This window comes from Centropristis striata, chromosome 16 (genome assembly GCF_030273125.1).
Source record: "Centropristis striata isolate RG_2023a ecotype Rhode Island chromosome 16, C.striata_1.0, whole genome shotgun sequence".
NCBI classification, from domain to species: Eukaryota; Metazoa; Chordata; class Actinopteri; order Perciformes; family Serranidae; genus Centropristis; species Centropristis striata.
The window spans coordinates 13,612,226-13,896,212 of record NC_081532.1 but is presented as its reverse complement, the minus strand read 5'-3'; the positions used below and the strand labels follow the sequence as shown (position 1 = coordinate 13,896,212).

The 283,987-nt window shown below is 39.6% G+C and overlaps 22 protein-coding genes and 1 long non-coding RNA gene across 32 annotated transcripts in view; 15 read left to right on the top strand and 8 right to left on the bottom strand.

Moving 5' to 3' along the window:
- The window catches only part of LOC131988208 (palmitoyltransferase ZDHHC14-like), a 54,389-nt gene extending 18,138 nt beyond the window's left edge, over positions 1-36,251 (top strand). For 4 of the 5 annotated variants that reach the window (XM_059353286.1, XM_059353285.1, XM_059353283.1 and 1 more), the window contains exons 4-10: positions 14,378-14,530; positions 18,830-18,967; positions 20,468-20,516; positions 22,881-22,983; positions 23,708-23,817; positions 27,198-27,303; positions 35,066-36,251. In XM_059353286.1, the coding sequence (XP_059209269.1) occupies positions 14,378-14,530; positions 18,830-18,967; positions 20,468-20,516; positions 22,881-22,983; positions 23,708-23,817; positions 27,198-27,303; positions 35,066-35,536 (1,130 nt within the window). In that variant the 3' untranslated portion in view covers positions 35,537-36,251. The remainder of the gene's footprint in view (positions 1-14,377; positions 14,531-18,829; positions 18,968-20,467; positions 20,517-22,880; positions 22,984-23,707; positions 23,818-27,197; positions 27,304-35,065) is intronic. The other variant, XM_059353287.1, reaches the window with a different exon arrangement.
- A 1,044-nt stretch (positions 36,252-37,295) lies between these two features.
- Positions 37,296-43,212, bottom strand: LOC131987948 (galectin-8-like). Of its 2 annotated transcripts, none has more exons than XM_059352898.1 (8): positions 43,029-43,212; positions 42,669-42,757; positions 40,353-40,563; positions 40,133-40,252; positions 39,992-40,018; positions 38,953-39,041; positions 38,657-38,822; positions 37,296-38,543 (listed from the first exon to the last, which is right to left on the bottom strand). In XM_059352898.1, exons 1-8 carry the CDS (start codon positions 43,065-43,067, stop codon positions 38,430-38,432), a joined length of 855 nt encoding a protein of 284 aa, XP_059208881.1. In that variant the 5' UTR covers positions 43,068-43,212; the 3' UTR covers positions 37,296-38,429. The 2 variants fall into 2 exon arrangements, with proteins under 2 accessions (XP_059208881.1, XP_059208880.1); XM_059352897.1 differs by having other exon boundaries at positions 37,296-38,527; positions 43,029-43,207.
- Positions 43,213-45,084: 1,872 nt separating this feature from the next.
- Positions 45,085-47,539, top strand: LOC131988423 (interferon alpha-inducible protein 27-like protein 2A). The gene is made up of 4 exons (XM_059353534.1): positions 45,085-45,094; positions 45,418-45,453; positions 45,572-45,733; positions 46,919-47,539. The coding sequence occupies exons 1-4, from the start codon at positions 45,085-45,087 to the stop codon at positions 47,059-47,061; spliced, it is 351 nt and encodes a 116-aa protein (XP_059209517.1). The 3' UTR covers positions 47,062-47,539.
- Positions 47,540-47,887: 348 nt separating this feature from the next.
- Positions 47,888-48,407, bottom strand: LOC131987952 (uncharacterized). The gene is made up of 2 exons (XR_009395843.1): positions 48,351-48,407; positions 47,888-48,102 (listed from the first exon to the last, which is right to left on the bottom strand). It is a non-coding gene; the product is annotated as an uncharacterized LOC131987952 (long non-coding RNA).
- A 2,555-nt stretch (positions 48,408-50,962) lies between these two features.
- LOC131987950 (interferon alpha-inducible protein 27-like protein 2A) lies at positions 50,963-55,318 on the top strand. The gene is made up of 5 exons (XM_059352899.1): positions 50,963-51,116; positions 51,870-51,947; positions 52,030-52,059; positions 52,779-52,940; positions 55,075-55,318. The coding sequence occupies exons 2-5, from the start codon at positions 51,935-51,937 to the stop codon at positions 55,158-55,160; spliced, it is 291 nt and encodes a 96-aa protein (XP_059208882.1). The 5' UTR covers positions 50,963-51,116; positions 51,870-51,934; the 3' UTR covers positions 55,161-55,318.
- Positions 55,319-56,207: 889 nt separating this feature from the next.
- LOC131987951 (interferon alpha-inducible protein 27-like protein 2A) lies at positions 56,208-57,289 on the top strand. The gene is made up of 4 exons (XM_059352900.1): positions 56,208-56,331; positions 56,466-56,495; positions 56,653-56,814; positions 57,049-57,289. Exons 1-4 carry the CDS (start codon positions 56,322-56,324, stop codon positions 57,132-57,134), a joined length of 288 nt encoding a protein of 95 aa, XP_059208883.1. The 5' UTR covers positions 56,208-56,321; the 3' UTR covers positions 57,135-57,289.
- A 4,548-nt stretch (positions 57,290-61,837) lies between these two features.
- On the top strand, positions 61,838-62,916 carry LOC131988607 (interferon alpha-inducible protein 27-like protein 2A). The gene is made up of 4 exons (XM_059353756.1): positions 61,838-61,954; positions 62,118-62,150; positions 62,314-62,475; positions 62,708-62,916. Exons 1-4 carry the CDS (start codon positions 61,945-61,947, stop codon positions 62,800-62,802), a joined length of 300 nt encoding a protein of 99 aa, XP_059209739.1. The 5' UTR covers positions 61,838-61,944; the 3' UTR covers positions 62,803-62,916.
- A 1,991-nt stretch (positions 62,917-64,907) lies between these two features.
- On the top strand, positions 64,908-65,838 carry LOC131988422 (interferon alpha-inducible protein 27-like protein 2A). Its single transcript, XM_059353533.1, has 4 exons — positions 64,908-64,917; positions 65,081-65,110; positions 65,274-65,435; positions 65,630-65,838. Exons 1-4 carry the CDS (start codon positions 64,908-64,910, stop codon positions 65,722-65,724), a joined length of 297 nt encoding a protein of 98 aa, XP_059209516.1. The 3' UTR covers positions 65,725-65,838.
- A 14,097-nt stretch (positions 65,839-79,935) lies between these two features.
- On the bottom strand, positions 79,936-89,541 carry LOC131988604 (cytosolic 5'-nucleotidase 1A-like). Its single transcript, XM_059353754.1, has 6 exons — positions 89,381-89,541; positions 86,142-86,309; positions 85,794-85,923; positions 82,994-83,116; positions 82,712-82,896; positions 79,936-81,412 (listed from the first exon to the last, which is right to left on the bottom strand). Exons 1-6 carry the CDS (start codon positions 89,501-89,503, stop codon positions 81,047-81,049), a joined length of 1,095 nt encoding a protein of 364 aa, XP_059209737.1. The 5' UTR covers positions 89,504-89,541; the 3' UTR covers positions 79,936-81,046.
- A 13,292-nt stretch (positions 89,542-102,833) lies between these two features.
- LOC131987686 (protein L-Myc-1b-like) lies at positions 102,834-106,285 on the bottom strand. The gene is made up of 3 exons (XM_059352532.1): positions 106,020-106,285; positions 104,948-105,571; positions 102,834-104,223 (listed from the first exon to the last, which is right to left on the bottom strand). Exons 2-3 carry the CDS (start codon positions 105,489-105,491, stop codon positions 103,610-103,612), a joined length of 1,158 nt encoding a protein of 385 aa, XP_059208515.1. The 5' UTR covers positions 105,492-105,571; positions 106,020-106,285; the 3' UTR covers positions 102,834-103,609.
- A 12,940-nt stretch (positions 106,286-119,225) lies between these two features.
- LOC131988226 (sodium-dependent lysophosphatidylcholine symporter 1-B-like) lies at positions 119,226-133,083 on the top strand. The gene is made up of 14 exons (XM_059353309.1): positions 119,226-119,467; positions 121,721-121,849; positions 122,941-123,065; positions 127,197-127,323; positions 127,410-127,488; positions 127,562-127,725; positions 127,811-127,901; positions 128,650-128,765; positions 129,107-129,190; positions 130,601-130,684; positions 130,773-130,885; positions 130,982-131,125; positions 131,360-131,536; positions 132,265-133,083. Exons 1-14 carry the CDS (start codon positions 119,384-119,386, stop codon positions 132,305-132,307), a joined length of 1,560 nt encoding a protein of 519 aa, XP_059209292.1. The 5' UTR covers positions 119,226-119,383; the 3' UTR covers positions 132,308-133,083.
- Positions 133,084-134,854: 1,771 nt separating this feature from the next.
- si:ch211-67f13.7 (uncharacterized protein LOC565426 homolog) lies at positions 134,855-140,101 on the top strand. Its single transcript, XM_059353308.1, has 8 exons — positions 134,855-135,381; positions 136,488-136,600; positions 136,678-136,784; positions 136,889-137,060; positions 137,155-137,269; positions 138,143-138,222; positions 138,312-138,400; positions 139,437-140,101. Exons 1-8 carry the CDS (start codon positions 134,887-134,889, stop codon positions 140,012-140,014), a joined length of 1,749 nt encoding a protein of 582 aa, XP_059209291.1. The 5' UTR covers positions 134,855-134,886; the 3' UTR covers positions 140,015-140,101.
- Positions 140,102-141,002: 901 nt separating this feature from the next.
- Positions 141,003-173,894, bottom strand: LOC131988240 (proline-rich protein 36-like). 2 transcript variants are annotated; one of them, XM_059353335.1, is made up of 8 exons: positions 173,625-173,894; positions 163,564-163,882; positions 148,977-149,120; positions 148,762-148,805; positions 148,517-148,652; positions 147,969-148,076; positions 143,040-147,347; positions 141,003-141,947 (listed from the first exon to the last, which is right to left on the bottom strand). In XM_059353335.1, the coding sequence occupies exons 2-8, from the start codon at positions 163,856-163,858 to the stop codon at positions 141,880-141,882; spliced, it is 5,103 nt and encodes a 1,700-aa protein (XP_059209318.1). In that variant the 5' UTR covers positions 163,859-163,882; positions 173,625-173,894; the 3' UTR covers positions 141,003-141,879. The 2 variants fall into 2 exon arrangements, with proteins under 2 accessions (XP_059209318.1, XP_059209319.1); XM_059353336.1 differs by having other exon boundaries at positions 163,576-163,882.
- Positions 173,895-176,009: 2,115 nt separating this feature from the next.
- On the top strand, positions 176,010-179,511 carry LOC131988775 (syncoilin-like). Its single transcript, XM_059354023.1, has 5 exons — positions 176,010-176,092; positions 176,309-176,761; positions 177,791-178,201; positions 179,034-179,158; positions 179,243-179,511. Exons 2-5 carry the CDS (start codon positions 176,312-176,314, stop codon positions 179,286-179,288), a joined length of 1,032 nt encoding a protein of 343 aa, XP_059210006.1. The 5' UTR covers positions 176,010-176,092; positions 176,309-176,311; the 3' UTR covers positions 179,289-179,511.
- A 138-nt stretch (positions 179,512-179,649) lies between these two features.
- Positions 179,650-185,699, bottom strand: LOC131988774 (histone-binding protein RBBP4). The gene is made up of 11 exons (XM_059354022.1): positions 185,540-185,699; positions 184,203-184,350; positions 183,941-184,086; positions 182,988-183,161; positions 182,784-182,899; positions 182,109-182,269; positions 181,876-182,002; positions 181,686-181,763; positions 180,275-180,409; positions 180,076-180,186; positions 179,650-179,950 (listed from the first exon to the last, which is right to left on the bottom strand). Exons 1-11 carry the CDS (start codon positions 185,553-185,555, stop codon positions 179,888-179,890), a joined length of 1,275 nt encoding a protein of 424 aa, XP_059210005.1. The 5' UTR covers positions 185,556-185,699; the 3' UTR covers positions 179,650-179,887.
- Positions 185,700-186,789: 1,090 nt separating this feature from the next.
- On the top strand, positions 186,790-189,603 carry zbtb8os (zinc finger and BTB domain containing 8 opposite strand). Its single transcript, XM_059353366.1, has 7 exons — positions 186,790-187,016; positions 187,705-187,729; positions 187,832-187,953; positions 188,064-188,146; positions 188,347-188,399; positions 188,670-188,706; positions 188,861-189,603. Exons 1-7 carry the CDS (start codon positions 186,935-186,937, stop codon positions 188,945-188,947), a joined length of 489 nt encoding a protein of 162 aa, XP_059209349.1. The 5' UTR covers positions 186,790-186,934; the 3' UTR covers positions 188,948-189,603.
- A 2,804-nt stretch (positions 189,604-192,407) lies between these two features.
- khdrbs1a (KH domain containing, RNA binding, signal transduction associated 1a) lies at positions 192,408-197,771 on the top strand. Of its 2 annotated transcripts, XR_009395869.1 has the most exons (11): positions 192,408-192,794; positions 193,374-193,501; positions 193,998-194,114; positions 194,221-194,367; positions 194,495-194,619; positions 194,745-195,012; positions 195,141-195,217; positions 195,303-195,364; positions 195,487-195,663; positions 197,421-197,482; positions 197,564-197,771. XR_009395869.1 is itself a non-coding variant. In XM_059353359.1 (9 exons), the coding sequence occupies exons 1-9, from the start codon at positions 192,635-192,637 to the stop codon at positions 195,594-195,596; spliced, it is 1,194 nt and encodes a 397-aa protein (XP_059209342.1). In that variant the 5' UTR covers positions 192,408-192,634; the 3' UTR covers positions 195,597-196,478. The 2 variants fall into 2 exon arrangements, 1 of the variants encoding a protein (XP_059209342.1); XM_059353359.1 differs by lacking the exons at positions 197,421-197,482; positions 197,564-197,771 and having other exon boundaries at positions 195,487-196,478.
- A 1,787-nt stretch (positions 197,772-199,558) lies between these two features.
- On the top strand, positions 199,559-204,812 carry tmem39b (transmembrane protein 39B). The gene is made up of 9 exons (XM_059353646.1): positions 199,559-199,723; positions 200,356-200,558; positions 200,712-200,931; positions 201,058-201,141; positions 201,571-201,725; positions 201,827-202,160; positions 202,888-203,075; positions 204,223-204,343; positions 204,434-204,812. The coding sequence occupies exons 2-9, from the start codon at positions 200,428-200,430 to the stop codon at positions 204,665-204,667; spliced, it is 1,467 nt and encodes a 488-aa protein (XP_059209629.1). The 5' UTR covers positions 199,559-199,723; positions 200,356-200,427; the 3' UTR covers positions 204,668-204,812.
- A 1,608-nt stretch (positions 204,813-206,420) lies between these two features.
- Positions 206,421-212,272, top strand: ccdc28b (coiled-coil domain containing 28B). Of its 2 annotated transcripts, none has more exons than XM_059353648.1 (6): positions 206,421-206,851; positions 207,962-208,387; positions 208,812-208,981; positions 209,203-209,357; positions 210,907-210,929; positions 211,039-212,272. In XM_059353648.1, exons 2-6 carry the CDS (start codon positions 208,152-208,154, stop codon positions 211,091-211,093), a joined length of 639 nt encoding a protein of 212 aa, XP_059209631.1. In that variant the 5' UTR covers positions 206,421-206,851; positions 207,962-208,151; the 3' UTR covers positions 211,094-212,272. The 2 variants fall into 2 exon arrangements, with proteins under 2 accessions (XP_059209631.1, XP_059209630.1); XM_059353647.1 differs by having other exon boundaries at positions 206,421-206,867.
- A 2,138-nt stretch (positions 212,273-214,410) lies between these two features.
- LOC131988666 (TOG array regulator of axonemal microtubules protein 1) lies at positions 214,411-232,524 on the bottom strand. Of its 2 annotated transcripts, none has more exons than XM_059353847.1 (23): positions 232,329-232,524; positions 229,944-231,116; positions 226,844-226,910; positions 225,522-225,650; positions 225,056-225,319; positions 224,663-224,946; positions 224,320-224,543; positions 223,387-223,487; positions 223,132-223,296; positions 222,943-223,008; positions 221,996-222,165; positions 221,722-221,890; positions 220,866-221,102; positions 220,317-220,440; positions 219,925-220,030; positions 218,865-219,100; positions 218,577-218,735; positions 218,267-218,393; positions 218,072-218,187; positions 216,608-216,791; positions 216,264-216,483; positions 216,067-216,153; positions 214,411-215,657 (listed from the first exon to the last, which is right to left on the bottom strand). In XM_059353847.1, exons 2-23 carry the CDS (start codon positions 230,973-230,975, stop codon positions 215,404-215,406), a joined length of 4,521 nt encoding a protein of 1,506 aa, XP_059209830.1. In that variant the 5' UTR covers positions 230,976-231,116; positions 232,329-232,524; the 3' UTR covers positions 214,411-215,403. The 2 variants fall into 2 exon arrangements, with proteins under 2 accessions (XP_059209830.1, XP_059209831.1); XM_059353848.1 differs by having other exon boundaries at positions 221,722-221,887.
- A 4,014-nt stretch (positions 232,525-236,538) lies between these two features.
- On the top strand, positions 236,539-245,253 carry LOC131988298 (kelch-like protein 28). The gene is made up of 6 exons (XM_059353411.1): positions 236,539-236,675; positions 237,559-237,819; positions 237,911-238,548; positions 238,674-239,117; positions 241,385-241,593; positions 241,692-245,253. Exons 2-6 carry the CDS (start codon positions 237,559-237,561, stop codon positions 241,853-241,855), a joined length of 1,716 nt encoding a protein of 571 aa, XP_059209394.1. The 5' UTR covers positions 236,539-236,675; the 3' UTR covers positions 241,856-245,253.
- Positions 245,254-245,317: 64 nt separating this feature from the next.
- Positions 245,318-249,549, bottom strand: c16h14orf28 (chromosome 16 C14orf28 homolog). Its single transcript, XM_059353091.1, has 5 exons — positions 249,307-249,549; positions 248,546-249,070; positions 247,480-247,569; positions 247,263-247,397; positions 245,318-246,307 (listed from the first exon to the last, which is right to left on the bottom strand). The coding sequence occupies exons 1-5, from the start codon at positions 249,390-249,392 to the stop codon at positions 246,124-246,126; spliced, it is 1,020 nt and encodes a 339-aa protein (XP_059209074.1). The 5' UTR covers positions 249,393-249,549; the 3' UTR covers positions 245,318-246,123.
- Positions 249,550-249,819: 270 nt separating this feature from the next.
- Positions 249,820-276,057, top strand: mthfd1b (methylenetetrahydrofolate dehydrogenase (NADP+ dependent) 1b). The gene is made up of 28 exons (XM_059353089.1): positions 249,820-250,005; positions 264,515-264,599; positions 264,774-264,833; positions 264,929-264,982; positions 265,232-265,368; positions 265,557-265,657; positions 266,243-266,379; positions 266,571-266,682; positions 266,791-266,918; positions 267,079-267,176; positions 267,312-267,485; positions 268,097-268,233; positions 268,359-268,405; positions 268,491-268,598; positions 268,696-268,770; positions 268,860-268,962; positions 269,038-269,114; positions 269,882-270,022; positions 270,103-270,171; positions 270,258-270,369; positions 271,038-271,177; positions 271,426-271,467; positions 271,634-271,734; positions 273,117-273,294; positions 273,582-273,689; positions 273,788-273,940; positions 275,267-275,364; positions 275,474-276,057. The coding sequence occupies exons 1-27, from the start codon at positions 249,968-249,970 to the stop codon at positions 275,354-275,356; spliced, it is 2,805 nt and encodes a 934-aa protein (XP_059209072.1). The 5' UTR covers positions 249,820-249,967; the 3' UTR covers positions 275,357-275,364; positions 275,474-276,057.
- Positions 276,058-283,987: the final 7,930 nt, after the last annotated feature.

Sequence of the window (283,987 nt, the reverse complement as noted above, 5' to 3'; positions counted from 1 at the left end):
CTTTTATGAGGGTTTTGTTTCTGTGGTTCTCCTGTCTTCTCTTCCCGCTGTTTTTGTATTCTCTGACCACCCCTGTTCATTCTTTTACCCACTATTTTCAGTTATTGTGTTTTGTTTCTCCTGGCTCCTTCTTCCTGTCTGAGCCAGCGGTTACCTTTATCTCAGATACTGTATTTGTCTTTTTTTGAAAACCTCTCTGCATGGTACTGATCCACAGGAGCTAGTGTATGCCTTTACAACCTCCTATAAAGAGTGCCAGATTATCTTGCTGATGTGTCAGGAGTTTGTCTGTGTAGCTAGAGAAATGGGGATCAAGCTTCCACTGATTTTACTGGCACTCTGCATTTAGGCTGAGGTGAAGTATTGGCACTGCTACGACTAAATGGCATTTGATCTGTTTATTTCACTCCACTTTCTCCAAGGGACCCCATCTGATGTATTACCTGAGTCATAAATTTCATCTGGGTAACTTCTGAATCTAATTTGTGATGTGAAAGGTAAAACTGTTGGTGCATTAAGAGCCGCTTGATATGGTGTAACTGAATTACCAGCATCACAGCACCGACAGTAGCTCACCATGAGTCAGGAACAGCTGAGACAACAGTTTGATGTGGATTCTGTCTGTTTGTGGGATTCATAGTTACTTCACTGTCTGCAATTTATTGCATCATATACAGAGAGATAAAAAAAAACATTCTAATTTAAATGCATTAATGCAAGAAACCCAGTTTCTGGATACAGACCCCAAGTCTTTAATTACCAAAACGACGTCACAACTATTAAAGAAAAAATAAATAAATAAGAAGTTGTCAAATGGCCATTCAAGGCTTCCTTTTGTCTACAATTTACACTATATTAAGGATATCTCATGGATAATGGACATGTGTTGCATTCAGTGTCAGAGTTAAAGATAAGCTCTGAAGTATGTTCTATCTTATATTTTATTTCAGATTAGAGCTATTGAAGTATTGCTTGATAACTTAAGTAATAAAAGCCAATGTTGAGAAAGACTGTAGAAAGCAGTGAAAAATATTGCACCTGTTTAGAAATTGTATGAGGACACTACATTAATGCAACCAGCAGCCATGATACAAGTGGTGACAGCCAGCCTGTCCACGCCCTCCTATCCACCCACTAGGTACGTTGTGCTGCGCTGATTCGCCCTGGCGTAAATGACTGAAGATCTTGAATCTCCGTCTCTCTGTCATGGCGGATGCCGGTTGCCGGTTGGGATGCGTCTTAGCTACCAAGTTAATAATAGCTAGTAATACTTTGGTTAGAGTGTAGTTCACTACATAGGAGGAGGTTACAAGATAATTCACTGGAATTTACATTGGAAATTATGCCTGTTTAGTAAATTGTGGTACTGAATCTCCAGCCTCCAAAAGTGTCCTACTGCCCTGCAGCTAAAAAGATTATCATCACTTTACTAAAGGTTTAACTTTTTAAACCCTCTTTCTAAAACCCCGTTTAAAGTTTTGGTCCTTTCTATTTGGAATGTGAAGCTTCTATTTCCCAGCGATGGCCCTTTCCGTGCTTCAGGCCACTGGGGCCTCATTAAACAAACTCTGGACTGGCTTAATTAATCTCATTAGAAGACTTAAAAGCTTTCGGGAGGAAGGTAAAGTACAGAGAGCTTGGAGCACTGGGCTGGAGCAGCACTGTGCAAAAGTACCATGCTATATTGGCAAGCACTTTTTCAGAGGATAAACAAATTAAAGGCTGGAAATATGAACAATGTTGACCCAAATACCACACTCTGCCCCCCTCTCTACCGTCATTTCATCCCAATTGGCTTTTGTGTGTTGTGCATTTCCAAGCAAAGCAATTGACTGCTTCTAAATTGGACTCTCTTGTTCACAGACTAAGGATTATTATGTTTTTGTTGGTTGCCTGTGCAGGAATCTGTGTGTTCACAGGTGGTGAAATGATACAACAGATAAGACTTTTCTTAAAGGATTTTTTAAAACATTGTGGTTCTTATTTTTGTAGCTTTGGCTGTCATTCCTTCTGGTTGTCGTAAAAGGATTTTCATCAGCTTCAGTGTCTGCAGAGACTCTACAAACATCACTAACACATGACAGATAGACAGATGAGGAGTCCAAGGAATGGTTTAGGTTATTGTTTAAATTAATAAATGGAAGCTTGTTTCACTTGTAGGACTATATTGTTACTCAGAGAGCGCAGATCTACGCCAAGGCATGGTGCATTCACATGCTTCCCAGATGGTCCCGTTTCCCAAGTTTGGAGGTCTAATTTCTGTGTTTCCATGATCTTTAATTTGTAATATGGAAAAAAGGATTCTACAAAAAAGATAATTTTGATAGTGGTTTCCAGTAATTACTTGACAACAAAGAGCAAACGGATCAGATGAGCCATGAAATATGATCAGGAACTCATTTTTCAGATTTTTCTGACCTTACATGAATGCAGCACGAATTCCCTATTTTGCAATATTAACAAAAGTGAAAGATAATGTGTGTATCTTTAGTGTTTTCGATGCATTCCAAAATTCCTTCCTTGGCTACAAAGTTTCACGAAAACCGGACCGTTTGTATTTTTGTAATCCCGCTGACATAAGACAAACACACAAAACGAAAAGAAAACATTACTTCACTTGCCGTGCTGTAGCTTGTAGTTGTAATGCCCTCGGGTTTCTGTTGTCTTTTCCTGAAACATCCACATCCAATGCCATGGCTGCCAGTAAACTAATAGACTGCTTTAGTCTTGGTGCCATTATGGGTGCCATTATCTTCTCTTTGAAAGAACCTGGCTTGTAATGTGATGAGCATTTTATACAAACACAAACACACACACATAAATACTTCAGGTGGTTTGTATCCTTTAACTAAGAATGTTAGATTTAAGCTACTGGTAAAGGTCACTGTTTTCTCACAGCTAGTAAAAAGGTAGAAACATGTTTTTTTTTTCATCGAGTTGCTTTTTGCACTCTTGCTCTTTCTTCCTGTTTTCTCTTTCATTCTGCCAGTCTCTTTCAATCATTGTAGCGGCGTGTCTATGTTTACACCTCCCACTGCTCTGTCCTTCTATTCAGACCACCTTCTCTGGTTCCTTAGTCCAGACCTGTGCAGTGCAGCGCTGTTTGGTTCGAGCCGTGGCGTGGCAGCTTGACATGCAAGACATTAGTAGCACATCTGGTAGCTCTTAGCCTCATCATCCAACCCCATCTAAAGCCCCGACACCAACTGGCCTCACAATGTCTTCTCGGAAAACACTTATGACTCTCTCTTTCATAGAAAGACACATATACTGCACAATATAATGTCTGCTTTCGCTGTTCTTATTAACACACTTATTTATTAATTTTGTGGATGTTTGTTAGTACATGCTTGCCCTTGTAAATGCTCCATATTTCTCTTCCTCTCTTTTTTACAACAGTACTCATTCTTAGCATTTTCTTTCTTGTCTGACTGAGACAACTCTTGTCCATTTACTCACAACTCTTTTTTTTATATCCAAAATGTCATTATGTAATTGTGGAGACACGGATAATAAGGTAACAGCTGACAGGCTTAGCGAGCACAGGTAACTTTTTCCCATCAGTACTGCCATAATGTAATTGCTCTTTACTATTTCAGGCTTTGTTGCACATATGCTCAGTTGCTGATATTTTGATTGGCAGTTTGATGTTGCACTTGCTCACTCCATTTACTTAACTGCAATACATTTATCCCAAAGTCCTACTTAATTAAGGTATAACCAACATTTCTTGAGTGCTGCAAATGACATAATACCTTTTTATTCCACGATTATTTTTTGCTGTCCATACATGCGCATATGTATTTTATGCATGTAGTGGTTTTAAATCAAACAGAAATCCCTATTTAATTAAGCCATGAGTAGCCCAAGAAGTTTTGCATTTCACCAGCAACCTCATAAATAAATGATTATGTTTTCAAGTCAAAGTGCTATAAGGCTTAAGTTCGAAACTGCTCCTATTGATCTGATGACTAAACAATGGGGGACATGATGTCTGTACAATATAAGACATCAAGGTCTCTCATGCTCCCTGTTCTTTAGGAGGGAAAGCTGATAGCTCGGCCTCTGCTGTCATCATTGTGAGCAGATATCTCTGTTGCCTGCCAAATGTCTTCGAAAAGGAGGTTAGAGTGGGTGGTCTGAAGTAAAGCCTACCTCAAACCAAATCAAATATGGCATATTGGCCACATATGAAACATAATACAGTTTGCACCATATTTTTCTCAGTATCTTGTCACTCCACGGTGTACTCCTACTGCAGTGTGGGGTCAGTAAAGGTAGCACAGCTTGTTGTTTATCCCTGCTTGAGATGGAGACGAGAGTTGATTTCTCTTCAGTGTGGCGTGTTTGATGTCTATGCATGTCTGCCTGCCTGCCCAATATGTCAGGACTAGACAGGCTGGCATCACTTCAGCTACCACATGCCAAATCCAAAAGACTCTATGAAGCATTAATCAGAGTGAGAGATGGTCAGAGCTGCCTGTTTCCTTCCTTCTACCTAATGTGGTCCAAGCTAGCTGGTGAATGTCAAGGCAGCCACACTGTTTTTTTCCAAATCTGCCAGCCAGACTCAAGGCCAGCAGAGGAAATAGATTTTGGAAGGCTTAGAGCGTGTGCTGCTGGAGGAAGGATGGGGCATCAGTAGAGGATGCAATGACATTTCGGCTTTTCATGACTGAAGGAGCACTCAATATGGGTGTTTGAAGGTGACGACATCAGTGCTCTGAACTACATCTTCCGTTTTTATTTGTTCATGTATCTGTGTGAATGCTCCCCAAGTGGGTATATCTGAATAGTTTGTAAGTAGACTAAAGAATAAATATGCATATATAATATATATGCAATATATGTGGGATTCATTTTTTTTTTACCTTGGGGCTGGACTGTCACCCATTGTTTTGTTTTTTGATTTATGCTTTGTGGTTGGCATCCCACCATTGTCGGTAGTGTACCCTGACTCCTTCCACTCTGCCAAAGTGTATAATGTCATAACAAACTGAAAATTGCTTAAGTCTGCTGCTTGTACGAAGCTTGAGCCTCTCTGAGAGGACAAAAAGCCAGACAGCCTGTCGAATGATGCAATCGAAGATACTTGACCGAGTGATGTGATGACACATTCTTTAAAATGCTTAAAAAGATAATGGAAGTGGAAATATAGTCAGTGGAATCATTTACAAAATGCTAAATGCTAAAACATCATTTTTTATACTAAGTTCATCTTTTCTCTTCTATGTCGCCATCAATTAGCACCTTTTTTGATTTTTCATTTCATATAAATATTGTATTTCATAGACAATGGCAAACTGACAAACCAATAAACAACAGAGGTGTTGTGGAGATACACGACTCGGGCACTTATAAGGCTTCTCAAAATCTGTGTACATACATTTGCAATAAGCAAGCAATCATTATCAGAGTTTTAAATACTTGAAAAATTTCCCTTTTGAGGTACATTTTGAACAGATAAAATTGTTTTATTTGGTTGCAAAAAAGCTATGGACAATCATGCGAATAATCGCAATACATTTTTTTTTATTGATTGACAGCCATAATATTTGCATATTGCAGTTATGAACCTCTTGTTTGGTATCCCGTAACTTCCACAAATTAAACAGATTTTACTCCTGCAAGAAATAAATGAAAGACCAAGGTAATTGGCTCATCTTTATATGAAAAGTTACATACCAGATATATCAGGTTTTAACCAGATTAAACCAGAAGGATTTTCTTACTTTTGCTGATCATCCACCCTGTTTTAATTACTTTGTGTTTATAGTTTTTGTTGAAATGTTTGGTTGGGACTGCTTTTGTCAATGTCTTTGCCAGAAACTAAATTCAGATGCCAAGTTAAAATGCACAGCCCATCACCAGGGAGAGACCAGCTCGAGCCGTTCTCCAAGATGAGATCTAGTTTAATCACATTAGATACAGCTTCCTCTCCCTGTAGCGATGAGACACCGCGAACATGCCGGTTGGATTTTAACACCTTGTAGGTCTGCTTGTAGCACATACTTTGCTTTGGCTGGAGCCAACTGTGAGAATGAATCATGAGTAATCCGAGCCTCTTTTCATTATGATCTGTGCCTTGAACATCAGAAAATGTAAGAGGTGGCTACTTATTTACATCTTGGCATTTCTTTCCTTTAAGTGCTGACCACTGCACTGTTACATGCCACTAAACATCAAAAAGCTGGCACCAGGTTGAATTTATCATTATAGATAGTGCAGTTCACAGTTCTGTATTGATTCTGACCTCCCGTTGGCCTCCACCTCCAGAAATTAAAAAAGTGAAATATATCAGCCAGAATTGATGTTCAGAAGTTGCAGCCAGAAAACTCCAAGATGCGGTTGCTCTCAGCGATGGGGTATATCAGAAGCACAGTCTCTTTAACTCATGTTAAAGCCCCCTCTGCCCTTGCCACGACTCTATACTGTATATCTGTTTGACATAGTGCTGAGACGTTCGCCCTGTTGCATTAAAGAATGAATTAATACCTTGCTTTGAATGACGGTCCAATCATAATTCAGGCTGGTACTTAAAATTGCTACCGTGACTTTCTCCTCCCTCTTCTCCCCTGTCGGTGTAGCCAACCGCCCTAGGTCACATTCATGTTTGACTTCATTGTTATTGGCTGAATAATAACTAATAGGTGTGCAGCCGGTGGAAAGAGGCTCTATTACTAAGCCACTTGACATCTCAACTTCTACATTTGTGAATTGCTTGTACACGGACCGCAGCCTATCCTCTCTTATTATGACTGACAAAGGCAGCATGTCGGCAGGGGAAGAGAAAGAGTTTTAACAGAGTTCACCATGACACAGAAACTGCTTTGAAGAGTGTGTGAGAGAGTGTTGACGGCCACATTTCCAACAAGCAGAAGGCTAAATTCACGCAGAAGATACTTAACCTTGCAATGTCTCACTGTGTTTTACCAGTTGTTTTTAATTCCCCATGGGTAATTAAAAGGTGCCAGTGTCGGGTGCTGCTTGTGTTCATCATTATGAAACTGTGTCTTTGATTTCCTTGCTGAAATGAAGCTTTCTTCATTTATAATCTGCCTGCAAAACCCAAAATATCCAGGACAGGGTTATGTAACATAGTCAAAAGTTTATCCAACCTCCTTACAACAGCTCGACTGATATGGGATTTTGGGGCTGATAGAGGGGGTAAATTAATTGATAGCTGATGTGTGGTGGCCAGTTTGGTGGCTGATATAGTAATTTTTTGAGCTGGAATGAAAATAGACCTTGTCATTTGGATTGTGCACTGATTTTTCACCACTCTCCAAAATTTACCCAGAGAGCTACTTTCTCAAACATAAAACTTTATTAAATAATATTGAACATTGTTATACATTATACAAACAGTGTATTACATTGTCAACCAATTATATAAATGATAACTTAAAAAAAGAAAACATATGAATTAAATGAATGGCTAAATAAACATAATTCCGTTTCAATCAATTGCTGACTATTTAAAAAAGAAAAGCCACCTTTTTTAAAGCACTCCAAGAAAGCTTTCTGCATTATATGTTGGTTAAAAAAACTTTTCATAATGGCACATAGTGGACAACATACACAGATACTGATAGGCCTTATATCTGCCGATTAATATCTGTCAACCGATATATCTGTCGGGCTCTACCTCTTACAACTCAAAGCCTCTCCTACAATCTACTATTTACGTCATTTTGATCATGTGTGCTGTAAAGAGCCATTTCACACTCTTTAAGGTGCCTTAGGCAAAATCTTCTATTCATTCCTCTCAGTCTTGCTTCATTCTTGGCTAGTCCCCAGGCTGACAGTGACACGGACATGAAAAAGTCTGAGATAAAGAAGTGATTGTCAGACAGAGCTGCAGGGGGCATTGATGGAGGAATAGGAATGTACAGGAATAGAGATGTCACTGTGGAGCTGTTTTATTGGAGATGCAGAAAAACAAACTTCTTGTCTAGTGATTACCCTGGCCTGGATTGACCCAATATGCTGATCATTCACTCTCTCTTGCCCCCATCCATTATGCCTGCATTACACCATTATACACACACCTTTTACCTTAATGCACTTCAGTATTATAAAATATATATTGCAGTTTGCTGTTGTACAAGAAACAAAAAGGTCAAAGTATAGATACTATCGTATAGTTATCAGTAGTTTTGTCTTTACAGCAGCTATGTTGTGCTTCCCTCCACTCTGCTAACATATTCTGGCCTCATCCAACACCTGACCATGCCCTCACTTGTCATCCTTCACTCAGACAGATGGCACATTTCTTTATCCAGACTATTGGACTGATCCCTCACAGTCTTTGCCAAGGTCTCTGTCGTTTCAGAGTGGTATATGGGTCCAGAGTGACAACATCTAACACAGAGGACATTAGCCCAAGATTGCCTCAAGTACAATTTAGAGATGTTAATCGTTTTTAATCCATGTCCCTTCCTTTTTTAAGTTCATCACTTATGCATACTGTCTGGATTTGCTTTGCATTTGATAGTCTGATTTGTACACTATCTTCTTGTAGCTACCACACTGCACACTGTGTGATTCTGACATGCTACACTTTTTTTGCCCTTTAAGTCAGTGTTAGCTCATGGTTATGGCTCGACTCAGTCAAGACAGACTCTTCCACATGTTTTACAGTGTGTTAGATTTACATTTAACTTCGCAGAAACAATCTTTTTTTAAAGAGTTGGGAGATTTGAATAATTTTAGACTACTCAACAGTAAAACATCAGACTAAAAGAACATTGGAAACACTGCAGGGTTTTGTCGGCCCATGCTAATGCATTGTGCTGTGGCCACATCTGAAATTATACTCAGCAACAAACCAAATTAAAAACCCATCAGTAATCCCATATTCCTCTCTTGAAGAATCTGTCTGCCTGTTTAAATGGCATAAAACAAGCTTTGCATTATACAAAAGTCTCTGCAGTTTTTGAAGAACTTTAACTTGAAAAAGTTTTCTGCCGTTTTAACTGTGTGACAGGTGTTACTTTTCTTTGCTTGTGTCATAGCAAGGTCAGACAGGAAATTCTTCTGCAGTGAATTTCCAGAGCCAACCTGTTTTGCTAAGATAAATTCTCATGAGCAGCGTTAGTTAATAAGTTACTCAACTCCAGAATAACTTCCTCAAACTGGAATCATGTTTTTTTCTCACTTGGAGTTTAAAAAAAAAAAAAAAACAGGTTCCCTCCACTCAAACCACATCATGGTGCATATATATTTATTTTTTATTGAACGTATTTGATTTTTAGTGCAAGTAAACAAAACAATTGCAAACACAATTATCTTATGCATCTAGCTGCATCCTTCTCATGTACAGTTCTTCAGAACAATACACACATGCTATTGATAACCATTCTGAGGTAGATGTTACCTACTGATCATCTATAGTAGGCATTTTTCCAAGTTAGTAGCATTCGCTTATCTGCATATCACACACTTAATCTTCTGCTCAAAAGCATTTTGATGTTTATCCACATGCCAAAGATTTGCCAGTGAAGAAATATAGCCTGTAATGGAACAAATATTTTTCTATGTAATCTAAGGTTAGCCGCTGTAGTTTGACTTCATACTTGCCACAAAAAGCTGCTTATTTACTTGGTAAACCAGTGATTAGCCTTGATTTAGCCATCAGCTAATCCTTACTTAGTCACTGCTTTGAAAAATAGGAGTGACATTAATATTAATTGAGTGTATAAAGGTTTTTCCATTTTATGGCTTAAACACGATAAGAATTACTATTATTTTGGTATTTAGAACCACACTAAGCAAGACCAGAGGGAGATTAATAGCACAGGTATAAAGAAATGGCTGTGGCTGTATTTAAAGTTGGATGTAAGATGGATTGGAAGTAGCAGCTGATCCAGCATTACCGCTACTCAAGTTGTTCCTGAAATAACAGCATTTGCTTTAATCCATTCAAAGAAGAAAAAAGTCGTACTCAGTCATTTAAAAAAAGAACACCTCAGCATGTTGTGGCTGTGAAACAGTGAATAAAAGCACTGAAGCTATGTGGGGAAATCTGTTGTTTTAGAAATTAATTGCTGTAGCTTTTTTTGCTCTGGAGGGACTGACCTTCTATTCTTTTGGACTATTGACTTGGCTGTTCAGTGTCATTGCATTAATTTTCTAATTTATGAACTAAAAAAAGCAGAAACACATATGGTCCCCACTAAGGGTTTATTTTTCTCCTGTTACATTGAACTCAATGTGGCCTTGTTTTTCACTGTAATTAATAACTATAGTGCATGTCTTTTGTGAAGTATTACCCATTTATAATACCATAAAAAAGTATTTACATATTTACAACTTCTGTTGTCTACTCCTCTGTGCTCTGTGTAAACAGCCTGCAGTTCAGTCAAAGTTTCACTGAATTTTTGTCACATGACTGTTGGTTTCAGCTGAATCAATCATGGCTTCCCAGTTGCACAGAGGAGGCCAGAATATAATGTTTTGTCGAGGATCTGGTTAGTGCAAATGCTTTTTTGTGGCGTAAAATAACTATATAATATAATTATATATTTAATTAAAGAAAACTTGCCTTTAGGGCCTTTTTAAATGGTTTGTAAAACCCACAGCAGCATCATATACTTTACGCTTCTACTTAGAGGACAGAACTGAACTTTTTGTGTTTAAAAAAAGATTTAGTCTTTCTTTTTAATATTCTTAATTGGAAATCCTATATTGTACTTGAAACAGGTTTAAGATGTTTCATTTAATTATTGCTATTCACACTTTTTATAGAGTGTTTAAAACTGTTTTGTCTAATCAGCATTTGTGTGCAAGACCTTGAAAACGCTGCTTGACATCACAGAATTTGCTCGTTCCTCTGGCTTTTGTCCAAAAATCTTGGCAGGCAGGTTGAGGTCAGTACTTCTGTATGTTAGCCATCATCAGTGTATTCTAGTATACTTTTCCATCTGTGAAGGCAAATGCTCCAGATATCTCTCCTCCACATACACAGCAGGAAAGCAATTAGTTTCCCTTTATACCTCAACGGGCAACGCCTCGCACAGTTTGGCTGACATTGAATCCTCATTTAGCTTTGTGCATGAGGGTATGAGTGGGTATTGAATGTGTGTGTATGTGTTCTGTTTACATCACTTCCTAGTCTACCTGGCCTTCTTTTCTAGCTCTAAGCTCTTAGGCCTGGCCTATCTCTCTGAGGGATCTCCCACCAGACAGTGATGCAAGACTAAGCTTTGGATGGCAGTGTACAAACGGCTTTGTTCAGCAGAAAAGCTACTTTGACACACCCCACTCACCCACTACTTTCTGCAGGCATCTGTGAACAAGTGTAGTGAATGTTGATGTGCACTTTAGGTGTGATTTACAGATCACAGTTGATTTACAGGATGGGGAATGGAAATACAGGTATTTAGAGTCAGGTATTTAAGGCATGGCTGTAAAAGACCGTAGCAAATTTCTGAAGAAGAGACTGAAGAGATACTCTCTGTACTAGTTGATAATGAATGTTTATGACTGTTTATATATGCATTAGTTTTGATGTCTGTGAACACAAAACACCTAGAACATGAGTTTTCAGTAAATAATCCTGATAAGAGATGAGATCATCGCCATGATCGTTGTCCAATCTGCAATTTATATGGTATAGTATTGAACCATGTGAACCTGCATAGGCCTAATGGATTTAGAGAAACTGGACTCAAAAACAGCAGCATGCACAATATAATGCGATACAAAAATAGCATTAAAAATAAATGACTGTTACCTTTTTATATTGTTCAATTGTTGTTAACACTGCAATGTGTTGATCCAATTCAGCAGAAATCATTACGGATAGAGTTTTTGTTTTTGTCCATCTGGGATTCAGCATTTTTACATGCATATTTTAATAAGTTAATATGTTGTACTATTGATATTTTTGTCCCCCTGGGGATGGTCTAGAACTGAACACAAACCTTGAAAAGGTAGTATAATCCAAATTGTAGTGTTGAGTCTGTTAGATTAACACTCATTTGTATGTAGGTTGGAAGTGAAGTTTGTAAAAATGGAAAAAATTCAATATATTTGGCATGTGAAGGCCCATTTTTTTTTTTTCAAATATTGGTAACACTTGGAAGAATTTTGTTTGTGTAAAAAAACAAACACCTTGAAACTGCTTGGGGCTCAGGGAGTCAAAAATCTCTTCAAAAAGGTTTCCTCTAATGCTTCAGAAGGGAATTACAGTTGGTTGTCATAGCTGTCTTATTTAACCAGACAGGAGCTAATATTGCCAGAAACTTTTACTGCACTTTGAATACCTAAACAATGAGACTTCTCCTGGTGGTTTAACACTCTGGTAGCTGAATTGTGCTCCGAATTGTTCACAAACTCCCCTCACTCTCCCTCAGTGGAGTCTGCTGAGAGGGCAGAGGAACAGAGGGAGTATGGACGAGAGTGGATAGTGCTCTGTAGGCATTGATCACAATAGAGACAAATTGAACACAACAGAACTCACTGGCTGCATTTCCACTGCTCTCCTTTGGAAATGTCAAACACCCACACAAGCCTCTTAGTCCCTATACAACCCCCTCCCCACTAACCCACATATACCGCTCTGTTAGAAATGCTACACGCTTCTGTGTAAATGATCTCAAAATGATCATCCTACACACACTATCTCCTACTCTCAGGGTGCATGAGAGTGCTCAAAGCGAGCTGAGCAATAATAGGATACAGGCTCTACCTTTTTATGGCTTGAAAATCACTATCATTGCTCTCATCCTTACCGTTTAGCCTGTCATCACTGCTGTCTTACTCCACCAAAAGCCATTCAGAGCAGTTTGCCACCATTTTCTTTTTTTTGTATTACAGTCTAAGGACTGCGGTGTTAAGTGCATGTTGAATTCCAGGCTTGTTCATATTACCACTAAGTCTAGCCACTGTAGCAGCTGGCTTCATGCTATTCAGAGAAACAGGGCTGCTAGTTTCAGTGTGCTAGTGTTTTATCAGTAGAACAAAAGCTTGGTTCTGGTTGGCAAGTTTGACACTGAATCTGCATAGCTCATACAAAGGAGCTTAAATGGTTGGGCTGATTAAATATAATGAGCTGTGTGGGTTGTCCATGTTGAAGCCTTTTTGAGCAACATGACATGTACTTTATCAGAGTTAAAATAATTGCAGATCAGTGACAATCACTCACTTCACCATAGCCGTGATGAGATTCAACATTCTCAAGACAATTACGATAGGCAAGTTAATTTGTTTACTGTAGCACATTGCACATGTTTTTATAAACATTCAAATATAGTCTTACCCTCAGTTAAAGAGCCAAGATAGTAAAAAAATAGAACCAGACTATCTGAAAACATTGCATGAGACAGAGAAATTACAGATTCAACCATACATTTTGTATGTTTTCAGGTCTTAAAGGTAACATCACATTTATTCAAGTGCGACTGCATTACTAATGTAAATTTGCTAGCCATTAGTAACCTGTAGCCTCCATATAGTGTGCTGCTCTCGGTTGTTTGGCCTGTATTATCCGTGCTGTATGTAATATAGAGGTTTTTATAGAAGCAGAGTAGTGCTGCACTTAACAGAGAGGGAAAAAGCATTTAAAAGACTGTAAAGAAAAGAGATTTTAGACTAGCAGTAACATAATTTGTTTTTTTAATATATTGAGTGAGTGAGTGAGTCTCAGGTCTTTGACATTCTTGAAGGTTTGAGAATTTGAGGAAAAAGATAACCCCTTGAATGTTTAAAAAACAAAGAAAAAGAAAAAAAGACATACCCTCTCTGTTCTGTCACTATCACAATAAAGCCTACAAATGGCAAAAAACATCTTGAATTAAAAAAAGACAATCTTACACAGGTAATTGAATGTGCTTGAATTTATATATAATAGTTATTTTTAATATTTTATCTAATTATTGAAGAGGCTTTATTCCACTGTCTGCATGTGTGTCTCCCGCAGTTGCATCATTGTTTTACACACCACCTGCCTCGAGAAAGTGAAATGGTCATGTGCATGCACGTAACACCGCATCATTGAGTAGTGTTCACACATTCAAGCCTTTTTTTATATATTTTGTTGTTGTTGTTTTCTCTTAGCTCCTGCAAAGCTTGCTATTTCTCATTATAAACATTTTCAGTGTTGTAACAGTCAAGCTGTTGTGTTGGGTCATTGGATTTGAGGGAATTGGGCCTGGAAAAACCTAAAAAGTCCTTGAGTTTGGTGTTAAAGCGGGTTTTTTGTCATTGAATATTCATTACCCAAAAACTGCATCATCAAGGCCACCTTAGCACTGATGTTCTGTGTATGGGAGTCCATGAGGGCCTGAGTGAAACTTACAGAAAACACTGTGCAGAAGTCTTTTCACTTTGATTTATGTTTCTCTCTTGCTTTTTTCTCTTTGATCTTCCCAAGATGTGGCTAATGGCAGTACAGGCTACAGGCCTCCACCCAGGACCAAAGAGGTGGTCATCAACGGCCAGACAGTCAAACTGAAATACTGCTTCACCTGCAAGATCTTCAGACCGCCACGTGCCTCCCACTGCAGCCTCTGTGACAACTGTGTGGGTGAGTGAAAATGATATTCTCTGGCTGTGAGTTTGTATATTTGGCTGATATTTTCTGTTAGCACATTCATTTTGAGAAATTAGTATAATTAACACAAACAGCCAAGACCATCAACAAACCATCCTCTATTCAGTTGGTTTAACTCTAACAACTTCATATCTGTTTATATTTATTTTAATGACACATAAATGCAGATCTGATTAGCCAATAATCTGCTTCCCCTCTTACATTTGTTGGCTTATCTGAGAAAATATCTACCTCTTCATCCCCGAACCCACACATATACACAAACACACATATAACGGGCTGTCCTGGAAATTTAGAGACCAATTTTTTTCATTCATGGAAGTACCATTAAATTAATTAAAATGACCCAATGTCCTGAAAATAATCAGTTTTCCTTGAAAGTTTTTAATTGTACTTTACCCTCACACTTGCCTACATAAAGTTAGGTACGGACTTTGTTTCAAACTCAGCTTTTGGTAGGATAAACTGTGAGGTATGACACTTTAAATGGGGTTTAACAGACACAAAGTGGAATGGATAAATGCTGCTGGAGACACATTCAACCAGCTGATAACCAGCCTTTTTTTTCAATGTATTGCTGTGTTATTTAGCTTAGGACTGGACCTTGTTACTTGGATAGATATAGGCTTTTTAAAAGAGGAGGCCAGAAGATGTAATTTTACAGTTAGGAGTGATGGCTGTAGCGTAGCTGCCACCTATAATGAACCCTGCATCATTAAAAAAAGGGAGGAATAAAACTAAGTGTGTAAGTAGTAGAGTGTAAATTATATGCCAATTTGTGAGTAAGTGCTATCCTGTAATAAAAACTCCTTGAAAATGTCCTGGAGAGGTCCTGAAAAAGGATTTTATTAAAAAGATTGGGAACCTTGATTTCAGCTTAAATAATTCAGATAAGTGGGACAAATCTCGTTTAACCTGATTTAGCATTAATTGCATCAGTAGGTGTGATACAAGATAAATATTTGTTTTATGATATCTGTAGGGAATTTGCAGTACATCTGCTTAGAGGCATCCACATACTCAGAGGAGAGGGAGAGAATATTTACAAACAGAAAGAAAACAGCAGCATAATAGTTGATTTTTGCTGCTTCACAACCACATGCTCCGTCTCTGGAGACAAAGAGAAGAGCACAGCTAGGCAATTACTAAAAGATACAGACAAAGACACAGAGACCTGTGTGTCTGTATCTTTCTCATCAGGGTTTTGTGCTGCTCATTCATCAGAGACAACTCCTTCTTTGATTGTCTATTTCCTTGTCAGAAGTGGGGCTGACTGAAAACCTGGGAGAGAAAGATGAGGAAGTAGTAAACACAGGGGGAAAAAAGATGAGGCGGTGGTAATCAGATGCAGCAGATGCACGCTGGCAGGAAGGAAGACAGACTGGCAGCTGAACAAAAAGATGGGAGGGCAGTCATTTTCACAAACAAGCTGTGTTCACAAAGGTGCATATTGCGTACATTTTAAGTGGATTGTTAAAATTCAAAATTAGACTGGTGAAGCTTTTTTTTTTTTTTTTAAATATGGCACAAAAAAAACAGGATAAAGTGAATGAGTGACAGATTTTCAATCACAGAAGATGCTTTAAAGCTTTTTCAGGCCAAACATGGACACAGAGCAGTGTGATCTTCTAAATCCAAATCCCTGGGTATGGGGTTTTGGATCATAGTTGTGAGCCTCAGATGGGAAAGAAATGATGAATGGCACAGAGTTTGGCTGTCCATGGGCTGGGAGTGATAAACGGTGATGAAAGTCAGTTGTAACTGGTGTCTCTTTCATAAGAACTACTTTCCTCTCTGCTCTCAAAGCCCACAGGTCCCCACCCAACATGGCACCATGTCGCCAGAGTGAAATCTGGAGTCGGTCAGTTTAGTGTTCATTATGAAGCTTCAGAGATAAACTGTAGGAATAATGGCCCAGGGAATTGCATAATTAACATATGCAGGAGAAAGGAGAAACAATGTATAGCAAAGGAAACCATTAATAATAGCCCAACTCTGTAATGATCAGTGTTAGTCTCAAGTTGGATTAGCACTTTCTCTTCAACTGGAAATGCGGATCACATTGTCAATGAAAAAGTGGTACGAGTGTTCCCCTTTCTCTTGACTTCTCTTTCTCTCCACGTCTGCCTCTGGTGCTTTAAACGCCAGGGGGCTAACAAGCTCTTAAATAAGTTAGCAGCCAGAATGGATAGGGCCTCCCTTGTGGAAGTGCAGGATAGGAATATGTTAGAGTCACTTCCTTTTTAAGAGGGTTATCCCCGTGGGAGTGATAGAAGAAGCTTATAAGTATATTACACACACACACACACACACACACAGAGAAACCGCTTCACTTTACCCTTACAATATAAACTGTACAGATGTCTGACATGGTCTCACTGTTTTTATTTATTTATAGTTGTAGGATTCATAAGTATTCAGGTTTGTTCATGTGTGGGCAGATTTTTTGGAGTGACTTTAGGTCTTTCTTTGATTTGATTTATAAAGGGATTTTAGATGATTTAATGACACTCTTGGGGGAAATTACGTTGTTATGCAATCAAAGAATAAAATGCATCAGATGAATATTGGAACATAAATAAGAACATATTGGATCATTATGGAACTGTCAGTTGCTGTTGCAAGCTTTTGGTTTAACTTTAAAGTAGAGGGTGACAGAAAGTGGATCTTTAAAAGCCAATATAATAACAATAGTTCAAAAAGAGCCGATATCACATGTCAGCCTTGTTAAAAAAATTGAATGTTTCCACGGTCTCTACCTCTTCCTGGAACTTGGAATCAGCCAATTTACCCGTTTCATTGTTTTAAGGTGATTTTATTCTACTTCTTTTTTTAATAACATTGCAATCGTTGGCTGATTCTTCACACATCGTCACAAAACATCCTTACATATGAGAAGAGGAGTGTACAAACACACACAGCAGAACATCAAAAGTCTCACTTTCCCTTTCCTGGCATTGGTGGTTACTTAATATTAATGAGCAATATGGAAAGGCTGTTATAATCAGATTCGACTAGACCCCTTTTATCCTGTCTGAATAGAGGCTGCGTTTCCCACACACACTCAAACCAGGCATTGATTAATGAAGACAAAAACAGGTCATTTCACCTCACTAAACAAATAATTGCTCTGATTAATAAGTTAAGTAGCTACCACTGTGCACAGCTAGCAGTCCACCATCAGAGATAGGATTGTAGAGTCGGGCTGATTGAATAACCACGCTGCCAGTCAGCCCTCCACTCTTGGAGCAATCAGTAAAAAGATAAGTACAGTTTCTTTGATGAAAACACCACTGAGTAATTTTCATTTGAAAGCATTTTCACATTAATTTATAAAGCGGTTTAGCTCCTCTGACTGCATTTGGATACTTATTTTGTGTTTAAGTACATTGCAGCAGGTATTTGAAGTAAAAACATTCATTCATGAAAATAAATTAAAACTCAAATACCTGATTTTTGCAAAGGAACCCTTCATTGCTGAATTCCAGACATGTTATTGACTTAAACAACACAGTTATTCAGATGAAAAGAGGGTCCTCTGTGCAACACAATAACACTTTGTTCAGCTGCGCAAGGTGTCTAACAGGCTCTAGTGTTAACATATTGGAAAACCCCGGTTGTTCCTATCTGCACAATCTCTGTTGAAGGAACTTTGCAGTCGAGACAAATCTTTTATTTTACTTCCTCTTCTTTTGTCTTCATTTAAAATTCCTCAAACGTTGTCTCAGATATTCCTAAATTGAGGTCTTACTGAAGACATTTTATCTGTTGACCCAGTATGTGCTTCTTTCACCGTCTCAACCTCCAACAGACCAACAGTGAGTTTTTCAGCCATACACAGTCATGTTGATCTGTAACTTTTATTAGCCACTTGATATAAATAGCCAGTTTGCACTATGTGAAAAATGTGCATATTTTTATGCCGAAACCCCAAAGGGACAGTTCCCCTTTCCCCTAATTTCCCACAGATCACGACACAGAGTTTGAGTTTACACGCCCTGAAGTAACCTGGACATTTTTTTTAGAATGTCCCGTAAGTGAGAAACCTGGTTTCTCTCATTTGGGCATTAATAAATCGTCTTCTGGGGAAAACAGATGTCTAAGTCGTGTATACATAACATGGTTTCTGGTAAGGTTTTGACAAGAGTACATATACAGGACAAAGACGTCAGACTGGAGAAATGAAAAGGAAATATTTGTAGGTGTGAGTTCTTGTATCAAAAAATAAACTTTTCTTACAGTCCGTCCATCTGTCTCTCTGTGTCCCTGCAGAGCGTTTTGACCACCACTGTCCCTGGGTGGGGAACTGCGTGGGAAGGAGGAACTACCGTTTCTTCTACATGTTCATCCTCTCCCTCTCCTTCCTCACCATCTTCATCTTCGCCTTCGTCATCACACACATCATTTTACGTAAGTAGCTGAGGGAAGGGGGGGGGGCATGTTCTCAGGCATGGTACACACACACACACACACACATGCATACACTCCTCCTGGCTGTGTTCTTGGTGTGTTTTGAGCCAGCAGGTTGTAGGTGGGCGTTGTGAGAAGCTGCAGTGTTCTGGCTTGTTACCATCTTTCCAGCTGGGAGCAGGCAGTGGACTGTTGAGCTCCCCATTAGTGTATGTGTGTCCGTGTTGGTGTGTCTGTGTGTATGCATAGCTGGCAGTCAGTGCACTGGGAAAGAAATGTGGACTAAGATTAGCTGCTAGAAAATTGCATTGCTCATTAACATGCTTTCTTTGATTGTAATCTTGCTGTTTGGCAAAATATGCAGCACAGAAATATGGATTCTTTGATTTGTTGATTTTTTTCCCCATTTGAGCTCAGACTAAGTTAGAGAACATCACGGTGACTTAATAATCTGTTCATATTGTAAGCGTATAGTCGACATACTGTACAGTAATGGTAAAACCTGCTGCTCCTGGTGCTAAAATTGGTTAAATATTAGTATATACAATTAAATTACATGTAAACAGAATTTGCAAGAAAAATTTCATGTCAAATGTGGCTGATCTGTTAGCTACTAATGTTAACAATGCCAGATAAAAAATATCATAACGAAATGCCATGCTAACGTCCCAGCTTCAGAGGACATTCACAAGAATTTACCCAGTCGGGAACTCTTAATTTTCTGATTTCTTCCAACACCACATGAATGCAGCACTAATGTCCTATCTCGCGATGTTAACAGCAGTAAAAAATAATTTGTGTATCAGCCTTGTGATTTGAATTGGCTCCAAAATTTCATGGGTTCTTCCTTGACCAATGTTTAATTCTGAAAAAAGTGCCAGTAGTTTTGTTATCCTGCAGCCAAACAATCAGACAAACAGCCCAAAAACATGACAAGCAAAACAAAAAAGGTTAGATTGTGATCTATTTTGACTGTTTTCTTCTTCTTCCAACTACTTTTAGTAGAAATTAGTCATTTGGGACAATCCTCTCTGAAAACACAGTCACAATAGTTCATTTGTTTTTTTAAAACATGTCTTTCTCTGAACCACTTTGTTGAATTTTGCACGGATGCAATTAAAAGGCAAAGTAAGCGATCTGTCTGGCTGATTGGAGCCACTGAGATATGTCCTGTAGCCACGTATAACTGACCTTTGCCTAATTTTTGCTCTTCTTCTGGCTCTGTCCTCTTCACACATGGAAGTTAAATTGGGATGCCAATTCAAGTGCGCACACTCTGCCCGGCTCAGTTCATCTTGTTGACACTTAAACTTTAACTGAGAAAGCCTCTGCAGCAAGTTAATGGCTCCAGAGTTTGTGATAGGACCTGATATCTAAAGCACACATTCAGTGGGTGTTGTCTAATGCTTATATGCACCATTGTGTGAGATGTTTTATATGTAATGGCAAATGCAATTGTATAGTGGTTTAATGGAAACTCTTTCTCTCTCTGTTCCACAGGCTCCCATCGAAGTGGGTTCCTCACCACACTTAAAGAACGTCCTGCCAGATATCCTTTTAAGTGAAATTAGCTTTTTGACATTTACTGGAATATGTGTCTGTTCAGGTGGATTATCTGATTTTTGTTGCTGTCTGTCCATGATTTTCCCTCTATATTTCGCTGTCCACAGTGACACTAGCACTACACTAACTTGCAAGCTCATACAGGTCATTCAGTAGGTCAGACTGAATTTGCATAACATGCCTTTTTAAAGCGTTCCCATCAGTTATAGTGCTTGCATAACTGGCGTACGTCCGATTAGTTCTGTTCCATCAGGGTAACGCAGCACGCAAGGCAGCTCCTCACTCTGTCTCTGCCGATTGACTTAGTGGGTCTTTGATTTCATCTGGCTCCGACTTGCCCCCACTCCCTCCACAGAGATGTCGTGTGACTGAGATTTGATATGAGTGCGGGTATTTCGGCATGTGTGATAGATGCCAAGTGTGTGCGAGACGTCTTAAGCTCCAGCTGTTTCAAATACCCTGAAAGTCAGCTTATTGTCTCAGCACAACATCAGTGATAATCATGTGGACTGTGGTAAATCCAAGCAAGTCACACATTCTATTTTGACATTGCAGTGAAGTCACACCATTTGACCTCCATTTTTAGCTGCAAATCCAGGCAGTAAAGGTCACAAGCAGTCACGTAAAGTCAGACTTTAAATTTATTGTCACCTTAACAACACACAGTTTCTGAGGAGAAAGAAACTTACTTCCATCCTTTATTCAACACCCTTTGACTTTAATGACACATCTGCTGAAGATAAATGTGTTTTTGCTTTTAAGTGTTTAGGTTTTTTTTCTAACTTAAAATAATACAAGAATTTAAAACAGGATCTTAATATAATTCAAATAGATTATTAAATCAATGAGTCAGAACTGATCAAACCCATGGCCCTGCTCAGACCTCTAACGTGCACCAACATGCAATCGGGGTTATTCGTTCAAGTAGGCAGCTCTAAGTACTGGTGTGAAAGCACCCAAGATATCCGATCGCAGAGACAGCAGTCTGAACACAAATGTGTCCTGGGCCACATTGAAAGACCGCCTACTCAACTGGCGTCTCTCTCAGATCGGTAGGATCTCACTGCACTCAGAATGTGAACAGACAGGCAGACACTACTGTATCCCCGTTGGTACAACTGTATTTTCTTAGTAGCAACAAAATGTATGTTGTCTATCAGACGATGGTTGCTGGCTGCAACTAAGAGTGAATCTTGTTGTTATAATCAGATTGTCGGTGTGTCTGTTCTGGTGCTCTGCACAAATCTGACACCTTTTATTTCACATAAAATGAACCTGATTTCACGAATATGTAGGATATTGCTACAGAGATTCCTGTAATCTTACATTCCAACGTCTGCTGTATTAGCCATGTCTTTACTACCAGCAGGGAAGTGAGGTCCATCCGATCACAAGTGGTCACTCAAAGACGCATGTGGAGACGCGTTCTACTACCGGGTGTGAACTGAAGTACTTAGGTTTAATGATACCCAACACTATTTCTAAGCCCGAAATCAAGTTGAGAGCACAGGGCTATGACACTGTCTCTCTCTCCCTCTGCCCTTCTCTCAATGGCTGAGCGAGATAACTGTTTCTCTGGCAGAGAAATGTGTGCCAAGCTGAGCTGATAACGGCCTGTGTCCTACAGGACTTTAATAAAGGGGAATTGCAGTCGATAGTATCGTAGCAGTCCTTTGTACTAGGTGAATGATGACATGTTTTGCCCTTGCTAAGGAGGAAGAGAGAAAAAGAAGAGATTAAGAGAGAGAAAGGGGAGAGTGAGGGCATTTAGTTGATTTTTACAGTACAGTTTCACAGACTCATGACCTTACAGTATGTTATATCATACTGACCTACCAACATGTCCACAGGGACTTATCTACTAAATTAGTAAAGTCTAGTGCCGTATTTTCTGAACAAGATATTCTATGAGCCCTGCGATAGTCTGGGTCCAGGGTGTATCCCGCCTCTCACCCAATATAGCTCTTCAATGTATGAATGAATTATATTCTTTAAGAGACTGTACAGTAAGAGGTAGTTAGAGGCCAGTTTTCCCCCATAAAGGCAAAATGATTTATCTTGGTCAGTGTCTGTGTTTTTGCGCTTTAAGTGGAGCAGAGAAAATGAGCAACGTTCTGCAGCCAAATGAACTGGTAACTAGGAACTATTGGCAAGAGGAGGACAGCCCCGAGGCTGTAGGTCAATATGCTAGCTGTTAGAACCCGTACTGTATTTTGCCCATGCTGGCTCCATATGGGTCTATCATGTGTGTGTCTTTGTGTGTATGGGCTTTCACATTAGTGCCACAGTTTGTATTTAATCCATTCTTACTTATTTAGTGAAGCAATTTTTCCTTGATTTAAATTGTCACTGTGCTGGAGGTGGTGGTGTGTTTCTTCTCTGTCTGGTCCATAGTGGGCCTCTCGGGCTTCCATACCTACTTAATCAGCTCCAACCAGACCACCAATGAAGATGTGAGTATGAAATAGACATCAGTATGTCACATGAACTACAAAATAAGGACACTCTCTAAATGAAGTATGCAGCACTGCTATATGTGGTGCATTTTTCCTGTATCTGCTACACACTATATTTGTGGATTTGTTCATAGTTAACCTTTATAATAGAAGTACCATTAATACTCTTCTTAGTCACAGTTGTTTGTAAGGGTGGGGTCTTTTATAGCTGCAATTGCATAACTTTATCATAACACATATCTTACCACAAATGTTTGCACAACATAATATTTTGTCAGAATGCCGGTGTCCCTTTTTTCTGTAAGTCGCTTTGGATAAAAGCGTCTGTTAAACGACTAAATGTAAATGTAAAAAAGTAAAATATTTGATTTTCCCTGCATATTTACAGAATTTTTTTTTTGTTTTATGCTATTTTCACTTTACAGCTTTGGCATTACGCGCCCTATCAGACAGATATTAAACGCAGGCAGACAGACAGACAGACAGACAGACAGACAGACAGACAGACAGACAGACAGACAGACAGACAGACAGGAAAGTGTCCTGCATCTTGTTAGAGCGTGGTGCCAAGGTCGCTGGGTTCTATCCCTGTACGAGCCATAAACATTTTAAGCTCTAAACTAGACAAAATACACAAACATAGACTCTATGTTACACAAAGTCTTGATTTGTCCTGCGATAACTCTTGAGGTAAGAAACTGTGATATGTGATCTCCTCCAGATAAAAGGTTCATGGTCTTCTAAAAGAGGGAAGGACAACTACAACCCCTACAGCCATGGCAATATATTCACCAACTGCTGTGCAGCACTGTGTGGACCCCTGCCACCAAGGTATGACATGTGTGAATGTGTTTTTATGAGGTGACTTCTGCACTCCCAGATGCCGTTATGATGACATATAACCCCTATCATTCACTGCTCTGATAAGAACCCATTCAGTAATTTTTCACCTTCACTGTAATAGGTCACAGCACCTGTTATTTCCCAACCTTGTTGTAGTATTGCGTTTTTATCCAGAGGCTAAAATAGAGCTGTTAGTCGAGACTCCTTTTGATGTGAAGAGCTGCTTTGATACAAGCCGGCCTGCAGCCTTTTCCTCTATACATAGCTGCTAAGATACTGCAAGAGTGGAAAGGATTTCAAGCCCATTTTAACCAAATCCAAGATCAAAGTTGACTTGATATATTAGATTTCACACTTCTGCTGTTCATGTGATTTAGCAAAAATACAGGCGGGCTGTCACAGCTACGTTCTCATGTCCATGTGACTGTAAATGTCAGTACACATTGCACATTCCCTCCCAGCTTCTTTCACTTCAGCATTTTGCCCAGAAATTCTCATTACTCATCGGTGAAACTGTAGTTCTTGATTCCTGCGAATGAAACTGCTCTTTCTTTCTGTCATCATAGTTAGAAATGTGTCCGTGCTTATCCACTGCACAGAGATACCTACTATCTGCTCTTATCTTTACTGACCACAGTACCTACTTTTTAGATACGGCACTCACAGTGACGCTTTGAAGACGTCACAAGCATCCCTTAGCCTTTGGAACTTGCAGGCTTTAAAGAGATAGTGACGTTATATGAGGTACACATCCATAGTAAGCGGATAACCTACAGTAGATTGCGGTTAGCATGCCCTGAGGTTTGGAGAAGCAGGCAGGAGGACTAGCACAGAAGCTAATCTATGCACTGTTGTAGATGGGGGCAGCAGTGTTTTAGCCCCCCCCCAAAGAACAAGTGTGGGCCTTATTAAGAACTTTACAACAAGGTAAATTGGTGAAAATACTCAAAATTTAGCGTAGAACTAAAGTTTTTAGGTTGACCTTTTTTTAAGTGGCTAAAATATGTTTTCCACAGCAGTACATTGCTTAGTTTCCGTGCTGATACTCCTGCCTGTTTCTCCAAAATAGTGGTATGCCGACCATATCCAACCTCAATACAACGCTGCTTGAAAAATCCGAGCTGTCCCTTTATCTTTGTCTTTTTATTTTCACTCATTTAAGCGTAGAAACAGAAAGTTGGACAAACACACAGGCTGTAGTTTTGCATGATACATTTTCGAATTACTAAATGCAAGAAATGGGAACCCTAGTTTCTTGCATTTATTTGTCATAAAATATGATATGATCTGATCTGCACCTATGTCCCAATCATAGTCAAAAACAATGTGCTAAACTAAATACCACACAAACAATTATAATATTTCATGTCTTTATTGAACAAATCTATTGAACAGTCATAGTGCTGGTGGAAAACTAGGTCATTTCAAGGGGTTCACATACTTTTTCTTGCCACTGTACATATTTAGAGGCACATCCACTCACACAATATATGGGAAAGTAGTGATGGAGGCTTTTGGCAACATTGTCAGTGTGTCTGGCTGTGCTGTACTCTGGCCATCACAAGCCATAAGTCAACAATAATGAATCCAGTGGGTGGCAAAGGAGAATCCTCAGTGCACAGGTGGCTGCCATCTGGGTGTGTGTTTGTGTGTGTTTGTGTGCGTTTGTGTGTGTTTGTGGCTGGCCACAGGCACCGCACAGCTGGGTCCACCAGTAAGAAAGGAATGTTTCACCTCAGCCTCGGACTATGCAAGCAACGCTGCCTCTCACACACACAGACTCAACAGCCTCTTGCATTTCATTCCCTGCTGAGACCTTGACTCACATTTTCTAATGCATCAGCCGACATGTTTTTATGCTCATTTTCTCTTAACTGCATTTGCAGACGCCCTGAAATTCGTTACCGACAATACAAGTCACAGCTGTAGGTTCCCGGAGTTTGTCTCTGTCATTCTTGTAAACCGTTTCCACCTGAATCCAGCTCAGTCCCGCTGGAACACACTGTCAGCACACTTTCTGTTAAATGATTAGCCTGCTCGCATGGTTTAGCACCTCAACTGGCTCTGTGTGTGTGTGTTTATGGTAGAGACAGCTCTGTGTCACGTCAACTTTTATCTGACAGATTAATAGCCGTTATGACACACATCTGGCCCATGACCACACACGTGCATCCGCATACCGAGAGGTCAGAGAGACAGAGTGCTGTCTAACCAGCTGTGTCAGAGTTCTGCAGCATTAATGACGGGACAGAAAGTCGGATTCACTCCAACGCTCCACTGTGATTTATTACCAACTTCTGATTTAATATGTTTGTGTGAATGTGTCTGTTTGTGTGTGAGTGAGTGAAATATTTAAGTTTCAGACTCGAATGCGGAGGCTTATACACAATCAGACAGCACAAATCTACTTATAAGCTATGGTTTCTTTAACAGTGTGCAGGGTTTCCCCCAGAAAACTTGCTAAGCCTGGTGGTAGAGAAGCCCACCGGCGGTCCACCGTGTTTTTGTAAAAAAAAAAAGTTAAAAGTTGACAGGAAATTTGACATTATGACTATTATGTGTTATTATACGCCATTTATTTAAAATACTTAGATGTATAGTCTTACAAAAAGGCAAAGTCTTAGCAAATCTTGAAATAGGGTTTTAACAAACAAACAAAAAAAGCCCTTTTTTTTCACTCAAGTGAAATCCTAGTGAATCTTAAAACAAGCCATTGCTAGTCACATTTAAAAGTAAAATAAATTAACATAAATAAAAAAGTGCAAACATGGCTATGGGGTAAAACCAGAGGCGCAGGTTCACTTATGAATCAGGGGGGGACATATCCCCCCGTCCCTCGAGCAATCTGCGCGCATGGGTAAAACCAGGGAACTCAGAGGCTGAAGAGGTATGCTGTGCTGTGTGACCCCTTCTACTTTTTGCTGCACATGGTGCAGGTTGGATCAGTGCAAGCAATCCGTCAGGTGGTTGCGACACACCAGCAAAACATACTTAAAAGCAACATGCATAAAAAAGACCTGTTTAAAATAAACAAGTGACACTAAGCCTGGCGGGGGGGCAAGAAAAGCCTGGTGGCACGCCAAGCCTATAAAGCACTGGGGGAAACCCTGAGTGTGGTACCCATTAGGACCTTCCCACCTAACTTTGAGTCAATCTGACTGTAGATGCAGTATTAGCCAGCTATTGCAGTCAATAAAAGAGTGACTGTTCCAATATACATTTGTCCTTTAAGGCTTACGAAGAATGTCACATCTACACTGTTCTACTGTATTTAATGTGTTGGCAGGTAATGCCATGTGATTTACAATAGTTGTGAATGAATGCCCACCAACAATGGTTTTCTCCCTTCTTTGTTTCTCTCTAACTAGTCTTATTGACAGACGAGGATTTATCCAATCAGACATGCCGCAGCTGGCACCACCAACCAATGGCATCACCATGTATGGCGCCACCCAGTCCCAGCAGAGCCACATGGTAAGACACTTCATTTCTCCAATATACTACTGTTCAGCTGATAACTTTATAGATATCAAAACAGGAAAAGTCAGCCCATGATCTATTTCACGGACAGGTGTATAAGAGAGGGGTGAGTGGATCACAGATACAGATTTATTTGCCTGATGAAGGTCTAGCACATGAAATGTTGCATTGAATATATGTCTTGCAAGTTAGACAGTGTGCCCGAGTCTTCTCTGTAACTTTATAGAAGTAAAACTTCAGCCTGAGTTGTAAGGAGTGGTCTGGATGCTAATAGTCACTCAGTGTTTAGATGATGGTAGACGGTTGTTAGTTAAAAGGACTGGATCCTTTGTTATCTGGCTCTCCTCTATTCTCAAAAGCCAACTGGTATTTCCTCGTAACCAATACTTAAAAGTAATAATCCTGAAGATTTCAGTTCTGATTAATTCCTGGTGTTGGCATCAAGTGTGGTTTAATACGAGAGAAAACACTCCTTGAGCTGCTGCTTTGTCAGAATTAAAACTGAAGGGCAACGGATGCATCTGTTTTCAGTTCAGCCAAATAAACTGAAGTCAGAAAATAATCCTGCATGGGAATGGTGGACTCGGCCACTTGCAAACCCTAAATACTTTTAAAAAGTGGGGTTGATCTGATGAAAAAATATTGAGTCATCTAACTACACCAGTCCTCAGTTCCTTGGCTGCACTGTAACTCCTACCAGGCAAGGCCTCAGTAAGCCTGACTCACAGAGACAAAGCACCTTTCACAGCAGCCTGTCTGACCAAGTGGATCTCCAGCTGTTGTTCTTTTGTTCATTGGCCAGAAACAGAAAATCAGCTCTCACAAATGATTCATGTTGCTCCTATTATTTTGTTACTGATTGTGACGGTAAACATTTGCCATTGGCCTTGATAACGTATCCTGAGCAGAGAGGGTAAAGATCACATGAGATCTTGCATTTCAAATAAAATAAGTCAACTTGCATGCATAATGACTGCATTTAAAAAAATAAATGCATACATTTTACACGGTATTGACAAGGCAGAAAAGGTCACAGTGTGTTTCAAGACTGGTCGGCTAGTTTGCCAGATATCCTCTCTAAAAACAGTCCAACCCAGTTGACAGTTGTTCTGGGAGCAGGGGCCTCGTCCCTCCACACAGGGAGATGGGCAGCACCAAGACATGACTCTGGGTGCTTTACAGCTCATGGCCAGAGCCGCAAACCCCCCTTATCCCAGTCCGGACCTATCAGCGCAGCACCATGACCCGCCGAGTCAAATCCTCCGGGCAAACTGTTCAGACCCTAACGGTTGAGAAGGGCAGAAATATATTTGTTCAGTATGAGACTGTAGCGGAACACATTTTCCCAGTCAAATTATCGGATGACAGATACCCAGCTGCTAAAGCAAACCCAGCTTGTATTTCTTATCCCACCAAATTGAATCTGATGAAATTGTTCTGGATTGCAAAGAGCGAGTCAGTGATGTTTCAATATTGCATGCGTCGCTCCATGTCGTCTGTAAATTAGGTCAACAGCAGCAAGGAAGGGTCCTCCGTGTGTGTGTCTGGTGAGGTGGCATCACAGTCTGAGCTGTGTGATATAACTCTCCCTGATATCAGCCACTTTGCCATCTTACAGTTTGGTTATCGGTCAGAATACTATAAGTAAAACCCCAATTCCCAAAAAGTTGGGATTCTGTCCAAAGCATAGATAAAACAGAATGCGATAATTTGCAAATCCTTTTTGACATATTTGGTTAAAAGCTGCAAAAATGTAATGTTCAAATGTTTGTTTTTGTAAACAAACACATGAATTTGATGCATTCTCTATTAATTTATATTTTACACCATGTCCAAACTTCTTTGGAATCAGGGTTATAAGTTTAAAGGTTTCCTCATCATGCAGATATTCCAAACTTGCAGTGGGCCCAAAACAAACACTAAGAGATGATATATAATGCATTAGACCATTTTGTACAAGCTCACAATCTGACAAAGTGAAAGTACACCACAGTCAGTAAACAGATAGCTCCTGTAATGTCCAACTGTGTTTGAGAGAATAGCTGGTGTTGTGAAGAGGACATTGTTCTGACCTCCCTGACCAGTTTGCCTGAATAGAAGCAACAAGTCTACTGTTGTTCAGTGTAGCCGTTAACCTCACTCATTACATGCCAGATTTAAGGCCTATTCACACACAGCTACTAAACGTCTTTCACTGGCGCCCTCCCTCTGTGCCACAGTCATCCCGTTGTTCTCATCCATACTCGACCTCATCCTGTCAGCTCTCACTGAGACATTCGAACATGAATGTCATCTGTCTCCAGGTCCTGAATGTGTGGAGAAAGTTTAATGGGCTGAGAGTCATTGGAAAAATTCCCTTATGTTAGCACATTCAGAAATAACTGCCATCTGTTTTCTGTAGCGGTCATTAGCAGCCAGCGTTGTCCTATTGTGCCGGCTGCTGGCCATTTATCTGCGCGCTGATACAGAGTCAGCTGTTTACTTAATGTCCATTTGTAACATGCCACATTGGTTACACATCAGGATTTGTGAGTATACGCATCATCTCGTCACACCTATTGATGCAGCTCACTTCATTGCTGTAAAAATCATTGTTTGCCTTAAAAGATCAAATGTGGACGAGACCACTTATTTCAGTTATATTCGAGAGGCTGCTCGAGGCTTGATTTGGTTAAATCGTCCAAACCACAATGTGTAAAAATCACCCTTCACTTTTGTCTGTTTACTACAGAGGTGTGTGGGTGGGTGCTATTTGGAGAAAGTGTGTGCATGTACATGAAGTGTGTGTGAGAGAGATAGAGGTGACAAAGAGACAGCAGAGAAGTGAAGTATAAAATAGAAAGGTATTATATTTGATTCATAATTTTATCGCTGTTATTTTACCCTTTTCATGTCAGGTTACACTGACTGTGTGTAACAACGGGTCGGCCATTTTTAGTCAACTCCAGACCAAGGAGAGTCCTCAACAATAGACTGTGAATGTCACATAAAATACAGTGTTTTTTCCTTTTTTTATTGTACATTCAGACCTTAAACAGTAACTTTACCCCCCTAAAATCTGCTACTCCATTGATAAACTCTAAACTTAATTTATTAGCGAGCATGGTGTACCTAATAAAGTGGCGACGTGGTCTTCTGCTCCTGTAGCCCGTCTGCTTCAAGGTTGGATGTGTTTTATGTTCAGAGATGGTCTTCTGTATACCTTGGTTGTAACAAGTGGTTAGTTGAGTTACTGTTGCCTTTCTATCAACTCAAACCAGTCTAGCCGTTCTCCTCTGACCTCTGGCATCAACAAGAGAACTGCCGCATTTTCTTTTTCTCACCATCCTCTGTAAACTCTAGAGATGGTTGTGCGTGAAAATCCCAGTAGGCTGGCAGTTTGTAATATACTCAGACCAACAACCATGTCTTCAGCAGGTCGTCTTCACCTTGTCTAAATTCCGAAATGCATTGAGTTGCTTCCATATGATTGGCAGATTACATATTTGCGTTAACAAGCAGTTGAACAGGAGTACCTAATAAAGTCATATAAACTTGTTTTCCCATACAGATCTGTCATGTGACATCAGACACTTGCAGGACAGTGTGAACAAAGCAAATGTTTGTATCTGCAGTCATATTGTCGACTCGTGACTGTCTTTCTATAGAACTGTGTGGGTTCATGCATTGAGGTTGCATTTGCATTTTAGCCATAAAAGCCTTGTTTCTCTGTGAGTACTTTTGTCTGTGATGCAGCTTAAAATACGGCGGCCCGATACTGTATGCAGAAGCCTTGTAAGTGGTTGCCTTGGTAACAGTATGACCTCTATAACGTTAACTCCATTTGGGAATTGGCTGGGTGGGGAGGGGGCACCATGTGATTGTCAGTAATCATAACAGCCTTCAGTTGATGGGGTCGGATCACTTAAACTACAAAAAAAAAAAAAAAAACACAAAAGAACATTAATGAGAAATATTTTCTGTTTTCAGCATCTCTAATGTGAGAATTTCTAGATTTTCCTTGTTTTATATCACTGTAAATAGAGTGCTGCAGGGATGACATATTTTTGTAAGCAAATTTAAAAGTCAACATCGCTCTGGTTCCCTTGACATAAAGCCAAAGGGATTTTTGGATTATTGCAGAAAATAAGACCCTGTGGCAAACAAAAGTTATTCAGCAAGATAGCCTTTGCAAATAAACCACTTTAATGATTTTTGAAGTGTAAATGCAATCACAACTATTAAAAAGATAACTTTAGCCTTAAATAAACTACACTGTCTCATGACTTAAACATCACAACCACTATGTTGACGATGACATTTAATGGACCCGACAGCCTATGTTGTCTCATTTAGCCACTTGTTAACAACAAACTTTTTTAAGACGCATAGAAATGTACAAGTAAGGTATTTACTGACATATTTCATAATGTATATGTAGAACAAAACAAAACAAAAAATCATAGAAGCAAACAGAAAGTGAAAAAACGCTGACTTTTTTACATTAGGAACATTAGGAATAATCTTAATATGTGTATAAATGTTAAAACCACAAACTGCTATTAAGTGAAAGCAGTAACGGTAAAAAGAAACAACAATAAAAGTCAGTGTGTGAGCTAATGAGAAGATATGTTTTGTGATCATTTGTGTGAACCATCTTTTAACCCTCATGGCACATACAATTGGCTTTGGCCTTGGAAATCTTTCTATTTTTGGCCTTGTCCCTCTTCCTTTCCTTCTTCCTTTATGTCTTTTTCCTTTGTGGTCTATATTTGTACAATACACAGAGAGGGAGTGCAACTTGATCAAGCAACATTTCCTTGTTGATAGCTGCACAGTGAGTGATGAGGGACTGACAACACACAGGCTCATTTTCAGTTTCACCTCTCACTCTGAGCGCCGGCAGAGGAATGTGACTGTGTTACAGTCACTGAAAATGCAAAACTGAGCTAAACTATAAACAATTAATTGTTCGGATGCTGTATAGTCAGTTTATTAAAGATTAAATAATTAACAGAAGGATAATGGTTTTTGTTTTTTTTATTTGCTCAGGCCAGTTCATCCAAATGTAGTTGGTGGTGACAGTGGTGTGTTGTCAGGAATAACACAGACAGACAGAATTTCTCTCATCTCGAGACGTGTTTAGAGCTGGAACATAAATAGAGTTAGCTTTGGAACATTTTTCATTTTTTGTTATCCTCATGAGCTCATATTATTGAATTAAACTCTTGATTGTGGCTGATAAATTATAGGATCCCCTCGTCAACTGTATGAAATTTCTTAGAATCTAAACTGAGTGAACAATTTTACACAAACTGAGTTACATAACAAAAATGAATAGTGTAAAACGTCTATTCAATTTCCCAGAATGCAATGGGATATCTTCAAATTACTTCTTTTGCCCAACTCACCATCCCAAATATAAAGATGTTTAAAGAATACAAGAAGCTGGAAGAAGGAAATGTTGTATGATTACCGTAGTTGATTTTACTCACTGTGGCCTCATTTGTCACTGCAATATATACGTCTTGCACCACTATGAAACAGCACAATCATGGCTAGAGGTAGGGAGAACTCAAAAATATAATTGTATGCAGTATATCACAGTAAAAATGCCATAAACCAAAAAAGAAAAAAAAGCAAGTTGAATTTCTGTCAAATTTTCTTTACATTTTGCCAAGTGAAGTATGAAGTATCTTTATTTCGAACATGTTTAAAACCAAAACAAACAAGATGAAAGCAAACAGGGCTTATGTCTAAGTGCAATGATGTAATGAACATAATGTAGAACAAAGCATGTATGAAACCTCATAATAAACAAATTCTTGAGGCACTTAAACCTAAATAATTCATGTTCAAAAAAGAATGCTTCTATCCCTATATATATATATATATATATATATATATATATATATATATATATATATATATATTATTTAAATTTTCTATTCAATATAGCAACTATCCCAACTATATATACAACCTAATCCAATACAAACAACTATCCCAATTTAAAATATAAACTAATAAATTATAAACTATCTCTAATCCCTTTTTATAACACACGTGTTAAAAATAAAAATAAAAGATGCTTTACATATTAAGTATTTACATTTTTACACCCTCTACTTGCAACCTCTCCTGTCCTCTCCTCTCTGCTCTGTGTAAATCAGTCGAAGAGTCAGTGAGTTTTTATCACGTGACTTTGGTTTGTTTGTTGTTTGTTTGTCAAGTCATTCAAGGCTTTCCCATTTTGCGGATATGCACAGAATGTATGTTTTATTTTACAAGATTTGGTTAGTGTAAACAGATTATGTTTTGGCTATGAATTTCTGTTTTTTACCATTTCTGGCTATGATAAATGGTGTAAGTCTAGCCTTTCAAACCTGCAGACGGGTGCTGGGGTTAATCTATTGTTCAGCCCTGCCATAAAATGCTATTACCATTTTGTATATTATATTTTTCTTTCATAGTATGTCTCCACCACTGCTGATGTAATCTTGTCAGGCTGACTACTCAACACAGTTCAGTCATGAAATCGAGGTATAAAATGTAAATGTAGGATTACATTTCGGATGAGAGAAAAAGCTGTCTTATCCTTGTTGTGTCATCACCAAAACACGACTTGTGCTGCTTCACTTGCTGTCTTTTATCCAAGGTTAGTCTTTCAGCAGTCTATGTACACATTGTTTCTTGTAGTTCTGTGTGTGTCTGCTGTGGGGGATGGACAGTGCTGAGTCAGTCTAGCTATGACTGTTTAGAAAACATGAGTGGGCCTGAAAGTAGAAAGAAAAGGACAAAGCGCCATATCCCTTTTTCCCCTGGCTCCTTTTTATGTCCCATCTAACACGTCGCTGATTATGAAGCTCCGCGCGAACGTGTCTGCGAGCAAGGTTTCTGTGTTATTTCAGTCCAATAACCCTTGCTGGAGAGGCCGAGCTTGTAAAGGTGATAAGAGCAGTTGACACGTGCAGCTGATAAGTATTGATAACGCTTAGAATCACATCTCTTCTACTGTCAAAGGTAGCTCAACTTCTGTTTAAATTACATCTGTAATTGCTCTTTTTAGGTCAGTGAGAGTGAGACAGAAAGGTGAGATTTACAGGACAAATCTCTGTGCATCAAATTTCTTGTCAGTCACACTTTTGGAGCGTTGTTGGATGGAAGGAGGCATCAAAGTCCTCGATTGTCTGTATGGCTTTTTAACTCCTGCACAATTAGTGATCTTTCATCTGTAACTGGGCTCTAATATACACAATGATTGCTCTGTGGTGATAAAGGGCTAATAGGGTTAAAGTTAATCTCCCTGTAGCTAATGGGTGGTATTGATGGCTCTTTCCGTGTCCTAACCCAGTTTACTGTGCTCCAGTTATAGACGTGTGATTTCCACTCTAAAGCAAGGCAGTAGAGATCAATAGGTCATGAGGCAGTGACTTTAATTGTTCTGTTTTCTGAACTCTGTCCACCGACCTCCGCTCTGATTTTACTGGGACAGATGCCCGAGCTGGTGCAGGTTCTTTGTGCGCCTCTGCATTCTAACCAGGTTACTAACATCTCTTTTTCTTTCTCTCCCTTATCCAATTATCTGCCCTCTCCTCTCTTGTCTTTCCACATATTCACTTCCTTGATCCTGCATGTTGCTTCTTCTTCCCTTTCATCTAATTTCCAACACTGTATCACTCGCTGTTGTTTGTTTTCTATTTCCATCCTTCTCTCTGACTTTTGCATCCCCTCCTATACTCTTCTCCTTTTCCTGCTCTCCGCTGATTTCTCTCAGTGTGACCAAGACCAGTGCATTCAGAGCACCAAATTCGTTTTGCAGGCCGCCGCCACCCCTCTCCTCCAGCAGCAGAGCAGCGAGCCAGTCATCCTGACGGCCTCACCTGAAAACGGAGGCACTCTGCCCGGCCGCACCTCCCTCACCCTCGGCGGCCCGTGCACATCGCTCCCCCTCGGCCAGCCCACCCCTCCGACGTCCACCCCCAGCCTCAGCCTCCACGAGGCCACCGACATGCTGCCAATCCACGGCCACAGCCACACACTCAACCACAGCCATCCACTCCAGGAGCCGGTGTCCCACCACCACTTCCTCACCCCGGAGGAAGTGCCCTCGCCGCCAGGTATGCTTCCCTGCGGCAGCCCCCTGGGTCACAGCCACACTATGCAGGCCGGCTTCTACAACCCAGCCAGCCAGGACTCACTGCACGAGGACTCTGTGCGAGGATTGGTGAAGCTCAGCTCTGTCTGACGATGGGATTTATACCCCCTCCTCAAAACATGCATCCAGCCCATGAAACTCTCCTGTGCCATGTTTGGAACAGCTTGCTCTCACCCTGAATAACTTTTCCTTTCTCTCCTCAGCAGAACTTGAGAACTGAAAAAGGCTGCGGTTTAAATTCAGCTGCTAGAAACTGAATGGAATTTAACTGAAGCGAAGTGAAACCAGTTGTCCTCACTCAGCCAATGTCTTGCCAAATCTCTCCGCCGGAACAAGGAGAGGTGTTTTCTAGTGTGTTGGCCTGTATGACAACTCAGACATCAAAAAGTTTTTTCTTTTCTTTTTTCACTTCAAGGGAAGCATAATCCATTAGTTTCTGGAAACTGGACAGGAGGGTTTCTTTTTCAAAGTGGCAGCAAGCAAGAAGAAGAAGACATGTTTTGACAGTTCATGACATTTTTGGTCAAAATGATGAAGTTCTGTCAATGGATCACAGGTCTGACAGGTTTTTTTTTTTGTAAAACAAACTTTAGCCTATCTGCCTGTTGCTGATTGGACCATGTCTTTCGCCTTTTTTTTCTTGGACATTCTCAGCAGTGCAATGGTTGATGTCATCATGTTGCATATCATCCTGCTTTTTCTATGTTAAAAAAATAAGAGACTGTTGTACTGTACCATGGTTATTACAGATCTGACAAATTATTATATTTCCTGTGGATATTAATAAAACACAAACTTTTTATCAGATACGACTGCATTAATACTGAGGTTTACAAGGCATAATGTGTGTTAATGTGAGAGTCATTTTCTTTAAAGTTCATCTTGTAACTGAGTCCTGTGGCTGTTGGGCGTAAATGAGATGGATTTAAAAAGAAAACATGTCTGATGAATGTTGTTAAACACTGACAAAGACTTTCTGGAAGCCATTAGGTCTCCTCTTCATCCTGACAGTCCTGGTAAGGCCTCAAGCACCAACCTCCAAAGAGAGATATAGACTAAAATAAGGACTCGGTTTACAGAAATATTTATTAAAAGCTATTTGTGGGTGCTTTAAAAAAGAAGAAGGATCTAAGAGGTGAAGGTGCCTGGGTAAGTAATCGACCTTTAATTATCTCCTGCCACCTTGTGGTTGAGTAGGGGTACCGCAGTTGAAAGTGTAGTTTCTTTCATAACATTAAAACTACATTTTGCCAAATTAAACTGTCAAACATGAGTCAGTCATCAAGTGCAGACACCTATATTCTGACCTCTAAGATGCAATAACCAATATTTCTATATTATAAATAAACTAGTGCCATTTGCATGTTGTAAGTTTGCAAGATTAACTTTATCTTTTTTTTAGCACTAATTACACTAGAGTGCTACACTGCAGTTAATGATTATTTACCTCTATCAATATGTAGAATATTTGAGTCAATCATTTGGCTTATAAAATGTCAGAAAATAGTGAAAAATGTCCATAATTTCATAAAGTCCAGGGTTCATGTCTTTGAATTGTTTTGTTAGTCCAAAACGTAAAGATATTCCATTTAGTGACAGAGAAATGCAGGAAATCTCCATTTGAGAGGCTGAAAACAGCTTTTTCAGCAAAAAAAATAATTTAACGATCAGTAAAATGGTTGGCAAATATTTTTCTATTAGTAGCTGCAGCTCTAAATAACACTATCGGCTGTTCATGTGTCAAATGAGCAATGCTCAATCTCAGGCCATTCATTTTAAATATTATGTACACTGTTTCTAAATGACAAAACACTCCATATGAATAACAGGACTCAAAGTAACAAGTGGATACAAAATGATAATAGCAACACATTTATTTGTTATTAAATCGTTTATGATACATATAGGGAAGATTTTCATACATATTTTACAACAATTACAACAGACAACCAAAAAAAAAATTCCATTAACATTGAAAAAGAAATATCCCAGATTTTTTGTTTCTTTTGCAGCACTGAGTGGGAGAGCAGTGAGACGAGAGAAGGTCACAGATGCAGGTTTCTACTATATTCTACGGCTTGCATAAAGATTGCACAATGTCATTCGTTAGGTTATTGAAATATTTTAAACAGACCCTGTACTGCACTGTGCTTGAGTTCTGCTGTACCATTACATGTTAAATTGAAACGCATGGGATGCTTTGATGTGTTAAAGAATCCTGAGGATCACAACCTTTGTAGCAGACTGATTTTAAAAAAAAGAAATGGAAGGAAAAAAAGTGGGCACGCCCTGTTAAATAAAATTTTAAAAAAATACTGAAATTATTTTGAACGTGCATTAAAATAAAATTCTAAAAGTAAAAATATTTAGCAATTATGACAAATATTTCAAAGCTTTTTAATTCGACTGTACAATAAATCTTTATTGGGCCTTGCTCCAAAATAATGGAGCCCTTCAATTTCTGTATTTGCTGACTGTCTTGGCATTTAAACAAAGCCAAGTGCTTATTAACATTTACACATATTTCCTGTTTTAATTAAACAGTGCACAAAGGGCGTATCACAGCAGAGATGCACTAGAGACGGTATAAGAGTTGAACCAAGGCAAACCTAACTTGTAAACAGTCATGGCGGCTCACAGCCTGATGCTCCAGCACAGCTAACTCTCATGCATCAGTCGTCTAGCCAGGGCTGGAAACATGGACCATTAATGCTCCATGGTAGGGCCTGTCCATGCCACCAAAAATGCTAGACTAGCTTAAAGTCAGTGACCTGTGGATGCTGCATGACTCAGCTGACCTGAAGTCAGCACAGTGTTTGCAGTTTCCAGCTTCCACTGTCTGGGTCATTGCAGCTAAGCTAATTTAGCACTCATAACCAGAACACAGCAGTGTCTGTAACGCTGGCTTCTGTGTAAATCTAGAGTCCCGAGTCACCACAGTTTCACGTCATTCAGCTCCAGGTCCCCCATGATCTCCAGCTGGTCAATGCTGCTCAGGTCCTGCACCCGATGTCTGAAGTCGAACAAGTGTGAGCCGTTCACCGCCAGCTTGAACTGATGAGGCTGACAGAGGAGGAGAATCTGACAAAACAAAACACTGAGGAATAGTCAATCATTACAGACATACTGACAAATAATTCATGATCATCTTGTGGCGTCGGTGGCAGCAGACAGCACAAGCTTTTCAAAAACGAATTTTCTCAGTTGTACCTCAAAGTACTCCCCTGACGAGAAGGGAAAGAAGGGCAGCTCCCGCTCCTCCTGACCCCAGGACTCACTCAGGTACGAGTTCCTGATGAACGCGCCCGACTTCATGCGCGGGTTCAGATGGAGAGCGATGTTCTCTGTCCTGCTGTTGCGGAAGTTCACTGTAAAACTGGAAGAAGCGTGGATTAAAGGTAAATCTTTTCTTGTATTTTTTTTAAAGCAATGTTCCAGTTGCCATAGGAGGCATGCACATGAGATTGCATTTATTTGTTGTGTTGAGGTAAATTGAATCTCTTTACCTGTGAGGATACATGCTGACCTGTCCTTTGATGGTGATGTGCTGTCCAGGGCTCAGTCCTTTGAGTATACTGCCTTTGTAAGGAAGGCTCTGGAAAGAGAATTAAACTGTTTATATGATATATTTTGTTATTTATATATCTGTAGATACTTTTCTAAGCATTTTTCCCCATAAATTTGTCAAAACTGCCCAAGAACCCCAAGAAATTCAACTGTATAACACAACAGAAGACACAAAGGGCTGGAACAAGCAATAATTTGGCATTTTGTGCTTCAAAAATAACTAAAAAATAAGTCATTATCCTTAACTGATTATCCGAACTTGGGTCATGAGAGGGCTAGAGCGAATCCAAGCTGACATTCAGGGCTATCACAGAGACAGACAACCATTCATGCACTCATTCACTCCTACGGGCAATTTAAAGTCACCAATTAAACCTAAGCATGCCTTTGGACTGTTGGAGGAAGCCGGATGACCCGGAAAGAACATGAAAACTACACCAAATTCAACCCCTCATGAAAACCTACATTTTAAATAATCAACAACGCTCTTTATTTATCTTGATTTGGCAACTTTTTGATTATTTTATTTTATGACTTTGGCCTTTTTAAGACAGAAAAACGGTTCCGTGCTGTAGGGAGAATGATGCAACAGACAGAACGTGTATAGGACATCTAGCTGAAGATTTTGCAGCCCTGTGTGTAGCTGTGTGTTTATGTATGTGGCTGCATGCACTAACACATATATGCATTTGTGAGTGAAAGATCATATGTATATAGTCTGTATGTTAGAAGTAAATCCAATCATCTTGTGCAGCTACTGGTTTCATGTTTTGTACTCAGTGCTGGTATGGCCTGCCACGCTCTCTATTCTACTTTAGTGATAGATTGATAAATTGTTTGGCTTCGTGCTGAATTAAACCATTTGCAGTGTACAAACAAAGGCATCATTTAGGAAATGTGATCCAGTTTTAGTGGCATCACAAGATATTGGGCACATTTAGAGATTTTATGTTAAATGACGCAAAAAGAAAAACTCACCAAGTCACCTGATTCTGAATATATTGCCTAAGAGAAAGAAAAGGCAAATGTAGAACTGATTAATCAGATATGCCAATAAAAGGAACATCTGACCAGCTTGTGAGTAAAAATAAACCAAAGAAATAAAGTGAGTGTACTTACTGAGTTTGGGATGTAGCCGATAGCGTTCACTCTGACATTCCCGGAAATAGAGAACGTGTCGACCCTGTTAAGCGGGATTTTGTGCTTGAATTCCAGCAGGTGAGTGCCATTTACTGCCACCTATGGGTGAAGACAAGCATTCAGTATCTGATTTTTCTATTCGTCAAATTTACATACTACACAGGTTTGTCGATGCCTTCCTCCCAAGCCTCTCGCTGACCTTGAAGACGTCTTCGTGCACCAGGATGATGGTCTCAAAGGGGGCTCCGCGTTTGTAGGGCAGCTGATGGAGCGTTTGCTCTTTGCCCCAGCTCTCCTGCAGTAGGAAGTTACACACCACACAGGGCGAGCCTTTGAAGCGAGGGCTGAAGTGGAGGGCGACGTCAGACCGCGGCTTGGTGCTGCAGCCGCTAGACAGGTCAATCTGAAACCTACAGAGGGGGGGCACACCGAGGCTGGATTATTTCCTGTGCAGAAAGCCTAAACCACTGAGTTCACTTCATGTCAAAAGGTTTTTGAAGTTTGCACCTCTTAAAAGGGACAGGTTACCCCCAAATCGTGCTATGCTGAGATGCTCTTGGAAATATCACCCGTGTCTTCTCTTTAATATAATGGAACTAGATGGCACCTTGTGGTATATAAAAGGGCCAAAAATAATTTGATACACTCAACAGCAATGTTTCTTTCCAGACACCATGACACCTTTTCTCAAGATAATGCAGACTTTGTTGTGAGCAGTTTCATATCGGACCTAATAAAAAAGTTCCTACATGAAACTGCTCATGGCAAAGTATGGATATGATTATTTACAGTTTCCTTAAGTTAATTCTTCACCTTTGCAACAGTAGTTTTGTCTACTGTTGCAAAGGTGAAAGTGAAAATTTCAGTTTGTGCTCACATTGTGCATATTCATAAATGAGGTTGTGTTATTCAATCTACCACAACTGATAAAGCAGGGTGTAAATACAGACTGCGGCCTAACCAATATCAGATTCTTGGGTCCAATACCAATACATATTACTGAGATGTCTTCCGATATAGGGAATTTTTGAGCTGGAATTAAACTAGACCTTTTCGCTTTGGAAAAATATGATTCTGCAAGGCAAATGATTTACAGAATATTATACATACACTGTAGGACATTGTCAACTACATCACTATCTTCAGAGAAATAGTCTCAAACCTTACCAATGCTGTAGGAGCATTTCATTAAATAACCATCAACTGTAATACCGTGGTGTAGCCTGAAACTGGTACATCGCTGCAACCTGTAACGTGGTTTAATGTTTCACGCCTGTTTTACACGTCCCAGGTGCCGCATCCTCGATCACATGTCCTCCAACAAACTTCCTCTTTCCTTGAGAAGACTTTAAGGAATCCAAAAATGGTGCTGAGATCGATTTCAGGGTCCCGGGCAGGTGGTGGAAAAAGTATTCAGATCCCTTACTTCAGTTAAAAGTACTAATATCACACTGTGAAATTACTCCACTACAAGTAAATGTCCTGCATTCAAAACGTACTTCAGTAAAATTACAAAAGTACCAGCATCACAATGTACTGACTGTATCAAAAGTAAAAGTTCTTATATGGTATGCAGAATGACCCCACTCAGATTGTTTTATATATTCCAAATATATTATTGGATTATTACTATTATTATTGGTGCATTTATGTAAGCAGCATTTTAATTTTCTAAAGGTAGAGCTCATTTTAAATAGTTATTATACTGTTATGATATACATTGGAAAAAAAGTCTACTCACTTTAAATTGATCATGTTTTTATGTTAAATGTTGACCTGAAAAATGACTAAAGCTGTCAGCTAAATGTAGTGGAGTAAGAAGTACAATATTTGCCTCTAAATGTAATGGAGTAGAAGAATAAAGTTACATAAAATAGAAATACTCAAGTCAAGTAAACTTACCTCTAAATTGCACTTAAATACAGTAATTGAGTAAATGTACTTGGCTACATTCCACCACTGAATTTTTTTTTTAGTTTCTGTTGCCAAACCTGACCTCTGACCTCCGAGTGGAAGAGCAAGAAAAGACATTCTTAGCTGATCTTTAATTAATACAAACTGGTTTTGAAGCTGATATCATTATAGTATTTTATTATCCATATCTCACAGAGGAGCCTAGAGGATAAGGTGCTGCAAGGTTTGTTCATTACAGATTTTTACTGTCATTTTTTGTTTCACCAACTAAAAATCAAGTCAACATTTACATGAAATAAAAATAAATACATTTAACCAAGATGGTACATATTTGAGCTACCAATCTGTTAAACTCCACAGAAAAATAATAAAGTTCAGCTGATTTCCTTGTGCATGATCGAGGATGCATCTATATATTTGAGTTATTATTGATATTGCATCGATTTTATTTGTTTGGTAGATTAAATTCATAACACTAACAGAACTATGCCACTGAATATGAGTTCATAGTTTGAAAAAAGTATCACGTTTTAGGTTTATCAGACAAATCCATAAAGGTGGCACTTCTTCTGTATATTTCTCTTGTATATTTCCATATTACCTGTCAGCATCTGGGGGCACGATGCCCTGGATGATGATGATCTCCCCAGGGTGCAGGCCTCCAGGTATGGGCCCTGTGTATGGGATCACCTGAGGTGGAGAGTTGACGTTACAGCACTGACAGCAGCTGAAGACATGCTGCCTGAAACGAGGCAGCTCAATTAAATGTTTCAGCTGTTAGCTGGACTAAACATTGACCGTCTGATATTTCGGGTTAGTTTGCTTCCGGTGTGCAGGCCGATTATAGACAGCTGCTGCTGCACAGTGTTTGGCTGTATTATCAGCTACATGAGGGTCTATTGATCATGGCATGATGGCATCTGAGGGCTGACATAGATAATAATAATAATAAGCCTCTTACCGGATTCAGGACAGTGTGTTTCGCATTTGCCACAGACATCGGGCTTCTTGTGTCAGGCTACAACATGCAGCCGTGCTGAAAGACAACAGAGTGTGCGGTAAATATGACCGGTTTGTAGCTCTCCTGCACTACACGGGGATGATGGCAGTGGGCATCTTCTCTCCATAAGCCCTGACACTGCGCGCATGCGCAAACCCCACCATGTGATCTGGTCCGCTGAATTTCTTTTCTTTTTTTAAATGTCTTTATCGTAAAAACAAATGCACACTTAGTATGTACACATATCTGTTTATAAATGGAGTGCATAAATAATTTAAAAATATATGTAATTTTTTTATTGTGACAGATTCGAAATAATGTTTCATAGGTCCATAAATAAAATAAAAATACCTTGTTAATTTCTCATTAACTTTTAAATATTGTTGAACCTTTATTTCACCAGCAAGGACAAAAAATAATAATACAAAAATAATAATTAAATTACCATCTTCTCTCAGATATATAAGTTGTCCACAATTACAGCAATTGAAATTATGCAAATCTATGACTTTTATCAAAGATATGATCTGTCCTGCTTTTATTAAATGCCCTTTTACTCATAAAAAAGACCTACTAGAAGCGTGTGGCTGCATCTGTATCTGCAGAGATCCTGCCTTCATCTGTATTTTCTCTCCATTTTTAAACGTCATTATTCATTTATTTATTTGTAAAACAATGCAGTCATAGTCCAATAATAATAATTAGGGGAACGTGATATATACCACCTTTTGACGTGATACATATCACGTTTTATCGTGATAGTTTCACGTCATTACGTGATACTGAGCCTTTTTTAGTGTGGCAGAAACACGTTTCCGTAAATAAGTGCGCTTTTCATTTTCTTTTTTCTTTTTTTTTTTTTTTTACTTTTACGGCACTTTGAGAAATATTAAAGAGTTGACTTTCACTTTCTGTTCAATTTCACACACTGCACATTTTCCTCGGGAGTGTTATGACTTATTATATTTATTTGCATTATACGTTTTACATTTGAAAAAAAATCACTTTCAGTTTTTCAAGAAATAAATAAATAAATTATATATATATATAATTATTATTTATTTTATTTTAATTGTAACCCATCCTTTGCTTTCAGATTTGCATAGTATCTATCTAATGGATCATTAATATTTTCGTGTAGTCCCGCCCAACTGTGCCGTGATTGGCTCGTACACGATACGTCACCATAGCTTTGGCTATGAAGTTTGTAACAGTCAGTATAGATGTGTACTGTAGTACAGTATAGCGCCACAAGGGGGCGACACCTCTTCCCTGTTAGGGTGGTTATACAGAGCCGCCTTGTTCTTTTACCATCCCTCTTGCTCTATGGACTTCCCTCCGAAGAGAACTCAAAAACTATGGTAACGAGTTGGTGATGGTTGAGCTGTACATATATATATATATATATATATATATATATATATATATATATATATATATATATATATATATGTATATATGTCTATGGAGCTGTATACCCACTGTATTTCTTGTATGGTTAGTGCACGTAGCGTAGCGCCGTGGAGACCTGGCTTCGTATGGTCTAAGTTTACACTGTGTATAATAAATCCGCCGTGTGGAAATCCCCACTTCTGTGTCTGTCGCTTATTTATACAGTCTCATAGACATATATACATATAGACATACATATACATATACATATATACATATAGACATACATATACATATACATATATATATATATATATATATATATATATATATATATATACACATATATATATACATATACATATACATATATGTCTATGATACAGTCTATGGTCTGTCGTCTTCAAGCTAACCTGCTATCCGGAGCTTCTGCTAAGGCTAACTGGTAGCCCCTCAGCCTACACCAGCTCTCGTTACAAGTTCAGTTTCGTTTTCCAAACAAAACCGTTTCGTTTTCCAAACAAGTGAAGCTCAGCATGGTATAAATACTGTGTTTCTATACTCGGCACGGTTTAATTGAAACCAAACACAGGAGTTTCAGGCACGTCAGACAAGATAAACAGACATGGACCCGAGTGAGTATCACAGTTTAACTTGTAAATTTTTCACAAATCGTCACCGTTTTAAATGCCTAAGTCACATTTTATTTTGACTTAGGCATAATAAATCCGCTTAAGTCACACACTTGACATAGGCCATTATTTTAAAGGGGTAAAATCACATGATCTGATCAACTGAGGATGTAGGCGATTTTTACTATTCATGAGGAGATGATTTAGGCAAAAAAAATGTTTTGACAAAAAATTACTTAGGCGATTATTTTGACAGTGTGACGAAATTATGTGATGAATCTAGAGGAATTGTGAATATTTATTGAGGTTTTTATTTTGTGTTTTAGAGACAGCTGTCGCCATTGGAGTAGGAGCAGGAGCACGTAAGACAATAAAAAGCCTTTATTTCACCTATGTGCTGTTGTGTTTTTTTAACTCTTTAATGTAGGAAAGTAGCATCAGCACTGATGTGTCCTCTGCTGTGTTGTTGTCCATGTGCAGTAGTTGCTGCGGTCGGGGTCCCTGTTGTTCTGGGGGCCGTAGGGTTCACCTCAGCAGGAATAGCTGCAGGCTCCTATGCTGCTAGTATGATGTCAGCTGCTGCAGTCGCTAACGGAGGAGCAGTGGCAGCAGGAAGCACAGTGGCTGTTCTACAGGCAGCAGGTAAACACCATTATTGATTTTTAAATTAGTTTGAACCTTCATATTTTAATTGATGATTGACAATAATACAATGGGGATTACTTTTAATGCCTTGAAGGTGGTTTCCTCCCTTTTCCTCTGTGGATGTTTAGTACCCGGCTGATGGGGCCACAATATTTGTCATTAAGTTTAATAGATTGATATTGAGTGACAGTAAAAATAGGAATGGACGCTAATAAAATGGGAATCATTTGCGGTGTAACTTTTAACCCTCTATAGTACGCATTATGATGCCAGTTAGGAAAAAATATTTGGAGTGGTTTTTTTGTCTTAAAATAGACTAAATAAACATAATCTGAAGAAATTGTATAATTATTTTTTTTTTTAGTTTTTGTTTTTTTTAGTTTGGGTGTTTGCAATGCACAAGTGAAAAAGAAGTTTTTAAAATTAATTTTAACATAATTTATTTAATAAACATGTGTAAAGATCCAGTAGCTTCAACAGGGTACAATACACAACTTTTTACATTTAAAAACATTACTAAAGGAACTATTTTAAAACCGGTTTCTTATCTGAATGTTGCCTAGGCAAGATTGTAACACTGAACCAATGACCCATTGAAATGAATATCTTGAACAGTCTAAGTGTATGAAACTATCAAAAATGAAGGTTTACTCACCTATCAGTAGGAATATATTTTTTCCAGATGGAAAAGGGCCAGGAAATGACGTGATTTTTTTTGTGGCGCAAAATGGCAAAGCTGTTTCCTTTGGAAAAGTCTGCAAAATAGGGTTTCTATACGACTTCGTGGAGGTCATGTGACAAATTAAAGCATTGCTAGTGGTTCCATATACTCTTCCCTCTTTTTTCAAAGTATCACATCACTCAAAAACATGCATTGTAGAAATTTGACAGGCCAAAAATCGGGGTTAATGTCTTTTCGGACATCAACAACATGAAATCCCACAAGTGTCCTGCAAACATGGAACTGAAACATCAGTAATGTGGTAGTGCCCCAATACAGATTAATCAGTTTACGTAGAGCAGTGTGCAAAAAAATAAAGTGATATGGTGCAGTTGAATGATACTAAACACTGTGATGACAATAGTGCCACTGTTCCATTTACACTTTTTTCTTGAAAAGAAAACTCTCAGCTTCTCTGTTGTGCCATCACTTCATCTAAAACCTGTGTAATCTTCCTGCAGGTGCAGCTGGCCTGTCAGGAGCTGCTACTGCAGCCGTGTCCGGCATGGGAGCAGCTGTGGGATGGCTGGTCCGCCTCATCAGTAAGAAATCAGCCCCATCCACAGAAAATGACGAAAATAATGAAGAAAAAAAGGACAAGTAGAACGATACATTTAAGGATATGTTCTCTTTTGCCAAAAAAGGAGCCAGCTGCAAATTGTATTTGTTGAATAACGAAACAACTTGTGACTGAAATACGTTGGCTTTCTGCCTTTAAATCCCAATAAGCTCTTCAACACATTGATGGACTTCAACCCTTGTATATGTCTCTGGATCTGGAGCTTCCTCTGGGAAAAGAGACATCGCCACCCCAGCACATACAGAATTAAGCTCAATGTATTGTGAATATTATTACATATGATTTGTTATTATTTATTCATTGTGTCAGTAAAGTGAAAACAGTAAAGTGAAACGTCATCCTTGTTGTTGTGCTAAAGGAGAAGTCTGTAGGCTTAATTTTGCACTATGAATATTTTTAGAAGATTAAATGGAAATCCATCCAGTATTTGCTGAGATATTTCAGTCTGGTCTGTTTTTGTTGTGAACAAACAATGCAATAAATGCAGTTATGGATATGTTTACCCAAGAAGACTGCCTCTTACTTTCTGAAAACAAATACAAAAGAGACTTTGAATTTTGCTGCTGCTGACTCTTTCCACGTAGCAGAGAATTACCTCCCTCTACTGGTGAAAGTTTAGTATTATATATACATCAAGGTTTTCACAGAGTTGTTCATCATTTAAAGTAAAGGAAAAAGGTCTTGGATGATGTATTTGGCCATGACATATGCCTTTACTCAAATTGGAAATGTCCTGAAATATTCCTTTTTTATTGCAATAAAGTGTTGGTAGCCTATACATGAACATAAATAGTGATTGCATTTTATCCTCAAAGCAGGTGCATGTCTATTCAAGGAAGACAAGGGGGTGTAATATTATTATTATTCAGCTCTTTAATTATCTTATGTTGCTGTTTTTCCCATTATGTTCCAAATATAGACATGACTCACTAGCTCCACATGTTGTTTTCTAGAGTTCATTTGAGTCAAACAAAGAGAATGTTACTCCCTCAGTTGAAATCACGAACACAGTCGTTCCTTTTATGCACTAGCATTTATTTGCACATCGCCGTCATGCCGTGAGAACTAGATAAATTAAATAAACAAATCATAAAGTGAGTGTCATATAATACAAAGCGTTTTCCATAGAGAATAACATTAAAGAAATATCTTCCAAACATAAAAATACCTTACATAATGTACTCGATTTACTTAATAAAATAATAATATGCTTTGTTTACATTTTACATAAATTGAAACGCAATTAACCCACCACGTTACGCCGTGAGCATCTTAAACATGTGTAACATAACGTAAACATAACGTAAACATACCTCATTGGCCGCGTTAACTCAAAAGGGAGTAAGAAAGGAAACTTCAAAGTCGGGTCTTATTCAATCTTTGTATCGTTATTCAGCATCTTCTAATTAACATGCAAGGTGCGCTGTTACTCGTAGAGTGCGTCTGAATAATGCCCCACCCCTCTACAACATAACAACATTAGTTCCGCTATGGAATACACATCTTTCCCTGTCTGTGCATGAACTTAAAATATATTATTAACAAAAATATGATCTTTTTAAAGTAAATTATTTAATTGTTGACTCAAAGTATAAAATTAACTTAAACTGTATAACTGTCTCTGACGGCAGTGACGCTGTGACGCCCTTTTCTGAGTTTCATTTTCGGAGAAATGATACCCAACCTTCTGTTTATTCAACTCAGCCCAGTTCGGGACTCCTCAAAACAAGTAAAGACATGGACCCTGGTGAGTATCATTTTATCTTTGACAATATTTAAACATTTCTTTGAAAATACTTTTCTATTCATATATGCTGTAAAAATGATAATAAGTAAACATTATTGTTAATGTCAGTTTTCAACTTGTGTTTCAGGGACAGCTGCTGTTGTTGGAGGAGGTAAGACTTATAGCTTTTATAGATCACCTGTTTACTTTTTCGAGCTGATTTTAAGGGGAGACACTTCAGTTGAATAGTAATTTTTTTTAAACTAATAAAAGCCAAGATGAAACTTTCCCAGCTTGTTTCTTGCATTAAGACAGTCATTTTTTGAATTGCAAGTTGTCTGAAATTTTATATTTAGATAGGCAAATGATGCGTGAACTCGTTAAATATACTCTAATTTGCATATAATTCCAGGAAATTGGATTAAGCAAAGTATTGTTTTATTTTGTAGATAAATTAGATTCAAAGTTTTTTACAGAAGGAAGTCTATCTTTATTATTTCATTAATAAGAAAATATTGTCAAAAGCTATAAAGAAAATACATTTTCATCATGCTTTTAGGAACAAAATGTTCTATGAATCAGGGTTTAAAGGATTTATAGACAAACCCCTCCGTGAAAACCCTCAGAATAGAGTGGAATAAAACTGGTAACTTTTATTTGAGATTTATGGCTCAGTGCATGAGAAAAAACACATTTTGACAAAACTGCCTTTAAAAATTTCTTACATTCTTCATGGAAATTACTAGTCAAAATATTGATTCTAATTCATAGCAACAATGGTATAGAACAAGTAAAACGCATAATATTTGTTTTCTTACCACTGTTCTGGGAAAAAAAATAGCCCAAAACCCCAAAATTGACCAGTGGATGAAAAACAATGTTTGTGCATGTTGTGTCTCACCTTCACAGACTTTATTGTAAAAAAGCTAGCTGAAAAGCCAAACGTATATCATACATTATCCATTTTGAGTGGCCTGACAAATTAGCACACTGTTATTAACAACAATGTGTCCTCTGCTGTGTTGTTGTTCTTGTGCAGCTGTGGCTGTCGTTGCAGCACCTCTTGCTCTGGGTGCTGCAGGTTTCACTGCAGGTGGAATAGCTGCAGGCTCTATTGCTGCAAAACTCATGTCGGTTACTGCAGTTGCTAATGGAGGAGGAGTGGCAGCAGGAGGTCTGGTGGCTGCTTTGCAGGCAGCAGGTAAACACAAAAACTAGATTTTTAACATTCTTTTAAAATATCTTGTGGCTTTAACTTTTGAATCTTTATGGTGAGATGAGCATTGCTATAATAATAATAATCACAGGGACAGTAACAACAACAAATCCTACACAGGTGTTTCACAAACATGGAACTGTAAGAAAAAAAATCACATTTTAGTTTTGAGTTTATAATACAGTGTTTAGAATATAATGACACTACTACGACTTATCTTAAAAACTAGCTTCTCTGTAGCTCCATCCCTTAATATAAAGCCTGTGTAATCTTCCTGCAGGTGCAGCTGGTCTGTCAGGAGCTGCCACTGCAGCTGTGGCTGGTACCGGAGCAGCTGTGGGATGGCTGACAAGCTTCATCATCTAAAAAAATCATGAAGGAACAAAATGCATTTACACCACTTTATACTTCGGCCAAAATAAGGAGAGAGTTGAATATAATATAAATTCCTTTAGGAAACAAGACTGCCTCTTACTTTCTGAAAACAGAAGATGAGGCTTAACTTTGACCCAAATACAAAAGAGACTTTGAACTTTGCTGCCTCTGACACCTTCCACGTAGCAGAGAAATACCTCCCTCTACTGGTGAGAGTTTAGTATTACATCAAGGGGTTTTCACAGAGTTGTTCATCCTTTAAAATAAAGAATAAGGTCTTGCATGATGGGCTTGGCCATCAGATATGCCTTAAGTCAAATTGCAAATGTCCCGAAATGTTAATTTTTTAATGCAATAAACTGTTGGCATACATGAACATAAATGGTGTTTGCATTTTATCCTCAAAGTAGCTGCATGTAGAGCTAGATGAGCCCAGAGGAAGGGTGTGGTAGATTTTTTCCCCCTATTTATTTATAGTTCTTCATTCTATGTATTTCATTTCTCAATGACTCCAGCACTACATGCACAATTGCAAGGAAATAATTTAATAATTAATTTTGAATTATAACTGCTCCAAAAACAAGTTAAAATAATAGCCATGCCTAATTTAATCTATTGTTTTACTGGTTTATTTATTTCGTAGGGTGTTTAGCCTTTCTCGTTTTCTCTCATCACACTATAGAAGCTGGTGCTTTTATTTTTGAAAGTGTTCCGCCGGCAGAGAAGCAGGCGCAGTTTAAACAGCAGCTCTTCTCGAAGGAGGTGGGTTTGGTTTCTCCCTTTTCCTCTGTGGATGTTTAGCACCCGGCTGATACGGGCACAATGTTTGTCATTTAGTTTCCTGTTGTGATTGATATTGAGTGACAGTAAAAATGTATTATTGTAGTTTTGCTGTCATGTAGCTGCTATTCCCTTTGTTCTGCTACATGACGAATGAGGAAACGCTGGGCCTGTAGCTGCGATATTTTCCGCAAATTCAAAACGCGTAATTTGTCTCATGCAGTAACAAAATATACAAAAATAAGTAAAATGACAGTGCGAGGATATGCTGCACACGTAAATACGTAAAAATAAAAAAAATAAAAGCATGTATAAATTGAGATATTTTAAGCATGTATGTAAGTTACGCTGACTGTTTTAATGTTGAATGTAGACGATGACTCATTTCGTTTTAAATTAATTCTCTGTAGCATCTTACCAGACTTTGTCATTGCCATCACTTTTATTTTTAAGGACATGTTTATTCTATTTTTGTTCTTAGCTCTTATAGTGTGACGCTGCATGTTTTTGGAGCTGCAATATCATCATTAAAGCTTTTCTGAACCGAGATAAACCATCATCAAGCTTCAGATCAGTTGAATTTCACCTCCATAGACTGTATATTTATATACAGTATATATAGTATACTGTATATTTATATACAGTCTATGGTTTTAAAGCGTGAGGAGGTAGTGGCTGTCTGGCGCCCTCTGTTGGTCAGATACTGACTAAGTTTCGTTTCCCATAAAACTGCAGCTCATCACCATAGACTGAACAAATAAGGTCATCACATTTCGACCAACAAACAAACAAAACAAGACATGGGTCCTATTGGTGAGTATCACTGATCCTTTGACATTACTGATACATTTATTTGAAAGTACTAATACTAATACCTTTGATTTCTGTTTTTCAGGGACAGTTGCTGCCATTGTCGGAGGTGCAGGTAATAGGACTTTGAACATTCTTTATGGCTTGCTTGTGTTTACTGTTTAACCCATAAGAACCCAGACCCAGTTATCTTTCAAGGGACATTATGGGGGATACACCAAAGACCAAGTGGACCACATAGAACACATTTATGATGTTTTTAAAAAATAAAAAAAATACCACCCCTAAATGTCAAAGATCTGTGATGTGACATATACGTTACATTGGGCGTTTATGGAATTTATGTTTACGATATTCTTATTTTTGAATGAATAAACTCGACACCTTTTCTGCTTACAGAAACACAAATTTGCATTTTTCTTTGCATCTCCACAACATATATCAAAATTGTGACATTAATAGTGCTGTTAGACAACAAATTCCATTTCAGATTTGTTTTAAGTAACAATAATAAGTAATAATAAATAAATATAAATAACACTGCCTCATTTGACGGCTTCTCAACAAGCTACTGTAGCCGTAAAACACTGAAAAACACACTTATGTACTTGAGAAAACATACATGAACATTACTAGAACATTTAAAATGTTTGTGACACCGCGTTACCGTGGGTTCTTATGCGTTAAAAATGTGATCACACTTGAAAGTTAAAAGACCACTTTATCAGTTTATATCATGCATGATGCAGTTTAAAGTGGCCCCGCAGAGTAGAATAATATCATTAACAACAAAGTGTCCTCTGCTGTGTTGTTGTTGTTGTTGTCTGTGTGCAGTAGGGGCCATGGCCCTGGCTCCTGTTGCTCTGGGGGCCATAGGCTTCACCTCAGGTGGCATAGCAGGAGGCTCCTATGCTGCCGGCATGATGTCGTCTGCTGCAGTTGCAAACGGAGGAGGAGTGGCGGCTGGAAGCACCGTGGCTGTTTTGCAGGCAGCAGGTAAATACCATTACTATGTACAGTATGTGTTGGTGGTTTTAATCAGTGTATATTAATGGTGATATTGTTATTACAGCCTGACAGATATATCAGTTGACTGATATTATCAGCCAATATTGGCCCGATCAAAGACATGTCTGTATCAGTGTATATGCTCTCCGATATGTGCCCTTATGAAAACTTTTTTTTAAAATATATATATAATGCAGAAAATTTTGCTTGCCGTGATTTAGAAATGGTGTTATTTATTACATTTTTTTTGTTTTTAATAGTCAGCAATTGTTTTTTAGTAATTTATTTTATTCCTATTTATTCTTTATTTTCCTCAGTTATCATTATAGAATTGGCTGGCAATGTAATACATTATTTATATAATGTACAGTACTGTGCAAAAGTCTGAGGCAGGCGTGCCAAAAAAATGCCTAGAAGAATTGATGCTGGGTTGAAAGCAAAGGTGGCCACACCAAATATTGATTTGATTTTGATTTTCTTCTCTTCGCTCACTTTGCATTTTGTTAATTGATAAAAAAAAAGAAACTATTAAAATGTCTATTTTTGAAAGCATTCTTATTTTAAAGTATTTTTTCACACCTGCCTAAAACTTTTTCACAGCACTGTATATTAATTCATAACAATTAAGTTAAGTCAAAGTCCTGCATTTAAAATCTTAACAGAAGTATAACAATATACTTAAGATATATATTACAACCTATAATTTATTATTGATAGACAATTTAAATTAACTAAGTGACTGATAACTAAAGCTTTAAAATAATTTTGATGGCAGAACATTTAAATAGTACCCCAAAATTATACTTTTAGTATGAACATAAAACATAAATTATTTACTGCTGATGTGTTACATCTGTTGACCAGCATCATCCCCAGTGATTATTAATGCTTATTACAAGTTCTGCACTTATTTTTGGGATTTATGGACGATAATGCTACTTATTTTTCAGTAAAATAAGTACATTTTGCATATTATTTTGCCTGTAGTTGAGATCTGAACTTGATAATATCTCACACATTATCATGTTCAGGTCATTCATCATTAAACCTAGTGGACTGAAATGTCATGGTGACATTGAGCCTCAGTGCTCAGGCTGCTACTCTCTTATAAAAACATGCTTCTTTGTGTCTCTGTGGATTTGTGCCTGTGCTAAATGTGTCCCACCACCTTTGAAATCAAGTTTTTCATGCATGAAGCCTTCAGTCAGGCCACTTTTGAGTTAAGTGGCAATAAAAACATCAAGGAGGAAACAAACCAAATGTAAAACCTACTAAAACCTCTAAATATCTAGCTAATGACCCCAGGCTGCATCTTTTATATTGATAAAACAACCTGTTGTCTTATTTAAAAACTTAATGATGATTTTTTAGACCAACAGTACTAACAGTATTTTACTTGTGCGTGCCTGGCTCCTGTGCCTGACGTAAGAATGACTTAGAGGAAAGTGTTGTGGTATGCTTTGGGAGAGGAGACAGTAAAATGATGTCCTCATTCCTTTCATTGCATCAGGCAGGCGTGCCAAAAAAATGCCTAGAAGAATTGATGCTGGATTGAAAGCACAGGTGGCCACACCAAATATTGATTTGATTTTGATTTTCTTCTCTTCGCTCACTTTGCATTTTGTTAATTGATAAAAAAAAAAGAAACTATTAAAATGTCTATTTTTGAAAGCATTCTTATTTTAAAATATTTTTTTTACACCTGCCTAAAACTTTTGCACAGTACTGTATATTAATTCATAACAACGTTAAATATTATTTGATAAAGTTTTATGTTAGCTCTCTGGGTACATATGCAGAGTGGTAAAAAAAAAAATGTTGGTGCACAATCCACATAAAAAAAGCTCTATTTATATTACAGCTAAAAAAAAGACTACATCAGCCACTGTATCAGTTTGTGATTAATTTCCCCCCTCTTAAATCAGTATCATCATCGGTCTCAAAAATCCCATATCAGTCTGGCTTTTAATTGTTATTGCTGGAACTTTAATAAAAGAGACATTGTGTCTCCTGTAACTCATGTATTCTCATTCAACATGCAACAACATAAAAGCCTATACAAGAGTCTCAGCTTCTCTGTAGCTACCTAACTTGATATAAAAGCTGTGTAATGTTCCTGCAGGTGCTGCTGGTCTGTCTGCAGCAGCCAAAGCAGCTTTGGCCGGCACTGGAGCAGCAGTGGGGTGGCTGTCGAGCTTCATCCGCTGAAAATCATGAAAGAACAAAATGCATTTACGGTCTTGTACTTTTTCCAGATTAAGGAGGTTATTTCCAGTTAATACCCCTTAAATTTACTGAACAGCAGCACTTTTGTGATTACAGACTACTGAAATGCTTTTGTGCAATAAATGCCTGTGTGGAACATACTGGTTGAGTGAGTTTTCTTAAACTTTCATATAATTTCACATAATGTCCACCAGAAAGTATGGAGTGAGGAAATGGTTTAAAGTGTTTGTTATTAAAGCAGCAACACATTTAAATTCAAAATGAATCAGACTTCATCAACAAAAAATATAGATAGATAGATAGATAGATAGATAGATGTACAGAAAGCACACAAGAATATTCAAACACTCAAAGATAGAAAAGAAATATGGTTTGAATTTAATATAAATATACGAAATGGGAAAATAAATTCTGAAATAACTAATATGTTTAGTTTGGTTTTGACTTAATACAGACTTAAAATAAATACATACATAAATAAATACAGCTGTTAATAACAGGCCACAACTTGAACAGAACATTTTGCAGATATTGACTGTCTCCAACTTTTTGTAAACAGATGATTAGCTCTAAAAAAAATTTTAACCTGAGGAAGCTTTGTTGCTTTTGACACCCTCCACATACCAGAGAAATAGCGCCATCTACTGGTAAGAGTTTAGTATTACACCAATGGGGTTTCACAGTTCATCTTTTAAATGAGAGAGAAAAGGACATAAGAATGATATTTTTGGCCATTAGATATGCCTGGACTCGTATTACAAATGTCTTTAACATTTTATTTTTTTTAATGACAATAAACGGTTTTACATGAACATAAATGGTGATTGCATTTTACCCTTAAAGTGCAAGTTGAGCGAGAAAAGTATTTTCTGTATATAATTATTTAGTTTTTTATTCAAGGAAGATAAGGAGGTGTAATAATAATAATGATAATACTGATCCTGACTTTAGTTCTTCTCATTATTTTCCAAAGAGATGACTCACTAGCTCAGCATGTTATTTGCTTTGAGTAGAGCAAGCACACGTGACGCCCTCTTGTGACAAGATTCTAAAAGTTTCATTTCCTAAAAAACGAAACCGGCAGTACCCACCTACAGTATATAAGTCTCCATCTGGTTCAGGAGTCATCAGTACCCAGCAAGAATGGATCCTTGTGAGTATCACTGTTCCTTTGGCAATATTTATGCATTTTTTTGGAAGTACTGATAGTTTTCCATGTATGATATCCTTAAAAAGACGTAATAATAAACTCTAAATGTTGATTTCAGTTTTCGTCTTCTGTTTCAGGGACTATTGCGTATGTTGTCGGAGGTGCAGGTAAGACTTTTCTGCATGTTGACTTTTTCAACTGATTTTAACACAATAAAATGTAGAAAAGGCTTTTCATGCTAAGCTTATTATTATGCATGAGCTATTTAAATGGCCTCACGGATTAGCACAATATAATTAACATCAAGTTTTTTTGCACATGCAGTTGGGACTGTGGTCGCAGCTCCTGTTGTTCTGGGGGCCGTAGGGTTCACCTCAGCAGGAATAGCTGCAGGCTCCTATGCTGCAGGCATGATGTCGGCTGCTGCAGTCGCTAACGGAGGAGCAGTGGCAGCAGGAAGCACAGTGGCTGTTCTACAGGCAGCAGGTAAACACTATTCCTGATTTAAAAAAATATTTGAATCATGTGGTTGATTGTGAGTTGCTGGGATGTTGATCACAGGGGCAGTATGTGTGTCTGAAGTGCAACAAAAAGCTTTGTGTTGACAACACAGTGTATAACAACACAACACTACTGTGCAAATTATTTCCTTGAAAATAACTCCCCCAGTTTATCTGTAGCTCCATCATTCCATATAAAACACGTGTAATCTTCCTGCAGGTGCAGCTGGACTGTCAACAGCTGCTACTGCAGCCGTGGCTGGTGTCGGAGCAGTTGTAGGAGCAGCAGTGGACGCAGCAACTTGAGCAGCAATCCTCGTCTGAAAAATCATGAAAATGATTTAAAAATATATATTTCTTATATTTTTTCTAAATGAAGGAGGTCATGATATCCGGTCACTTACAGCACTTTCTCATCTCAAGCAACTGACATGTTTTGTGCAATAAATCTATGAAAGATATTGGTTCTCTGTGTCGTCTGTTAATATTCTAATTCCTCATGGTTTCCACAGGAGGGTACTGAGTGAGTAAATGACTCTGAGCGTCACGCAGTTACCTCATCTATTTTTATATTTTATATGTTAATTAAAGCTGCTTTTCACCTGGTACCAAAAAAAATTAGATGCAACTATGTTCGAGTGTGTATCTATCTCTTGAAGGAGCAATCAGAACTAAAAACTGCAACTTAACATCACGTCAGAAATGTTAAATATGTGATTATGTTTGTTCCTTGTTCCCTTTTGGTGTTCTTTCTGTTTTAACCAGTGGTGGAACAACTATTCAGATCTTTTACTTTAGTAAAAGTGACAATACTACAGAAAACAATTCTGTTAAGTCAAAGTCCTGCATTTAAAATCTTAACAGAAGTACAACAATATACTTAAGATATATATTACAACCTATTATTTATTATTGATAGACAATTTAAATTAACTAAGTGACTAGTAACTAAAGCTTTAAAATCATTTTGATGGAGTAAAGAGTACGGTACTTGCAGTAGAAGTATAAAGTGGCAGAACATTTAAATAGTACCCCCAAATTATACTTTTAGTATGAACATAAAACATAAATTATTTACTGCTGATGTGTTACATCTGTTGACCAGCATCATCCCCAGTGATTATTAATGCTTATTACAAGTTCTGCACTTATTTTTGGAATTTGTGGACGATAATGCTACTTATTTTTCAGTAAAATAAGTACATTTTGCATATTATTTTGCCTGTAGTTGAGATCTGAACTTGATAATATCTCACACATTATCATGTTCAGGTCATTCATCATTAAACCTAGTGGACTGAAATGTCATGGTGACATTGAGCCTCAGTGCTCAGGCTGCTACTCTCTTATAAAAACATGCTACTTTGTGTCTTTGTGGATTTGTGCCTGTGCTAAATGTGTCCCACCACCTTTGAAATCAAGTTTTTCATGCATGAAGCCTTCAGTCAGGCCACTTTTGAGTTAAGTGGCAATAAAAACATCAAGGAGGAAACAAACCAAATGTAAAACCTACTTTGATTTTTGTGCTCACGTATACCGAGCGTTTATCTCCTCTGAAATTAATGGTTAACTTGATTTAGTTTATGTAACGGTTTATGTTACATTCTGGATGAATTGAAAGTCTAAATATCTAGCTAATGACCCCAGGCTGCATCTTTTATATTGATAAAACAACCTGTTGTCTTATTTAAAAACTTAATGACAAGATTTTTAGACCAACAGTACTAACAGTATTATACTTGTGTGTGCCTGACGTAAGAATGACTTAGAGGAAAGTGTTGTGGTATGCTTTGGGAGAGGAGACAGTAAAATGATGTCCTCATTCCTTTCATTGCATCATGTGTCAACAACCAAAAATTATTTATGAGAAACAGAAACTTATAAACAATGATATGAATAGAAACAACAACAACATAAGCTTTCATCTTCAACTCAAGATGGGCATTTTTATTTCATAAAACAATTTAATATAAACCAATGTTAAATAGTTTTTAATAAAGTTTTATGTTAGCTCTCTGGGAACATTTGCAGAGTGGTAAAATATATATATATATATATATATATTAGTGCACAATCCACATAAAAATGGTTTATTTCAATTCCAGCTCAATAAAATAGAATATGTATGAATTTTTAATATATATATATATCACAATAAATGGTTATACATGAACGAAAATGGTGATTGCATTTTATCCTTAAAGTAGCTGCAAGTTGAGTGAGAAAAGATATTTTTTGGGGCATTTTGTAGCTTTATTGACAGGAGAGATATTGAGGGTGAAAGGGGGAGACAGAGGGGAAAGGCTCCGAGCTGGATTCGAACCCTGGCCGCCCGCATACGAGGACTGGGCCTCTGTGGTATGAGCTCTACCAGGTGTGCCACCGGGAACGCCCCAGGATATTTAGTTCTTTAATCAAGGAAGGAACAGGGGTATAAAAATAATAATGGAAAAATAATCATGATGACATAACAGACCATGTGTCGTCTGCTGTGTTGTTGTTCTTGTACAGTTGTTGCTATGGTTGCAGCTCCTGTTGCTCTGGGTGCTGCAGGTTTCACTGCAGGTGGAATAGCTGCAGGCTCCATCGTCGCAAAAATCATGTTGTTTACTGCAGTTGCTAAGCAGGTAAACACAATTACTTGATTTTTCACATTCTTTTAAAATATCTTGTGGCTTTGCCTTTTGAATCTTTATGGTGAGATGAGCATTGCTATAAAACTAATCATAGGGGCAGTACAACAACAACAACAACAACAACAACAAACCCTACACAGGTGTTTCACAAACATGGAACTGTAAGAAAAAAATCACATTGTTATTTTGGGTTTACAATACAGTGTGTAGAATATAATGACACTACTATGTAATAATGCTACAGTTTAATTTACTACTTATCTCAAAAACTAGACTCCCTCAGCTTCTCTGTAGCTGTTGGAGATCTTCTACCAGTCTGTTGTTGCCAGCACCATTTTCTTTGCTGCTGTGTGTTGGGGCAGCAGCATCAGAGCCAGCGACACCAACAGACTTGATAAGATTATCAAGAAGGCTGGCTCTGTACTTGGTCTCAGGCTGGAGACTTTTGAGACTGTGGTGGAGAGAAGAACACTGAACAAACTGCTGGCCATCATGGACAATGATCAGCACCCTCTCCATCACACAGTAGAAAGACAGCGGAGCACCTTCTCTCACAGGCTGCTCCAGCTCCGCTGTCAAAGGGACAGATACAAAAAATCTTTCCTGCCACATGCCATCACACTGTACATTAACAAATAATAGTCTGGTTCATTACATACTGTCTATGCACTTTATGTGTTTTTTATGCACACTGTTCATTGCACCTTATTTGTTTCATAGCACCAACATTTTTATACTGTATATTCATATTTATTCTGCACTGGAATTCTATTCTACTCCTTAATACATACTCCTTCTTTAGACACTTTATTTTTTATTTTATTTTATTGTATTTTTATATTTTATTGCTTGAAGTATGCCTAGGTTGTTCTTTTTATTTAATTGTGTTGTCATTGTCTCTGTGTGTAATGCTGCTGCTACACTGTAATTTCCCAGCTTGGGATAAATAAAGTCTATCTATCTATCTATCTATCTATCTATCTATCTATCTATCTAGCTATCTAGCTCCATCCCTTAATCCCCATGAAATCATATTCCAACAGCTCCTTATGTTACTCTACTAGAGCAAATAATTACTGAGGGCGTTTTCACACATGAAAGTCCGGACCAAGGTCCGTGTTCTTAGTAATTAGGAGTTAGGACTTTCCTTAAATAAAGTTAATTTAAACAAAAACTTGGGCCGTTTAGAGGAAGCATTAATGAATGTTGTCTATGAACACCAGCGTCTTGGGCCTCTGCCTGAGTTTATTTATACTGGGGAACAATAAAGTAATAAAGTGACATCATAGAAGGATCTCAATCCTTAAGTATGCTGATAAAAGCCTCATCCACTAAAAAAACAAGGAGCACCGTTATGGCAAACATGAAGCCTGCACATTTGGTGCCACACTAACAACTTCCTGCTGACGTCCAAAACCCAGAAACTGAGCATATATTCAGATCCCCTATACATGTCCTGAAACATTGTTCTTCAGTTATTAAAAGCTTAAAGGTCGTCCTGAATGCAGGTTTGAAAGAGTTCAGAACTCAACTGGTTGAACAACTCTCTAGTGTTCTTGTCTTTTGTTTTCTTCTATATATTCTAAATATAGTGATGAATCACTCCCTACTCGAGTTTATTAGCACTAGCGACAAGGACTTTGTGCCGCCCTCTTCTGATTATATTCAAACAGTTTAATTTCCTAAAAACAAAACCTACAGCTGTCGGAGAGTATTGTAATAAATGTGGGTTTTTACCTTTGGCAACAAATGCCAGGAATGTCAGAACCTTTGAACAAACACAGCAAAGAGAGCGGCGTACAAAAGGGACAATCCTTATTAGGCCGCATTCAGACTGCCAGCCAAAATCCGATTTTTAGCCCATGCAGATTGGAACTGGATGGCTCTTTTGAAGTCTGAACAGTCACAAATCACATGAAATACGATTTTTGCGAACCGGATCGAAACCACCTTCAGGAGGTAGTTTCAAATCTCATTTGGACAGATGCGTCTCAGTCTGAACCGCTCCAAACACTCAGATCGGTTTTGACTGTCCGTGACGTCACTCTACGCGGCACGAGTAGCGCCGGCAGCGCGGAGAGGAGTGTCCACCCATAGTGTCCACCGGCAGCCGCGCCCGACTCATGCGGGCCCGACGGGGCGTCCATCCGCCCGGTTTCTCCCCTGGTGCGTCTGAGATGTTCTTCACCTCTACTGGACAGTGATAAGGCCAATACACTGAGGTGACCTGCCTCCATCATGTTTGTTGTTGTTGTTTTTGTCGCTGTCGCAATTATATGACGCCGTGACGACGTCAGACGCTCTGACGCCGTTACTATGGCAACCAGTGGAGAGCTACGGCCAGGTAAGGATGACAATCCTGATCTTATGCACACCTGCATAAGATCAGTAATTAAGGGGTCCTTGTTCCTCCTCTCACCAAATCTCACCACAGTATATAAAAGTCTCCACCTGGTTCAGTTCATCACTCAGCAGTTACAATGGGGCTCTGTGAGTATCACTTTTTCTTTTACAATACTTATACATTTCTTTTAAAGCACTGATAGTTTTACTTGTATGATTTCCTTTAAAACACGTAATAATGAGTAACCACAGCAAATGTTCAGTCTGTTTAAATATAAATGGTGATTTCAGTTTTCATTTTGTGTTTCAGTAACTGCTGCTTTAGTTGTCGGAGGAGGTGCAGGTAAGACTTTGTACAGCCTTTATGATTACTTTTTCAACTGATTTTAACACAATATAATGTGGAAAAGTCCTTGACATGTTGAACTTATATCATACATGAGCCATGAAAGTGGCCTCACGAATTAGCACAATATCATTAACATCAAAGTTTTTTTCATATGCAGCTGGGGCTGTGGTCGCAGCTCCTGTTGTTCTGTGGGTCGCAGGGTTCACCGCAGCAGGAATAACTGTAGGCTCCTATGCTGCAGGCATGATGTCGGCTGCTGCAGTCGCTAACGGAGGAGCAGTGGCAGCAGGAAGCACAGTGGCTGTTTTGCAGGCAGCAGGTAAACACTATTCCTGGTTTTAAAATATATATTTTAATCATGTGGTTAATTGTGAGTTGATGGGATGTTAATCACAGGGGCAGTATGTGTGTCTGAAGTGCAACAAAAAGCTTTGGGTTTACAACAGTGTCTAACAACTCTACTGTGTGTAATGATTTACTGGTTTATCTTGAAAAGAAGACTTCTCTGTAGCTCCATCACGTCATATAAAACCTGTGTAATCTTCCTGCAGGTGCAGCTGGTCTGTCAACCGCTGCTACTGCAGCCGTGGCTAGTACCGGAGCATCAGCAGCAGCAACCGTGGCATGGCTGGCTGCACTCATCTGAAAAATCAACAAAATGAATATTTTTGCTTTTGCCAAATGAAGGAGGCAACTGCAAAATATATCAGTTCACTTATAGCACATATACATGTTTTGTGCAATAAATCTGTGAAAGATACTGGTTCACTGTCGTCTGTTAATACTTCAATTCCTCAGTGTCTGCAGGAAGGTACTAAGTGAGTACATTAATGAAAGGGTTGTGTTTTTTTGTTAAAATCTTTTAAATTAAAGCTGCATCTTGTACTGACCACAATCAAGTTGTAGATCATTAAAACAAAGCACAAGTCAAAAGTTGCTAAAGCTCATACAGCTGAGAGAAACTGCCTTATCAGGAGAAAATCAGCTGATGGCTCATGACAGTGAACATCACACACAATCACCTCACCTATTTCTATATTTTGTTATCTGAAATAACTAAAAGGTTTGGTGCAATAAATGTAAAACTTGTGACAGCTACAGGTTCATTGTCATCTGTAAATATTTCCATTCCTCATGAAGTTCACCAGAAAGACAGAGTGAGTAATTTAATTTTAGTCTCCATAAAGCAGTCTTGTTTTCTGGCCACAGTTAAGTTGTAAAGTCCTTTCCTGCACTGTAAAAAATGTTTGTAGTAATTACAGTAAAACACTGTCAAATTGCATCAGAAATGGGGTGTAAAATTAAAAAGTATATCACTGTAGTAGACACTAAATTACCGTAAATCAAGGAATGGTACAAAACTTAAAGCGTAAAAGTATTTAAAATAGTTAATGGAGAAATACAATGTCCTAAATACACAATTACCCTGAAAATAATAGATAAAAATAAATTGCAGTTTTTGCTGATCTTTACAGTAGAAAACCCACTCAGTGTATTTTTTACGTTGAAGTTCTGGCAACCACAGCTGCTGGTATTTTGTCGTAAATTAAACTTTTTTTTTTTTTTTTACAGTGTGGTTGCTCTTTTGAGTCAACACTAGTTTTGTCTCCTCACAGGAATGTGAGTCGTCACAGGGGCGTGGCATGGAACTTAAAGAGGCGTCAGAAAAGCCTTTTTAATATGGCATGCCATAAGTGCCATAAATAGTCATGTGCAAATTGTCACGTTGCAATTGTTTTGCTAAAGTTTAATTAACCATTTTCCTGTTTTGCATAGCCAGTTAATTTAAAGTTCCTGCAGTCAATCACTCAAGACTACATCCAGACCAAACCATTGCCTCCATGAAAGAAATAAACAATGCATTAGCTGTTTTTTCCCATGAATAAAGTTAATTTGAACAAAAACTTGCGCCGTTTAGAGGCAGCGTTAATGAATGTCGTCTATGAACGCCAGCATCTCAGGCCTCAGCCTGAGTTTATTTATGTTTGTCAAATGTAAACAATAAAGTGACAAAGTGGCATCATATAAGGGTCATTCATTTTTTAGCTTATCTAAAGATTTTTAATGAGTGAAAAGGTTTTGTTGCTGTATATTTTCTAAATGTATGGGGAGGAAAACGTGCAAAAATGTAATTTCCTTGTGTAAAAAAAGGTTTTGTAGCAGATGTAGAGATAGCTTTGTTAACATGAGTGAGTTATTTCTTTATATACAGTATATGCTGCAGCAGATGACTCTATTCTAATGAGATGTGATCTTTGTCAAGAAATCATCAGTTCACTAACCATCCTTAAGTATGCTGATAAAAGCCTCATCCACTAAAAAACCAGGAGCACAGTTATGTCAAACATGAAGCCTGCACATTTGGTGCCACACTAACAACTCCCTGCTGACGTCCAAAACCCAGAAACTGAGCATTGATTCAGATCCCCTATACATGTCCTGAAACATTGTTCTTCAGTTATTAAAAGCTTAAAGGTCGTCCTGAATGCAGGTTTGAAAGAGCTCAGAACTCAACTGGTTTAACAACTCTCAAGTGTTCCTGTCTTTTGTTTTCTTCTATATATTCTAAATATAGTGATGAATCACTCCCTACTCGAGTTTATTAGCAATAGCGACAAGGACTTTGTGCCGCCCTCTTCTAATTAGGTTCAAACAGTTTCATTTCCTGAAAAACAAAACCTACAGTACCTACCTAGCTGTCGGAGAGTATATTAGTCTCCGCCTGGTTCAGTTCATCACTCAACAGTCACAATGGGGCTCTGTGAGTATCACTGTTTCTTTTACAATACTTATACATTTCTTTTAAAGCACTGATAGTTTTACTTGTATGATTTCCTTTAAAACACGTAATAATGAGTAACCACAGTAAATGTTTAGTCTGATTAGAAATAAATGTTGATTTCAGTTTTCATCTTCTGTTTCAGTAACTGCTGCTTTAGTTGTCGGAGGAGGAGGTGAGACTTTGTACAGCCTTTATGTTTACTTTGTCAATTGATTTTACCACAGTATAATGTAGAAAAGTCCTTGACATGTTGAACTTATATCATGCATGAGCTATAAAAGTGGCCTCACGAATTAGCACAATATCATTAACATCAAAGTTTTTTTCATATGCAGCTGGGGCTGTGGCCGCAGCTCCCTTGATTCTAGGGGTTGTAGGGTTCACCTCAGCAGGAATAGCTGCAGGCTCCCTTGCTGCTAGTATGATGTCGACTGCTGCAGTCGCTAACGGAGGAGCAGTGGCAGCAGGAAGCGCAGTGGCTGTTTTGCAGGCAGCAGGTAAACACTATTCCTGGTTTTAAAATATATATTTTAATCATGTGGTTAATTGTGAGTGGCTGGGATGCAAAAAGCCTTGGGTTTACAACAGTGTAACAACTCTACTGTGTGTAATGATTTACTGGTTTATCTTGAAAAGAAGACTTCTCTGTAGCTCCATCACTTCATATAAAACCTGTGTAATCTTCCTGCAGGTGCAGCTGGTCTGTCAACCGCTGCTACTGCAGCCGTGGCTAGTACCGGAGCATCAGCAGCAGCAACAGTGGCTTGGCTGGCTGCACTCATCTGAAAAATCAACAAAATGAATATTTTTGCTTTTGCCAAATGAAGGAGGCAACTGAAAAATATATCTGTTCACTTATAGCACATATACATGTTTTGTGCAATAAATCTGTGAAAGATACTGGTTCACTGTGTCATCTGTTAATACTTCAATTCCTCATAGTGTCTGCAGGAAGGTACTAAGTGAGTACATTAATGAAAGGGTTCTCTTTTTCGCTAAAATCTTTTAAATTAAAGCTGCATGTTGTACTGACCACAATCAAGTTGTAGATCATTAAAACAAAGCACAAGTCAAAAGATGCTAAAACTCATACATTTGAGGGAAACTACCTTATCAGGAGAAAATCAGCTGATGGCTCATGACAGTGAACATCACACAAAATCACCTCACCTATTTCTATATTTTGTAATCTGAAATAACTAAAAGGTTCGTGAGAAGTCCTTTCCTGCACTGTAAAAAAAAACATTTGTCGTAATGACAGTAAAACACTGTCTAATTGCATCAGAAATAGGGCGTAAAATTAAAAAATTGTATATCACCATAGTAGACACTAAATTACCGTAAATCAAGGAATAATACAAAACTTAAATCGTAAAAGTATTTAAAATAATAAATGGAGAATTAATGGAGAAATACCATAATGTCCCAAAAACACAATTACCTTAAAAATAATAAATAATTAACAACAATAATTAACAACAATAAATAATAACAATAAATTGCAGTTTTTGCTGATATTTACATTTAAATTTACAGTAGAAAACCCACTCACTGTATTTTTTACGTTGAAGTTCTGGCAACCACAGCTGCTGGTATTTTGTCGTAAATTAAATTTAATATTTTTTTACAGTGTGGTTGCTCTTTTGAGTCAAAACTAGTTTTGTCTCCTCACAGGAATATGATTCGTCACAGGGGCGTGGCATGGAACTTAAAGAGGCGTCAGAAAAGCCTTTTTAATATGGCATGCCATAAGTGCCACAAATAAGTGCAAATTGTCACGTTGCAATTGTTTTGCTAAAGTTTAATTAACCATTTTCCTGTTTTGCATAGCCAGTTAATTTAAAGTTCCTGCAGTCAATCACTCAAGACTACATCCAGACCAAACCATTGCCTCCATGAAAGAAATAAGCAATGCATCAGCTGTTTTTTTCCCATGAATAAAGTTAATTTAAACAAAAACTTGCTTGCTTGTTTAGAGGCAGCGTTAAGAGTTTATTTATGTTTGTCAAATGTAAACAATAAAGTGACAAAGTGGCATCATATAAGGGTCATTCATTTCTTAGTTTATCTACAGATATTTAATGAGTGAAAAAGTTTTGTAGCTGTATATTTTGTAAATGTATGGGGAGGAAAACGTGCAAAAATGTAATTTCCTTGTGTAAAAAAAGGTTTTGTAGCAGATGTAGAGATAGCTTTGTTAACATGAGTGAGTTATTTCTTCATATACAGTATATGCTGCAGCAGATGACTCTATTCTAATGAGATGTGATCTTTGTCAAGAAATCATCTGTTCACTAACCATCCTTAAGTATGCTGATAAAAGCCTCATCCACTAAAAAACCAGGAGCACAGTTATGTCAAACATGAAGCCTGCACATTTGGTGCCACACTAACAACTTCCTGCTGACGTCCAAAACCCAGAAACTGAGCATTGATTTAGATCTCCTATACATGTCCTGAAACATTGTTCTTCAGTTATTAAAAGCTTAAAGGTCGTCCTGAATGCAGGTTTGAAAGAGCTCAGAACTCAACTGGTTGAACAACTCTCTAGTGTTCCTGTCTTTTGTTTTCTTCTATATATTCTAAATATAGTGATGAATCACTCCCTACTCGAGTTTATTAGCAATAGCGACAAGGACTTTGTGCCGCCCTCTTCTGATTAGATTCAAACAGTTTGATTTCCTAAAAACGAAGTCTACAGTAGCTACCTGTAGCTGTCGGAGAGTATATTAGTCTCCACCTGGTTCAGTTCATCACTCAACAGTTACAATGGCTCTCTGTGAGTATCACTGTTTCTTTTACAATACTTAAACATTTCTTTTAAAACACTGATAGTTTTACTTGTATTATTTCCTTAAAAAGATGTAATAATGAGTAACATACATACACAGCAAAAGTTCAGTCTGATGAAATGTAAATGTTGATTTCAGTTTTCATCTTCTGTTTCAGTGACTGTTCTGTTAGGTGTCGGAGGTGCAGGTAAGACATTGTAGCCTATACAGCCTGTTTACTTTTTCAACTGATTTTAACACAATATAATGTAGAAAAAGTCCTTTACATGTTGAATGTGCCATGAAAGTGGCCTCACAAATTAGCACAATATGGTTAACATCAAAGTTTTTTTCACATGCAGTTGGGGCTGTGGTAGCAGCTCCCTTGGTCCTGGGGGCCGTAGGGTTCACCGCAACAGGAATAGCTGCAGGTTCCTTTGCTGCCGCCATCATGTCGTTTGCTGCAGCTGCTAACGGAGGAGGAGTGGCAGCAGGAGGTTGGGTGGCTTTTTGGCAGTCATTAGGTAAACACAAACAAACCTAATTTTTAATAAATATTTTAGTCATGTGGTTAGTTGTGAGTTGCTGGGATGTCACAAAGGGGCAGTATGTGTGTCTGAAGTGCAACAAAAAGCTTTGGGTTTACAACACAGTGTATGACAACACATGATTTACTGTTTTATCTGGAAAACTAGACTCCCTCAGCTTCTCTGTAGCTCCATCCCTCTATCTCACCTGTGTAATCTTCCTCTAGGTGCAGCTGGTCTGTCAACAGCTGCTACTGCAGTCGTGGCTGGTGTCGGAGCATCAGCAGCAGCAGCAGTGGGATGGCTGGCTGCACTCATCTGAAAAATCAACAAAATATTTTTTTTTACTTTTGCCAAATGAAGGAGGCAACTGCAAAATATATCTGTTCACTTACAGCACTTTCTCATCTCAGGCAACTGAGTTTTGTGCAATAAATCTGTGAAAGATTTGGTTTTCTGTTAATATCTAATTTCCTCATAATGTCCGCAGGAGGGTACTGATTGAGTAAATCTGAGTGTTGCATACAGCTACCTCATCTGTTTTTATATCATGATGTTCATTAGAGCTGCTTTTTACCTGGAGCTAAAAAAAAAAATTAGATGCAACTATGTTCGAGTGTATCTATCTATCTCTTGAAGGAGCAATCAGAACTAAAAACTGGTTCGGCAACTTAACATCACCTCAGAAATGTTAAATATGTGATTATGTTTGTTCCTTGTTCCCTGTTGGTGTTCTTTCTGTTTTAACCAGTGGTGGAACAACTATTCAGATCCTTTACTTTAGTAAAAGTGCCAATACGACAGAAAAATCCTGATAAGTCAACGTCATGCATTTAAAATCTTAACAGAAGTACAACAATATACTTAAGATATAAGTATATTTATTAAACTTAAAAAATAGTACTCTACTTTATTGCTGCAGCTGATAAATGCTACATTTGTATTAATTACAGCCTTGATTCCAAAAACTTGTCTAAAACATAAATACAACAGAATTTGATGATTTCCTGTGTAGCATAAATTCATATGAAAACTGTACAAAGACAATACATTCAATGTTCAAACTGAAACTCAATAACTTTCCTTATTTTGGAAATATATACTCAAAATTGTTTTGAAAAGAGTGTTCCACCTTTTTTGGATTGTACTTTATAGCCTGCCAGAAGGAGTAATCTACAATAATATATTACAAACTATTATTTATTATTGATAGACAATATAAATGAACTTGATGACTAGTAACTAAAGCTTTTAAAATCACTGGGATGGAGTAAAGAGTACTTGCAGCAGAGGTATAAAGTGGCAGAACATTTAAATAAGTACAAGTACCTCAAAAGGATACTTTAATATGAACATAAAACATACATTATTAAAAGATGGTGTGTTACAGCTGTTGGCCAGCATCATCCCCAGTGATTATTAATGTTTATTACAAGTTTTGCATGTATTTTCTGAATTTATGGACCATGATGATACTTATTTTTCAGTAAAATAAGTACATTTTGCATATTATTTTACCTGTTGTTGAGATCTGAACATGATAATATCCAACACTAGTAGCCTGAAATGTCATGGTGCTGCTACTCTCTCATAAAAAACGTGCTTCTTTGTGGATTTGTGCCTGTGCTAAATGTGTCCCACCACTTTTGAAATCAAGTTTTCCATGCATGTAGCCTTCAGTCAGGCCACTTTTTAGTTAAGTGGCAATAAAAACATCAAGGAGGAAACAAACCAAATGTAAAACCTACTAAAACCTGACACCGGGCTGCATCTTTTATATTAATAAAACAACTTTTTATCCTATTAAAATACTTAAGGACAAGATTTTTTAGACCAACAGTACTAACAGTATTATACTTGTGTGTGCCTGCCGTAAGAATGACTTAGAGGAAAGTGTTGTGGTATGCGTTGGGAGAGGCAACAGTAAAATGATGTCCTCATTCCTTTCATCGCATCATGTCTCAACAACCACAAATTATCTATGATAAACAGAAACTTACGAACAACAACATTAGTTTTAACCCTCAACTCAAGGAGTTGTCATTATGTTATTGAAAAGACTTTTAAGGTTAGTATGGGCTATTTCTTTAAATTATTGTGTGAGGGCATATCATTATACAATGCTAAATTTGATTACTGCAAAAATAAGTTAAAAGAGTAACTGCTTAAACTAAAAATTATCATACTTTTATTTGTTTAAAAGACACACAGCTGCTTTGTCAGGAAATGATAATAACAATAATAATAATACAAAGAAAAAATAACTTTGCATCCACATAGAAAGGAGTTTTCAAAAAATAAAATAAAATAAAAAATACAGTTTTCTTCTTCAGATAAACAGAATTTTAATAGATCTTGGTCAAGTTCACAATAAACTCAGTACAGTGTATCACTTTGGTAATTTAAAGTAATTAAGTACAGGAGCCCATCAGTTTAAAAACATACCTGTCTTCACGTCATTTTTTTCTACTCTGGGTAAAGTTATCATCTTTTCTGCCACCAATAAAGGAATAAAAATTTTCAATCAGGGAATGCTTCTCGAGTTTAATACATTGGGTCGAGTAGTAAAATAATGTTCAGAATGTTGAGTATTTCCCTGTTCATCCCTTCCAGTATGACTTTTTTTTGACTGAAAGTGAGAGTTTGAAACGTTTTCTGCCTCTGCAACCTAATAAATAATAACTATGAAATTTGGTACAGTGAGCCATGTTCCCACTGGATGAGTTTTAATATGTGGCTGATCCCTTAACAGACATTCCCAGCAGCCTCAGCTTTACTTTACTAATTTTATTAAATGTATTCATGTTACTTGCTAAAAATGATCAACACTAAGCATTAGTGTGTTAGCATTGTCACTGTGAGCATGTTAGCATGCTGAAGACGAGCTCAAAGTTCTGCTGTGACTCTCTACTATCTTTGGCTTTATCAAAATTGTAACATCAATGACAACAAAAATGGAATCATTGCTTTATTGCATTTAATTTTAATTTGACACCATAATCAGATAAAAGTATTCCAAGAGTACAAGAGTCTTACTTGCCTTCAGATTCAGTTAAATGGTGTCAAAACAGAAATTCATAAGAGCAAATAAACATCCTGAAGATGACACCAGCCTGCATCTTCCACATTGATAAAACAAGCTTAATGACAAGATGAAAATGCAAATTGAAGATTTGAGATATTAACTTTATTTTCATGTCCTTAAAACATTATTCCACTTGACTCTTAAATTATGCTTTCAGTTGAGCGCGTAACATACACATGAAAACAAAATGATTTAACGTTATAAAATGTATCACAGAAACTTGTGAATTTGTAGTTGTCCTTGTTAGTCGAAGGGTAAATTCATGCTGTGAATCTGTTTTAGGTTCTTGTTTGGTTACAGATGGTTGATAGCACCCATCCCACTGTTGCTCCATTTGGGAACAGACCTGCTGAGAGATTGCATTAAGAATTAGAATTCCCAAAAGACCATCAGCTCCATGTTACAATTGTCTCTCCATAACTAAAGCTTTATTATAAAAGGTCAAAGGTCAAAGAAAACTTTAACACCCCCAATTTGTTTTACAGTCAGCATTACATGAACATCACAAAAAACGTTTTGTTTTAAATAAATAAAAACTAAAATACAACCTTTGCCAATCTTTTTTTTTTTTTGTACTTTATTTTTATAGAACAAACAGACAACATACAGAGATACATAGAACAAACAGTTGGTCACCTATACATTCATTCAGATATTACACTGGTAAAGTTACAAATACAATGATGGCTCAATGAGCATCTCTTTCGGACATGTACACAATCCATTTTTCCCAATAGTGCAAGTATTTATCAGTCTGTAGATTTAACGAAAAGGTCATTCTTTCCATATTTTGAATATTGGTCACAATATTGATCCAGTCGGACTCCGCCGGAGGTGCAGTTTGCAGCCAGCTGCGAGTAACAGCTTTCTTACTAGCTGCTAATAATATTTTTAAAAGATATTTATCTCGCCCCAATATATGGGGTGCAATATTACCCAGGTAGATTGAAGAAAAAGAGCTGTTGATTACATCACCAAAAATGTTTTTTACTACTTGTGTAATCTTTTGCCAATATGGCTGAATAGCTGAGCAGCTCCAAAATATATGAAAGTGGTCTGCTAGTTGTTCACCGCAGTTCCTCCAACACAGTCCCCTGGCTGTCTCCCCTGTTTGCACACATTTTAACTTGGGGGTTATGAAATATCTGACCAGATTCCGCCAGCAGAAATCTCTCCAGAGACCTGAACTAGTGGAAGTTGACTGCACTGAGCATATATTCATCCACTCTTCTTCTGTGATGACAGTTTGAGATTCTTTCTCCCATTTTAGTCTAATCTTATCTGTTGAGTGTTTCTTGTTAGATTGAATACAGGAGTACAATTTCGAAACAAGTTTCCTATTGTCCTTTTTTTTGTACATGTCAATAAATATGTCAATTAAGTTGGTCTCACTTTCTGCTGGTGGTTTTATCTGGTCATTATAATGAGACCGAATTTGAAGATATCTAAAGAAATCCATTTTTTCCAGCCCATATGTATCCGAGATTCTCTGAAAACTATCAAATTCACCCTTGGACGTAATTGAGCAGTAAGAGGTAATTCCTCTTCTATACCAGTGTTTAAACCTTCCATCAATCCTTGTGGGCTTGAAGTCAGGGTCAAAGACAACCCATCTCAATAACTTAGACTGTCTTTCAAGTGATGGTGACCTACATTCCTTAAACCAAATACGAAGGCAAACTTTAGACCATTGATTCAGGCCACTAGAATGCTGCTCATACAGTGTTTTACAACCCAGAATAGATTGTAATGGTATTTCTAATTGTGAAGTTTCCAAATCCTTCCATTTTGCTGAATAATTTGGGTTACAGCAGCACGCCAGTGGTCTCAATTGCGCTGCCTTATAATAGTCTGCCAGGCATGGTAGTGATCTGCCCCCTTTCTCTTTGGTCAGTTGTAGTGTTCTGAATTGAATCCTTGGCCTTCTCCCTGCCCATACGAATCTTGAGATCCACTTATCCCATTCGTTAAATTGCATTTGTGTGATCATTACTGGGAGGGATTGAAAGAGATATAAGAGTCGGGGAAGTAGGTTCATCTTTATTGTTTCTATCCTATTGTGCATGTCCAAGGGCAATTGAGACCACCTGTCGATATCTGACTTGATGGTTTTATTTACAGGCCCAAAATTGGCCTCGTATATTTTGGATAAATCTTTAGGTATTCGGATCCCCAGATATTTAATCTCCTTTGAGTTCCATTTAAAGTCAAATCTATTCAACATGTCTTTTTGCGGGGAATAATTATAACTTAAAATTTGAGTTTTTTGCACATTTAATTTATATCCAGAATAGGTTCCAAATTCTTTTAGTACAGACATCAACCTAGGGATGCTAGTTTCTGGCTCTGTTATAAGCAATAAAACATCGTCCGCATATAGACAAATCTTTTGCTCCGAGCCCCTGACCATTATTCCTTTTATTACCGGGTCATCCCTGATTGACTGCGCTAAGGGTTCTATGAATAGGGAGAAAAGAGCTGGACTGAGAGGACAGCCTTGTCGGCAGCCTCGCTCCAGGGCAATAGGCTGTGACTGATGTCCGTTGATTTTTATCCTGGCATTTGGGGAAAAATATAGGGTTTTAAAACATCTAATAGAGTCTTCTTTAAATCCAAATCTTCTCAGCGTCAAATATAGGTACTCCCAGCGGACCGAATCAAACGCCTTTTCGGCATCTAGACTGAGTGCTACAACTTGTTCTTTCCCTTTAGTCACATGATCAAGTATATGCAGCACCCGTCTGATGTTGTCTTGCGTTTGTCTATCACACACAAAGCCTGTTTGATCTGGGTCCACTAGTTCTGGTATAATATGTTCTAATCTTTTAGACAGTATTGACGCATACAACTTATAATCAATATTCAATACAGATATTGGTCTATATGCACTACACTCTTTTTTATCCTTACCCTCCTTATGAATAACTGAAATGATTGCTTCACTCCATGTTCTTGGTGGTTCAGCTTCTTTAAGTGTATGGTTAAAGCAATCCAAAAGTATCGGTACTATTTGTTCTTTAAAGGTCTTGTACCATTCGGCTGGAAAGCCGTCGGTTCCCGGTGCTTTGTTAGCCTTCAACTTAGAGATTGCCTTTTCTATTTCTTCCCTTGTGATATCTGCCATTAGTGTTTTATTCTGTTCTTCACCTATGGAGGGCAAATCTAGTGATTCCAGAAATGTATTTATTTCCTGAGGGCTAGTCGAATTTGGTTCCCTGTATAGTTCTCTGTAATAATTTTCAAAAACGTGTTGTATGTCCTCTAATTTGTGGCATGTTTTTTTTGTTCTAGGGTCTCTAATTTCAAATATGGAGCTCTCTGCCTGTTGCTTCCTTAGCCTCCATGACAAGAGTTTTAAGGCCCTAGGGCCACTCTCATAATACCTCTGCTTAACAAACTTTGCTTTTTTCTCTAATTCCTCTTCATAGAGGCCATTTAATTCCTTTTTGATAGTATTAATTTTATTTAGGGTGTGGGGATCTTTCCCTTTTACATGTTCACTCTCTAGTACTTTAAGTTTTTCTTGTAAATCAGACATTTTTTTACATCTTTCCTTTTTCTTATGTGATGTGTAGGCAATAAGCTTCCCTCTGATCACTGATTTAGCTGCATCCCACAAAACACTTGGCGATACTTCCCCATTATTGTTATTATCCATGTATTCTTTAAATTCCTTCTGTACATAGTTCTTGCACGTGATATCATTTAAGGTACTTGTATTAAGTCGCCAAAGAGTGTTTTTCTTTTTGTTGTCTAGGTGCAGGGTTAGATAAACAGGCGAGTGGTCAGAGACATCACGAATCCCTATACTACAATCTCTGAGTCTATGCCTGTCCGAATTATTGGTAAAAAAATAGTCAATTCTTGAGTGCACTCTGTGACTTGCTGAGTAAAATGTGTATTGTCTAGCTGATGGGTTGAGCTCCCTCCATACATCAATCATCCCAAGCTCTGTCAACAAACTCTTTATTACTCTAGCGTTGGGAGCGGGTCTCTTCGATGTGTTAGAGGAATCTAGTTTACATTGTAGCTGTGTATTCCAGTCACCCCCACATATTAGAACTCCAGTGGCTTCAGTGGCAATCAAATTAAAAATTTCCCTAATACAGGAAATTTCCTGACCAGGTGGTATGTACACATTCACTAGTGTAACTTCTTTCTGTTCAAGATACCCCTTAACAATTACATACCGACCCTCTTTATCACAGAGTTCAGAAACCACTTGGAAATTCACCCTATTAGGAATCAAGATTGCTACCCCTCTTTTTTTCCCGTTTTTATAGCTTGAGTAAAATGTATTTTTAAAACCATATTTTTTTAGCTTTTCATGTTCAATCTGGTTGAGATGGGTCTCCTGCCAGAAAATCACATGCAGTTTCTCCCTCTTCATCTTTGCAATAACCTTGCCCCTTTTTGTCGGATTGTGTAGGCCGTTTACATTAAGAGTAGCTACCCTATATTCCTGACATTGCATTTAATCTCACAGTTAACACAGGTAAGTGAATGAAATACTTTTGGTGACCAAACTTCCAAACTTGAACTATTTTTGAACTGTAAAACAAACTTGAAACATTGAGTAAGGAAAAACTCAAGTGAACCTCCATTTTGAAGTAATCTAATACTTCTTAAGGTGGGGGGAGTAGTCTAGTGAATCACCAGAGCCCCCTCTTCAGTGCAACTTGTAAAGTCCCTGCTCCAAGGGTGTATTTGTGCACTAACTTCTTCAAAACCCCAAACTCTTTCCCGTATATGTCGGTCAATCATAATCATTTTAGGGTTAAGGACGATCTCACACAGCAATACATCAAAGACTGAAATTAAGAGCTGGTGGCTGTATATAAATGAAAAAAAAAAAAAAAAAAAAATATAGAAACAGAAATAGGTGAGGTTCAGTCTTACGGGGCGGAGGGAGGGACAACTACAAAACAACAGGTGATACAGATTCTACTCCCATCAGCAGTAATGTTATCCCTCCGTTCCGCGATCCCAATGTCATTACCAGTTCCTTTTTTTTTTTTTTTTTTTTTTTTCCTTCCTTCCCCCCACTTTTTAATAACTTTTCTCAGTCGGGACTCTGCCCTTACATTACACAATCTGTTACCTCCCGTTTCCGTTATCGTCGGATCTCTCACGACCGTTGAAAGTTTCGCAGCCTTTCCTTGATCTTCTCTTGGTGGGATTGGGTGCTGGCCATGGTGCTGGCCGTGGTGCTGCTGGCTGTCTTCGCTACGCGCTGCCAGGTGTTTTTCCGTGCCTTCTCCGTGAGTCCGGATTCAGCCGTGCTCCCGCGCTCCAGCGAGAAGCCTCTCTTCTTCAAATCCTCCGCTGCCGCCGCTGCACTCTCGTACGTTACCGGTCCGCTGTCGAGGAAGACTCGTAGCTTGGCTGGCGGTGGTGTCTGAAACCTTATCCCCTTCTCTCGTAGAAGTCTCCTTATCTGTGCATACGCCTTTCTTTTTGCCAGTGTTTCTGCGGGGTAGTCATGATCGAAATAAATCCTCCTTTCGTCGTAGTAAATCTCTCTCTTCTTCCATGCAGAGTGCAGCACCAGCTCTTTGGTTTTAAACTCCTGAAAGTAGACGACCACCGACCTGGGTTGTGCCTCTTTTGGGGGTTTAGGGCCGAGTGCTCTGTGGCACCGTTGTATGCCAAGCTCAACTCCGGCGAGGGGCTGCAGCTCCTTTTTGATCATTTTGACAATAAATTGCTGGATGTTGTTTTCCTCAGCTCCCTCTGAGATGCCGTAAATGCGTATATTATTACGCCTCGAACGTGCTTCTAAGTCAGTTAGTTTCAGTTGTAGCCTTTCCTGGGCTTGCAGTGACTGACTCAGCGCCTCTTTGAAGTCCACAGAGCACTCTTCAATGTCGGCTATGCGGCTTTCTGCTTCGCACAGTCTTTCGGTTGTAGCTTTAAGGTCGGTAGCTACTTCACCTAGCTTGTGTTGGATTTCCTCTCTTATGTCAGTTAGCTCCCTTTTCAAATCCTCTCTGATGCTGTCTCGAAAAATACCAAGCTCAGACTTCACCTCTGAGACCATGGACTTTAAATCTGCACGGATGATAGCAATGTTAGCTTCCATATCCACTGCTGTTAGCTCAGCGCGTTGTCCGCCATTACGGTCAACCTGTTCCTCGTCCATGGCCTCTTCTTCAGACTCGAATATGTCGTCATTCTCCACTTTCTCCGGTTGTTTTCCCTTGCCCTTCTTGTGTTTTTCCCCCTCCATCATTAATTAGGACAAAATTTAGAGAGTATTTGTATTTCAATTGGGGAATAAACTCCGACCGACCGGGAGGGAATATTTATGCGACCATCCGCTTCTGTCGCTCCGCCGGAACAACCTTTGCCAATCTTATTGTGCAATATTTAACAGATTGATGGCAGACGGAACTAAGACTTCCTACGCCTATTTGTCCTGCAGATAGGCTATATCCATTTCTTTAATTAATTGATCCATACCAGATGATAAAAGAAAAGGAGTAAAGTATTTTTATATGAGTGTTGTCCATGTTATAAAGCTGTGAGTTTCCGGTCAAAATACATACATACATACGCTGGTGGGCTTTCTTGCATACAGCATCCACCTGAATATCGAAGGTCATCTTATTGTCAAATACAGTCCCAAAATATATACTGTATATTGCTGGACACACTCTCCAATCTGGTCATCTATACAGGAGAGATTGCTGTAGGATTCTCTCTAAAATCTACAGTCTTCTCCTTGGTTTTGGATACACTGATGACCTCCTACACCAGTCTATAAAATCTACTGTGACAGGGCCATGATCAGAGACGAGATCACTGAATCATCTGCAAATTTCAGGATGTGAAGTTTTTTTTTAACAAGGATGATTAATAAATTCATTCATCCTCTAGCATGAAAAAGGTTCATCATTACACTGAGCCTTAGGCTGCTCCTCTCAACTATCCATACATGCTTATTTGTTCAAATGAATGTTTCCGAGATATGTGCATCGACTGAAAAAGATATAAATAAAAATAATTACCAAATTGTGCCAACATTGCCATCAGACTTGCTGCAAGAACTCCTCCATGAGGAATACCAGGCATAATAGCTGCTATTAATGCTGCTAATGAGGTGTAACCCATTGCGGCCGCGACAGCAGGGGTCACGATGAAAGCCGCTGCACCTCCTGGGAAAGAACATAGCAGAAGAAACCTTTTCACAAACGATGAGACCAGGGGATTTTAATGTTAGGAGCATTATGTGTTTAAAATGTGTTATATAGTGATTCTGATTGGTTTTACCTGTGGCCAAAATGAAGGCTTTACCTGTCAATGAAACACAAAGAGAAAAAGAAACATGTTATTCCCTCTGAGCTGTCCTGAGCAAATATATTTTCTGATTAATATTAACAACCCTGTCAAAGAAAAAAGTATACTCACAGAGTTCTTCCATGTCTGTGCTTTGGGAGCGAGTGTCTTCTTTATCTGGTTAAAGTGTGTGTGTATATATACCCTGTTGGCATATGGGTGAGGCATGTAAAGGTATGAGGACAACATCGTGTGTCAACAACCACAAGAATCATTTCTAAGAAATTGAAACTTAGGATCAACAATAACATAAAGAGAAATAAAAATTAGTTTTTAATCACTTCTTCAATTCAGCGACATTCATCTTCTTCTTTTTTTCATTTTTGGATATTCATTGTAAGTAGGTGCCTAAAAAAGGGGACTATGTTCTCAGTGTAAGGAGTTGTTATAGTGTGACAGAAAAGGCAAATTATTAGGAAGGTTACTAAATTATTGTGTGAGGAATACTGCATTCATTAGACACATCAATATACACTCTTAGATTTGATTATTGCAAAAGCAGGCCAAACAACTAACTGGTCGTCATGTGATGTTGAAGAGGTCTAAATCAGCTGTTTGGTGTCTGTCTCCCCCTGCTGTTAACAGGAAGTAACCTGTTCCTGCACTATTTGCTCTTGCATTTTACTCTTGAAAGGTTGCAACTGGTTTCACCTCTGCAAATTGATTAATATTAACCACTTTTTAAGGCTGGAAAAAAATACAGAAACGACTGCTTAAAGTTTTTTGAATACAGTCCTTTTTACTTTAATTTTAAACAGAAAAACTTGATTGCATAATAGTCCGTAATACTCCACATCTTCAAGACCAACTCGCTTCACGCTCAAACACACAGAACAGCAGCAATAACAGCACACCAAAATGACTAAATGAGACAAACAGCAGGCAACAACCAGAGAGACACACAACTTTCGACACTTAGACAGGTAGAAATAAAAAATTGCACATGATAGATGTCAATAAATGCTGAATATGTTCAAGCATATCCTTATTGTCTTGAAAGAGCACAAAGATTAAATAAATACAAAGTAAAATATCCCAATTTCCCCAAAATGCAATCTTAAAAATACATTCATATACACTGATCAAAGAACCACATGTACAACATACATATACTAACAACATGCAAAAAAAGGGAAAAAGGCACCAGTTTTAAAAACACAGACAAGCAGTAAAGTGATAAAATTGTATAAATCCTAATTGAGATTCTGTATAAAGTGACTGATTGCATGCCTTCAGTGCAACTCTGTTATCAAAAATACTCTGAAGTCACTAGATGCTTCAGTAACCTGGCATCTTAAGAAATATTGTTTAGATTTTGTAGTTTGTTTTATAGTTCTAATATTTGGTTTGCATGGTTTTAAATACACTTTAGTTTGATTGGCATTTTTTCTGTCCTTTTAAAGGGTTATACATGTTTATGCATGTAGGTAAAATATATATATATAAATTCAGGAAATAATACAGGAGGTTGCTGGTGTTTGTGGTTCCCTATACTGCAAATGGAAACTTTATACACAAATAGCCTTGAGTACCACTTTTCTAATAAGGCAATCTTGATAAAAGGTTTATAAGTTGTAACTTATGAATGTATAAATGGTCAAGAATAAACAATTATAAGCCATTAATAAGAATGTGAATTTGAACAATCTCTTTGATCTGTGTTTATCTCCCTATTTTATAGTAATGCAGTTAGAAATAATAATTAGAGCCCAGCAGATATTTGGGTTGACAGATATTATCAGCCAGTTTGTATAATAATATATAACATTGTTAAATATTATTTAATAAAGTTTTATGTTTGAGAAAGTAGCTCTCTTGGTACCTTTGCAGAGAGGTGAAACATTGGTGCATAGTCCACATCTATTTTCATTCCAGCTCAAAAAGTTACTTTATCGGCCAACTTGCCAGTTATTTTTTAATTTTCCCCTTTAAAATCAGTATCGGCATCAGCCTCAAAAATACCATATCATGCGGCTCTACTGATAACAAACCATAAATATTTTTTTATATTCTATTAATAGTTTGGTCTATATGATCTGCAGCCCTTTTCCACAAAATACATGACAATATAGTAAAATCAGTAAAATACTTTTTTTTATACAAGCAACTCAAACATTATTCTTATTAAGTCATCAGGTACAACTTATAAACAGTTCATTAAGGTTAACCTATAATGTAACAACTAATGAACAAAATAACCCTCTGAGCTCAAATGCCATAATGAAATAAATTATTATATTAATGTCATAATGACATTACATTGCTTCATAATCTCATAATTATATGATACAACAAAAGTCATATTGCATCAACTGGGTTTAAATATTATCATCCTCAGCTGCTTAAAGTCCAAACTAAATGTCCCTTCAGTCTCAGTGATGTCCAGGCTACTTGGGTGCTGAAGAAATCTCATTAACTCCTTTCTTGGTAAATCTCTGAGCTATCCCATATGGCACGTGGCACGCGACTGTCCCCATTTCCGCCGCCCCCTCCACATGAAACATCTGGTCATCAAAGAAAATGTGAGGCCTTATCTTCTCAAGCATGGGGCCCTTGGGTGCCCCCGCCAGAAAGAGAGCTTCATCGATCTCCAGGCCCCATGAGCGCAGAGTTTTTAGGGCTCTTGTACCAGAACTGGCTGCGCTGCGAGCTGTCACCAAGTAGGTCCGGATGGGGCAGTCCATGCGCTGGCCTTTGCCATAAAACTTCTTCTGCAGCTTTCCTAAAGCCTCCAGGAAACCTTTCAATGGTCCCTGCAGAGAGAAAAAAAAGGCATACAGTTAGCCCACAGTCATTTTGTAGTTTCTGACTTTATGTGGGGCTCATTATACAACACCAAAGTTCATAACTATGTTGTATATGCTTATCAGCTACTTTATTCTCAGAAAGGTCTTATTTTCATAGTATTGGCCACCATTTTTATTAGTAAAACAGTAGAATAAGGGGTCAGGCAGGTTTAAGACGAACCCCCAAATCAGCAAAATTTTATTTTGAAGAAAAAGGTACCACCGTGAAACCACCAACACAAGACCTTGGTATTTGATTCATGTGAATAAAGGCTCAATAATCAACTATCTTTGCCCAGAAGCACACTGCACCTTTAAACCCTTGCACACTTTTCCTGTTGAATTAGGGATTGTTGCTGACATTTCTCACTTTCAGTTTTACCTCCAACTGAAGTTCCTTTGATTAACAGTCTGTCTAGATAAGGTAGACAGGTTAGTTCAGATTGTATAAAGAATGGACAACGTGTCTCCACTTCTGAAGCTCAAATATTTCCATCACCTTGCGCTGGAGAGGTCATTTTGAGCCAGAGTTTGCGTAGTAGTGAAAAAATTGGAGTCTGCGGTACCGAGTTCCCGTCTAAACACCCGTCTTACTAATTGTGAGTGAGTTACTGCTGTCAATCATGATGTTTTACCCCCCTTTTGTAGAATCAAATCAAATTAAAAGCAAACTTTTCAGAAAATGAACACCTGGACACACATCAGTGTGATAATAACTACCTAAAATGACGGAAACATTTTGGAAAAATGTATTTGACCTCTACTTTGAGTTTTTAGTTTGGGCGGGATTTATAACCTATACTATATCCCAACACCAAGGGGGGCTTAGGTTGTTTTGGCTTCTTGTAGAGGGCCGTCATGGGATCTTAATCCCAGATCAAATGTATGTTATGGGGTCTTAAATATATTGTCTTCAGTGATGTTGTGTTAACTGTATGTTATATTTTTCTCTTGTTGATGTTGCAAATGGACAAATGGCTGTGTTGCAAGAAAAATTTCAGACCGGAGCTGACAATAAAGTAAAAAGTTGTCATCATCATCATCTGTCTGAGTCTTTGTTTCTTTCTGTGTCAGATTTTTTTGTAGAGATGTCACAAGAAATTACTTTGGGCAACACAACTTTATCATAGGTAATACAAATGATGGTCAAAAGTTTAAATAAAATAAGACCCAAGTTGTGGTAAACAAGAACTATCCTTTCACTGAATGTACTAAGTGAACTACATTTACATTAGCAGTGTGATTGTCACTGTGTGTATACTGTACATGGTCCAGAGGCTTGTTCTCGTGTGCCTTCTCATGCTCAAAGAACTTGTCCAGTCCATGGGCTTTGTAAATGCGCTCGGATTCATCAGAGAAAAGGACTGCGTCACCATCAAATGCAACGCGCAGCTGAGTCTCCGAAACCTCCGTAATCTTCTCTGGGGTGAACATGGTGGCTGCTGCGATACCTGAATGTATTGTTGAGACCCAAAGGAAATAAATACATCATTTTTGAGGCAATGGAACAAACTTTCCTGTTAAGTCTAGCATTACAATTACAGGTACCTTCTTCCAGAGCTTCGCGAACCTTGACTGGATCCGCGGACAGGTAAAGGTTAGTGTGGTAGGCCTTCAAGTAGCCTATGGGACTGTTACCCCCTGTCATACAGAAGCGCTCGATGAACAACTCTGCAGGGAGGACAAAATTAAAAATTATTGAACAGTTAATTTTTATCATTGTGTTTTATTCTATTGTTATATGGATCGCCCCTGTGTCCGAAATAAAGTGTTGATTGATTGATTGATTGATATATTCAATTGAAGATAAACAAAAGTCATCAAATTTCATTCAAACAACACAGTATAGTATGTTGTCAAAATATAATAAGGTTAAAGTATGTGTCAAAAATGTCATAACATCGTTATAGTATAGTATGTCATAAATTTTTTATGACAAAGTCATAGTATAGTATGACGTTAAAAAAAATCATGAAAAAGTCATAGTGTAGTATGTCGTTAAAAATATCTTTAAAATATTCGTAGTATAGCATGTTGTCAGAAAAAGCATAAAAAACATCATAGTATAGTATGTTGTCAAAAATATAAAAACGTCATAGTATGTCAGCAAAAATATAATTAAAAAAACAGTTTGTGGCATCAAAAATATAATTAAAACATCATAGTAGAGAATGTCATCAAATATATTAAAATGTCATAGTATAGTACGCAGTCTAAAATATAAAAACGTCATAGTATCATATGTCATCAAAAATATAATTAAAATGTCATAGTATAGTATGTTGTTAAAAAACATATAAAAAAGTCATAGTTATAGACCAACAATGATTATGTATTTTGTGGGCGGAGCTTAACTGGAGGCAGAAAGTGACAGTGAATGATAAAAGACCAAAATGATTAAGTATTAAATGGCCAAAGTTTGAGTGGTTGAACATTACTGCTACCATGTATGTAAATGTTACTTTAAGTTGGCAGAAACTCAGAGAGAAACAACTACTATTAAAGACTGATCTGTGAAAACAATACGGAAATAGAGGGAAACAGAAGAGTTTCAAACGATGTCTGGCTGTGCTGTTGGGTGACAGAACAGGAATAGTAAAAAAAAAAAAAAAACTGTCCTTTTTTATCGATTACTTTGACAAAGACTCCCTTTGAAGCTGGACGGAGACATTTATGGTTGCAAGCCATTAAACATACAGAATGGACTGCTGAAACCATCTGAAATTCTCATATTTACACAGTAAAGTGAGGCTGCAACCTGTGATGATCAGCTACATTAAATCAGGAATTTGGCCCAATTTGGCCCAAAAATTGTCAAATTTTTAAAATGACTAAAAATGCTAGATATGGCTCAGTTATACTCTGTTTTTACATGTGATAGTATAGTTTTTCCAAAGAAACAACAACCCAGAAACACATAAAACAGAGTATAACTGAGCCATATCTAGCATTTGTAGTCATTTTAAAATTTGACCATTTTTGACAAAAATCAACATGAGGAGGTCATTTTTGGACATCCCAAAATAGGGTTTTTTTCTGACATTTCTGATCATATTGTGCTGTAATATGTATTAAAAGACTATAATTGGGCCATTTCTAGCATTTTTACCCATTTTAAAAATTTGACAATTTTTGACAAAAATCGACACAGTATAGTATGACATTTCTATGAAAAGGTCATTTTTGCACGTCCAATAATATGGTGTTTTTTCGCTTTTTTGGACAAACTTTACTACCACATGTATCAACAGAGTATAATTGGGCCATTTCTAGCATTTTTAGGCATTTTAAAATTTGACCATTTTTGACAAAAATCGACACAGTATAGTATGACTTTTTTTTTGAGTGGGTCATTTATGGACATCCCAAAATAGGGTGTTTTTCTGACATTTCTGGCCATATTATGCTCTTATATGTACCATAGACTATAATGACCAATTTTTGGCATTTTTAGGCATTTTAAAATTTGACCATTTTTGATAAAAATCAACATACGTATGACTTTTTTATGAGGGAGTAATTTTTGGACATGCCATAATATGGTGCTTTTTCACTATTTTTGGACAAACTATACTACCACATGTATCAACAGAGCATATTTGACCCAATTCATGCATTTCAGGCATTTTAAAATTTGAAAAAGTTGATGGGGTCATTTTTAGACATCTCAAAATATGGTGTTTTTCAGACATCTCTGGCCATATTATGATCTAATATGTATCAACAGACTATAATTGACCCATTTTAAGATGATTTCAGCAGTCCAGTCCATCCGTATAATGGCTTTCAACCATAAAGTCTCCGTCTAGCTTCAAAGGGCAATATGAATGTCCTGACATCAAACAGCACAGTTTCCACCTGAAACTTGTCTGTTTCCTTCTTTTTTTTTATAGATCGCAACTGTTTTCGTCTGAGTTCTTAACCACCAGTCTGCACACGCAACTGCCAGTTACGTAGCCCTGACGTCGACTCCAAAGTGGTCTATGGTATGTTGTGAAAAACATCATAAAAACGTCATAGCATAGTACGTCTTCAAAAATATTATAAAATGTCTTTGTATATTATGTTGTCAAAAAAAGTAATTGAATGTCATCCAAAATTTTATAAAAACATCATAGTATGTCATCAGAAATTTCATTAAAAAAATCATAGTATAGTATGTCATAATGTCATAAAAAATAATAGTGTAATATGTCATAAAAACCCACAAAATTTTCATAAATTATAGTTAATTTCGTCATTAAAAAAAAATCACAAAATATTGTTAACGTATTATTCTGCTCCCAAACAATTTACAAGACAAAAGTCTCATATAAATGTTCATCCTTCATGTGTGTTTGTAACTCACGGTGGTGATTGATGGTGTTGATGAGTCTTAAGCCAACGTATGCGTGGTTGTTGGTCATGAGCACAACATCAAAGAGCTCCTCGCTCTCAGGGTAAAGCTCCCTCAGTCGAGTGTTCACAGCCTCCAGAGCCTGGCACCACAATAAAACACACATTTGTGTCATGAAATAAAGACGATACTATATCAGTCACGATGCAGCGGGAATGGGAGTGTGTGTGAGTGGGATGGTGTTTTATGCTTATCAGTCATTCACCGCCTCCAGAGACACGACCTAACACATAACACACATGACACCAAGGAATCACACTGCAGTGGATTTGCTGTAGGGTGTGTGTTTGATTCTCTGACCTTGACAAAGGAGAAGGCAGGTCCTGGGCTGAAAGGCTGCGTTTCATGCTCCACCTGATACTTGATGTACTCTTCCATGCCCTGCTGCTCGTAGATCTGCTGCTCCTTCTCCATGTTGAAGAGGACTCGTGCAGAAACACCGATGGTGATAGCATTCTCCGGCTTGGGCTGTGGAATAATCGTCACATTAGCTTACATCCAGCTTTGACTTTACATACACAGATGCCTATCAAAATGAGAGTGTTGTTATCTAAGCAGGTTCAACATTGTAACTTATCTGCCTGCAGGCACATTATTCATATCTTAGCAGCAGCAGAGAATCTTGGAAAAATGTGACTTGTGGACAGTTCCCAGTATGAAGGGGGGATTTAATAAAGGCTTTGTTGCGAACAAACTGAGTGAGCGGATGTGACTGAATAGAAGTGACAGTGTGATATGAAATACTCTTTTCCTCTGCAAGACTCTGATAGTGCAGGCACACATACCAGGCTGCCTGACACCTGTTAACTCTTTGGAGGCCAGGACAACACAAAACGTAACACACTGTGTATAAAATAGTGCTCGCTCGGACAATTTATCCTAAATATGAATACATATATTACATAAATGTCTTTCTTTCTCTTTTTTTTTAATCTTATTCTATTTTATCTTACTGCATTACTACTACTACTGTCATTATTTTTTCCCTTTGCTTTTATTTAATACATATCTTCCTATATATGATATTGACATCTAAGTTGTTGCCAATTTGGTGGAATTTGATATGTATAGTGCATTATCTGAATTTGCTGCATCTAGCTCTTTCTTGCTGTAGGCTACATGTATTTAAATGTATGTATCTCTTTATCTTATCTTCTCTCCTTTGCATTCACCTACTTATTTTGGTGGGGGTGGGGGTGGCATATGTTCTGTGTGTGTCTTTGTATGTTTATTGCAAGAAAACAATAACAGAGTTTCAGATAAAACAAACAAAAAATATTACTTGAACTTTTCTTATTTTGTACTACATTTGTAATCCGTTGTGAGTACATTTGTCTTAAAATAAGCTGTAAACTGTAATTTGAGTAAGTTTAAAAAGGGATGCACAAGAACATTAGCAGTAAAGATGTAGTGGAGTAATGGCGTCCTGACCAGAGAATAATAAACTCACGCCATCTCCCTATGTTTTTAACCGAAGCTTCTCTTTTTTCTCTTTTTTTTTTGACAAAAAACAACAAACTTTGCGGTTGCTGACCAGGCCCTGCGTGTGTGCCCCACTCACCACAGCTATGTCCCCACAGTTAGCGTTATTCGCAGTGGCGCAAGAACCGCAAGAACCGCTGCAAACTGCAGGTGTTACGGATTAACAGGTGACCGTGTGATTTGGTGACTTTCAGCTGAATTCGTCTGTGATTGCCGTCGGACGGCTGTTGCGTTTACTCTTTAAACGTTTTAATCCACGTGACACATATTTACTCACACATAATCTAAAAAATAATGTGGACTTGGAATGAAATGGGCAGCAACAAATTGTCGTCCTGTTTTTAACGACTGTCGTAACTGCTACAACCACGGACGCTTGTCAAGAGTGTCACTAGTTATACCATAACACCGGCTCAGCCACCGCCCTGCTGAGACCCATTTCATTCATTTTGTGTACAGCCACTTCAAAGACATCATGAATCTATAGAAATTAAGATCTCTCAGCAAGAAAACTGGAGACAAAATATGTAGCGTGTACTACTAAGTGTAGTAGGCCCTATTGCAATATTTTGTGTTGCATTATTGTATCCATATGTGGACACCAAATATCGATATGTTATTATATACATTTTTCATATTACAAATTTAACTCTGACTTTAACCTTTTTAACTTTTTGGTACTACTATAATAATAATAATAATTAATCAATTCAGTATGCCTAATTTACTTTCAAATTCCTCAGTTGCTCAGCTGACTGCATAACTTTTTTCATGCAAGTTGTATTGTTTAAAATACCTGTACATTAGTCCACCCATGTTTCTAATTGGAATGATAAGACTGTAATACAGTTCAGTTTGTCAGGTGCATGCAATATTTATGACAGGTTTCTCTTACAGTGTTGGTCAGTCTGTCTGTTATTTAAGTGGGATGAAAAGACTGAAAACCTTAACTTTATTAGACTAAAAAAAGGTTTTCTTTGGGGACTCAATATACTGTTGAAAAAAAAAGAAATAAATTGCATTATTGTGCAATATGTGGTATGTTATCACAATACTCAGCATCTTGCAATTTTTAAAATCATAATATTGTATCGTGAGGCCTCCCTTCGCTTCCACTACTTTACACATACAACCGAGACAATTCCCTGCATCCTGCAAGTGCATGATGTTGTAGTTGCTGAGTCTGTTTTTGTGTTTTGTTTCACATTTTCCTGGTTCAGATTCAAACAAGCTGTCAGCCTTTACAGAGAACCATGCACCTGATCTGAAATAAGAGCCCTATGTATCCTGTTTCAACCATCTACATCTCCTTTTCCTCCACAAAGGCTTGAAATGCAAATGCTTGTTGACTTGGTATCAAACCTCCTGCTGTTTGATAAAGATCAGAGGTCAGATCAGTCTTGGCTACTCAATCAATCAGTCAAACAGTATTTGTATTGCCCTTCATACAGGTTACTGCAATTAAAGTGTGTCACAGATGATGAACAAGCCAGAAATACAAATACAAATACAGATATACAGACCATTGCTTGAAAATCAAGAAAAATTCTGAAAATGTAACAAGAAAAGTGGATTAAGGATTTGGCAAAAAAAAAAAAAAATGCTTACAATGAAATACAGTGAAAAATGTCAATAAAAACTAGATCAAATGGAATAAAATAATACATAAACAAAGACCAATAAAATTTGATAAAAATGTAAACAACCGATAAAATAAAACAGAGTAAAATTTTACAACATAAATGCAAAAGAATAACTCAAAATAATAAGACTAAACCATTCTTTTTCAAATGCCGGGCTGAATAGGTACATTTTAGTTTTAAAATGTCTGCAATACTTTAAATTAAGCAGCCTCAAGTAATGAACACAAGTGTGTCTTGGCAGGCAAGTAGGTGCAACATAATTCATGATGACAAGACGATTAAATTTGACTTCATAGTTCACTTGTAATATCTGCAGTGACTGTCCTCTTTGCTGTCAACGACTCTTACAAAAGCATGGCAACTCGTAGCACCTGTAAATAAATGATGTGGAAAGATGGCTGGAGGAATACTCACTGGCTTAGGTTTCCTGGTGGGGGTGGAGGGCTTCAACACTGTCCGAGCATCTTCCCATGGAGCTCTGCTGCTGGTCAAGTCCTGTCCACTGGTGGTCAGAGTGTGACCGTTGTTTAAACTCATCTTACCTCTTCGCCTCACCACTCTATCTCGCTCAGGTCCACACTGAGTCCCAGTGTGCCCCCTGATAGCTCTCTCCTCTCTCTCTCCTCTCTCTCTCTCTTTGGCAGGAGTTCCCAGAAAAAGTCCTTACTCACTCTTGTACATGCACAATTTGAATTCAGTCCTGGTGCACTCAGGAGATGAGCTCACTCTGTGACTGCAGCTGCGGAGACTAAATGCTATAACAAAAGGAAGAGGAGTGAGGTGCTGCAGAATCCAAGAGAGATGGAGAGAGATTCAGTAAAAAAGCTGTTACTGTTTCCTCTTATCTCTGGCATCGTACGCATTGTATTCCTGGCTCAGCTCTTCTGTGCTTGTCTTTTTTCTGTGTGTTCCTCTCTATCACACACACTGCTGACTTCAAGCCATTTTGCATCCTCCCCCTTTTTAACCCTTTCTGTGTCTAATTCCCTGGAGCTGCAGCAGAGCAAGTGATTTAATGTATCTGACAACTGGTTGATGCTGGACGAAACAGGTCGGTGTGTGTCAGTACGATGCTGCGTCATGATGCTTGTAATGCATTCATGCATCAGTTCTCCTAATAGAGGCGGGGATCTTTTAACGAAGAAAAAAGAAAGCTGTTTTTCTCATGCTGTGCATCTCATAGATCATTTTAAGTGGAGATGGTTAATATAATTTGTTTGAAATTAGAACACTTTGGGTGCATTGCATCCCATGTGCTCTAAACTGCAGACCATCTCCCTTCATATCCCTGATCAGCAGTGTGGGAAATGGAGTCCACCGTGGGTCATTTACTTCCTCCTGTGCATCAAATGATAATTTCTTCTTGCCTCTTCCCATGTAAACCCCTGCAGGATCTTTCCATGGATTGAATTACAGAGCAGCAGTCCCAGTTTCCAGGCAACGGCCAGGGAGTCAGTGTGGCTGGGACAAACCTCCTCCAGGATCTGATTGGCTGCGGGGACACCAGACTGCATATATAGCCCTCCAAATATGGCATCACTCAGAAACAGACTGCTGATGCAGGGGAACAAAGCTTGCTTTGAAGAACATAAACGCATTAAAAACAATATTAGCTAAGCTTTTATGATAACAAACAGGCAATTTACATACTACAGATGTCTCCTGGGGAGGAGACACTGAGCAGACATCCAGGCAGGGACTCAAGGAACAAAAGGATAATAGAGACACAACCTGACCGCCATCATTTCAGTACCTGTTTTTCACATCTTTCCAGTGTAAATTTCTATTGCTGCTTTCTTCACTTTCCAGGAATTAACAGCAAGATTGCATCAAATTACTGTAAGGGTCCATTACACATCTCTATCCAATACACATGTAACTGACAGTGCAATTTGTGCCCATGTTACCATCAGGATAATGTGTCTGGCTGTGACCACTCACTCTCCTCCAGGCTCTCCAGAGACCAGACGCAAAGAGCTTTTATCGATTGTCTGAGGACAGCTGAAGGATATTGTGTCTCTTATTGTCTGCAACCTGAGGAACTGCAGACACTTGCAATCCATTATCTCCCATAGTGTATTAACATATGTTGGGCATAATAAGAAATTCAACTTTCACACTCATTAGTGTGTCCTAATGTGAGGAAAAAAACATGTGTTAAGATTTTTTTAACATATTCAGTTGAAATCTAATTTACACTTCCCAGTGAATTTGCTTCCGTATTTTAGAGTCTATCTGTATTTTGAATGCTCGATCAGTCATTTCTTGCACTTCATGCTCACAGCCACTAGAGCGTAGTAGAGGATAGGTAAGCCTCTCAGCCGTCTGCTGTGGTCACAGATACTTTACTGCTTCATTCATCGCTCTGGGCGTTGTAGACAAAGAGGACGTGAAAGAGAAACTGTGGGTGTGAGAGAGGAAGTTAATCTGAAAACTGAATCTGAGTTTTTGTGTATCTTAAACCACTTAGTTAGTTGGTTAGTAATGGTTTTATCAGAACAAACCTAATATTTTCAACGTTTATTAAAGAATGACTAACTTGCTGTGTATTTTAAAGAAGGTTAGGTAGAATCTGATAATATAAAGCTTCACATAATCTAAAAATACCACATTTTATTTCTTTAAAGAGCCTCTGAAACTGCAAAAAAACTCACATTGGTAACTTGATTTTAATCTTTTTAATATGGGAAGTAAAGACTTCTGTATTTGTGGAACATCAATGATGCATTTTCCCTTTATGTGGCAAAGCCCTGCGCCCACACTTGCCTCTGCCTTTGTGTCTCTGCTTTCTAGTCTGGAGCTCTGAGGGGGTTAACAGGACATGGAGACAGTTGGGCCGCACCCACTGAGCTCATTTAAATAACGCCGGCATTTGGCGCGAGGCTCAGAGGAGCCAGCCTTTCTTCATACCGGCCATACCACTCCCCTCCTCGTGCACCCTGGAGTGGCGGGAAATGCTAGAGAGAAAGAGATAGAAATAAAGGGTGGGGTGGGGGCTACACTGGCTGCTTTTGCACACCTTCTCTGTACCTGCAGTCACTGGGTTGCCCTGGAAATGTAGAAGAAACAAAATGTACCTTGGGGGAAATAAAAGGACAGAGAGAGAGAAAGAAAGGAGGAGGAAAAAGCAACACGCCTCCTTCTCTGTTTTGGCGCGAGACGGATAGAGAGATAATGCTCTCTCAGTGGTAGACTGTGGGTGGAGACAAAAGCAGGCATGAGGGGAGCGGGCCAGAACAAAGAGGGTAACAGCCTGGACTACCCCCCCCTACCTCTTATCAGGCCCCACCCCCCTACCCCAAACCCTAACACACAGCCTGAGGGCTTCAGGCAAGGCAGATGACTATTATAACCTTAATCAGTCCTTCAAAGCAATCACTCAGGCATGTTTTCCACCACCAGATTCTTTGTTCTAACTGGGGTTCTGCTTAGTTTTGGCTTGAACCCTTTCTTATTTTCCACACAGCCACACACACACACATGCTGTTACCACACACACGTAGAGGCCGCCCTCCTTGAGACTATAGAGCTGGCGATGATCCACCGCAAAGGTAAAGCACCCATATGAAGGTCATTTGCTGAAGTGGCTTTAACAGCACCCACACTCAACATTCTCCGGTGACATTATTGGATTTGTTGTTATTGGCTTTTAGTGAGGCAACGGTCTAGATCCACCGCCACTCCCCTAAATCTGTAGTGTAAGTGGGTGGCAGCTGACTAAGCACCGGCACCTTTCTCGCCTGGCAGAATTCACCCATCAGAGAGCGAAAAAAGCAGAGCAGCAGCTCCTCTCACTTCCTGCCTCCAATGGGTCTCGACATAAAAACAGGAAGTCTGTGCTGCCTGTGTGTTTCCTAGGCCTATAACAGAGCCTCTCTCTCTCTCAATGTCTCACACACACAGGCCTATAGTGGGGAAGAGGGAAGCAGGGCACTGATTATTACATAAGCTCCACAGTGGTGGTCACTCAGACCCTGACGACAACAGCAGTCACATTCAGACACAAGCTGAAAAGAAGGAATTGTAACCATTCAGCACAAACAGAGGCATCTATACACTATACATTCACCACGTGATAGGAGGCAATCTGATAACACACACTGTGTTGGTGTGAATCTACATTTAAGCATTTAAATGTATACTGATGCAAATACATCCTCCATATACACTCGGCAGTAATTGGTCAATAGAGGGGCTTTTGATGTGTGTGTGTGTGTGTGTGTGTGTGTGTGTGTTGTGGGGGGTGCTGATTACTGAAGGCCTCACTGAGGGGGAGACAAAGAGCATTAAAGTGGAGATCTTGAGGGGGGTTAGTCGTGGTGGTGGGGCAGCTATGAGGTCTGCAGGGGGTTAAAGGGGACTGGGGGGGAGGGGTAAAGCCCCTCTCTGAGTAGCTTGGGGGGGCAGAGAGAGGTGGGGGTTGGTGGTGACTGCACTCAATGGGGCTAAATTCAAAAGATGCAGCAAGTGTCCCAACTTCAACTGAAGCAACCTTACACCACGGAGCCAAACAATGGAACATCTGCTGGCTGACAAAGCTGGGCGAGCAGCATATAGCTCTGATTTAAACTGCTACTCTGTTGATAAAACCCCCAACAGTAGCAACAGGTTTCAACATATTTCTGCTATCATAGATACTTGGCATCAGTTCACTTCCTTTGGCACTTCTGACTAGATTGCTTCACTTTATTTTCAAAGCATTAAGTCGTTTTTTAAATGTGCTTTTAAGTGGAGGGGAAGTTGACTCTATCTGAAAGAAGTTTCACACACAACACATTCTGACAAAGTGGGCATTTACAAGTAAACCAGTTTTGATATAGTCTTTGGAGTATCCGCGTAATGTGTTGGCCCATATAAGAATCATAATGCTGGTGTCGGAAACCTGTATGGGCCTTTGTCGCAACCTAAATTGATGCAACATGCTTTAAAAGTGACACCAGTTATGCTTAGGGATGCATGATATGTATCTGTACAGATAAAGTATCAGCTGATTATGTGAAATGTATATTACCATGGATTATTCCAGCAATTATAGTAGAATAGTATAATTATAACTGATAAATAATAGTGGCTTATAATACAAAGCAAAATTAGTTTAATTGACTTAACAAGTGCAGGATCGACACAGGATCACAGTGCAGTAAGTGGCTGGTCAAACTTGTTGAGTATTTAATACATTGACCTGGCAACATTTGACAGATTATGTCAAAGCATTTATTTTTTATGTTTTCTCACTACGTCTTAGCCTTTCTTACTGTCATGAGTGCATCAACTACACATCATGAAGTGTTTTTTAAAATACAAAAATATGGAATTATTATATCTATATCACAATGAGGTCATTATTGGTCATTTTTGATCATATTGGTTGAAAGAAAACATCATGCCTCCTTAAGTAATTTTAAATCAGCATTAAAAATGTTAGGGATTTTTGTAGTTGTTATAAAAATTGACAGTTGATCATGTTAATATGGCAAGCCTTTTTTAATTTGACAAATGAAAACACTAGAAGTAATATTCATTTTAATGTTGGGTTGCGTTTCTTTCAACCTGAAGTCTAATCTTCACTTTCCTTTTAGCTCTGTTTTGGTCTCAGCCATCTCCTGAGGAAAGTATCTGACTCTTCTTTGGTTAATGCTCAACTGTGTTCACTGGTTAAAATTCTATGTCTTAAAACAACGCAGATGAGAGTGGTGAGAACAAACCAAAACAATGAGCTGAAAGATGCTAAAATACTCTGTAGTGTTGGGGAGAACTGCAAAGATGGTGGTTTGTAATTAAAAAAACACCCCCTTTCACATAACATGTAGTCATTTGATCAATTGTTAATATCCACATATGGTCAGTGATTCTCAAAGTGGGGTGCATGGCACTCTGTCAGGGGGTTGGGGAAAAAAAGACGAAATCATTTGAATGAATTATTATTATTATTTATTTATATATTTTTACAAAAGCTCATAGTTAAAATAAATAATACATTAATAAATGATAAACAGGTACAAGTGCAGTTTAGGTACAAAGCTTACTGAAATTGTGTTAATTTCCAATAAAAAAAATCTTTGTAGAAAATAAGTTTGTAGAAAAAAAACAAAAAACAGAATCCACGCCGTTGTATTGGTATTCTTTGTTCAGATTGTACAAATATATAAATACACACACCGGCCATGTCTTTCTTATACACTTCTTTTGTGAATTCTTTCAAGACTAGAAGTGAAATAAATGACAGGATAGCAGATAGCATAAATGACAGGATAGCGGATAGCACAATCAGATACTGTGAACAATGAATCTTTTATATGTATATATAGGCATATATAAATAACCATGTTTCACACCATATCCCCAGTATGATAAATCTGAACACTAGTGTGCATGTATACATATTCATTGGGGGCATAGGACCTGCTTTACTGACTCACTCACAAACCATGTCACCCTCTCTCACCTATTCAGTGTATGCATGTGTGTTGGGAGGGGTGGTAGGTTGCCAGGGTGAGGGTAACACAGCAGTTGTCACTGTTGAGGCCCTCTCCCCCTCTCTCCTTCTGCTTATCCATTAACCAGCACCATGGTTACATCACCGCAGCTAAAGCTCCCTCTTATGTCTCCAATGGCCAAAGACCCTATAGAAACAGATTACTCATGTTTCTGTCTGTATCGTTTATGTGGCTTTTTCTGAGTCTCTCATCCTAATTGCCCGCTTTATAAACATCGGCTCATGTACAGTGTTGGCTAATGCATTTGTTTGTTTACCCATCAACTGCTGGACTGTCCAGCCTCAGCGTGCTTGTGTCATAAGCCCAGGTCAGAGAGTTTGGCGTGAGCCACTGACAGCTCACGCAGTGTGATGGATTGAAGACCTTTTGATGGGTTCATTATAATCAGAGCCATGGTGTGTCTGGGCCCAGATGGCAGCGGTGTTTGCACTAACGGGATTAGGATTAGCTCCAGATTAGACAGGCGAGTTGAAAGGCTTGCTCCTCTGACACGACATGGCCGCCTAGCCCCACGCCAACCCTCCCCAGTTGATCTCAGATACTACTAACCTACAAGACAGCTGTCAGCTGAGGAGAGTAAGGAAGATGCTTGTGGGAAGGGGCTAGACACACAACAAACTGCAGCACAACAGGTGCTGCACAGGAACTCCCAACGCCTTGTCTGTTTATTTGGTTTTAAGGTGGTCCAATTTGTTGGCCTGGCTGAGGTTAAAAGCAAAACACTGGTTTGACACCAGTCAGCTGGGACCAGATGTATCCACACAGAGAGGAATATATACAGCATGTTCCAACTGAATCATCACTGTTATGTAACACTGGCTTTAGGATGGGGAGGGTGCGCAACAGAGAGAGAGAGAGAGAGAGAGAGAGCTCAGAAGACTGACCTAGATCAGCAAATGGTTGAGATAAGTACCTGAGGAGGAGGAGGGGGGGACATGAAGACAGTAGGAGAGATAAACAGGAAAACAGGGAGTCAAAGAATGTGATTTCTCGCATGCTAGCATATTCATGTGGTCTTTGAGTTAGGGGCTCTCACAGCTTCATCAGGATCAGACGGACAGTAGCCGCCACAGCCTCGGCTGAGTTCCAGTGACACAATCAAGCTGGAATGTGGGTCAGTAGGCAGAGAGATGCAGGACTGTGACCAGGGAAAGTTTCCTGCAAGCATTTGTGAGTGTGAGTGTGTGTGTGTGTGTGTGTGTGTTTGCTTCTGCACAAGCAAGATGTGTGTATCTGCGTCTGTTCCCGCTTGTGTTTTTCCCATCTTCCTTGACCGTCAGCCACTTGAAAATAGAATAAAGGGAAGGGTGTGTGTTGAGTATTGAGTAAGAAAAGGGATGACAGTGAGTCCACTTCTCCTCTCTCCAGCTGATTTCTACACACAACTACCCCAAATCGCCCAGCACAAGCTGAATCAAGCCTTCTAATGGGAGATGGTTCAATTCCAGTGCAGCTCATTCTCACACAGGACATCAAAAGGTTATCCTAAGATAAGCCTATTCCTCTTCCGCCCGTATTATATAGTCTATATTCACCCACATGTAGGTCAGAGATAAGCAGCCAGTTCACCCATGCTCTTAGAATCACAAACCAGTGCAGCATGCTCATGGTCCGTTTCCTCCTCTAGCCCACTGTGTAAACAGGCAATGTATACATGCTTTACAAACCCGGCCAGTCAGAACACAACCAGTTTACATGGTGGAAATATTGCTCAATGTGCCTGTGTGTTTGTTTTTCTCTCTTCCAAAGTGCAGAGGTCACAGATTCATAACAGTGACGGCTAGGGGATTTTAATAGTTGCGAAACTTTATCCTCCCACTTTCCAGGAACAGGATGCACTTTATATGTTGGTCAATTAAAAGATTGGTAAGGTAAGTTGTGGTTGTAACCGTGGGTGGATTATGAGACAACTTTTTGTTGTTGATTTGCATTCGTTGGTAGTGATTTTGTATCTCTTTGTAGTAACTTTGAATCTGTTTATAGTGGCTTTGCGACTTCTTGAAGTCATTGTGAGTCGTTTGCAGTTGCTTTGCATCTGTTTATTTTGAGTCTGTTTGTGCTTGTTTTCTGTTTCTTTGTATTTGTTGTGCATCTCTTTGTAGTTGCTTTGCATCTTTGTAGTCATTTAATGTGGCTTAGTTGATTAGCATCTGCTTGTTGTCATTTTGAGTATTTTTGTGCTCATTTCTTGTTTCTTTGTAGTTGATTTGTGACTCCTTGTAGTCATTTTGAGTCTTTTTGTAGTTGCTTTGCAGCTCTTTGTAGTCACTTTGAATCTATTTGTAGTGGTTTTGCATCCATTCTAGTCATTTTATGTGGCTTTGAAGTTCATTTGCATCTCTTTGTGGTCATTTTGAATCTATTTGCAGATACTTTGTGTCTCTTTGTAGTTAACTTCCATCTGTTTGTAGTCATTTTGTGGATGTTTTTACCTTTTTTGTACTCAATGTGAGTCTCTGTGTCTTTTTGCAGCTGTTTTGCATGTCTTTGCAGTCATTTTAAGTCTCTTTGTAGTTGCTTTCCATGTCTTTGTAGTCTTTTCGTGTCTCTATGTAGTCATGTAATGTGTATCTGTGGTCATTTGGAGTCTCTTCATGGTTGGTATTGGTTTCTTCGGGTGACATTTTGCAGGTGAAGGCCCTGACCCTGGGGCCCTATGCCCAGTAGGCCCATTCAGTAATCTCCTCAACGGTGGTGCATTAGCAAGAAATGCCAGAGTGACGAGTATAACTGGTCGTGTTTCTTGTCAGAGAGACGTGCCAAAGATAAGACATGCTCGTCTGCCTTTGTGTTTTTCTGCCAATGTTTACAAGGTTACCCTATTGTTCTGAGCTGAGCAGATATGTGCCAGGGGTAACACATGCAATAAACATGCTAATTATTCTCACATTTTGGCCATAGAATTATTAACAAGGTTAAAAAAATTGTTGTTAACCACACATTCTCAAAACAGAAAGAAAAGACTAACGATGTTGCTTTTTACATACGACGAGCGTATGTGTGAGGAGGATATATAAATCAGAGAGACTACCCAGGCAAATCATCAATTCTCCACAGTCCCACCCTGCCTGCACACATCACACACTTCTGTCCGACCACCAGTAAAGCTGCCACACTCTATCTTATACCCTTGGAAGAATATGTAGACCTCTGTGACACAGCCATGAAAAGATCTCCTCTTACATCCGCCTGATATTAACGGAAGGGGACGGCAACAGGTTGCAGCTGTTTGGGCCTAAAAGGCTTATTTTATTGCGGAAAACAAATGTAGCCCACAGATGTGAGAGAATAAAACACATATGCTCTAAAAGGACACAGCCACAGTATGAGCGTGTGTGAAAGTGATCACATGTGCATTTCTGAAGTCGCAGCTCAGTGTGGGCGTTGCATGAACTTGAGAGCAGAAAATCTGGTCTGGCAAGTTAACCGTCAGAACAGAGCAGAGCATCGCACAGGAAAAAAGAGATCCTCTTACCTCATTGTCTCCTTCAGGGAATACCCCGTTCTTTTAAACTTAGGAGCGCCATAATCACTGAATGTTAACTGTCAACATTAGAAAACATGCAGCTGCTGTTGAGATCTTCATACTAATTTTGGTGTGTGTTCACTGGATTAATTTAAATGTTTGAAAGAAACTGTGGACTCTGCACGTACTTGCATACTTTGCATGTTGGTGCTGGATAGATATATTATCCAGAAATGAAGCAGCAACTGTGCTAACAGTGCATCTCTTGGAGAAAATCTTTGAACCTTGACTACATTATTTAGTTAATAATTACATTTCCTCCTCTGGAGCTGCATTGCTTCAGATGAATTTCGTGGTCAGAAGGTAACAGGAAACTGCTCCTATCTGGTCCAAGACCCAATATGTGATTTCTGCTTTCACTTCCTGATGTCGAATGAAGTACAAACAGCGAAGCAGCTGCAGCTGATGTCAATCTTTGTGTCATTTGCTGTTTGCTGCGACTAGGCGTCATAAAGTTCACTCAGGTTTGCATTATCTGATATGTTGATTGACTTGTTCTAATTTACCAAGGAAATTTGAGGACTATAAAGCCCTACAAAGTTCTGCAGAAACATTACAAAGATTTCTTAATATACTGTAGCTATGTCAATATTAGTCAAAGAGATCTATTGTGTGTACATGGGGTCATTTAGCTCCCTCAACTGAGCCTCCTGAGACCAAATGCTGATTTTGTAAAGGAAATATTAAACTGTGCCAGAAAATAGTGCCCTCAGGGTAGAAAATGGGGCCCAGAGAATGAACGAATGCAGGTGAAACACTAAGCTATCCCAGCCATAACAAAGGGCCAGTGAGGTGTGAGACGGTTGGAGTTCAGGGTGTGCCTGGCTCGTCTGTCAGGCTGTACTCGAACGAAAAGGTTGCTTTGAGTTTATTATACAATTGAGTGGCAGTCAAACCTGAGTCAGCCAGGCTTGTAGAGACTCGTCAGTGAGGTCATTGGTGGAGCAGCTGCATCACAGGAAGTTTCTTATATTAAAAAAAATGATATATGCAAAAAGTTCATGGGCAGGTTATGAGACAATGGGACCATAGGCACAGATATGCAAAAGGCCCCACAAGGTCGGGGAGCAAGACACAGACTCTTGTTCAGTCTCTTTTGTTCTTGTTTTGAATCTTTTTGTAGCCGTTTTGTGTGTCTCTGTGATCACTTTTTGTCTCCTTGTAGTCTTTTTAAATCTCATTTATCTGCCTTGTGTCTCATTGTAGTCATTTTGAATAATTTTTAGTTGTTTTCAGTCAGTTTGTAGCTGTTTTATGTCTCTCTGTGATCATTCAATGACTCCTTGTAGTCGTTTTGTATCTCTTTTATCTGCGTTGTGTCTATTTGTAGTCGTTTTGAATCCCTTTAAGTTGTTTTGAGTCAGTTTGTAGCTGTTTCAACCCAACTCAACTCAATTTTATTTGTAAAGCACTTTAAAAACAACCACAGATGCAACAAAGTGCTGTACATAAACAAGCAAACAAGAAACAATAAAATAAATAAAACAAGAATACACACTAAAATAAATAGTTTCATTGCTTTTAAAAAAAAAACAATTTCAAAAACAATAAATAAAAGCAAACCATAAAACACTTAAACAAGAGCAGAGTCTCATGCGCGGTTGAAAGCCAAGGAATAAAAATAGGTTTTAAGATGAGTTTTAAAAATGGACAGTGATGAGGCTTGTCTGATTCCATAGTTTGGGGGCTGCAACAGAGAAAGCTCTGTCCCCTCTGAGCTCCCGTTTTGACCTCAGTACCTCCAGGAGCAGCAGATCAGCTGACCTGAGGCACCGAGCAGGAGTGTAGGGATGGAGGAGCTCAGAGAGGTAAGACGGGGCGAGACCATTTAAAGATTTAAAAAACAAATAAAAGAATCTTAAAATGGACTCTAAAATGCACAGGCAGCCAGTGGAGGGAGGCCAGGATGGGAGTTATGTGCTCCCTCTTACGAACTCCAGTTAAGAGCAGCCGCGTTCTGCACTAACTGGAGCCGTGCGAGGGAGGATTGGCTGACTCAGTAACAGTAATCAAGCCGAGATGTAACGAAGGCATGGATTACTGTTTGAAAGTGCTTGTGTGTAAGAAAAGGCTTCACTTTAGCCAGCTGCCTGATTTGGAGGTTTCAAGTCTCCTTGTAGTCATTTTGTATCTCTTTTATCTGCATTGTGTCTCTTTATAGTTGCTTTGTGTGTATCTGGTAGTTTTTTGTGTGTTTGTTGTCATTTTGAATCTATTTTAGTTGTTTTAAGTATCTTTGTAGTTGCTTTGTGTCTCTGTAATAGTCTAGTGTTTATTTGAGGTCATTTTGTGTCTTTTTTTAGTCATTTTTAGTCTCTTTGTTGTTGTTGTTGTTGTTGTAACTGTCTGTGGTCATTTTGCATCTTTTGGTAGTTGTTTTGTAACTGTGATCATTTTTGCGTCGTTTTGTAGTCGTTTTATGTTTTCTTTGTGGTCATTTTGAGTCTCTTTGCAGTTGTTTTATGGGGGGTTTTTTGTTGCCATTTTGAGTCTCTTCCTGGTCGGTATGCGTTGCTTCAAGTGACACTGGGAGCCCTGGGCTTGTGCCTTGTAGGCCTATTTAGTAACCCACCCATTAAAAAAGTTACATTTGTGAGATTTATACAGAATAAATGTCACAAAGGCTGCAGATAGTTTTTTCTACCCTGCTCTGATTCTGAACTAATTGTTCCTCATGAAGGCCTGCTAGGATCGAAACATTACCTTCTTTTCAGTCTTATAAAATTTGGTTAACTTTGCAAGGACACTTTCCATTTTTACTCCATTAACTCTGTTACCCCACACCCCTCTAAATATAGGACAGGATGCCGCACACAACTACCTTTCTGCTAATTATATATGTCAGTGTAATGATCTTAGCCACCACAGGGTTATAAATCCCTCACAGGGACTCTGAACTGAAAATCTGCCGCCAGATTAGAGTGTGGGGTTACTGTATAACACTGAACTGAGCATCAAAATCTCAATGAAATCTATCTTCACTATTTGCTCTACCCTACTTAGACAAGTTGCTCTCTGGGGGACAGCAGCTGAATGTAAGGAGCCTGACAGGAACGCAACACCCACCAATTACATGGACCACAAAGCAATAAAGAACACAGCAAAGGGCAGTAAAGGATGTGACATAACAAATAGAAGGCTTATGAAAGGGGACAACAGGGTAGTGTCATCCACTACTGTAGAAATCAGTAAGAGATTTCCATTTTACAGCCACCTACATGAAGCAGTGCTGCATACCTGTGTGAATAGCAGTCCACACAACCCCTGTCTCCAACCCACCGGGGACTGTTCTAAAGATACCGATTGTACGTGTGTGTGTGTGTGTGTGTGTGTGTAACCTAGTTCAGAGCACATCAGGTGCCCAGCGTGCAGCAGCCACTGCAGAGGGGAGGATCCACAACAGTATCCCACACACTCTTCAAGGGCAATTCTCAAGGACGAGCTCCGTCTAACCTTCTTCAGACCAGCAGCTGGTGCACAGGACGCATTCGTTTATACGACAGATACCACAAAGTGACATAAAAGAGAGAGAGGAGGGGGGGATCAAGGAGTGTTTTTTTATGATCCGTCCTCATTTACAGCAGATTTGTGTGTTGTGTTCCTGGAGAGGCTCCTTACCCACGCCATCAGTGAGAAATCTGTGTCATTTGTCACTTCATACAAATCAATGGCTCACTTTGCTGCAAGGTTATCTGATTGAAATTTTGAGGAGTGAAGAAAAAAAAATTGGGAAAAAAAGATTGCAGGTGTTATTTGATGTTCATTTTACAGCAGAATACAGTAAGTTGTCTCAGCAGTGTATGGCAATATGGTGCAATATTTGAACAAAAACAAAGACTTCAGGTTTGTATGCAAATATGGTATAAAAATTTAATGTCGCTGTTAATGTTAACATGCTTTAAAAATCAAAATCAGGAGAAGCATTGAAATCACAAAGTGACGTGTGAATATAAAGTACAGCAGTGCTACTTATCCTTTTTTTTGCCCGTTTTTTCCTATTTTCTTAACAAAATATAGGTTCCTCGATGCCTGATGGCACGTCATAAAGAGGAGCAAAGCTCATTGACTACTCTTGATTTTTTCCTCCTTCACCAGGAGAAATAAGCTATTATTTACAGAACAATTTGTACAACAAACACTCAGTCATCCAAACCAAACAAACCAGGAACTGGCTCATTCACTCATATGTACACAGAAAGGCATTCACTCTACTATAAGTGAGCAATGAACATACTGAAACACACATCCTGAAGGCTGCAAATACTCACTATCACACTGATAAACTATTAACAAATGTCCCATCACAGCATACCAGGAAATATCTTAGTTATAGCTATGAAATTAATTCCATTACCCTTGTTCATAACTAAAACACTCTTCAAAAAATAAAAAACAACGGCACACTAACTGCTCCTCCCCACACCAGGTTCATTGGCCAGCACTGTCATTTCATAGGAAGCCCACAGCAATATGAATGTATTCCAAAACAAAATTCACAGCTATTTACATGAGGCATGTTGTTATATAAAAACTGTAGCTTTCCAAAAGTGACAGGTAACTTGAGAGTTCCCAGCGGTGAATAATGAGGCAGTTTATTATTTTTTTAAAAAGCAGACTGTCTCAAGAGCGCTTCAGTTCAGATAATTTGCGGAGAAGCTGCTGTTGTCTGGTTTTGAGACGTTTCTTCTCCTGCAGCTGTCGCTTCTCCCTGGTGTGCAGGTCCGACAGGTACTCTGTCGCCTGGGTCAGGATGGCCACCTTGGGGGTCTTGGCCGACTCCAGACCAGGGATCTGATCCCGCAGGGCGAGGAAACGGGACCGGAGATCATTCCTCCTCTTCCTCTCAAGGAAGTTGTGGTTCCGCCTCCGGTCAGTGTCCTCTGCATCTGAGTTTTGGGGGCTCTCTGAGGGGGAGCCGGGCTGGGAGATGCTAGCCGAAGAGCCAGAAAGCTGACTGGATGCTGTACAGGTACGCTTGCTTTGAGGCTCTTCATCATACTCCTCTTCTTCCTCTTCCTCCTCCTCATCGTCTTCCTCATCATCTTCATCTTCTGGCTCGCTGTCTGGGGAGCGGGCGGCGTAGTTGTGCTGCTGCCGGTGGACTGACATGTGGAAGCGTTTGGGGCAGGGGTCAGCCCGCACCGTGATGGTCACCGGTTTTCTCACGTTCACCAGCCGCACGCGGTTCTGCTTGCTCTCCACGGTAACCACATCGATTTCCTCTTCATCATCATCTGTGATCACACATGAACAACTCATCAATACACATGAAAAAAAGCTTTAAAAAGAAAAGAATGTTTCAATACCATCCTTGACTAAATACTTCACATTCCAGAGTCAAAATTTAACTAAAAGTGACTATAAAGGAAGTGTAGTCCACAGCCAAGCATGCAAATCACTACTCCTCCATGTGAGGAGGGCAGAGCTGGAGCTGAGGTGTTAACAGCAGTGGTCATCCATGCCAAAGCTTGCAGGAATTCAGGCTTTTGTCTTTGAGCACTGAGCATTCATCAATTTAAATGAGGAGATCTGCTGGCAGGGGGGCACTCCCTAATTTGGGAAATGTGAAAGAGTAACTCTCACGGTCTGTCGCTGTGAGTGTGTAGTAGTAATAAATCAGCAGGACTCGGTCACCCCGCCCCTCTACCGCACTCTGATTGTAATGCAGAGCCAGTGGATGATATTGAAAGGGGGGAAATTCAAGTCAAAGTGACGGGGGCGCGGTTTTTAAAAGATTAGCTACATGGGTATTCTGAGCAAGCATGTGGCGCATTGTCAAAGTGAGGGTAAAATCCAGCTTTAAGGTGACTGACTGTGTTGCACTTGATAACCCCTCTGCACCACAGACCACAGTTATGCAACAGCAGCCCAGCTTTCCAAATTACGCATTGTTAGAGGGCAATATAATCCTGTGGCAGGGGCAGGGTGGGGCAATTTAGAGCATGACTGCTTCCTTACCAGAGGAATCAGAGCGAGACTCGGAGCCAGACGACGCCGGCTTCCTGCAGCTGCTTGCCGGGAAGGTGAGAACAGCCGCGGGGTCGACGCAGTCTGTCGCCGAGGCGGGGAGCGGGGCAGCGGGCGAGACGCACTGCGCTTTGCTCGGTCTCACGGAGATCTGGGCCACCGGGGAGACGCCGGTCTGCGCCGCAGCTGACACTCTACCGTTGACCTTCTCCAGCTGCTTGCTGGCGGAGAAACTACTCCACATGCAGTCCTGGATGATGATGGAGCTGAGGTTGCCGAACAGTTCCTCCGTGTCGGGGATGAACTGACCCTCGCACTCCTCGTCCTGACCCAGGACTTTGGACAGCCAGCTGAGCTTGTCTCCCGGGGAGAGGTGCAGAGCACCGCCGCTCAGAGTCCGGGTGGGAGACATGGGAGGGGTGGGCAGCAGCTCGAACTTTTTCCATATGTCCTCGCTCGGTGCGGTCGACTTGTAAAAATCTTCCTCTCTGTCGAAACCATCGAAAAAATAGTGCTGGTAACAGTCGAACTCCATGTTCCCAGTTAATAAAATCCTCTAGAGTTTATTCCCAGAAATGATCACACCAGTGGCCTCTCAGGAACGTCCTGTTCAACCTGAGGGGAAATATCACAGTGATTAGCGATGATCTTTTTAAAGTAGTTCCCATCAGATGTATGATCACATTTCAAGTGTCCATCTAATGGGCCATTATGATATCACATCCCTTTAACAGCCTACTTTCTACAAATGGGACCACATTAATAATTGATTGCATCTTGCGGATGCTTTCTTTGCAGGGATGGACTCACACTGCCCAGGCACACAAGGTTATTACATAATCCAGTTGCATATATATCGACAAAGGCGTCATTCAGTTTTAAATGTACGGGAGAGAACTACAGGACTGTGCTGCGTAAAAGTAACATTTCTTTAAATGCGGGCTGCGCTTTGTTCCACACATGTGAACCGGCGAGGAAGAAAAGTGGTTAACCCTCTCAAACAGCCTCTCCATTTCCTCATTGGAAACTTTCAAGCATTTCACGCATGAAAAAAACTACTCACCGGATCTGTTTTTAAAAAAAAATCCAACAGCGAAATTCAGGGCATTGAAAATCCCCTCGGCAGCCAAAGAGCAAAGAGTCCACGGTTCACCGGGTTCAAACGGATAAAAAGCTAACCGAGTTGTTGCTGGATACTAAAATGCGCTGTTCCGACGCAGTCTTTACTTTTCTTATAGTTTAGAAGAGAAAAAAAGCCGGGGGATCAAACAACAGGCACAAGATCCGCCCCACAATGTGTTACAGAAAGCCACACAGTGCGTTTTTCGCGCCAGTGAGATATCCTGTTATAAGGCGATAAAAAAAGTGCAGGGAGGAGCCTCGGAAATATCTGCAGCGGTAGATCCGGGTAAGCCCCTACATTTGCATCAGAGGCGGGAGGAGGCGCCCAGCCCCGCCCAGTCTACACCACCAATTATGGTCACAATAACTGACATATTTCATCATCAATATCTGTTGCTATTAGTAGTTGAAGGAAAACATGTGTTTGTTTTTGTCCTCTCAGATGAGAAATGTCCATTTCCATCCCCTGTAGCCTCTTTTATATGCTGCTGTATACTTCTACTCTATTTAAAAGCAGAATATAGTACTTTTTACTCCATTATTACTCTAGTTTATTTAGTTTGAAAGCTAAAATACTTTGTATATTAAAATGTTACACTCAAAAATCAACTTAAAAAATAAAATATGAAGTATTTTCATAGATTCAATTACTCAGTGATGCTGTTCTGACAGCGCCAGCCTTCGGCTCATCTCACCTGGTGTGTCCTTTCACTTAGTTGCCTATAAACCAGTCCCATTTTGACCAGTCCCACTTTTTTAGTAATAGAGCTCTGTCACATTAATGCACCATGCAAGATGCAATAACCATTATGTATTATTCTGATAATAAAATTAGAGCCAATAATACAAAGCCTAGTTGCTTTTATTTAAATTAACAATATCTATCATCTATCCATTGTAATACAGTATTGAGGTTTTTGTTTTGTTTTGTTTTTTGGTTTTGAGTATCTTATTTGATTTCACAGGTTATGTCAAAGCATTTATTTAGCACAATGCTCTATAAAAGTACTAAAAGTGTACTTTACTAGAAAAAAAATGTTTTTTGAGTCAGAACTCCTTTTTGTGTTTGTTGTGTTCACAATAGTGATGACAGATCTGGTTAGGTCGGAGCTATGGAATATTAAATCATCCATGTTTTTTCACTACACCTTAGCCTTTCTTACACTCAGGTGTGCATAAACTACCTAAACTACAAAAATAGTAAGCGGTTATTGCACCAGTTGAAAAACATCCATACAGTGCATCTCGAATATAGAGCTGCAGTAATTAGTCGGATTAGATAGAATTTACTGCATATTGTCTCACGTGATGACACTGAATGTTTTTAGTGCACAAGACAATGCATTTAGAGATGTTAACTTAGGCTCCTAGACATTGTGCTTAGCATTTTCCACTATTTTATATATTAAATAATGAATTTATTTAATAAGAATCCTAATAGAAACCTATAGATAATGTACTTTTACTTCTAAGTAAAAATTTAAATATAGGACTTTTACCCAAATTAAGTATTTTAACATTTTTGTTTCCTTGCTTTTACTTAAGTAAAGGATCCATCTTCCACAACTGCACCCAAGCATAAATAACACATGACACATAAAGGCACTATATTAATGTTTCACTATAACAGCATAATGCATTTGAGATAGTGTCATGTACAGTCTGCATTGCCAGATGAGTCAGCAGCCATCATGCTTAGGTAAAGCTGACATGTCTCAACCTTGAGGCCAAACATTAGTTTTAAGATCATCCTCTTTTCCTTAATCCTGTTAAAATCAGCAGACCTCAGAAGCCTTAAAGACCTCAAATCTTTCCTTTTTTCCTTATTAGTGGTAACCAGCTGCAGGTCAGTTGGAAAGAAAGAAAAGGAAATTTTAAAACGCTGCATTGGTGTGAAAAGTTGTTGATTTACAGTATCAAGTATTTTAATTTGAATGACAAAAGATAATTCAATGCAGATAGTTCTTCATTTCCATATGCAGCATCTTGACATAGGTGTATTCAAACATCAAGTATCCAAGCTCCAAAAAGTTTCCACACTGAAGGGTGGAGTGCATCTTTGAATGACCTGCATTTTAAAACAAAAGAGCACAACAAGTACACAAACAGTCAAGATTTGGCCGTCTGGAGAAGTGGTGAAATGAGTAATCTCCTTTACAGTGAGAGAAAGCTCCTTCTGCAGCAAACAAGTTAATGTCTTCAACAAACAACACTTTACTGGGACTTAGGTTCCCTGTTTGCAGGCCACACTAACAGCTCAGCCAGAGAAAGAAAAGACCACCCTTGTATGTGCACTCAACGACCTGAAACATTTAATTATTTTAACCACGCTAGGACCATATTGAACAAGGCAATGATTAAGTAGACACATGATTTGTCTATATATTGTCTAATGTGAACAAATGCTTTATCTTCACGGGAGAGCAAAAGGTCAAAGTTCATCAACGTCTCATGAGCAGACACGGCCGGGTCAAAATCATACACCACCCATGACCTCAACCTCCTTCGGCTTAACATATTGATCCGTTTGGTTTATAGCATGCACGCCTTCTCCTTGATTAAGCATCTCAGTGGACACGAGGAAAAAAAGTGTCTCTGGTCGTCTTCAGGCCAAGTTAATGACACTGATTAGTGATGGGCATCTGTTGTCAGCGACCAGCCGCAGGTCATTCCCCTGATTGTGTGGCCTCTTCAAGTGTGTTAAAGTGAACTAAAGGCGGTAATAATCGATACGTGGATGAGTGTTGAATTGCAAATTTGGTGGTTGACTTAAAAGGCAAAGAAACACTATGGTTTAAAAAAAAAAAAAGTTTACAGGGGAACTAAGCCTTTGTTTTCCTGACAAAAAATATATATTTTGATTAAATACCACAGCAGTCAATCATTTTTCACGAGCAGGCACGGAAAATTGATGAATAAAAAATATTTGTTTAGGGCTTGAAAACCAAATTTCACAGAACTGTCTCACCATTCAGTATTTATGTTTGGACCATATCACATTGTCTTCCACAGCAGTTTAATATTATATGTGTTTGAGTTAAAACGCCTTAAACGCCTTCTTGTCCATGTTGGCTTAGGCCAGAGATATACTTGCTGTTAGCTCAGTGATCGTCTGCGCATGATGGCTGCATCACGTCAATATGCGTCTGCAAGATGCAATAAACACATGAACAGTAGGGACCTCCATGTTGCAATGTTTGTTACTTACATCCTGAAAATCTGGTAGCTCTGTACAGTCTGACTTCTGTGCTGTTCCCTCTGGTGAAAACCTTCAGTAACGCAGCTGGTTTGGAAAGCATGGTTAAACAGCAAGTATATTTATATCCTTAGAAGTTGGGATTTAAAGCTATAATATGGTAAAATTTTAAGATTTAATTTATTGTCCCAGAGGGAGATTTGTTTTCACAGTCCGTACAGAAAAGATACACAGATATGATATAAACCACAGTTGTCCAACATAAAGTTAATAACAGAACATAGAGTCTCCATGATACATCCAAACATCCTAGCACACAACAGCATTTCAGCGAGGTGGTTTGTTGAGAGAGCCAATTTCTTTTTTTCTTTAGTCAAGTACTTATATTATGCCAAATGTTTTCAACAATTTTCAAGCCCATAGAAATTCATGTTTGAATCATGGATACAGTCTTAGCCAATGATGTAATATAGGCTGAAGCTTTAACCTCCCTAGTTGCTCTAACTTCAGGGGAAACTTGAAATTACAATTACTCATCAGTCATCAAAACAACATGACTCAAGGCCACATCTCTGCTCTCAGCAAATGCAATCTCCTCAGTTGCCATTTAATCTGAACCTTTTAGTCTCAATTGAAACAAATAAACTAGGACTTGTCCTTGATTTGGGATGCCAAATCAACTTTTTGGGATGTTGACCTGGAATTTCATATCCAAGATTTTTAGATTAGTTTACAGAATTTTGGAAACATTTTGCATCTTAAGTGCACACTGTCCACAGTCTTTTAGCAATGTGACTGTTTATGTTGTTTGTATTTGTTGTTGTAATAATGTTTTAGTGTTGACTTCTTTGCTAGGTCTGCCTTGAAAAACAGATTTTATCTATCTCAGTAAGACTTTTACTTGGTTAAATAAAGAAAAAGAAAATTGATCATGTATTCACATCAATAATATCAACTGAAGTTGGCTGGGGTTCTGAATCTAAAATTAGTTCATAAAGAGAGATGTTCCAGCAAACGTTAAGCTTCACCAATGTGATTTTGGAGTTATTTCACCCACAGAGCAATGATCATAGCCTGTAGATCCTGTAACTTCGCATCCCATAATTACACAGTGGACCAACCCTCAATCTGCTATGTTGGGAGTATTTCATCCCTGCCAGAGAAGAAGAAAGAAAAAACTGTCCCATAAAATTCAGATGAGGCCCTCCTCCTCCTCTCTTCTGTTCCTTCATTAAAACCTGGAGATCTTTTCCTCAGCAGGGACATTGTTGGGGTAACAATGCTTAACACCAACAATAGCCTGCACCCCAAGTCATCTCCCAGCTTAACTTCAAGTACCCGCCATTGTCCTTTATTGGTATAGTAGCATATGTATGAGGATCGCAAAAAGGGGGGTGGTCGGGATCTACCTCAGCAGAGTCCTCATGTAGTCTGCAACACCCACTCACATCGGACACAATGCAGTGCAGGAATTTGGATGGTTTTTCAGGGACTCTGTGTGGAATTGTCCCCATGTGCTATACAAGGGGGCGTCCTCATTTTCCCCACGACCTCTGTGACACAGAAACCCTCCTGACCCCGACCTCTCACCTTCTCCACCCATCTTTAAAAAAATACAATCTGTAGCAAAAGTGGGGATCAGTCATCCGGAGCGCAGAGAAAAGCCATGCAGATGAGAAAGACAACGTAAATAATTCACAAAAGTGTTATTGCTCCCCGGGGATGTAACACAGCGAATTCAGACACAACCCCGTTCCTAAAATACCATGAGAGTGTGATCAGCAGGGTGCCAGCTCTACCTGCAAACAGCTTTCACACACCACAGATCTATATCTAGCAGTGCATGCATTACATCAAGCTTTTACTGTTGATGTTATCACTTGTTTTCATTTCCTTTGCAGCAAAGTGCTGCGTTACAGAAAAAAGACCTTTCTTTAACAACAAATTATAAATTATTGCTGTGAATATAATAGAGCAACTACACCTCTGAGTTCATTATTAAAACAGGACATGTTCATGTCATAAATATTACAAACTTACTCTGGTGACTACACTCATATTTGCTCATGAAAGTGTGAAGTTTACATGGCTGTTTATATGGCTGTACCAAGTAAGAATAATTTGCCAGGGACGTTTTTATTAAATGTTAAAAAGAAGGGAGGATATTATGTGAAGTTCTGACATGGTTGTGAGCCACATCCCTGAGCGCAACCTCAGCCCCACTGCAGCACACATGGACTGAGTGAGGCTGCCACCTGCTGTCTGCTGTGTGTAAAGAACTAATTCAAGAGCTTAATGCTTTACTCCTAATATAAGATAAAATTAAAAAAATACTTATTTTGATCCCCAGGGGGAAATTTGGTTGTTGCAGCAACACAAAGACAACAATAGTACAGATAGATAGTGAAAGTAAATAAAGTATAAATAAATAATACCTAAACTAAACTAAGATTTTTTTTTTTTTAAATAGTATGAAGAGGAGTTTCACTCCTTATGTCTCTATACAATTATAGAGACAGAAGGCTTGAAACTTCATGCAAGTTTTTGTTTGACCGGAGATGAGGCCAAAAATATTTAGTATGAAATATAGAATGAGATGTTATCCTAATTTGATCTCTTATGTTATAGTTGCAACTTGTGTTGCAATATGCTTCACTGAACATTATTGTGTATTGAAAGTAAAAAAAACAACAAGAAAACAACATCATTTTCAAAATTATATTTTATCTATCAGAATGTGAATCAAGTACGTCAAAGTGAAAAAAACAACAACCTACCAGGTCATATAGGTGAGGTTGTGCTGGCATGATAAACATTTTTTTTTGTGGCAGAAGAAAAAGTATTATATATATACAAAAACTGACAAAATAGCCCAAGACCCCAAAGGGTTAAAGGACAGTAGTGATGAATAGCAGCAGAGTTCAGAGTACAGTATACACCAGACTGAAAATATGATTAAATAGTGACACTTGTTGTTTGTCTTTTAATATAGCTATGTAATATAGTATTGGATACTATAATTTCACAATAAGGTGAAAGGTTATAATATAATATAATATAATATAATAAAATAGAATAGAATAGAATAGAATAGAATAGAATAGAATAGAATAACAAAGTGTCATAATATAAGAGAGAGATCCCAAGAACTATACTTATGCGGAGTATTTGAATAAATGTACTGTCTCAATGGGATCCACCACCAGTTCCTAATGGTCCCATAAGACCAGGTTTTAAGAGGATCCACAGGATTGTTTCTTATCAACTATTTCAATTCGTTTCACATATCTGCAACAGCACGGCACATTAATGTCCAGTAGATGGCGCCATGGTGAAAGTTTCAACCTACTTTAACGGTTCATATTAACTTCATCCTCCAGCGGTGAAAATACATTTATTTAAGCCTATACATAAGTTCTGTATTGAATATTTCTATTTTATGATATGTTAGAACTCCACATTACTTCAGATATTAACATTGCAGTTTTTACTCAATTTATCTGTCAGCTACTTACATCGCAGATTAAGGCTTTACATTAACCTTCTGGAGTCTCCAAAAGCATCAAAGCATGACTCCTTCATGACATCCAGACTAGAAAACAAAGCAGCGTGGAGCCCTACTGTAAATTTACCTCTAAAGTTCTGGCTGTAAACTCCATGAGGCCAGTTTCAGTTTGATGATGAAATTGCAAGTAAAACTGGAGACAAGGTCAAATATATTTTGTATAAAATGATAGAACTGGATGTAACCCTCTTATATGTTATATTTGCAACCTTTGTTCACATTTGCAACATTTTAAAAAATGTATTGAGCATGATAGTGTTTTGAAAGTAAAAAAGAAGATTCAAAATCACATTTTATGTTGGACTAAAGGACTAAAAAAGACACAGAATGACTTAAAAAAAAAAAAAAAAAAAGACAGAATGACTTAAAAAAAAAAAAGACACAAAATGACCAAAAAAACCCACAAAAGACACAAAATTACTAAAAAAAAGACACAAAATGACCAAAAAAGACATCAAAAGGATTCAAAAATGGACAAAATAGCCCAAGACTCCATAGAGTTAAAATCATATTTATAAGTGCACCCCATTTTATATATTATAAAGCATGAGCAGCACTTCAGTCGTGTCCAAACCCATAAAAATCTGCATGAACTCCCAGTATCCCTGTCCCAGGGGAGACTTGTCCTTTCTGTTTGAATGAACAGAATTTGGACTCCTGTTGAGTTTGATGCTAATTGAACACACTGTACACATTGAAAGGTGGTTTGGTTGGCTAGGTTTGGGTCCAGTGGGATCACCTCCAGCAGCACAACTGTGCATATGCAGAAAAGATTAAAACCGTAAAACGGCCTCCAGCTCTCATTTTGGTGCGTCAAGCTGGAGAATAGTCGGCCAACCTCATCAACACCACATCCTGTAGGGCCCAACAGTATATCTGGTGGTTGAATTAACTCCAACAACACATCTGTAGCATTAGAACGCTGATTAGCACTACTGCATTAGTGGTACTACTCTAGCAGGGGCCGTCCTGCATAATGGATACATTTTCTTACATTTTTTGCATATTTTGCTGTTCATGCTTTGATAATTTTGTCATTTTATGAATACAATACTTTCTGGAGTATTTGCACATATACAGTCATGGGAAAAAAATTAGACCATTGTTTTCTTCAATTTCTTGTTCATTTGTTAGGTACAGGTACATTTGTTTGGACAAATAAAATGATAACAACAAAAATATCTCATAAGAGTGTATTTTAAGAGCTGATATCTAGCCATTCTCCATTGTTTTCTTGATAATAACCAAAATCATTATCAAGAAAACCATGGAAAATGGTTTTGTGAGCTATTTTCATTGTTATCATTATATTTGTCCAAACAAATGTACCTTTAGTTGTAGCAGGCATTGAAATGAACAAGAAATTGAAGAAAACAAGTGTGGTCTAATATTTTTTCCATGAATGTATATGCGTATATATACATATTTGCATTGCCCCGTACATTTGCACAGGTTTGCACATACTTGCTATTAATATGTATATTGCTTTTTCTATCTTTGACTTTGAATTCTGCAGATTTCTTATGAGAAATTCACAACATGGAAAACCATAAGCTACTGTTCATACTGGACCAAGTATCCCTATGTGTATCCCTTTATCACATATCTGAATATTAACTTTTTTGTGCAGTGTCTGTCTGTTTGCTCTCGCCATCTGACATAATATATTTGCCCAAAGAATAATAAAACAGTAATTTTATCACCTAATGGTTTAAAGAATATTAAGTGACTGTAATTGTAATATGGCCTCAGTGATCCAACTAGGTTTTAATTCAAAAGTAACCGTGGTAAAGCCAAATTTAAATAAAAACAATAGGTCAAAGCGTAAGTGAAAGTAAAGTACTGACCCTAAGTACTCATAATTACTCATTCAGCTTGGTTATATTTCCACCCTTACTGGAAACAAATCTGCAGGATTAAGATGTTTTCGGATATTGTTTGTCACAAGACCAAGTAAGTTTTTCCACCAACCCAACCATGTGTGCTTTGTTTCACTGTAGCTGGGTCAACATAAAATGTGGGAAAACCCAGAGAGGGCTGTAAGGAAACAACGTCTTTCAAAACAGCCACACCAGTATAGAAAACTTCTTCAGGCCCTGTTCAGACCTGGCATTAACACTTGTCCTGGGTGATCCGATCACAAATGGACAGCTCTCAGTCCCGATGTGAACGCACCCAGGACGCATTTATGATGCATTTGAGAGCCACATTTGGAAGCAGTCCCATTCCTTCAGCAGTGTGTACATGTATGCGTCATGGGCCACATTGCAGGAAGTCCATTGTTACCTGCAGCTGCTGAATTTCTTGACAGTCAATCTTGTGTTTAGGATGTAATCATCCTCTCTGAAGCTCTGTGTCACAGTTGCATGGCAAAGGTGGTGGTGTTAGCAGCAGGAAGGGACCGCCAGTAGACAATAACCTTATAGTATTAGGCTCACAAAATGTACCTGGATTCATGTATATGTACACTAACCGGCCACTTCATTAGGTACACCTGCTCATTAACACAAATATCTAATCAGCCAAGCACATGGCAGAAACTTAATTGAAATGCATTTGGCATTTAGACATGGTGAAGACGAGCTGCTGAAGTTCAAGAAGAAGAAAGGTGATTTAAGTGACTTTGAACGTGGCATGGTTGTTGGTGCCAGACGGGCTGTAGTAGGAGTATTTCACAATCAACTGCTGATCTACTGGGATTTTCACACACAACCATCTCTAGGGTTTACAGAGAATTATCAGAAAAAATAAAAAATATCCAGTTTTCTTGTTGATGCCAGAGGTCAGAGGAGAATGGCCAGACTGGTTCAAGATGATAGAAAGGCAACAGTAATTCAAATAACCACTCGTTACAACCAAGCTATGCAGAAGACCATCTCTGAGCACACAACACAAAGTGGCCAGTGGGTTTATATGACTTTAGACATTCCTATATTATTTCTATTCCTATATATAATCGGACATCATAACCCAGGAAGTGGTCATTCAAGACGCATGAGGAGATGTTGTCTAATGTCAGGTGTGAACAGAAGTACTAGAGCTGTCGCGATCAGATCTCCCAGCATGAATATTGATGCCAGGTCTGAAGAGGGCCCAAGGACACTTTCTATACTAGTGTTGCTGCTTAGAAAGAAACTGTTTTCTCAGACCACTTGATGGTTTTCTCCTTGTTATATATTGACCCAGCTACAGTGAAACAAAGTCCACATGGTTGTCTTGATGGAGGTATGGGGAACTTAGTTTGTCTTGTGACATACAATAACTGAAAACATATATAATGATGTCTGATTCAGTTTGGATTGTTTTTATCTTTTTTCAATGTAAAGTCATGAACTGGACATTTTTTTAGATTCCCCATCTTTGTTTTTAACAGAAGGTTTTGATTTTTTTGTTTCATTTCAATACACTGACACATACTGACTTGTTTTGTGTGAAGAGGTGGCAACATATTTTACTTTTGATTGGCGGTGATATTAAAAGAAAGAAGTCAAAATGATACATTGGATTAAATATGTGAGGGTAGGAGGGAGGGGCACATTTTCCTTCAGCTGTGTGCCCTATCTGTTCTGCTTTATGTGTGTGCAAATAAAGAAGAGGCTGCATGCTTGTATATATTCAGATTTGGGGAACTTGGAGAACAATGAATCCTATTTTGAAAAGGAGGAAGTAGGCAAATGAAACAGCCAGTGAACTCAGGGCTCAGTGTACAACCATCACAGCATTTAGCCAACCAGAGAAAATAAAGGTAGGGCTGTGGCTGTGGAATAAAGAACATTGTGTAAAATAAAGACTGAATTCCTAATTAACTTACTTCCACAACTTTCAGTCCACCATTGAAAAGGAAACAACACTGCTATACATAAAACTGGCATCAATACTGGGATGCTGTAATGCGACCTGCAAACTTTTTTTTAGCATCCTGGAATTAAAAGTGAAAGCAACACTAACTACTGAAAATAGATTCAAGCTGTCACTCTCCACCTAACAAAGTTGTTTTTGTGTTCCGTCCACTACATCGAAATACTGAGAAACAGAAATATTTTTATTAAGTTGTTATGAAGAGGCCTATTTTTACTTTTGGATAGCAGCACCAGGTTGGAAAATGAGGACACCAAAGAAGAAGAGTGTTCTTCTCCGGTAGGTCACCTTGTTTGCCTCAATGATGGATTTTGAAACTGATTTTGTGGCTTGAGTTGACTATCAGTAGCGCAGTACCTTCTGCAGAATTGCATTGGCTCATTTCCAGTTGCTATTCCCTTGGGTTATGCATAATAAATGATGATTAAATATTAAGCTAGTATGCATTGTGATACTGTGAATGTGTTGTGTGAAAATGTCTTTAAAGTGACGGCCTGTCACTTTTGCCCACTTTGGTTCTTATAGAGACACTGATGAACATTAGTACAGCTGTGAAACCCTCTACAGGTGAGAAGTTATATTGATGATACATCATGTAAAAGTTCCTATTGTGTTCTTAGAAAACAGACTGCAAGATGTAAATTTATTTTTGTTCAGTAGTGATCATTATCTGGATACAGGTGCATATCACATACTGTCCTGCTCCGTCTCTGTCCACTATGAAGTGTTGTTGCTTTGGATGAGTGGCATCAGTGTCTTTCAATTTGCTGTGTGTGTGAGTAGAGTCATGTCAGAGTGTGAGTGTGTGTGTGAGAGAGAGAGATTATTTATATATAGTATTTTGGTCAGTTGCACAAAAAATGTATAGGCAGGGAATCCACTCAGTAAGTAATTGCGATATCATCACTGTGAATCTGATTTGGAAGTTTGCAAAATTAAAAAAATATATTTGTTTGCAAGTTAAACATTCACTTCTTTACATTGCTTTTGCTTTTTTTGCAAAATGTTATATAGATTTGCTTTAAAACATATAGCGAAGACAGCACATTCAAAGTCATTGCTAGTACAAGTACAAATTTCAGGTATTTAGTATTTACATGTAATGCTATTTTCTATTTCTATGCCATAAAATGGTAAAGTGGCAAATACTGTACTTTTCACCACACTACATGGGTTTGAAAGCTGCATATTCAAGTTCTTACAACAACATATACATCTAATCTAATATAAACTATACATTTAGCCCCACCTTTACCAGCAGCAATATTAAAGTGATGTATCACAAAATATAATCCAGCCATATTTCTGAAATAGGCTTTTCTGCATAATACGTGGCCTGCTTTTTTGGCACTTTAGGTCCATTTTTATGCTCATACTACTTCTTAGAAGTGAACTTGTAACAAAGCATTTTTGCATTGTAATACTGATACTTCTAGTCAAGCAAAAGACGAGTACATCATGAACCACAGGATGTTATCACAATGACTGGTTTGACCTGAAACTGCTTTGCTTCGTTTTTTGCTTCTGCGATTAATGGTTAATTGTTAGCTAAAGTCTTTTCAGTTTCCAGTAAGAAAAAAAAAGAAAAAAGGAAAGATTGAGATGAGGTGCATCCTTGGGTGAAGATTTTTTTTATACATTAGCTAGAGTTAAGCATAGGGCAAAATGAAAATTAAGTGGCTTTAAATGTAGGTTTAGTGTCTTTTCCTTTTCACTCTCCCATTCGCCCCTTCCTTCTTTATAGAGATAGATAGAAGAATATTGAATATATATGTGTATTGAATAATGAATATATACAGTCATGGAAAAAAAATATTAGATCATTCTTTTCTTCAATTTCTTGTTAATTTTAATGCCTGGTATACAACTAAGGGTTGTTTGGACAACTATAATGATAACAAAAAAAATAGCTCATAAGAGTTTAATTTAAGAGCTGATATCTAGCTATTTTCCACGGTTTTCTTGTCAATCAATCAATCTTATCAAGAAAACCATGGAAAATGGCTACATATTAGCTCTTAAATTAAACTCTTATGAGCTATTTTTGTTTTTATCATTATATTTGTCCAAACAAATGTACCCTTAGTTGTACCAGGCATTAAAATTAACAAGATATTAGAGAAAACAAGGGTGGTCTAATATTTTTTTCCATGACTGTATGTATGGATATAGAATATGTGATGGGGAAATAATACATCTATAATAATAACACGCATTATTATTATTATTATTATTATTATTATTATTATTATTATTATTATTATTATAGTACTGCAGAGCATGTGCTTAAACTAAAAAAAAAAAGAAATGTGTTAGGAACAGGTGCAATATGGGCTAATATAGGCAGTATGTATACAAGGTCAAACCAACCAGGAAAGGTCTCTATCACGGATCTCCATCAGGGATGCATTGGTCTCTTTGGCTGTTTTCCTTCAGCTCTTAAAGCAGCATTAGAGCATTCGCCACGCACTGGAACATGCGATGGGCACGTCATACGGTGACGTAGGCCGCGTAGTAGAATGAATCAACTGAAGTACTGAGCACGAGAGACTTGACTCGAGACATTCAGAGCACTGAGCGAGACACTTTGGAGCTGTGAAGCTTTTTTATTTATTCCTTCTGAGACTGACAAATATTACGACATCGAACAAAATATTAATATACTTGAGATTTTATTGAAAGCACAATGGCACGAGGAGAGGGCGCGGAGCAGTACGCTGCGACTTTGTTACCGGTAAAACCTATACATACAGAGATCAAGACAGCAAAGGTAAGAGCGAGGGGCGGTATATTTCATCTCTATTATAATGTGTTGCCCTCGGTTATTCCGGAGCGTAAAAAAGGCGCCTAAATTGAAAGTAACGTCCGATGAATTATAGCTGTTACTTCCTTTCGGCGTCTCAAACGCTCTCTTGACTTGTCCTCTGTGTTTGAATTTCACCCATCTGTCCTCGGGCAGCTGCTCCTGAGGCTGGCACACCGGGTTTTTTTCTCTCCTGTTAAAGGGACCACATCTTATTTGAACTTGCCATTTTGAACGTTTGGTTTTGATCGGTCTTGTTAAAAATAGCAGCCTCAGTGATGACAGATGTTCTCCAGAAACGTGACGTGGAACTACTGCTCCAGAGATCTGCCTCAATCATGTGGGTTGAGAGTGTAAAATTGAATGTGCATTCAATTATAATATGTTTAAGCATTTCAACAAACCTATTTGAGTTTCTTTAGACTTTTATGTGTATTAAAACCAGTCTGAAAACCTTAAGGGACTCAGATTGGCAGCTGTATCCGTCACAAAGCCTCTGGGTGATTCCCAAGTGTTAGTATTGTATATTTTAAAAAGTGTGCAGTACTGCATTTCATTTTTTTTAAATTATGATAATAATTATTATTATTTATAGCTAAATATGGGGTGTAATCTACTAAATAAACCACTTGTCAACTAACTAGGGGACCAACTTGAATCACAATCACAATATATGGAGAGTAGGAGATGCGATATCCAAATCACAGTGTAACATTGTTAAAGGCAAACTATGTCTAAATACCCACTGAAATATGTATTATTGTGCTGGAAGATGTCCCAGCCTACAAATCATATTCTACAGGCTTAAATAATCTTTGTTGAGTGGACATCTTCGCAAGAAAAAAAATCACATCTTGATCATTTAAATATACCTCTAAGTGAAAATGAGAATAATGATAATCCCCCCCTAATATTGTGAATTATATCGCAATCGCATATTAACTTTAAGTGTAAGATTTTGTCTACTAATCAGTTAGTTGATTTAATTTAATCAGACTCTTTAATCAGATTCAAATGTACTGAATAAAATATATACTTTGAAAATATACTTATATCTATCGAACTGACAGAAAATAAATTGGGATTTTTACTTTGGTAATATATTTTGTTAAGAAAAATTTAAATAATTTAATCAAGCAACTACTCTGATTACCCAATGTGCACATAAGAGGTGTAATAAAGAATTATTAGTCTCGTTAATGGAATCACAGGTCCAATCCCTCTATCCTTTTCTATTGTAAAGCGTTCTTCATTTCAAAGTTCTTCTTCTTAAAGCTCATTACCATTTCTCTTTTACTAAGCACTCTTTAAACTCATTACCTGCAGTGGAGTTAAAGGTTAAGCAATTAAAAGGTTTATCTATAATGCAAATAATCATGCCTCCAAATATTAAATGTGTCTTCTTAAAGATATTTTTTTCCCATGAATCCATAATCTTTATGTATTCTGTCTGCCAGTTCCTGTGTTTTACAAGACTTTCCCCATCCGTCATCAAAGGCTTTGGTTTTATTTTCACATAATAATTATGCCAGCTTGAACTTGTTACGCTGTGGGATTTAATGGAGAAAACATCATTCATGCATGTTTTGTAGAGGAGAAAGCAGTTTGCTCCCAACATGAGGGGATGCTGCTTTTTGTTTCCGTTGCTGATGTGAGTCGGGGTGTCGAGATCCCCTTGCTGACATCATCAAACCGTTACAGGTGATTGGCTGTGCATGTGCGTTGTGATAAGTCTCTAAGCTGTCTGCTGACTGTTGGCTACTCAGCATGAAATGTCACACTACCTCAAACATCCTATCGCTGGAGCCAATAGCAGCGCTGGAGAGTTTGTGGTGTAGTGAGAGTGTGTGTGAACTACAGTAACCTCACACCACTGCAGCATATAGGGCCGGACTGCATCAGGGATTTACCTCTAATCTGGCATTCGGAGGCATGGGGTGAGGGAAGTTAGCCAATCTCAGCCCCTCGTGGTAACAGGTTGTTGAACACTGCATCAATTATGCCAATGGTTTTAGGACAGAGGGATGGATGAGGGTTGGCGAAGCACAAAACAGGGATTAAATAAAGAAAAGAGCTGAGGATAATGATCACGTAGCACACCACTGACTACATCACTTTAACTGTAGCTCCTCTGGGAGTGTTCAGTGTTTACAGTCAGATGCACAAACTGCTGTAAAGCGGTGCTAACTACATCTGCTCTCTCCTCTCAATGTTTTCCAGCCAAAGGACCAGAGGCCTCGTCTGTCTGTGTGGAGCAAACTGTGCTATGCCATCGGAGGGGCTCCCTACCAGATCACAGGCAGCGCTCTGGGCTTCTTCCTCCAGATCTACCTGCTGGATGTGGCTCAGGTGAATGACAAGAAGAGTGAACTCACACAAGCATGTGACTTACTTGGAAAAAAAGACTTTCTATAGAAGTTTTAGGAATCCCTATTCCTTTAAAACAAAGTTGATCCATTTGTTAATTCTGCTGCATGCAAGTCAGAGAGTCATTTCCTTATCTTTGCATTTTTCCCACAGTTACACATACTGATTAACTTCAAGGCCAACGTGTGTGTTCGCTTTTCTCAGCCTTGTATCCAGTGGTGGAAAAATATTCAGATCCCTTACTTAACTAAGTACTAATACCACACTGTGAAATTACTCCACGTCAAGTAAAAGTCGTGGATTCAAAACTTACTTCAGTAAAAGTACAAAAGTATCAGCATCAAAATGTAGTTGAAGTATCAAAAGTAAAAGTACTCATTATCCAGAATGAACACACTCTTTCATTTGTTTTATATTATTAGATTATTTGTATTGATGCAAGCAGGACTCATTTTAACTACTTTATGTACTGTTGGGAGGTTTAATTAAAAAAAAAATCTAATCACTTTAAATGTATCATGTTTTTATGTTAAATCTTCCCCTGACTAACTAAAGCTGTCAGCTAAATGTAGTGGAGTGAAAAGTCCAATATTTACCTCAAAATGTAGTGGAGTTGAAGTACATTAAATGGAAATACTCCAGTAAAGTACACATACCTTGGAATTGTACTGAAGTACTTGAGTAAATGTACTTAGTTACATTCCACCACTGCTTGTATCAGTTTCACAGTCTTCATCCTGCAGTAGTCGGGCCGTTAAGCGCATTAACCTGGACCCCTACTGCTTTGGTTTGTTACTCAATTAGCAAATTAGGCTTTTCCACTGTACACAGCAGGACCTTAAATAAAGGCCATTCAGCTCAAGAGATGAGACCATTACAGTGGCTCTGAATGCTACTTTGTTCATAAAACAAATGGCATTTGTGTATGTCACCGCTGCAGTTACAAAGCCTCGAAATGTCTCCATAACCTCACTGGTGTTGTGGCTCTTTTGAATCATTCACTATGAGGTAGTGTTTGGCATCCTCTTTGTTTCGATTTCATGGCTCAATCTTTTTCCACTTTCCCCCTTTAGCTGGATCCCTTCCATGCCTCCATCATCCTGTTTGTGGGCCGGGCCTGGGACGCTGTCACGGACCCCACTGTGGGTTTCCTGGTGAGCCGGAGCAGATGGACCAGAATCGGCCGCATGATGCCCTGGTAGGCGTCTGAGTCTCACATCAGCTTGTGTATATTTAGGGCGGGCCGGGTTCACAGCGAAGCAAAGAGGATGTGAAGCGATAGCAGGGGAAATACTGAAAAAATGAGCAGAGTGTACTGAGTCGGGTGGGAATTGTGAAGCAAATGTACTGACAAAACCAGCTCATGCGCCGTTTCCAGTAACCATGGCAACAGGGTTGAGGTGGCTACTGAGGAATAATGAGTTCAAGAATATAGTCTGTATGAAACAGTCAGTGCATCATAAAGCTGTCTGACGCATAGTAAACACTCAAAAGATGAACCTTTCTAACAGCAGATGATGAATCATCTATTTTATAGTGTCTTCACTTCAAAATGCAGATGTGTGTTGGGATCTACCTGCTGTTCTAACTTTCAGTTGAGATACACTTGGCATTGTGTGAAGTTGACTAAACAGCTGGAAGAGCTTTTAAGCTTTTAGCTAAACATGCACATCAATTTTTTTTATGGGCAGTTTACTATAGTCATGTTCCCATCAACAAATTTCTATGCACATTTTTAAGATTTGCATGATAAAAGCTTAATGGAAACACCAAAATTTGCTAAAACTCTCGAAAAAGCCGTACAAGTTTTTACGCTCACTTGAGGTGGTTTTTGTCTTTTTCCAAAAGTAGTTAATGGACTAAACAGGAAACGGAAATTATTTTTTAAATAATAAGCTTTTACGTAGCCAACATTTAACTTGCATCAGCAGTTTCCTCTCTGCTGGAAAACCCAAAAGAACAATTATAAATTGCCCAATTGAATCGAATTCCTGAAGATATCTCTCTCTTTTTGGTCAAAGTTGTCCGATTAGCAACATACAGCAATACATTATACTGCCATCTTCTGACAAAAGTACATTCATGCAGCTTTGTTTATTTGCTCTTTACTTTTCCTGTAATACAACATTTCAAATTTTTGCTTTAAAATTCGATTCGACCTTAACGAAAGCATGGCTATATTACTGTATACACCATGATATAGTCTGACTCACCTGATGTAGTTTGTTGGGGTAAACCTGTCTTTTGATTATTTCAGGTGGCATTCTGCCCCCCTTCTGATATCTATTATGCAGGGGCACCAACGCTGCATCCTGGGCTTTGCAGCGCCAAAGATGATGGTTTCAAGAACAAGCTGAAGCGTTATAATTACATTTAAGTATTCAGTCACTTCCATGAAGAAGTTCAGCTTTTCTAGGAAAAACCGCAGTATCCTGCAGCAGAAAGGTTCAAATAGACTCAACTTTTGTAGATATGTGGCTGCAAACCCACTTTTGAGAGCAGAGAAAGCATCCCTGCCTTTCACTGCCAACTAATGGGGGCTGGAACCAAATTCAGTCCCATTTGCACAAGAAAGTTTAAAAAACAAAACACAAAAGCACAAACACTCATTTAACGTATTTCCTGCAACAAGCTCCGGCAAAGTCCATTCGTCTTTTCTTGTCTACCTGCTGTGAGATTAATGAAGCTGCCCACAATTTCATAAAAACTGGACAACAGTGATGAAATATAAATTCTACTTGTTCTGCATTGGGGGATTTTAAGCTCGCAACATGACATCACACAAATGGGCTGTTTAAGTGACATCCCGGCACGACCTTGCAGCTAATCACCACATCGCCGGACTCTTACACTGGAGACCAGCTGGCTTCCTGTCAAGAGTTTCCTTTCCTCTTGCCAAAATCATGCTGGGATTGGTTTAGGCTCCCTGTTACCCTCAACAAACAAGATATATGCTTTCATGTATTTTAAACAAGTGCAGGTTTTTAAATTTGTAAAATGAAAATGCTCTGCTTGAGGGAGTCAAGATGAGCTTTACACTGCTAGTAGAGTGAAATGAGGTGCAGCTTCTTTTACATGAGTGTGAAATGTGGCGGCAGGATGTGGCGATGTTTTTCGAGAATGTCTGGTTCAGAAGTCATCGCTTCAGGCCATGATATAATTCGCAGAGGAACCTGTATAAATATTTTACAGACATTGCTCTCATATGATGTCACGGTGATATCCTGAGCGTCGTGGGTATTTGAGTCAGAGAAATGCCGGCTGTGCACGAGGGAGGGGAGGGTGAGGGGAATAATGTAGCAGCTTCTGTCGTGATTGGTCCAACCCACAACACACCATCAGTTTCAAACCAATAGGGGTGTGTCCATCCTTGTGTGTGTGTATGTGTGTGTGTGTGTGTGTGTGTGTGTGTGTGTGTGTGTGTGTGATTTGACTTCCGAGACTGTTTGGGAGGGGGGTTTGCAGAAGCAGAGAGAGGTTACCTTGGTTCAAGAGGCATGCTTGCTTGAAATAATAGAAGTCATTGTTAAAAAAGGCAACATGTGCATGAACCTCTGTGGCTGGTGTAGCTTTTCAGACTGAAGTGAAACAACCAGCTGTTAGATAAGAACACAAAGATGTCATTTTATGCTGAAAACATTTAACATAAAGATATTGTCGCCTGACACAAAAATGGACATTTAGCATCATCTGCATTTCAAACATTATCAGCTTTTTGTGTGTGCATTTTTTTTAAATGATTGTGTATGTACCTCGAGGTCATTTACATTATGCTTTACTGACACATCTGTGGTTCAGTCAGCTCAAAGCCTGTGTCGCAACCTGGCCTCCATTTCCAGATAAATTAGCTCTTATTAACCTAATTCACTCAGAAATGAGTGGGAATCAGGAGGTGCTTTCTTGCTTATTTCCCACGTGGTTCACACAGAAAGAGGGGGTGACTGAGAGGGAGGGTGAGGGGTGTATCTCACCACGTGTCACATCCAATAAAGAAACATGACTCTGTGTTCAGTGATATGGCCCTCAGGGAGACTCACCACTTATCTCTCTAGCATGATCACTCAAAATAAAAAATGAAAGGAAAAAATATTGATTTAGATGGATTTAAAAAAAAAAAAAAAAAATTAATTCACTCCATATCCTATTGTCCTGGGTAAAACTGGTCACTGCAAAAAAAAAGATGAATAATAATAATACTTATAATATTAAAGAATACTTACTTAATCAATTATTTATAAAAATGCTTATAAAAAATATAATAAAATAAATAGGATAAATACATTTAAATAAAATTCAGCTTCAATTAAGTAACTTTTCATGCAGAGAATTTGCTAGTAATTAGTAAGATTTGCATCTAACTGTCATTTGTCTAATTATCCTTTTACAGCACTGCAGGAGGGTTTCCCTTATCATTGAATCTTCCAACTATATTTTCACTTTGTTGTTTGGTCAATAATATAAATAAAAACCACAATCACAAATTCCGGGTGCCCAATGAGACATTTTACATTGCTTGTTTTATTCGACTTATAGTCCAAAACCCAGAAGGTATTGGGTTAACTGTTACATAAGCAGCAAAACTACACAATTAAGAAACTGGGACCGGATATTAATTGGAATTTTTGCTTGATTAGTGGCAGATTATATTTCGGTAATTTCAAAATATTGATTTATTGTCTCGGCTCTACTTAACCTGTTGTGGTGTGTTGATGCCAACAAGAGGTACAAAAAATATTGTAATGATTCTTTTCACTGCCAAGCAGCAGTGCAACTTATTGTAGGAGCTTGTGTGAAAAAAAAACCCAGCCTAATTGCCTCTTAATCAGGGGAAGTTTGGGTTGGACTGTTTGTCTGTTTGAAAACAAGTTTCTGAAGTAGCACCAGCCTCTCTGACCGAGGTCAACTGGAGGACATGCAAAACTGAGGAAAAGGCCGCTGAGACTGAGTGGGGTGAGAGCGAGGTGGGCCAGAGTGGCCTCACCGTACCTCCAACCCACCCTCGTCTCCTCCTGCAGCCAGGACTGAGCCCTTTCTCCACACAGCAGCTCTAACAAGGCAGGATTAGGGGGGATTATTCACAAAGCGGCAGGGAGAAAGTAGAAAAGACGTGACTGAAAAATGAAAAGGGGGGTAAAGCTACAGTAACAGTTGGCAGAATACATTAAACAGCAGGCTGAGCACACTTTTTGTGACAAGCCAAACAATAAATGCATGATGAAGCCTTCTGTGGTGACTCAGATTAGGAGATATTTCCACACTTTGTCTAAAATCCCACATTTTGCCTCCAGTTATACCGTCTGCTAACAATCCTTTAACTCTTTCTTCCCAGGATCCTTTTATCTACTCCGTTTGCAGTGCTGACTTACTTCCTCATCTGGTACGTGCCTCCTTTTGAGCAAGGAAGCAAGGTCGTCTGGTACCTGATCTTCTACTGCCTCTTCCAGTCAATGCAGACGGTTAGTTTTTCATGTTCACATCGTCCAGCACTTTGTTCTGCTCTCTTTGTGTACACTGGACTAACTGTGTTTGTGTACATTTGCAGTGCTTCCATGTGCCATATTCAGCCCTCACCATGTTCATCAGCACTGACCAGAAAGAGAGGGACTCTGCCACTGCTTATCGTACGTAGGCTCTCCTGTGTCTTTAAATGCTTTTACGTGCCGTTCAGGCTCTGACGCTCCGTGTTGCTCTCAGGTATGATGGTGGAGGTGCTGGGCACGGTTCTGGGCACAGCGATCCAGGGTCAGATAGTCGGTGGCAGCGCAGATTGTCCCACTGAGCCTGATGACTTCAACAGCAGCAACAGCAGCAACAGCAGCAACGTAACCTACGAGTCCAGAGTTCCACTGGTCGAGACGGTGAGTGTATTGCATTGTGTCGGATAGAGGATGATATTTACATGCAGCATTTGCATGAATATAATGTTGTCTTTTCTGTCCACAGAAACTAGCATACTTGACTGCTTCAGGGGTGATCTGCATCATCTACGTCCTCTGTGCTGCAGTTTTGTTTTTGGGTGTGAAGGAACAAAAAGGTATGAATCCATAAAATACCAAGAGAAGTTCTTACTTGTGCAATGCAATGGTGCAATATTTCAAATAGTTAAAACAGAGCTGTGGACTGGAGACACGTAACTTGGACTGGACTTTACTTTTTAATTTGAGGACTTTACACTCAACTCAAACGACTTTTCCTGTATCTCAGCTCTGATTGGAACGCACATATTCACTCAAAATAACACATGCAAGTACAGAAATACACAAATTGAGCTACTGCTTTGGACTTGATCACCAATGACTCATGATTCGTTTACTTGGATTCAAGTCTAATTTGTCCTGACAACTAATATACTCAGATATACAGCAGCCAATCATGTTGCGAGAGCAGTGCATGCCAACAAACAGACAACAGATACTTCAGATCATCACACTCAGGTGGCAGCCTGCAGAAGTTTTGTCAAAATAATGCAACTAATTGTGATTATGTCACAGGAGCAACAGGCTGAATAATAATGACTTGAGGACTTGAAACACAAACTGTAGGGCTTGGATTCAAGGCTTCATAGCCAAGATTTAAGACACTTGTATCAGTCAGTATCAGTTGTCCTTGTAGAAATATTTGCCGTGCTTATCACTGACTGTTACAAAATATATGTCAGAATGTGGGAGCCACATTCTGGCAGACGGTAAATGTCTCTCCAAGATTGTTTCTCATCATAACTGCTCTGCATACTAGAAGAGAAGGAATTCAGTCTTATGTTTGTTCTCCACATTGTATTATAGAGACCGGGAGGAAAAAACCCCATCTCACCTTCCGTCAGGGGCTGTGGGTGGTGATGAGTCACGAACCGTACATCAAACTGGTCATCGGCTTCCTCTTCACCTCTCTGGCCTTCATGGTAATACCGCGTTTCATGCTGGAAACAAGAAAGTTACTGATTAAGTTCTAGTTAAAGGCATAATTCAGCATTTTGGGAAATAACTTGTGCTTTGTTGAGTTAGAGGAAATTATTGACATCACTCATCTATCAAATAAAGCTTCAGTTGAGACCATTAGGCTTAGTTTAGCTTAGCATAAAGCCTGGAAACGGGGAAACAACTCTGTCCGAAAGTCAGTTTTAAAATTCCACTTCTGTATAGGTGAAGCAAAGAAACTTTAATACATATTCCCTAAATGTCAAACAGTTCCTTTATCTGTAATTGCAATTCCGTAAAACTGACTAATTTGTTTTTTTTACAGCTTCTGGAGGGGAACTTTGCCCTTTTCATCACCTACTCTCTCGGCCATAGGCAGCACTTCCAGAATATTCTCCTGGTCATCATGGTGAGTGTTTTTAGTTTCGACTGAAGGACTGTTTACCTCTATGCAAAACCCCTAATCAGTGTGAGATCTGGAGGACATCGGCAGCAGAAAACCTTGTTTGGGTATCCTTGTGGCGTAGAGTAAGCTCCCAGTGTTTGTGGGCTTTTCACCCCGTACTCTGAGGCCTTCCCTCACGCGAGGAGGCGCATGGTACCGGGGCTGAAAGAGCAGATTTTCAGGGTGAGAGGAGGTGTTGTTTAGGGCCTCTGGGAACCTGTCTCCCAGTCACACACTCGCTTGGCTTCGGCAGGACATCGAGGGAGCCACAGGCACACAGTGGAGCTTTTGTTGCCCTGGCGAGCCCTCACTGCCACCATGAGAAGTGCGCCCTCCTTTCCTTCCACCCTCCACTCACTGCTTTCTGCTCCGATGACTCTCCCTCTGATTAGGAGTGGAAACATTTTTGGCCACCATGTTTCATATTTGGAGATGTAGGGGGAAATATTTTCCATTGTATTTGATGACATTCGTGTTATTTCTCAGGCTGCTGAGCTTGTTCTTGTGTGGTCATTTAACACTGGTTGACCACGTTTGACCTCAGAGGTCAAAGGTCATCCGCCCCCTGCAGGGTTAAGTCAAGAACACACAAAGAAGATTGTGCTTTTATCCCTTGACCTCGTCCTGCAGCGGACACTTTATTCTTTCCGGTTCCCACGTTTTTCTAAACTTTAATGAAGCCCACTTAGAATTTGATTGATTTCAGAATATATTTCTTTTAGAAATACCCATAGAGAGATTCATTATTGTTTCATGATTTTCAGACATATTCATTAAAAAGTCAATAATGTTTTTATATTTTCATGTGAATGTAGACACCAATAGCTGTAGTGGGATGCTGATCACTGGAAGCAAACTAGGAAAAAAGTGCCACGCCCCAGCTTCATATGCTTTTAGGACATTGCGGCCCTCTGGCCTTCTTCAAGAATTAATGAGGGTTCACCTTGAAGATGGCTGAAAGACCAAATTGTCATCTAAATTAAAGAGAAATGCACATTAAGCCAGAGTGTGCAGCGCTTTTGTTCACAATTTTAAATTTAGATTAAAAAACACAACATAATCCATAAGCCTTTAAAGAATTGAATGCCTCTATCTTTCTTGTTTGATAAAGCTAATCTGGCTAAACTGCTTCCTCTGGCAGAATCATTCCATATGAATCACATCCCTTGTCCTTTTGCGATCATGCATAAAGAGATTTAATGAAAGAAGCATGAATTTGCTATAAAGGCAAACACATCTATGCAATGCATCCATGTGTTCATGCATCCACGATCAATTTCAGGCTCCTAGGGCGAAAACTAGGGCTGCCAAAGGGTGGGGAAATCCTTGGAGAGCTAACAACAATACTGAGAATTCTATCACTTTTTCTTTCAGCTATCTGGAACTCTATCCATCCCATGGTGGCAGTGGTTTCTGACCCGGTTTGGGAAGAAAAAGGCGGTTTACTTCGGCATCACTGTGAGTTTTTTGGTAAAACAAAAGCATTAATCTTAAAAAAGGTTGTGTTTTTATGCAATTTCTCACATCTTTCTGTCTCCTTCCACAGTGGGCAGTGCCCTTCATGATCCTAATCGTCTCCATTAAGAGCAACCTGGTCATTTCTTACTTGGTCTCAGTGGCGGCAGGTGTGAGTGTGGCAGCAGCTTTCCTCCTGCCCTGGTGAGTTTATCCACGTCCCCTGGATCTGTATACAGATTTGGATATGTGTTGATTGTGTCTGGAGTTTCCTTCTAAATGTCATCTTTGTGCTATCAGGTCAATGCTTCCGGATGTAGTGGACGACTTCAAGGTCAAACACCCAGGCATCCACGGTCACGAAGCCCTCTTCTACTCCTACTATGTGTTCTTTATCAAGTTTGCCTCGGGAGTGTCCCTTGGTATCTCTACACTCAGTTTAAAGTGAGTTAACGGGTTCATATCTGTTGCCTTTTTCTCATAACTTATTCTCATGTCCATTTTTATCCTCAGTCATCCTTTAAGAACTATGTCTCTAACACCGTATGAGATTAGCTTCAAGCTTATCAGTCCAGTGATCATGTGCTCAACAATCACATAATCCTTCACCTTACAGTCTTGCCAAACTGTATTTACATCAGCTCAACGTTTTCCCTTCTTTCTGCATTTTTTTCCCAGATTTGCCGGCTATGTGACCGGGAGCTGCTCACAACCCGAGGCGGTCAGTTTAACCCTGAAGGTGCTGGTCTCTCCTGTGCCTGTGGCTCTTATCGCTGTGGGACTCTTGATAATAAAGACCTACCCTATTGATGAAGAGAGGAGGCAGGGTAACCGAAAACTGCTGCAGGAAATGCTGTAAGTGAAAAATGAAAGGCACACATGAGTACACAGTTTACAAAGGGTAGACAGCAGATGCATAAAACTCTGTGCATACACACAATTTTAATCATAAATCTACAAAGACAGAAACATGCATATGCATTCTTTTCTTCAGATTTATAAAGCTGTATGTTCGCCTGTTTCTGTCTTATAAATCTCAGTCATTATGCAACTGGGCACACATGCACAAGTCTCTCTTCCACATCCACAGTTCCCCATAAACACATGTAGAAACACCCTTAAAGTTCTTAGCATTTTTGATTGTGACCCATCCACCACTCATTAGACGTAATATGGCAAACGAGAAGTGCAATTTTCATTCATCACATTAATAATTTAAAATTAAGTTTATAAATGCACCTTTACAGAACACTGTGCAGACTGCAAAAATAGCAATCAGTGAGACTGGCAAACTACCTAAAACAATGCATGCATTTCACTTATTCTTCCTTTTTAAATGCCAGTTTATATGTGTGAAATATCTGTGCATATGCATCCCTTATGCATGTGTCACTTGTTGTTGTGCAGCAGGACCTGTGCAGTAAACAAACCAGTGATATGCTAAATTCAGTTCTGCTCTCTATTCTAATGAAACCTTCCTTTAAAAAACTGTTTTGCTCCAGTGTTGGCATGTGTTATTCACCCTGTCCGGGCAAGCCAAGTCCTTTGTGTATGACTCCTGGCTGTTCTCATGTTTTGCACAGGGACTCGGAGTCCGAAACTTCAGCACTTGAGAGCAACGTGTAAAGGCTGAGGACGAGCCAGCCACCGCAGCTTCTTTAATATGTTTGCACAGGCTGTTGAGGGACACGACCACTGACCATCTGTACTCACAGAGGAGAGACCACAGGCCACTGCTGCCCAAACACGGCTCCCTCCAGTGGTTCACAAAGGTTTACGTCGCCCTCTAGTGGCCAGTCAGTGTCATCACGTTTGACTCAAGTATTTTCTGTCATCCTTTATCTCCAGCTGTGTCCCAATTAAACTCCATCTGTTGAAACTAAAAAAGAACACACAATTTACAAGTGTTTTATTTTGTCAGGTAGTGTACAACCAAAGTTCTCACTTTTAGAGGTTTTTTTTTCATTGTTTAACTGAAACACAGCACTTGAATCTGTCCACATTTGAAACTAAATGGGCCTCTACTACTGAAGTGGACAGTAAAATCTGATCACTCTATCATTTAAAGTAGGATAAAACACACTTTTGTTAACAGCTACAACTCCTTTGGCTCATGGGAGCTGTAGTCATTTTTGCCTTGGTGGAGTTTTACTCAAGAGAAACTGTTTTTTCCAAAGACTTGACTTCATTGTTTACTGAGATGTTCCTGTAGCTGTCGTCAATGATATTTACCTCCCTTTTCCATCTATTTTTACACTCTTCCGGTGTAAATGCACTACATACAGAAACATGAGGTTGGAATTGGGACACAGCTTGTGATTTGTGGTATTGTTTATGATGTATTTATCTGCTGGTTTACAAAATCAGACCTTCACTCGTGCAGAGTGTGATGTTACCTCTGATGTTTACCTTTTAGACAGTGCTCTAAAGGAAATGTACAGTGTCAGCCTTTATTTCTAAAGGGCATACCAGCACTATTCCACTGAAGTTTGTACGGAGCTGTGCTACAATGTCTGTTTTTCATTTGGTGATGTTGTTTCCTACAGATCATTTCAGAAAAGCAAAAACTTTACTTGAATCTTCTGAAGGGGGGGGGGGAGCACTTCATGAATCACTGCCTTACACACACACACATCTTGAATAATTAGTTGCAATGAGATTTTTTTTTTGCTTTACCATTTCAGCCAGTCTCACCAAGTTTAACAGACATTTCTGAATGTGCTTTCACAGTAAAGTCATTTATTCGAGCATGTTCTCACTTCCCAAAGGGAAGGAAAAATGCTTTATTTAACTATTTATTTAAACAAGCTATTTAAGGGATGATCTTTTTTTGTCTTATGAAAGCACACGTGTATGATAATTTATTAACGGTGAATGGTCGTTGGTGGATATGTGAGTGATTTTTAAGTCTTGTGGAAAACATTCAAGAACATCATAATGATGTTTGTTTTTCTTTTTCTAAGAAAAGAAAATAGCACAAGTTGCTATAAAGTGACAAACAAGCTGCCTTTACAGTGTTGACACTCTTAAGAAAACTGCCAAAACCCAGTTTTTTTCTATTATAAAAGGTACGCAGGAGACATTCACCCTCACTTTAGATGGCTTGATTAGTTATTAAAATCTCAGAATTTTTTTTTTTCCAAACTTAATATATTCCTGTATAGTTTCATTTGGAACTGCTCTTAATGAATCACATTAAATTGCCCCTTGGTCTCCTTGGTGTTTATATGCTGCTGTGTGTATAATTTGTAAATATTCTTTTCTAAGTTTGACCTTGATGAGCAATATGAATCAGTAAAGAGACAAATTGATGTGCTGCACATTTGTAAATTTGTCTGTGAATAAAGTTTGTCAAAGAAACAAAGAAAAAACATGTTTGTGTCATTGTAATGTCCTAAACTCTGCCCCGTAGAAGATTTAGTCAAATTAAATTCATGTAACTTGGTATAAAGTACAGCAATGGTTGAGCTGCTCGTTTGGCCCTAAATCAAAGACATATTCGAGTCGTATGACTTGGCTGCGAGTAACAAAAATTATGATGGATTTGACAAAATTAAAAAAAGACTTGCAAGTAGTCTTCAACTTTAACACCAAAGACTTGTGACCTCATTTAGATTTTATCCTTTTAACTTAAATACTCTATATACCTTCCCCAAAGCCTAAAGATTCAAAGTATGTTATTTTAAAAAGTCAGTTACAGTTCAATTATTTTTTCCTGAATAAACTGACGTTAATATTTTAATTGGACACTTAATTCCTCAGATCCACTTTGTTTGAAGACATCCAACCATCAAATCAAGCTGCAGGAGAAAACCATGAACAAATAAATATACACTTTAAAAAGGTGTGCTGTTCTGTCTTGTGTAGGGCTCACTGCATGGAAAAAATATGATCTTAAAAAAAGCTAAATAAAGAATAATATATATATATATATATATATATATATGAATCTGATTATTAAATAACTTTAAGGAAATTAACATTTAAAAAATACTGACTGCACCTATAAAGCGTTCATTCAGTCAGCTTGTTTTTTGTGGTGAATCAAGAAATGTATCTAAGAAATGTCTAAGCCACTGCTTTTAAATGTTGAAATCAACCAAACCAACTTATACCTTCACATGCTGCTAATTTATCCTGCCCGCTAATCACCTGCAGCCGCGTCAGAGCGCTGAGTTTATCCGCAGTTTGAAAGGGAAAGGTAGATGCAGTCTGTTGCGATGAAAACAAAGTGGCATCTTTATATGTTGTGGGGTGTTTTATCACTTGGCCTCCTCTGCTGTGCAGTGGACACTTCAGTTACCAGAAGGAAACAGCTTTTCAAACTGGACACTCCAAAATCCAAACCAGTAAAACTGTCAAGAACAGGCGACAGAAACTCCTCTGAGAGGTCACCTGCCGGCACGTCTCCATTGTCCCAGCTCAGTCCCCCCAGGCCCGTCCCTCCTCCGACACCGCGATCCACGCGTCCAGGGCGGCCCGGGGCAGGGAGCCGCTCGGCCCTTGCTTACCTCCCGGACGTCTCAGTAACCTGCTCCACGTCTGACCTCGTGGTGCGGGTCAAACCAGCTTTCTACGGGCTGGGCGCGGTTGCAGAGGAGCTGAAGTTAGGCAGCGCCTGCAAAAGCAACGGGGTCCTCAGACCATACGGGGACCTGCTTTTCACCTATCCTCTGACAGCATGCGATGCTGTGCGAGAGGTGAGATTTGTTTCATGGGCGGATTATGACACAGTGGAGCCCCTGGGCACAGATATGCAGAAGGCCCCACATCTCTATAGGAGCAATATTTTATAGCTGTTCAGCCTCTTTTCGTTGCTTTTTTTTACTTTTATTTGTGGTGGTTGTGCATCTTTCTGTCTCTTTGTGCTGATTTAGCATCTCTTTGTAGTTCTTTTGTGTCTCTTTGTAGTCCCTTTGTGGCTGTTTACCCATTTTCATTTCCATTTTGTGTCTCTTTGAAACTGTTGTGCATCTATTTGTACTACATTTCTTTGTGGTCAAGGCTGTTTTGCATGTTTTTGTAGCCAGTGCATATGCAAACATCTGTATTGATCCAGACATATAAACATTTTTTCCAGCAGTAATGCAGACACTACTGATGTGGAGACTCAAACTCAACTCAAACTCAAAGGAACTGAAGTTACAGAGTTCATATATATAGATTAATCAACACATTAAAATAAAATAAAAATTCGAAATAATAAAAACATAACACAGAATGAAAATCCAGATAATGAATGTCTTTTTCAGGTGTTTAACCCTGGATTATTGTAAGAATATTTAAGAATGATAAAATTGTATATATTTCTGATCCTCATTTGAGTAACTTTGTTGATGTCGCTTGTTCCTTTTTTGTGGTTGTTGTGAATCTCTGTGTCTCTTTGCAGCTGTTTGCAGGTTGAGTCTTTCTGTGTCTTGTGGTCATTTTGCATCTCTTGCAGTTGTTTGATGTCTCTTTGTAGTCCTTTTGTGTCTTTGTGGTTGTTTGCCCCTTTTCATATTCATTGTGAATTTCTTTGTGCTTCATTGAAACGGTTTTGCATCTCTTTATGCTCTATTACTTTTTTTTTATGCCTTTGTGGTTGCTTTATATCCTTTTATGGTCATTTTGTATCACTTTGTTGTTGTTTGGCCCCTTTTTGTAGTTGTGAGTCTCTTTGTGCCTCTTCTTACTCGATTTCTTTGTGGTCACTTTGATTCTCTTCTTTGATTCTCTTCCTGTTTGAGTCTTTCAGAGTGATATTTCATAGGTGACTCTCACTGTAGATCCCTAAAAACCCACAATCTCTGATCCCTCTTGACAGTCGCCGCCTGGTTTTCTGCTCTACAAATATGTGCTGCATTATGAGCCTTCTTCACAGCGCTTCCCAAGCAGAGCGCACCGGATCAAAGTCAACATTGAATGCCGTTACCAAAGGTTAGATTTCTCATTCCCCTTTTCAACATGTTGTGTGTGTAAGTTTGTTATTTACAGTTTCCAAAAAACCTGTCCAGGAACCATCACGTTTACCAGCTGACAGTGCAGCCCACCTGGGAAACTACCATCGTGCATAAAAGGCTGAAAGGAAGTCCAGGTGACTTCAAGATGGAGTTGATGGACGGTATGTTTAAAGAACTATGGATTATAGTGGAGAGCTGTTCTCTCATCAGCACAGTGTTTATAAATGTCCATTAAGTGGCTTCATTTGATGTGATTAACTCTCAGATTCGTGGAGCAGACTAGCCAAGTCTCAGGTGTACCAGCTTGGAAAGACTGTACATGTGCAGGTCTCTGCTCCTCATCTCCCAACTGGTGGGAAACTGTACATTCGGAGCTGCTATGCTGCACCGTCCAGAGGCTCTAAATCCCTCAAATACACCATCATTGACAATTTTGGGTGAGTATTATGGACAATAATGCACCCTACCCTTATCCTTGAAGTCATGATTTGCATGTGAGTGAGATTAACACCAGTTCACTGTCATCCACAGCTGTGTGCTGGACAGCAAAAGCCACCCAGGGGCCTCTCAGTTCATCTCTCGGACAGACGGCACCCTAAGATTCTCCCTAAAGGCTTTCCAGTTCACCTCTGACCCTGACACACAGGTGAGTGTGGGTAATAATTATCTGTATGGGTGGATTATGAGACAATAGGCAGTCACTTGAAATCAAAACACCACCATGTTGGCAGGAAAGCACTTCCAGCACAAATGTCTGCTAGCTGCTAGTTTCTTCCACTGCTTAAATTATACAGTAAAGAGTGAGCATGGTAGATAGCCGTTGTTAAGGCCAGGTAAATGGGAAGGCATTTTGTCCGATTCCTATAGTTCTTGAAGGCCAGGAAAATGGATAACTCCAACAAAACGAGCTGGAAGGGAACAGGACGCACAGGCTTTGTAGTTATTTAGCCTCTTTTTGTTGTTTTGTTTCTCTTCGTAATCATTTTGTGTCACTTTGTAATTGTTTTTGTCTTTTTGTAGTTATTGAATCAGATTTTTTTTTTTGCCTTTTTTTTTTTATGTCTCTTTGTAGTTGCTTTGTGTCTCTTTGTAGCTGTTTTGTGTCTCTTTGTAGCTGTTTTGTGTCCCTTTTGTAGCTTGGTCTCTGTAGTCATTTTGAATTTCTCTCGGTCTCTTTGTAGTATTTTTGTGTCACTTTATACTTGTTTTGTTCTTTTTGTAGTTATTGTTCTAAGTAGTTATTTTTGCCCCTTTTTAAAAACTGTTCTGTCTTTTCTGTATCTGTGTGTCTCTTAAGGTTGTTTTGGCCCTTGTCATAGTCATTATGAGTCTTTTTGTGTCTTTGCAGCTGTTTAAAATCTCATTTTGATCTCCTTTAAGTCTTTTTTATGTCGTTTTGTAGTTGTTTTGTTTCTTTGTGGTCATTTTGAGTCTTTTTCTGATTGGCATGTTTCTCTTTGAGTGACATTTTGTAGAAAAGACCTTGTGGGCTTGTAGTTTAACTCTGTTTCCGTTTTAGGTCAATATTCACTGCAAATTATTTGTCACATCTGAGGAACCAGGTTCTGCACACAAGTCATGCACCTACAGAGAAAACAGGTGAGTGTTGACACAATTCAATTTCCATTCCTGGACTATAGTTGACTTTCAGCTGTTTCCAATTGACCTGAGCACATTTTCCATGACAGATGGGAGGCCCTCACTGGTGATGACTCTATATGCGACTGCTGTGATTCACAATGTGTGACCTCTAAACCCCGGAGGGCCATGATGGAAGGTATGTTTTCTTTTTTCAATAAGAAAATATCCATGCCCCCACTCCTACTCGATATATTGGATTGTTGTGATTGTACAAATGTCATAATGTTAGCTGACAATTATCTTGGCCCCGTTGTTCAATGAAACATAATCTGGATCAGAATTATCCAGATTTGTAAATCCCATGTTTTGCTATGTAGGATCAGCTAATCCATTTTACTTTTGCGCCAGTTGCATCACCCTAATCCAGATAACAGAGGCCTGTTCCACAAACCCCAGTTTAACAATTACTCTAGGATTGTTTGGGTTAGTGTGACTTATTTTCAGTTTATTTAGTTTCAAACACCAAATTTCATATAGTTCAAGCTTAGACACTATGACTTATGATGGGTGCTATGATTTGCTGAATATGGAACCGAATGATGAAACTGAAAATGAGTCTTTCTCTTCAAAATAAGATTTGCAGGCTACTCGCTATGTAAACAAAAAGCAGAATAACCAGCGTGGGGTTACTTTAAATGTTTCTATTTGAAGTAACAGAAAACAGCAGGGGGAGGCAATGAAGTCATTGTTACAAATACAAAATGGTTAATGAAAGTTTAACTTCTAATATTTACTTGTATTATATATTAAGTTATTTTTGTTTGACATTGATGGCTTTTCAAGGGACTTATTTATGAGGACAAAATCCTTAATTTTATTTATATTGTAGGTAGTGTGATATCCACGTTATCTTCATCACTGTAATAGGTTAAAAAAAAATCAAGTGCAACATATAAAATGTACATACTGTAATTTAAAAGTTTTATGTTCCTGAAATCCACCTAGAATTGAGTTCTGCTGGGATTATGATCATTATTATCTTTTTTTTTTCTGTCAAAAGTATGTCGAACCAACTTAAAACAACACATACTGAAGGTTTGAACCAATGAAGGTTTAACAATTGATACAATCCGATCAGATTACTTCAGATTGGATGAACTCAGACTATCAATGAAAGAGGCCATATATTGTTATTGTGATCATTAAAATGGCTGTATCTCTACTTTTTCAAGGCTCTGCCAGCAGCGGGTCGTTGTTGGTCTCTGATCAGCCGTTGGCAGCAGAAGATGGTTTTCTACCAGTCAGCAGGACCAGAGAAGGCGAGGCCACAATACATCGCCATGTCAGTGACAACCAGTGGGACAGTACGGATATAGTGAAGTATGATGATGATTATGATGAAGAGCAAGACTACACAGATGAAGAAGAAGAAGAAAGTGGGGTTATCCTTGGAGTGATGAGAGAACCTGATGTAGATGAGTCAGGTTTTAGGAAGTGGCTCAAAGAGTCTGAAGTGAATTTGAATGAGACTGAAGAGGACGGGTCAGGGTCTGTCATACAATGGGAGAGTGAAGAGGAGGAGGGATTTGATGAGGTCAGTTTAAATGAGAAAGAGGCTGAAGTGTTGCGTCATCAGGTGCAGGTGGAGAAAATATCATCAGACCCACAGAAAGAGTCACAGCCACCGATATCTGAAGGTGAAGAACAAAGCAGGAAGCAAACAGGTGGAGGTGAAGAGCACGACGGGATGATGGTGTCCGAGGTGGAGAGTGATGATAGGGACATTACCTGGTATTTCACATGGAGGTAGCATTAGTTAATGAGTCGATATGCTCCAAGACTGTTGTACCAGAAGCATATTCTGATTTATTTCAATAAAAAATATGAAAACGCTGTTTCTTCTGTCATAACTTGCAACCAGACTTTCAGACACTACAGGCAAAAGTTTGTTCATGCATTGGTCAGCTATGAGATTTTGCTTTTTGCTTCCATAACATGTCTTCTTTCTACGACGGTGTATTTGGGCCATTGTAGGCAAGTGTAGGGAATATGAAGATTCGGAGAAAAAAAATCACAAAAATTATTTTACGCAGGGAAAAAATCACTTTGTGAGCCTGCAATGATTGACCTGAATTCTTTTAGATTTTTTACAATTTTGAATCCATTTGAAGAGAAATTGCAGCGAATTAGACCTACTCAGGAAAAAAGAACATAGTGATTTGGGTGATAGCTTTTGGGGAAAAAATATAAAATACACATTATGGTGTTTATTTTACTACAGTTTGTCTATTGGATCTGTAGATTTCCCCCCTAATTGATCAAAAGTTAGCATTAGTATATCCTATATATGGTCTTTATTCTGAAGGGTTTTGTTCGTATATCATTCATAGCCTGATTTATAGAACATTTTATTCCTAAAAACATGGTCAAAAATATATATATTAAATCCCCTCTGTGAAACATCATCTGTAGTTTCTCTAGATATTTCTTAAATGTTTTACTGTAACTAGATTTGGGTTTTTGAGCTTCAACATTATGAAAGTGAATATCAGCTGACATAAATCAATTATGCCATGTCAATGTAATTACTCCTGAAAAAATGTCGAACATTGGAATTTTTCACTCCATCTGAAATTACATTCTTGTGTGTATCATGCAGACTTCTAGCCTGGCTAACACCAGACTATTCTCAAATGAGGACTAGTTTTAGCAGACTTCAGGTTCAAGAAGAGAAAATGCATCAGTGAATATCAGACTAACAGGAAAATGTAAAGAAATCAGATTCTACTCAGTCAATATGACAATTTGATAAGTCCATAAATCTTTATTTTTTTCCAATATAAATGATTTATTTCATTACAGTGTCTGAAACCAGTTTGAAATATATTATAGTTCAACACAGAAATATCCCACTGTTTGAGCAATAACTGAGGAAAGGCAATGCCTCCATTATCAGTAACTAAAAGCAGCAGAAAATAATGACTAGTATTGCTTTACATGTCTGCTCATTGGTTCTGTGACATTAACAGTCACGCAGCTTTGAATCATAACAAAAGGACATGTGGGATAAATTTGGAAATGATTAAGAGCTATACAAATAAACTTGATTTAAATGATATTAGGGTGTAACACAACATTGCAAAGAAGACATTCTGTCGACCTTCTGAACACAAAATAACTTAAGATAATTAATATTTTTTAACAAATATAATTGGTGTGGAAACTCTTTTGGAGAAAAATACAGAACAGAACTGTTGTACAGATCCAGCATCACTGGATATGTTAAATGTACAAAATCTTGCTATATTTACAGATGAGCGCCCAAAAGTCCCAAAACCTCTGATTCAGCAGGACACAAGTGGTACAATCAATGTTTGACACTAGAGGGCGGTATATTCCCATCTCTTGCAACGGTAAAGCTCAGAAGACCCTCTGGCCAAAGCAAATATGCTGCATTCACTCTTAGTAAAAATTCAAAATGAGTACTTGAGAAAATTAAGACCCACACCATTAACATCAAAGTCAAAGGATTTAAAATCCAGGATTTTTTTTTTAAATGCACCCTTTGAAATAAGCATCTCATCTATCCAAACCCAGTTTCTTGTCTCTCACACAACTTGCAACAAGTCCAGTGTGATTGTTAAGACCTTCCCAGGTCTCCTTCAGTCTTTACAATCATGTCGATGGTGTCCCGCCTACTTCAACCGTACCTGCTGTGCCGTTTGTTTTCTCCGCAGCATCATCTGAGGTTGGAGAGTTTAGGCAGAGTTAGTTTAATGCTGAACAGAAGAGTTGTACAATGACAGCATGGCTCTAGACATGATGGTGCCGTTTTTGTGGTTCACCATTTTATTTGCCCAGACTGAAATATCTTATATTAATACTGGATGGGCTGCCATTAAAATTAGCATTAAAATTCAAAATTAGGGGTAATCAGTTAAATGCTTGTTTAATTTGTCCAATATGTTTGGTTTATGATATAGTTTTTGTTTTTTTCTTTTTTTTTTAAGATTATTTTTTGGGGCATTTTTGCAGGAGATCAACAGGAAAGGAAGAAGAGATATTATTTCCATTTTATGAAACTTAATACCTCTATTTCACTTTATTTTGAGGGAAATATTGTTTTAAGTTAAGTTTTTTACTCCACTACATTAAGGTGCCAGCTTTAGTTACTTTTCAGGTTGAGATTTAACAAAAAAAAAACCCTGATAAATTAAAAGTGATTAGACATTTTTTTATATTAAGCCTTTTAAAAGTTAAAAATGAGCCCTACCTTGAGAAAATTAAAGTGCTGCTTACATAAATGCATCAATACAAATAATTTAATAATATATTTAGAATATAAAAAACAATCTGAGTGGGTCCATTTTGCAAAATGAGTACTTTTGCTATTTTAAGCACATTTTGATGCTAATACTTTTGTACTTTTACTTGTAGTGGAGTCATTTTACAGTGTGGTACTAGTACTTTAACTTAAGTAAGGGAACTGTCCCTTTAACAAGTGAAACCAGGTACAAATAAACTGTATTTTTCTATGTTTACTGAATTGATTCATATTCATTTTGTCATTTATTTAGATCATCTCTGACTTGCCTGTGAATTACAATTTGGGAGCTGAGGTAAACTGTTTTTCTGACTTGTTACCCATAATTATGGTCAAAGTGATATGACGTGAACGTGTTGCCACTGTCATTTCGAGCATTTTAGTGTGCTGACATTAATATTTAGCTTAAAGCATTGCTGTGTTAACGTGTGGCTGTACAGACATTTAGGCTTGTTTATCATTTCCAGTCAAATATTGATTAGATTTATTTCGAGTGAATAATCTCTCTTACCCTTGATGCTGTCTTGCTGGGCTTCCTGTCCTGCAGTGTGCTCCATCCCTTCACTGGTTTCTATCTCTTTGCCCTTCGTTTTGGGTTTCCTTGCAACAGGTGGCGGCACCTTGACTCCCTTCTTCACCGACTCTGCTTCACTCGCCACCTTCTTCTCCGGTTCCGGCTTGGTCTCAATCACCACCTTCTTGTTGCTCTTGGAGAAGATAAAGCTTGCTGTGCTGGAGGGGGACTTACGGAGGTCTATTGGTGATGTGGGTGAGTGCAGACTGAGGCGGGATACGGGGTTTTCTTTGGATCTGGCTGCTGTCCTCAGGCGGATGGCCTCCTGCAGGTTCATGGAAGGAGAGGCGGTCATAGCGGGAGGAGACTTTTTGGTCGGGGAGACGACTGTGGATGAAGATGCAGGTGGAAGCAAAACAGACTGGGACTTGGGCAGAGCTGGTTGCACAATAACTGTTGCAGGTGGAGAGGTGGCAGGTGGAGAGATGGATGTTGGAGAGGTGGGTGTGGGACAGAGGATGATCAGAGACCTTCTGATGGGCTTCTGGGGAGCTTCAGCACTGGCAGATGAGGTTGGGACTGGATCTCTGGGCTCCTGCTTCCTCATGGTGACCTCAGCCTCTGGTTGCTCCGGAGCTTTAGGAGGCTCAGGGCTGCTACTGACTGACCGCAGCTTGACCATCTGCAGGAGGGAGGGGGTGACAACAGGAGTGGGGTTCTCCTTGACAACAGGGGCAGAGGTTGGTTCCAGGGTTTGGGTTTCTGTGCTGGCAGGACTAGGCTGCTCCTTAGTAATAGCAACTCCCTGCACAGGTAAAGGTGGAGGCAAAGGAATGTGTGCAGCTGGAGAAGGAGCCGGTTCTTGAACCTTTTCTGGTGAAGAAGCTGGTTCTTGAGCCTTTTCTTGAGAAGGAGCCGGTTCTTGAGCCTTTTCTTGAGAAGGAGCCAGTTCTTGAGCCTTTTCTAGAGAAGGAGCCGGTTCTTGAACCTTTTCTGGTGAAGGAGCCGGTTCTTGAGGCTTTTCTGGAGAAGGAGCTGGTTCTTGAACCTTTTCTGGTGAAGAAGCTGGTTCTTGAGCCTTTTCTGGAGAAGGAGCCAGTTCTTGAACCCTTTCTGGAGGAGAAGCCGGTTCTTGAGCCTTTTCTGGAGAAGGAGCTGGTTCTTGAACCTTTTCTGGTGAAGGAGCCGGTTCTTGAGGCTTTTCTGGAGAAGGAGCCGGTTCTTGAGCCTTTTCTGGTGAAGGAGGTCGGATAGAGACTTCAGATGGTGAAGAAGGGGAGGCCTCCTGGGTTGCAGGAGCATCAGTGTTTGGGGGTACAACCTGAGGTTGGTGTAGAAGCTCTACTGGAGGTGCAGGGGGAATACTCTGAGGGGGAGTGAGAATAATGTCATATGAAAGTTGGTTCACTTCTTGTGGAAGATCAATCTCCTGCTGTGATTTCTGGGGTTGTGATATTAGGGGTGGTGGAGGTGGAATACTTTGTGGTGGAGTGAGCTTGCTAACAGGCGTCACCTCTTCAGGGGTGCTCTCTTGAGAAGGTGGAGGAGAAACCTCTTCAGTGGGCAGAGTGGAGGCCTCGATAACCAGAGGAGGGGAGGGCTCTTTAACGGGTGAAGAAGATACCACAGAAACCAGTGTGACGGAGACGTCTTGAACAAGTGGTGGAGGGGCTTCTTGAACCAGAGGGGGGGATTCTTTTGGTGGTGGAGGAGGAGAAACCTGTTTAAGTACTGGAAGCAGTAAAACCTCTGCAGGTGGTTGTGGAGGAGACACTTCTTTAAGTGGTGGAGAAACTTCTTTAGGTGGTGGTGGAGGAGAAGAAAATTCTTTAGGTGGTGGTGGAAGAGGAGAAAATTCTTTAGGTGGTGGCGGAGGAGGAGAGACTTCTTTAGGTGGAGGAGGAGAAACCTCTTTGGGTATTGGAAACAGTAAAACCTCTACAGGTGGTGGTGGTGGAGGAGGAGGAGAAACCTCTTTAGTTGTTGGTGGCAGTAAAACGATTACAGGTGGTGGTGGTGCTGGTGGAGGAGAGACTTCCTTTAGTGGTGGTAGAGGAGTGAACTTTTTCATCGGAGGGGAGGGGGACGCCACTTTAACGGGTGGAGGGGGAGCCGTATAAGATGGAGGAGGTGGGATATTCAGGGGTGTGACTACGGCCCCCTGGGACGTACTGGTCTTCTGTGGTTCAGCCTCTGCGGTCACCCTAATGGATGGCACCTGGACAGGTATGACTACCACCCCTTCACCGAACATTGGCGGAGGCGGAAGAGGAAAGTCAACCTCATCTGGCCTGTTGAGACCGGCTGGTGCGAGTGGTGGAGGTGGTGGGGGCCAGGACGACTCGGGAGACACAACAACAACTGTGGTCTTTTTGGTGGGGGGGTTGGCAGGGTGGTGCCCCGGGGGAGGAGAGGGGGATGGAGGGATGCGTGCTAATGAAATGGCAGGTAGTGTATCCATGCGAGTCTTCTCCTCTGTAGTTGGCATGTTTGTCTTTTTGGCTTCTTCTGCTTTCCCTGCTGCCAGCCTTTCTTCTCGTTTCTCTGCAGCCTTCATTAACATCCCAGCTATTAAGTCTCTTCCTCTTACCTTCTCAACTTTTTCTGTCACATTGCTATTTTCTTTCAAATCAACTTTCTGCTCTGCCAGTCTGTCATTTTGAATCTCTGCGCTCAAAATCCCACTTTCTTGAACTTTGGTCGTCTCCGACACGTGTACGGATCCATTAGCCGGATTCTTGTGTTTTCTTTCTACCACCAAACTCTTCACGGAGCCCTCTGTCGACGCAGAAGGAGACTGTCTCTGCTGTCTCCTGTCTTTTGGATTCTTCCTTATGATGGCTTCAAGATTATCAGGTGCCGGGGGTCCCAGCAGCAGCTCTACGCTACGCTTGCTGTGAGCCCATACTTCTGGAGGAGGGGGTGGGGGTGCATGGACTTTTGGTGGCAGAGGGATGTTGAAGAGTTCTCTCAAGGCCCGTACAGAAGGGCTGACGGTATCGACTGTGGTGTCAGGTTTAACAACCTCTGGCTGCGGGACAGGGGCGGCAGTTGAAGCGGCAGAGCTGGACCCTGGAAACAACCTTTGAAGCTTTGCTAATATGCCTCTCTTGTGTCTTGGAGATGAGCTGTGGGGCTGTACGGGTGTGCCATCCTGGCTGGAGTAGCCACTGGACGGGGAGATCACTTTGCTCAGCTTATCCTGAGGTGGTTTCTGTTTCTCCTGCAAAGCATCAACCTCAACCTTTGCAGCTTCGTCTGCCTTCTGCGCCTGCGACCTGAAGGGACTGAATGACAGAGAACCCGGAGAGTCCTCCAGAGAACTGGTGTCAGCATGGTACCCAGGGCTGTCTATGGCTTTGGAGGGCACAGGAGATGATTTGTTTTTCTCATTTTCGTCACCAGAAGCTGAGATGTTATGAAGAGAAGATTCCTTTGAGTTGATTCTCACCTCTGCCAGATCACGTGACCGTCGCTTCATCTTATTATTGTGAAGGGAATAGGAGCGGCTCGGAGGAGGAGGAGCCCTCTTGGGCTTCATGACAGAGAGGCTACGTGAGAACCCCTCTTTCTTATCCTCGTCCACTTTAGCAAGGAGCTTCCCATTGGAGGTGTATTTTGGACCCTTGCTGAAGGAGGAGACACTGATTTTGTCTTCCTTAGCAGACACATCTCCATCCTCTGTCCTCTTCTGTTTGGGGGTGCTGCTCCTGGAGATGGTGGAGGAGTCAGATACCAAGGTCTCTGAGGACTCTGAGTTGCTCCAACAGGAGCTGTCGGACATATTGGGAGGGTTGCGGGAAGCGGAGGTGATGGTTGAGGCCCTGGAAGAAGCCCGGGAGGGGGCCGGGCTGGACAGCAGCAGGCTGCTCTTGCTGACAGTGCGCACGCTGTTGCGACTCCGCCCTCGGCTGATTTCCACCACCTCGATGGAGGGCGGCAACACGGCATTGGGAATGATTTTGGACATGTAGGGGGCCTGTGGTGACATGGACATGACGGGGCTGGGCGGCTCCTGCTGGAGGCTGTTGGCAGTGGTCATCCAGGGAACGGCCAGGGAATGAGGCCTCTGCCCTTCTGACATGTCAGGGCCGAGGCGGTGCAGCAGGGCCAGGTCGTCCTTATGAAGGGCAGCAAGTTTGTCCAGTTGTTCTTTGTTGAGGGGATGGACGGCGTTTGTTTCCTGAAGGATGCCGCTGGCTCCCGGCTGTGACCAGTCACTGCCTGGGCTCAGGTCACTTTCACCGTTATAAAACTGTTCCTCATCTAACCTCTGAGCCTGTGTCCAACCTGTTCTGTCCAGGCCTGAGAGAGGGCGAGAGAAGTTCACAATTATTAAAAAATGGACATTCACATAATAAAAAATTCTAATTATTGACCTTTCTTTACCACGTTTATTTCCTTAATTTCTAGTGATATTAGTATTATGTTATTACTTGTACTTTTATTATCATAATTATTATTATTATTATATTTAAATATTCTGTTGCAATCATTATTATCTTCATGAGACACCTGTCTCACCCACAATAACACAAGCATTTTCTGTTTTATCAACTGTGTCATACATTTTATATACAAAAACATTTGTTTATTAAATTATTTTGTATTTACATTCTTTCTCTTTGCAGCCCCTCTTTCTATCCTTTCTTCTTTATCCTTTTCAATTTTAAATAAATACATTTTTTGAAATGGCCATTAGAAATTAAATAATATCCTAATGTCTGTAGGTTTTAACACCCTCTGATCATATTATGTCATCTTGTAATGTTATATTGCACCAATACTACTAATAAAATAGAAATAGACATACAGTGAAGTAATCTATCATCTATATTTTCTATTATTACTATTTTCACAATTTAAAGTAATTCACATTCAAATGTTTTTTTTGTAGGCAGTACATTAAAATGATGAGCTGCATACCCAGTTCTCTCTGAACGTGCTGTGGGATTCCCCCAACAGTCTTCCTGTGTCGTCTCCTCCTTGTCTTCTCTGACTTTTTCCCGGAATTCAAGGGCCTGAATGTTGATCCTGGGCAGACAGAAGCATGAAAAGAGATACAAACATAATCTATTAATCCTTAAAACCTTTAATTTAGAGTGGATACAATCTGTACATCTCTCCCATTAAATGATTAAATTGTCATTTAATGAGTATCCATCACCATATGTTGTACAATATTTTTATTTATTTATGCAATTTTATTTCAGACATGATACAAAACCAAAAATTTAAAAAACAACAACTCACAAAATGAAAAAATACCCAAAACACTGAAATTAAATGTGTAGGATATTTATATTCAAGTGTTCAACCATATATAAATCAGTCAATTTTACATTATATACACATCTACCTACATCAAATTTAATCATATAAATGAATCCTAGGACACATTTACTTTTCCATACTATAATGAGCAATAACCATGGTGGCATGTAAATAGTATTTTAAGCTTGTGTGGCAGTTACCTTGCCGGGTGAGTCCAGAGCGGGAAGATCTCGTGGACACAGATGATTGTACGGAGACAACAGAAGTTGTGTCAGCGATGGTGCTGTCTGTCATAAACCCTCCACCTTCCCCGTCTGTGTGGACTGACATTGTGGACTGACAAAAGGAGAGAAAAAGAAATGTAAAAAAAAAATCACTTCTAGGAGATTGCATTTGGTGTAAATGTAAGAAAAAACACCAAATCTGGGCCTGATGTGTCACTTACAATTGTGCTTTCATTGTCCTGGAACTCCACTCCGTTATTGGTTTCTGCAAGGAGAAAAACATTTAACTGCAGATTTATATTGGTATTTCATTTAGCAGTGTTTATATCCTCTGGTGCACACCCTCTTGAGCAACATGCAGACAGTTGCTGGCATGGCACTCCTCTAATTTACTGCACAGATGTTAATAATACTGTATCACTAGAGTGCTTTGTACCTTCCTGCTGCATCATTTTCAACCCCTCCAGGGCCTCAGTGTGAAGGTTCTCCAGGTATTTAGGCCTGCTGGCCTCGATGAACACGTTCTCCTGGAGTATTGGGGGCGCCTCAGTCTTGTCATCGTCAACTCGCTTCGGGACAGCTTGAAGTAGAGAGAGAGAGGAGAAGAGGATCAGTCTGGATCAACCCAAAGCTCTGTGTTACTGTAACAGTAGATGAGGGGGCCATATGGACAGGATGAGAGCATTCAGGGGTCTGCCACGCACGTTTAAGCACAAGAACAGTAAATATGTTGAGGGTTAATTACATGAGAGTGTGCGAATTAAAAAGGCTGAACTTGTTCCTTCCACTTACGCAGGATTTAACTCTAGTGACTGTCAGTGACTTTTAAGAAGGGATTATCACATCAAAAAATCTAGCGTCAGACACGTATGCTCAGTATTACGATTTTTCTTCTATCATAAGTATCATTTAATTAGACTAATAAAGATACAGACTAAATTGTTGTCGGATCAATAAATGTTTCACTAAGTAATTATAAAAAAACTCAAATACCATGTCATAAAGCATGGATACTATTATGGCGGCAAAATCATAACCATGATTATTTATGGACAATATTGAGATCACAATTATTTAACATGATTACTCAAGGACTTTGGAAACATCATGTATTTATTACTCAATAAAAAAATAAAAAAATATATATATTTTTAACAATGGATTTTATTGAATAATTAAATTGAAAAACATAAAAAAACGGACAAAAAACTGTAAATAAATAAAATGAATATAATAATTATATTTGTAATAAAATTATTTTGATTAAAAAGGCAAAATATTTATCAAAATACCATGCTGAATTAAGTGTTGTGGCGCTGCAAGAGTTTCCAACCTACAAATTGTATTCAGACGTGAGAAAAAAATATGTTTGGTACGGATCCTCCACAAAAAAAAATCACACCATGATCACTTTAATATATAACCATTCAAATATGTGAACATGTCTCGTTATTAGTCGTTTTGCTTGTTCATTAAAAACAATAAAATAAAAATTGTTGATCATAAAAAAGGAAGTGCAAAACACTTGATTGATTATTGAAAAAAATGTAAGTAAAAAATGTGATAAAACCAGGATAAAAGACAAAAACTGGCTTAACATTTGCTGACCAGCTGGCATGTGATTGAACTCTGTGCTCCATGTGGTGTCCTCACGCCTCCAGGACAGTCTGGGATCAATGGACTAACAACCTGCTAAGACACTTTTATGTAATGGTGACAGCTGCTCCACATTTAGCCACCTACTGTACTCTACTGTACGCACTGACACCATGACACCATGCTGGAATTAGCCTCGTCAGCTCAGTGATCGCTACTAATTGTTCCCACTGTCTCTTTTGTAACAGCATTAGGGCTGTCCATGATAAGCAATTATCTATAAATATGCACAATTCTAACACCCTTTCCAATTTTCCTGCAATCTGAAGTAGATGCAAGACAGTAGAAATCACAGCGTGCTGTATATCATGAGAGTAAACATAAGCTGACAGTAGTTTTTATGGTCCTCAATGACAGTGAATGACCACACTTTAATGACTTTACTGCCTGTCGTCGGCGAGCCAGTTGATCCAGCCCGTCCTGGTCATACTTGAATAGCAGTTTCAACAATCAGGGCAGGAGTCACAAACCAATCAGGTCTTGTAATTTCAAATAATTGTGCTCACCTTTCCTCCTGAAGAGAGTTGGAAAGCAGTCAAAACTTGCACTGGAGTTATTAGTCAGAAGCACCACCATTGTTTCTTGCAAAATAATCCAAAAGAACACAAAACTATGATCCTAGTGGTGTTAAAGGAATCTAAAGGTGCAGTCCGTGACCTTTAAAAAAACATCCTGGAGAGATGACGGCAGGATGATAGTGTTGCTTGTTATTGATGAAGTTGTCGTTCATGTCCATGTGGAGTGTTGACGGCCTCTACAGCCAATCAGAGCTCAGACACTAATCCTTCACTGCCTAATTCCTGCCATCCCTCTCTCTACTGCCTCTCCCCCACTTGCTGCATCCCACTGTTGCTCCCCATCTGCAGGCACACTCGCCCCGGATTGGTCAGTCCGGGGGGGGATCAAACTGAGATCATACATGTAAACATTGAGGGGAGAGAAAGCTGTTGTCAGGGATTTGAGGTCTGAGGGCGTCACATTTGAGCCACAGCTGTTAATAAATAACACTGCACTGTTTTGTTGGATTATACAATAATTTTCACTATAAAACCCTCCTAGCACAGCACTTTCTTGGACTTCATTATGAGACTTATAACTTTATTGTTTTGCCACAAGGGGGAGTAAGTGAATTAAAAGAATGTATTCCTAAAACAAGATTAAAAACATGTTTAAAAAGAGGCCTGCAGCTCCACAGCACATGGCCACACATGAGAAATGTTCCCTATTGTTGTTCCAGCAGCTCTGCATTAGATTTGTTACTGTGCAGCAAGAATACAAAGGATGACAGAAGAGCTCAATTACTCGATTATGTTTGAATTTTATGATCTGGAGACGCATTAAATAACCTTTTTTTATTTGTTTTTGAGTCAAAGTTCTGTTGTTAAAACAATTTCTTCATCTTTTGCCTTTGTTTTCTATTTGGGACACCTCAAACTAACAAGCTAAAGGGGGTTTGTTCACTTCCTGGTGTGCTGAGCAGACTTGACGTGGAATGTATGCCATCTGAACAAATGGAAAACATTCCCATGGTCGGGATCCTACCGAGTGACTCAAGACAAAAGCAGTTTACAAAGAAAATAAAATAAATTAATTGCATGTGTTACCAGTACATAGTAGAAATAGATTTCTATCTGAACAGGATCTGAACATATCTATCTGAACATAATTTAGTCAAATTGTGGTCTGATGTTTATCCTTATTTTGCAAATAATAATGGACTACAGCAGCCTGAAATAGTAACATAAAGTTGAACCCTTGGTTTCAATAACTATTTAAAGTGACCTCAACAATATGATCACAACAGGAATTTCAGACCTGAACAAAACATTTTAATTATGTTAATATTTCAGGAATGTCTTTCATGAATTGGCTCTCTTCCGTTTATATCACAGAATTTCAATTGATTTCAGCCCTGACCTCAGAGAGATTATTGGGCTTTTTCCATAGTAAGTGTATAAACTACATAAATACTGATCAACACGTAAATTGGATGGGGGCAGCAGCAAAATGTATTTTAACCATTAAAAAGATCCACTTAAAAAATCCATATTAGTTTAACTGTACGCTATATGTAGAATAATTTCACTGTTTTATCTTGCATCAGATAGTTCTTTCCAACAGCAAACTGAAGTCGTTCTATGTTCTCTTTAAAGCCACCAGACTCTTTTGACAAAACCAGTAATTTAACCTTGCAAATCAGGGGACATGCTGGTCTACTGCTGTCTCAATCGGTTCGTTTAGGTTTAAACTGCAGTTCCTCAAATGGCCACATGAGGCTGCCTCAAAAGCAAGTCAATCCCCATAGACCCCCACGTTAAAATGTCCAACTTTACAGCAGAAATAAAGAAGTTTAGAGCCTGGTTAAAAAAAACATGGTTTGGGCCTCTCTGGCTAATTTCAAGATTCATGACAACTGTATGGGGGGATTTATATATAGGCTAACTAAAAATTTATATTAAGGCCTAAAGTTATGCATAATTAAGGGCATGGCCACTTTGAGTGACGGGTGGGTGACATCACAGATGGCGTGTTTCAGCAACCAGGCTTTATTCAGCCCACCTCAGCTCACCCACACTCCACCTCTTTGCCATATTTGGATTAGCTGGGATTTAGGCAGGCACTGCCAAATGGTGATGGCTGGAGTCACCAGCCTTGATCTTAGTTTTGGCTCTTCAGTAAACCTGAAGGTGATGTCACTTGTGGTAGATGACATCCAAATTTTATATTTCTGTGATTAGCTTTGTTATTGGGAGGCTCTGCAGAACCCAAACTGACCCCTTAAAACATAGAAAACATGTTTTTTAGTTTGTTTTGCTGCGTTTATGTGCATATTAATTCTACGACTTCCAACTGCTAACCTCAAAAATTAAAGTAACAAAAATAATTTCATACATTAAAACGCATCGTGTTTTCAATTAGTAACAGTTGTTGAAGATTACTGACAACAGATCATATATAATAGGATCTTTTTTTAAATCCATTTTGCACAGAAAAAGGTAAAACTAACTGCATGGTTAAACTCATTCATGAGCTAATCTGACCTGTAGTGGCTCTTTTTAGGTCATTTTTTAAAAGGTTCACATACTATTTCCTATTTGGATTTTTAATGCTGAGATTATTTAATAAATATCCCATTTCACAAAGTAATTATTCAAGAGTTTATTTGTCTATTATTGTGACTTTGATGAAGATCAGAGTGCAGTTTATGGATAAATTGTGCATAAATGTAGGTAATTCCAAAGCGTACGCCTTTCTTGGCACTCTCTTTTCTATATGGATGTAAACAGAGTTGATGTGAAGGTGAAGTCAGTTTAGGACAACACCTCTCTGGTAACCATGATAGCTGGAGGCCTGGAGAGATGGGTGGGGCACGACTGCACATTAATGAGAGCTTCACATTATCACTGCTTCTGTGATCACATTGTAATTGTGTTCAAATTAATCACTGACATATTAAAGACACCATCTGTCACTGGAGCTGACGTATTATCGGGCCGCTGGTGATTATGTATGAACCCAGAACGGATGTTTACATCTCGGATTTGGATAAACACACTAAATCTAATGGTTGTGATACTGAGTGACCAGTTAATTCAAGTCTCTACTGAGGAAAAACAATGAGTACAAAAACTAAAAATCAGCTTCGGGGGGGGGGGGGGGTAACTATTGGTGGGTTTAAAGTAGAACATTTTTAAATGAGCAAACATCTGTCAGCAAGTTTGTTTTGTTAAAATATGGATTTTCTGTCAGTAAACAGACAGACAGGTTCAGGAGACATGTTGCGTCATCAGCTACTGTAAACAAATTACAACCAGGCGGCAGTGAAGAGTGTTTATGATTTGAAACCATGGCAATATTCTGTATATTTCAGCTATGACTACACATTTCAGATTAAGAATGCTGATCTGTGAATTGGTTAAGGTTTAAAAAAAAGAATGGCCAAGAACTAACTTGAGAGATCAGAAATTTCAGGGGGTTTTCCACTTTTTCATTTTTATTTTTTCATTTTATTTTCCAGCAAAGCTTTGAGTCATAGCATTAAAATTTCACATTTAGTAAACTAACTAACTGCACAACATAAACAGTTAATTCAGTATCTTAATGTTTTTTCTTTCTTATTTAATTGATTTATTTTTATTTTCATGAGGTTTAAATGTTCTTTTCTAGCAATTCTAGCAAGTAAATGCTGAATCCTTACCTTTATTTATATATTTTTCTACCCATAAGAGGCCAAAACTAATTTATTTGCCTTTAAAACACCCACGTATGTTATTTCAAATGTAAACATCTCTCAAGGTTAGGGCTGAGTGAATAATCAAATGTTATTTTCAATTACATTTTGGCTTTCTATGATTATGAAAACAAGATAATTGAGAAAAAACAATCATTGTGTCGCTTTCCGTCTCACAATAACACTCTTGTTTTGTCTTTACAGTGGAATTTGTTGAATATAGTTTATCAAAATGTTGATTATATGTTTATGAGTTTTCAGTAGGCTGCTTGAACCATTTTCTACAACAGCTGTGATCAAATTTATTTTGGTCAAATTTATTTGTATTTATAATATTTATATATTGAATATTTATGTTTAGTAGTTTCATTAGGTTACATTAAAACATATTGGACCTTATTTATTGTTTTATCTTATTTATTTTTTATGTATAATTATTTTTATTTAAATAGATACATAAATATATTTATATATAACATGTTTTTCAGTTATATTATATCTTAGGTTCAAGAAAATCCTCTGTTAAAAAGTCAAGAATTTTCTAAAAGTTGATTAAATTCATTATGTTTCAAAAGCCAATAAGTATTTGTCTTAAATTATAATGATCTCAGTATTGACACAAAATAATTTATCATTATTTATTTTTTGCCATATTCAAGCAGCCCGAGAAAAAATACTGAGAATATGACCTCATGTCCTCTGCCTGACAGATACTATAGCACAGATAAATAAGGATCTGATAATGTTAATCCAGGATGGATATTTAGTTTAGTAAAGTTTCTGTAAGTATCATCTAATCCTTTACTTAAAAAAAAGCAGAATTTCATTGACCAGAGACAGCAGAGGGAAAGACGAGTTGGAGCCTCAGAGTAAATGCTGTTAAAATTCACTTTAAAGAGCAACAGTTGCCCGCTGCTCAAAACACACGCTGACAAACTAACTCTGACGTGATGTGACTCTACCTAGAGCCACTTCATGGGAATCAAACACATGCACAAACCCCACACACACCTAGCGTCCCTGCCCTAACTTGCCCCTCGCTCTTGTTTTGCACCACCAGGCAGACAGCCATGCAGAGACATTCTCTCCGGCTCTGAGGGTGCTGTCTGCCAGGTGCTTAAGCCTCCCTAATCAGCCCAAACCCAACTGAACGCACTGTGATGACAGTGGGAAAAGAGCTGGAGGCTCACTGCGTCTCTGAGAGCCAGTATGTACAGTCTCGATACACCTACTGGACACATCCTGGTCAAAGGTTCTGTGCTCCATTGACTATTTTCACGCTCTTGGTTTTCAATGAATTAAATATAAACATCTCAGCTGAAAGAAAGGAAGGATGAAGTGTGGTGTGACAAGGACAACAATCCAGGAAACCGATACACCTGCATCATCTGGCACGCAGGGTTACACTCTAATTCACGGTCAGACAACACAGTCTGCACGCCAGCAAACCAGCATGTATCACATACCTCCAGAAATACACTCTGCATACACACAAAGGCACACTATCACTATTATTTTGCAGGTGTCCTCTTTTTGCACCACACCTAATGCCATTACTTTACATCCTGAACTTTCCAACATCTATCTCTACACAGTTTAAAAGGTTTTTGACAGGCTGAGCCATAAGAAAAAGATCCCATTAAATACTGTACAGGAGAATGTAAAATATTCAGGCCTGCTAGTGCCTGTTTAATGTAAGCAAAGTGCTACTACAGGCTTGTTCTATGAGTGATTTAAGACAATAAGGACAACTCCACAGTCCTATTAGTAACAAGAGTAGAGACACAAATAAAGGACTTGGTGTATTTACAATTCTCTGGAAGTTACAAAGTGTTAGTTAAAGGGGGGATATATTGGCAGAAATTAAATATAATATTCATGTTTTAATTAGTTTATAATCACCTGAAACCAAGCATTGTTGAGTTTTTGTTAGCTTAGAATGAGCCTTTCATATTTATCCACCAATAACAACACTGTGATCGCAAAGAAAACTGACTGGCAAAAAAGACTACTTTCTCACTGACTTTTTCTTTATTTTACTGTTGAAATAATTTCTCGATGTTATAAGAACCTGTCATTCAAGGATAGGCAAGTATGAAAAATGTGTATGTAAATGTATAAAATCTAAATTAAGACTTTTATTAGTACCTTTTTGGTTTTGCAGCCCGCAGTACAACACAACATGTTGAAAACAGATTACAACTCTTCCTGTGATTAAAGCCTTCTCGTGAATTAAAGCTGACTTCTGATTCCTTTTGCAACCAACATTCCTGCACAATCGTGTGTGACGCTAGAGTGACGTGTTCTGATCATAGACTGTATATAAATAAGATGATAAGAGGTCTAGAGAAGCAAACTGCTGCAACATATTTAGCCATGCTAGCTGTGTGGCGGTATTGGTAGGCTACTCAAACACTTTGGTCAAGACATACATATCTCAACAATTTTTGGATAATTTGCTGTGGCATTTTGGTTCAGACAGGTAAATTAATCCTAATGGCTTCAGACATTAAGCCTGGCTTTTTTTCTAGCTCCACCAGCAGGTCAAAATATGACAAAAGGACTCCAAAACTGATTATATTACCAGCAGCCTTAGCTACCTTTAGCGCTAATTAGCAATTGTTAGCATGCTAACAGACAACACTTGGATGGAAGATGGTGAATGCTAATATTAGCATTTAGCTCAGTACATACAGCTTCTAAGAACAGCTAGCATGGCTGTAGACTCTTGTTTACCATTAATTCTGCATCTTCAGAATAAATTAAATTGTGGATCACTTCCCTATTACCTCTGGGTGCTAAAATATCAAGTTATGCTGATGTAAACTGGGCAACTCCCTCAATTATATACAAACAGGCTTATCACAGCCCAGTCCTTGAATGCATCCTGAAAGAACAGTGTGTTCTCAGAGAGGAAAACAAGAAACCAACTCTGTATTTTACCACGACTGAGGTAAAACCAACCAAAGTTATCTTCACCAATAGTACAGTGGATTTCTACCCTCTGCAGCGAACCCTGTTGCTTAAAAACAGCCTCATTTGACAACAGAAGTCATGACTGGTGACTCACAAAACTTTCCAAGCACACTTTTTTCAGTGTCTCTGCAGACTTGCCACAGTGTGTTGGCAAACATTTTCCTTCTGTGACAATAGCCGGTACAGTTTGTGCAAAGCCACAGTAACATATCTGCACAGATTGACAATGAAACAATGCATGACTTCATAAATAATAACTGTTGCTTTTGGCTGTCCTGCTTCCGTAACAGTGACACCAAACGTTAAGAGGATTGCAAAGAATAAAAGGAACTTGATGAAATGAAATTGGAGTTCATTATTCAGTTGGGACTAGAGGGCAAACTGGCACTTAGTAAACTTCTCAAACCATTTGAGTGACCTAAATATGATCTACTCTGCCATTCAGGCCTGGCGACTCTTCTCTTATTGAAATAAAATCCTAGTAAATGCCCATAATCCCTGTGATTATGAACAAGCATATGTGTGACTGTTTACTATACAGATAGTCAAGTCCTCATGTACAGAAATTCCCACGACGTCAACTGGATTCTCACATGACACTTGAGTCTGTACTTGTGTTGTGTCAGCTCAATTTTCAGGTATATTATACACAAAGTAACAAAAAGTACCTGGAAGAAATTAACCCCATCCTCGCTCCACTAGGGTGTTCTAAATCACAAAAGCTTGTGTCAGAATCAACAAGTGCTTTTCACATAAAAGCTAAACACCTCCCTGACATGACAGTGTATAAAAAGGCGGACTGGCTGATTACTTCCCGCGATAATGTGAAGAAAGTGAAACTCACAGTTTTCTCAAACCTGTTCTCCTGCCCTTCGCTGTTATTGTGTCATCATCACAACACAGCTACAATAACGACAAACACACAAAAGTAGTGTTGTAAACAACATTAAAGGTACCATTTTTAACAGCAGTATTATTATTGATCAAATTAACAGGTTGGTTGAAAAGTTTGTTGTTGTCTCTGGCCTCTGTTTATGTGTCGTTAGGGTTCTTCTAATCTCATGTGTGGGTTTCATTTCTCAATAAACAGATGCATTTCAATACATTAAAATATCATGGAAAAGTCAATTTCCAGTCATTCAAGTGAAATAGCCCCAACCAAGTATTGAGTGCATATATATGGACATACATTTCCATATAAAACACTTTTTAAAATTAGTCTTTTGGAAATGTTTTTCGAGACTCTGAATTTTAGGTCTTCATTAAATGTAAGCCATAATAATTATAATTAGGAGAAATTAAATACATTAAGACATAACATGTTTCATTCTGTGTGTAATGGATCTACATAATATGTTATTTCCACTTTTTGAATTGAATTACTGACATAAATAAACTTTTCTATGATATTCTAATTTATTGGGATGCACCTGTATTGTGTAAAGTTGACAGATTCAAAGTCCCCCCCTGCTTAGTTGCTGCTGCTAGTTCGGACAAGCTGACTAAAAGAAACATTGCGACGCCAATATCATTTAACCAGGTGTTTTTTGAGTGTCAGGCAATATATCTTCAACAAGCCGACAGCAACGACTACAGTAGCTACTTCTCCCTGTTGGGTGCTAGACATTGTGTATATTCAAATAAAAAACTCCAAAATTTACTTTCCAACAACCTTACAGAGATACTATAAAACAAAGGAACGTTATCCTAGACATTTTCTGGCTAACTATAATTCAACACGTTAAAAATATGTCAGCAGCTAGCCGACCTGTGCTTCGACGGTTTAATTAACCGAGGATCTGCCAGTACCAAACTTGCTCAACTGTCATTGGTGCAAGAGTGAAATGGGACGAGACTGATGAAGGGTCAGTAGAAAGGACACAAAATTACATATTTTTGTCGGCCAATCGGGAAGTTAGCACTGCATGGGTTTTATTAAGAATTCACCGATGGGATTTTTGCATTGGATTTTGAATCATTGCAGAAAATAAGCTCTGTGGCAAACACACGTTTCTGATGCTTACACCTTTTGCTTAGCAAGATAATTTTCACAAATTAACCCAGACTGCTAAAATGCTAACTTGTGTCCATTTTTATGTTCCAACTGAATCTAAAAAAGGTTTTTGCCTTACTGCCTCCTTGTTTTCTTTCACTTCCCTAAATGAAATGTGTGTTGCAAGTTTTCCATCAGTCTTTTACTTTGTCTACTATCTGCCATCCCAAAAGCTAAGACATGAGCTCTACTTTCCATGACGACACCTCTTCCTGATTTATACAATAGCAGATTTGCTTTACAAAATTTAGCACATTTAACACAAAAACTAACCTGGTGATGAACCCGTAAAAGCTGCAAGTCTTTCATGCAACTGTATCGAAACTGATGTGGCAATGGTTTATCAGCACCTTTAACTAACAGGGCTTTACACCACATGATAAACTGGCACAAAACACAGCAGAGCAACAGATAAATACACTTAGGCTTAACAATCTCTCCTAAATTAGGCAGTATCTTTGACAAAATCTTCAACAAAAGTCAAATAAAATGGCTCATATAATGGGTCACCTGGCATCTATCCCAAACACACACAAAGAGCTCCCTATTTCTAGCTTCCTCAAAGAAATGTGTTTATAAAGCTGGGGAATGTGAGGAATCTCTGAGGGAGTGTTTCGAGTGAACAGGTGACCTTCTGAGCGTACCTTGTTAGGACTGTATGACCTAATCAGTCTTCCCTTCACCTTATTTCCATTTACCCAAACCAAGGGCATTCCTCTGCAGACCCATTATGAAGCTGAGATAGGATCCGAGCAGCCAGAGTTGCATAAGAGACGCCTGTTGTCCAGTTTTACGCAGAGTCGAGTAAACTGGCAGCACGGCAGGGACATAAATCACTGTCAGACAGCTAAGACAAACGTTAATAGTGGAAGGAATTAGACAAAGTGAATTAACAAGTGATGACGGATAATCTCCGCCTGTTGGCTCAGGATGAAACATTGTCCAGGTAATCAGAGAAGACAATGCAGAGTTAATGGGTTTATCGAAGTGAAAGGTCCAAGAGGTCAGAGTTTATCGCTCCAAAACCAGCTACTGTGCAGTTTCCTCTCCGGTCAAACTCCACAGGCCTTGTTTACAAAAAAATCCCAAAAGAGCAAAGGGTAAGGTGGCCCCATACAGGGTTTGGACGCTCATCAGAACAGACAGATATATCAGTTGACTGATATTATCAGCTGATATTGGCCTATCAAAGGCATAAAAGAGTCTGTATTGTCCAATATGTGCTGTTATGAAAACTTTTGTTACACAATGTATGATTCAGAAAGCTCAGCAGGATTTGGAAATGGCGTTAAGGATTCATTTTTTTAATTCTCTTTACATCCTTACAGTTTAATGCTACAACTAGGGAATGTTTGGCTTCTTCTTTTTTTTTTTTTACATGTATCTTTATTGGGTTGTTAATACACAAAAAAATGACATGTAAAAGTACATGCACCCAGTTTTATAATGTTTAAAACCATATTAAATACAAACTGCACAAAAGGTTTTCTTTTAAGTAATTGAATAATTAAGTACTTTTTTCAGGTATAATATTTTTGTTTTTGCGTTTTATATAGAGATTTATTTTTCTCTTGTAAACTTCACCATTCACTAAAGCTGGGGACATACTATAAAACTTTCGCATACCTTTGAAAAGACTTGGAGTACAGACTACACAATTTGTCAAACTGACTAAAGCAACTTAACACATCAAACTCACGCAAGGGCAAGGGCATTAAAACATTAAGAAGAGGAGGAAGAAGTAAGCAAAAATTGATGACAATCGGCTCGCTGCTGCGGTTGTCTGCGACGCTATCTGCTCAAGAAGAAAAAACAGATATGGGTCAATATATTCCTGCTACTTTCCATCGTCTTCTGATGCTATTTCCTGTGTCCCACCCTCCCTTTTTCATTGGCTGTTGGCAACACGGTAAACACAACTCGGTAAACAATTCAAACATGTTTGATTGACTGAGGTCGGGTCGGGTCTGTTCCCTCACACACTTGCAGATTTGCGTCTGTACATCTCACACACTAATATATTTTTGTGCCAACTAGTCTTGCCGTCTGCCCAACTGGGAATCGTGGGTAAAATCTGACAAAAAAATCTTGTAGTGTGTCCTCAGCTTAAGAGTAAATTTGGCATTTTGTAAAAACTTTAAAAAGAGGATGTTGATGTTATTTAATGTCTATGGCAGGCGTGTCACACTGGTCCATAAAAGGGCCGGTGTGGCTGCAGGTTTTCATTCAACCCAAGCAGGAGTACACCTGACTCGACTCCTGCAATCAACTGTCTTCACTCAGTTGATTTGTAGTTTCAGATGTGCTTTTTCTTGGTTGGAAGAAAAACCTGCAGCCACACCAGCCCTTTTATGGACCAGTGTGACACCCCTGGTCTATGGGGATCTGTAGGCTTTGCTAAAGAGGCGATGATAGTAGTTTCATACGTACTAATACATGTGATACTCTATGGCACCAGTGGCTAAGTGCGAGGAGGACCAGTGTGGGTGGAGGGGTCAGGAAAAACAGAACCCCTTGTTCCTTGCTCACTGTAACGGTCCTGGCATGGCTTTTAATTAACTGGCCCTGTGCCTGCCATACCAGGCCCTCGGTGGGCAGGAGGCCCCTCTGGCATCAGTACAGATCATCATCAGGGGCTCAGCTGGAGGTATTCAATCCTCTGGGCAAGCGTTTTACATTGCACCGAGTCCCGCTCCTGCAATAAAACACCTCTGGATGCATTTTGGGAATTGCTGAGCTCCTTCTCTAATCAGAGGAAGTGTCTGGCGAGGACTTTGCTGTTTTTGTTGCCAGCACCAACAATCTGCATGCCACACACAACACGCTGATTGCTGACAGCTCAACAGCAGCATATGATAATACCTGGCACATAAATTACACTCAACAATCGACACTTCCAGCCCTACAGTTATATATTTCTGTAACCTTAGGATATATTACCTTAAGGCTATAGATATATCATCATCACAACAATGTTTAAATGTTGGTGCCCACTTTTTTCAGTAATTCTTCTCCCTTGCATGTGTGAAGGAGGAGAATTCACGGCCTCTGCCTGATGTGGGAGGTAGCCTCTTTGTCGACCTTGGCAGAGGAGAAAAACCTTATCCGTCTCCACAGTTTACTTTCTCTTACAAAACGTTATAGCTTCACACTGCTGCTGTAACCACAAGAAGCACAATACAGTGCAAACATTGTGTAATGGAGTCTACATGCTACAGTCAATGCTGACGCGTCCGTCTATGCATTCACCAAAGCCACAGATGTGACTGAAAACATGTTTATACATATTCATCTTCAGCTGTGTGTATAGTTTGACTGTGTGAATGGGTTTAAATCCCGTGGAAATCCCCCCCGACCGTCTTCCAGCTGAACTACAAGCTGTGGGCTTCCACATGGAGAAGACGCAGCAAAAGAAGCAGGCGGAGCTCTTTCTTTGTCTGTAAAGAAATTAAGCCAAGAGTGCACAAGCACTGGCGGGAACACAAATATAAAACAGCCCGAAGAGGACTGCATGTGCATTTTTTGTTTCATGCATAAGTCAAATCAGGAGAACAAGGTTTTTCTGGTTCATGTTTTTGTGTTTCAGGTCTGACTGCATTAAGGTGTGATTAAAGACGGTGTAAAGGTAAAGTTGGTACAGTTCACAGTGGGAAAAAAACAAACAGAAGAAACAGGACTGGTGTAGTTCAGCATGCTGACATAGGAGCGCACATGTGCAAGCTCTAACAAGATCCCACAGCTCTGGGAAAAGTGTGGCGCTGTTTTTTGTGTGTGTGTGAGTTAGGTGGTACTTAAAGCAACTGCAAGGAGTTTTCAAATGATTATGAAAAAGTCTCTTTATATTGTAAATCTGGTTCTCATTTTATGGTAAAATATCACCAATGGCTTTCTGGAAGTAAATTCAGGGTTTCCCCTGGTAAACTGTTCAGCCGAGGTGGTAAGCCAAACATAACTAGGCACATCTGATCTCATAAACAATTAAATAACTACCCCATTCATTAAATGAATGATATTTTCTGTATTTCTGTGGTGTACTAGTAGCTTCAAACACCCTTATGAAATACTATAGGTGATAAAATGGCCATTGAGCATCCTGTAGGCTCTTACCATGACTGTTACCTTGTGGTTGAGCCTGCCTTCCTGACTTCTGTCCTCCCTTGTGTCCACCCTGATGCCCAGCAGGGTGCACGTCCAAAGCCAAGTCAAGTGCAGGGCCTAAACCCGGGCTCTGCCCCTTAGCACCATGATCCTTTCTCTTCTTGCCCTTAAGCCAGCCCAGAGCCCGGCCCAGGGAGCGACTGCGCTTCTTCTGGCCCCTTGTGCTGTGCTTCTCGTGGGCAAAAATATCAACCACATCCTGGGGAAGCAGCTCCCCAAAGCCCAGCGAGTCACGGTTTGACATGCCAACTCTCACTGGAGCTACACCCTGAGAACAGAGAGGAGAAAACAAAATTTAAGTCATTATCTTTATTAATACATGTCATAGCACTCTGGATGAGGTAATAACAGTAATGTAAAAAAAAAATCATAGCGGATATTTTGGAAAAACATAATCACCATTATCTTATCAATACTGAGATCAAGATTAGTTAACATGATTGTTGTTTTTTTTGTTGTTTTTTTAAATATAATTAAACTGAAAACAAATAAAATATAAATGGAACAAATTTAAAATAAATAAAATATGCAATATATAAAAATATACATTTGAATAAAATAATAATAATGAATTAATATTAGTGCACTTCGACAACCTATTAAAACTTTTCCACAATGTGATTTTGTGCATATGTGCATGTATGCGTTTAAAGGTTTTTATGTTCTGTACAGTATTATTATAACAAAATCAATGCAGGTTTTAAAAAAATCAACGTACAGTGTTGAAACTTGCCTTTTGTAATCCATCACAGTGAATTTTCATGAATAAATGTTATGTTGTTATGAAAACTAACCTCGCTGTTCAAATCACAACATCCGATATTTGAGAGTTAGCTGCTGCAAAGAAACCTTTATAGACAAGGAAGCTGCCAAATTGAGTGTTCTTAATACAATTACTGCATCTTATTACTGTCTGCCTTCCAGGTTTGATTTCCCATCAACAAAGGTCGTTATTGGCCCGCTTTTCCACAGTTCATGTCGGATTTTGGTGCTTCACTGAATGCACCACAAAAATTTCACAATGATGGATTATGTCAAGCAGGTTTCAAGTCTAGAAGTAAGATGACTTCTATCTTGAAGAAAGGTGGTCATAAAGTTTTTAAATCAACCTAAAACTTGATTAAAACCTTAAAGAAAGTTGAATACAGTTATTGAGCAAATACAAAAAGCATCAAACAACTGCCCAGAGTAGTATTCTTTAGACAACCGCAGTTGGTGTGTGTGTGTGTGTGTGTGTCTGTTTGTGTGTCTCAGTGGGCACTGCTCAGTCAACCCACACGCTCAGCCTACACGGACCCCCTCCTGCCTCTAAACCAAACTTCACAGTTCTGCAAAGAAAGAGCTGGCACCGCTCCCTTCATTCCATAACATGGAGTCATAATTCACGAAGCCGCACCCATAAGGCTCCTGCACTCTTACACAGAGACACAACTGCACACTAAGAGCTCGAGAATAGAAAAATAAACAGTCACCAATGTGCATCGAGGCATTTTTTAACAACCAGTCCATTCATATGACAATGTAGTTTCTGTTTCATGTTTCTTGTTTTGCTTCATTGTCTTCCTTCATCATATTTTTTCCTCAACAGAATGAGCTCACCGCCTTCCTCCACCTTGTTCAACTCCTCTACTTTGAGGCAGGTTTCCCAGCCTCGCTCCTGGGGATCTGTAACCTACACTGGGCTTCTTCCAGCTGTGTACTTTATTAGATACTTATCTCCAAATCACAGGCTAAAAGTTGGAGCGAGCTCTTAAGATGACAGGAGGCACAGCTTGTAAATAGGCGCACAAAGACTGAAGGAAGGTGGGGAGTGGCGTCAGAGTGAGAGAATTAGGAATCCCTGGATGATTGGCTGTCGAGAAAGTTCATGAAAAGTTTTTGGCTGCTGTGTTGCTTCACGGTCACGCATGAAAAACACTGCAGGCAGATTTTAGCACAAGTAATGTGTGAGCAACACAACCAAACATCTTTCACAGTCTCTGGGAATGCTTTCCTGCCCCTGACGAGACATGGAGCTAAACCACAGAAACCTATGTCATGTTCTCGGAGGATTACTAATTTCCAAACTGCTTCTCCTCATCAAAGCTCTGTGTAATGCAGAGGGGGAGTTGTGATGAGGAGTTAGAGGTTTGGATTGTATCTTATGGAAAGTTTTCGAGCAGATGTGACCTTTTGAAGCCAGATGCTTTACATGCTTTACATTGGTCATAAATTAACTTTTAATCAGGCAACTCTTACCAAGTTTAAACAAAAACTGGAGCTTTATAAGGGAAAGGACTGTATTAGTTTGAGTGTGGTTTCTTGGGAAGACGTTTGTCTTCACCAAGGGGCGACATCCAGGGCTCCATTCTTTCTAATGGCTAGCAGGAGGGCGACTTCACTGGCTGCAAAAAGACAGTATCGAAGTCTATGAGGAAACTTGAAATTACTTGATTTATTACCTCAGTAAACGTTTTGCTTATGACTTTAAGGTCTTAATTGCTATTTTCAAGTTTTCATCAATACAGCATGATGTTCATTTTGTAAATTTGGTACAATTTTCATGAATTAATCCTCTGGGCACATTGTATGTAGGTCAGAAAGTTCATGGTAGTTCATCCAATAACCGCTGCGTTATTGCAGCTTCAACAATACTGCCAGTAAGCTACTGTATAGCTAAAAAGTTGAGTTGAATTGAGTTCTGCCCCGTCCAGAACGAGAGGTATGCAGCCCCATATGAGAGGCTTGAAGTACTTAACTGCTTTTCTAAACTTTATACATATGTGGGCTTTTTGAAGTAATTTGTTATCTTAATGTAGCCCAGCAGAACTTGTTATCCACTGCTGCACATCTGATGTGGTACAGTGTCTGGAGCAGACGTGAGGAGTGAGTTGCAGTGAAAGGCCAATAACACGAAAAAGCATCCATCTTCTCTGGAGAAAAGTACCAGGGCCTCTCCCTGCACTAAGCCCTGTGTTTCTCTTGCTCCAAATTACAGTCATTTGAGCATGACTAAGATCCATGCATCTGTATTGGCTGGTAACAGTCGCCAATAATAAGAGAAGCCCCCTCTCTCTGGAGGGGGCTGTTTCATTCATTTATAGCCCATGGGCCTGCTCTGAGAGCATCAGCTTCGCCTATTATTTCTGTCACAAAGGGACCAGAGTAACCCTAAGAACTCTGGCGAAGGACCACCCAGCAGACGCTGTCTGTGCAGTCGGTCACAAGGAGCTGACTCATGCCACCATTGCTGTGGTTACACATAAAAACCTGCAATTGTCAGTTTTGCAAACAAATGTAATGAGATGACGTACATGGTGGAGGGTCCTTTAAAGCCCTCACTGTTTGTTTGAGGACTTAACAATCTTTAGAGATACTGAAGAACATGTCACATCTCTTGAGTCTATTTAGGTAAAAGGTAACTGTGGAAGTGCACTTAGAAGAAGCATGGCGGACATCTTAATTACAGAGCTGCTTCACTGTCCCAGTAGTAACTAAACCGCTACCACGCCTCTCAATTCATAAAAATTGATGCATAAACTACTCATTGTTTTTGGGTGATGTCACAGCTCTATAGTACGCCCACCTGAAGGGCAAGGTCCACCATTAACAGCTCAGCATTTATCACACTGTTGGCCAAAATGTCAGATTATTGTTCAATCGGATAAAAATACCAAAGAGGAGACCTGTCTCTTTCTTTTGCATCCTTTGTCAAAAGGAAGAGAGAGGACAAGAAGACTGAAACTGACCACCAATGCAACCAATACCTATGGACAAGCAAGACATCTCTGGCATCTCCACTGTTGAACCAGCTTATTTTATACTTCATATTTCATCCTCTCAAACTTGAATGGGTTGGTGTTAGATGCCCGAAATAAGGTATGTGGTCGACACAAGCTTAAGAGGTGTTCTTGTTTTGTTGTACAACATAAAATGTGTTCGTTAATACCCCAACATGTGAATTTCAAAGTTTTTTTTACATGTTCTTTAAGTTAGCAGTTACTTACAAATGGCTAAATGAGTCTACAGTGGTTGTCTGGGAAATTAAATGTCATCATGGTGGATACGGATGGGAACTGAGCTGTTTTACAGCCTCTAGTCATGTTTTTCAGTGTTCCTGCAAACTCTTGTAGACTGTAGATTAGGTTAATAAACAATTTATTAGGCTACAGTTTCGCTAGTTTGTCAAAACTGCTGGTTAGCTTGTCAGAGACCATCTTAAGCATAACGGTAGTGACGCTAAAGTCATGCGACCGTGGTGTAGTTCACTATAGCATAACGTTAGCTTTTTACTTCTTTGGGCTGCACTAATGCTTTAAACATAATAAAAGTGGTGTTTATTTGTAAAGATTATCCTGCTGAACAAAACGCGTACGCATCAGAAACGCGTGTTTGCCACAGAACTTATGTTCTGCAATGATACAAAATCCAATGCAAAAATCCCATAGGCTAATTCTTAATGGACCCCATGAGGATGCTACTTCTGGGTTGGTCTACAAAAGTACATAATTTTTTTCTCTCTATAAAAGCATATGGAACCTTCCACAACTGCTCATTTAAAAAAAGGCCCCACAAGAAGACATGTTCTTTGTTGAGATTATGAATCGTAGAGGTTTGTTTCTGGCTGCCTGTGTTAGCAACTGCAGCTAGCACTAACAAGCCTTCATTTAAGGAGAACGAATCTAAATGCACATTATATAATGTAAACATAAACAGAGATCATGTTTTTGTTGGGCCTCTCCAAAATGAGCAGTGGCAAAAAGTTATTATTCTGTTATAATGAAGGAGTTAATAAGTGTATCTTAGCAGGGGCGCAAATTAGTTCAAAAGTTGTCCACTCCACTTTAATCCGGGAGGGGGAGAGACTCCTCTTTTGGGAGGTGGTTAAAACATTTTTGGGTCCTACAAGATAAACATTTGACAGGTTTGTGTGGTATCTCCATTAGTTCCCAGTGCTAGTCATGTTGGAACAGTGTTTTGCCCTCCAGCGTTCTGCGCCGGTCACATGACTGAAAACTATGAATAGCCACAAAAGAAGGATTTAAAATCAGATTGATTTATTTTCTCAGGACGTGTAGTACAAACTTAAAAAAAAACACCACCACTGCCTATACTATTCCAAATCACGTTGTGCATCATATTAACATAAAGATCATGATCAAATCATATTTCTCAGCTGATTTACAAATAAAAAAAGTTGTATGATCTGTCACACACACACACACACACACACACACACACACACACACACACGCACCGCTGTGGTTTCCAAGCCCAGCCTCAGTCCTGCTGGAGCAGGCATGTGTTCCAACATGCTGTTTACTTATCCTTTACAAAAGACACCAGGCTCTCACATTGGACAGGAGGTACGGTTCAAACACAGCAAACCTCAACGCAGTGTGTCAATACCTGCAGCGCTGACTGATTACCTGACATTGACAGCGTGTGTACACATCATCATGAAGTAAACTGGGTCTGACAATAGTTTATACACCGTCATAAAATAGACTGAGGCCTAGTGAGCATATGTGGAAATGACAATTATAGATTATGTTCTTTTGACAGCTACAAGTCCTGGAGTGGAGCTGGAGGACATACATTCCAGAGCTGACGTGGGTCTTCTTTGCTCTTTTTACGCTGGTGGGTCTATAGACTTAAAGCAAAGCAATGCACTGACACCTGCCTTGCCTAAAGCTAAACACAGCAGCATAGCTTTACTCTGCAAATCCAAACCCAAATCCATGAATATACCAGAGATATCCATCTGACACCGGGCTCTACTGTACCTTTCTGGCGAGTCAAAAGAATGAGGGAAAGCCAGTTCTTGTTATATTTGAAAACGACTTAAGCATGTACACACCCCCAACAGATCCATGTCAAAGAGCAATTGCAAATAATTCTCCCTGTGTTTGTTTTAGGGATTTACTCCACAAGACAATTCAGAGAACCATACAGACTTTGAAATACTTTCATATGATTGTGAACTTTTCTCTTGTGTGATGAAAGTGCATCCATGTAAATAAAAAGTAGGTAAAACACTATCTGATGCAAATTTAACTCAATCTAGAGGGTACAGCAGCTTGAAACCTGATTGTTAACTCACAATACTGATTTAATGCTCAAGTGTGATCACACTCAAGAACAATGTGAATTTCAGAGGCAGTGGCGGGGGATGAGGGAGGGTCTCCAGGAACTGCATGTTTGACTGCAGTGAGTCACACAGGGAAGCTGACAGAGCAGACTCCAATGCCTCATGGGGATAAGGCGAAGCCAAGAGGGAGTGGCAGTGATACAGGCCGCCACCTTTGTTTGAATTAGGACTGGCTCTGCTTAACCAGGAGGCCATTCACATCTAGGCCTGGGATGCTGGGTTTCACATGGCATGATTCGGCCGTTAGTGAGTGGGGTTAAGGTCAGACAAGAAGGAAATAACAAATTAACAAGGTTGGGATTTCCTTTTTTTGGAGGATGTTTCTGATCTGTTCCAGTCTTCCAGCTGGGATCACCAGAATAGCTCTGGAGTAACACCCAGTTTGGGCAATAACAGTTTTTAAACCACACTCGAAGCCACACTGCAACTAAATGGCAAGTGTTTAGCAGTGTAAAAACTGGTGTTACTGTGGGGCACCTGCAGGCATCAATCAGGGCGTTGGCTGTCTTCTACAGGCATAATCAAACAAAGAAGAGCACTCAGGAGCAGAGTTAAGCAACCATGTCTGGGCTCCGCACTCTCGTGCACAAACACTCAATGTACAAGAAATATAGCGTCATCCAGGCACAAACTGGAAATACTCAATTCCCCCGCTTGCGGAGGTTTGAAATTACTGTATTTTACGAGAGCTATGTGTGAGTCATTGAAAGATTTTGCATTTTAAGGGAAGTATTTTTGCGTTGACACAGGATCACAACGGATATACCTAATGAGGCCAAACGGCTCGTGAAAATTTCATTATAACAGCCAACTTCAGGGTGGCCACAAGTTTTCTAACAGTTCCCATACCAACATATCGGCATAAACACACAGTGGCAGGACTTGGACACAAAGACAAGCCCTCGCTGACATTCTGTGGTCCTTTTGTTTGCTGCAGAAAGGATACAGTTTCAGAAAAAGACCATGTAGGTAATGCCAGTGATAAAAATAAACACAACAGCGCCGTAAGACAATAAAGACACAAATAAATCAAAATGATATGTAACCGAACTCACTGAGGTTGAGGGACGCTGTATGTGTGTTTGTGTGTGTGTGTGTGTGTGTGTGTGTGTGTGTGCCGTGCAGAGATCTGTGGCAGGGTAATGCAAATTGGCATGCTGCGAGGCCGCTGTAGCCGTGCAGCAGCTTGTCTGGTAAGAGCAGTGGCTGCATTCCTGGGAGATTGATAATTACCGACTGAGGAACTCTTCACTCCGAATCTGCTTTCACCCCCATACACCTCCTCCTCCTCCTCTCTTTTCCTCCCTTTCACCCCCTTCCCTCGCTCCTTATCCCTCATACAGTACAGTGGCCTGGGAGACAGAGCCATGAACAGAAAGGATAATGGCTGCCACATGAGAGTCATTTTGAGATAAGATTATAACACGCTGTTGTTGTGTGCATAGATAATTGTTCACCGTGTGTATTCTTTTTGCAGAGGAGACACAAATATTTTTCCTCTATGGAGACAAGACAGATTGTTCTTTTACAGAGTGTTTGGAAACATGTGCATCACACTAAGAAAAAAATGTTTGTCTCTGTTGATACATGTCCTAAAGGCCCCACGTCTTAAAAAAGTTCGATTTTAGTGAGATATTATAAAGCAGGTCTAGGTTTTAAATGGCTTTGGAATGGAGAGAAAAATTTGTATGTTTATCTATATTTATATATACAGTATATGTACAATAATTATTTATTTAATTTTATTTTTTTCTTCTTCTCCCCTATTCATTACATATATATGTACATATATATTTATTTTCTTATCCATTTTAATTTTATTGTTGTCATTATTATTATTTTTATTTTTGTATTATTATTATTATTTTATTATTACTATTATTATTATTATTATTATTATTTAATTATTAGTTCTATTTTATTTACCTAATCACTATCTGGAGTTGTATACTGTATAGAATGTTGTTTGTTTACTGGAAAAATTAGAAGAAAATGTAAATGTAAATAAATAAATAAAGCAGGTCTAGGTGCTATATAAATACTTGAGAGTATAGTTTACAGTTTCAGAGAGAAATACAGGTATATTTATAAAGACAGTATGAGAGAAAATAATGTGTTGTTTGAACATTAAGCATGTAAATCAAATCAAATCTCCTTCTGGGGATCAATTAAGTATTTCAGATTCTGATTCTGATCACTTTTTGAGACCCTGTAATCTCAGTTTCCATTGTTTACTTAGTCTCTTTCCCAAAAACTGGACAAAAAGTAACACACATTTCTCTGGGTCTGTGAGAGTCCGCAGCCAGCAGACACAGTGGCAGAGCTCTGTAAAGTGTGTTGTTTGCTTTGCTTCCAGGGGTTGCCAGGGGTCTAAGTCTGGACCGCAGCCTCTGTGGAGTTTAAGACCCCTGAACTGACAGGTCAGTGAGGGGTGAAAAAAAAGAAAGTGTTGTCCAGCTCGCAGCGGAGCGAGCAAACACAGCTGGACACTGGGGTTTAAAAATACATCCTGGCATCTCTGCTCGACCAGAGACCAAACAAAAACTCTGTCGCTGCTTTGAAATCCTTTTAATCTGTCATTCAGTCAGTCTGACAGTCGCCTGAGTGTGGGAATAATAAAAGTCCCCAGTTTAGACCATGTGAACTCTCAGTAGGGACAAGAATCAGAAGCATTATAATGCTCCTAATGGCTATTGTTTAGATTTATCAGAAGTGTTGATGAGGACTCACTGATGAGTTACTCATCAGCTAATCCCTCTGATTAACAGCACACTGGGCCATTCATCAGCAGAGTTTCCTCTTACTACAGGCCTGCATGACACACACACATCACTCGCTCACACACATAATCATGTGTCTTTGGCTTTCCCCTTTCCTCCACTGAGCTGCCACTGCAATTGAACTCAGTAAATAACAAAACCTCCCTGGCTGCACAGATCCGACTTCCTTCTTCTGTCACATCCTCTCATCTGTCACTGTGGTCACCCCATCTCTACCTTGATCTTCCTCTGAATCTCAGGTATAGCAGCCGGGCTCTGCTGGGCCTCTGATGCTTACATAACACACCTGTAATCTCTATGGGTACAAGCCCTGGCATGGCAGACTGGGCGAAGAAGAAGGAGACACACCCTTTCTAAAAGTAATGGCTGTGTCTCAGACTCACCTACCAAAAGGGTACAAGAGGTGAATGGGAAGACATGACGCTTAAAAAAAAAACAACTGGAGGACTTTTTATGAAAGTTTGCATTTGGAGTCCAAAGTTCAGGAGAGGTGGCGGACAAACAGAAAGGGGGGACACCAAAAGAGAGGTGGTGGTCCTGTTATCTCTGTCAGGTTAATCAGCAAGCAATGGGTCAATATCATGAGCATAATGTCATTGATTGGCACACATTAAAAGTGTCAGATGCTGTAGCAGTCATTAGCTGCTGGGTCACTGACGGGGAATAACACAATAGTCTTCATTGTCATAAGCAGAGAGGAGCACTACTGGTCTTAAATTACCTACTGCTTTGGATCCCTCAAGGCCAAGTTAAGCAAATCTCCCACACCTAGTTTCCATACATGCCTCTACTGGATCTCCTGCACCTCACTTTATCTCATTACACTTTTAGAACACCTGTCTTTAAATTTCTTTATCTAATCATTTTCTTTAAAAAAAAAAAAAAAGGTTTTAAACAGTTTCAGAGAGAAATGCACTCCTTAAAAGTAGATTAGGTCGATCCTGGTGTCATTTTACTGCGATTTTAACTTTTTAAAGGAACATTAAACTATATTTTTCACGATAAGGAATACATATGTGGCTTTATAATGAGGAGACCATATATTTAAAGGGTGCTACTTTAAGTTAATACGTATCCAGCGACAAAGAAACAACTCCTACCTTGATGAACTTTTATGATCCGGATGGGTTGATTCACCCTCTCTCCATTTGAAGCGTCTCCTTGCTGCGTCCTTCCCCTCCAACTCCAAACTTTCACCGTCCGAAGGAAAACTTCAGGTGAATCATTTCCGTGAGAGAGAAAAAGAGCAACACTTCAGGAAGCGGCTGGAGTCTGGAGTTGTGTTTGTACCCGCCGCGGGAACAAGTGGTGGGCTGTAAACTGACTTCTCCCGCTGTCAGGGCCGTGTGTCTGCGGACGCTCCAGTGGACCGTGGAGGGGGAAGTGAGGAGAAGTTGTCGTCGACCTGCAGCTCCCACCTGGAGGAGGCTGGGCGCGCGCAGGTGAGAGCGAGAGGCAGCGGCCAGTGTTGTAGGGACATCTAGCGGCGAGACGGTGCAACAACACGCAACACTGAGCGAGGGAGGGACAGGGGCATTTCTCTTTTCCCACACTTACTTTGCATTTCCAGCTTTTTTATGCAAAGAAAATGTTACCTATAGAAATGCTTTTTAATGAGTATTCACATCTGGATATTAACCGTTGACATACACAACTGACTGAGTGTACCAAAGAAATAGACTGTAGAAGAGACTGCTTCCACATATTTATTTATTTATTTGCACAAAACTGTAAATATAAGGTATTTGTTAAACTCTTACCAACTACCTCCCTGTAAAAAAAACTACAAATGTATGTACATAATCTAGAATCTATTTTTTAAGATGATATTACTAATGTAATGCCTTTCCCTGTTTATTTTTATTTGTCTTATATCTTATATGCGTGTGTGTGTGTGTGTGTGTGTGTGTGTGTGTGTGTGTGTGTAAATATATTTTCATGTCTTGCATGGGGAGGACCCATCCACAACTTTAGCATAATGAAAATAAAGATATTATTATTAGAATTTTTTCTTATTCTGATCTCTTTTCTGATTCTGATAACAAATGATCATTCAGATTTAAATCCAATTTTTATTTAAATTTAATTCAAACATGGAATAAATACATAATTTATTAATAAATATCTACAGCAAGTAAACATTATATTATTTGATCATGATCTGTGTTAGGTCTGCAGGTAAAAATCTAACAAATGTCCCATTATTTCTTATTATATTCATAATACTTTTTGTTTGCTTTTATTTATGCACAGCAACAAAATAGTGCAAATTATACAAGACGCAATTAATTCGAATAATAAAAAATGCCTATTTTCCGTTTCGCAACAAAACACTTTTTACATAGTCCAAGGAAGTATAGGACAGCTTATCCTGCCACAGACCAGTTTATGAGCACTATCACATAGTGGATTATCTGATTTTGAGTAACCGGGTCATGATTTCTGGGATGAGACATTGCTGTTGAGTTTTTCAAATGTAGTTTTTGGCACTTTGAGCACCACAAGCAAAGTGCCATATGGTTCCATAATATTTGAAAGAGGGTTGGTATCGTAGGCAGATATCTCCAACACTCAGCAATACCAAAAAAATCTTGACACATAAATAGTACTACAGGTAAAGGAAAAAAAAGTTTATTTATTTATTTGTGCGGAACATCTAATCATTGCAAAACCATACGCAACCTTAGGGCCCGTTGCTTAGGAAATGCCTGTTTTCAGCTTTGTGACAATGCACTTTTCACATAATCCAAAAATGAAGTACTAAATATTTGTCAGCGCATAAATCGACATGTAGCCCTTGATTTTGTCTGAAAATTTAAAAAAATGTACCTCGTTTAGAGATGCATGGTTTTGGTAGAGATCATCTGGGTGAACTGTAAAGCCATGTTATCATAAAGCCACTCAGGACAAACAAACAGTTCCTATTCATAACATTCCTGTCTGGATACTGTATTTTAGTGTGTTTTCTCAGGTGGAATATGCAATATAATTTACTTTTTAGGTTTGCAGTGTGTGGTGGTGCATGTTTGTTTCCTGTTTTGTGAGAGAAATTTCACAGTCAACATGCAAAACAGTCCAAACAAACACCATACTTGAGCCATGCAAACTTTTTGGGCCACTGAGCTCAATGCTGAATGTAGCTATAATAAGAATAGGCCTGCTAATGTTGCCACCTCCGCTCTGCCTGTGCAGCAGTTGCAGGCAAAAGTTGAGGAAAGTTATTGCTCAAACACTTTTCAGTCCTGATATCACCACCTGCTTAGATGCACATAAAAACAGCTGCATAAATATAGCTCCGTATGGCTCCCAGGCTGGTCCAGACATGTGTTAGCTGGTGCATCCAGAGCATGTAGGCCAGTCAGTCGGCCTTCAGCACTGACACAGTTTGTGATCATCCCCTGTGGGGGTATGAGAAAGTCTTAGATAGAGTTTCTCCCCTGTGCCTCCAGGGTTATTAATAAACACAAAGTGTGCCTCTGTTTTGCTGGAGACAGACACACAGCAGCAGTGTCCTTAAAGTTGAAGCAAAGTGTCTTCGTAGCTGTCTGGACTGTCATCTCCAAGCAAAGTAAGTAGAAATATGAATTGTTAGTGATAAGTATAGGATATAGGTTTTGACATTGAAGGTTTTTAAGGTGATTCATCATGATGAAATTTACATTAATGGCTTTGTTATGGAAAAAAAACCCTAAAAGGAATGACCAGATTTGAGGGATTTTAAAGCTAAAATCTCATCAGTTATGACCGTGGGTCATTTGATTAATGGCTGCTTGTCTCTTTGAAGGCCATGGACAATCAAACATCAAGAGAGGCCCCTACTGAGGAGTCACACATGGGACTTGTTGACGACTTTGAAACAGATAGGCCTTCGATCATTCCTGTGGATGAGCGTACACCACATCCCGCGCTACAAACGGACCAGGTGGTCATGGACAACTTGGGAAAGCTTTTTAACCACTGCATCGAGCAAGTGTCCCACCTGGAGACGCAGAGGAGCGAGCTGATACAGGAGCTCCTCCGTCTGCAGGAACCCCTTCTGCGGGTTGTGGGCCACCTGAGAGGGAAGCTGATGGAGACGCGGAGGCTGCTCATGCTGACTCAGCTGGATTATGTCGCCGTTTATGAGGAAGTGAAGGAGGTGAAGAGGAAACTGTTTGCCACAGCCAGAGACTGCATCCAGAGCCAGGTGAAGCTGGCTGAGCAGGAGTACGAGGTGTCTCAGTCTGCTGTTACTCAGGTAGGAAACACTGGGCCAAGGATGCCTGGAGGATTGATTTACTGTGGCAGGTTATAACAGATAGTTGTGAGTTGTGAGGTCGATTTTAATATCCATTATATGCAAATTCATCATTTTATCTTATCAAGTAAACGTCCTGCATCCAAAACGAGTACTCCAAATACTTGTTATGCAGAATGTCCCCACTCAGTGTTTTATATATATTCTAAATATGTTATTAGATCATTTATTTATTTATATCACTTTACTGTTGTCAAGTTAGGGCTGATTTTAACTCCTTTATATATTGTTATGAGGTTTAACTTTTAAAATGTCTAATTACTTTAAATGTATCATGATTTTTATGTTAAATCTTGAATGAAAAAGTAACAATATTTGCCTCAAATTTAGTGAAGTAGAAGTATAAAGTTACATAAAATGGGAATCCTCAAGTAAAGTAGACATACCTCAAAATTGTACTTTAATACAGTACTTGAGTACTTAGTTACATTTCATCACTGAGTAACACTTAATTTAATTCCCATGCCAACACCAGTGCCTAATAGAATTACAATAGAAGATACAATTAGTACAATAAGTAACCTTAAAAAAAGAAATGTTATAGTACAGGTGCATCTCAATACATTAGAATATCATGGAAAAGTCAATTTCCAGTAGTTCAAGTCAAATAACCCCAACCAAGTATTGAGTACATATAGATGGACATACTCTTCAGAGGCCAACATTTCCATATTAAACATTCTTTTTAAAATTGGTCTTTTGTAATATTATTTTTTTCTGTATTTTAGGTCTTCATTAAATGTAAGGCATAATCATTATAATGAAAACAAACGAATACATAAATTAAGACATGAAATGTTTGGTAATGGACCTATATAATGTGTTATTTCCTCTTTTTGAATTGAATTACTGACATAAATAAATGATTTGATGAATAATTTATTGAGATGCTCCTGTACATGTGATATTGAAAAGTAAGGAAATAATCAGTGTAAAATAAATATAAATCAATTGTGCCTCTATCAACAGGAGGAGCTCAAGGCCTACATCCAAAGTCTGACCCAGGAGCTGTCCCAGCTCCAGGAGGCCCAGCAGAACCAGCTGAACACCCTGAGGGACCAGGCCTCCAGACCCCGCAGGCCCAGGGCCATGAGCGACGTCGGCCAGTGCCGGCAGGCTTCTGTCAGACTGCAGCGGCGGCTCAGCGGCAGCGTGAGGGCACTGGAGGGCTGGTACGAGCCCCGGCTCATGGCCCTGCTGAGGAGAAGGCAGGTCGGGGAGGACGCCTTGAGAAAGAGCAGGGAGCAGGCTGCGGACCTGAGGGCCAAGCTGGCGCCCCTGAGAGAGGATGTGCAGAGACTGGAGGTGCAGAGGGCCTGTCTGGAGCAGAGGATCACTCTGATGGAGAGGGAGCGGCAGGAGAGCATCACACAGCACAAGGTACAGCAGTGGTGGAATGTAACCAAGTACATTTGAGGTGTGAATCCCCAGAGGCTCCACGATATGATTTTATCCCGATACTTGAGTCACGATACGATATTATTGCGATTTTTAAGAATTACACAATATGGCGAGTATTGCGATACAATATATTGCCATTTAACTGTTTAACTGCATTTTGTGTTTACAAAATTAAATGAAGTTTTTTGTTAAATTAGAGAAAAAGTCACCACAATGAGGGTTAAACCCACAGACACACACAACAAAGTATTCAATCAAACTGAACTGATATCAATCATGTATGGACGACAACAATTGCAGCATTTTATCAAACCTTCCTCAACTTTAAACTTCACTGCTGTGAATTTTTTTTTAATGAAACATAAAAAAAGCCTAACTTTGCAGCGTTATTTCAACAACTTCACATGATATCCTGATGGTGCCTATAGATTCCTTTGATCTTCTAGATTCATATGATACCAGTTTCTCCAGTATATTCCTAAAAATGAGCTCGCTATGGCCCCTGGAAAAAAAGGCGAAAATACTAATGGCTGGTCGGCCGGCAGAGTGCTAAATATCAATACTTGGCAGCCATGAATCCATATTATACTGCCATGTAAAATGTTGGGTTACTATGCTGTATCGATTTTTCTCCCCACTTCTATAGTGGAGTAATTTCACAGTGTAGTATTATTACTTCTACTTAAGTAAGGCATCTGAATGCTTTTTCCAGCACTTAGGTACAGTGACCGAAGTGAAGTCAAACATAAAAGTTCTTAAGGATGTTTGGTAAAAAAACTCTACAAATTAAAGACGTCTCTCCACTTTGCAGGAGAACGTTGAGAAACTGCAAGAGACTCTGAGGGAACTACAAGTGGAGTTTACGGTTCAAAGAAAAGTTAAGAAAGATTTAGAGGATTATAATGATGGCCTTTCAAAAGATCTGACTTTTCTGAGGTAGGTTTACTGGAAACCTTTTACTGTTGTAAAATTGTGAACATCAGGCAGTTAAAAAAAGACTAACAAAAGCTTGTTTTATAGGGGCTGTGATGAACCCTTTGAACCCAGTGCAGAAGAGGATCCCTAAATTCTGTTTCCAAGAGATATTTTAAGCCAGACCAAACCACAGAACAAAAGTTACATTTAATATAGAAAAGCAACACAATGCAAACTTTTTCTTGCTTCTACAACTTTTACTCTTACCTACACCTCATAATCTGGCATGCTGTGCCAACAAACACAGCACATAGATTTATTGTAAATATTTTATTATGAATATATTTAAGTACACAAGAGACACAAAAGTGGGGAATTCATACCATGAATATAAAGCAAATACAAGAAAAACCTACAGTATGTACAATTTTACTAAAAATGGATATTCATAGAAACTTTTTTTAGCACAACTAATCAGGATGTAGAAATAAAACCATGAAAATGCAAACCTGAATGTTGGTGAAGCCAGAGTTGAGTACTGGGAGTTACTGAACCTCTGGCCAACACAGACTTTAAATATGTTCAACATGACAATGCAGCATTTTACTCTTTCAAATTTTCTACAAAAACACAGCTGCCCAAAATGTTTTTGTTCTTTTTAAAAAGAGAGATTACTGCTTATGCACCAAGTACTGGAAAACGGACCCATTTTCAACAATCAGCTCAAACGAAGGGATGTGGAGAGTGGACTCATGCTTGGACCTCTGAATCTGCAGCACCTTCTGGGTCCTCGTCGTTGTAGATATTTTCAGCCTGTAGAAGAAACAATTCAAAAGTAGATTCGCTGTAACAGGTTTTAAATGTAAATAAATGTGATTTAAAATTATATCCGCGCTGTGTCTGATACTTATTGTTCTGAACGAGCTCTGGCTTCTTACCATCTGCCAGACTTGCATGATGTTGTCCTCTGATACAGAGCAGATGACCCACGGCTCGTTGGGGTTCCATGAGAAGTCGGAGATCTTTGCGGTGTGTCCGCCATGAATGAACTGCAGAGAAGCAAAACAGAGGGGATCACTACAGTCCTTTTATTTCAGTTAAAACACACAGAGTAGTTGTTTTTTTGTCACAACTGACCAGCAGCTCAGGAGGGCCGTCCTCAGCATCCTCCGGTGACTGCTCCTCTCCGATCTTACTCAGGTCCCAAACGTTGAGCCTCCTGTCGGTGCCGCTGGAGGCCAGGATGGTTTCGTTGTGAGGGGACCACTGAACCTGTTGGGTAGAGATGGACCAGATGTTACATTTCTGCAACAAAGTGCTCCGTAAATATGACCCTAAAATTAAATGGTATCTATCAACAAAACTGATCTCACGGGTTGCTAACAGAGGACTTTAGCGGCTACGAACACGATTCATAACTTAATTTATTTATAATAATTAATCTGTGCAATACGGACTTTCTATATAAATCATGTGCAATAATTCAATATGTCACACTGTTGTTACATATATACATATTTGTACATATCTCTAATTACTTCAAATTTATGTCTTTATTTACATATTTACTTAAGACTTGTTGCATTTGTATTTATATAGTATATAATGTATTTTTTGTGTGCTTTTTTTTATCTTTATTTAATTTACAGACTTACTTATTCTATTATTTATTATTTTATTTATTATTATTATTTATTATTTTCCAGCAGCAACTTTAACAAAGCAATTTCCCCAGCATAGTCCGTATTGGCAAATAAAGGCTTCAGCATAAGCCACAAATTAACATTTCTGCAGATATGACAGGCCGATAGGATGATGCTTATGTGCATGCAGGGCTGAACAATTAATCAGAGTTTTAAAGATTAGTGCAATATCCAAATTGCAGGAGGCAAAATATAAATTAAAAGGTAAAAAATGTGTCAAAATAGCATTCTGAATTAAGATTTTTGCTGCAGAAATATCCAGGCCTCAAAGTCATATTCTACAGATTGTCAAGAATCAGTTTGACACAGATCCCTGAGGGGAAGAAAAAGTTGGCAAAGGCAAAGCTGCTGTTTGTAATAATTGCTCAGCGTGAGTCATGTGAGGGCGAGCCATCGTCCCAACTAGTACGACAAATTCAGAGGAACAAAGAACAGGATCCAGTGGGAATTCCCGTCAACAGCCTCTTCTCCAGTCGTTTGATAACACCGAAAGATATAACTGACAAAGGTTTGAAATATAAAATAAATATGGCATGTTTAACATGTCACCTAAGTTAAATAATGTGTACATTTTGAAAAGCTTTGTAGTGAATTTGTTCATCTGCCAGTGAACAACAAGACAACAGTAGGCATACTAATGTTAAGTCCACTACAGGAGAGACTTGATGTTCTCTACAATTAAGCGGGAAAAATATGAAAGCAGATATTTGCAGAAGTAGTCTGTGTGCATTAAAGGCTGATACGGCTTCAGTTTCTTCTTATGATTTATTTTAAAGCCCAAATAAATCCAGATCTGCAACACACTATTTCAGATGAATTGAACTGACCGGAGAGTCACTTCCTACCTGGAAGATCTCGTCCTTGTGAGACTCAAACGAGTGCAGCTTCAGCTTCAAGTTCCTCAGGTCCCAAAGAGCCACGGTCTAAAAAAAGACAAGTAGTAGCTCCAGCTTCAACCGATTCAGCTCACACAAAAGAGATCAGTGGCCAGCAGCATGCTATGTAGCAGCTCTATAGAGAAAAGAGTGGACCCACCTTGTCTGCGGAGCCAGAGGCCAGGATGAACTCGCTGTAAGGATTGAAGGACAAGCAGTTGACCTCAGCGGTGTGGGCGTCCACTGCATGGCTGGGCTTGGAGGTGTTGTTGGACCGCGTGTCCCAGCTGCGCCAAGACAGACAACAGCACCATTGTTGAAGAGAAAATGTCAACTGAAACACTTTGTTTGAGTCGGTTATTGAATTTTGTTACCAACATAATAGCTGCTCACATCATGAGTTTCATGTCGTCGGCCACAGAGCCGAAGAGCGACTCGTGGAGCAAGTGCCAGGAGACGTCCTCCACCACGGCGGTGTGGCCTGTGAAGATGGTCTTGGCATCAACTATCTTTCCCTCCTTGGGCACCGTGCTGATGTCCCATAGGCAGATTGTCTGTAAAGAGAGCTGACATTGGTTAGAAAATGTATAAACAATAAAAAAATAAAACAGTTACAACAGAGGGAGTTACTAAAAAATAAATACTAGTTACAGTGGCAAGAGAAAGTCTGTAAACTGTTAGGAATGACCTAGTTTTCTGCATAAATTGGTCATAAAATGTGCTCTGATCTGCATCTAAGTCCCTAGTATAGACAAACACAATTTGCTTAACCTAATACCACACAAACAATTATAATCATTTATGTCTTTTTTGAACAAATGCTTTAAACAATCATAGTGCTGGTGGAAGAATGAAGTGAAACACTTGGATTTATTAACTGCAGATCACATTTTATCACCAATTAAAGCATAAAACTAGTTCATTTCGAAGGGTTCACATGCTTTTTCTTGCCACTGTCTGATTATTATTTTAATAAGATAATTAAAAATGTATCATGAGCCACAGGAAAACATGATGCGCTAGTTAAACAGGGTAAATGTGGAAGAAGAATTTAGTTATTTTGCTCACATGGTCATCAGAAGCACTGAGGAGGCAGCCGCTGAGGTTTGGGTTCCAGGAGAGACCGTAGCCCTCCTTCTGGTGCCCTCTCAACCGCAGATCTGGGCTACATTCTCCAGAAGGGTCTTAAATAGAAATAAAATCAAATGTTACAGAAACTTGCAGAGAAAATGTTTGAAAGCTCTTCAGAAACAGTGTTGGCTGTAATCCTACCAGGCTTTGAGGGGTGCTTCGTGTAATCAAAGACCAGCACGTCGCTGGTTGGGGTCTTGGTGGCGATGATGCAAGGATTTTGAGGCATGTAGCGGGCTCTGTTCACCTCTCCCTCATGGTTGATTTTGATCTCAATCTCTATCTTTCCACTAACAGATCCAAAACCTCCAAACTCTGAAATAAACAACAGTTACATGAGACAGTTCTAATAAAATTGCATTCTACCAAGCAAGTTAAATGGTGTTTTCTATGCATTTTATTAGCTACAATGTATTCATAAACAAAAATACGTACCTATATTTTCTGAAGCATTAAAAATTTCAGCAAAAATGTAAATGTATTCATTCATTGAGAAGAACTGTGAGCCACAATATTAAAATACAAGAACTTATTTGAGACACTTTGATGACACTGAATGACAATAATGTTAACACTGACATATCACAGGGGCCGAGCTGAGGAAAAGTGAATAATCTGTCTAATTTATGAGACTTTGCAGTGTATATAAAAGTGACCATGATTTTCTGGGTTCCTACACCTTCAAGCAGTCAAATTCAAGCACTTTTAAGCATTTTCAATGTGCATTTTTTTAAGTTTTGCCACCACATTAAAGCTGATGTTAATTACATAGTATATGCTTTACATACATCACATTAAATAAGATGTTATTGTGTTATAAACAACCAAAATTGTGTTTTGTGACAGAATTCCACAGATGAAGGACTAAATTTCAAGCACATTATTCAAAATGAAAGCACTTTTCAAAACTTGAAAACACAGCATTAAAATGTACGTGTAAGTACTTTCAGCCATAGTAACCCTAGATCATTGCCCTTTGACGACATAGTTCATCCCTCAGTCATGTATTTATTTTGTGTAATAATCAGCTAGACACAACATATAGTATACTCTGCTAACACAACACAGCTTCCCAGACACACATTATCCCTCACCTCCTTTCTCGCTGTCATAGTGTGACGCATCAAATTGTGCATCATCATTCGGAAGCTGAACACTCGCAATGACGAGATGATTCTGCTCATCAGAAGTGTGTGTTCCCAAAACCAGCCTGTGTACACTGTAGTCTTTCCCCTCTGGCCTGTAAAGAGGGATGAGTTTAAAAATATATTACATGACTGTGCATTTTAAAAGGACCCGGTCTCTCTCTCATGTCATGTTTTGGTGGATGATGAGGAGCAGCAGATCTTCTCTCACCTGGTGACATCAGGCAGCCACTGTGCGGTGAGGCTGGGCCACTCGAGGGCGTGAGTCATGACCAGGTCATAGAGGAAAGGTGTGTTCTTCTTCCAGATCTTGTACTCCTCATTGATCACCCTTTCCTCCACAGCATCATCAAATGCAGCTGCAAAAGGTAGATTTACCAGCAACACAAAGTTATAAAGACACAAATAATGCTGCATCTTATTTGCCTGGACTGAAAAGAGTAGTTTATATTTATGATTTATATCTAGGAATCACTCCAACATATAAAACGTTCAGTATACAATTCTGGAGAAAGATCATCCAGGTCACCAAATACTGACACTTTGCGTTGGTGTACTGTGACAGTATTTGACAACCTGGGAATGAGACTCAACAATTAACTATTTCTCTCCAGAATCACATACTACACCTGTAAGTGATTAATAGGGTTCAAGGTGTATTTAATGATGTTAAACTGTTCCAAACTGAACCATCACACTCAAAACAAAAATGCTGTTGCAGATATTACATGGAAATACAAAAATACAGGAAGTGCCAGTGCTGCAATGTATCCCTGAGTAAGAACAAAAATAAACAGTGTTGACAGTATGTAATGTGAGTGTCAGTGTATCACCCAACAATGGTGGCAGTAGGTAAAAGAGTACTATGACATAATATAGTATAATACTATATAATAAGTATGTATTGCACATGAACAACTATTAATGCACATAAAGACAAACCGTGTAGGATAACAGGGTTAATGTTTGATAATTATCTGGCCCCTGCCCCCTTTTTATATTTGCTCAACTTGAGTTATCCCTGGAGGATGGAGCGACATAAAACTTAAAATCATCTCTGAAAAAATATTTTCCTTAAATTACCAGCACTGATGTTTATTTTGCAGATTATATCAAGTTAGCATGCATTCTTATGATTAGCTGTATAAAAACTAAACTCCTGATAAGCCAATGAGGGTGAGTCTAAGCAATATTCTGTGTGTATCAGTCATGGACGCTTGGTCCTAGTGCCTGACCCATCTCTTTTGGACGGTAAAAACTGCAGGGGACAAAAACGGCCTTTTGAAAAAGTGCAGGGGACGTGTCCCGTGTCCCCCCAAAAAATTACGTCCATGGTATCAGTTATTTTACCTGCACTCATTAACTAAAACCCTGCAGAGTCAGTCTGTTAGCAGCTCACGTTAGCTCACAGCTAGCTTTAAAACAATACAAGGTGATGCTGGCCGGCGCGCCAACAACCACCGGTCCATTCTGACTCTCAGTTTCTATCATTCCGGGCAACGTATTCACATATCCGATCAGCTGCTTCAGAAAAGTGAACAGCCTTACCGTCTTTATCAGCCATAGTGTCGTGGTTAAACCACGTATACCGGTACAGAGTAGAAAATCTTTAGGACAGCACACTGTAGACAGCACAGAGACTCGCAATGGCGCCAACTCCGTAGAACAGGACGGGCCAATCAGCGTTCGCCAAAAACCGACAGGAAGTCGTCACCGCAGCACATGTCTACTTCCGGAACACCCTCCTGAGATACATGTTGTAACAGTTCTGTGGACAACAAGACCAGAATGGACATTACAGGAACCAAGAATAGATTTAGAAATACTGAATATCAAGAGAGGAAATCAAACATCAGATTTAGTACAGGAATTTTATAATTACACAGGTGTTAAGTATGGGGAATATATTGACATCTTTACAGATGGATCGAAGGAGGAAAAAACAGGAGCAACAGGAGCAGCAATGGTGGTTCCCAGTCACAATAGCACATCGTCAAAAAGAACATCACATCATTGAATCATATATGCAGTGGAGTTATGTGCAATACTAATGGCTGTAGAGTGGGTGGAGGTCATGGGGGAAAGAAAGGTAGTTATATGTAGCGATTCAGTTTAATCAATATTAAGCATTAAAAACAGGACAGCCAAAACACATCAGGAAATATTACATGAAATACTGTTAAAAACATCCGGATTGACACAACAGGGGAGGGAAATAGTGTTCATGTGGGTTCCAGCTCATCAAGGGTTAATTGGAAATGAAAAAGCAGACAAAATGGCTAAGGAAGCAGTAAAAAAGAGGAGGTGGAAATGAAAGTAAAATATTCAAAAGCAGAGGGGGAAAGTCTAATCTGGAAAGAAATAATCAATCAGTGGAACCATCATTGGAAGAGGCAGATAAAAGGGAGACATTTATACAAACTGAAAAGTGTAGTAGGGGAGGCAGGGTGTTATGCTGATAATAGAACAGAACAAGTAATTATAAGTAGACTAAGAATAGGGCACAGTAGGTTAAATAACACACTTAATAAAATAGGAAAACATGCAACTGGTTAGTGTAATTGTGGGGAGAGGGAGACAGTAGAACATGTGGTAACAGCGTGTCCTGAGTATGAAAGGGAGAGGGAAAGGATGAAGGTAGAGATGCAGAAGGCAGGCATAAGAGGAGAAAATTTAAAAAATATAAAACGGTGGGAAATCCAGAGAAGGGAGGAAAATCCTTCTGAGATGTCTTGCCACAACTGGATTCATTTAAATATAACAGAAGGAAAATATGAAAGAAGTTAAGTCCAGCAGATGGCGGTAAATGCAACGAAAAAGATGCCAACTGCCTATAAACTCCAAAGAAGAAGAAGATGCACGTTGTAAACGCTTGTAACACTGCGACATAGTGAGGACTTTACTTGATCTTCTTTCAAAGCGTTGAAAACTCACACAGCTATAATGGACGACCGCGAGCTGGACCTGACAGAGGCACAGAAAGCTGTCAAGTCAAAATATCCGCCGATTAACAAAAAATATGAATGTAAGTCTGACAGTTGTTATGATATATAATGTAGCAAGCTTAGCTCAGAAACTTTTCACAGGCTCCAACGTCAGTTAACTGTAGCTAACGTTATGTTTACGCTCTTAAACTGTGATATAAAGTAAGGTGGTTGAAGAAGTATTTAAACCCTTAATTAATTATTCTGCACCCTTTTATTACTTTGAAGTTGTGGGCCGTGGATCTTTTGGGGGAGACAGCAGGTCAACAACAAATGCCACATAGAGGTGGTGTAACCCACCTGAAACCTAGGGATCTGAAGATTAGTTTGAGATGCAGCTCAGAACTGTGTGTCAAGTGCTGAGCAGCATCTCAAAATCTGTGCCGTGATCTGGTTTCAAAAACTTTAGACGTTTTGGAGATTTCTATATTTTCAGCAATTGGATGATGGGCACTTCTGTTCTTGGAACCCCCTTATTGTCAATATCCGTATGAAAGCTATACATTAAATGGTCTAGGTCTCTAGTTTAATGCTTACGGTTTTATACTGTTACGTAAAGTAGATATTTTCCACTGAACTGTAGTGGAGTAGAAGTATAAATAAGCATAAAATTTTACTCTCTGATTTGTACTTAAGTACAGTACTTGACTATGATAATTTATTCCTGTTGTAAGCTGCACTAACAGCATGCCCTGGCTCATCACGTCACCTTGTGTTTTACTCTTACAGACCTGGATCATACAGCAGATGTTCAGTGAGTGTTTTGATATCTTCGTAAAAATCTTTGTCAGATCTCATCAGGTTGTTTTTTATTTGTTATTCAGTAGTCCTCACTGTTTCTGCTCTCTCTTCCAAGAATCCACTCCTGGGGAAACTCTTTAGAGGAAGCATTCGAGCAGTGTGCCATGGGCATGTTCGGGTACATGACGGACACGGAGACAGTGGAGCCGATTGATACTGTCGATGTAGAATCAGAGGGTGAGAACAGAGTCACTTTGTCTGTTTGATGCAATCAAATGTTTCAGTCAATTCTGTTTCCAGATCAATAAAACTAAACTATATGCAATTTTTTTCACCTTTCTCAAAAGGTGACGACATGGAGTCTCTTCTTTTCCACTTCCTTGATGACTGGTTATTCAAGTTTTGTGCAGATCTCTTCTTTGTTCCCAGGGTGAGTATGTTGGTCAGTTATCTGTAGCTGGACAAAGGGCAAGAACCATCATAGTTGTATTTATTTAGACTCTTCGTGGAGTTTGCTTATGACCCACTGATGGACAGACTGTCAAGTCTTTTTGTGATTTTGTTTTTATTCAGTATTTCCTCCCCTATCTTATCCTCCTGACACAATTATCTTTTACATCATTCCACTAGGAGATCAAAGTTTTACACATAGACAGAATACACTTCAAGATCCGCTCCATTGGGTAAGTCTGGTTTCCTCTTTTTCCTAATATGAGTACATGAAAACTTAAGTTGTCTTAGAATTACTTTTCATGTATAAAGTGGCCCCTTCCCAAGTGCCCCTCCCCAAGGCCAGACGACAGTCTTTTATGTAACACCTTGATCATCTCTCTCTCCCCCTTTATCTTTTTTTTTTAATCTCCTGAGGGTATTGAATCTTATTCCGCTATTTGATTTATCTCCTTTGAACTGCTCTCTCATTCTGTCTTTTTGTTGTTGTTTGTTCATCAAAGTTGGGGTGAAGAGTTCTCCCTGGAAAAACATCCACAGGTAAGAGAGTGAAGCCTTGAAGATACAATTGTAGAATGTCACTTTATTCATATAATAATTCCATATACATTTATAGAATAATTATGTTGAATAAGTAATAAAGATGAACACAGTACATTTATTCTAAATGTTATGTTCTGTCTTGTAAATCTAGGGAACTGAGGTGAAAGCCATCACATACTCCGCAATGCAGATCCATGATATAGAAAAACCAGAGATATTTGCCATTGTTGATATCTGACAGTGGCTCCAGAAGCAAACAACAGTCCTGGTTCGATGAAACTGGAGTATCTACTTGGCCCATTTAAGTGGCCTTTAGTCTAAGGCACTTACAATTCGCTTGTAAAATCTAATTTTCTACTTGGAAGTTGAACTGTTCACTACCAGGAGCAAAACACAGCAACCCAACATTTCTTGTGATTATGGGTGCACACAGTACAGTGGCGGAGCAGTGATATGACACTGATATGTTATACATTGAATCATTTCAGAAATCAAAAAAACATGGAAATAGCAGAATTCTTTCCTTAAAGTCAATAAGTAAAAGTAAAACTTGAAACGATGCAGTTGCTTTTTAACACATTTAACTTGAAATGCTGTCATAAATTCTTATTTATCACATTTTTTAAATTGTTTTGATGCCTTAATAATCATTGTAAATAAATCAACAGATGTTTATTTTTTTCTGTGGGATTGAATAAACGATTACCGGTATTTTAAAATAAAAAAAAAATGTTTTTGAGTATGTTGTGGGTTTTTTTGTAATTCTGGAGGACAAAGCAGTTATCAGGGGCTCCAAATGATTAATTTCATAGCAAAAACTTAAACTAACAATTGACTCTTGATGACACATAAACTAGCCTTTATATAAATGTGGAATAAACACTGAGGATTTCATGGTGTGTGTGTGTATGCCTCATCAAAGGATGGAGATTTGAGAACATGACATTTATTAAAAGGATGAATGGTTCCAATGAGTCACAGAAGAAAATGAGGGGCTTTTCTTTTGTAGTGCATTGGCTCAAAGTGCAACTGACTAATATCTTAATTGAAATTAATTAATTCTGCCATATTGACCAATGTATCTCAGCTGGATCTGGGTTTTGTTGGTGCCTCTATGATGCAATATGTGAATGTATGAATGTATTAAACCACATCCACAAGCCCAGCAGGAGTTCTTAAAGGCAATCAGAAGAGAACAATAAGACCTGACAAGCATAATCACAGTAAATCCTGTGCAGTGAGTCATCACACATAACACTTTTGTGCACTGGATAATAGAGGATGTTCATGTCCAGGCTTGTCACTTTCTTTCTAATATAGAACATTCACTGAAAGTTTGTCGAAGCTGTCCTTGATAAAGAGAGGGACAGTGCAGGCAGCATCATTTGTGATATGGGCTAAGTTTTTCTTAAATTTTGGGGCTGTGCTGTCATAACCAGAAACCTGTTGCATGCTGTTGTTGCAGGAAGTAATACTAGAAACATCACATCAAATAATTATGTTAAAATCAGAAAGAATATTCTTTCTGAAAATGGAATGTGATTCTCAAGTTTTATGGTCATTTTTTTAGTATGCATATATTAGATTTGCTTAGTTTCCTCTTTGCTTGTGTTTTTTTTTTTAAAGTATGTTATTGTTAAGATAACTGTGTTCATTGGCTTTTGATAGATAGATAGATAGATAGATACCTTATTTATCCTGCAGGAAATGCTGGTAACCAGCAGCACAAAATCACACACACAATCACAGCATCAAAGCTGCACAAATGAAAAATGTAATAATACAGTTTAAACAAAATAATGTAGTTGTTCAGCCAAGTAAGTAGGCATTTTCAAGACTCCACTGTTAAGATGTGAAGGGTATTTTTAATTATTTTGACCTAAAACAAAACAAAAAAACTCCAATAATAATGGATCATAAAATATTTCTGTTGTAGCTTTACTAAAATATGTTAATTTTGGAACATGCGTATGCAAGTGGCAAACTTGATTTAAAAGAACCATCCCTTTTTTCAAGCATCACTACTCAAAGATAAGGGCTGTTTTGTGTATATAAGAACCACGGGTGTAAATTTCCTTTGTGGAGAGAGTGTTAAATACATTACAATAGGTTTCCATGTATGCCACTCGCATAATAAGATCACACCCCTGCTGCCTTTCCCTGCTGATGCATGAGGCGGAAAGGACATGTTTAACACAGAAAATGAAGAAACAAAGATAGATACACAAGTAGTAAATATTTGGAACAAGCATACCCTGAGTATTTGGGGAAAAATGCATTTATTTTCAGTTTTTCATTTTGCATCAGGGGGTCATAATCAGAACTGTCTTTCTGTTAATGCCCAATTATATGAATTCATGCTACAGGATTACACTGTTGGAGCTTGCTACTACCACTCTATCTGTGATTGTGAAACTTAAGAGGGTGACCCTGATCCACTTAAAAAAAATAAAGTTTTGTTTAAAAATGTTACAATAGAACAGTTACATTATACATAAACATAATTTAGGCATGGTAAAAAACAGTTGCAATTCTTACCAAGTAGCTTGAAATATATACATGGGCATATATACACATATATGTATTCACTCACTGTCAAATATATACCACATTTAATAGATATAAATAATACATTCTAATTTAATATGACTTTACATAGAAAAAATAATACAAATATATTTAAACTATAGAGATGAAGTGAATAAATGATTAAAATATAATGAATAAATAAAACGTACATTATTCCTCCCTAAACATTTTTTTTACAGTTTCATCCCTTTTTTTTTTAGTATTTACAAGTTTAGCTTCCGTATTTTTTGTCTTTTGTTTTTTATTTAATTAACTTTATTAAAACAGGTTGTACATACAAACAATTGTATAGAGAACAGCAGACAGGTGCTCCAATATATATGTATCATCAGAAATACATAAATAATAAATAAATCATTAGGAATGCCAGTAAACTTTAAAAAAAAATGACAGGAAAGGGGGAAAAAACAACAAAAAAATAAACAGAAAAAAGGGAACAGAATGGGTGTGGAGCTCAAGAAATGTCCAAGCATGATCCAGTTTAAAAAGCAGTACAAACACATGGTTTTCACGAGGTACAGGGAGGAAGAAGGGCTTTAACAATCAGGTATTTTCATAAATGATAAATTATTTATGTATTTGTTTATTTAATCTATTTATTTTCAATTTTTTGGTAAATATGTATTATGTAAATATGAATGTTTAGGGAAAAAAATGTTTATTGAGTAGTGGAGAAGGGGTAGGTTTAAATAAGCATATGCTTCATCCTACTCCTTTTCAGCATGTTGCGATCACATTATAGCTTTTGTTTTTACTATTGCTATTTTTGTTTTGATTATTTTTATTGGATTTGTTTGTTTTCAATTTACTTTTTTGTGTTACTCGCACAAAATAATTATAAAAAAAGCTAAACTAAACTAAATACATTCTTCTTCTTTGAAAAACCTCTCGTATATATCTGTGGATGTAGTGCTTTGTTTATTTTTCAATTAGTGTAAGGTATTTCATGTATTCTTTAAACTCATGCATTAAACTTTTAAAGTTGGGTGGAATTTTGGAGTATTTGCATTTGTGTATGTGAAATTTGTCATACAAAATGAATAGGTTTGTAAAACTTCCGGATTTTTGTCTTTACCTTTGTGCGGTCGGGCTCTGACGTCACTGTCTCCTCCTGCTACGTCCTCCCTGCACACTGAAATGCAGCTGCGCCATTCCTCCTTTGTCCATTGAAGAGAGCGAAGCGACTCACAGCGGAAGGACGTCTTCGCATCTTGGCCATTAATCGCGCCGCTAGTCGGAAACAACGTTAACTTGCATTATTTGCAGTTTAGTTTTGACGCTAAGCTAACGGACCGAGCAGAAGCTTCGTTCGTTAATTTGGCCGTGCGAGTGTATTATGAGCGACGCGAATGGTAGCAGCAATCTTGAGTCCGCCATAGAGTCAAGCCCTCAGAAGAAAATCAAAATGGAAGACACTAAATATCTGCCGGAGCTCCTGGCCGAGAAAGACAGCCTGGACTCATCGTTCACGCACGCCATGAAACTCATTTCTGCAGGTAATTTCTGTTTTATCTTCAACGAGGCTAACACCAGAGCAGCTAGCGGTAGCATGGCGGCGGGCCTGGTTTCTTTCTTCTTGAACAGCCGCCGGTACAGGCCCGAACAATGGCGTCACCCACACGTGGTTAAACGCGATGTGGGTCAAACCCTGTGGGATGAAAATGCACCAGGCTTTTTTGTTTAATTCACTTGGTATTTAGATTACTCGATAGGATTTATAAATATGTTGTATATGGTGAATAATCAGTGTTATTCAATCGTGCAATTATGTGTTAGCTCGCCCGATAGGCCTAGCCTCAATTAGCATTATCGACTAATTTTTGCAAGGCTCTTTGTTTTTTATGGCTCATAATGCACACATGCGTTTAAGGTTGTATACGAGATTATGCTGGCCAATGTACTTTCTACTAATACAAAGAAGCTTTTGATTTGGATGCTGCAAGATCAACAGCGATGTGGCCTATTTTTATTTATTTATTTTTTGCAAATGCGTTTAGGTTTATCGCTAATCGGTCATTGCATCGGTGAATGTTCCAGTTTAAATTCTTAAACATCGGCGTTTTCTTCGTCTGCAGAGATTGAGCGGATTCAGAAAGGTGAAACCAAGAAAGAGCCAGAGAAGGAAACCTATCTGGACCTGTTTGCTACGAAGAATCTCAAACTAAAAGAGCGGGTACTCATTCCTACCAAGCAGTACCCGAGGGTAAGTGTTTCCTTCCTTCCTTTTCTCATTTACTGTCCCATCGGGGATTGGTCACCCAGGTATATCAGTCGGGGGAGGATGCTGTGTTTAGTGAATATGCCAAGTGGGGCTTGATTAAGAATATATATAATTAATTTGCTGTTTGATTTTTTTTCTGGTGGGGTTAAATTGAGAGTTCTCTCCCACAGTGGAATATCTGATTGAAGCACCTTCTTCTCCAGCTTTGCTTTGCTAGAATTAGTGAAGTCATGCAACTAGTGCCCTACTAAGCTGGTTTCTGCATGAACAGTTTGCAGTAGTCTAAAAATGCAGCTTGTGTAGAGTGGGCAAGAGCAACCACTGTGGAGGGAATTTTTGTGTGGAGTTTGTCTGCCATGACCCAATTTCATAACTGAGCCGATCGGACTAACTGTCCTACAATTGATCTGAAAGCTCTTCTGTAAAGGGAGCTGGGCATAATACAATGCTGCATTTTTAACTAAAATATCCCCTACAGGTCAACTTTGTTGGTAAACTGCTAGGACCTCAGGGCAGCACAATCAAGAGACTCCAGGAGGAGACCGGCGCCAAGATTTCAGTCCTGGGTAAAGGTTCCATGAGGGACAAGAATAAGGTATGTGTAGAGAAATGTTTTCCTTGTTGCACTGTGGAAATTATTTCGTCTGGTGTTAATCATGTTTTGTATGTTAACTTGTATTTTGCAATTAATGTTAATTTAGGAGGAAGAGCTGAGGAAGGGTGGTGAGGCCAAATATGCTCACCTGGCCATGGAGCTGCATGTTTTCATTGAGGTGATGGCACCCATACCAGAAGCCTACATGCGCATGGCTCATGCCATGGAGGAGGTCAAGAAGTTCCTCATCCCGGTATGTGTCCAAGAGAGTCTCATGCACCTCTATTTCAAAATTTTCCATTCCAGATATGAAAGTAGGTCGCTCTCTCATGCCTCTGGGAGTGTCATGCATAATTGACTTGTTTTTGTCTCATCTATAGGAACCCGGTGAGCATGACCCGTACATGGACCCTCACTTCCTGAATGGAGCCCAGGATGGTTCAGGCAGGGGGCGAGGGGGTCACCTAGGACGGGGAAGAGGTGGACCACCCGGTGCGGGACCAAGGTATGATCCTGATTTATAATATACTAACTTCTACTGCAGCTTAGTCCTGCATTTCAGCAGTAATGCAACCTGACTCTGAATGTTGGGACACTGTCATGTGAATAAATGTCTTTTCTTTTTCACAGGGGGCGAGGGATGCCACGTGGGGGCCCTCGGGGAGCCATGCGTGGTGGTGGACCACGAGGAGGGTTAGGGCGGGGTAATGGCCCAAGAGGTGCACCATCTGGAAGGGGAGGACCGTCTTCTACTCCCAACAGAGGAGGCTCAGCTTCCCGCTCCAGACCCCCTGCAGCAGGGGCTCCAAGGATGCTCCCCGCTGCTGCCATGTCCCACCAGCAACACCAGGGTCCTGGTTCAGGATCACAGCCCAAAGCTGATGGCTATGAGGACTATGTAAGTTTCTCAAGTCCTGGTTTCTTCTTTACATATGAATGATTGTGATGTCTTGCTTTTTGAATTTGTGTTATTGTGGTTGCAATAGTTGTTAGTCGCTTGACATTGTCTTTTATTTGTCTTTTTAGCCTCCATACGACGAGTCATACGCAGAGCCTTCCTACGAGGGGTATGATAACTACTATAATCAGCAAGCGGCTCCTGTGTAAGTCAAAATGAAGTTATTTATATTCAGATCAGAAAATTGCATTAATTATAGTGTTGTACTAACCATTCCTTACTGCCCACAGCGATACTGAATATTATGATTACGGACACGGAGAGGCCCAGGAAACTTCATATGAGCCTTACGGTAAGATTACATTTTTATCTGCTCATGTATCACACAGACTCAAGACAATCATGCAGCGCTGACTGAACCTCCTGTTTTCTTTGCTGATGTTTTGCTTCTGTGTTTCGCCTTTGTCTTTGCAGCTCAAGATGACTGGGACAACTCATGGAACAACTCCGGGGCTGGAGGCAAGGCCCCTCGTCCCGGGCAGTCGAAGGGGTCGTACAGAGAGCACCCATATGGAAGATACTGAACGGCTACTGGTAGAGAGTTGCAATGGCAACTGTCTCCGATTGTAACTCGCTGAACTTTTCAAAAAAGTAATTTCCGTCTCGTTTGTTCCCTTTTTTATGGTTTATTTTATGTTTCTTTTTTTTTTTAAACTCGGTAGGGACGTTTTGTTGGATGTATCATAGTGCCAGAGGAGAAATATGAAGACAAGGTTTTTTTCATTGTTTACCTGTTTCCATTTAATGTTTGTTTCAGTTGCGTAGTTGGCAGGTCCTAGTGACATAACCCTAAAAAAGGAACAAGAGTGATATTTTAGTGATATTTGGTGGTTATTATTTCAGTTAATTGAACAAAATGTGTTTGTGGCGATTAAATTCTTCTCACGTAGGCTGCATTTTAAAAAAGTCCTTCATGACTGGACACAAATTATTCCCAATGCCTCAATGTAACTTCACTATAACTAGAAAAGTTTAAGTCGCAAACTCGTTTTGATAAAAAAAAAAAAAAGTCTTATCATATTTGTTCATACTACAATACAAATCTAGTCTTGTGAAGTTATAGTAATATCCTCAAATACTATTGAAATCAATTTGAGAAAAATGCTTCTATTTTTGCCACAATTTCTAATTGGTATATTATAATCTGTCCGGACTATTGCTTGCAAAATCAACGCTGATCGACTAATTCTTGTAAAGGATCAACAGTCCTTACTGTGTGAGAGGAAGGCTGCAGCCAACTCAATATTTTGTACATAACCTTAGGACAACTGTGTATGCTTTAAGCCGTGCCGTCTCCAAAATGCATAATGCTTGTGTACCTTTGGCTAAATAGGATACTAAATATATCCCAAAATGTTTTTCTGCAGTGCGTGTTTCAATAAAGTTTCTAGTTTCTTTTTAATCAATCTAAACATGGTATTTTGCCTTTGTTGTACCAAAAGGAACGCCTTCAGTTTGTGAAAGTGGTCCTCAGTGGTCTCTCAACGCTGAATAAGCTGTATGTATACACGTCAGCCTGACAAAAAACAAACCGGTGTTTTGACAATGAGCTTATCCTCTTCATCTGTCTTCAAAACTCTTATCTAAATGACACTTGTAATGTCACCTTCAAACAAAATAAAGCTCATCATTCCTTGAGGTAATGTGCTGCCAAATACATGTTTGATTTGAGAATGATATAGTGCTTGAACATGTATTGTCATTAACCTTTAATTAGTGTATCTATTCAAGCTCTCAAGAGAGCAATGTATCTTCAGCCACTTGAAATAACTGAATTTCAACAGTATTTCAAATCAAGCTTGCAGGGATCTTACTTGACTTTGAAGCAAAGTCATGCTGGCTGGTTTTTATAAAAGAAAAAAATCGCAGAGGAGAGGATTCTAAAAGCCTAAAGATCGCCACAAGAAGGTAAAACTAACCCCAACACTCATTTGTTAGATTTTTGTTTTGTTTTCTGTGAAAAACATCAAGTAATGCAAGTCATCCAAAAACATATTCAAAACATTGAAGTACAAAATTATGCTATCTGTAGTTATTTCCGAGCAAAATAAGCCGTACAAAACAATCAGAAATGGTTGTGATGCAACTCTTGCTCAAATAAAACCAATAATGGTCCATTCATTTCACTCAATACTTAACAATTTCCATCTTGATAATTTCTGTAGAATGTAGATTAATGAAAATTAGTAGTTGCACTCAAAGCGTTAAAACATCCCATTGGTGGACAAAAACCTTTCAGCTTGAGTTGCATGATACTTTTGTTATCTAAAGTTAGTTTTGCATGTTTATCCACTGTGTACATGTAGGCACTGGTGTGTCCACGATCTCATTTCTGTTTTTCTTCTTAGGTTGTCAGAAAACTGTGTAGGTGCAGTTGACACATTGAACACCATCTGACCAGGCTTTTATGGTCAGTTTAAAAGATACAGCAGATAAATATTCACCTGAAATGTTAATGTTTAATATTAAACTATTTTTCTCTCTTTAACAGGTCCATTGAAAGCTCCTGGAAAGAGGAGAGTCCTTGCAGTGTCTTGAGACTGCAAATGAAGGAACTTTTTAAAAGATGTGCCGAGTGTTCATGTGGATTTTTATCCTTTTTATTGAATGTGTCCAGGTTTACAATATTTTTTACACACATTTTTATTGCCTTTTTATGAAACCAAACAAAATTGAAAATAAAGTTTTTCTTAAATAAATTGTTTGTCTTTACATTGGATCTATAGCTGCTGGATAGTCATCTATATAGGTTAAGATGCACAAACGTTTCAATGAGTGAAGGACCAATTCAAATACATTCATCATGCAGTCTTGCTCTTAGTCTTTTCTGCATAGTTCCTAATATAATTTGCTGATCTTAAGTCCTAGGACAGGGAGGCTTACAGTCCCTTCAGTTCCTATGGATGCTGGAAATCCTAAAATACTTTCATTTTAATACATTTTCAAGATTTGAGAAATGCTGAAGAAAACAGGATGTAAAGTCTTACAAATGGGCGACACTTTGCTAAACAGGAAGCTGGTTTTCCTTTAATTTGTTAACTGTGTTGTATGCTGTGAAAAAAGACTTTTCAGCAGTTATCGGCAGGCTTTGTATCAGTGGTTGCCAGTCTTGTCAGCCCCTTATAAGACAGAATATGCTGAGAACCTCATATATTTCCCTTGGAATCTTAAGTTACGTAAAAGCCCCACAATATTAATTTATAAGAAAGTATAATGTAATCTACAAACTATAATGGCTATAAAAAAATGTAATGAGCAACTGACCTATGGAGTCTCCTTTGTAAATGGAATGGAAGAGTGCCACTAACCCTGATTTGAGAAGTATCTATTTAGATACTGTGTGTGCTGTGTATTTATGTTTTATTTACCAGAGCTCAAATATGCTTTTATTTGTGAAGTGTTTGAATTTGACTCTGGAAAAGGTGTAGGAACCCTTGGTCCATACCAAGTCTAAACAACAGATACTGTACATATAGATGAACCGATGAACCTACACATACTAACCTATTCTGTGATGTCAGCTGGGTCAGAAGAGGTGGTGTGGAGCTTTACTAGCTATATATATATATACATATATGTGTGTGTGTGTGTTTGTATGTATTTCCACAAAACATTCCAACGTTTCACATGTCCTTTCCCAATGTTTGCATTTAAAAGTGATTTAATGTGAGCCAATTGTGAGAAAGTGTCAATAACAAACATAATAGATATTGTAAAAATGTATGAGAATTCAGAAAAGCAGAATTTTGAAGCAAAATCTGAGAACATTTTTCAGTAAAAAAAAACAACACATTTAGCCCATTTGATCAAACAACAAGAATTATGAGAAGTTTTCATGTGAAAAAAATATTTGTCCTGTTTTTTTCTTGAATTGATTAAATTATATCAAGTTTTGCTTCTTAATTAATGAGATCCAGAAAAACAGAGCAGACCTTTGAGGAATTTTTTGTTGGTGTTTTTATAAATTATTTGGCGAATTGTCTCACTAATTCATACAAACAAGATCAGGGTTTCCCCCCAGAATTCTTCTTCAATAAAAAAAAATGGCTCTGTTTTTTTTCTTCAAATGATGTGGGGGGAAAATAGTTGTTCTGTTTTTTCTTAAATTAATAAAATATCAGAATTATGAGAAAATATTTCAAGGGATAAAATGTTATTGATCTAAAAAAGCAGAGCAGAGTCGTTTTTTGTTTATTTTTAAATAATTAACGTTAGATAATTGTTTCATTAATTAATTAAAACGATCAGATTTGAAAAATATTTTTTTTTCCAGAATTCTCACATAATTATCTATAGCTAATAAAAACAAACAGGGAAATTTTTTTCAACTGAATACTTAACGGTTTTTTTTGTTTGTTTCAAATTAATTGATTTATTTATTTAATAGTGTTATTTTTACGTTCCCGTTGCTCTCTTCCTGTTGTCTGAAATTCTGCGGAATGTCCCTTTAAATGACTCTCCTCCCACAGGTCGCTAACATATCCGCGCCCCCATCTATCAGCGGCCAGTCTCACATCAACAATGACTGTCTTCGCTGATTTCACAGGAAAACACGCCAGTATTTCAATAAATAACCTGAAAATGTATCGCGTTTAACTTTTAATCTATGCAACAGAGCAGCGTCTAACACACACTGCAGAGCCTGCCGCTGGTAAGATCACATTTTCTGGTCCAGCCTGTTTGGTAGGTTGGTTTGAAGCTAGCTAGCTAGCCACAGATACTGTTAGCCTAGGCCTCAATCTTTGTATTTAATCAAGCATGGTCTTGGCGGACAGATCGGGGTCCACCGCTCATTGTACAGGTCCACGTTGTTTTCGCCTTCCGCCACATGTCTCAGACTGAAATGTTTCTCATGAGATATTTAACCCGGGAAGAGAGCTAACTGTGCTGCTACTTAGCTAGCTTATAATGTCAGCTTCCGCAAAACTTGCACCATATTAAAAGATGCTATGTAGCTAGTGCAAACTTGTTTATGATGTATATTTATGTTGGAGGGAGTTTGCAGATCTATTGTGGTGGACATGTGCTTTTATTGGCTATAAAATATTAAGCTTGCAAATTTGTTGTTTATTATGGCTGTGCACCACTCCTTTATTATCAGCTCTGTGACTCATCAGACCAAAATATAACTTAATTACTAATTATACCCTATGTGATACATACCACAGGCTGATTTAAATAATTTGCACTCATTAGTGAATAAATATTATTACACATTTGTTGGATATTTTTAGATCAGCCCTCTAAATCACACTTTATGACCTGCTCCCCTGTTGTAAACAGACACAAGCACAAGCAGAGACATCATAAAACCAGACGCATAGCTGGGAGAAGTGAGCAGTGGGTGTGTCTGCAATGGCTGGTGGAAGGAGAGGGGCGAACCGAACCACGTACTGCAGACCTCCACTGAGCAGTGAACCAGGATCGGTCAGCAATGGCAACCACTCGACCAGCTCCCCGGTCACAGGGGTGCGATCTCGTACAAGGTAAGTACTGTGAGAGTTCTCCAGAATCTGGAAGGATTTTCTATTACCATGGCTGCAGGAATGCACCAGGACGAGGGTGTGTCTCACTCCAGCTGTCCCACTTTATGACAGAATAATATACATCATAATAAGAAGGCTTTGTTTCCTCTGCAGGAACGGTTCTGGGACGTGCATGTCCAGCCCGCCGCTGGCTGCACAGACGGTGGTTCCCCTGAAGCACTGTAAGATCCCTGAGCTGTCTGTGGATCGTAATGTGCTGTTCGAGCTCCATCTATTTTTCTGCCACCTCATCGCCCTCTTTGTCCATTACGTCAACATCTACAAGACCGTGTGGTGGTACCCCCCATCACATCCTCCTTCACACACATCACTGGTGAGTCCTCAGCGGTCAGATACTGACTGAGGATCTTGTTTATTAAGTATTATTTTTGGAAGCTGTTCATATGTTGACAAAATATTGTAACTGGGAATAATAATCCATAATCAATCTTCTTTACAGAACTTTCACCTTATTGATTATAACATGCTGGTGTTTACAGTCATCATACTGGCAAGGAGGTTAATTGCTGCCATCGTTAAAGAGGTAAGAATTCTGTTTTTTGTTAGAATGTAGCTTTTGAACCTTATCTGTGCTTCTATACATGTAATTATAAAATATTGCAAAAATTAAGTTACTCTGTATTTTTAAATACTTTATTTATGAAAAATTTCAACTTTTTCAACATGAAAAGCAAACAAACAAACAAACATGTCAAACAGTACACACGCCCCGCCCACCACCAATGCTCAGGTTAGGTTGACCAGTAAAAGAGTCTGGCTGCAGAGCTCCATGCCTGACTTTCCTTTATTAGAGGAAACATAGAAGAGATTCAAACAGGGCTGATATTGCCAAAATACGCTAACCTGAGGGAGGTAATCTCATAACTCGATAATGATATCTATCATGATATAGAATGTTTTCTGGTTATCAATAGTAACCAAGTGATTCTTGCTCCCTCCTCTCTTCCTCCAGGCATCACAGAGTGGGAAATTATCCTTCCCCCATTCAATCTTCCTTGTGATGGCTCGGTTTGCTGTGCTAACGCTGACAGGCTGGAGCCTGTGCCGCTCCCTCATTTACCTCTTCAGGACCTATTCTGTCCTCAGCCTGCTCTTCCTCTGCTACCCGTAAGCATCCAAAGGGAGAACAAAGAGCATTCATAGCAGCTATACATGGAGCTGTTCAGTGGTCTTGTGCAGGGCTTCATCAAAGCTGTTATTTTCCACAGATTTGGGATGTATATTCCATTCTTCCGGCTGAGCTGTGACTTCCGGCGAGCAGGTCCGCTCTCCCCCATCGCCAGCATCGGTTCCAAGGAGGTGGGCAGCGTGGGCCGGGGCCGGGACTACTTGACTGTGCTGAAGGAGACGTGGAAGCAGCACACTAGCCAGCTGTACGGCGTCCAGGCCATGCCGACTCACGCCTGCTGCCTCTCCCCGGATCTCATCCGCAAGGAGGTGGAGTACCTGAAGATGGACTTCAACTGGAGGATGAAGGAGGTGCTGGTCAGCTCCATGCTGAGCGCTTACTACGTGGCCTTTGTACCTGTCTGGTTTGTCAAGGTGAGAAACGGCCTACTTTTTAAAATTCATCAGTTAATATTAGACCCTTACTATGGCTGATAGAGTTGATGTTTAATAAAATGAAAACAGACCTTTTATATGTGGATTGGGCATCTATTTTGTGCTTCTTTTTTTTTTTATTTTTTTTTAACGACATGACTTTGCAAAGCCACTGAAAAGGCTGCTTGCTTGAACAAATAACTCCATTATATTTGACATTACTATACATTATAAAACATCACACGAACATAAGATGTAGGAATAAACACAGAAGATAAAAAAATAAAAATAAAATAAACAGCTAAAAAAACATCAGTACAGTGTTCTGTATCAATCAATTGCCGACATTTAAATAAGAAACTAACAAAATCACAATAAAATAAATAGCCTTATAGTACTGTATGTTCTGTGTCTGTCAATTTAGACCATTTGAATACATTTAAAAAACTGCTTAAACATACTGTATGTTCAGTGTCAGTCAATGGCTGACATTTAATAAAGAATAAATTCATATCAAATAAATGTTTATATGACACCATTTCTTAAATAATAAGCATGTTTTTCCCCATTATGTTGTTTTAAGAAGGTTTTCATATCATCGGGAAACGTACACCTGTACCAATAGATACAGATGTGTCTGTGACAGGCCAGTCAAATCAGCTGACCAATAAATTGGCTTTATTTAATATGCTTTATTAATGCTTCTCATGTGTTTTTTTCCCCTCAGAGTACACAGTATGTGGACAAGCGCTGGTCTTGTGAGCTGTTCATCCTGGTGTCTGTCAGCACGTCCGTCATCCTCATGAGGCACCTGTTACCACCTCGATACTGCGACCTGCTTCACAAAGCTGCAGCTCACCTGGGCTGCTGGCAGAAAGTAGACCCCTCGCTCTGCTCCAATGTCCTTCAGCACATGTATGTACTGCTCCATCTTTCTTTCTTTCTTTCTTTCTTTCTTTTTTTCTTTCTATCTAAGGTCTTTTTTTATTGAAAATCAATAATCATACAAAAAAGTTTGGTTATGCACTGACCTTTTTTTTTTCTCCCGATGTGTAACAACACGTTGCAAAAAAAACAACAAATCATAGTTATAAATGATGAGGTACCCCCACCCAAAACTAGTAAGGGGTAATATAGTAAGTAATATAAGCAAAATAAATAATAAACAAATGATCAAAAACTGACAGAGAAATGTATTGGAAGGTTGTTAATGTTTTGTTTTTTTATCTGTTTATTGAATTTTCTTATTTTTGGCAACAACAAAGCACATCTAAACAAACAAAACAGCACAAACAAAACAGCTGAGTTTGACAGAAATGCACAGAGGGTCATAGGAGACAATCTGCTATATAAATAGATTGCGGGTCACAAAAGTCCAGATTCAGGAGTGTCCTTGTCCAAAAATGGAGAAAGAGTCAGGTCCAAGATAGTCCAAATAGGGCCGCCAGACTTTATAGAACTGGTCAATTTTGTCACTCACATCTGTCTGACTGTAGATCATTTTATTTACTGATTACTATGCAGTCTCAGTTAATGTGCAATAACATCCACTTCACTGTGAATCCATCTACCTCATTCTACTGCAATACCAAGTTCTGTAGCTCTCTCTATATTTTTATATATGTATATAGTGTTCTAGTGCTTTGTTCTTACTGACTGTGGAAGGGTAGTTGTTATATTTATTCAACTGTAAATACCTTTCAGCGGCAACTGATATATTTTGGTCATGCACCCAACGTATCACGACTGTAAAGGCATTCTTATCTTAGCTTATGCAAAATATTAGTAAGATATTTCAGAGGAAGCAACTCAAATACAACCTTACACCAGCCTTTAACAGAAGGGGCCTTATCACAAATCCACTGTAACAACATGTTCTTCCTAGCAGCAAAAAACTAGGATGTTATATAATCTTCTGATAGCTACAGTGGATAATTGTCTACTCGGGAGGCTCACAATCAAACTTGTTGGATCCATTTCTAGATCTTTTTACTACTAATGGTTTGTTACTAGGGCCGTTTAAGGGCCATCATTTGATCCTAATTTGAGTGTCTTTGCACAGATGGACAGAAGAGTACACTTGGCCACAGGGAGTCCTGGTCAAACATAATAAGAATGTCTACAAGGCCATGGGTCACTACAATGTTGCAGTGCCATCAGATGTGTCCCATTATCGGTTCTATGTAAGTATTCCTAAATGTATTCTTGCTGTTTTGCAGAATACTTGCAGCACACACTTTATCTGTATCCCGTCTTTTTCCCTCCAACTTTAGTTCTTCTTCAACAAGCCTTTACGAATACTGAACATACTCATCATCCTGGAAGGTGCCATGATATTCTATCAGCTCTACTCATTGATATGTTCAGAAAAGTGGCACCAGACGATATCACTGGCTCTGATTCTCTTCAGCAACTACTACGCCTTCTTCAAGCTCCTCAGAGACAGAATAGTCTTGGGAAAGGCATACTCGTACTCAAACAGCTCATCGGACCAGAAGGTCAGTTAGGCTCGAGTTTATTATCGGTCGCTTTCACTTTGGAACAACACAAACATGCCTAAGAGCTCTGTATTTTTTCTACAAACTGCATTTTGTGTCACGTTTTTGTTCTGATCTGCCATAATAAAAATAAATATTTTTGTATTACTTTAAAGGTTTGCTTGAGTTTTATTTTGTTGTAAAAATGTGTTTCCACTGTGACCACAAGAGTGCACTAACTGACTCTTCAATGGTGAGAACTGTGTCATTTTTTTAATGATGCACAATTAACAAATTACAACATTGTTTTTTTCCCCCGCTATTAATTACTGATATGGAAGTGAAGATTACACTGAGTCTTAATTAATCCCCACTGACTATCAAAGGTTAATGTTCAAATATGAGCCCAAAATCACTTAATATAAAAACCTGAAAAATAATCATACTTAAAATTAAAAATAAAATAAAACTAGGTTGTAGAAATTAAGACAATTATTTATTTTACAACCCATTTATTGATGTTTTATCTTGAAATATGCAAATGAGACGTATAATGCAAACGATGGGTATATTTAGAGAAATCTACAGACGTGAATTGACAAAGTGTAGTAAAATATACACCCAAATGTAAAAAAAAAAAAAAAGGCTGATTTGACAGGAAACAACCGATTTCACTAGCAGTGTACGTCTATGAATTTGTAAAATGCTGTATGAACCCATTAATCAAGGTAGTGAGGTGGTATAGAAGCCCATTTTCACCAATGTGACAAAAAAAAAATCTCTAAGTCATAATGAGAAACTGTCTAAGTACTACAAAAAACTGTTAAAATAATGGCTTAACATCACATAACTATGAAGATGTAGCATTTTATTAACACTTAGCATCTCATAATATTGACAGCATCTCATAATAATCACTTTGTATCTCATAATAATCCCTTAGTATCTCAAAATAATGACAACGAATCTTATATTATGACTTTGAGCATCTCATAATATGACTAAGTATCTGATAAATATATATGTTTTTTCTCATCACATTGGAGGAAATGGATTTCCATATCGTCACACTGTTAAAATAATCGCCTAAGTCATTTTATGTCAAAACTATTTTGTTTTTCTTGCCTAAATCATCTCCTCATGACGCCGGCCACCTATGGTAAAATCGCCTACATCCTCAGTTGATCAGATCATGTGATTTTACCCCTTTAAGATAATGGCCTATGTCAAGTGTATGACTTAAGCGGATTAATAATGCCTAAGTCAAAATAAAATGTGACTCAGGCAATTTTTTGAACATGCTTTTGTGACTTAAGCAAGATATGGTAACACTTTATTCTGAAGGTGTCTACATAAGAGTGACATGAGCGTGTCATAAACATGACATGGGATGTGTCATGAACATTAATGACACTGAAGTAACATTAATGCTCATGATACTTGTCATGTCATGTTTCTGACAGGCTTGTGTGACTCTTATGTAGACACCTTCAAAATAAAGTTTTACCATATCTTGCTTAAGTCACAAAGGCATGTTCAAAAATTACCTAAGTCATTTATTTCTCTTAAGTTACATAATTTACACACAGTGTTATTACTATGCCAATAGCTATCCTTTATCCCATCCTTTTTGAGTGAAATGATCAATAAATGTCATATGTTACACTTTTGGTGAATTTTTTTGTGTTTCCTGCAAAACTTGAAAAAATGAGTTAGGCGATTATTTTAACAGGGTGACGATGTATAGGAGTCGTATTTGAAGACGCTGGTGAAATTAATGAGAAAGAAAGATGGAGAACATTGGCGTCACCGTGTGGCCTGTTTTTCTTCAAGTGCCGAGTACCTGCAATTAGAAATCCTCCAGGATTAAATAGAAGAAGGGTGTTTGCATAATCAGCTGCACCTGTCTAACACAGAGGTAGGACAGTGTAAACAGCACAGGTGTGTGGTAAACAGTGACACTGACCTGCAGGTGCAGGTTCGCAGCACACAGCAGCATCAGAGGGGGGACTGGCCCTTTAAGACGGATAAAGACGAAGAGCTGAGCGCATCGATGCCGCGCTTTACCTTTCATCAGTAATATACACACCGGTGCTGCAGGGAGGATTCAACACCGCCGTGGTTTAAAAAGATTAATTCATATAAAGTGTCCTTAAACGTTTTTTTAAGGCGGGAGGAGAAATGAGACGCCGTGCTCAGCCGGGTTGCTCTCTGGTGCGTAATTGATTCGGTAAGTCGTATTTGTGGCATTTCATAGACGATAAATCTGTTTACGTCTTTTTTTTCCACGCTGAATTCAACAATATGGTGTCGCAAACGGTTGTCTCCACATTGCTTTTATAGCAGCCTTTCTACAAGGTTGAAATAACACAAGTAATTCCTTCTTTCGCCGTATAAAGTTGCCATTGTGTATTACTGTAGTGGCCATCTTTGGATTCCAGTTTGAACGGAGGCTGACGCAGTGTTAAGGAGATAACAGCTATTATAACACTGATTTCACCACAGTGTAATGCATATTATAAATCGTTATTTAGGCCTTTTAAAGTGTATATGTTTATCACAGTAAAGCACCACTCTACTGTTGTAGTAGAAGCTACTAATATCACTGAGCATATATGAACTACACATAAAAGTAAACAACAAACGCAATGTAATACAAGTCTTGTAATACTACCTTTATTCATAGTAAAAATCTGAATTTATTGCAAGGCTATTCCATTTAATTTGTTGGCTCCACAGTGTAAAATGTGAGTTTTCTGGTCACTCACTGAGTGTAAATAGATCCGAGTAAGACCTTTACACTCCACTGTCCTATTCTAGGGAAGCATCAATAATAATGCAGTGCATTGATTTTCTCCTTCAGCCATTTGTCTGAAAGCTGTGTACATTAGATTAATTTGTATAACATACAGCGCTAAGGACTCATGTTACCTCTCTGTGCACTCACGTAGTAAAAGATAAAGCCTACTGCAGTGTAGCTTGATATCTGATCATTTGTCTGGCATAGAAATGGTTTATTTGTGTGGAAAATGTTCTCAAAACAGTAATGGATGGTGTCCTTTAGTTCACACATTCTCTTGAGGCTGCTCTAAAAATAACTTTCTAGGCCAATGTTTCACAATCCATCTTTTTACACCAGGGAAGCATTATGGCAATAAAACAGCTTCTGTCAAAAACCTTCATCTAAATGCAATCCCACTTAGGATGGTAGATTGGTGGTATACTCTTCCTCACTGATTTGGGCTTGTCTGTGAGAGATGAATTGTTGAGGATGTTGTTAAACTAATGAAAGCATCACTAAATGCTTCTTCTTTTTTTTTGCAGAGGGGAAACTCCTGAGCTGCAGCACTAATTTTGGCACAGTCAGATTCCTCCCCCCTTTTTCTCAGGGAGGGGAAGGCTGCTGGTTTTGAACTTCCTACCTTTGTTGCTCTAGGACGTCCTGCGCACCAGGCAGGCAGTGCCCCCTCCCTTCGTCTTACCCCATAGAGCTTCACCTAAAAGATAGATAATAATGGAAGATAAACGCAAGAAGCGGAGCCCAAAGGTGTCTCTCCCCCAGCCCCCTCCTCCCCCGATCAACCCCCGCAAACTCTCCGTCCTGCCTGCCAGCAAAAGTGCCACCTTCTCTCTCGGCCTGCCGCAGCCCCCCTCCCCCAAGAACAGAGGCAAGTACAAGAGGTCCATAGGAGCGCCAGGACAGCCCAAAGAGGTGTTCACAGCTGTCGTAGCTCCACCAAAGACCACCAGGTTTGTGTCTCAATACAACAGAAAAATCCCACAGAAACCGCTGTAGTGTTGTTTGCATCTCATTAATTTTCAGGCAAATTAAATAATGTCAGATCATGTAGACTGGGCAGTATAATCTTTATAATCTTGAAAGTGCCTCAGAATTAAAAACGTTACACTCAGCACTTTGCACTGGCATTTAAAAATACAGGGAGAAGTCAACTTTGATAATATATACAGGAGAGATGCACTGACCGATGAATTTCTCCTTAAAATGTAACGAAAGAAAGAAACAGTAAATACTTAAATAAAAACTTTGCACTGTGTGTGTGTGTGATGAGACAATTAAAAGCTGGACTGTCTTTTTAAAATAATGTAATTTAAAATAATGTCAATGACTTAGAAACAATCATAACATATCTGTTTTTGTGTTTTTTTTCCTCAGGCCCCACAAGGAGAAGCCCAGGGCCCCCCAGCCTGCAGGGCCCAGTAAAGTAGTCCAGTCTTCCCCCCTGCAGCACTCCTTTCTTACAGATGTCTCAGACGTGAGAGAGATGGAGGGAGGCCTTCTCAACCTCCTCAACGACTTCCACTCAGGCAAACTACAGGCTTTTGGTAAGACAACCTCCATTAGAGAGGCCACCGAGGGAATATTCTGTTACGGGCTGAAAATAAAGCCAGTTGATAAGTGGCTTTGTTACACGAATCAGACGGAAATCAAATAGCTGTGGTGCTATTTTTACACACCTGGTGCCATGGAAATACTTATGACTTTGCTGTAAACTTTTTGAGAAACTTCGTGCCATGGAAATGTTAACACTCGTCTGGTTTCCTAGGTAAGGTGTGCTCCTTTGAGCAGCTGGAGCATGTGCGCGAGATGCAGGAGAAGCTGGCGCGACTGCACTTCAGCCTCGACAGCCACGTGGAGGAGCTTTCAGAGGACCAGAGGAAGTGTGCCTCCGACCACAACCTGGAGCACCTGCTCTGTAACGTAAGCACAAACCACAGGTCATCCTTATCTGTGTTTTCTTTTGATAAGAAAGAGACACGTAATCTCATTTCAGCAGGTCATGAACCTGGAAGAATTTTTGGATATTTAGTACTTTCAAATTTCACCTTTTGCATGCCAAAAACTGGTCCTTAAATTAAAAGAAATTTATTTTCTTATATCTGGCATAGTAGACAAGCCACTGAAACGGCCTCACATGACACTAAAACTCTCCACAAAAGTCCACTTTAATTTAGTTAGTTTCACTGTTACTGGGCCACTGTGAAGCCTGAGGCTACGTAGTAAAGTGCTGCACACATAACACTGAATTTCACCTGTGGGACACTTTAAGTAAAAATAACAACAAAACTCACTATTCGGTTGATTCTCAGTTTTTGATTAATATAAATCAGTAAATCTGTGTAAAAAAAAAACCCAAGGAAAATAACAATGTGACAATAATAACATCCGTGTTTTGCCAGCAACAGCTCACTTAATGACCAGTAATAACAGACTTTCTAAAAATTCCACACAGAACCTTTACGGCAACATAGAATATAACCAGGAGATATGTGAATGTTTAATGGATGTGTTCGGAAATAAAATCTAATTGTTTGTATGGTATTAGGTTAAGCACATTGTGTTTTTCTATACTTGGGATTTAGATTAGACTCAGATCCCATTTTATGAGAAATTAATGCAGAAAACTAAGTAATTTCAAAGGGTTCACATAATTTTTCTTGCCACTGTATTTCCATTATTAGGTAATGGGATTACTTCTTTTTAGTTCTTAACTGCCAACAAAATGTCATGGAATATTTCAATAGAGAAATACTGCAATGTGCTTTCATTTGTATTTTTTTTTTAAGTGCTAAAAGGGTCAGCAGAGTAAGGAATTTATCACATGTATGCAAAGTTAATGACTCAAGCTCATGACATACAGTATATTGTATGCACCAAACTATTTTTTCCTCCTTTCACTCTTAGCTGTGAAGCTTCCATTAAAGCAGACATCCCCATCTAAGATCATAGTCATAAAAAAGTATAGAAACTGTTGTATGCTCTGCTGAGTTTCTGGTAAGTGTTAAATATTATCCAGCGCACACAGCGATGTGTAGTCCAAGAATGCCTTGAAAGAGTTTCTATTGTTAGCATGTTGTGCAGCTCCTAGTTACCCGTGCCCGGGGGTGGTATGCTGCTCGCTGAGGGGAAGTTGCAGTGTTATGTGTGAGGGAGGTGAGAAAAAGCCCTCAGCTCATTACAGATACTGCTGCCTGCCAGGAATACTTGCTAGCTGTAGCAGAGGTGGATAAATGTGCCGCAGAGCAGATGGGCTGTGAAGTGACTCTCCTTTGTGTGGATAAGAAGAGAAACTGACTAGTTGCTTTTGTAAACATTGAAGTCGGGTTATGGGAGTTTAATTCAAATATTGACCTGACACACAGGCTGTTATGTAATATGATCACAGTGATTAGTCGCTTGTACTGCCACATCAATTTCTATTTTTGTCTGTTTCTTTTCTGATACACCTCTCACCTGTTTGTTCCTGCAGCTGGAGGAGCTCAGCACCTCAATGTATCCTTTCCCAATTGAATGAATGTTCATTTATGGCACAGACGCTGAATTTAAATGGTTTTTGGGCTCAAAGTCCGTCTGTGTGACTCCTTAACATGTCCGCGTTCAGACAAAAGCTCCACTTGGCTGAGAACCAGGACTTGCCCAAGACATCTGGTCCCTGACAAATTGTGGCTAGGAGCACGGCGACCACACACTCATCTTCTCCCAACATCTACCCAGCCCAGGATGCCATGGCATTGATCCAGCTGCCTTAGTAACAGAATGGAAAGATCCACAAGAGGAGGAGCTATTTTTTTCCATTTGGTCGGTGAAGCGGAGGGAACATTATAGTGACTCAAAGCAGCAGAGCATTAAATGAACACTGAAACAAAACCATAAACCCCTCATTCATGGCACAACAGTTGACGAAATATGCTGTGTCTAAATTTTCAGCATGTTCTTGGCAACTTGGCTCCAGTTACTAGTTACATTTGGGAAACAAATAATTGAATCCAGGTGTAATCTTTGATTCTCTATTTGTTTTCCATTTGTCATCCCAAAAAGCAGCTCATGACAGCTAAAGAAGTTGTGTGGATTTCATAGTATGCCTTGTCTTTTTCATCATTTCATAAGGTATGTCTCTGTTAGCAAAGGTACAAAAAAAGCCATATTTAAGTAGCAAACATATTTGGCTCTTGTCAACGACATTACTGTGCTAAGAACTTTTAGAAGGGAGTTTTCACTTGTGCTATTATTCTGAATGCACTCCCTCTTTTTTATAGCTTTGCTTTTACAGGTGAATACTGGAAAACAGACTGGATTTAATAACAGCTGGGCGAATTTTTGATATAACTGCATTTAAAGGGAGTATGTGAGAAGAATTTACATGTAAAAATGTTTTGCCAATGTGCAGCACAGCTACTGTATTTGTTGACACAGATGGGTTAAATTAACCTGAGTTGGAGGATTTTTGTCAGTGCTTTATCAGGTTTGCCTGAACGCTTCAACCCTGCGACTGAAATGCTGTAAAATCATCTACTGTAACATGTATGACACAGAGTCTGACAGGAGAAGACATTCTCTCCTGTTACTGGGTTGGATAGCACATTCACAGAGTAATGCAGCCGGCACAAAGCTCTTTACAGTACAAGTTTAAAAAAACGGCAGCTACTTTTCTAGTTAAAAGTTGAATAGATAAATTATGATTTGCGTTGTATTTAATTAAAAACTTGGCAGCGATGTACCTTGCCCATAACATTTAATCCCTGTCAAAGCAATTATAGTGATACAAGTGATCAATCTGAAACATCAAAACATGTCAAAGAATTGATGCATTTGGTAATTAAAAATGTTAAAAATGAGACGTTTTATTCACTGCTATCTAAGCCTACCTCTTTTTTTCGGCCTTGGCCCAGATAGCCTCTTCAGTCACATAATGCATTTCTATTCTGGTTACTACATGAAGGATCCTTTACAGTCAGCATTTTCCTGTTATGTTACACATACGGAGGGTTAATTGACCATTAGCTTTACATTTGAATGAAGGCAAAATAACGGCAAACTTGTGAAGACTCTTGTGTGTTCAGCAACTACCAATTAACAAAAGGTTAATAAGGTAACTTGAATGAAGTATGTGTGTTTCTTGGATAAAATTGAATTCACCTTTCAAAATAAAATGCAACGGGCAAGATGAGATCATAACTCTTTATCGGGCAAAGAACCATATGTCCCCATTCCTCTCTGTGAGGTCGTAGCACCACATGGATTTCTGCTAGCCAATCAGTAAATATCAGGCTACGTCACAGACATTGACACCATGACAGTTAGTATGACAATAATATGATAACTTTAGCGATCTTGACTTCATTCATTATCCCTAACCGATTATCCTCATTATCCCTAACCGATTATCCGCACTCGGGTCGCGGGGGGCTGGAGCCAATCCCAGCTGACATTGGGCGAAAGGCGAGGTACACCCTGGACAGTTCGCCAGACTATCACAGGGCTGACATATAGAGACAGACAATCACGCTCTCATTCACACCTACGGGCAATTTAGAGTCACCAATTAAATGTGAGTGCATGTTTTTGGACTGTGGGAGGAAGCCGGAGTACCCGGTGAGAACCCATGCTGACACGGGGAGAACATGCAAACTCCACACAGAAGAGCCGCAGCACACCACCGTGTAGCCCTCAATCTTAACTTCTAACCTAAAAATGAAAAGTAATGTAATAAAAGTATTGTAATATCCTCCAATAACACGCTAGGGTTGAAATTTGAAAGTATTTCAATGAGTGCCCTATAAAGGTCTACAGGTCCCATATTGTAAAAGTGAGATTTCCATTTTTTTATTAGAATAAAGCAGGTCTGTGTGCTATAAATCATTTTTAAGTACCAAAGCAATTGAGCCATGGAAAACTGGAGAAACTGCCTTTAAAAGGGCCATCAAGGCTTCTGTAAGGTTGTGATGTCACAACTACACTATCTATAGCTTATTTTCTCAATGCGGCCTTTAGACCATGAGACCACTCAAAACCTGTTTGTACAGCCCCAGTACATGACATGAAATTCATGTCTTATATATCAATAATCAACAATCCATTTCAACCAAGCAGCAACCTCAGAGGTGCTGATTGCGGCGGCAAAGAACTTCTGTCCATTCATTTCAATACAAAATGAGAAAACTTTTCACTTGATTTATTATCTAAATTTTTTTTAATGTTAATAGTGTAAATAATGGCCCCATTTGGAAGAAAATAGAAGATAAAGAATCATATGATTTGGGGTATGGCTACCTTTGATTGACAGGTCACTAACAAGGCGAGCCGTCATCAGGAGAGAACGGGAGAGAAGAAAAGCAATGCGTATCCAGAATAGACATAATAAAGATTATTTTATTTATTATGTCTATGGTATCCAGCTGCTAACTTGTCCGTGTTTCCATCCGCTTTTATCTCCTAGCTTTGTCCCTCTTACACTATATTTTCACTTAAAGGAACATTTTGTTCATTAAAAATGTCTTGTTCAGCGTTTGATTGTACTAACAGTCACTCCAAGGAGTCGCTGTTCATTTTTCATAGGTAAGTAACATACATATTGTTTTTGTTTTTTTGCAAGCAAAAATGAACATCCCAGTTAATGCTAACATGAATTAACAGCGACTTCGCTCAGTCAGGTTGCCGGTGTAGAGAGGTGTGTAGTCAATGATCAGATCCCTCTCGCTCCTCCACAGTCCAAATATGGTCTGCTCCCCGTATTGGAAAAAAGATGGCGACGAGTGTAACGCCGAACTCGATGCCTCAAACGGGCAGTCACATACCAATGGTTGACGTCACGGTCACTACGTCCATTATTTATACAGTCTATGATTTCAACATACACTTAATGCACTACTTGGCTACCATATAATATGTCCCCTTTAACAGTGTGTGTTAAAAAGCCACTCACTAGCCCTTTTCCCATCCCATGAAATTTAAATGAGGCATCTGGAAGTTGGTTTTACAGAAATAAAACACTTTATTTATATATCAATCTGTTTTTGCTCTTGTTCACAAACAAGTTCAATATAATTTAACAATAGATGAGTTAAAAGGCTACTTGAAGACTGGCACTATACTGAGACAGAATCAGATCTGGGCCTTCACTGTTTCTCAGGCAACTGCTGGATTAAAATCTGAACAAATTTTCCTTTCACGCTTTTCCTCTTCCAGGACAATTGGTTCCAACCCAACCTTGATCTCGGAAGCAGTGTACATATATATCTCCTTAATAAAAATATAAACAAGTTTGATCCTGCCAGTAAATTTTGGTCATGCAAAAAAAAAAAAAAAAGGACAGACGGTACCAACTCAGCACATCATTAACAAGACTTTTAAACTGTTACACAATAGATAAATTATAAACTGTACCATTATACAGCATACGATTACAGATGAAGCTAATACTGTGCAAATACACATTTGAGCTGTACAAAAGTATTTTGTACTATTCTTGTTAATCTCAATTCACCAAAAAACAACTACATAAGACGTTTTGAAATATCACATCACATTTGATGAAACAGCAAAAATATACACCTTTCAGGTCCCTGTTTTCTTCCCCGGCTTTTTGTGCATTTCAATCTTACATTCTGCAAAAGTCTCTGATTTGTCTACAGTACATGTTTAGATTATGAAAAACAATCATAGGATGGTAAAATGTAAAACTCATGAAGTCTATCATGATAATGAGCTACCTTTTCAAAGTGCAAAGAGAGCAGGTTGAGTATGTGTAAGACCTGATGTCAGTATGTTACAATTGTCCATGCTTCTGTACCAGAGGAAATCTCACTGAGATAAGATTAAGAGCTCTTACTTTTTAAAGGACTTTCTCTTTATTGATATAAAAGTGCAGGCACTATAAGAAATGTAGAACATCTCTGTCTTCAAGTAAGGTCAGTGTTAATGTTCTTCTCTTCCAACTTTAGGGCTGTGTTTGGACTCTGTTTTACCTTTAGGATAAGGTCCTCAGGACCTCGTTTAAACCTTTATGGACATTGGCAGGCTGGGAGGCAGCACACTCGGTCAGGCTGGGCCCCATCTGGGCGTAAAGGGCTTGGCACAGGTTGGCGGTAGCACCCCTCACGCTGCCGCCCCGGCCATGAATGGTGCCGCTGTGGGTGGAGGTGCCCAGGAGGTGCCACAGCAAGGGAAGCACTTTCTGCTCCACCATCTGGGGCTTACGAGGGTAGAGCTCTGTCACAATTTCTTAAAATAGAAACAAGAAGAAGCAAGATGAGGTCAGACATACAAGCCGATTCCAGAGCCATATGGGGTTACATTTGTGTCTTGTGTCAAGTTTTGTTTGCAAACACAGAAGTGTTGTTTGCTGTTGAGCTGAATCTTGGGAGGGACCTATTTAAGACATGTCTCTATTGTCCAGTCTCCATTGGTCTTTGCCACGATGTCACTTTGATCAAGACTGGACAGTAAAGATGTTGACTTAGCAATTCAACTTTTTGATCTGCAATTATACATTTTTAATCACAATTTTATTTTACTTGCAATAACACAATTTTTTGATTGAAGTATGCAGACTTATTTTGTTTTATTGCATAATAAAGATACAAGACCCTGTAACTTACTATAATGTTCAAAATTATTACGATAAACATACCTGCAACCTTTTCGATAAGATCCACCTTTGCTTTGCCGTTTAAAAACTGAGCCTTGGTGCAGAAAGGTTGAAGAAGAAGAATGTTATCTGTCATTGAAACAAAGAAAATCACAAAGTCAAATAAGGACAATTCTCCCACTAAATTGAGCCTCTAATTTTTCCTCTGCCAAAAATGTTTTAATGCTCAGAATGAGTACCAAGATTTGAGATAAGTGCATTAATAGCTCCAATAGCAGCAGAGTAGATGGCGTTGTTCTTGGAGTTAAGGTGATTGTCCACGATTGCTGGGACCAGGATGTTGACCACTTGGGACAGGTTGTCCTTTAACAAGTGGATGATTTTCTGTAGAGACTCGAGGGCATACAGGTTGACCTTGCTGTTTGACTCCTGCAGCCGGGCCTTGAAAGCATCAAACACCTGAAAGGAGGGAACCCGGTGGGAGAAGAACAAAGACACTATGGTGATGTTTCCTGATGAAATAGTAGCATGATGATGAATGAGGGCCATGACAAAGAAAAGGAAAAAAAAAAGTTGCACTAACCGGGAATATACTATTGATGACCATGTTGGGGTTGTGCTGGCAATCAGCCGCAAGCTGGTCGATTCCCTTAATCCTCTCTCTGAAGTCCTTTGAACCCAGCAGACCTGAGATCTGCTTGATGTATTCAGTCTTGTCTGCAATACTCTGTGTCTGAGATCTACAGCTGTAATGGCTATTAGACTCCCTGTAGATGATGCAAAATACATCACATGGTTTATTTTTATAAATTTGTGAGTAAAAGAGTCACATACTTTCTTTATGCACTAAACATACTGGGCCTCATTCATGAAACGTGAGCAGAACGAATTTGTGTGTAAACCGTTAGCAGACGGAAATTTACGTGCATCTCCGCATTCATCAATATTTTAGTAGCTCCGATCTTTTCGTAGCTACTAACAAAATCTACACATGCTGCTGACCACACGTAGTGCTTGTGTAAATTTAAGAACGCATATAAATAATGCTCGTCACTGTTGGAAATTACAATTTTAATTCATAATGCGTTCTGTTATGTACACAATACGCAGATGCCTTTGAAACATGTGATATAAACATGGCAAACGATTAAAAATATAACATATTTAGTTAAATTAGTTGGCAATTGGCGGGATTAAGATTCAGATTAAACTCATAATTGTGAATTATCTATGTAAATTGACGCATCCTGCCAGCAGTTCTCAGAGGTATCATTAAATTAATGCCAGAGTATATCCAATTTCCATACGGCGCACAACGGCAGACAGAAGTAATGCAGGGGTTCAGCGCAGTTGCAAACATGCCAGGTGTTATCGGTGCCATAGACTGCCCACACTTACGCATCAAGGCTCCATCCGGTGATGCATTTGCTTACATTAACCGGAAAAACTTTCATTCCGTGAATGTGCAACTGATCTGTGACGCAAAGTGTGTGTTGTTAAACGTTGTGGCACGGTGGGACGCATGACGCATTCACCTGCGTAATTGCGCAGTTGGCACGCGTTTGGAGGATGGAGCTGTGAGAGACGGCTGGCTCATTGGTAAGAATATAGCCTGCATAATCACATGTGTGTGTTATATATGGACTTACCTTTCTATATCCATAGGGGATAGGGGTTACCCACTGACACCGTGGCTTATGACCCCACTGGCCAGCCCGCAGACACCACAGGAGCATACAATGAGGCGCACGCGGCTACTCGGGCCGTTGTAGAGCGCACCAACGGGGTATTTGGACTCTGAGCGTCCTCCTCCTGTGGCAGATGTACTTTTTTTGTGTGCGCTAATGCGTTTCTTTGCGTCAAGTTTAATGTCAAACCATTTACGTTTAACCTCGGACGTAGTTCTTTGCACTACAGAAACCACATTTACTGCGTCCGTCACCTCCTTTATGTGCAAATCTACGCACAAATCTACTAACGTTTCATGAATGAGGCCCACTGTGTTTAGCTACATGTTTAGTGCTGCTCAGTGCTTTTTTACACCCACCTGTTTGTCTGGTTGAGTGGCTCTCTGGTGAGAGATGATGCTCTGACTGTACCACTGCCTGGGAGGGAGCGTCTACCCCTGGCTGACTGTGTGTCTTGGGGCATCTCACTAAGACCCTAAAAAAAAAAAAACAATCCCTAGGTAAGATGGCGGTGTGACCTTAAGCCCCCAAGCACCATAAATGTAACATTCTACCTTTGTCTTGAGGGTGAAGACAGTGTCTCTGACAGCTGGCAGGTCTTTGGCGGGGATATATTTCTCCAGGATCTTGTCGAAGTCAGGGTGGGATGACAGAGACAGCAGCATTCGACGGCCAAAGTACCTGTGGGTTGAAACAGTGTGAAAATGAGAGCTCAGACACTAAGTGCAGATATTAAAATTTCACAATATTAGTTGTGTTTTATTTGTTATATAATGGCCTAGAATTTAACACAAACAGCAAGGTAATGCTTTGAAAACATCTTGTAAACATTAATGAATCACACAAAATGTGTGCAAATACTACCTGGCTTCCTGTGAAGAGTCTTGTGCGAGTTTGGTTACGGCAGGTACAATTCTGTCTGTGAGATCTTTACCTCCAGACAGGAGACGGGCAGCACCAACCTTCTCAAACAGCTCAGCCAGGTGCTGGGCTGTGCATTTTCTCACCACTGCGTTGAGGTGACTGTCAGAAGAGGAGAAACCAATTCAGCAACCAAAGATTAACATTTTATTTTGAAATGATAGTGCAAGAGTACCCACAAAAATTAGCAAGAAAGCATTTCACTATGTATGTGTACACATACATACTGACCTGAGTCCCCCAGAGAGTAAAGCATTGATGCCACGAGTCGGTGTGCAGTGCTGCACCATGCAGCCCAGTGCTGCGTCTACATCCTGCCTGATGAAGGCGTTACTCTCCCCGGCCTTCTGCAGTAAAGCTTTAACTGTCCCGTCCAGCTCCTGGTCCATTGCTTTCTGCAGATGGGTGTACAGGTCCCCCAATGTACATACTGCAACCCTGGAGACACTTGACCGCAGGTTCTTCACCTGAATGAGATGGACATTATTGACCTCTGAACCTCACAACACTCCAGCGGGTTTGAAAAGCATGTTACTTGAAATTTTTTTTTTTTTAAATCATTAAAATTACACCATTTATTAAAGCCATAAACTGCAAAAACATACATTATTGTTGAATTTTCTTCCATTAGGAAAAATAACTAAACCATTCAAATCACTACACTAATTCTACATGGACATGAGAGGTTGTTAAAATGTAAATAGTCCTATGTTTTGCATATGAAGCCCCCGGTTTATTACAATATTAATAATACTTGTGGGTGTTTGGAAAAATGTAATGTAAAATGTAAATGTAAAAATAGACTCAATTTTTCACAATTTTTGTAAAATGAATCATCAAAGAAGCTCAACTCTTGCTTTTTTTATTTTATTTTTTATTTATGGCATTATAACTGTAATATTAAGACATGTTTGAGTTCTCTCTCTAGCCTCTAGCCATGATTGTGCCATTTCCATAGAGCTACAGGACTTTTATACTGCAGTGAAAAACATGGCCACAGTGAGTAAAATGTGACGGTAGCAAATAACACTCTGAAACAGCTCAGGGTTCAGAGGGTTAATATCTAATGAGGAAACAGAAACAGTGTCATTCCAGCGTTCCTGTCAGTGAGTCAAGGCTGAAAAAATGTATCCTGCTAATTACTAAGACACTGAGAAATTATCTGCAATATCAGATGAATATATAACAATACATAAATCAGGAGCGGAGCATTTAAAAGTTCAGATGTAGTAAATCAGCAGAATGAAAAAGTAAAAATGATGTAGGAGCATTATACAACAAATTATACTACCTCTTGAATGAGACACAGGCAGACATCATGAAGCCTGCCCTGGAGGGTGTCTGAGTGGTAGAGCGCCAGACTGCGCAGAAAAGTCAGACCCTCAATCTTCTTCTCCCTGGTGTAAAATAAAAAAATATACAGACACAGGTTCATTTTAAGTATGATATACACTCACAGTAGCTGTGTCTACTTCTTTAAATATATATTCATGGTAAATGACTGTATTTTTTACATGTATTTAATTTAAATGTCTATTAATATAGTTCTTTTGCTAACCAATACCTGTAAATGCATTTTCATTGAGTTATTCCTGAGTTATCAGGATGACAGATCAAAACTATTGACCTCTGAAGCAATTCAGCTGAGATACTGTAACATGGTGTTTGTTGTTGTTTTCTCACCAGTCTTCGGAGCTCAGCAGGTTAAAACTCTGCGTCAGTGCCAGGTCAGGCTTTGAAAATGGACACAGCTCCGGAGGTTCAGAGAGATTTTTCTTGTGGCCCATGGTACCAGGGGAAAGCTCATCTAAATGGCCCGTCAGACACCACACAACACACAGCACACAGCACACAGCACACACACAGATTGGGTCTCATGTTACATCTCTATCAGTCTGAAAACAAGCTGTGTGTGTGGGCGGTGGGGCATTTACAGTAGGTTGTCAAAACAAAGCATTGTGGCACATTACCCAAAGCAAACATCTTATTCACCCATGCTCTGATGGCTCTGACAATCTAATTAATGTGCCAACATTTTCTATAAACAAAGACCTGTTGAAGCACTGGTTCATCTATTTATAATGCAGCGGAATACGTCTGAATTGCAGGCCGGTGTCAGACCAACCGAGGGATGATGCATAGCAACATAACAAAGATACACAGTGACATTTTTAAAAATACAGATGATTGAGCATGACATTTGGTGCAGCAGGTAGAAAAAGTCTTACACACCTGAGCTGTGGGACAGCGATGGTCGGGTTCTGCTGAGGCTAGGGGCCCTCCTAACACGGGATAGATTTTTGGGGTTGGGGGGCACTGTTGGGGGGCTTGGCTGGTGGGGCGGAGTGTAGCACTTGATGGGACTTTGTGGACCTGGTGGGCTGACAGGACTGGTAGGGCTGATCGGGGATTCGTCAGAGAGAAGGTCTGCTTTGGTGGAAGTCAGTGTGCTGCCATTTAGATGCAAATCTACATGAGAAAAAAAATGTATATTTCATATATCTGAGTGCAAACATTATGAATTGCATATATAGATGATTTCATTTCGGAATAATTAACCTGCAAAATTCCTATTTGTATAATAATTACAATACCCATACAACAACACTCATGCAATATAATCCAAGTCTCATTTTAGTCCTATGCTCACTACTTCCCAAACACATGCATTAGAACATAACACTAGATAAATTAAATTTTATATAGTTTTTCTGTTGTCAAAAGCAACCCCCTTTAACTTAAATGCATCAAGAATATCCTGTTTTTGATTCTTTCTTCACCATGGAGGCATGCGAGAAAAAGTTCAAGGTGACACAGGCAGGTAATTCTCATTTTGCAGATGAAGTACTCCTTTAAAGAGCATGAGGATACAATACAATACATCACATCAAGATTAAATCCTAAAGCAACCAAGCAATGCCAAAATAAACATGTGCTGTGGTATTTGCTCACAGTATAGCCAATATTACAAATCAGAAAAAGTAAAACTAGCTAGGATTTAAACTCTGACCTAAAATTGATATGATAAAAACATATATTTAAGCAAAAAAAAAAAAGAGTTAGTTAAGTTTCAAATTCTTTCTCTTGCCTTTGATGATTAATACTCTATTCTCCTCTGTGGGGGAGTCGGACAGCATCTGTCTGACTCTGTGGCGAATCTTGTCTCGTGTGTGGTCCGCTTGCCCGTCTTGCTGATCCAGACACTGCATCCTATCCCGCATCTTGTCCCGGTGAAACCTTGTATTCTTCCCCCTCTGCTGCACAAGCAGTGGTAGAAAAAACACAAACACCGGAAGGGACTTTGGTAACTGGAAACTTTGCATGATGCTCTATGATTTACCACTTGAAAAAGTGTGACTAACCTTAACCTCATCTGAACGCGGGCTGTCATCACTGTCTAGGTGAATGCCGGACGGAGCGTGGCTGTAGATGCCTGCTGAGGGATCAGCGGGGGGTTTGGCCACAGAATCACCCTGCTCAAGTGACGAGGCGACGCCTGGACGACTAGAGGACACTGCAGTGCCAAACATGCCTAAGATAAAGCATGAGGAGGGTGTTTGCAGAGAACTTAAGTGTATTATGAGACAGGTGGACATTAAACCTTACATAAAATCCTTACAACTGCTAAAAAAATCCATAATGAGCTTATTTAAACTGTATATGGCAAGAGGATTATGGGAAAACAATGCCCACTGCAACTATGCTTCTACATAACTTTCTTGCACTTGCTTTTTATAGAACCAGAGAACTAGATGATGACTTATTAGGCGCGTTTCCATTAGGGTAAAGAGTGGCCGCTGGGAAAGTTTCAGGCCACGCCCTCCCAAATGTCCGCTCACTCGGCTTGTCTCCATTACAAAAAAAGGCCCCAGAGGGATTTACGAGACTCAGCAGATGACGTATGACCGTGATGTCACGTATGCGACGGATTTAACACGGGAGACACGCCAAACGTGAACAATAAGGGAGACGGGAGACGCCAAGATGGAAGGAGAAGAGCACTGTGTTCATGCACATGGCTGCAATGATTATGGACAAATTATTGTTGTGACTACTCGCTTCTTCACCAGCTTTTAAAAATGCCGCGTGTTGTTGTGGCGTTGAGTACTACGTCACATCCCGCTTAGCATTCTATCCAATCAGCAACCAGGCTCCAGGGCCAAAAAATGGCTGGTCAAACCGCCGCTTGGGCCGGCTCACATTCAAATTAGGGGTGTTTCGGCAAGGGAGACCCGCCTCATTCCGGGTATTCGACTATAGTAGAAACGCACTTATTGGCACAACTCAAGATCTGCAGAGACTGACTGACCTCTTCCAAAGACTCCTTCAGGCATATCCGCAGCTGGTGAGTTCCTGCTGCTGTGGCTCTGAGATCCTACAAATCACAAGACAGGAATACTCACTGATTTACATATTACAGCACGTAAATATTATTACCAGGTGATTCCAGGAAAAAGCTATATTCGGTTTGTTCTGTAATATAACATCGCTGACTGACCTTTTGCAGGCTTCAGTCCTCTGACTGATTCACGGACGGCTGGTTTGACCAACGGAGGAGACTGTCCCGTCGTCTCTTCCTCAGTTTTGATCGTTCCGTTGGAGTAAGTGACTCTCTGCCCAACAACGCCCACCTCAGACGTCAGCTCATTTCTCTGAGACAATCCTTGACAAAAAACAGAAAACAAAGATGTAAATAAGATAAACTAAACAATAAAAAAAGAGACAGGGCAAAATCATGTCATCCCTTTTATACCTTGAAGGCTGCTGAAGTCCATGGACACAGAAGACCTCAGTTTTGCAGAAGGCACTCTTGCAATGCGAGGTTTCATTCCTGAAGAGGCAGAGTTTCCAGGACTGTTGACAGAAAAGTGAGAAGTTATGCTTGTAAACTGCTGAGCACAGTTCAACACATTGTTAAACACCAACAGATGGGTACCAGGTTATCACGGCTTCAACCGGTCATCATGTCTGTGGCAAAATTAACTTAATTGAGTGACATATATAACAGATACCTGATAGGGCAAATGTCCCAGCATTATTGGAAAACCTTTTTTTTTTGCTTAATATTGCATATAAATTGCATCTCAAATACATTTTCAGATGGTGTATACCACTAGGTGGTATCGGTTATCCCCCCAATTCACTATAATAGATGGGAATGTTAAAGTGTTAATTGCTGCCATTTTGCAACACAGTAATCCAGTAGACCTAGTTTATTAGTTTATTGACATGATATTTGAATATGGATCTAGCTCACTGTGATGCGATACGATGAATAATAAGTGGCTCATGCCACCCACCAAGCTAATCGGTCTAGTAATGTTATGACGTTACATCACATAAAGGACGCTCATAAAACTATATTTAGTATGATTGTTATGAACATGAAATAAAAGTTCTGAGCAACCCCACGATTGAATTTCCCAATAACAATAGCTACAGCAGCTGTATGGGTAGTCAACAAATCTAATGGTAACTTGCAAGTTAACATTACATTAGCTAACATTAACTTGAGGCTAGATCATCACAATAAAATTAAATACCAAATAAATTTGACAAAATGTGAAAACATGAATAAAACATTACATATTTGCATTTCAAATATGATTCTACTCAAAGACAGACAACATGTGCAAAGTCTTCAAAAGCAATATATGCCATTTACAGCTAAATCCAGATCCTTTACCTGGTTTTGATGCCATTGAAGCTAGAGTTGGCGACTGAGCTCAGACTGGAGAGACCGCTCTCACTAACTGAGCTGGTAAGCATTGGAGAGGTGTGTGATGGTGAGTCCAGACCCAGGTCCAGCCTCACAGCTGAGTCGGGGCTGTCAGGATCTGAACTACTAAGGCTCACTTTGGCCCTCTTCTTGGCAGCGCTGTTGCGCAATGAGCGCAGGGAGTTCAGCATCTGTGAGCAACGCACAAAATGGCACATATGAGAGAGGAGTATTATTAATAGAGATAAAAATTGAACCCCCAAGATTAGCAGACTGTGTCTATTTCAGTGTGTACTGTATGTTTGCTGACCTCCTGCATGTCCAGAGGATCGTCCTCATGAGGGTCTTGTGCCACACTGATGCTGTCATGGTCCAGATGAAGATCCCTTTCTAGCTGCTGATTCTGAGGGCTGCCTGGAGCATTGGACCTCTGGCCATTATGGGACTGGACTTGCTCTGCTGTTGGGAAAACTGGCGATATAGATAGGGTTGCCCTGGTGCTGTTTAGAGCCCGGCGGAACGACGAAGTGGAAGAAGAACTCACAAGGGAGGCACGAAGAGGCCGGGGAGAGCATCTGCTAGAGAGATGGTCTCCTAAAGGAGTAGAACAGGGAGAATAAAAACAAATGATACAACGTGGCCACAACATTTTTACATCCAGCTTATAGCTCACATGAAGTGGGTCTTTTTTAAACTAAATTACCCTTATCTGTGCCTGTTGTGTCTCTCCAGGGGCTGGGGTCTCGCTGGTGAGGTGTGTTCTCTCTCTTGTTGGGCCATGTGTTGGACATAGAGAGGGAGGAGTCTGCCCGACGGCGGGACATCGTTGGAGTAAGCATGCCTCCTGGGAGTGTAGCCAGTGGGTAGGAGGGCAGTAGGAAGGATCCGGATGTGGTGGGGTTAGAAGGGAGGGAAAATGTGCGCTCAACACTGGGATTCCTTGAGAGCAAGCGTCCCTTGGGTGCCACTGTCAGACAGAGTATTCACACTTCAGCAACCATGAAAAACTGAGCAGATAAAAGGTAGCAAAGCGGAAATAGGACATGACATGAAAACTGTCCATTTATAGGACTTAATTGTTTTGTTATCTAGATTTTTTTCTTTGGGAAAACTTATTAAGGTTGGACATTTTTTTATAAACAAATTATTTTGAGATAATGACTCCTTACCAACATCTGGGTCAGAGAAGTTGGTGGTTTTAAAGATGTCGGGGTCCAAGTTGAGACTTCCACTTCTTCTGAGGCGTGCAGGGGACTCCCTCCTTCTGGAGGATTGTGGCTTCTGAGGCTGTGCAGAACCTAGATTAAAAAATAGATTTTGCTATTCACAAACCCAAAGAGCTTCATAATACTCAAACATCTTACAGTACTACTGACAGTAACCACCGCTATACATCCTTTGATGTCTGTGCCTGACTGTTTCACTGAACAAATGTTCTAGTCTAAGAAAGGTTACAAATGTCCCTGAACTTTTGATTGAGATGTTTCTTCTTGTGCAGTCCTTAGGTTCAGATATTACAGCGAATCCAAAAAAGTAGGACGTTGCTTACAACATCAGTAAAAACTAAATGCATTAAATTCAGAATTCAGTTTGCACATAAAATATACTGTCTTTATACAGTTTTAAATTGAATATATGTCACAATGGCATATATGCAAATCACTGCTTTGTGTTACCGTAATTACATTTAAGACAAAGTCACACCTTTCTGGAATCAGGGTTGTATAATTATTTTTTTAATTAGAGGCATTCAAGAGATTTTATTGATAATTAGACTGTTTGCTTAACTAGGGTGGTACATACTGCTGGAAAACCTTGCAGTCATAAATTGAAAAAGTTTCAAATCCAGTCTCGCCTGCGAGAGAACAGACTGTTCGAGAACACAGAGGCTATGTGTAGGAGGTCACACACAGCAGTAGCTATAAAAACAGGACACTGACATAAAAATGTTACACAAAAGAGACTGCATTTAACACTGTAAGTACACCTACTACACGTAATTTTCAGGGTTACCATGAGCATTTGTCCAGATTAGCTTCTTCCTACTAATATTCACCCAAAGTATAAAAACAATAGGACCCACTTTTTTATTATATTGACATTCAGGGGTGAATTATCCTCTCACAATACTGAAAACTGAATGTACTAGAGTAAAAGTTGTGTATCCGACAATGTGAGCTCATTAAGTTTAAATTGTTAGAGTTTCTTTCCATGTGTTCATGACATTCTAGCACACTAGAGTCTCGAAAACTGAACATCTGGTGATCATAATAGCTTCTTCTGACATGATGTAAGACTGGTTTGGGACTTGTATGCCTTGCAACCGTGCTAACCTCAGGGCTTTTGATGACACTTGGCATGGTGACTCCTCTGACTCAGCATGCTAATCCAATTTAAAGCCGCTCTAAACTGAGTCCAGTTGAAGCTGACCATGACAACCAGTCAGCTGTACTTGAGTGTAATGTTTAGAGAAGGTAGTACTGGCACTTACTGAAGCTGGGTATGTAGGTCTCTGGACTCAGCTTCCTGGACAGGGGAAGGAAATCCTCACTGGCCACCTATTAGTAGGCACAAAACAATTTCCTTTTATAGCAACAAAAGAGAATGACGTTCAAATGATTAATGTAAAGCAATCCTTAAACTAACAGTGGTCTAAGTGTAATTCCATCCACTGCGTTCAACAAAGGATGAAGCATATATTTTCCAGTTCAAACGAGACAGGCTTTTCGGTGGACCTGCTGCTGTAAACAGACTGAAATGAAAATGTTATATGCGGAACTGCAACCTATAAGATGTACAAGCATAACCCCGTGATATTACCAATTATGTGTCACGCCCTCTTCAGTAAGTGTGCTGTGTGGTAATGGGGTTGCTGGGAAACAGACACTGCTGTAAACAGAAGGTTTTTGAAATGGAGGCTCTAACAGGGATAATAGTTTCCAGAACAAAATATGGTCAATTACAGTTTTTCTCAGTCGCTTTGGTGCATTTCTCACATCGCTCTTTACATTTGCACAACAGTTAGTTCAACCTCCACAACATTTAGTCATTTGTGCACATCATAGTAGCAGTTTCTCATTCCTTTCAACACATTACAAATGTTTTTGGACAGTCATCAGTTGCTTTCATACAACTCTTTGCTGTTTTATAACATTATCATTTCTTATGTCATGTCAGTAAAAATTAACTATACTTGTGAATGCTGATTAGTCATTCCATATAAAACTTATAGTCCTTATTTCATTGCTTGAGTCATTATATACAAAAATGTTGAACTATTTGTCAAAATCTGTCAAGCTAATTTTATAAAAAAAAATTTCATCTTTATTTTTTCCTGAAAATGTCTCCTAAATTGAACAATTTCTCTCAGGTGAACCTCAGCTTTCACTGCAGAGGGTGGATTCGCCAGAGATACTTTCCTCGCTGCATTGAAAGGGATGATATTGGTTATGATGTAGATGAAACTATGTGGCCAGAAAGAGAGGAAAATCTGGATGTGCATGAATGATTTTCAGTGTTATGTATGTTGTATGTTCAGTTCCGTTATGTACTGCAATATTGTTTACAGTTGTGCACAGCTCTACACATAGGGAGTTTGTGTTTGTTGCAAATAAGCTTTTTTTCTTTTGCACAATGCTGTGAACAAATTAGAATTACAAAGAGCATATGCTATAAAAATGTGAAACATACATATTCAGTGTGTTATACCCAGTTACCTCACTAAACACAGTTATGTGTAACTTTACTGTAGTTTTCAAATGGCTGTGCAAATAGTATATAGTGCTGTCTTGAGCAGTTTCAGGTAGCGTCACCAAGATCTGCATTGGAAAACATTTCCAGAGTAAACTGTCATAATGAAAACATGACCAAGCCATTTGACTTTCTTGTTCATAAACATGGTGTCAGGACTTTTCATCTTGATGTCACTGACACTTTCATTGACATGAATACTTGCTTTTGTGGAATAAATGAATTATCCATTTTGAGCAAGTGACATGCTTCTGCAGGTTATCAACTAGGTTTTGCAGTTTGTACTAATGGTTTTGAGAAATGCATTAACTGTTGTGAAAATGTAAAGAGCGATATGAGAAATGCACCAAAGCGACTGAAAAAAACTGTAATACCTCATGAAACAAAGCCACTCATCTCCACTAATGGACGTTATTAGAATAGAGCTGATAGTGGCCTAACAAATGCTTCTGGTGAACTAATAAATATGATATAGCATGTATTCCACATCAGATCCTTTAATCCAAAAAGTGGTAGGTTATCGTTGGCGTATTCTCAAGACACTGGATGCTCATCTTTGCAGCAACACTGTCACTGTGCAGTGAAATGAGTCACCTTCTGTGTTTCTTCCAGGAATAGCGTCAGTGATACTGGAGTGCTCTGAAATTGTACCTCTCTCTGTTTATAATGAAGTGAGAGCCATATATTCAACAACACAGTTCAGTCTATTGTTACCCTGCCAACAGATACAAATTTGTTTCTAAAAAAAACCTTGTATTATCCATTATGAGCTACCTAGACAATATACAATCATATGAACAAGCAGAGGTTGATTGAAGAGGACACTTTAGATTAGAGGTGAAAGAAATTATTCACTCGAGCATTGCAATATTATGTTTTTTGATATTCTCAAAAACAAAAGTATTGATATTAGTGCAAAGCATTTGTCGATGTTTGATGATTCTACAGAGAATACAGCTCTTGACTGTTCTAATTGCATAAAGAGTAAACTTTCTGATTTCATGGTGGTGTCTTCTTTATACTTTGACAGTGACAGTTCCTAAAATGGCATCACAATCCAATACACAGTCCTGTGTTGGTAAGATGTGGCAGATACAATAATCTCTCTGCTGCACACCATCCATACTGCATCATGAGACATAAAACTATATTTAGTTTTTTCCCACCCAAACTCTCTCTGACGAAATGCCACCTTTTTTTTTCTCTTCTGAGTGTGACTCGATCTGTTCATGCAATTCTGACAGTTAACAAGCTGTCAACACCCCAGATTTTGGAATATTAATTAATTCTTTCTTAGGTTTAGCTTTATCATTTCTCTGTAAACTAAGCAAGACTAAAGGGAGGCAGAAAAGGCAAGCACACAAAAATAACCACTCCTTTTTATTCATGCTCTTTGCAATGACTGCACTTGCTGACTGATTGGGAGCAAATCAACGTAACTACCTTCCTGGCCACTGAAATGCTCCGTGATTTCAAAGTAAAAATGAAAAGCCCTCTGATGATCCCAAACCGTCTGTAGGGGCAGTTAACAAATGACTGATTAAGCCTTAATTGCTTTGGATTTCAAAGAGTATTTTAAGAGAGGAATACAGGAACATTGCTTGTTGAGTCAATAGCTGCTTCATTAATGTCAATCAATGAAACTAAAGGACGACATTTTTATCTTTTATGTGGATGAATTAACCTACAATATACCGGAATATCCCTGTAAGATTTCTCACTTCACCATGAGTCATATAGTCAGCAAAACATATGCTAAATCTGTCAATGTTCCCAGATGGCTTAATTATCACATGAGATAAGTGAGAATATGGCAAGTCGTCAGTGTTCATGTATCTCACCTTTTCAGAGCACTTTCCATTCAGGGTACTGCATTGTTGGTCATTCTCAGTGGAAGAGAAACTCGACATCTCCCAGGGAAGTTTGTTCTTCCCTTTACCCGCGCTGACAATCCTCCGCTGAAGTGGAAGATCATCAGTGAGGGAGCCTAAGCTGCCATAACCATACAATCTGTCGCAATCTGGTTCAGATCTGTGGCTCCTGGCACTGCTTATCCGCCCTCCATTCATCACCCAGTCCAGATCTGCTCCAGAACCATACTGCAGGGCGCTCCGATGTCCTGGTTTGGGAGCCACCAAGCCATACTCCACTATCCCCTCTGAGGAAAGTTTGGGAAGGACATGCCTCGCTCGCCTTGCCTGTACAGCTGCCATGAGACCTTCCGCATCTTCGTTGAGTTCAATCATGTCCACAGCTTTCATTAGAGGCTGCTTTTTCCCTGTGTCAAGGCAATAGTCAAAAACAGCAAACAGCTCAAGGGCAGCGTGGCGGACCTTTCTTTTGCTGTCTGCCAGGTAAGGAGCAACCTCAAAACAAAGCTTGGGGATGTTGAAATCTTTTCTAGGATGAGTGAGCATAGCTGCCATAATGATGTTCAGGACATCTTCGCGAACCCTTGAATTCTTGTGTTTCAAGTGGCCAATGATGAGATCCAATACTTGCTGTGGTGCAACAGTTTTCATTAGCTGTCGAAACACATTCATGTATTCATTTCTGGTGATGGTGCGAGTGTCCCCAAGGGCCTTTAGAGCCACTAGGACAATCTGTTTTAAATATGTGTCTACTCCTGTATCTAACTTCTGAATGAGTAGACTTAAAACTTGTAAGGTGCCATACAACACTTTAAAATTACTGTCATCCAGAAGTTGAGGGAGAAAATTGATGAACTCCACAATACTGGCAGATGGAACTGATTTTATGTCCACTTCTGAGAGGATGTGTTTGAGCTCTTCCACCCCATTCATGCGATTTTGGTAATTCTTCAGGTCCAGGAGTAGCACATGTAACTCCTGGGTGATCAACCCAGGTATCATTATTTGTGGTCTTGTGGTTGTCAAATACGAGAATCCAAAAAAGCAAACACAATCCTGTGAGGACAATAATATTCCTCCCCTTTACTTCGGGCTTTCATCCTGAGTGGTTGGTGATGGAAAACCACTCTGCTGTTTGTCAGGCTGTGAATGCAAAACACAGAAAATTAATGGGGGAAGACACATGACTGAGTCAATTCCCATTTGCTGGAGTAATGGAGCAACAATAAGTCATCCAATCAATTAGTTAATGGACTGAAAAATAATCACCAACTTTTTTGATAATCCATTAATCATTTAATCTTTTCATGCACAAATTGCAGTTTTGCAGGAAACACAAACAACTTCACCAAAAGTGTAACATATGACATTTATTGATCATTTCACTCAAAAAGGATGTAACAAAGGATGGCTATTGGCATAGTAATAACACTGTGTTAAAAGTATGTAACTTAAGATAAATACATGACTTAGGCATTTTTTGAACATGCCTTTGTGACTTAAGCAAGATATGGTAACACTTTAGAGTCACACAAGCCTGTCAGAAACATGACATGACAAGTATCATGAGCATTAATGTTACTTCAACGTGTCATTAATGTTCATGACACATCCCATGTCATGAACACGCTCATGTCACTCTTATGTAGACACCTTAGAGTAAAGTGTTACCAATATTAGTGTCAACAATAAAACACTGATAAACTAAACTGATAACTAAACAATCTCCCTCTAGCTCTTCTTTGCTGGGTTCTTATCTGATGCCTATGAATGTGGCAAATTGCCAAAGAAGTGATGATCTTAAAGGGGTAAAATCACATGATCTGATCAACTGAGGATGGAGGTGATTTTACCATAGGTGGCCGGCGTCATGAGGAGATGATTTAGGCACAAAAAAACAATTTTGACAAAAAATGACTTATGCGATTATTTTAACAGTGTGACGTTATTCCTCCTGAACATTACGACCGATCATCATGATTAGATTAGAGAGAATGGACACAACCACTTGTGGCTCTCAAGCACGCTAGTTGTCAACAGCACGGTTAAGAAAAGCTGTGCTGCTGTTACGTTTGGTTATTTTTGTTATTGTGAAAGTATGATGTGTCGATTGGAGCCATAGTTACTAACATGATTCTAAGTAATGCTTTCAATGGGCTTACAATCAATCCCTGACTACAACCGTTACCTTTAAGCAGCCTAACGTTACATTAGTTAGTATAGCTACACAAAATCGTAGCCCGTTAACGGCAACACCAGTCAAACGGTGCTAAGCTAACTCCGCTAATTGTGTTTAGTGGTTAGTGGTGGCTCACTCCGGGCTAGCAAAGTTAGAAAAACAGCAAGAAAACAGACCTTGCATTTTCTCTGGTCCTCTTCTTCCGTGACGCTCGACGACACTATCTGCCGTTACGTCGTCCAAATGTCCGTGTCATTCTGCGGCAGTTACAGTTATCTCCGAGCAGACATGTACCCTGGTTGTTGTAGCTGGTTATCTGGAGAGTTGAATGTTTGAAAGCTACAGAGGTATGTTCGCACTGAGAGGAGCCCACACACACACTCACACACTCACACACACACACACCGAGGCAGCAAAATGGCGAATACATGTCGCAAACTGAGCGCTTCCATGGTGACGCGAGTTGCAGGCTCCTCCAGGCGGCATCATCTGGGAAGAGCTGCACTTAACATTGCATTCATGGTAAATCTACTGATTATATCTGGTAAGTTTTATATTCATGAGTGTTAACCCATAAGAACCCATGGTGACACCAGTGTAACAAACACTTTAAATCTTATAGAGTCTCCCATATTCAGCTTTATGCTTCACCTTAACTCATTAAATCCCTAAGCGACGTATACTCAACACCCTGGTGTGGTGGTTATGTGACTCTGACAAGAAGTGACTTCTCCAAAATGTGGCTATGACTGGAAACAGAAATGTGAAAGAGTAGCTAATTTCAAAAAGCTTATTTTTTGTTACGAATTTAACAATTCTAACCCTTTAATAGGGTGTCCTTTATTGCATTTAACTTGTGCTGACCAGATTTCCTGAACAAATTAAAGTCACAATTTCGATATATGTTATGGAGATGCAAACAAAAAGGCAAATGGTTATTTGTTTTTATTTATTATTAATTAGGGCCCGAGCAGGCAACGACCTGCGAGGTCCCTATTGTATTTCGAATGATTTTTTTTTCTCCTTCCCAAATTATCGCATTTTTCACTGCCTGAACATACCCCAAAACTCATGAAACTTTAAATATAAGTCACACCTGGCGAAAAATGTTATAATCTATTGTCATCCTGAATTTCCACCACTGGTAATAAAGGAAAGTGCGTTTTGGCTAATAACTCCCACATACTTTATCGCACATTCAAAAACCTTATATCCACGCGTTCACTGAGTTGTATTGAATCTCGTGATATAGGCCACCACTGTCTTTTTTACTTCTTTACTTTTTTTAAAACCTTTTTTACATTCATTTTTTGTCTTTATTTTATTTTTAATTTTTTTTGTTTTTAAATTTTAACATTTTTTAAAATTATTATTATTATTTTTTTTTATTATTATTATTTTTCTGCGTTTCTGCGCATGCGCGGGCTTTTCGCTTCTGCGCATGCGCGGGCTGTCTGCGCATGTGCGGCTTTCCGGCGCGTCTGAAGCGTCTGAAACGAAAAAGGCCGCGCGTGCGCAGAAGCGAAAAAAGCCCGCGCATGCGCAGAAGCACAGAAAAAATAAATAGATAAAAAAATAATAATAATAAAAATAAAAATAAAATAAAATAAAATAAAGAAAAAAATGTTTAAAGTAAAAAAAAAAAGTAAAGAAGTAAAAAAGAAAGTGGTGGAAGAAGTGTTCAGATCCTTTACTTCAGTAAAAGTACTAATACCACACTGTGAAATGACTCCACTCTGCTCATTTTACAGTGTACTGCGAGGGCCCGTTCAGTACTGCTTGCAGTCCTAGTTTATTATTATTTTATTACTTAAAAACAAATCTGAAAAATTATTTGTTGTTAAACAACACTATTAATGTCACAATTTTAATATATGTTGTAGATATGCAAAGAAAAAGGCAAATTTGTGTTTCTGTATGCAGAAAAGGTGTCAAGTTTATTTATATTAAAATAAGAAATATCATAAAAAAATAAATACTGTAAACGCCCAATATGACATATATCTTTGACATTTAGGAGTAGTATTTAAAAAAACATCAGAAATGAGTTCTATATGGCCCACTTGGTCTGTGGTGTATCCCCCATAATTTTCTTTCAAGGGTAAATGGGTCTGGGTTCTTATGGGTTAAAGTTTGGATTGGATTTATATGTGAGCTTAAAGAATATATAAAGATATTAAACTTGTAAATAATGGGGGAAAAGGTGATAAAACTGTAAAAAAAATAATAATGATAATAATAATTTTAAAAAAGTATAGGGATTTTTTTGCAGAGGAATAATCAGGAATAATGTGTTTCTTCTTTTTTCATTGCAACAAAAAATCTATTTACTCCATTTCCTTTGTTTTCCTTTGGTGAAAAAAGCAACAACAACAACAACAACAACAACAAACAAACTGGATTTTAACAACATGTAACACATATCCCTCATTTGACACAGTTATGTAATAAAGCCTATATAGCATAAATATAACTTGAAATTATGTTTATCTTTTGTATTTGTGCTGTTCATGTCATTAATAAAAGTCTACATTTTCTGAAATATTTTTTGTATGCAGTATATTCTATAAGTCATCCACAACTCCACGGTTTTATTGATATGTGTTGTAAAATGTATACATTTTTTCTTATTTATGGTTTTTAGGTATAATAACATGAAGAAAAGTCTAAAGGATATTTCTTTAAAATATGTTTTATAGAGTATATTCTGATAGTCATCCACAACTCTATGGTTTTATTGATTGATTGACAGTATGTGGGCTGTTGTGAAATGTATTGTAGGTTTCTGGTTGTTGCTTTTTTTGTTCCGCATATTTATGTTTTTCAATATGTCATAAAGTCATAAAGAAAAGTCTATATTATATAACCTATATATGTTACTAGTAATATTTTGTAGGCCTACTTTTTCTGAAGTTAAGTTTTTAATAGAGAGCATACAACTGTCAATAAGTCCTTATTGTGTAACAGATTTATTATTTTTTGTCATTTTGTTCATTATAATGACAAACCTTCTCAAAATAATGACTTAGTTTCTCATAATTATGACTTAGTATCTCATAATAATCAGAAACTTTATGACATGTAAAATTAGATTTATTCCTAAGGTTTTTTGTAAATGTTCTGCGTGGCACTTTTATCTATCTATTTTTCCTGTAAAGGTTTGTGCAAAAGGCAACACAATAAACACAATGAAGCAGCAGTCCCTCAATTTACATCTTGGGAAATTAGCCTCCTTTTACTGAATAGACCTGCATAAGCATATAGGCTATAACCCATCAAAAATATTAAAGTATGGATTAATTTTTTTCATTAATATATGAGATACCAAGTCATTATTTTGAGAAGGTTTCTCATTATAATGACTTTGACCTGACTATTTCTCTTTACATTGGCAGAAATGGGCTTCCGTGTGTGTGTGTGTGTGTGTGCGCGTGCGTGCTCTGTTATCCAAAAATTTTAGAATAATGTTTTTATCTCCTCTAAATAAATTTTACTTCATGAAATATTGAATACAGGACATTTAATTGTAGTGAAGTAATTTTGCAGTATGTTATTAGTATTTTTACAAAAGTAAGGGATGTGAATATTTTTTCCACCGCTGGTTCTCGTTCTATACAGTCTATGTTTCTAACACATTTATATGTTTTTCGCTTGCTGCCATGAAGTCATTTTTTGTCAAAATTGTTTTTTTTTTTGCCTAAATCCTCTCCTCTTGACGCTGACCACCTATGGTAAAATCACCTAGATCCTCAGTTGATCAGATCATGTGATTTTACTCCTTTAGATAATGGCCTATGTCAAGTGTGTGACTTAAGCGGATTTATTATGCCTAAGTCCAAATATAATGTGACTTAGGCAATTTTTTTAACATGCCTTTGTGACTTAAGCAAGATATGGTAACACTTTATTTTGAAGGTGTCTACATGACATGGGATGTGTCATGAACGTTAATGACACTTTGAAGTAACATTAATGCTCATGATACTTGTCATGTTTCGGACAGGCTTGTGTGACTCTTATGTAGACACCTTCAAAATAAAGTGTTACCATATCTTGCTTAAGTCACAAAGTCATGTTCAAAAAATTGCCTAAGTCATTTATTTCTCTTAAGTTACATAATTTACACACAGTGTTATTATTATGCCAATACCCATCCTTTGTTACATCCTTTTTGAGTGAAATGATCAATAAATGTCATATGTTACACTTTTGGTGAAGTTTTTTGTTTTTACTGCAAAACTTGAAAAAACGAGTTAGGCGATTATTTTAACAGGGTGACGATATAAAATATCAGCTCTTCATTAGAAATCGCTGTGAATGTGGTTTTATTTTGAAAACAGCGGAAGTGGGTGTGCTGCTCTGCTAGCTCGTTATTATAAGGGCTGCTCTGTAGCTTTGTGGCTGCTTGTTGGCAGTAGGTTGTTTTCTTGAGAGCCGCCCGGGGTTCCCAGTCGTCGCCGCTGAACTCCGCCACTGCAAAATTGGTCATTACAGCGGCACATCAGACGGACTATAGGTTACAGGTTTGTTCTCCTTGATTTGACGATGTACAGATGTTATTTGACAGCTAGCTATAACGTCACGTTCTGTATCTGTCAGCCATGTTACTGTATATCAATCAATGATGCAGCTAGCCACAGTAACCGTGTTTATTTTTAGCAGCTAACCTGCGCCGACTGCAGTGCAATGAAACAGATTTAGGCACTGTGTATTTGCTGGAGGCGGAAATTGTTGAAAAATACAAAAGCGATGTTAATATAATATACACATGATATCAGGGGGAATTTTATTCCTGCAAAACCCATGGTGGGGTTTACAGTGTGTTAGCTAGCGCACTAGCTGTCTGCTGCTGTAAAGCTAAGAGGTAGCTAGCGAGTTTTGATCTGGCCATGTCCTCCGTTCAGAAATCAAGCCAAGGCCCCAGTCAACAAAACTAATAGTTAGCGTTTTTATGACTGAATGTCAGGAAACATAAATGCACAGCAGCATTTATGCAGTTTGCATGAGATTAACCCTGAAACATGTATGCTAACGGTTGGTTAACTTTAAGTAGCGTTAGCATTGGATTAAGGAGATCATGCTTCTTAAGCTTGCCTTACAGTAGACTGCTAACAGAGCGGGTCGAAATAACTGCTATGTTACTACACACCATCCCTGAATGCATCATACTACCCAGACATGCATCCTTAACGCGTGCTGCCATTACGTCATGTTGCACAGGCTTGTGTTCAGTTGTCTCTTCAGGCTTGTAGTCTCAACTACAAGACGACAATTGTATAATATGCAGGATTCACAGAATTCCCACTGGTTTTGGTCACTTGTCGGTTATTTAGAAGAAAAAAAAACTGCATCAGTAGCCTTTGCAAAATGTCAACAATGCACTGACATGTGGATTCCTCCTCTCAGATGGACCAGCAGGACCAGTCCTATATGTTTGCCAGTCTGAAACGGCCTCACTCAGAGCAGCTGCTGCAAGGCCTCCAGCTCTTGCGGCAGGATCACGAACTATGTGACATTGTCCTCCGTGTGGGTGATGCCAAGATCCATGCCCACAAAGTAGTGCTGGCCAGCATCAGCCCTTACTTCAAGGCCATGTTCACGGGTAACCTGTCGGAAAAGGAGACCTCTGAGGTGGAATTCCAGTGCATCGATGAGACTGCCTTGCAGGTTTGTTTGGAGCCAGCAGTCACAATATTAACTGCACTGATTAACAGCATAGTTATTGTTAATGTGACATGTTTACTCTTGTCTCTTCCAGGCCATTGTTGAGTATGCCTACACAGGCACGGTGTTTATCTCCCAAGAAACAGTGGAATCTCTGCTTCCGGCTGCGGACCTGCTCCAAGTTAAGCTAGTACTTAAGGAGTGTTGTTCCTTCTTAGAGAGCCAGCTGGACGCGGGGAACTGTATAGGCATCTCCCGCTTCGCAGAGACATATGGCTGTCATGACCTGTGCATGGCTGCAACTAAGTTCATCTGTGAGAACTTTGAGGAGGTTTGTCTGACGGAGGAGTTTTTTGAACTGACGAGGGCTGAGTTGGATGAAATCGTGTCCAATGACTGCCTTAAGGTGGTCACGGAGGAGACTGTATTTTACGCCCTGGAATCATGGATCAAATATGATGTAACTGAGAGACAGCAGCATCTGGCTCAGCTGCTGCACTGTGTTCGCCTTCCACTCCTCAGCGTCAAATTTCTCACCCGCCTATATGAAGCCAACCACCTTATACGAGATGACCACGCATGCAAGCACCTGCTCAATGAGGCCCTCAAATATCATTTTATGCCTGAGCACCGACTCTCCTATCAGACTGTGTTATCGGCACGGCCCAGATGTGCCCCAAAGGTGTTGCTTGCAGTAGGAGGCAAGGCTGGACTGTTTGCAACATTAGAAAGGTAATAATAATGCCCACATAATCATTTTAAAGGCAACTTTGCACATTCTATATTGTTTTTCTTTATGTTCTGTGTTTAAGAACACACTTTAATCCAATAATGAATAATCAATCTCTCTCTTGCAGCATAGAAATGTATTTCCCTCGGACAGATTCGTGGATAGGACTGGCCCCTCTCAGTGTACCCCGGTATGAATTTGGAGTGGCAGTGCTGGACCATAAGGTGTATGTGGTGGGAGGTATCGCCACACACATGAGACAGGGCATTAGCTATCGGAGACACGAGAGCACGGTGGAGAGCTGGGACCCCGAAAGCAACACCTGGTCCTCGGTGGAGCGCATGGCAGAGTGCCGCAGCACACTCGGGGTGGTGGTCCTGGCGGGTGAGCTGTATGCCCTCGGAGGGTACGACGGCCAGTATTACCTCCAATCGGTGGAGAAATATGTCCCCAAGTTGAAAGAGTGGCAGCCTGTGGCGCCGATGACCAAGTCCCGCAGCTGCTTTGCCACCGCTGTGCTGGATGGCATGGTGTATGCTATTGGAGGCTATGGCCCGGCTCATATGAACAGGTAATATCAATGAGAGATCTTTTGTTTTACTTGTGGAAATGTATTGTATGTCATGGGCTTTTCAACACTAGAAATAATGTATCTAATCAAATAGTGAATTTTCACCAAAGTTCCAAATGTAAATACTTTGACACTTATTCAGGGTCCTATGGATGCTGGAAATCCTTGAAAACTTTTTAATGCAGCGTTTAAGGTTTAAAAAGTGCTTGGATTTGGAATACAGTGTTGGAAATTAGGTTATATAAGATGCTAAGCCTACTTCCAAACAGGTGACACATTCTGAAAGATGAAACTTGTTTATAGAATAATGACATCTAATTCAATATGATGGAGAAGTAAAATAATCAGTATAATGTATTTACTGTATGTTCTGTAAATTTGTTTGAAATTTACAGTAGTTGTGATGTGCTGGAAAAGCTTGAAAATACACTTTAAAATTGCTTAAAAAGTGCTAAAATTTGACTTTGGAAAAGGTCAAAAACTGCTGCTTGTGTATATAAACTGAATAGTTAAAAATTCAATCCCTGTGCAATTTGGAGAGCTGCAGGTTTATTGGGAATATTACATAAAGATTATTAACTATATCTTGTTCTGTACATGACCCAATAATTAACGAGCCACAATGTATGATACGTTAGACATATTTTCCTTCAAATGCAACTAATTTCTCTGAAATTTTCTGCATGGAAAGAAGACTACAGAAAGCAACATAGCATCAAAAAACACAATTAACCTTTCTTTGCTCCGATAAGTGACATTGGTCATCAGTAATGTAAGATTGTGGTGCTCTACCACACCTTTTTATAAAATAGGCTTTGATCTCGGTGAAATGCTCTTTGTAGACCTCCTAACCTGCCTCTCAAGGTCTTGTTAGTCATTTAATAGAACTGGTAACCAAGTGAAGGATGTCAAGTGTTGCTGAGAAAATGGCCAGGGCCCTGTTAATGAGTGAAGAGGAGTTCTAACAGAAGTGCTGCTGAAGTTTCATGGATAGGGTGCCCGACTGTGTGCTGCTGTTAGACCTCTGTTGTTGCTGTGGATCTCTGGAGAGCAGTGTCTCTGTTGCTTGTTTCCTTGACTCCCGAAACCCCTCAGGAGAATGTGTTTGGACAGAGAATCTTTGGGGACTGTCTTTTTTCTTCCCCCAGTGGCTTATATGTCCTTACATACTGCAAAACAATCCCTGATTGCTTCGGTTCCACTTGCTGTCATCGGGTTCATTTGACTATGGTTAAATTTAGTAATTGGCCTCTGCTATTGAAGACACCATTAAAAGTTGCACGTGTTTCTTTTTAATATATAAATGAATAATGGCAAAACATGACTCCCCAAATAATACAATGTTAACATTTGTTGCATTAGTGATATAAGATATTCCATTTGTCCCACAAAGGGCAAATTTCCAGTATTACAACAGCAAAAAGTGTTCAGCAAGAACAGAAAGAAGCATCAATGAATAGAATCAAGTAGGGCTGGGTGATATGGACAAAAGTAATATTTCGATATATTTAGGCTGAATATCGATATGATATATATCCCGATATTTTTATCGTAAAGTGAGAGCAAATGTTCAGTCAAAGCCAAATATGACATGTCACAAGTAGCTTTATTGAAACCGTTTATTTAAGTGAACATGAATACTATATAACAGGGGTATCTTTAAATAAAAAATAAAATAAAAAAACAAAGCTTCATAAATTGCACATCTAAATTAAAAAAAAATCTTAAATAAAAGCCACAGCTTGCCTGGAGCAAGGATTACAGTGCAAATTTGAACTATATCAATATATGCGACATGGTCTTAATACCATATCACATTTAAAAATATATCGATATGTCTTAAATACCACCCAGCCCTAGAATCAAGCAATTTTAACAAGAAATATAAAAGTATTAACACTTTAAACAATAAGAAATATCAAATTAGGAACAATATATACAATATAGACAGACTCAACAGTTGAAATTGCACCATTACACAGACAAAAGTATTTATAGTGCACAATGAAATGGTAAGATATTTAAGTATTGCTGCTATAGTCAGAACCGGAGCCAGACAGCACTGCAAGCTTTAATTCTTTATGTCACATTTTAATTTTTAATCTGCTGTAGGAATGTATCCTTAATTACTTACCGACTAAATCATATTTTCAGTTTTTGCAAAACCAAAAGCTGATCCTGGGTTGCCAGCCTTGCAACCACTTTTAAAAATAAGTGAGCCCTTTTATGGTGTGTTTTGTTAATTGTGCTGCATATGCGCCTCACAGCGTGGAGCGGTATGACCCCAGCAAGGATGCCTGGGAAATGGTAGCCCCCATGGCAGACAAGAGGATCAACTTCGGAGTAGGCGTCATGCTCGGCTTCATATTTGTTGTGGGCGGACACAACGGAGTGTCACACCTGTCTAGCATCGAGCGGTATGATCCACATCAGAATCAGTGGACAGCCTGTCGGCCAATGAATGAACCGCGCACTGGTAAGTATTTCATCATTTGCACCTATTGAGACAACTGCATCCAGAAAATAATGAGAAATGCATGTGATTAGCAACATGACTGTGACATTGTCCTGCAGGTGTGGGCTCTGCCATTGTGGACAACTACCTCTATGTTGTGGGAGGCCACTCCGGGTCGTCCTACCTGAACACTGTCCAGCGCTATGACCCCATCTCAGACAGCTGGTTGGACTCGAGCGGCATGATGTACTGCCGTTGCAACTTTGGTCTGACTGCCCTTTGACCCATGGCCCAGCCAGCTAGGACCCAATAAGAGAACTTAGACACAAAGACGTTTCTTTTTTGTTGTCTCCTCCTCCTTCCCCACATTCATCCTCCAGGTGCAGAGGAGCGCTGCACACCGACGTGAACACCAGAGGAGAGAGAGAGAGAGAGAGGGAGCCTGCTGGGTGGATGGATGTTCCGGGGCTAGCTGGCTGGCTAGAGGGGGACCACAGACATGGCTGCAGAGATGAGAAAGAGCTGCAAAGTTGCACGGAACGGAGAGGAAGACGTTTGGACAGCTGCTGTCACAGGCGCAAGGAGACGGCCGCTCTACTGCTGCTGGACCACAATGAGGACTCTGAGCCATTTCCCAGAGGATTGTGGGAGAAAACTTGTCACTTTTATTTCAATTATGTTAGCAGACTTTTTTTTTGTTGTCCTTCATGCCATTAACTGTGTTTAACACTCAACTTTTTTTTTAAAATTAATTTCCCTGCTGCAACTGAAACCATGTGTTCAGATTTTGTAGAACACTGCAGTTTGCTGGCGTATTTGTATGAATATGTGGTTGTTGGCCATGTAGTGTGTATGTCCGTGTGTATGCTCGAGGGGTGCATGCATGTTAGGTAGGATTGTTTGTTTTGTTACGTGTCCGGGTGCAGAGCCGATGCTCGGGCTCAGCGACACAGGAGTTCTGCATCAAAAATCAGTGCTTCACAAAAAAAGAGAAAAGTTGGAATCTTTATATTTTCAAAAAGGGCTGCCTTTTTCTCTCGTGTAAATAGTCTAAATAAAATATATAGATATGAATATATCCTCTAGTGCATTGCCTGTAAATGTTTTTCTGCACTGGGTCACTAGTGTGTGTGCGGATGTTTGTGTAGTTTGTTTCCAAGGGTCAGTGTAGAGGTGAGTGACAGTGTTTGCCACTAGTTTCTGCTTCATTCCCGGAGCCATTTAAAAAATCCCTGTGTTCTAGCTTCTGTTACATCTTCCTAAGGTCAGGTCATGCACTTGCTACTCTTCACATTAGTTGAACTTGACCTTGGCCCTCCTTTCACCCTTTGGTCTGTACACAATACCAACTGGTGCTATATTTAGGATTCAGGATTCAGCTGTTTGTCTGTGTTGCCTCATGCAATTAGGTCAACCTCTGTTCAGCCTCTGCTACATTACTGAATAAGATGTTGTTTGATTTATGCACATTTAAATGCATAAAATTGAATGGCCCCCAACCATGCAATAAAATCAAGTCCTACAGAATGGGAAGCCCGTGGTTGGAAAACCGCAAATTTCATTAACATTTAAAAAGTCTCAAAATTAGCACTAATATTTGGATTTATTTATATATATATAAAAAAATATATATAAAAAAATCTAATCTATAGTTGTCACATCGTCCCTGTTACTAGATATGAGCATGCATTGTCATTGTCTCAATGCTTGTTGCGGTTACAATGTCACTCTCTTGACTATAAACTGGACTTTTTCTGCCCCTGATTAGCTCTGACACCTGCTGTTTTCACTTTCCATCTCACTACTAACATGTGATCCTCATGTGGCCAAGGTCTTGCTTGCAAGCTCAGGTTTGAGGTAATCCGTTCCCAGCTTCATGTGAAGTGCCAAACCATGATGTTTTTTGTTGTTTTTTTGCATCTTTGCCACCTCCAGTGCTAGAAACAGCTTCCTTCGTGTGCCACAATTGAAACATTTCCTTCTTGTCCTTATTGCTAATGTATCAGCATGACATTCTTCCATGCTGCCATGTGGAGATTGATGATAAAGCACCAAGGGCTGTGCCAGCCAACTCAGGCCATGTTCCCACTGTCACCAGTCTTGTGTCCTGGGAGAGAGACCGCAGTGCTCCCCTGGGTGTGTTTGACTCCAGGCTGGCTGAGTGTGTCGCTCTGTTAAAGCTAACAGACAGATCAAGCAATGCACGTCAATAGAGGGGGCACTAGACTAGGAAAGGCTAGGTGTGGTGTGTCTTGTTGCGTCACTTTATGTTAGTTTGAGTTGCTTTGTGCACTGACGTTTGCACACAAAGTGGAAACTTTAACCAAGCTCTGCATTGCACTTACCAAACTCTTTGATACATATTGTAATTTGTACATATGTTTTAATTTAGAATAATGGCATTTAGATAATGCAATAAGACTTCTGTTCTCTCTGTGGATGAATATGTTTTGTGTTTGTCTCTTTAAAAAGCCAAGGCATCTCATATTGCTGTAACAGAACCCCACATGGCATGTCTGTTGATTCACACTGTTTGCTGGTAATGTCTGATGAAACATCAAATGGTACCATTGCCTTTGTCTCATCCTACCAGACATCTTGTGTTGTCATTTTGTTGTGCATGCTGGTTCGTTTGTACAAGGCATATGTTTATTGAGGCAGATTTAGATGGATTGCTCACCATTATTATAACTAATGGCTAAATCCAAGGTATACACCTTTTTAAAAAAAAAAAAAAAAAAAAATTAAATCACATAAAAGTCTGGTAAATGTTAGACAGGATGTGCTCTTCCACTTGTACTCTAAACTTCATGTTTGTAAAATTATTCGAGAAATCAATACTACAGACTTTAATGACATTTGCCTTGCAAATTGGTCACTGGTGAGACATTAATTTGTTGCCGATCACCATATAGAGTACTTTCCTTTACATCTCGGGTTTATTTTGAAAGAGTAACGCAAAAGCAACCCAAGCGTGTGTCTGCAAATATGTAATTTCATATTAGAAAGATGTGAATGACTTTTTTTTGTATTTATTATAACAATTCATGTCCTGTAACATAATTTTGTTCGCTAATTGTCTAGATTTTGTTAGTCACTTAACAGCCACAGCACAAATCACGCAGGCGTAATTATGTGCTGCAGCCATGATTCATCTAGCATCAATGTTTTGTACAGTTTCATAAAGGTGTATATTAACAACTAATATAATGAATCTTGGAGAGATGCTGATGAAAATCTGCAAACGTGAATCTGCAAAAAGAAGGGATGTTAACTTTGAGTTTGTACGCATTTTCATTATGGCCTAACCAATGTCATGTTTTTGCCACCACTCTCACCAAAGTGCTTGTTCAAAGAAAGCAGATGGACAACTAACACCTGGTCTGCAACGGACTGCCACTCTGTTTGTGTCTGAAAGAAAAATCCTTTGAAACTGATGTCAATGTTAGCCAAATGACCACTCTGCTTCTTTTACATTTCTCCCATTGTGTGTCTGGAGTAAGGTGACAATCTTGAATTTTACATCCTGTGGATTAATACTGGAAGTACAAGATAACCTTAGGTGTAGAAACAGTAGCTTTTCACATTTTATCATGTTTTGATTGAAGACATTTTACATACATTTTAGTCAGTTTGTGTGGTGCAGTTGTACCCAGTCTAAAATAAATGCCTGCCTTAAAAGGTACTGTCTGCTTTTATGTGACTCATATATCCATGCAAGTGCAACAAAATAAATCCATACAAGTATCTTTCAAAATATTTGTATTTTGCATAGAAAAACAGCAATTTTATACTCATCAGGATTCTTGGTAGAGGCACTGTGTGATGCAGTTATGTATATGGTTACAAATTACTTAAAAAGCAAAGATATTTGTGCTGAGCTAGTGTTAAAATACTTGAATTTATCATCCATATTGAAGCCTGTAGTGTCAGAAAAAATACTTTTCAGACTGCCACAAACACTTCATATATATTTTAACATTCACTCACTGTATCAAATGCTTGCTTCCAATTTAAGCATCTTAACAAAAAAAGAAGTTAACCAGGCATTGGAAGCAGGCCTTGTTTGGTTGTTTCTTAGCCTCAGCTCACAGTGTAAATAGCACCAGTTTCATTCAAAACAAGGGCTGATATGCATACATGTAAAAATAAATTGCCAAAATTGTACATTTGCAATTTTGAATAAATTGTGGTACACTGTCATCTCCTATACAATACACCCTCAGAGTGTAATCCATTTGACAAACATGATGTTGTAAAAATCACATCAATCTCCCTTAAGTGTCCTGTAACTGTATGTGCATTACTCACTGCTACTGTCATTTATGCATATCAACCCAGAACTATTATAGTCCATTATTATCTTGGATTCCAAGCATGCCCAAAAGAAAGTAATTTCCATTTTTGCAAAGTAAGCTTTCTGCAAGCATTCAGGTGAAATGGAGCAGAGGAAGCAACAGCTGACAGGAATTAATAAAAATATAAACATAGGAACGTGGTTGAACGGTGCGACTCCTGCTCATCCATGTGCCCACTTGTGATGAGAGGAGTTCACTTGTCTGAGGCGCGGATGTAGACCAGTGAGGACAGCAGCAGGAGCTCTGGCGGCTTGTGTAACAGGATCAGATTGTCGCTCCTCAGGCCGTCATAGTGCATCCAGCAGCCGTCGATCTGGAAGGCTGCAGAGTAGTGATGCTCCTCCTTGTTGAAGAGTGTGGCACCCTCTAGTAAGTACCTGTGGAAAGGAAATTCAAAGTAAGAGCATAATAATAATAACACTTTCTTAGAAAACCACATCTGCATTATGAGGGCATTCATAGTAAATTACAATGCATTTATAATGCTTTATGACTAAACACACATAATGCATTCTGATGCACTATACCGAAAGTCAAGATTATAGATGTGACTTATAATGATTTATAAGTACAAGTGTCCTGTGGATGCGTAAAGTAATTAATGTGAAGTACAGGTTGATGCATCTATAATAATGCTTTTCTTTTTTTTTTAATGAAACTGGTGCTTTTTCTATTTATATGGTGGTCTGAAGCTAAGAAACAACCACACAAGGCCAACTTCTAGCATCTGTTTAACTTCTTTTTTTGTTATGATGCTTAAATTAGAGGCAAGCATTTAACACAGTGAGTGAATGATAACATACAAAGTTAAAATACATATAAAAACTTTGTGGCGTTCTGAAAAGTCTCTTTTCTGACACTACGAGCTTAAATATTGGTGATAAATTCAAGCATTTTAACACTAGCTCAGCGCACAAATATCTATATTTACTTGATTGTATGTTTTTTTAAATACTTTTTAACCCTAAAGAACAACTGTAGCACACCGTGCCTCTGCCAAGAATCCTGTTGAGTATAAAATCCTGAAAATACCTGTTTTTCCATACGCAACACAAATATTTTGGAGTACACTTATTGTTTTATTTTGCTGCACTTAATGATATGCATTCAAAAGACTATGCTGCATTATAAGCAATTATTATGTAAGACACCAAACTGTTAATAAACCATGCAGAGGATTATATGTAAAATGTGTCTACTTTAGGAATGGCACCTTAAAACCTATATGATATACCAAAAGAAAGAAAAACATTAACATTAGACTTGCAGCACAGTGTGGCTCAAGTGTGGTGCTATAAATCCAGCCAATAAAAACACACACAAGCCTCATACCTGTGCTGGCAGAGAGCCAGCTGGTAAGGAACATAGGACAGCTCCTCAGACTTCCACTGCTGCATGTTGAGAATGACAAAAGGTGGAGGTCCATGGCAGAAAACTCTCTGAGAGAACTCCCTTAGACCATCACACCTGTTGAAAAAAAATAGCAATTTGTCAAGGAAGTGGAATAAGATTGAACCAAAATATAGGATGATGAATATCTATGTCTCACCCCAGCTCTGAGCAGAGGAGCAGTTTGGGGCAGAAGAACTTGTCCACGGCTGACTGAATGGGGTCTCTGTGTGGCAGCTCATGAGGGGGGCTGGAGGAAAAAATGGGTGGAAACACAAGAAATGGAAATCATGTATATCGTCTGTGATCTAATGCATAAACATATATAGGGGGAGGCTGCAATGCAGGTGGAGACTTTTTAAATTAAGTTTACCAAGGGGTGAAAATAATTCCATTTTAGGATGGAGCTGTGCACCAGTGATATTTAAAGTGGTGATAAGTGGCTTCTTCCTGGGACAAATTCCATAAGGCCATCTGATATTCTTAACATTCAATACGGACCAACACTTGAGAAAGAAAGCTGTAGGAGCAGCCAGTGTTGGAATAAGTATTAATTAATTAATTAATTAATTAAGTAAGTATTAATACCACACTGTGAAATAACTCCACTACAAGTAAAAGTCCTGCATCAGTAGTACAAAAGTATTAGCATGAAAATGTTCTTAAAGTATGAAAAATAGAAACTCATTATGCAGAATGGCTCCACTCAGATTGATATATATTTCAAATATATTACTGGATTATTATTTTTGATTCATTTATGTAAGTCGCATGTTACTTGACTACTTAATACATTGTTATGAGGTTTAATTTAAAAAAAAAAAAAAGTCTAATCACTTTAAATTGGTCTTGGAAAAGTAAATAAAGCCGGCAGTTAAATGTTGTGTAGTGAAAAGTAAAATATATGCCTCAAAAATGTAGTAGAATAGAAATATAAAGCTACATAATTGGAAATACTCAAGTTAACCTTAATTTATTGTAATGTATTGCCACCTGCCACCAGCTTATTTGTACAATTATAATTGTTCTTCTTAGGTCTGTCTGTTTTTTAAATATGAATATTTTAGGTTTATATATATATATATATATATAAACAAAAATTGTACTTGAATAAATATGGTCTTCACAAATAGTGAACAGGTTATGTCCGCAGACTTAAACTGGGAGAAGTTGCATCAAGTTCACTTGGTTGCATCAAAATATTACCCTGCCTGTGTGCAGTATACCTGATGGTGATCGTTGTCTTGATGAACTCCTGGAAGCGGGCCAGGCAGCTCCAGTTGGTGCACAGACTCTCCTGCATAGTTGACATGAGGTTCTCCAGGTTCTCTGTGAAGTTTTCATGCTCGTTACCAAACAGGTCGATCTCCATGGCTGCCTGGTGGATCTCAGAGCGGTACTGTCTTTTAGACATCCTGTCCCAGATCCACAGCATCTTCACTGTAGTGTAGTCGCAGGAGTCCATCAGGTAGAGGAAATACTCCACAAACTGCTTGCCCAGGAAGACAGCCAGCTCCCGGGAGAAGCCCTGGTTGTCCCGCAGGATCACATACAGGATCATGAGGAAGCCATCGATGGTGCAGGTGTTTTTTAGGTTGATTTTGACGTACAGAGGGGTGCAAGATATGGCCTTCCGCCCTGCCCTGATGGTAAAGACGCCTCCCCAAGGCAGCACAGGCCTCCAGAAGGAGTGATCCTCCTCGTCATTGTTGTTGATGGAGGCACGAATTTCCTCAAACAGTGTCTTAGACCTAAAGATTCATATGCATGTGAGGATTAGCAGGATGCATGTAAATAGTTTGTTGCTACAAATGATTTATAGACAGGATACTGTCGGGACACTGTCGGTGGACTTTACTGTGCACATAGATGCAAGTTAGCTTGCAATAACAAAGCAAGCCACGCATTGACAAGTTATCGTCCAGGGAGTAGACATAGCCCCAATAGCCTGCTAGCTTAAAAAAATTAGCAGCTGCTATCAATTTACCTTTCGAAGTGGAAATCGTCCTCAGTGTTTGAAATTAGCGTTTGGAGCTCTTCGGTGTCGTTCAAAACACAGAATCTACTCTCCATAGCTCCTTGTATTTCTTCATGTCTTACAACAGGAGTAAAGTCAGATAAATTAAGTATAGTATTTTTAGCACTTTCTGGTGATTTTCTAAATAATTACGTCTTGGTACGGATCAAAACAATCCCGATAAACAGTGAAGTTGGGACTGTGTAAATACAGTGCTGCCCTCTGCTGCTGCATGGCGAGATTACACCCTTTGAAGTCCCGCCCATTTTCCCGACACATACCACTGCCTAGTAGAGCTGGAACGCTATTGGTTCTGAAGATCTACACGCGTGTTATAACAGCGATGTGATTGGCTGTCAGAGTTGACAGTTTGTCAATAGCTACGCCCCCCCTCCCACAAGCGTGGCTACGTTCTACGTTCGACGCTATTCCTGAAAGTTAATACGCTAATTTTCCGCCGTAGCGCAGCTTTTATGAATGGAGCCTGCGTCACCTACCTTTGACCCGACGCTTTTTGAACAAACTTAAGTTTTTGGCAGAACTCGCCGCGCTTCTCTCTCCTTGTCAAGCAGCAAGTGTGTGCAGGGGACACCACCGGCACCTTTACAACACGGACTTTCAGGACCACAAGATGTCAGCTCAAATCATCAGTGGGAAAGAAGTTTCAGCGTAAGTTAATTATTTTATCCAGCACGTTCATCGGTGTACACAAAGCCAAATAAGTGGGACCAGCATCACGAAACATGTGACTGTACTTGCTAACCAGTCAGCTAACTAGCCGTATAAGTTACTTCATAGCTAAAGTAAAGCCACTTCAGTCAGAGCCAAACTGTTGTAATTATTCCACCCATGTGCACGTTTTACATGCACCCATTATACTTCATTTATTTCGCGAAACTTCTCTTATCCACGCTGGCAGCAGACTTGATAACATTGATTTGGTTGTGCATGATGTTGTCCACGTGAATGTACGTGTGCCAGCAGTTTTAATTGTTAATAACTATCCGATAAATCATAGTAGACTATTTCTCCAGTTGCATGGGGGCAGTTGTTTCCTGACATATAATGTGTATAAAAATGTTTTTCACTAAATGCACTGATTTGTGTCTAGTACGTGTATGATTTGGGTATAATCAATTATGTTCGATCATTGAAAACTTTGGAATGTATGGATGCAAATCCTGCAGGATTATGTAAGAAGCTGCGGTGGTGTGATGTGATCTTTGCCCTATGGGTACAGTGACCTCAAGTGGTGACAAACACCTTAAACTAACTTCTTTTCATAATCGTGCATTTGTCACTCAATATTTGAGCATTGCATATGGGTTTCTTTTGTTTTCAATAGTTCAAAGTTTAAATTAATACATATTTTAGAAATGGTTTGGTGGAATCTATTTGGCAAAGAGACAATACTTTTGGTTCAGTTGCATGTGCCTGTCACAAGACATGACAGCCTGTAACCTGTTAACTGCCCTCACAGTACTCATTAGTTTAATTGAATCCAGGGATCGGATATGCCTTCAGTTGGAGCATTTACATTAATTACCTCTGAAGCTTGGCCAAAGCTGACATAGCACTGATTGTTCTGGACAAGTGACCTTTATGGATTAGATTGTCTCTGCCTTTTAGGATATGTAGTTTTCTACAATCTTCTATCTTAAACTGTGCTCAGGAGCATGATTAACACGGGGCGAAAATCAAAGCACAAGAGTGCCGTGTATTGTATGAATGTTTATAGGAATATGGCCCTGGTTGATCAGTGACCGGTAATCAAGATGTCCCAACATTGTATCATCACAAAGAATAAGATTGTTATTATGATGCAATAGGTTAAAATTTGTTTTTGTTGTTTTTTGGAGAAAATGTCAGTACTTTCAGTCAGTGTTATCATAAGCATAGAGTTTAATTTTTCCATGAAAGAAAAGTTATAAAATACAGTTTGTGTACTCTCAATTTTAGCAATTGGACGGAAATAGGAAGCCATGAAAATGCATTTCAATATAAAACGCCATTATTGTAAAGTCGCCAAGGCAAAACCACTCTGAGGTTACTTGAAAGCTTGTGCAAATTGGTGTCATTACATTGTGTCAGTTATCCATAATCAAGAGTAATCACGTGGCGTATTCCTTCATCACTGCCAATGAAGTTCATGTGATGCACAAAGACACTGGTTGTGTGTTTTGTCAGTTTAATTTTGGAGCTTTTTAAGTGACACTGTGGAGGAGATCATTAAAGCTGATTTGTTATGTGATTGTGTGAATAGAATACATTAGAGTTAGGATTGAGCTTTAAGACAGACATGTTATGTCTTCAGATATATTTTAATTGCTATGTTAAAGTCCAGTGACTTTCTGTCGCTGCTGTTTGTCTTGTCTTTGATTAGTTAAGTGGGCTTTGTCTGATCTACTGTACGGGCACAACAACAAACTGAAGATCCCCATTAGCAGCCTGAATGAGGAGTTTATGGTTACCCGTGCAAGAGAGGTGCTGCAGTACAGGGAATCCAGTGACCCGAAGGTCTCCAAGGCTGGTATTGTAGTAAGGACTGGGAGGAAGTGGAGGGCTCAGGAAGCAGTCGAGCAGGCGGAGTCACGCTTGCGTCACAGCGTGCTGGTCGGCCAAGTGGCATCTGGACGAGCAGGGCTTGGCAGCGTTGCAACCACGCGCTACGACAAAGCCCTGGGCAAAGACAGACGCCGATTAGTCCAAGAGGAAGTGAGAGCTGGCATGGAGGAACTGCGCGCTAGCCAGATGGTGGGGATGAAACAGCAAGGCGCATGGACGAGATGGGAACAGGCAGTGGACCGTAAGATCTCCTGGTCTGAGCTTTGGCGAGCTGAGCCGTACCGGATCAAGTTCCTGATTGCGTCCGTCTATGACGTCTTACCCAGCCCATCCAACCTCTTCTGCTGGGGCAAGGTTGACGCACCATCATGTCCTTTGTGCCTCAGGAGAGGAACCCTAGAGCACATCCTCAGCTGTTGCCCAAAAGCCCTGGGAGAAGGACGCTACACTTGGCGCCATGACCAGGTGCTGAAGGTGATAGCAGAAACCATCTTCTCCAGCATCACTGAGAACAAGCCTCTCCGACCAGCAAGGCAGGCGATTGCTTTCATTCGAGCAGGGGAGAAGCCCAAGCTCCAGCCAAGGGGGGCAGCGGGACTCCTTGGAACCGCACCGGACTGGCAGATGAGGGCCGACCTGGGAAAGCAGCTCAGATTCCCAGAGCACATCATGGAGACCACCCTGAGACCAGACCTAGTTCTGTTCTCAGATTCAACCAAACAGGTGGTCCTTCTGGAGCTGACAGTTCCCTGGGAAGAACGTATGGAAGAGGCCTACGAGAGGAAGCGTGCCAAGTACGCCAACTTAGTGGAGGAGTGCCGCAGTCGGGGGTGGCGTGCCCGGTGTGTGCCAATAGAGGTGGGCTGTAGAGGCTTTGCAGCGCGATCTCTCTGCAAAGCATACAGCATGCTTGGGATAACAGGTGCACGCCAGAGAAAGGCCATCAAGACCACCACAGAGGCAGCTGAGAAGGCCTCTAGATGGCTGTGGATCAAAAGGGGTGATCCGTGGGTATATGCTACTCAGACACAAGTCGGGACTTGATCAATCCCGGCTGGGTCGCCTGGGTGAGGGTGTATGATGTTGCGAGACCCGAAACACCCAATGACCCCAGGTTCCATCACTGATGATGTGTCTGAGTGCATCAAATAGATGTATTTAAACTGTTTTACCCTGGCCTGGCCAGTGACGTTCAGGAACAGACTGGATGACAACCATGAATAGTGTGGCGACAACTGGAGAGACAGTGGACAGCTCGGAGAGACGGCAACCGGGGTAGGAAGGGCCAGCAACCCAACCTGCAACTTCTGTGAGGAAGTACCCAAATCAGCTACGGAAAGCCTTAATGAATCATACCCCCAGGGGTGCCCGAGAGGGGGGGAGAATGAGCACCCTGACAGGACGGACCTACAGTTATCGACCAACGCAAACGGATTATCGACAACGATTACAGAATGTGTCTGCGGCAAAGTATGCAAAAACCCGCGTGGCCTGAAGATCCACCAGACCAAAATGAAATGCTTGTCGAAGGAGAAACTGATACAGCGCACAGGGATAACCCCTGGTGAGACGCAGGAGGAGCCAAGCCCGGAGTCACCCCACAGTGCTCGGAGCCTCCACGTACCAGTAGCCCCAGACCCAGGCAGAGTAACCGAACATCGTCGGGTCAAGTGGCCTCCGGCCAGTAAGGAGAAACAGTGGCTCCAGTTCGATGATGATGTGGATACGATCCTAGAATCAGCAGCCAAGGGCGACGCAGACAGGAAGCTCAAAACCATGGCAACCATCATCATCAGCCTTGCTGTCGAGAGGTTTGGTACAGTGGAGAAGTCGGGTACCAAGACCCCCTACATGAACAACCGTAGGGCAGAGAAGATCAGCCAGTTAAGGCAGGAGCTGCGGGTCCTGAAGCGGCAGTACAAGGTAGCGCGAGAAGAGGAAAGGGATGCCTTATCAGAACTTCGCGGCATCCTCAGGAAGAAGCTTACTACTCTTCGAAGGGCAGAATGGCACAGACGGCGGGGGAAAGAGAGGGCCAAGAGGCGGTCTGCCTTCATCGCAAACCCCTTTGGAGTCACCAAGCAGTTACTCGGGCAAAAACGAAGCGGCAACCTCGTTTGTCCCAAAGAGGAGATCGACAACCACCTCTGCAACACATACAGTGATGCTGCGTGGGAGGAAGACCTAGGCCCCTACAGATCTTTGATAGACCCCCCAGGACCCACCACAGACTTCAACTGCAAGGAGCCCAGTTGGAAGGAGGTTCAGGAGGTTGTCAAGGCAGCCAGAGCCAGCTCAGCCCCTGGACCAAGCGGAGTGCCATACAAGCTATATAAGAGGTGTCCCAGACTCCTTCGCCGGCTGTGGAAGATCCTGAGGGTTATCTGGAGGAGGGGGAAGGTAGCCCAACAATGGAGATTTGCAGAAGGTGTCTGGATTCCCAAGGAGGAGAATGCTAAGAACATCGAGCAGTTCCGAACCATCTCGCTGCTCAGTGTTGAGGGGAAGATATTCTTCGCCATCCTATCCCGTCGGTTGACGGAGTTCCTCCTGAAGAACGAATACATCGACACCTCTGTGCAGAAGGGTGGAATCCCAAAGGTGCCAGGATGCCTCGAACATACAGGTGTGGTCACGCAGTTGATCAGAGAGGCAAGAGAAGGGAAAGGAGACCTAGCAGTGCTGTGGCTCGATCTCACCAATGCTTATGGATCCATTCCCCATAAGCTGGTGGAAACAGCACTGGACCGGCACCATGTCCCAGGTAAAATCAGGGACCTTATCTTGGACTATTACAAGAGTTTCAAGCTGAGAGTCACCTCTGGGACAGTTACATCTGAGTGGCATCGGCTGGAGAAAGGGATCATCACTGGATGCACCATTTCAGTGATCCTCTTTTCCTTGGCCATGAACATGCTGGTCAAGTCAGCCGAAGTCGAGTGCAGAGGTCCGCTCACCAAGTCTGGAGTCCGCCAGCCCCCCATCAGAGCCTTTATGGACGACCTGACAGTAACAACAACGTCAGTGCCGGGGTGCCGATGGATCCTTCAGGGCTTGGAGAAGATCATCACCTGGGCTCGGATGTGTTTCAAGCCCGCAAAATCTAGGTCCCTGGTGCTGAAGAGAGGGAAAGTGACTGACAAGTTCCGCTTCTCTCTGGACGGCACCCAGATTCCATCGGTGACTGAGAAACCCATCAAAAGCCTCGGGAAGACCTTTGATTGCACCCTGAAAGACGCTGCATCCACCAAGGCAACAAATCGGGAGCTGGAGGCGTGGCTGACAGCAGTGGACAAGTCAGGTCTGCCTGGTAAATTCAAGGCCTGGATTTACCAGCACGGTATTCTCCCCAGGATTCTGTGGCCCCTGCTGGTGTACGAGTTCCCTATAACAACGGTACAGGGCTTTGAGAGGAGGATTAGCTGTTATCTCCGTAGATGGCTGGGCCTGCCACGAAGCCTGAGTAGCATCGCTCTGTACGGGCACAACAACAAACTGAAGATCCCCATTAGCAGCCTGAATGAGGAGTTTATGGTTACCCGTGCAAGAGAGGTGCTGCAGTACAGGGAATCCAGTGACCCGAAGGTCTCCAAGGCTGGTATTGTAGTAAGGACTGGGAGGAAGTGGAGGGCTCAGGAAGCAGTCGAGCAGGCGGAGTCACGCTTGCGTCACAGCGTGCTGGTCGGCCAAGTGGCATCTGGACGAGCAGGGCTTGGCAGCGTTGCAACCACGCGCTACGACAAAGCCCTGGGCAAAGACAGACGCCGATTAGTCCAAGAGGAAGTGAGAGCTGGCATGGAGGAACTGCGCGCTAGCCAGATGGTGGGGATGAAACAGCAAGGCGCATGGACGAGATGGGAACAGGCAGTGGACCGTAAGATCTCCTGGTCTGAGCTTTGGCGAGCTGAGCCGTACCGGATCAAGTTCCTGATTGCGTCCGTCTATGACGTCTTACCCAGCCCATCCAACCTCTTCTGCTGGGGCAAGGTTGACGCACCATCATGTCCTTTGTGCCTCAGGAGAGGAACCCTAGAGCACATCCTCAGCTGTTGCCCAAAAGCCCTGGGAGAAGGACGCTACACTTGGCGCCATGACCAGGTGCTGAAGGTGATAGCAGAAACCATCTTCTCCAGCATCACTGAGAACAAGCCTCTCCGACCAGCAAGGCAGGCGATTGCTTTCATTCGAGCAGGGGAGAAGCCCAAGCTCCAGCCAAGGGGGGCAGCGGGACTCCTTGGAACCGCACCGGACTGGCAGATGAGGGCCGACCTGGGAAAGCAGCTCAGATTCCCAGAGCACATCATGGAGACCACCCTGAGACCAGACCTAGTTCTGTTCTCAGATTCAACCAAACAGGTGGTCCTTCTGGAGCTGACAGTTCCCTGGGAAGAACGTATGGAAGAGGCCTACGAGAGGAAGCGTGCCAAGTACGCCAACTTAGTGGAGGAGTGCCGCAGTCGGGGGTGGCGTGCCCGGTGTGTGCCAATAGAGGTGGGCTGTAGAGGCTTTGCAGCGCGATCTCTCTGCAAAGCATACAGCATGCTTGGGATAACAGGTGCACGCCAGAGAAAGGCCATCAAGACCACCACAGAGGCAGCTGAGAAGGCCTCTAGATGGCTGTGGATCAAAAGGGGTGATCCGTGGGTATATGCTACTCAGACACAAGTCGGGACTTGATCAATCCCGGCTGGGTCGCCTGGGTGAGGGTGTATGATGTTGCGAGACCCGAAACACCCAATGACCCCAGGTTCCATCACTGATGATGTGTCTGAGTGCATCAAATAGATGTATTTAAACTGTTTTACCCTGGCCTGGCCAGTGACGTTCAGGAACAGACTGGATGACAACCATGAATAGTGTGGCGACAACTGGAGAGACAGTGGACAGCTCGGAGAGACGGCAACCGGGGTAGGAAGGGCCAGCAACCCAACCTGCAACTTCTGTGAGGAAGTACCCAAATCAGCTACGGAAAGCCTTAATGAATCATACCCCCAGGGGTGCCCGAGAGGGGGGGAGAATGAGCACCCTGACAGGACGGACCTACAGTTATCGACCAACGCAAACGGATTATCGACAACGATTACAGAATGTGTCTGCGGCAAAGTATGCAAAAACCCGCGTGGCCTGAAGATCCACCAGACCAAAATGAAATGCTTGTCGAAGGAGAAACTGATACAGCGCACAGGGATAACCCCTGGTGAGACGCAGGAGGAGCCAAGCCCGGAGTCACCCCACAGTGCTCGGAGCCTCCACGTACCAGTAGCCCCAGACCCAGGCAGAGTAACCGAACATCGTCGGGTCAAGTGGCCTCCGGCCAGTAAGGAGAAACAGTGGCTCCAGTTCGATGATGATGTGGATACGATCCTAGAATCAGCAGCCAAGGGCGACGCAGACAGGAAGCTCAAAACCATGGCAACCATCATCATCAGCCTTGCTGTCGAGAGGTTTGGTACAGTGGAGAAGTCGGGTACCAAGACCCCCTACATGAACAACCGTAGGGCAGAGAAGATCAGCCAGTTAAGGCAGGAGCTGCGGGTCCTGAAGCGGCAGTACAAGGTAGCGCGAGAAGAGGAAAGGGATGCCTTATCAGAACTTCGCGGCATCCTCAGGAAGAAGCTTACTACTCTTCGAAGGGCAGAATGGCACAGACGGCGGGGGAAAGAGAGGGCCAAGAGGCGGTCTGCCTTCATCGCAAACCCCTTTGGAGTCACCAAGCAGTTACTCGGGCAAAAACGAAGCGGCAACCTCGTTTGTCCCAAAGAGGAGATCGACAACCACCTCTGCAACACATACAGTGATGCTGCGTGGGAGGAAGACCTAGGCCCCTACAGATCTTTGATAGACCCCCCAGGACCCACCACAGACTTCAACTGCAAGGAGCCCAGTTGGAAGGAGGTTCAGGAGGTTGTCAAGGCAGCCAGAGCCAGCTCAGCCCCTGGACCAAGCGGAGTGCCATACAAGCTATATAAGAGGTGTCCCAGACTCCTTCGCCGGCTGTGGAAGATCCTGAGGGTTATCTGGAGGAGGGGGAAGGTAGCCCAACAATGGAGATTTGCAGAAGGTGTCTGGATTCCCAAGGAGGAGAATGCTAAGAACATCGAGCAGTTCCGAACCATCTCGCTGCTCAGTGTTGAGGGGAAGATATTCTTCGCCATCCTATCCCGTCGGTTGACGGAGTTCCTCCTGAAGAACGAATACATCGACACCTCTGTGCAGAAGGGTGGAATCCCAAAGGTGCCAGGATGCCTCGAACATACAGGTGTGGTCACGCAGTTGATCAGAGAGGCAAGAGAAGGGAAAGGAGACCTAGCAGTGCTGTGGCTCGATCTCACCAATGCTTATGGATCCATTCCCCATAAGCTGGTGGAAACAGCACTGGACCGGCACCATGTCCCAGGTAAAATCAGGGACCTTATCTTGGACTATTACAAGAGTTTCAAGCTGAGAGTCACCTCTGGGACAGTTACATCTGAGTGGCATCGGCTGGAGAAAGGGATCATCACTGGATGCACCATTTCAGTGATCCTCTTTTCCTTGGCCATGAACATGCTGGTCAAGTCAGCCGAAGTCGAGTGCAGAGGTCCGCTCACCAAGTCTGGAGTCCGCCAGCCCCCCATCAGAGCCTTTATGGACGACCTGACAGTAACAACAACGTCAGTGCCGGGGTGCCGATGGATCCTTCAGGGCTTGGAGAAGATCATCACCTGGGCTCGGATGTGTTTCAAGCCCGCAAAATCTAGGTCCCTGGTGCTGAAGAGAGGGAAAGTGACTGACAAGTTCCGCTTCTCTCTGGACGGCACCCAGATTCCATCGGTGACTGAGAAACCCATCAAAAGCCTCGGGAAGACCTTTGATTGCACCCTGAAAGACGCTGCATCCACCAAGGCAACAAATCGGGAGCTGGAGGCGTGGCTGACAGCAGTGGACAAGTCAGGTCTGCCTGGTAAATTCAAGGCCTGGATTTACCAGCACGGTATTCTCCCCAGGATTCTGTGGCCCCTGCTGGTGTACGAGTTCCCTATAACAACGGTACAGGGCTTTGAGAGGAGGATTAGCTGTTATCTCCGTAGATGGCTGGGCCTGCCACGAAGCCTGAGTAGCATCGCTCTGTACGGGCACAACAACAAACTGAAGATCCCCATTAGCAGCCTGAATGAGGAGTTTATGGTTACCCGTGCAAGAGAGGTGCTGCAGTACAGGGAATCCAGTGACCCGAAGGTCTCCAAGGCTGGTATTGTAGTAAGGACTGGGAGGAAGTGGAGGGCTCAGGAAGCAGTCGAGCAGGCGGAGTCACGCTTGCGTCACAGCGTGCTGGTCGGCCAAGTGGCATCTGGACGAGCAGGGCTTGGCAGCGTTGCAACCACGCGCTACGACAAAGCCCTGGGCAAAGACAGACGCCGATTAGTCCAAGAGGAAGTGAGAGCTGGCATGGAGGAACTGCGCGCTAGCCAGATGGTGGGGATGAAACAGCAAGGCGCATGGACGAGATGGGAACAGGCAGTGGACCGTAAGATCTCCTGGTCTGAGCTTTGGCGAGCTGAGCCGTACCGGATCAAGTTCCTGATTGCGTCCGTCTATGACGTCTTACCCAGCCCATCCAACCTCTTCTGCTGGGGCAAGGTTGACGCACCATCATGTCCTTTGTGCCTCAGGAGAGGAACCCTAGAGCACATCCTCAGCTGTTGCCCAAAAGCCCTGGGAGAAGGACGCTACACTTGGCGCCATGACCAGGTGCTGAAGGTGATAGCAGAAACCATCTTCTCCAGCATCACTGAGAACAAGCCTCTCCGACCAGCAAGGCAGGCGATTGCTTTCATTCGAGCAGGGGAGAAGCCCAAGCTCCAGCCAAGGGGGGCAGCGGGACTCCTTGGAACCGCACCGGACTGGCAGATGAGGGCCGACCTGGGAAAGCAGCTCAGATTCCCAGAGCACATCATGGAGACCACCCTGAGACCAGACCTAGTTCTGTTCTCAGATTCAACCAAACAGGTGGTCCTTCTGGAGCTGACAGTTCCCTGGGAAGAACGTATGGAAGAGGCCTACGAGAGGAAGCGTGCCAAGTACGCCAACTTAGTGGAGGAGTGCCGCAGTCGGGGGTGGCGTGCCCGGTGTGTGCCAATAGAGGTGGGCTGTAGAGGCTTTGCAGCGCGATCTCTCTGCAAAGCATACAGCATGCTTGGGATAACAGGTGCACGCCAGAGAAAGGCCATCAAGACCACCACAGAGGCAGCTGAGAAGGCCTCTAGATGGCTGTGGATCAAAAGGGGTGATCCGTGGGTATATGCTACTCAGACACAAGTCGGGACTTGATCAATCCCGGCTGGGTCGCCTGGGTGAGGGTGTATGATGTTGCGAGACCCGAAACACCCAATGACCCCAGGTTCCATCACTGATGATGTGTCTGAGTGCATCAAATAGATGTATTTAAACTGTTTTACCCTGGCCTGGCCAGTGACGTTCAGGAACAGACTGGATGACAACCATGAATAGTGTGGCGACAACTGGAGAGACAGTGGACAGCTCGGAGAGACGGCAACCGGGGTAGGAAGGGCCAGCAACCCAACCTGCAACTTCTGTGAGGAAGTACCCAAATCAGCTACGGAAAGCCTTAATGAATCATACCCCCAGGGGTGCCCGAGAGGGGGGGAGAATGAGCACCCTGACAGGACGGACCTACAGTTATCGACCAACGCAAACGGATTATCGACAACGATTACAGAATGTGTCTGCGGCAAAGTATGCAAAAACCCGCGTGGCCTGAAGATCCACCAGACCAAAATGAAATGCTTGTCGAAGGAGAAACTGATACAGCGCACAGGGATAACCCCTGGTGAGACGCAGGAGGAGCCAAGCCCGGAGTCACCCCACAGTGCTCGGAGCCTCCACGTACCAGTAGCCCCAGACCCAGGCAGAGTAACCGAACATCGTCGGGTCAAGTGGCCTCCGGCCAGTAAGGAGAAACAGTGGCTCCAGTTCGATGATGATGTGGATACGATCCTAGAATCAGCAGCCAAGGGCGACGCAGACAGGAAGCTCAAAACCATGGCAACCATCATCATCAGCCTTGCTGTCGAGAGGTTTGGTACAGTGGAGAAGTCGGGTACCAAGACCCCCTACATGAACAACCGTAGGGCAGAGAAGATCAGCCAGTTAAGGCAGGAGCTGCGGGTCCTGAAGCGGCAGTACAAGGTAGCGCGAGAAGAGGAAAGGGATGCCTTATCAGAACTTCGCGGCATCCTCAGGAAGAAGCTTACTACTCTTCGAAGGGCAGAATGGCACAGACGGCGGGGGAAAGAGAGGGCCAAGAGGCGGTCTGCCTTCATCGCAAACCCCTTTGGAGTCACCAAGCAGTTACTCGGGCAAAAACGAAGCGGCAACCTCGTTTGTCCCAAAGAGGAGATCGACAACCACCTCTGCAACACATACAGTGATGCTGCGTGGGAGGAAGACCTAGGCCCCTACAGATCTTTGATAGACCCCCCAGGACCCACCACAGACTTCAACTGCAAGGAGCCCAGTTGGAAGGAGGTTCAGGAGGTTGTCAAGGCAGCCAGAGCCAGCTCAGCCCCTGGACCAAGCGGAGTGCCATACAAGCTATATAAGAGGTGTCCCAGACTCCTTCGCCGGCTGTGGAAGATCCTGAGGGTTATCTGGAGGAGGGGGAAGGTAGCCCAACAATGGAGATTTGCAGAAGGTGTCTGGATTCCCAAGGAGGAGAATGCTAAGAACATCGAGCAGTTCCGAACCATCTCGCTGCTCAGTGTTGAGGGGAAGATATTCTTCGCCATCCTATCCCGTCGGTTGACGGAGTTCCTCCTGAAGAACGAATACATCGACACCTCTGTGCAGAAGGGTGGAATCCCAAAGGTGCCAGGATGCCTCGAACATACAGGTGTGGTCACGCAGTTGATCAGAGAGGCAAGAGAAGGGAAAGGAGACCTAGCAGTGCTGTGGCTCGATCTCACCAATGCTTATGGATCCATTCCCCATAAGCTGGTGGAAACAGCACTGGACCGGCACCATGTCCCAGGTAAAATCAGGGACCTTATCTTGGACTATTACAAGAGTTTCAAGCTGAGAGTCACCTCTGGGACAGTTACATCTGAGTGGCATCGGCTGGAGAAAGGGATCATCACTGGATGCACCATTTCAGTGATCCTCTTTTCCTTGGCCATGAACATGCTGGTCAAGTCAGCCGAAGTCGAGTGCAGAGGTCCGCTCACCAAGTCTGGAGTCCGCCAGCCCCCCATCAGAGCCTTTATGGACGACCTGACAGTAACAACAACGTCAGTGCCGGGGTGCCGATGGATCCTTCAGGGCTTGGAGAAGATCATCACCTGGGCTCGGATGTGTTTCAAGCCCGCAAAATCTAGGTCCCTGGTGCTGAAGAGAGGGAAAGTGACTGACAAGTTCCGCTTCTCTCTGGACGGCACCCAGATTCCATCGGTGACTGAGAAACCCATCAAAAGCCTCGGGAAGACCTTTGATTGCACCCTGAAAGACGCTGCATCCACCAAGGCAACAAATCGGGAGCTGGAGGCGTGGCTGACAGCAGTGGACAAGTCAGGTCTGCCTGGTAAATTCAAGGCCTGGATTTACCAGCACGGTATTCTCCCCAGGATTCTGTGGCCCCTGCTGGTGTACGAGTTCCCTATAACAACGGTACAGGGCTTTGAGAGGAGGATTAGCTGTTATCTCCGTAGATGGCTGGGCCTGCCACGAAGCCTGAGTAGCATCGCTCTGTACGGGCACAACAACAAACTGAAGATCCCCATTAGCAGCCTGAATGAGGAGTTTATGGTTACCCGTGCAAGAGAGGTGCTGCAGTACAGGGAATCCAGTGACCCGAAGGTCTCCAAGGCTGGTATTGTAGTAAGGACTGGGAGGAAGTGGAGGGCTCAGGAAGCAGTCGAGCAGGCGGAGTCACGCTTGCGTCACAGCGTGCTGGTCGGCCAAGTGGCATCTGGACGAGCAGGGCTTGGCAGCGTTGCAACCACGCGCTACGACAAAGCCCTGGGCAAAGACAGACGCCGATTAGTCCAAGAGGAAGTGAGAGCTGGCATGGAGGAACTGCGCGCTAGCCAGATGGTGGGGATGAAACAGCAAGGCGCATGGACGAGATGGGAACAGGCAGTGGACCGTAAGATCTCCTGGTCTGAGCTTTGGCGAGCTGAGCCGTACCGGATCAAGTTCCTGATTGCGTCCGTCTATGACGTCTTACCCAGCCCATCCAACCTCTTCTGCTGGGGCAAGGTTGACGCACCATCATGTCCTTTGTGCCTCAGGAGAGGAACCCTAGAGCACATCCTCAGCTGTTGCCCAAAAGCCCTGGGAGAAGGACGCTACACTTGGCGCCATGACCAGGTGCTGAAGGTGATAGCAGAAACCATCTTCTCCAGCATCACTGAGAACAAGCCTCTCCGACCAGCAAGGCAGGCGATTGCTTTCATTCGAGCAGGGGAGAAGCCCAAGCTCCAGCCAAGGGGGGCAGCGGGACTCCTTGGAACCGCACCGGACTGGCAGATGAGGGCCGACCTGGGAAAGCAGCTCAGATTCCCAGAGCACATCATGGAGACCACCCTGAGACCAGACCTAGTTCTGTTCTCAGATTCAACCAAACAGGTGGTCCTTCTGGAGCTGACAGTTCCCTGGGAAGAACGTATGGAAGAGGCCTACGAGAGGAAGCGTGCCAAGTACGCCAACTTAGTGGAGGAGTGCCGCAGTCGGGGGTGGCGTGCCCGGTGTGTGCCAATAGAGGTGGGCTGTAGAGGCTTTGCAGCGCGATCTCTCTGCAAAGCATACAGCATGCTTGGGATAACAGGTGCACGCCAGAGAAAGGCCATCAAGACCACCACAGAGGCAGCTGAGAAGGCCTCTAGATGGCTGTGGATCAAAAGGGGTGATCCGTGGGTATATGCTACTCAGACACAAGTCGGGACTTGATCAATCCCGGCTGGGTCGCCTGGGTGAGGGTGTATGATGTTGCGAGACCCGAAACACCCAATGACCCCAGGTTCCATCACTGATGATGTGTCTGAGTGCATCAAATAGATGTATTTAAACTGTAGTATGTTTTTAGGGGACAGATAAGCCTCCAGACTATCAAACAAATAAAGATAAAGCAAAGATAAGATTGTCATTCTCCTTAACTGACTGTCTGATGACCTAGTTTTGCATGGCCAGTGTAGATTGACAGCTGGGGATTGCAAAGTGATGACAAATTTCACAATGAGACAGCTCGATCACATGTTTTGGGGCACAAAGTCTCTAACCATTGCAAAGGGGGGTAATGGGTTAGGCTTGTGGCTGCATTGTGCACAATATATTCCTATCCCTTTTTTTTGCAGTGATACACTTAAAAAGTGACTATAAAAAAAGTATTCAGATCCCTTAAGTAAAAGTACTGATACCACACTGTGAAATTACCCAACTAGAAGTAAAGTCTTGCATTTCAAACTTACTGAAGTAAAAGTAGAAAAGTATCAGCATCTACATGAAATTAAAGTATCAAAAGTAAAAGTAATCATTTTGCAGAATGGACCCACTCAGAACATTCCACCACTGGTCACTGCACAGACATAAAAAAAATCAAATTGTTGTCCTGCATTCTCAGGCAGGTGAGGGAGCGTCTGAAGAAGGATGTGGAGCAGATGAAACTTCAGGATGCAAACTTCAGACCTGGTCTAGTGGTTTTACAGGTAAGTGTGAGACTAAAATGTGTCGGGATAAAAGCACATATTTGGATGATTGGTTTGCTAATTTTGCTATGTGATTTCCAGTGGCCTTGCCTTGGTCTGTCATCATGTGTCTGTATGATAGGAGGCCCATTCCTTCATACAGTTAGGTAAAGTGATGCTATATGTCTTCTGCAGGTTGGAGACCGAGATGATTCAAATCTGTATATCAGCATGAAGTTGAAGGCAGCAGCAGAGGTAAAGAGACAATTTATATACAGTAAATCAAACACACTATTACTGTACGCAATCAGTCTGAACTTCTGGTCTAATCGCTTCTTCTGTGTACACAGATTGGAATAAATGCCACACACATGAGACTTCCCAAGACTGCAACAGAGGAGGAGGTGAGAACGGATCTCAAGTATTAATGTCGCTGTCTTTTATTTGTATGCACGCACTCACACACAGTAAGGAACTTGCATAAATCACTAAATTTCACAGTTAAAGTTAAAATGGATTTCCAGTGCAGGAAAATCGGGTTAAAGTTCGAACATTTTGGGTACTATTGGTGCCGTAACAAAACCCAGATTTTAAGACGGTACAAGACAAACCGAGAGTACCTGAGATTGTAAAGGCTGTCTGTCTGTCTGTAGGTTCTTCACAGCATCACAGAGGTGAATGAGAACTCGTCTGTGCACGGCCTCATCGTGCAGCTGCCCTTAGACTCAATCCATAAGATCGACACAGAGAGGGTCACCAACGCCGTCGCACAAGAGAAGGATGTAGACGGGTAGGTATAGACATAAACTAAATATAATTTTTAAGGTTTGCCTATTTGTTTGTTGATAAAATTATATAAAGATGTCTATTACCTATATCAGAATATAAGCTTTTGGCTGTATTGCCCAGATCTATTGGATAGTTATAATTGTTCGACAGCTTTAATTTGAAATGTTTAATGTGCTGATCCATCTACAGATTAACCAGCATTAATGCAGGGAAGCTGTCTCGTGGGGACCTGGGCGACTGCTTCATCCCCTGTACACCAAATGGCTGCATGGAGTTGATCAGACAGACTGGTAAACGCCACATTTAACACCCTAAAACATCTGTTGCCAAGTCAAAATAAACATCAGTGCTCTTTTTCGGACCATTTGTTGTAAACTCTATAGATGGTTGTGTGTGAAAATCCCAGTAGATCAGCAGTTTGTGAAATACTCAGACCAGCCCGTCTGGCACCAACAACCATGCCTCGTTCAGTCACTTAAATCACCTTTTTTCCCCATTCTGATGCTCGTTTTGAACTTCTGCAGCTCGTCTTCACCATGTCTACATGCCTAAATGCATTGAGTTGCTGTCATGTGATTGGCTGAATAGATATTTGCGTCACCGAGTAGTTGCAAGGGTGTACATAATAAATTGAATGACTAATTCTTTGTATGTTATTTGTGTGTACATTGTCTAATTTGTAAATATGTTTCTGAGTCTTTGTTGTCTAGAATTATGTTTTAGTGTTTTGTTTTCATATTGTGGCTCCTAATAAGTAATCCACTGTTCTTTTCTTTGTTTATTCGTTAATTTGTTAATAAAAACTATTAAAAAAATAATACAAATAAAAATTGAATGACTAAGCATTAATTCATGGATTGACTGCTTCTCTACAGGTGTGTCTGTGGCAGGGAAGAGAGCGGTAGTGATTGGTCGCAGTAAGATCGTGGGCGCACCGATGCACGACCTGCTGCTGTGGAACCACGCCACCGTCACCACCTGCCACTCTAAGACCGCTGATCTCCCCGGAGAGGTATAACCATAACGCCTCCACCCAAGCCAGCACTATACTCTCAGGATCATATTCCCATTTGTCATTATGTGCTCCCAGAACTTATAATTTGCAGATCTCTGCTGCCACCATGTGGGCAAAACGATACCATTACCTATACTATTCTCTTGTTTTTGAAACATTCACTCATGTCCTTCATTGTTTTTGTCCAGGTGGGGAAAGCCGACATCCTGGTTGTCGGCATCGGGAAAGCAGAGATGGTGAAGGGAGAGTGGATCAAGAAGGGAGCAGTCGTCATCGACTGCGGCATCAACCACGTTCCAGGTTCGGTTCTGCGTTCCTGAGGCGTTTCAGTCTGCTTCAGTTGTGGCACTCTGGAGTTATTAGTAATTGTGAGTTAGTTACCTCAAAGTTTCTCCTCATGTCTTTCAGACGAGACTAAAGCGAGTGGGAAGCGTGTGGTCGGTGATGTCCACTACGCCTCGGCCAAGGAGCAGGCCGGCTTCATCACCCCCGTGCCCGGCGGGGTGGGACCCATGACCGTGGCCATGCTGATGGCGGTAAGATCCATCTGTGTGAATCCTGAACTTTATATAAGGTTGGAACGTTACACTATTTGTCCAGAGGAGGAAATTGAAAGAATGATTTATTCAGAATTATTTAGTCTGATGTAATTTAGATGCTAAAAGATTGAGACTGTTTGTGTTTGTGTGTGTGTAGAACACAGTGCTGAGTGCAAAGCGTTTCCTGGAGAGCCACCAGCCGGGGAAGTGGAACATTTCTTACACCAAACTCAACCTCCAGAAGCCCGTGCCAAGGTTTGTCTCCTCATCTTCCCCATCTCTCACACTCAATACTAAAAGATCTCTCTTAATGTGCTCTTTGTCTGTCACTCTTTGCCTTCTCCTCCTTTGCTCAGATGAGTTTGTGTTTTGTCTTTAAACCTCCAACAGCGACATTGTGATTTCTCGCTCCTGCATACCCAAACACATCGACTGTCTTGCGAGAGAGGTGGGGCTGCTGTCGGATGAGGTGGAGCTCTACGGCAAGACAAAGGCCAAAGTCCAGCTGAGTATCATCAAACGGCTGCAGGCGCAACCAGACGGCAAATACGTGGTGGTCACTGGGTGTGTAGTCAGCACTTTTATCTACTGTTTAATTCGACTGTTTCTAGTTGGAAGTAAGGAACAGAGAAAGAGCCTGGAGGAAGCTAAGCATAGTCGGTATGTTAGTGATAAATGTGAATAAAACAAAATTAATAAATATTAAATCATATTTTTCACAAATCAGCTGTTTTTCAAAACAAATTTTTTTTATCGCAATTGTGTGAACAATAAGTGATATTTAATATTAAGTAATGCATTTCCAAAGACCAATCTGACTTCAAAATGACAGTATGTAACAAAATTTAAAAAACAAAATGAAATTTAGATATTTTTTACTAGTTTACTAAATTTACTATTACAAAATCTTTTTATTATTTTAGAGAAAATGTGAAAATATTGACATATATATCATATATTGCGGCTTAGCCTAAAAATTACAAGATATTATTTCTAAGCCATATGGCCTAGCCCTTATGTTATAATATACCTACATCAGAATCCCTACCTTTTTGTTTGTAATGGGTTTCTTTTTCATATTCCTACCTTTTCAAGTTCCTAATTTAAAATGACTTATTATGCATTTTTGGGCCTGCTAATGATTATGTTCCATACTGATAAGATTTTCTCTGCAGCATTACACCCACCCCCCTGGGTGAAGGAAAGAGCACCACCACCATCGGCCTGGTCCAGGCTCTGGGAGCCCACATGAAGCTCAATGTGTTTGCTTGTGTCCGACAGCCTTCTCAGGGACCCACCTTTGGCATCAAAGGTGAGCTGGAGAATCACGTGCACTCAGTATGAGGTTGCAGAGGCTGAAAAGCAAGCTGTGAGATATACATTGTTGGGTCCTCCGCTGGCATCTATATATCTGATGTTTCCTTTTTCTGTCTACAGGTGGCGCTGCAGGAGGTGGATATTCTCAAGTCATTCCAATGGAAGAGGTATTTCACTGCTGTTTCAAGTTAGAAACAATATTGCTTGTATAGAAGGCAGTTTGCATTAGATTAATGAGTCTTTTCATTTTAGTTCAACCTCCATCTCACCGGGGACATTCACGCCATCACAGCCGCCAACAACTTGGTGGCTGCTGCCATCGATGCCCGCATGTTCCATGAGTCGACCCAATCTGACAAGGTGGGCGCTCAATTTGGTTGGTGCCATAGTAAAGAAATCCACTTTTCTAAAATGAATTGATTGTGATTATTATCTTGCTCTCTGTTAACGTCATCAGGCTCTGTATAACCGCTTGGTCCCGCTCAGTGGAGGACAGAGGAAGTTCTCCCCGATCCAGATCAACAGACTGAAAGTAAGCGACTGGTTACAGACTTGTTGGTTTTGATTCACAGTCCACATTGGGTTGCTTTTCTTACATTAGAGTTCTCTGTGTTTATTTAGAGACTGGGCATAGAAAAGACAGATCCCACCACTCTGACCGAAGAAGAGATCACACGCTTTGCCCGTCTGGACATCGAGCCGAGCTCCGTCACCTGGCAGAGAGGTATGAAGTCTCCCAATCCTCATGATCCGTACAACAGGTCATCGTGAGAGTATTTATCATTTTGTGTCTATTTAGTGTTGGACACCAACGATCGATTCCTGAGGAAGATCACAATCGGCCAGTCACCAACTGAGAAGGGTTACACAAGAGAGGTAAAGAGATCAGATCCATACAGCTGTTTCTGATTCAGTGAAAGTAACTATGTGCCATATTAGAACATTTTTTGGCTCCACCTAGTGGTTGTATCAACAAAAAGATTATTTGGTAGGAAGCAATGGAAAGATGCTTTAACCCTCTGAACCCCACTAGCAGTAATGAAAAGCATGTTTTCTTTCTAAAAAAACGCCAAAACTGAACCATTTATCAGAAACAGAAACTCTAAAAGCATATATTATCATCAGATTTTCAAATTTACACCTGTCCTTTAATGACTCATGTGTGGTAATTGTTTTAATCTAAATCTAAGTTTTAAATAGTGATATTTCTTTAAAATCCCTCTATTATTGATGTTTCATTTATAATTTTGACAAAAATAAACCATTTGCAGTCACCAGATCCTGTAAAAAAACAAAACAGACTCCCATGAAATCATTTAGGAAAACTAAATTGCAGGCTGTTTACGCAGAGCTGAGAGGAGAGGACAAAAAAAGTTGTAAAAATGTAAATGGTTCAATATGTATAGCATGTTTAGTCCTCATTTTCCCAGAATATCGGTAAAAATTTTTGTAAATTCAGTTATAAAAATTAAGAGAAATTAAACTTGCGTTAAGCCTTTTTCACCAGCTAAGTGTTCAGAGGGTTAATGCATAAAAATGTAAGTAGAACTTAGACAAAGTTTGTAGGAGTTCACCTCTGAGCCTAGTTTGATGCATTGTTGTTGTTGATTAGAGAAAATGAATTTCCCCTTTCTGTCCACCAGGCTCAGTTTGATATTACGGTGGCCAGTGAAATCATGGCGGTGCTCGCCCTCACCAGCAGCCTGGAGGACATGCGCGAGCGACTCGCCAAGATGGTCGTGGCCACGAGCCGCAGCGGTCAGCCCATCACCACCGAGGACCTGGTCAGTGGTCCGGACTCTCCTTCATAATGGGACTCTATAAGTGTAAACAAGGCTCCTATAATGATTGTTGTTGTTTACAGGGTGTGAGCGGCGCTCTAATTGTGCTCATGAAAGATGCCATAAAGCCGAACCTGATGCAGACCTTGGAGGTGGGTGAAACAAACATCTAGTACCACTGGGGGAAAAAAAAGTTGTGTTGTATTTCGTGTCACATGTGAGTCGTCTGAATCCACAGGGAACTCCCGTGTTCGTCCATGCCGGCCCATTCGCCAACATCGCACACGGCAACTCGTCCATCCTGGCTGATAAAATAGCTTTGAAGCTGGTCGGACCCGACGGCTTCGTAGGTGAGTGGAGCTGAGAACACAGCATGCTTTCATCTGTTAAGACTTGTTGCATTTGTATTTCAAATGGTTGTTGTTTTTTAGTATAACACACTTTTTTTATCTTAATTTTATTTCAGGGTTCATACGGGTGCTTGAAATCCTTGAAAATGTTTGAATTTTAATGTTGAATTTCAAGGTTTGAAAAGTGCTTGGATTTTGGATTAAGTGCTTGTAAATGCTTGAAAACTCTTGCAATCTGACTATAGATAACCACATTTTTAATGGAAAAAAATATATAAACTGAATAGCCTATAGCCTATCTGAAATGTAGACTGCTCCGCCTGGGTCTCGCCTGCATCTTCTCGTTTCTGAGATGTTTCTTGTTGCTCTTCCCAGTATCTTCTTACTGAAGGGAGTTTTTCAAATTAATAGTGGATGTGAGGGGTCCTGCAGTAGGCCTATTTGTGGGGCTTTCCTCCTAGTTTGGGTCGTGTTTAGTTCCACCAGCTGCTGGTTGATCATTTTGGGAGCTTACTTTTGCTCCTAGCCCCTAGATTCCCATACCAGTATGTTTTATGAGATTAGTTTAAAAGAAAAGCAATCTCCCCCCAGGGATCAATAAAGTATTTATGATTCTGATATCACTCAGTGTTCCTCACAGCTGTGATTCTGTTAACTGTGCCCGACAGTGACGGAGGCTGGCTTTGGCGCCGACATTGGCATGGAGAAGTTCTTCAACATCAAGTGTCGCTACTCAGGCCTCAGACCTCACGTGGTGGTGCTGGTGGCCACCGTCCGAGCCCTGAAGATGCACGGAGGAGGACCAACTGTGAGTTTGCTCGAGTTTTCCTCATCGGGCTAATAACAAATTTAGCGATTTTACATTCAAGACAACACTTCTATTTCTGTATAATTTGTTCACATCACAAAACAAACATCTTATCACCTTCTTTATTTATACAACTGTTAGCTTCTTAATAATCCTAAATGAATCATTTTAAGTGGCCTCCGTTATATAAGTTTCGATGAGTTTATTTACTGATGACTGTTTAAATAAATGAAACCATTTTTGTTTAGGTCACTGCTGGAATGCCGCTGCCTAAGGAATACATTGAAGAGGTAACACCAACATGTGCCCTTTATTTTTAAATGGTAGTTTCCTGATAGTTAAAGCACACGGTAAACAAAATAGAAGTAATTTGCATTAAACATTTATGTGATTGAGAAATGCTGTTCTTAACTAACGTCTTGTAAGTGTATTTAAAAGTGTGTTTCCCACATGTAGAACCTAGAGCTGCTGGAGAAGGGCTGCAGCAACATGAGGAAGCAGATAGAGAACGCTCAGCACTTTGGCGTGCCGGTAGTGGTGGCTGTCAATGGTTTCAAGTAAGTGATGGATGACAGACATGAATGATCTGCATGAATTAAAGCTGCACTAATCGATATTTTCATGTTCACAGTGCATCAAATGACTGGAAAAAAATGTGAAAGGGTTTGCTTTAATGATGAACGCATAGAAAATGATCACCTGCAGTTCCCCTCAGCTCTACAGAGCCTGTTAGCAACTTTTAGATCTTTTTGTTGTTGTTGTTGTTGTTTTTACAGCCTGTGACATGATTGTTTTTGTCAAGTTTCCCCCCTCTCATAAGCATCCAGACAAAGTCAGTGAGTTACAGTGATAAATCAACTAAACGATTAATTGATAGACTAAACTAGTTTGATAATTGTTTAATTGTTAAAGTAATTTTTTAATGAAAAAAAAAAATCAGAAAATGCTGGTTTCAGGCTCCAAATATAATAATTTAGTTTTATAGCATATTTTTTATTTTTTTTAAATACATTTTTATCCCACGATTTTGTAACCCATTTTTATTAATCACCCAGTTTGTTATTATGTATATAATATATTATATTATATTATAGCATATTAAACTAAGAATATTTGAATGGACAAAACGAGGCATTTAAAGACGTCACCCTGGAATTTTCCATACTTTTTTAAAATTTTTATTTTTTTTAACATTTATTCTTTATTATTATTAACCTCACAGATTACATTACACATTTGATACTGGTATGTTATTACAGAGTTATTGTCAATAGAAAAGAATAAAAGGAGAAATTCAGCATATCAAGACATAGCTGTTACAGTGCTATTATTGTATAATGTTAAATAAAGTGCTGAAAACAAAATCTGCAAAGTATATAGTTGAATATTTGTAAGAGAGAAACAAAACAAACAAACCAAAAGAACAGTGAAATGAAAATTATGATGTATGGGCCAGTCACAACAGATGCACTCACCTGTATAAAGGACCTATAAGATCAAACAATCCTTTTCAAACCATCAGAGAGATGAACCAAGAAGGTGAGTGGACAGAAAAAAGTGGAATTTTCCATACATTTTATAGAGCAAATGATTAGTCAAGAAAATGATTAATGCAAATGAATCCCTGAGAGGGTTATTAATTAATGGAGTACAAAAAGTAATTGCTAGTTGCAGCCCCAGTTGTGAAATTACAACCTTACAGAAGTCGGTATGGCTGTTTTAAAGATACAGTTTCTGGTTTTTGATACTTTAACAGTATTTATATAGCACCTAGACCTGCTGTATAATCAGAAAAGACATAGAAATCTAACCTTTTTACAGAATGGTACATTACTTGACTTAACTTGATATTTTCTTTTGTGTTTTTGCATTCTTAAGAATCTGTCTATTTCTGTCTACTGTTACTTTGTCTCTAACACCCTTTGTTGCTCTCCTGCAGGACAGACACTGAGGCTGAGCTGGACCTGGTCTGCACAGTGGCCAAAGCTGCCGGAGCCTTCGACGCCGTGCGCTGCTCCCACTGGGCCGAAGGTGGAGCCGGTGCGGTGGCACTGGGTGAGGCTGTCCAGAGGGCCTCTGGGACCCCCAGCAAATTCAAATTCCTCTATGATCTGGAGGTTTGGACCATCTCGTTTTTCTGTTTTTCAAAATTGGTTTAAATATGTGAATACATTTGAAAGAAATCATGAATGTAATTGTATATTTGGCAGCCACAGTAAGGATTCTCTCTTTATAAATGCCCTCCTAAACATGGATCCAGTATCCGTTCAAATGCTTAAAAATAGTTAAAATAATTTAAAACAATCATTTTTTTTGGGCCCTAAACTCAATGAAGCCCTACAAATGTGCAAACTTTGTCTGGTTGGCATTAGTGGGACAACATTTTTTTCTTATTCCTCTCCAGCTCCCTATTGCTGATAAGATTCGCATAATCGCCCAGAAGATCTACGGAGCGGATGATATCGAGCTTCTCCCAGAGGCTCAGCACAAGGTGGAGCTCTACACCAAACAGGTCAGCATCTGTCAGCTTTTTCTCTCCTCTGTCTCGTCAGGTCAATTAGAACTTTGTCAAAGACATAAACACATATTCTTTCTCTCCTCTCCCCTCAGGGTTTCAGCAAACTGCCAATCTGCATGGCGAAGACTCACCTGTCGCTTTCTCATGAGGCTGACAAGAAGGGCGTGCCCACAGGGTTCATCGTGCCAATCAGAGACATCCGAGCCAGCGCGGGCTCCGGTTTTCTATTCCCACTAGTCGGCACGGTAAACAAACAATGCTGCTCCTCACACTGTTTTGTCGCAGACTCATGTCAGGGAGGTATTAGGGTGTGACTTGGTCTGTTTGCACAGTACTAACCTATAATTAATAAAAAACAAAGCGTGATTCATAGCACACAACTGTGTCAATATAGTCATTCAAAGAATAGACGCATGACGTCACGTATCAGCAGCACTCGGTAAACAATCTCCAACTCAAAATGAATGGCTGAATCCATTCATGATCGTATAAACACACACACTGGATGTCCAAAACAAAACATTATTTCTATGTAATGTTTTAATCAACTGTGTTTACTTAAGGGTCTCATGCTACTCTGAATTAGGAAGCTATGTATCATAACCAGGGACACAACTAACAACTATTTGTATTATCAATTAGTCCATAAATTATGTAATATATAGGATTTAGAGGAAAAAAAACCTAAATGTATGTTTCTATTTCCGTAAAAAAAAAGGGTTGTCCAAATAATGTGTATATGTTGCAATACGGCAGCCTCTGGGGTAATACGGTGCAAATCTACTGTTTGTAGAAATAAGTCCAATTGTATAGAAGTCTAGGAGAATGACGCAGTAAACATTCTCCTTTTGAGTTTGTCATCTCAATCGCTAGTTTCAAGTGTTCTTAAACACAGCATGATGTTCATTTTGTATATTATGGTCCTATTAGGAGAAAAAAATATAAGATAAAGTACGGTGTGATCTAGGGTGTTGCTACCTTGTGATTGACACTGGATTTTTTTTAGTTCATCAAGATCACTGTAGAGTCATTTAACTCTTTAAAATAGAGCCTGACCAATATGGGATTTTTTTAGATAGATACCAACACTGATTTTAGAGCAGGAAAATTCATCAATAACCGATATGGCAGCTGATATAATAATTTTTATTTTGTTGGAATGAAAATATACTTTTTTTATGTGGATTGTGCACCGATTTTGCACCACTCTGAAAAAGTATCTCTCTGGATCCCTTTGCAAACAAAAAACTTTATAAGTTAATATTTAACATTGTTATAAAATATTATATATTATACAAATAATGTATTACATTGTCAGCCAATTCTATAAATGATAACTGAGAAAATAAAGAATGAATAGGAATAAAATATTCAGCTAAATAAACATCATTACTGTTCAGTGTCAGTCAATTGCTGACTATTTAAAAAAAAAAAAAAATCACACAAAGCAACATTTTCTGCATTATATATTGTGTAAAAAAAGTTTTCATAACGGCACACATCTGAGAGCATAGACACCGATACTTAGAGGACAGTCAGTCATAAAATCTGCTCTCTTCTGTTCCTCCTAGATGCCCACAATCCCCGGTCTGCCCACCAGGCCTTGTTTCTACGACATAGACCTGGACCCTGAGACTGAGCTGGTTAGCGGACTCTTCTGAAGCGGATGGTGAGGAAGTCAGTACAGACATACAGATACCAATGTTATACTGAAGATTACACACATGGATCTTAATATCTTGCCTTTGTGGTTTTGTTTTTTTCTCCTCACTGTATAGACCCAGCGCCCCCCCACTGAGCCTTAATGAAATGTGACGGACGAATGACTGGAAGCACCCTGAGCTCTTCTGCTGTATTTGTTTGTAGTTTTTCACCCTGACACTGACATCTGTAAATAATTGATATGTTTTGCCCCAAAGGCTGCAGATGGGTAAATCAAAAAACTTAATTACACTGACCACTTTATCCTCCTGCATTACATTACATTGCTCCCTGCACATAAACACGCCCTGCTTTTATTTTCACATCTCAAAACTCCCACTTGCAGTAATAAGCCTCGACTCTTACATCTGGACTCTTGAATTAACTTCTGTATATTCTGTGTGCACTACATCTCCTCCAGGCCGCTGTCTTTAACCATCGTGTGTGCCTTTGGGAAAAATATATTATTTAAAAAAAAAGTAATGCCTTCCAAAATGCTTTATAATTTTCAAATCACCTGTCAAATGTCCTATTTTGTAGTGCAATTGAATATTTCTAACACTGTCTAACTTTGCTGTAGAAATCATGATGTTCTTCATCAGTGGTTTCCCTTTTTCTGTCAGAAAAGATCAAATAAAGTGTCCTTGATTTAGAAGCCCAACCCTTTTCGAACATCTTTGAGACCTATCTTTTTACCCTATTAATTGAACCCTTATATATAAAATGGAGTTTGTTGTGTGTCATCATTTTGCCAAATGTATGCCTTTTTCTCTGCTCTCTTATTTAAAAAAAAAAAAAAAGAGAGAAAAAATCAGGTTATGTCACTGATCGTGATACCATGGCATCTGACCATTTCGTATAGTGATAATATAATATTAATAACTCCATTGACCTTGATTTGCAACATAAAAATGAAACATTTTGAAATGAGTCACAAAGATATAAGTCTTGTAATATCCTCCAATAACACTTGTTTCGGTTCAAAAATTAAATTTCCAAGTATTTAAATGAGTGCTGTATAAAGAACTACTGCATATGTGACTTGTTAAGATAATTTTAGGGGCTTTTTTGCATTTATTACTTTTACTTTACTTTATTTAGTACAGCTAAAAATGTAAATCCATACATTCAACAATTTATTATTATTGCACATTAGCCTTTCACTACATCATCTACAGTATACCACCTCACCTTCTCACTGCACAAACATTTTAAGTATGTGACAAATTATTCTAAGTATAAGTCGTAGTAAATATTAGTTAATATTTATGGTTATATATTTTACACTCCATACGATGAGTTAAGACTGTTAATGCTTCCATTCAGTACATACAAAGGTACAACTTATTGTTTTATACTGGACAAATTAATGCATTTAATGTTTTCCAGCTACAGTAAATGCATTTCTATATCATGATCAATTTCTAAAATGAATTCCCAAAGTATTATTTGGTCAAATATCCTGTTTACTTTTAGTGGCTGTTTTCTGGAGTTTAAATATTGGCAATTTCTTCTGTCATTTTGTCATGTGTCAAAACTTGTGTGCCCAGTTGCTACTGGAGCTCTGAGTCACATCCAGTGTTATGTCGGTTTGAAGATGATTCTTCTTCCTATCAGTATTTTCTCTGTCTTAGCCACAGTGACCCTAATGCTTTTTTTTATCATATTGCTTCAGTTTTGTTGATGGGGCTATTTCTATTGTAGACTTTCATCCTCACACTTTTACTGCATTTTATTTCAGCAATTGAACCTGTTCGTCCTCTGCACAGGTTATTTGTTTGCCACAAGATGTTGCCATGGCTGAATATTCCTAACAAACCCTCATCATCCAGCTGTGCTGTTTACCACCCTTAAATAATACAGTGTGTGTGAATGTGTTAAAGCTGAAGTCTGCCCATGATATTTTAATTATGTGAATCAACAGTAAACCAGGCATGCCATTTTCTGGATTAGTTTATTAGAGACGTATGTGATTCTTCTTTACAGTCATTATCACAGAACGATGACTCAAGGACTTCCTCACCGCCTTCAATCACCTCAATGCTTTCCGCCACGACCACCGCCACCGCCACGACCACTGGAACCGCCACGACCACTGGAACCGCCACGACCACCACCACCTTTGTTTCCTCTTCTTTCTTTTTTGCCCTGTAAGCAACCATAAGAACAACCATTGATGCATTTTGTTAAATCAGATAAATAAATGGTGGTATAATTCAAATTCAAAAAGGCTGTAAAAACACATACCTTTTCCTTTTTTCCTCCTTTCTGTAAAAGATAATGGGAAATTAAATTGAGTGCAACAAAGTACTTGAATCAGCCAGTGAGGAACCACATATTAGAGAAATAAAAGATGCCTTACTCCATCTGACTCCTCTGATCCATCTGATCCATCTGATCCTGTCTCTTCTGACTCTTCTTCGTCTTCTTCGACTTCTTTCTTCTCTAACTCCTTTCCTTCCTCCTCAGTCTTTACATTCGCTTCTTCCTGGGAGAGGGAAAGAGCTGCATGAGTAAACACGTTTTCATGCATGATATTGGCAAATCTAAAACTCTGAAAAGAGACAAACTCACCGGAATGCCGGATATGGAAAGACAAAAGAAAGAAGTACAAATTAAAAGTAGAATTACACATGAAAACATTGTCAAAAACACTTTTTTTCTGCACAGAAAATATTCCAAATCATTTTTTTGTTATTATAACAATTAGTATAAGATACTTACGATCTTCCATTTTGTCTTGTAGACAACAAGTGCAAGATATATTCTGTAAGTAATAAAAAAGGAAAGGAGAATTATTAAGTTAGGTCCTAACAATCATTACAAATAATATTACTACTACAAACATGATATATATAGGCAAGTAAAATGTGGATAGGACAAATAAACTTAAGCAGAAATAACCACAAATCTAAATTTATAGCATACAAATATAAGAGATGATCTTGTACAAATCATTTCAATTTGAAACTGTGCAAAATATATGTAAGTGCATATAAAAATGCTGCTATTTCTCTACATACCTGGTGCAGAAATCAAAGCCTTTTATGTCTAATGTGCGTGTGTTCAGTCTGTATTTATAAAGCGTTGTATGAAAGAAGAATGTGGGTGTGTTAGAGCTGCATGAAAGTCTCCTGTTTTGAAATGTGACTGTTCTATAGTTGCAGAACTGGTAAGATTATTGGTTTGGTCCAGTAAACAACTGACAGCTCCATCTTCACAGACACATGCAGGGATGTAACCAGAGTGATGAATCTCGCCCAGACTTGACATTGCAGTCAGCTTTTGTTCTGTTCTGAATCATCAAACATGTTCATCTTCATGCACAATGAACACATGATGAGGGAAACATAACATGCTTCCTGGATTGTGTTTAATATGAAATGATTAAACTGAACATATCTTATTTTACACATCTTATTTAGCTGATTATTCATTGTGTTTAAGCTAATGTTCAGCATACAGTATGTGCCAGTTCTTACCTGATCGTGAACTTAACTGACTACAGCAAATTAGTGCAGGTGTGGCTGCACCTAAAATGCCCAGAGGCAGAAATATATTCTCTTGCATGTCAAAGACACGTAGATAATGTTGACAAGTCGCTCTGTTTTAGTCTAATTCAGAAGAAATGAGCGCTCAAGTTACAACAGTATAAAAATATTAGGTGCCAATTCAAACTAAGATCATGCACAGGTGCATCTCAATAAATTAGAATATCATGGAAAATTAAATTTCCAAGTATTGAGTGCATATAGATTTACATACTTTCCAGTGGCCAGCATTTCCATATTAAACACACTTTTTAAAACAGGTCTTTTGTAATATAAACATTTTTTGAGACACTGAATTTTAGGTCTTCAGTAAATGTAAGCCATAATCATTATATTTAGAAGAAATTAAATAAATTAAGACACAAAATGTTTCATTCTGTGTGTAATGGATCTATATAATGTGTTATTTCCACTTTTTGAATTTAATTACTGACATAAATAAACTTCTATACGATATTCTAATTTATTGAGATACACCTGTATGCTAAACTTACTATTGTTAACATTTTTTTTTGTGAATTCTATTTTTTATATGACAAACCTTTCTTCATGTTTTACCCTGCACCTTTACAACACTTGCACACACACATTTCCCATTTGTGCATACGTTTAACGTTTGATTTGGTTTAATTAATTTAAATATATATTTTTGTAAAAACTTGATCATAGTGTCTCTGCCTTTGTTTCGGCTGCCTGAGCCAGATCATGACAATCCTGCATTTAGCAAAGCAAAAGCAACAAACACTATGAGATATTATAATTCTGGGTATCAGTCTAACGTTACAAGTAAGAGATCATCGGTATGTTATTATTTAATTTATTCAATGCAAACAGGCTCCAACAGGCCTGTCTTACAGGATAGAGAGTGACAGCATAATTGCAGTTAACATGAATGTTGAACACTTATCATAATCTACATTGTTGCTGATTAGCAATGGTGGAAGTACTCGCATTGAACAAAGAACAGAGAGAGCTGTAGAGCTGCTGTTTGCGGCTAAATGTACTCTTTACCGGGTCCAATGACAAACTGTTTATGAGATGTGTAAGGAACGCTCTGCCGAGACCAATGATGCCTCCAAACAGTGTCTATGAGAAACAGTTAATGAGTTAAGAAAGGGATGTGGCCAAAGTGCATAAGTTTGTGGTGCGAAAAAAGCTTCAGTGTAAAAAAGGACCTCTGCTGAGGTGATTCTTTGACAAACGGTTCATGGATGCAGGCCACTCCCACTGCCACACTCTCCTTTTTTCCCCAGTTGACATGAAGAGTTACAGTTTTTCACAACCGCTATGACCCGTTTGTCAGAACCTTAAAAACTTTTTCAAAACTGTTAACACACATCACACCTGATACACTCAATTCCCCAAACAGTTAATTTCATGGTCAAAATCACCCAGTGTAACTAAACACAGACACACACTTCCAAAATACAATAATACACTAACACAGTTCACCAAATCTACCAAAACACTGACACACGTTGTCTTCCAACAGAAACATTTAGTCAGTCACAGCACCGTGTCATAAAAAACACTGACAACTGATGGAAGAACACAAAACCGAATCACTTTGCATGTGTCAAATCTACTTGTTTTCCTTTTTCTTTTACAATCAACAGATTATTGTATTGATCACACATTTAAATTAACCCTGTGGAGTCTCCAAAAGCTCCAAATCCAGACTTCTTCACCACATCCAGACTAGAAAACAAAGCAGCGTGGAGCCCTACTGTAAATTTACCTCTAAAGTTCTGGCTGTAAACTCCATGAGGCCAGTTTCAGTTTGATGATGATATACCAAGTAAAACTGGAGACAAGCTCAAATATATTTAGTATAAAATGATAGAACTGGATGGAACCCTCCTATATATGTTATATTTGCAACCTTTGTTCACATTTGCAACATTTACAATTCTTTATTGAGCATGATAGTGTTTTGAAAGGAAAAAAAAGATTCAAAATCACATTTTATGTTGGACTAAAGGACTACAGTTTTTCACAACCGCTATGACCCGTTTGTCAGAACCTTAAAAACTTTTTCAAAACTGTTAACGCACATCACACCTGATACACACAATCCCCCAAACAGTTAATTTCATGGTCAAAATCACCCAGTGTAACTAAACACAGACACACACTTCCAAAATACAATAATACACTAACACAGTTCACCAAATCTACCAAAACACTGACACACGTTGTCTTCCAACAGAAACATTTAGTCAGTCACAGCACAGTGTCATAAAAAACACTGACAACTGATGAAAGAACACAAACCGAATCACTTTGCATGTTTCTTATCTACTTTTTTTCCTTTTTCTTTTACAATCAACAGATTATTGTATTGATCATACATGTAAATTAACCCTCTGGAGTCTCCAAAAGCTCCAAAGCATGACTTCTTCATCATCCAGACTAGAAAACAAAGCAGCGTGGAGCCCTACTGTAAATTTACCTCTAAAGTTCTGGCTGTAAACTCCATGAGGCCAGTTTCAGTTTGATGATGATATACCAAGTAAATCTGGAGACAAGCTCAAATAGATTTAGTATCAAATGATAGAACTGGATGGAACCCTCTTACGTATATGTTGTATTTGCGACCTTTGTTCACATTTGCAACATTTACTGTAAAATTCTTTATTGAGCATGATAGTGTTTTGAAAGTAAAAAAAGATTCAAAATCACATTTTATGTTGGACTGAATGACTAAAAAAGACACAAAATGACTTACAAAGACATGAAAAGACATGAAAATGATAAAAAAATGGACAAAATAGCCTCCATAGAGACAATGTTTGTGATGATGTTCTTCATTTTTCATTTGTTGGCCATGAATTTTGGTCCTTTTTTGTACAACACTCAGTACAGAAAGTGAACGAGCCGTGTCAGAGCAGCTTTGCAGAATGTTTACGTATGAAAGAAGAAGATAGTGAATGACAGGATTTGCAGTAAACACTTTACTGTATTGCAAATTAAAATGACTTACAGTAGAGTAAAGAGGTAAAAAAAAATCAGCTGTCATTCATTACTGTATTGCCAAATAGACAAAAAGAAAAAGGAGCAGAAGCTGATCAATGTAATCTTCAATTCATTAGTTTTGAACATGAGGTTTTCTGTTTTGACAAACTGTGTGAAAGCAATTGAAAATTCACCAGTTAACATCTACTGTTTTGGTCTTGATTGAGCTTGTGTGTAAAAGGAGTTAAAACTAATTTTAAATGTGTAAAATGTGTGTATTTTTTGTCAAAAGAAGAAGAATTGTGTTAATTGTATCGCCCACACAGGCTGATGTTGTGGTAACTGTGTGAAGAGTTTTGAAAAAGCGGTAAAAGTATTGAACAACGGATCATAGCGGTTGTGAAAAACTGTATATGTTAGATTTGCGACCTTTGTTCACATTTCCAACATTTACTGTAAAATTCTTTATTGAGCATGATAGTGTTTTGAAAGTAAAAAACGATTCAAAATCACATTTTACAGTATGTTGGACTGAAGGACTAAAAAAGACACAAATGACTTACAAAGACATGAAAAGACATGAAAATGATTAAAAAATGGACAAAATAGCCCAAGACTCCATAGAGACAATGTTTGTGATGATGTTCTTCATTTTTCATTTGTTGGCCATGAATTTTGTCCCTTTTTTGTACAACACTCAGTACAGAAAGTGAACGAGCCATGTCAGAGCAGCTTTGCAGAATGTTTATAAAGAAGAAGACAGTAAATGACAGGATTTTCAGTAAACACTTTACTGTATTGCAAATGAAAATGACTTACAGTAGAGTAAAGAGGTAAAAAAAAATCAGCTGTCATTCACTACTGTATTGTCAAATACACAAAAAGAAAAAGGAGCAGAAGCTGTGATCAATGTAATCTTCAATCTATTAGTTTTGAACATGAGGTTTTCTGTTTTGACAAACTGTGTGAAAACAATTGAAAATTCACCAGTTAACATCTACTGTTTTGGTCTTGATTGAGCTTGTGTGTAAAAGGAGTTAAAACTAATTTTAAGTGTGTAAAATGTGTGTATTTTGTGTCAAAAGAAGAAGAATTGTGTTAATTGTTTCGTCCACACAGGCTGATGTTGTAGTAACTGTATGAAGAGTTTTGAAAAAGCATTAAAAGTATTGAACAACGGGTCATAACGGTTGTAAAAAACTGTAAAGTTTCCTTGTGGTTTTAAGCCAACTTCTGATACTTTCTGCAACTGACGTGTGTGTGTGCAATCATGTGTGACGCTAGAGTGACTAGAGGGGTATTTTTTGGACCGATCGACCTCTGGGGCTTTTCCGGGGCTGATGGAGAGCTTTGTCACATGAATCTCACTGTCAGCTAAACCAATGGGCTCATGGTGGAGAACCAGAGGAGCAGAGTAGACAAATTGCTGCAAAGAACCTTCAAATTCTAAAACTTGCATGCTTCATACACATCTTCAACCTGTCAGCACAGAAGGTATTTAGGCCATTAGCATAGTTTCAAGGTTGCCAGCCGAGATTAGTATCAGTATCAGAACAAACATGAAACATGATCACAATCTCCCCTTTGGTTCCTGAGTTATATGCCATTGAATAAAGTGTTTTCAGATACCTTTATGATGTTACAGTGATGTTGACCTTTGACCTTTGACCTTTTTGGGTATGAAATGTCATCACTCTGTCATTATATGCTATTAGATGGGAATTTTTGTCATAACTAGGATACGGATTCTTGAATTGTGGCCAAAAAATGTTTTTTTGTGAGGTCACAGAGACCATTGACTTCCAAAATCACCATTAAAATCAGTTCATCCTTGATTCCAAGTGGATGTTTCTGACAAAGTTGAAATTACATCAAGGTGTTTCTTAGATATAACAAGCAACGTACAATATGTGCTTCTAAAATTTAGATGAGTAGAATTAAAGTAGCATAGAATGACAACACTTGAATAGACGTACTTGAATAGAAGTGGAAACCTCACTACTCATGACTGTAGAAGCAGTACTGCCCATAATTAATGTCAGACATCTGGCAAGAACTCAAAACCACTTCTGTAGTATTTCCTGC

Excerpts from the sequence above, each read along its gene's own strand:
- si:ch211-67f13.7 (XM_059353308.1), top strand. The coding sequence starts at position 134,887 with ATGCAGTCTGTTGCGATGAAAACAAAGTGGCATCTTTATATGTTGTGG. Across the intron at positions 136,601-136,677 it reads ATTGAATGCCGTTACCAAAG|GAACCATCACGTTTACCAGC; the intron begins GTTAGATTTCTC and ends AAACCTGTCCAG. Across the intron at positions 138,401-139,436 it reads CCGGAGGGCCATGATGGAAG|GCTCTGCCAGCAGCGGGTCG; the intron begins GTATGTTTTCTT and ends TACTTTTTCAAG.
- zbtb8os (XM_059353366.1), top strand. The coding sequence starts at position 186,935 with ATGGACGACCGCGAGCTGGACCTGACAGAGGCACAGAAAGCTGTCAAG. Across the intron at positions 187,017-187,704 it reads GATTAACAAAAAATATGAAT|ACCTGGATCATACAGCAGAT; the intron begins GTAAGTCTGACA and ends TTACTCTTACAG. Across the intron at positions 188,707-188,860 it reads CCCTGGAAAAACATCCACAG|GGAACTGAGGTGAAAGCCAT; the intron begins GTAAGAGAGTGA and ends TTGTAAATCTAG.
- LOC131988226 (XM_059353309.1), top strand. The coding sequence starts at position 119,384 with ATGGCACGAGGAGAGGGCGCGGAGCAGTACGCTGCGACTTTGTTACCG. Across the intron at positions 127,489-127,561 it reads GGACTCTGCCACTGCTTATC|GTATGATGGTGGAGGTGCTG; the intron begins GTACGTAGGCTC and ends TGTTGCTCTCAG. Across the intron at positions 131,537-132,264 it reads AAACTGCTGCAGGAAATGCT|GGACTCGGAGTCCGAAACTT; the intron begins GTAAGTGAAAAA and ends TGTTTTGCACAG.
- LOC131988423 (XM_059353534.1), top strand. Across the intron at positions 45,454-45,571 it reads TGGAGTAGGAGCAGGAGCAC|TAGTTGCTGCGGTCGGGGTC; the intron begins GTAAGACAATAA and ends GTCCATGTGCAG. Across the intron at positions 45,734-46,918 it reads GGCTGTTCTACAGGCAGCAG|GTGCAGCTGGCCTGTCAGGA; the intron begins GTAAACACCATT and ends ATCTTCCTGCAG.
- ccdc28b (XM_059353648.1), top strand. The coding sequence starts at position 208,152 with ATGGAAGATAAACGCAAGAAGCGGAGCCCAAAGGTGTCTCTCCCCCAG. Across the intron at positions 208,982-209,202 it reads AGGCAAACTACAGGCTTTTG|GTAAGGTGTGCTCCTTTGAG; the intron begins GTAAGACAACCT and ends CTGGTTTCCTAG. Across the intron at positions 210,930-211,038 it reads GAGGAGCTCAGCACCTCAAT|ACAAAAGCTCCACTTGGCTG; the intron begins GTATCCTTTCCC and ends GTCCGCGTTCAG.
- LOC131988604 (XM_059353754.1), bottom strand. The coding sequence starts at position 89,503 with ATGAGTTTAAACAACGGTCACACTCTGACCACCAGTGGACAGGACTTG. Across the intron at positions 86,310-89,380 it reads CCACCAGGAAACCTAAGCCA|CCCAAGCCGGAGAATGCTAT; the intron begins GTGAGTATTCCT and ends ATTATTCCACAG. Across the intron at positions 83,117-85,793 it reads CAACACCATCAATCACCACC|AGTTGTTCATCGAGCGCTTC; the intron begins GTGAGTTACAAA and ends TCCTCCCTGCAG.
- LOC131987950 (XM_059352899.1), top strand. Across the intron at positions 52,060-52,778 it reads TGCCATTGTCGGAGGTGCAG|TAGGGGCCATGGCCCTGGCT; the intron begins GTAATAGGACTT and ends GTCTGTGTGCAG. Across the intron at positions 52,941-55,074 it reads GGCTGTTTTGCAGGCAGCAG|GTGCTGCTGGTCTGTCTGCA; the intron begins GTAAATACCATT and ends ATGTTCCTGCAG.
- LOC131988298 (XM_059353411.1), top strand. The coding sequence starts at position 237,559 with ATGGACCAGCAGGACCAGTCCTATATGTTTGCCAGTCTGAAACGGCCT. Across the intron at positions 238,549-238,673 it reads CTGTTTGCAACATTAGAAAG|CATAGAAATGTATTTCCCTC; the intron begins GTAATAATAATG and ends TCTCTCTTGCAG. Across the intron at positions 241,594-241,691 it reads AATGAATGAACCGCGCACTG|GTGTGGGCTCTGCCATTGTG; the intron begins GTAAGTATTTCA and ends ATTGTCCTGCAG.
- c16h14orf28 (XM_059353091.1), bottom strand. The coding sequence starts at position 249,392 with ATGGAGAGTAGATTCTGTGTTTTGAACGACACCGAAGAGCTCCAAACG. Across the intron at positions 247,398-247,479 it reads CTCCTCTGCTCAGAGCTGGG|GTGTGATGGTCTAAGGGAGT; the intron begins GTGAGACATAGA and ends TTTTTTCAACAG. Across the intron at positions 246,308-247,262 it reads CTGGCTCTCTGCCAGCACAG|GTACTTACTAGAGGGTGCCA; the intron begins GTATGAGGCTTG and ends TCCTTTCCACAG.
- khdrbs1a (XM_059353359.1), top strand. The coding sequence starts at position 192,635 with ATGAGCGACGCGAATGGTAGCAGCAATCTTGAGTCCGCCATAGAGTCA. Across the intron at positions 194,620-194,744 it reads CCACCCGGTGCGGGACCAAG|GGGGCGAGGGATGCCACGTG; the intron begins GTATGATCCTGA and ends TCTTTTTCACAG. Across the intron at positions 195,013-195,140 it reads CTGATGGCTATGAGGACTAT|CCTCCATACGACGAGTCATA; the intron begins GTAAGTTTCTCA and ends TTGTCTTTTTAG.
- LOC131988422 (XM_059353533.1), top strand. Across the intron at positions 65,111-65,273 it reads TTTAGTTGTCGGAGGAGGAG|CTGGGGCTGTGGCCGCAGCT; the intron begins GTGAGACTTTGT and ends TTTCATATGCAG. Across the intron at positions 65,436-65,629 it reads GGCTGTTTTGCAGGCAGCAG|GTGCAGCTGGTCTGTCAACC; the intron begins GTAAACACTATT and ends ATCTTCCTGCAG.
- LOC131988775 (XM_059354023.1), top strand. The coding sequence starts at position 176,312 with ATGGACAATCAAACATCAAGAGAGGCCCCTACTGAGGAGTCACACATG. Across the intron at positions 178,202-179,033 it reads AGAGCATCACACAGCACAAG|GAGAACGTTGAGAAACTGCA; the intron begins GTACAGCAGTGG and ends TCCACTTTGCAG. Across the intron at positions 179,159-179,242 it reads AAAGATCTGACTTTTCTGAG|GGGCTGTGATGAACCCTTTG; the intron begins GTAGGTTTACTG and ends CTTGTTTTATAG.
- LOC131987951 (XM_059352900.1), top strand. Across the intron at positions 56,496-56,652 it reads GTATGTTGTCGGAGGTGCAG|TTGGGACTGTGGTCGCAGCT; the intron begins GTAAGACTTTTC and ends TTGCACATGCAG. Across the intron at positions 56,815-57,048 it reads GGCTGTTCTACAGGCAGCAG|GTGCAGCTGGACTGTCAACA; the intron begins GTAAACACTATT and ends ATCTTCCTGCAG.
- LOC131988240 (XM_059353335.1), bottom strand. The coding sequence starts at position 163,858 with ATGTCAAACCGTGACTCGCTGGGCTTTGGGGAGCTGCTTCCCCAGGAT. Across the intron at positions 149,121-163,563 it reads ACCACAAGGTAACAGTCATG|CTGTCCCGAAGCGAGTTGAC; the intron begins GTAAGAGCCTAC and ends CTCTACTTCAAG. Across the intron at positions 147,348-147,968 it reads GCACGTTCAGAGAGAACTGG|GCCTGGACAGAACAGGTTGG; the intron begins GTATGCAGCTCA and ends GCCCTCTCTCAG.
- LOC131988666 (XM_059353847.1), bottom strand. The coding sequence starts at position 230,975 with ATGATACCTGGGTTGATCACCCAGGAGTTACATGTGCTACTCCTGGAC. Across the intron at positions 224,947-225,055 it reads CACAACAGGCACAGATAAGG|GAGACCATCTCTCTAGCAGA; the intron begins GTAATTTAGTTT and ends CTACTCCTTTAG. Across the intron at positions 224,544-224,662 it reads ATCCTCTGGACATGCAGGAG|ATGCTGAACTCCCTGCGCTC; the intron begins GTCAGCAAACAT and ends CGTTGCTCACAG.
- tmem39b (XM_059353646.1), top strand. The coding sequence starts at position 200,428 with ATGGCTGGTGGAAGGAGAGGGGCGAACCGAACCACGTACTGCAGACCT. Across the intron at positions 201,142-201,570 it reads TTGCTGCCATCGTTAAAGAG|GCATCACAGAGTGGGAAATT; the intron begins GTAAGAATTCTG and ends CTCTTCCTCCAG. Across the intron at positions 201,726-201,826 it reads CTGCTCTTCCTCTGCTACCC|ATTTGGGATGTATATTCCAT; the intron begins GTAAGCATCCAA and ends TATTTTCCACAG.
- LOC131988607 (XM_059353756.1), top strand. Across the intron at positions 62,151-62,313 it reads AGTTGTCGGAGGAGGTGCAG|CTGGGGCTGTGGTCGCAGCT; the intron begins GTAAGACTTTGT and ends TTTCATATGCAG. Across the intron at positions 62,476-62,707 it reads GGCTGTTTTGCAGGCAGCAG|GTGCAGCTGGTCTGTCAACC; the intron begins GTAAACACTATT and ends ATCTTCCTGCAG.
- mthfd1b (XM_059353089.1), top strand. The coding sequence starts at position 249,968 with ATGTCAGCTCAAATCATCAGTGGGAAAGAAGTTTCAGC. Across the intron at positions 268,963-269,037 it reads CTCCGTCACCTGGCAGAGAG|TGTTGGACACCAACGATCGA; the intron begins GTATGAAGTCTC and ends GTGTCTATTTAG. Across the intron at positions 273,295-273,581 it reads AATTCCTCTATGATCTGGAG|CTCCCTATTGCTGATAAGAT; the intron begins GTTTGGACCATC and ends ATTCCTCTCCAG.
- LOC131987948 (XM_059352897.1), bottom strand. The coding sequence starts at position 43,067 with ATGTCTGTGGCAAATGCGAAACACACTGTCCTGAATCCG. Across the intron at positions 40,564-42,668 it reads GTGCCCCCAGATGCTGACAG|GTTTCAGATTGACCTGTCTA; the intron begins GTAATATGGAAA and ends CCCCCTCTGTAG. Across the intron at positions 40,253-40,352 it reads TGCACGAAGACGTCTTCAAG|GTGGCAGTAAATGGCACTCA; the intron begins GTCAGCGAGAGG and ends CTTCACCCATAG.
- LOC131987686 (XM_059352532.1), bottom strand. The coding sequence starts at position 105,491 with ATGGAGTTCGACTGTTACCAGCACTATTTTTTCGATGGTTTCGACAGA. Across the intron at positions 104,224-104,947 it reads GTCTCGCTCTGATTCCTCTG|ATGATGATGAAGAGGAAATC; the intron begins GTAAGGAAGCAG and ends GTGTGATCACAG.
- LOC131988774 (XM_059354022.1), bottom strand. Across the intron at positions 183,162-183,940 it reads CTATGACAGCGAGAAAGGAG|AGTTTGGAGGTTTTGGATCT; the intron begins GTGAGGGATAAT and ends TGTTTATTTCAG. Across the intron at positions 182,270-182,783 it reads TCAGTGCTTCTGATGACCAT|ACAATCTGCCTATGGGACAT; the intron begins GTGAGCAAAATA and ends CTCTCTTTACAG.